At 40.4% G+C, this 280,426-nt stretch overlaps 33 protein-coding genes, 3 long non-coding RNA genes and 1 pseudogene across 49 annotated transcripts; 20 read left to right on the top strand and 17 right to left on the bottom strand.

Moving 5' to 3' along the window:
* Positions 1 to 354: 354 nt before the first annotated feature.
* On the bottom strand, positions 355 to 1,376 carry LOC103990074 (calmodulin-like protein 7). Its single transcript, XM_009409100.3, has one exon. The coding sequence runs from the start codon at positions 1,296 to 1,298 to the stop codon at positions 645 to 647; it is 654 nt and encodes a 217-aa protein (XP_009407375.2). The 5' UTR covers positions 1,299 to 1,376; the 3' UTR covers positions 355 to 644.
* Positions 1,377 to 10,535: 9,159 nt separating this feature from the next.
* On the bottom strand, positions 10,536 to 13,950 carry LOC135677322 (probable galactinol--sucrose galactosyltransferase 6). 2 transcript variants are annotated; one of them, XM_065189521.1, is made up of 7 exons: positions 13,562 to 13,950; positions 13,251 to 13,483; positions 12,030 to 13,157; positions 11,726 to 11,935; positions 11,506 to 11,640; positions 11,116 to 11,425; positions 10,536 to 11,014 (listed from the first exon to the last, which is right to left on the bottom strand). In XM_065189521.1, the coding sequence occupies exons 1-7, from the start codon at positions 13,721 to 13,723 to the stop codon at positions 10,637 to 10,639; spliced, it is 2,556 nt and encodes an 851-aa protein (XP_065045593.1). In that variant the 5' UTR covers positions 13,724 to 13,950; the 3' UTR covers positions 10,536 to 10,636. The 2 variants fall into 2 exon arrangements, with proteins under 2 accessions (XP_065045593.1, XP_065045592.1); XM_065189520.1 differs by having other exon boundaries at positions 13,251 to 13,479; positions 13,562 to 13,701.
* Positions 13,951 to 23,015: 9,065 nt separating this feature from the next.
* LOC103990071 (vesicle-associated membrane protein 711) lies at positions 23,016 to 28,625 on the bottom strand. Of its 2 annotated transcripts, XM_009409098.3 has the most exons (4): positions 28,289 to 28,617; positions 25,342 to 25,532; positions 24,106 to 24,269; positions 23,016 to 23,289 (listed from the first exon to the last, which is right to left on the bottom strand). In XM_009409098.3, exons 1-4 carry the CDS (start codon positions 28,503 to 28,505, stop codon positions 23,199 to 23,201), a joined length of 663 nt encoding a protein of 220 aa, XP_009407373.2. In that variant the 5' UTR covers positions 28,506 to 28,617; the 3' UTR covers positions 23,016 to 23,198. The 2 variants fall into 2 exon arrangements, with proteins under 2 accessions (XP_009407373.2, XP_018682358.1); XM_018826813.2 differs by lacking the exon at positions 24,106 to 24,269 and having other exon boundaries at positions 28,289 to 28,625.
* Positions 28,626 to 29,239: 614 nt separating this feature from the next.
* Positions 29,240 to 31,839, bottom strand: LOC135677893 (probable glycosyltransferase At5g25310). The gene is made up of 4 exons (XM_065190305.1): positions 31,383 to 31,839; positions 31,126 to 31,313; positions 30,350 to 30,719; positions 29,240 to 29,983 (listed from the first exon to the last, which is right to left on the bottom strand). Exons 1-4 carry the CDS (start codon positions 31,812 to 31,814, stop codon positions 29,315 to 29,317), a joined length of 1,659 nt encoding a protein of 552 aa, XP_065046377.1. The 5' UTR covers positions 31,815 to 31,839; the 3' UTR covers positions 29,240 to 29,314.
* Positions 31,840 to 32,570: 731 nt separating this feature from the next.
* Positions 32,571 to 35,134, bottom strand: LOC103990069 (probable monogalactosyldiacylglycerol synthase 3, chloroplastic). Its single transcript, XM_065189523.1, has 7 exons — positions 34,656 to 35,134; positions 34,240 to 34,412; positions 33,979 to 34,140; positions 33,754 to 33,895; positions 33,453 to 33,677; positions 33,293 to 33,355; positions 32,571 to 33,114 (listed from the first exon to the last, which is right to left on the bottom strand). The coding sequence occupies exons 1-7, from the start codon at positions 34,980 to 34,982 to the stop codon at positions 32,737 to 32,739; spliced, it is 1,470 nt and encodes a 489-aa protein (XP_065045595.1). The 5' UTR covers positions 34,983 to 35,134; the 3' UTR covers positions 32,571 to 32,736.
* Positions 35,135 to 39,799: 4,665 nt separating this feature from the next.
* LOC135677323 (glycerol kinase-like) lies at positions 39,800 to 42,916 on the top strand. Its single transcript, XM_065189522.1, has 3 exons — positions 39,800 to 40,175; positions 40,262 to 41,477; positions 42,526 to 42,916. The coding sequence occupies exons 1-3, from the start codon at positions 40,039 to 40,041 to the stop codon at positions 42,766 to 42,768; spliced, it is 1,596 nt and encodes a 531-aa protein (XP_065045594.1). The 5' UTR covers positions 39,800 to 40,038; the 3' UTR covers positions 42,769 to 42,916.
* A 237-nt stretch (positions 42,917 to 43,153) lies between these two features.
* On the bottom strand, positions 43,154 to 58,316 carry LOC103990067 (arogenate dehydrogenase 1, chloroplastic). Its single transcript, XM_065189525.1, is given in 3 exon segments — positions 43,154 to 44,334; positions 54,798 to 54,801; positions 57,136 to 58,316. Coding segments are annotated over 3 exon segments (1,965 nt in total). The 5' UTR covers positions 58,201 to 58,316; the 3' UTR covers positions 43,154 to 43,438.
* A 7,950-nt stretch (positions 58,317 to 66,266) lies between these two features.
* On the top strand, positions 66,267 to 67,688 carry LOC103990066 (arogenate dehydrogenase 2, chloroplastic-like). Its single transcript, XM_009409094.3, has one exon. The coding sequence runs from the start codon at positions 66,370 to 66,372 to the stop codon at positions 67,411 to 67,413; it is 1,044 nt and encodes a 347-aa protein (XP_009407369.1). The 5' UTR covers positions 66,267 to 66,369; the 3' UTR covers positions 67,414 to 67,688.
* A 4,260-nt stretch (positions 67,689 to 71,948) lies between these two features.
* Positions 71,949 to 73,941, top strand: LOC103990065 (uncharacterized). 3 transcript variants are annotated; one of them, XR_010514664.1, is made up of 3 exons: positions 71,949 to 72,709; positions 73,071 to 73,168; positions 73,296 to 73,941. XR_010514664.1 is itself a non-coding variant. In XM_065189526.1 (2 exons), exon 1 carries the CDS (start codon positions 71,965 to 71,967, stop codon positions 72,673 to 72,675), a length of 711 nt encoding a protein of 236 aa, XP_065045598.1. In that variant the 5' UTR covers positions 71,949 to 71,964; the 3' UTR covers positions 72,676 to 72,709; positions 73,071 to 73,941. The 3 variants fall into 3 exon arrangements, 1 of the variants encoding a protein (XP_065045598.1); XR_010514663.1 differs by having other exon boundaries at positions 73,071 to 73,163; XM_065189526.1 differs by having other exon boundaries at positions 73,071 to 73,941.
* A 1,917-nt stretch (positions 73,942 to 75,858) lies between these two features.
* LOC135677894 (uncharacterized) lies at positions 75,859 to 76,660 on the bottom strand. Its single transcript, XR_010514770.1, has 2 exons — positions 76,329 to 76,660; positions 75,859 to 76,241 (listed from the first exon to the last, which is right to left on the bottom strand). It is a non-coding gene; the product is annotated as an uncharacterized LOC135677894 (long non-coding RNA).
* A 2,009-nt stretch (positions 76,661 to 78,669) lies between these two features.
* Positions 78,670 to 90,476, bottom strand: LOC135677324 (uncharacterized). The gene is made up of 9 exons (XM_065189527.1): positions 90,066 to 90,476; positions 89,455 to 89,642; positions 89,188 to 89,369; positions 88,803 to 89,087; positions 88,616 to 88,674; positions 88,501 to 88,537; positions 88,289 to 88,360; positions 79,428 to 79,752; positions 78,670 to 79,343 (listed from the first exon to the last, which is right to left on the bottom strand). Exons 1-9 carry the CDS (start codon positions 90,184 to 90,186, stop codon positions 78,951 to 78,953), a joined length of 1,662 nt encoding a protein of 553 aa, XP_065045599.1. The 5' UTR covers positions 90,187 to 90,476; the 3' UTR covers positions 78,670 to 78,950.
* Positions 90,477 to 94,970: 4,494 nt separating this feature from the next.
* On the bottom strand, positions 94,971 to 96,334 carry LOC135677325 (protein RGF1 INDUCIBLE TRANSCRIPTION FACTOR 1-like). Of its 2 annotated transcripts, none has more exons than XM_065189528.1 (4): positions 96,197 to 96,334; positions 95,869 to 96,117; positions 95,634 to 95,774; positions 94,971 to 95,495 (listed from the first exon to the last, which is right to left on the bottom strand). In XM_065189528.1, the coding sequence occupies exons 1-4, from the start codon at positions 96,197 to 96,199 to the stop codon at positions 95,160 to 95,162; spliced, it is 729 nt and encodes a 242-aa protein (XP_065045600.1). In that variant the 5' UTR covers positions 96,200 to 96,334; the 3' UTR covers positions 94,971 to 95,159. The 2 variants fall into 2 exon arrangements, with proteins under 2 accessions (XP_065045600.1, XP_065045601.1); XM_065189529.1 differs by having other exon boundaries at positions 95,869 to 96,114; positions 96,197 to 96,331.
* A 479-nt stretch (positions 96,335 to 96,813) lies between these two features.
* LOC135677326 (protein CHLORORESPIRATORY REDUCTION 6, chloroplastic-like) lies at positions 96,814 to 100,759 on the top strand. Its single transcript, XM_065189531.1, has 4 exons — positions 96,814 to 97,093; positions 99,651 to 99,779; positions 99,856 to 100,064; positions 100,229 to 100,759. The coding sequence occupies exons 1-4, from the start codon at positions 96,895 to 96,897 to the stop codon at positions 100,433 to 100,435; spliced, it is 744 nt and encodes a 247-aa protein (XP_065045603.1). The 5' UTR covers positions 96,814 to 96,894; the 3' UTR covers positions 100,436 to 100,759.
* A 753-nt stretch (positions 100,760 to 101,512) lies between these two features.
* On the bottom strand, positions 101,513 to 102,926 carry LOC135677895 (uncharacterized). The gene is made up of 5 exons (XM_065190307.1): positions 102,688 to 102,926; positions 102,520 to 102,587; positions 102,357 to 102,447; positions 101,991 to 102,034; positions 101,513 to 101,905 (listed from the first exon to the last, which is right to left on the bottom strand). Exons 1-5 carry the CDS (start codon positions 102,755 to 102,757, stop codon positions 101,708 to 101,710), a joined length of 471 nt encoding a protein of 156 aa, XP_065046379.1. The 5' UTR covers positions 102,758 to 102,926; the 3' UTR covers positions 101,513 to 101,707.
* Positions 102,927 to 107,700: 4,774 nt separating this feature from the next.
* Positions 107,701 to 112,234, top strand: LOC135677327 (small ribosomal subunit protein uS17-like). The gene is made up of 6 exons (XM_065189532.1): positions 107,701 to 107,836; positions 108,208 to 108,248; positions 108,318 to 108,418; positions 111,422 to 111,566; positions 111,638 to 111,727; positions 111,905 to 112,234. The coding sequence occupies exons 1-6, from the start codon at positions 107,825 to 107,827 to the stop codon at positions 111,993 to 111,995; spliced, it is 480 nt and encodes a 159-aa protein (XP_065045604.1). The 5' UTR covers positions 107,701 to 107,824; the 3' UTR covers positions 111,996 to 112,234.
* A 991-nt stretch (positions 112,235 to 113,225) lies between these two features.
* Positions 113,226 to 114,849, bottom strand: LOC135677583 (protein IQ-DOMAIN 18-like; annotated as a pseudogene).
* On the bottom strand, positions 114,824 to 120,900 carry LOC135677328 (uncharacterized). Of its 2 annotated transcripts, XM_065189534.1 has the most exons (5): positions 120,742 to 120,899; positions 118,980 to 119,264; positions 118,175 to 118,337; positions 115,596 to 115,711; positions 114,824 to 115,375 (listed from the first exon to the last, which is right to left on the bottom strand). In XM_065189534.1, exons 3-5 carry the CDS (start codon positions 118,277 to 118,279, stop codon positions 115,012 to 115,014), a joined length of 585 nt encoding a protein of 194 aa, XP_065045606.1. In that variant the 5' UTR covers positions 118,280 to 118,337; positions 118,980 to 119,264; positions 120,742 to 120,899; the 3' UTR covers positions 114,824 to 115,011. The 2 variants fall into 2 exon arrangements, with proteins under 2 accessions (XP_065045606.1, XP_065045605.1); XM_065189533.1 differs by lacking the exon at positions 118,980 to 119,264 and having other exon boundaries at positions 120,742 to 120,900.
* A 1,678-nt stretch (positions 120,901 to 122,578) lies between these two features.
* On the top strand, positions 122,579 to 138,170 carry LOC135677329 (protein ACTIVITY OF BC1 COMPLEX KINASE 8, chloroplastic-like). The gene is made up of 20 exons (XM_065189535.1): positions 122,579 to 123,175; positions 124,523 to 124,658; positions 125,103 to 125,269; positions 126,962 to 127,082; positions 127,176 to 127,276; positions 129,314 to 129,412; positions 131,703 to 131,813; positions 131,906 to 131,985; positions 132,100 to 132,169; positions 133,361 to 133,434; positions 133,555 to 133,624; positions 135,344 to 135,432; positions 135,520 to 135,644; positions 135,795 to 135,875; positions 135,960 to 136,020; positions 136,134 to 136,188; positions 136,287 to 136,385; positions 136,476 to 136,565; positions 137,685 to 137,744; positions 137,834 to 138,170. Exons 1-20 carry the CDS (start codon positions 122,714 to 122,716, stop codon positions 137,948 to 137,950), a joined length of 2,268 nt encoding a protein of 755 aa, XP_065045607.1. The 5' UTR covers positions 122,579 to 122,713; the 3' UTR covers positions 137,951 to 138,170.
* A 2,429-nt stretch (positions 138,171 to 140,599) lies between these two features.
* LOC135586139 (malonyl-CoA:anthocyanidin 5-O-glucoside-6''-O-malonyltransferase-like) lies at positions 140,600 to 143,522 on the bottom strand. Its single transcript, XM_065189944.1, has 2 exons — positions 143,447 to 143,522; positions 140,600 to 141,084 (listed from the first exon to the last, which is right to left on the bottom strand). The coding sequence occupies exons 1-2, from the start codon at positions 143,520 to 143,522 to the stop codon at positions 140,600 to 140,602; spliced, it is 561 nt and encodes a 186-aa protein (XP_065046016.1).
* Positions 143,523 to 143,591: 69 nt separating this feature from the next.
* Positions 143,592 to 144,474, top strand: LOC103990252 (ethylene-responsive transcription factor LEP-like). Its single transcript, XM_009409329.3, has one exon. The coding sequence runs from the start codon at positions 143,643 to 143,645 to the stop codon at positions 144,078 to 144,080; it is 438 nt and encodes a 145-aa protein (XP_009407604.2). The 5' UTR covers positions 143,592 to 143,642; the 3' UTR covers positions 144,081 to 144,474.
* A 415-nt stretch (positions 144,475 to 144,889) lies between these two features.
* On the top strand, positions 144,890 to 145,753 carry LOC135677584 (protein MIZU-KUSSEI 1-like). The gene has a single exon (XM_065189945.1). It carries the CDS (start codon positions 144,890 to 144,892, stop codon positions 145,751 to 145,753), a length of 864 nt encoding a protein of 287 aa, XP_065046017.1.
* A 2,151-nt stretch (positions 145,754 to 147,904) lies between these two features.
* Positions 147,905 to 149,157, top strand: LOC135677330 (stress enhanced protein 2, chloroplastic-like). The gene is made up of 2 exons (XM_065189536.1): positions 147,905 to 148,255; positions 148,525 to 149,157. The coding sequence occupies exons 1-2, from the start codon at positions 147,959 to 147,961 to the stop codon at positions 148,792 to 148,794; spliced, it is 567 nt and encodes a 188-aa protein (XP_065045608.1). The 5' UTR covers positions 147,905 to 147,958; the 3' UTR covers positions 148,795 to 149,157.
* A 347-nt stretch (positions 149,158 to 149,504) lies between these two features.
* Positions 149,505 to 151,089, bottom strand: LOC108953217 (uncharacterized). Its single transcript, XR_001978809.2, has 2 exons — positions 150,564 to 151,089; positions 149,505 to 150,429 (listed from the first exon to the last, which is right to left on the bottom strand). It is a non-coding gene; the product is annotated as an uncharacterized LOC108953217 (long non-coding RNA).
* On the top strand, positions 150,807 to 151,386 carry LOC135677331 (uncharacterized). 2 transcript variants are annotated; one of them, XR_010514666.1, is made up of 2 exons: positions 150,807 to 150,946; positions 151,082 to 151,386. It is a non-coding gene; the product is annotated as an uncharacterized LOC135677331 (long non-coding RNA). The 2 variants fall into 2 exon arrangements; XR_010514665.1 differs by having other exon boundaries at positions 150,809 to 150,946; positions 151,085 to 151,386.
* Positions 151,387 to 181,991: 30,605 nt separating this feature from the next.
* Positions 181,992 to 186,511, top strand: LOC135677896 (beta-xylosidase/alpha-L-arabinofuranosidase 2-like). The gene is made up of 8 exons (XM_065190308.1): positions 181,992 to 182,001; positions 183,417 to 183,757; positions 183,965 to 184,249; positions 184,368 to 184,534; positions 184,825 to 184,922; positions 185,008 to 185,361; positions 185,432 to 185,848; positions 185,937 to 186,511. The coding sequence occupies exons 3-8, from the start codon at positions 183,989 to 183,991 to the stop codon at positions 186,509 to 186,511; spliced, it is 1,872 nt and encodes a 623-aa protein (XP_065046380.1). The 5' UTR covers positions 181,992 to 182,001; positions 183,417 to 183,757; positions 183,965 to 183,988.
* A 13,776-nt stretch (positions 186,512 to 200,287) lies between these two features.
* Positions 200,288 to 208,043, bottom strand: LOC103990053 (uncharacterized). Of its 3 annotated transcripts, none has more exons than XM_018826810.2 (11): positions 207,828 to 208,043; positions 207,447 to 207,613; positions 207,283 to 207,347; positions 205,812 to 205,852; positions 205,437 to 205,525; positions 205,241 to 205,354; positions 202,790 to 202,867; positions 201,996 to 202,061; positions 201,596 to 201,676; positions 201,274 to 201,395; positions 200,288 to 200,513 (listed from the first exon to the last, which is right to left on the bottom strand). In XM_018826810.2, exons 1-10 carry the CDS (start codon positions 207,973 to 207,975, stop codon positions 201,288 to 201,290), a joined length of 957 nt encoding a protein of 318 aa, XP_018682355.2. In that variant the 5' UTR covers positions 207,976 to 208,043; the 3' UTR covers positions 200,288 to 200,513; positions 201,274 to 201,287. The 3 variants fall into 3 exon arrangements, with proteins under 3 accessions (XP_018682355.2, XP_018682354.2, XP_009407355.2); XM_018826809.2 differs by having other exon boundaries at positions 200,288 to 200,523; XM_009409080.3 differs by having other exon boundaries at positions 200,288 to 201,395.
* Positions 208,044 to 208,613: 570 nt separating this feature from the next.
* On the top strand, positions 208,614 to 211,796 carry LOC135586136 (uncharacterized). The gene is made up of 7 exons (XM_065190309.1): positions 208,614 to 208,659; positions 209,311 to 209,448; positions 209,685 to 209,763; positions 210,905 to 210,976; positions 211,148 to 211,223; positions 211,305 to 211,373; positions 211,507 to 211,796. The coding sequence occupies exons 2-7, from the start codon at positions 209,404 to 209,406 to the stop codon at positions 211,739 to 211,741; spliced, it is 576 nt and encodes a 191-aa protein (XP_065046381.1). The 5' UTR covers positions 208,614 to 208,659; positions 209,311 to 209,403; the 3' UTR covers positions 211,742 to 211,796.
* Positions 211,797 to 216,673: 4,877 nt separating this feature from the next.
* LOC135677332 (uncharacterized) lies at positions 216,674 to 222,382 on the top strand. The gene is made up of 10 exons (XM_065189538.1): positions 216,674 to 217,012; positions 217,281 to 217,372; positions 217,745 to 217,852; positions 217,991 to 218,073; positions 218,562 to 218,695; positions 219,397 to 219,446; positions 219,535 to 219,627; positions 220,868 to 220,959; positions 221,782 to 221,888; positions 222,132 to 222,382. The coding sequence occupies exons 1-10, from the start codon at positions 216,749 to 216,751 to the stop codon at positions 222,171 to 222,173; spliced, it is 1,065 nt and encodes a 354-aa protein (XP_065045610.1). The 5' UTR covers positions 216,674 to 216,748; the 3' UTR covers positions 222,174 to 222,382.
* Positions 222,383 to 222,824: 442 nt separating this feature from the next.
* On the top strand, positions 222,825 to 224,264 carry LOC135677585 (pentatricopeptide repeat-containing protein At2g36730-like). Its single transcript, XM_065189946.1, has one exon. The coding sequence runs from the start codon at positions 222,825 to 222,827 to the stop codon at positions 224,262 to 224,264; it is 1,440 nt and encodes a 479-aa protein (XP_065046018.1).
* A 29-nt stretch (positions 224,265 to 224,293) lies between these two features.
* LOC103990049 (amino acid transporter AVT1I) lies at positions 224,294 to 226,030 on the bottom strand. Its single transcript, XM_009409078.3, has 3 exons — positions 225,833 to 226,030; positions 225,072 to 225,676; positions 224,294 to 224,989 (listed from the first exon to the last, which is right to left on the bottom strand). The coding sequence occupies exons 1-3, from the start codon at positions 226,008 to 226,010 to the stop codon at positions 224,465 to 224,467; spliced, it is 1,308 nt and encodes a 435-aa protein (XP_009407353.2). The 5' UTR covers positions 226,011 to 226,030; the 3' UTR covers positions 224,294 to 224,464.
* A 10,737-nt stretch (positions 226,031 to 236,767) lies between these two features.
* On the top strand, positions 236,768 to 245,317 carry LOC135677333 (uncharacterized). Of its 2 annotated transcripts, XM_065189539.1 has the most exons (14): positions 236,768 to 237,113; positions 238,221 to 238,332; positions 239,518 to 239,630; positions 240,516 to 240,638; positions 240,735 to 240,907; positions 241,193 to 241,268; positions 241,436 to 241,522; positions 242,467 to 242,547; positions 242,642 to 242,674; positions 242,801 to 242,854; positions 243,055 to 243,096; positions 244,409 to 244,487; positions 244,609 to 244,679; positions 244,781 to 245,317. In XM_065189539.1, the coding sequence occupies exons 1-14, from the start codon at positions 236,934 to 236,936 to the stop codon at positions 244,898 to 244,900; spliced, it is 1,344 nt and encodes a 447-aa protein (XP_065045611.1). In that variant the 5' UTR covers positions 236,768 to 236,933; the 3' UTR covers positions 244,901 to 245,317. The 2 variants fall into 2 exon arrangements, with proteins under 2 accessions (XP_065045611.1, XP_065045612.1); XM_065189540.1 differs by lacking the exons at positions 238,221 to 238,332; positions 239,518 to 239,630.
* Positions 245,318 to 245,725: 408 nt separating this feature from the next.
* LOC135677334 (tyrosine-protein phosphatase RLPH2-like) lies at positions 245,726 to 249,987 on the top strand. Its single transcript, XM_065189542.1, has 4 exons — positions 245,726 to 246,453; positions 246,887 to 246,954; positions 247,048 to 247,227; positions 249,373 to 249,987. The coding sequence occupies exons 1-4, from the start codon at positions 245,925 to 245,927 to the stop codon at positions 249,547 to 249,549; spliced, it is 954 nt and encodes a 317-aa protein (XP_065045614.1). The 5' UTR covers positions 245,726 to 245,924; the 3' UTR covers positions 249,550 to 249,987.
* Positions 249,988 to 251,208: 1,221 nt separating this feature from the next.
* On the bottom strand, positions 251,209 to 252,687 carry LOC135677586 (PAN domain-containing protein At5g03700-like). The gene has a single exon (XM_065189947.1). The coding sequence runs from the start codon at positions 252,685 to 252,687 to the stop codon at positions 251,209 to 251,211; it is 1,479 nt and encodes a 492-aa protein (XP_065046019.1).
* A 3,707-nt stretch (positions 252,688 to 256,394) lies between these two features.
* Positions 256,395 to 257,569, top strand: LOC135677335 (nuclear transcription factor Y subunit B-3-like). The gene has a single exon (XM_065189543.1). The coding sequence runs from the start codon at positions 256,806 to 256,808 to the stop codon at positions 257,328 to 257,330; it is 525 nt and encodes a 174-aa protein (XP_065045615.1). The 5' UTR covers positions 256,395 to 256,805; the 3' UTR covers positions 257,331 to 257,569.
* A 1,570-nt stretch (positions 257,570 to 259,139) lies between these two features.
* LOC103990043 (pentatricopeptide repeat-containing protein At1g22960, mitochondrial) lies at positions 259,140 to 263,053 on the top strand. 4 transcript variants are annotated; one of them, XM_065189545.1, is made up of 4 exons: positions 259,140 to 260,195; positions 260,358 to 260,401; positions 262,280 to 262,380; positions 262,755 to 263,053. In XM_065189545.1, exons 1-4 carry the CDS (start codon positions 259,261 to 259,263, stop codon positions 262,863 to 262,865), a joined length of 1,191 nt encoding a protein of 396 aa, XP_065045617.1. In that variant the 5' UTR covers positions 259,140 to 259,260; the 3' UTR covers positions 262,866 to 263,053. The 4 variants fall into 4 exon arrangements, with proteins under 4 accessions (XP_065045617.1, XP_009407344.2, XP_009407342.2 ...); XM_009409069.3 differs by lacking the exons at positions 262,280 to 262,380; positions 262,755 to 263,053 and having other exon boundaries at positions 260,358 to 261,982; XM_009409067.3 differs by lacking the exons at positions 262,280 to 262,380; positions 262,755 to 263,053 and having other exon boundaries at positions 259,140 to 259,953; positions 260,041 to 261,982.
* Positions 263,054 to 266,640: 3,587 nt separating this feature from the next.
* On the top strand, positions 266,641 to 268,558 carry LOC135677587 (pectinesterase-like). Its single transcript, XM_065189948.1, has 2 exons — positions 266,641 to 267,625; positions 267,864 to 268,558. Exons 1-2 carry the CDS (start codon positions 266,641 to 266,643, stop codon positions 268,556 to 268,558), a joined length of 1,680 nt encoding a protein of 559 aa, XP_065046020.1.
* Positions 268,559 to 275,760: 7,202 nt separating this feature from the next.
* Positions 275,761 to 277,911, top strand: LOC135677897 (pectinesterase-like). The gene is made up of 2 exons (XM_065190310.1): positions 275,761 to 276,868; positions 277,107 to 277,911. Exons 1-2 carry the CDS (start codon positions 275,917 to 275,919, stop codon positions 277,799 to 277,801), a joined length of 1,647 nt encoding a protein of 548 aa, XP_065046382.1. The 5' UTR covers positions 275,761 to 275,916; the 3' UTR covers positions 277,802 to 277,911.
* The last annotated feature ends 2,515 nt before the right edge of the window (positions 277,912 to 280,426 follow it).

Consider the following 280,426-nt stretch of genomic DNA (forward strand, 5'->3'; position numbering starts at 1 on the left):
GACAACAAGAGAGAGAGAGAAACTGAGAGAGAGAGAGACATTAATTGTGTTGATTCCCCTGGCCCGCGTGTGCTAGATATTTTAGGATGGAAAGAACCTTCTCTTGCCCTGTTTTGAGCAGTCTCCTAGTCTTGCTAGCTCGTGACATCAAAGATGGGAGAGAGTGGGTAGATGAATTAGAGACAGCTTAAGCAGCTTTTTCTCTGAATTAGATGGACTTCAGCTTTCTAATGTCCATGTTGAAAAGTATTGGAAGAAGCAGTTGGCAGGGGCTCTCACAAGAACTTGCTGATCAAAATTGGACTTTTAAGCTCCTCAACCACAAAATCTCAACAATTACACTAGTCATGAGTGTCCAAGAACATCAACTGTGAGTCATATCACATCTGCACCATGATTCCTAACATGAAAATAACAGAAAAAGCAAAAGCTCATCATAGTTTCTGAAGAAGAAGAAGCCACAGCAGCCGCAGCGACATATTTCTTCTCCTTGAAATGATTAAAACAGGTTGTTTATAACTTGAGAGCAATGGTCAGCACAAGGAAAAAGAAAGAAGAAGAAGAACTGGACATGGGTTAGCTTCTATGGATTTACACCCTCTAAGTTCATATAGCAGCACAAGGGAGCTGATCGACACAAAGGATCAAAGGAGCTTCCCACCTTTCGTCTTCATCATCTTCTTGAATTCATCGAAGCTCACCTTGCCATCCCCATCCCTGTCCACCCTCCTTATCATATCTCTGCAGTCCTCCAGCCTCGCCCCTTGCTTCAGCCCTAGCGAGGTCAGCACCGTGGCCAGCTCCTCCGCTGCTATCACCCCATCTCTGTTACCATCGAAGACGTCGAAGGCCTCTTTCAAAGCCGTCTCTTCTTCCTCCTCTCCGCCACCATCTCCACCGCTTGGTCCTTGACCTCTCCCAAGCGCAGCGTACAGCTCGCGGAACTCCCCGAGGTCTATGAGGCAATCTCCATTGGTATCGACTCTTTCCAACATACGCATCGCCTCATTGCCCGTGACCGCGAGGCCCAACCTCCTGAGCGACTCCTCCAGCTCCTTTACGGTGATGAAGCCATCGCCATCCTTGTCGAAGGTCGAGAATATGCTCTGGAGCTCGATGTTGTCGTCCTCGTTTCCCTTCTCCTCCTTGTAACATCTTTCCACTGGCTTTGGCGGTGAGGAAGCAGCGGGAAGAAGTGAGCAAAGCCATGGTATTAACTTCGAACGGGGGAGGAAGCAGTAGTAGTTGATGATGCCGCAGGTGAAGAGAAATATGGCGAATAATAGGAGGATTTCCATCGCCTCTCACTGTGAAGAAGAAGAAGAAGAAGAAGAAGAAGAAGGGGAAGAGTGGCGAAGCGGTCGAGGAGGAAGAAGAATAAGCGACGGCGTTAATATCTCCACTTCAACGAATCATACGCGTGGTTGGAAGCACCGAATCCACGAAACCGCGTGAAACCATCGTAACGGCCCATCCATCGCCTGGACCCACGGTTCGGATCCAACGTAAAACGCGTGCGGCACAAACAAAGAACCGTTCAATCCTCTTCAAGATTCGTGCACTCAAACCCAGAAATGACGGCCCCTCCAAGTAGCGACTCTTCAAGAAACCGCGTGAAACCATACTAACCGCCCATCCATTGCCTCGAGCCACAGTTGGGATCCGCTGTACAACGTGTGCAATACCGAGAAGCCACTGTTCGATCCTCTTCAAGATTCGTGCATATCCGACTTGGGTGGCACAGTGATGTAGAAGGCCCACAAACGTGGTCGAGCCTTGAGGCCTCATATCACAATAGAAGTAGTATTGTGGTTTAGGCGATGCATATGCTAATAATGTACAATAGAAGGAGTATTGGAATACTTAACATATTAAACATCATTAGAAAAGATTTAATATATTATTCCATTTTTGAAATTATCATTGATTCTCAAAGGGGTTTTGCAAGTTTTAGATGGTTCGCTAAGATGAGCGAGCTCTAATATCAAATTAATTAGAGTTATAATCTTATACTAAATTTTATAATCCTTCACTCTCCCTATCCTTTATTAGAATTGGGACAAGGAATATTAATCATGTATTTTCACCAAATCCAATTAGAATAGGATTACATAATTAAATAGAAAAAATAATTGTAGGTGCAATGGTCCCATCATTTAAATTAGGGCAACATAAACTCCAATATGATTTTTCAGATTTTTTTTCATAAAAAAAATATAGTGGCTTACAAATATCAATTCGTGATAAGTTGACTTTCATACTATTTGTCATGATTTGATAATAACTGACTTATTATCTTATCGATAATATAAATTTATATTCAATCCAATATCTATGTTTACGATATCTTCACTATTGAAGATGTGATCTTATTTGGATTTGCTACATTTTTGTGGAAGGCTCTGAAATCTTTCTTAAGATTAGATATAGGGGTTTTTTTCCCTCATGTTATTTTTGATGTCCTCATTTCCACTTGAATAACCTTTGCACACTTGTAGAATCTCTGTGAAGGGACTCTTATGAGCCTTGTGTTCTCCATATCATCTGTAAAAAAAAGTAGATAGATTTATATATATTATCATTGATCAAGATGGAGCTCAAACCAATTTGTTTGATGAATTAATTTGTATCAAAACTATGATAGTAGAGAGAATCAAGTCTGGATGAGAAGAGTGTCCTGAGTTACACATCAACTGGCTTTGAGAGAGAGAGAGAGAGAGAGAGTAATCAGAAAATTATGTTTTTATTAAAGTTGTAAATCAGATAAGAAAAGAAACTGCAAATCATTTAGTGCTCTTTTGTTCAATCAAATCATTTTTCTATCACTTATTTTTGGGGTAATGAATCATCCATTATGCTATCCTTATCAAAATTGGCATGCTTATTATTGAATAGAAACCACAAAAATGCAAAACAAAAGATACTTAGAGCCGATTGACAACCTTATTTTATGCATTCCTCCATGCCTAAATATTTAAGGAAATGCAACTAGCCTTATCCTTATGCATCAAATTATTTCTAGATTGTGCGTGTGTGTGTGTGTGTGTGTGTAGCTATTGCTATTGGAATTTCTAGATATCCACCTAAAATCTACAACATCCAGGAACTCCATTCGAGAGCTTTCTAATGTCATGAGATATTACTCCAATCCGGCCAGTAAATCCACGGATCTACACAATCTATTACAGATGCCTTCGACTAGAATATAAGGCATTGATTGAGACAAGGCGATCAATATAAATTCCAAGTCTCCAGCTAACACAAACATCGTTTACCATTTGTTCGGGAGCCATGCTTGTGACTCGATCCTTCCAGCCTCTGCATATATTCCCACAGCTTTCCTGAACTGTTGTCTTATGCTGGAGTTCGCCATCCACCCACCACCCTCTGCAACTCCAACAGTTCAAGAAAGCTGTGGAAAGAGATGAAGAGGCTCGTTTCTGCTCTTCTTCCACTCCGAAGACGAAGGAAGGATCACGCTAGAGAGAGAGAGAGAGAGAGAGCCTCGATAGATCGCCAGGTTCGACTTCTGCCTTCTTGTCATTTGCTTTTATAGCACCCAAAAAGTTAGCAGCTTCATTATTATCATGGTGTGTTGCAGTACCTCTGATGAAAGTTAAATCCTCATTTCTGCTCCAACCTCTTCTGCTTCTCGACACCGGTAACCCTTTCGCAGTCTCTTGGCCACCAACATATTTTTCACATCAACAAGAAAGGATATACCATGCTATAGCCATAGCAAACTCTAGTTTCACCGCAGGCTCCTCACTGGCATCCGATGAACGTGGAATGGTGAAACTATAGGACACGATGACAACGTCCACTTTGGCTTCACTTTAATTGCAGTACACCGAGGAGAGAATGGGTAACTATGACAGTGATAATGTTGATCCAAGATACACCAATGCTCATCATTTCCTTGTGTTAATTTCCATAACCCTACAAAGATTCTGCAATTTAGGGGTTGGATTTTGGAGAGATCTGATGTCCGGAGGAACTTTCATTTTACAGATATATAGAGTTGAGATCTGCGTACGTATACATGGCAATGGTTTTGGGAGAAACCTCAAACGAGAGGACTCTTTTCGCTTTACCACGCCATGACCGCAGGGGAACAACCTACTTTCCCATACGTTGCTGGAGAAGATACTGTGTTGTGAGCCACTACACATATATAGGACAACGAGGGTTCCCATGATCATGAGGAGTCACGTACTATTCTACAGAAGAGCAGTATGGCCTGCAGGGATTGATAGGATCCAAGCTTTGTGTCTTGGGATGATATATAGTACCCGAACTCAGTCCCATATGCATACATACCATGCTAACTTTCTCCTCCGCACAAGGGGAGCACGATGCGCTCGCATGCTGCACGCACTGTTACCGTGTAACTCGTCGGGCTGATGAACACGCAGCCACCGTAGAGATGAAATCTAGAAATGACAACAATAATGGATCCACCGACTGTGCCGCCCACCATATATGTGCAGCAAGAACAGCCTGTTGCAAGGTCCCATGACTGCGACCCATCCCCCGCAGAGTTAATACCTTTCGTGCACTCACTACTGCTGCTATTTGATTAAGCTCGGTGCTGCTTTACTCTGATGGAAGAAGAGGAACTGCGAGACAGGTTGTCGTGGGGTAGGGTTTGGTGGTGCATGGAGCAATGTGAGACTGAGCTCGGAGATGGAATCAATCTTCTGGTACCACCGGTGAATCAGCCCCAGAGGCATCTTTGCGTTGGCCGGCTCCACCGTCACATGATGGCTTGTCGATCCATCGTTGTAGTCTTTCGGCACGCCTACTGTTGGCTCATATGTTCCCGTATGGCCTCGTGGCTCCACGATAAGGCTGGCTTGTAGTTACTCTTCCTTCAGCTGGCGCGCGGAACAACTCCTTCGAACGCGATTCCTGGATTTTGCCGGTGGTGGCGGTGAGAGGACTGTCTCTTCTTCGTCGTCGTCACGCAATGCAAAGCGCCATTCTTGCTACGGGTGGGACGGGGACTCGCAACGAGGAGTCGCCATCCATCGTGCACTGTTCTTACTACGCGTGAAACTAGCTGTAGAGTGAACCCAAGGTCTGGGAGTAAATCGAGATGGTGTTTGTTTCGACTCAAAAGCATTAATCGCCAGAGAACACCAACGACCATAATTGTAGCTTGTAGATAAGGTCTATGATCACCTTGGCCTGGCTCTGTAGTCCGGAATATTGTTGTAATGATGAGAAGATCCGTACTACGTTTCTGTAAAGATGATCTGCTGCGTGTCAAACCCCATTTACCTCGTATTACCAACAAAGTGAAGTACTCGGAGCATTCATTCATCCTTCTCACAACAAAGCGAAGTAGGGTTGCTTTGTTTAATGGATCCACCGCTGGAGATTCCCGTTTAGGTCATTGAAGAAGCTCACTAGCCTTTTTGTTTTGTCTGTTCATATATGTTCTACCTGGGATGAACAAGTGTACAAATTCATCATGATGCAGCGGAAATCAGTAAAGATACAACACGGTTTGGTGGTATACATCATCATGGCAAAAAACCAGAGTTCCCAGACAATCTTTTATGCTTCATCTTGGCAACTCCGTTTCTGACAGCGCTGTTCTTTAGGATTAGGAGGAATCACGTTCGATCTTCAAAATAACTGTTGAGAAACAGAGCCAAGGAAGGATTTTCGCATAAAACAGAGTAGATTTTCTTTCACATAATTGGCATTACAATACTTAAATATTTTTCTTAGAGAAGAAATCTAAATTTCAAAGAACATTAAATCTCAGCAGTTTACAGGTTGTTCACCAGTGAAACTTGCTCTCAAAGTCGCAGGTAGGTTCCCCTTTCTCCATTAGTTTTCCTACCGCATGATGTATTCAAGATTTTTCATATATGATGTTTTCCTAGAAGAATCAACGCACTCTTCTATAGAAATATCCTCTTGCCTTCATATTTCCTTCCTCTGACGGAGGCTGCGAAATTTCCTATTACTAGTACTTGGAAAATTTTGTTTCGACAAGAAATGATGTCTCCTCTGTTTTTTCTTGGCTCTAATACCTATTCTCAGGCGACAAAGGCCATTGCATGGCTGCTACAGTTCTCCAGGTGTTGGGTGATGCCGCCACCGATGGCTGTCGAGCACATACATTCCATGTGTCCCTAGAGAAACTTACTCCAAGCTCAAGGCTGACATCCTCATCACTGGAAAATATTAACAATTTCTACTGTGATATTTCTCTTTTGTTCTACAGTGATAGGAACACTATTTCTTGATGAGAATTGAGTTTAAAATCACATCCTTCCATGTTATATCTACAATGCTATGCTTTGAGTCTTCCTTTTTCTGTGAGCATTAAGCTCAGCCATGAAATCATTGTTCAAGAAAGCCATCGTTCTTGTTGTACTTCTGAATACAAGATGAAGGAAACAAATAGCTCTAGATGTGCAAGAATGATTAGGGTAGATACTTCCTTCCTGATCACCACATTCAATTCCCTAAGAAACATTCCTTACCAGGGAAGCATTTGTAAGTTTCTTTACAGTTAGGATTGTTCCCAAGGCATGTAGGGCATTGGTTGTGGAGAAACTTTATGAACCTTGTATGTGACAGTTAATGATTGGTACAATGTTTGTCCTTCTTCCTTCACCAAAGCCTAATCATCACCAAGCCATCACATGTAAAATTTTTCTACCACTTGGATTGTAAAGAGATAAGGAAACAATTAGGACCCTCAAATAATTCAGACATCTTTGCCTACTTCTCTTATTCTTCTGACACTCTCCAAACTACATCATTTTGGATCTCTCTCATGTTTTTTCTGCAAAGCATGCAAAGAACAGAGGAGGCTTCTGATAGGCCAGTGATGACATGCATGCAAAGTGGTCACCACCCCAAAGGTTGGCCTCTCACCATACCCACTCTCTCTCTCTCCCTCCCTCCCTTTTGTTGTTAGCTCTTTCCAATGACAGCTTTTACAGCAAAAATGAACATAAATCGCACGGAGGTTATATGTATTGTTGTCACTCATTCCAGCCTAGAAAGCTTTTTGCTGCTTCTTGTGTAGCCATGAGATCGGAGAGAAATGGAGTTGCTGCCTTCCAAGTCCATGCCATTCCCTTCCACAGCTTTCTTGAACTTCTCCTGTATAACCCTCCCTCCGACACAGAGGTGGGAGGAGGAAGCGAAGAAGAGGGTCAAGAAAGCTGTGGGAAGGGATGACAATTCAGGGCTTCTTTCAATGCGGAAAGAAGACAATTTACATTCCTCCTTCGCTTAGGGATGAATACAGATTGAATTCACCGATTCCTTGTCGAAAATTTCAGCATCAGTTAGTCAGTTTCTCTCTTTCTATTTTAGTAAGACCTGCTCACAGTTGCTCCTCTTACATTTCTATTGCCAATTGCATATATCTACCATCTTGAATCTGCTACCAAAGCGTCTCGATGTGTCTTTCGATGTACTAAAAGATGCTTCTTTTCAGCAGTTTTCATTCTCGACAATGGTTCTCCAAATGGCCAAAGAAAAAAGTGAACAGCATAACCAAGTCCTTCAAAGTATTCGGATTTGCCAAAATCTTTGGTCTTATAGGCACTTAAGTCCGATATTTCTTTAGCAGTTCGACCGAAGAACACAGTCGATGAAAAATCGATAATTATGCTTCATATTTCAGCCTGTGATCCACACGAGAGCTTGTCCCGCTACTGAGAGTTCTTCATATTTCATGATGAGCAAGATCTACCACTGGAGGAAGAAAACTGCAAGTTCATCGAGCGACAATGGAGAAAGCTGTACTGAGTTTTCTTCTCACGCACAGTATGTCTGCTTTCACCATTCCTCTGTGAACAGCGATGCAGCCTGGACTCCACAAGCAGATCAGGATGCAGTTTCTGAAAGGCTGGCGTTTGTGGATCGAGCAATTCCATGTCCTCTCGGTTTAACTTTACTCGAAGCAGAGGAAGACTGCAGCTTTTTTCTGATACCCATTTCTCCCTGCTAATCCAATTCCTGGTTCCACTGCTTGCTGGTAATCTACAGGAACATGTAGAAAGGACATTGCAGCAGAAGAATTCTCCTGCAGAAAATTTCCATTTTGTTGTCTTCGAACACACTCTTCTTATATAAGCGCTACAAGTGACATCAGCTACACTAACCAAGATATCAACTTCATATATAAGTGGTGCAAGTTCATGAGTCCATCACATGTATATGTGGGCATGGATTCATCTTGTAGTGTTTTGGTAAGACGAGTACAAGTTGGTGAGAGGCAACCCTTCCACTCAGCTTCTGAATTCAGGATGAAGATTCATGTCTTCGGACATCATGAAGAGCTTTAATTCGAATTGGTTGTGCACAGTCTCATCTCCGAGAGGTCACCAGCACTGTATAATCGATCTATGGTGAACCTTTGGAAACAACTCATTCACCGCTATCGATGTGAACACATACATCTTTGTCTCATCTCCGAGGCATACAAGTTCAGAAACATACCTTATCACTGCAACGCATCATATTTTCCTTGAATCATATGCTGCACTGTCGCAAGATGAGCGTCGAAAACCAATCAGAAAAGCCATTGTTTCGAACATGGATCCTCGTCTATGCACATCAAATCCACAGGAAACAGCGTACGCCAAACATTTGGTTCCGGCCAGGGTTGGTGGCACATCAGGTCGAGCAAAGCCCAACCAGTGGCGTGGGAGGAGGTGACCGAATCCAGTAATCGGAGGCTTTGTTTATTAGTCCCCAAGCAACAGCGTGATTAGATTAAAAAGGATTTGTGGTCAGGTCGATGTCTCCCTTCGGCCCACCGTCGACGTCTCATCCGGCTGTCTTGTTGGGGCGCATCACCACCTCCTCTCCGACCCATAGCACTTTCCCTCTTAGTGTTACGTTCCCCGTTAATGGTGGGCGTGGAACGCTGGGCTCTGACACCGTCTGACTCCCGTTGTGCCCCCACTTTCTTCTTTATTCATTATATGTACTGCACAAGTGATTTGGAGTCGGCATTGGTTGCTCGAGTCGATCGTAATTCTTCTCCTGTAATCTCAGGTTTGATCTAATGCTTCTGATCCTGTGGAATGATGATAGGTTAGGGTTCAGTCATGGCTTATATTCTTCTCGGGATTGAGTTCTCAGTCTGCACCCAACAGTACTCCTCTCTTCATCTATAAATAGCCATATCTTCTCCTCCCTCACTCAATGCTAACAGCGTCTCTTCTTCTTAGCTTCTGCCCTCCTCCTCCTCTCTCTCCCTCCGTCTCATGGAAGGTGTTTACGTATGATCCTATTTGCAGTCTTCCACAGCTTTCTTGAACTGCATCTGTTCTTCTCACTCTGGGAAATTGCGGTTCAATAAAGCTGTGGGAAACTACAGGTGGAGATCAAATAGCAGAATTCTGCGTGCCTCTCCGCAACCTTTCTTCTTCACTGAACATGTCTCACAGGTAGGTGTTGGTGCTTTATAGGTTGCTCTTTGATTCAACGGCATCATGGCAGAAAACATATGACAATCGATTTAGTAGATCTAACATGAGAAGATCAGTCGTAACTCAATGATCGAGCTTAAAACTCCACCAGTTGCATTCCACATTCCAATTTCGGTTCATAACTATTCAGATACACCCACATCTTCTTCTTCTTCTTCTTCAATCTACCAAAGATAGTCATGGAATCATATACTTGCAATGACTTGTACCAATTTTGTTCCCTCATCGTGAGTTGTTTGTTTATGCTCTTTCCTTCCATATTTGCTGTAAAAGTCTTGATCTATTTTCATTCATCTTGATGATAGCTACTGGTTCTGTAAGATGGAATGAATTTTGTACATGACCTCAGGCATCTTATGCACACCAAAACACCATCAGCCAATTGTTCCTTTCCTTGTTTTTATGGTATACATTCAGTTGTATATAATGATTTCTTGTTCTTTCTCAATCTACTCTCGTCCTCGTTTATACAATCACTACTGCTCAGCATGTTCTACATAAAATGATGTATAATTGGAAGAAGATATCATAATAAAGAGGTGTATCCCAGCATGATGTGTATATCCATAAACTTGTACAAACTAAAGGGACATGATTCATTAACCTTTCTAATCCGATCCGGCTGTCATTCTACTTCAGCAGATCCGTGTATTTATGGATAGATGCATTTTGGAGGGCGGCTTAGCCCTCAGACGTAACTATTTTGGTTGCTTGTGATGCTTAGAGGCATTGGTTGTACTCGCTTCTTGTAGTAATGTCTCAGATCACTCATCATTCTTACCTTAAATCCATCTACTACGTTGATACTGCGTTATAGATTATCTCTATCCGAGCGATCATTCTACCAAATTTTATATGCTTCTAAATACATAAAAACATAGAGGGAAAAAGAAGGAAAGGAGAACTGTCCTGCAGCGGAGAGATCTTTGTTCTAAGGTTTACGACGGACGCGCTTCATGTTCTTCTGCGACATACTCTCGAAGCATGCATGATTTGTATCATTACATTCGTACAGCAGCGGAAAGAAACGAGTGAGAAGATAATGACATGCTTGTGATGTGAAGGACAAATGCAAAATTTGAATCATTAGCTATCAACCACGATCAATTCCCATCTTCCCCTCAGTCGTCCAATTTCCCCACCGATGGATCTTAATTTGCCTACACTTCGACCACTACATTGTGAACTCTCTGATCACCCTTGGGCATGGCTTCTAAATGAAGAGCCAGGAAACCAGAAGAAGAATCATAAGCGAACTCTACATCCACAGAACCCAGCGAACATCTCCTCGGCCTAACGGAGGAGTATGCTCCAAATCTCCCGCATCCCTTGACTTCCATGCATATTATTGCAAGAGCATCGGGTCCCCTGTTCGCCGGCGGCGGTGCCTCGTTCGACTCGCTACCGCCGAATCCTGAACCGGACTCCAACATGCTGGCTGCACTCAGAACATGGTATGTGAGGCCTTCTACTGCTGCTCCAGCGTTGAACATGTCCGCCAGGCCTATCGGCGCAAATCTGATACCAGGTGCCAGATCCTGCATCACAAGCACAGTGATTGATGAGAGAGGCTGAAACGATCCTCGGTTTTCAGAAAGACAAAAAAAGCGCCTGGCTGTGGGAAACGAAGCTGGCAGACCTTGATGGGGGAGACTGTGAAGATCTCATGCTCCAAAACCTTCAAGGAGACTGGCATGGCGGCTCTGAATGGGAGGAGGACAAGCTCTCCGTCTCTGTGGCGGAAGGCAACGCAGTCACCTTTCCAGTCTCGGTCGGTTGCAGCCTCGGAGACGAGATGCACGTCACTTCCTCTCACGGCACAGGTCAGAGCCTCTGATGTTGTTTGGTGGAACATGTTCTTCTTCTCCGTGGAGCTCCACGCTGCACCTTGGCAATTGAAGACCCCAAGAACTCCGGTGTACTTGTTCATGTTCCATATCTTGAGCAAGCTAGAACAGAAGTAGAGCATACCATTAATATGTATATGTATGATCACCTCCGTGAATCATGAGGGATCACCGGTGCTCACCTCACACCATCACGAGCAGGATCAGAGAAGAGGCAATCACGCGTAGGACGACCGGGCAATCGAGCGCGAAGAATGGATCCATCGGGCAACACCAATTTCTTCAGCAACTCAAAGTTGTGCTTTCCGGGGGCATCACTATACGACCAAAAGATCTAACTCAAATTAGATGAACAACGCAAGCAATTTACTCCTACCAACAATCGGGTTCTCGATAACTCACCTTACGTATATCGGTCCTCCACTAATCGCTCGAGCTGATGCATGGTACTCTGCTGCCGGATGCAGAGAGTGGAACATGTCCCAATCAGGGAGCATGATCTCACCGAGGAAGATGCTGTTGTACGCAACTGAGGCGATGTGGATGGTGTGCGACACCGAATCCCTCGGGTAGAAATCATCCGACGCCCGCACCACCGCCGTCTGCTTCGAGCTGGATTCGTTCAAGCAGCAGCACCACCAACGAATTATATGTTAGCACCATGTTCTTACCCTGCTATCTGAAATCGAGAGGGAGGAGCACAGACCAGTAGAGAGCATCGGTGTTGTGGCTCATGCAAGCGATGCAGCCATTGTCCGGGAAATTCTTGGCGATCGATGCATCGAGAGCCCGGTGGTACTGTCGCGTCAGCTCCACCCTCCCACCGTGTCCGGCACCGAGGGTCTCCAAGATGCACTGCACGTCGACCTTGACCCCGTCGATGCCGGCGGCCGCCAAGTAGCGGTGGAGCTCGTTGTAGAACTTGTATACGCTCTTGGGGTGCACCAGGCCCAGCCCCTGCATCGTGAGCACGTCCGTCTTCATCCCCGGCTCGTTCTCCACCACTCCCGGCGACACCTTGGGGTACTGCATCTTGGAATTGTAGTCCTCCATCCCCTCGACCCCCGGCCGCACTCCGCCCCAGTACCCAGTGATCGCGTGCCATACGTAGACATACTTGAGCCCGTACTTGTCCTTCGCTGTTTGCACGATTGTCTTGATCCCGGCGGCGGGATCCTCCTTGCTCTGGAACTTGCCGTTCTCCTTGATTCCGGTCAGCCGTAGCAAAGGACTCGGCTTCTCTGGCTCTTCTGAGGATTGATCGGAGCCGACGGACTGCCATCCGTCATCGATGATGACGAATCGCGGCGGGGCGCCGCCGGCAGTGAGGCTTCTGAGCCCGGCTTCGACGCCCTCTTGCGTGACGTCCTGGTAGAAGGCGTCCCACGTGCACCAGCCGAAGTAGTCCACGACGCCCGGGAGCTTCTTATCGCTGCGGTGGCGGAAGGACTTGAGACGGGACTTGACGGCGTCGATGGCGCCTGATATGGCTGCAAAGGGGTCGGAGCTCGCGGCGCCGACGAACAGGACGTGGGAGAAGGAGGCGGATTTGGTGTCGTCGTCGCCGCTCTCAAGGCACAGCTCCAGCTCGTCGCGGGAGTTACCCTGGAGGCAGGCCCGGAAGGGGCCTTCGACTAGCGGGAGGAAGACGGTGTAGACAATCTCATCGCTGCTGCTGCTGCTGCCGCTGCCATCCATCGCCGTAAGCTGAGATCCATCCTTGGATTCAAGGAGGAGGAATTGGGTCTCATGGGGGATGTCCCTCCCCTGATCGCCCATCTTCTGAGCCATCCACCACAGCTTGAAGCGGAAGCTCGCCAAGAATCGAACATCTCTGCAACGATTCAAGATCCAAAAGACTCAACCAAATAATGCGCTAAGTAACATAGCCTTCTCTGTAATCGATAACAGAGGATCCACGGCTAACCTCAGCGTGCCAAGAGACACGACATGACGACATGACGGCTCAGAGAACTGAGTGCCGAGGAAGATGCCGTCGACGGGGCCGGAGCTGACGGCAGAACTAGAGATCACGTTGTCAGGAACGCCGGAGAGGACGGTGCGGTCTTTGATGACCAGTTTCCTATCAGAAACCCAGACTGTTTTGGTGATCGTCATCTCTTTGGGCTCTCCGACAAGCGATCCCGATTCAGATGCTGCCTAACCACAAATCATCGGTACAAAAGGCATCGAAACAAGATGAAACGAGAATGGGTATCCGAGAGATCAAATCGATACCTTGGAACAAAAGGTGGTGAAGGGAGTCGTGACAGGAGAAGACAATCTAGGAGACACTGCAACAGATCTGGAAGGAAAGAACGAGATGAATCGAGAGAAGTAAGGAGGTTTTATAGGGAGGGGAGGAGAAGGGAGGCGGGCATAAATGGCATTGCCCCTCATTCTAATTGCAAGGGGTGGACAGATCTGGTGGTGATATGCTCGATGCAACACGGGCAACCTCTGTTTACCTGTCGAGTTGCAGATGGGCACGCAGCGGCACACAAGTAGGGCAGAGAAAGGAAGGGTAAGGGATGAACCGTGAGAGCACGCAGCAGCGGATGCGATTGTGGATGAGAACAACACGTCGGATCCAACGAAGCCGGGTGGTAACAAAGAGAAGGCGAATAGGAGACGAGATGACAGGACGCGTCATGGGAGGGAGGCTGGGGCGGGCTAGATATCGCGTCGTGTGACAGATGACGGCGGTGTTGGATTCGTGTTGGATCCACGTGAATCTGGTGGGTTACTGAGTAGATTGTGACGGTGCTGCTCCCGCTCCCTATTCGTTTCGCTACGGCACGACTCTCGGCGTGTTTTGATGGTGTGGTATGGGCTCCGTATGGGCCGTGTTCTCGTTATGTGATATTTTAATGCAATTTATCGGAAAAATAACTCTTTATTTTTTCGTTCTGGTTTTTGCTCCTTTTTATTTGGTGTAGTATTTTGATCGATTCCTGACCTTTGATATTATAGATTAATCGACTAAAATTAATAAAAATATTTAGAAACACTGATATATCAATAAGGAAACCAAATTTATTGATATTGATATATATTAGAGTAATATACTTATATTCCACCACTTCAATTTGCTCAATCCAATTTCAAATAGACACCAGAAAAAAAATCAGGCCAAGATAGGTTTTGAACCCATCTTCAAACTTTGTGGAATGAGAATTTGAATTCTCATCTTTTAGCAGTAAGTAGGTGTACGATTTTTAACTTTTAATTTTTGATAAGTAAATCTAAAACACTGTCAGAGATATCTTTTATGTATTAAAGCCCGTCCGATGTTAATTCAGTATATTGTAACTCCAATGTGGCTTCGAGGTAGCTATGAGGTGGAAGTATCGAGCTTTCGAGACGTCACCTGCACTAAGACCGATGTTTGGGAAAATTTCCTGACCCAATTCCTCCGGCACTTAAGTTAGTCACTGAGATGTTTCTTAGGTATGGATTTTTCTTTAAAAAAAAGAGTCATCCCAGAATAGTATTGGGTTTTTCTAAAAAAAAAAAGTCATCCCAAAGATCTCTTTGATCCACTCACGGAATGTTGGATGATTAATAATGTCTTATTGTCAGACAGAGATTCTGTCATCTCAGTTGTGTATTTGGTCCTTAAAGTTAACACACCAAGGATGTCCTGTATAAGTACTCTACTCTTTGATACCGGACGTATAGATCTGAAAGTTCCAAATCTAATACGTCCAATCATTGGGAGTGACAGCCAACCTTACGAGGGCTATTAAGTGTCAATATAGGATCATTCGCTTTTGGTGTCACGAGAAAAATATCTCATGTATTCTTGTTCAAATAAATCTTTAGCTATGGTCATTTGAATTGAGAGAGAAAAAGTTCTCCGTAAGGATTAGATTCTCATATATCGTTTAGGGATTACAGAATAGTAGCATATTACGTCCGCAGTCGATGAGTCGAGTGAACTATTATTGAGATAATAATTCACTAGGCTAGAATGAGTACTAACAAGCATGATTCATAGTCAGCTCGATATTGGGCCTAGAGGGTCACACATATATAGTAAGTGTTTGTTAGAACCCTTGCAGATTCTAAACTTGGGGTTGATCTCTTTAGGGGATCGGCCTCCTTGGAACTCTATAGGGGTTCCTCCCTCCAAGTTGCTGCTCAAAGGCTGCAGAAAAGATTCATCTATTTCTTAAGAAAAGAGAAGGAATACATGGCTATTTATAGAGCTTCTAAACCCTAACTCCTAATATGACTCCTACTTAAGACTCTTACTTCTAACCAACTCCTAAAAGGACTCCTACTCAAGACTCCTATTCCCTTACAATTCCTAATTATTCTCTAAGAAAAAACCTCCTACATGAATGCCCCTCACAATTAGGACTCTCCTAGCTAGAGTCCTAACAGAATGTCCCTCTCAATTAGGACTCTCCTAGCTAGAGTCCTAACATTTTTACATGAATGTCCCTCTCAATTAGGACTCTCCAAGCTAGAGTCCTAACAGACCCGCCCTCTTTAAATCAGCCTTGTCCTCGAGGCTGATGATTCATGAATTCTGAGAATTTGATCTTCAAGTCGTCATAGTTCTCCCAAGTGGCATCTTCTTTTGGTAGGTTCGCCCACTGTATTAGCACTTCATTAGTGGGTCATCGTCATCGAGTCACGATCCGTCGATCAATAATGGCACTTGGCTGGGTCTAGAGTTCTCTTTGGGTAGTCATATTTGGTGGGTGGCTTTGGGCTGTCTCCAAGCACCTGTTTAAAACTTCCGGTTGGCTGTTGGTTTGTGGGCGATATGTCGTACTCCTTTTCAATTTAGTACCCTGCATATGGAATAACTTTGTCCAAAATCTGCTATTGAAGATGCAAGTAGAATTTGTCACAAGCACAATGCGTCCCTTATAGTGTAATTCTTTTGAGTCCCAATTGTAATGAGCCATGGGGCTTGGTGCTTCCTCCAATTTTTTTATAAACTTACTAGTATCTGAATCTTCCTGCCATTCCATCTTAATATCCTCAAGGAAATCGCTGGTCGGAAGTGAAACGGTCGAAACTTCAACTTGTTCGGGTAGCTGCGAAAGCGCATCTGCAAGAACATTCTCTTTCCCCTTTTTGTAAGTTATTTCAAAATCAAATCCAAGAAGTTTTGTTACCCATTTTTGCTGCTCGGGGGAAGATATCTTCTGCTCCAAGAGATATTTTAGGCTTTTATGGTCGGTCTTGATTTGAAAGTATCGCCTGATCAAGTACAATCTCCACCTCGTTGCTGCGCGCACAATGGCGAGCATCTCCTTATCATATGTTGACATATTTTGATCGGAGGAAGATAATGCCTTGCTAGTGTATGCGAGTGGTCGACCATCTTGCATGAGAATGGCTCCAATTCTGACTCCAGATGTGTCGGCCTCAATAATGAAGGGTCGGTTGAAATCTGGTAGTGTTAGCACCGGCGTCGTCGTCATAGCTGCCTTAAGTTTGTCGAAGGCAGCGGAGGCTCTGTCCAACCATTGGAAGACATCTTTTTCTAGTAAGGAAGTAAGTGGTGCACTGATCTTTCCATAGTTTTTCACGAACTTGCGGTAGTAGCCTGTTAAACCCAGAAAGCCATGTAGCAATTTTATGTTTCTCGAGGTCGGCCAGTTTTGCATTGCTCCAATTTTGAAGGGGTCTACTGCCACACCTTCCTCTGATATGATATGCCCAAGACATTCCACCTTTTGTTGAAGAAAGCAAAAATTCGTGGTTGTTGTGTGTTCAAAAGGTGGTTTTCCGTATGTCTTCTTCGCATGCTCGTATTTGATGATACCTGGATCAAAGGTCCAGCTTTGTAAAGATTTGTGCTCCCTTTCATCTAGCAATTCATCTACTATTGGAATAAAGTATTTGTCCTTGATGATTATGCCATTGAGAGCTCGGTAATCAACACATATTCGCCTTGTTCCGTCCTTCTTACGTACAAGTAGCACCGGCGAAGAGTAGAGGTTGCAACTTGGCCGAATAACTCCTGTTTTGAGCATCTCTTTTATAATCCTTTCTATTTCATCCTTCTGGAGATGTGGATACTGATATGGCTGAGCATTTGCTGAAGATTTGCCTGGAAGAATCATTATACAATGATCATGCCGACGGGTAAGAGGTAGGTTGCGCGGTTCGTCAAATATATTTGAAAATTCAGCAAGCAAAGGAAGTAGATTTGGATCTTCAAATTCTGTTGGCTCTCCCTTAGTTTGCTGCTCAAGTTGTACCAAAAAGCCGCTGTATGCTTTATGCAAAACATTCTCCATTTGTTGTGTGCAAATCGTTGTTATGTCGCCCCCACGTTTCCCGTGCAATGTCACCTGTTTCTCCTTACTGTAAAATTTCATAATTAGTTTCATAAAATTCCAAGAAATATCACATAATGTTGTCAACCATTTAATTCTGAGCATGGCCTCATGATTGTTAAGAGGGAGAAGGAAGAAATCTGCAATTATCTCTTGGTCCTGTAGCAATAGTTTCTCCTGCAAGCGCCTATGATCACAATTCAAAATCCGTCCGTCGGTGACCTTAACATCAAACCTGCAGCGATTCTCGATAGGTAATGATATCCGAACAGCAAGCTTACTATTTAGGAAGTTAGTATACTGCCCGTGTCGATGAGAACAGTGATTGGTTGTTGTTTGAGAAGGCCTCCAATTTTCATCGTTTGCAGGTTTGAGTAGCCAGCTAGTGTATGTACCGTAACTTCGGTCGATTGTGGCTCTTCTTCTGCATCTTCTTCTTCATGTTCAAGGCTCTCTTTTGGATGTTCAATGACCTCTTCTTCTATCGGTTCAATCATAAGAAGTCCCCCTTTACTACAGCGATGCTCACAGCTCCACGGCTCGTCACAATGCCAACATAACCCCTTCGCATATCGCTCCCGAAGCTCTTCTCTTGTTAACCTCTTTGGTGTAGGGACTTGGTCGACAGTAGGGGGGGCTAAGGGCTTCAATATTACTGGTTGAGGAGAGACCCTAGTCCTCCGAGCTTCATGATTCAATTGCTCCTCTTGATGTCGTGCGAAAGAGATGGCTGCCATAAGCGTATACGATTGTCGCGCTTTAACTTCTCCTCGGATCTCCGGCTTCAAGCCCTCAATGAAGGTCCTCAATAGCTGTTTTTGAGACCAATCATGAGTTTGATTAGATAACCTTTCAAACCTGGTTTGGTACTCCTGAATGGTGGAGGTTTGTTGGATCTTTGCTAGTTGTTCGTCAATATTCTCGTAATCGGTTGGTCTGAAGCGAATCAGTAGTCCTTCTTTGAATTGTCGCCATGAAAGGACTCCATAAGTATGTTCAAACCAGTCAAACCACTGTATAGCATCCCCTTCAAGATGTATAGCTGCAATTTTCACCATAGATGCATCTGCGATTTTGTGGTGCCGAAAATATCGCTCCGCGCGTGAGATCCAACCAATCGGGTCTCCTTCTTCCCATCTAGGGAAGTGTACTCTCATGCATGGATAGTTGGGGTCGGTCATAGAGCCTCCTCTCCCTTGGAAGTCATCTCTTCGGGCTTGGTGTGATTGGGCAAAGCTCTCTCCTTGATATGATTTCTTCGGGCTTAGTGGTCGGCCCAATCTGAGTTCGGTAAAGAGCATCCAAATCTTATCCTCCATTCGCGCCTCCAAGGCTTCAAATTTAGCATTGATTGCCGCATTAGATGCCATAGTATATGCCCCAAAATCTATGATGTTAAGATCTCTCTTTTGTTGTTGGGTTAAGGGCATGTATAGGTTGAGAGAAGTGATGGTTGAAAGGGTTGGTGGATTGGTGGATGTAGGCTACGGTTTAGGCTTGTTTTGTGGCTGTTATGGGTGCAGTTTGAGTGTGTGGTTTGGCAGAGTTTTAGGGTTGTGGATGAAAGTTTTGGATCTATGGTAGATGGTAGCAAAGATTTGACAGAAATCCGTGGAAGTTGCAGCAAGTATGTGCTGTCTTGTAAGAGTAGAATTATCGTCGAAGAAACAACGGTTTCTCGACGTAATTTCCACCAAAAACTTGAGAGAATTGAGGAGGAAATTGATAGCAAAATCACAGTTTATATGACAGCAAGGATATCTAATTTAATAAAGAAAATTTCGGCAGTGTAACAGCAAGGAAATTGGTGCAAGTTGCAATTGCAGAATTATCATCGAAAATTTCAGCGGGATACGATGAAAATTTATAGCAACATAAAATCATTTTTAGAGATGAATTTCTTAATAGATCAATCTTAGATGGAAGCCAAGATGATCTATGAAGTGTATAAGAAATTTCATTCAAAAAAGGATTGCAAATAGATGGGTTAAGGCAACGATATGCAGCTGAAATTTTCTGCAGCATAGATTTTCAAGTGCAGCAGATTGGACATAAAGGATCAGTAGTTTATATTGAGAATTTTTCGATGAAACTAAAGGTAAATCCACTGTTAGGAAGTGTCAAAGATGTCATAAAAATTTCGTAGAAATTTGGATAGAAAAAGCACAGTAGCAAGATCAAACAGATGGTGCTATGCAGCTTGAATTCTGCAATTCAAGTGCAGCAGATTGTTCATAAAAGATCAGTAGTTTAGATTAAGAATTTTTTGATGAAACCAAAGGGAAATCCACTGTTAGGAAGTGTCAAAGATGTCATAAAAATTTCATAGAAATTTGGATAGAAAAAGCACAGTAGCAAGATCAAACAGATGGTGCTATACGGTTGGAATTCTGCAATGTATCTTTCGTCGTAGAGATGAAAACTTTGTGACGAAAAGTTTATGCAGCAATATAGGAACATTTTTTTTTTTTTGGATTTTCGAATAAGGATAACTAAATTGCAGCAGCAGTAAGGTAGGAAACCAGAACCTGTTGCAATTCACGGGGAGATCAAAGGATGATCCGCGGTGGTGGAGATGATGGCGGAATTCGGTGATGATCTTTTAAGCAATTGTGGGAATTGCTTTGGATGGCTGTGGAGGGTTGATAGATGGCAGTGGAAGGGCAGCGAGATGCCAAGAACACTGCTCTGATACCAGGTGTTAGAACCCTTGCAAATTCTAAACTTGGGGTTGATCTCTTTAGGGGATCGGCCTCCTTGGAACTCTATAGGGGTTCCTCCCTCCAAGTTGCCGCTCAAAGACTGCAGAAAAGATTCATCTATTGCTTAAGAAAAGAGAAGGAATACATGGCTATTTATAGGGCTTCTAAACTCTAACTCCTAATAGGACTCCTACTCAAGACTCCTATTCCCTTACAATTCCTAATTCTTCTCTAAGAAAAAACCTCCTACATGAATGCCCCTTACAATTAGGACTCTCCTAGCTAGAGTCCTAACAGAATGTCCCTCTCAATTAGGACTCTCCTAGCTAGAGTCCTAACATTTTTACATGAATGTCCCTCTCAATTAGGACTCTCCAAGCTAGAGTCCTAACAGTGTTGCGACGAGTAGAGATTCAAATATGAGATATTCGTTGGAGCTATTATCTTATTGGATATCCATTAAGCCTCTGAATTATTGGATCAAATAGATAAGAGCCAATAAGAGATTATCGAGTGTCTTGAGTAGTTGGATGGAGATATAGTACCCAATATGACATGATCTATTATAGTTAAGTTAACAAGGAGCCTCTATAAATATGAGAGAATTAAAGGGCTATGAACTATGTTTTTCTTGGCTACCACCTCCTAACCTACAGCCTCTATTTGGAGCATGTAGACAGATAGAAATTTAGAGATATACGATCTCCTTAGGTAATATAATCTCCCTTGTATATGAAATTTTTTCGTTTTACAAGTTTTTGTGTATCAATTTTTGCACGATGATGAAACCTTATTTTATGTTCTTCCATTGCGCACATGATATCATCTCAGATTTCCCAACAATAGGTCCATCGTTGAAGATATTGATCTACCTCTCTACCGGCCCCTTAGGTTGGGGCAACGGTCCCCGATGCCTCCAGACAAACCTCTTAAGGTGTCCTCGATAAATGAGTTCTTCAATTTGCTCCTTCAAATTGTGATAGTCCTCCGTGTCATAGCCATAATTATGGTGGAAGCAACAATACATGGATTTATTCCTTCTCTCTGTATGTGTCTTTATCGATTAAGGATTTTTCAAGAGTTATTTTTTCCTTTATCCGTAAAAAAGACTTTGGTTCTAATCATATTCAAAGGAGTCGACTCATCTTGGGTGAGATAGCTTAGGTCAATTATTTCTTCTATGTCAAGGTGACCTCGAGGTTGGGGCCAATGGTAGTTACCAATGTCTCAGCTTGTTGTATTTTCTCGCACTTACTCGAGATCATTACCTAGACGATAATGTATTGATTGACCTTTTGGAGCACCTTGAACATCGTCACTGATGGCCTCTCCACCAAGGACCAGAAAAAGTAAGAGAGCTTGAGCGTCATCATGAAGGTCTATATTACAAGCAACATATGAACTTCTTGCACATCTCAGATCTTATTAATGAATCGAGCGATGAAGTCGGAGAGTGTTTCTTCCTCCCCTTGTTTGAGTTCACGAAGTATCATTGCCAATAGCCTCTTAATGTTGTCGAGAAGACATAACACATTTGGGCTTTCGTGGAGATTAACTTTTCTTGGATGTTTTGAGTGAATAGGGACCGACCCAAGATGAGATTGTCCGATCTTTTCTCGTGAAAGATTAGCATCCCTAGTTTTGTAACGAGTTTGTAATGGAGTGTTGAAATAATATATTAATTTTTTTCTTTTTAAAACAAAGAAAAAAAAGTATATCATATCATAGGGTTGAAAGGCTTCACGTGAGCCACGTTGGAAAGCGATTGGCTTCTTCTCTGGAAACGATGAAAGTGAAGGAGGATCTTTTAGGAGGAGGTGGATGAGACGTCAAGCAAGCACGTAAAAGAATACAACGAAACAGTTGGCCGTTAGCGATGGATAAACTTGTTAATATTTTTAATATCTTTGACCGAATCAAAACACGTCGATATAGACTGATCTTATCGGCAAATAATGGGCCACCTCAATAATTATTATTTAAACTTACTAATTTTTGAAACGTAGAGAGATTGTTCTCCTATTTCCTTTCTCAATAGTTTTATATTTTTTATTTTAAAAATAATAATAATAAAAATCTATTACTTATACCTCAACTTGACACACAAGTCATATCACTTATAACACTAATCAATGAAATATTTTGTAACAAAAGTCTTTTACTCTATTTCCTAAAATAAATTTTAGCTATAGCATCCTCCACCAATTTCTAAGGTTACTAAATTTCGAAATTTTAAAAGGGCCTCCCAAGTGACCTTTTCATTTCAAGACATTCTTGAAAACATAAAAAAATATTCACATACATTTATTTCAAGAAATTTATTACCTCACGATAAATGTTTTATATTAGACAACACTTTCTCATCGGTTCACTGTATTTGATTCCCATATCCAACCTAAATTGTTCTATTAGACATCGACCCCTGCATAAGGCATCATCGGCTCTACTATCTCAACTTCAATAATCTCAATCTTAAGAAAATGTCCAAATTCACCATGGTGAAATAATTATCCAACATCAATCAACAAAAACCGTTTTAAAAAGCTTGTGATAACTATTTCTCGGTTCAGATACTAGTTTGAAATAAGAAACCATGAGAAAGTTGGCAGGCAGGGAAGAGAGGAAGACATGAAGAAACTGTTCATATGATTTCTCTTGCTAGCTCAAGCAGGAAATGATATCAGATTGATCAAAACCGACATCACCAATAATAGAGAATATCATTTTAATTACAGATCTTTCCCAAAGGTAGTCACATCAAATATGTCAACAGACGAACTGAAACCAATATAATGCACGCACACTCAATAGATATGTTGGGTTCACAACTTGTAACCACCATAGGGAAAAAAAAAAAAAAAACTCATTCTACCTGATACAAGATGGCAAAGCGATGCCATGGCAGACAAATGCAAGCACGACATATATTATGATCAGGATAAGTAGAATCAGAGCAACCCTGCATCACAAATATTAAGTCAGAAGATGATTTTATAATAAAGCCTAAAAACTGAATGCTTCCTAAAAGAACATAGGAAAAGGCAGTAACATTTAAAAATGCAATAAGGCTGTAGATGACTAAGTTGTGCACTTGAGTGAATGCCTATAACAGGAAGTATTGTCCACAAGTATTGGGGTAGTGTGCAATGAACTACAAAATTGTAGAACAGAATAAACTTCACAGTGCTACAACTCGATCCTAATGTTACACCAAAACTCAATTTAAGCTGTTTAAATCTGTGATGTGTTATAGAAACATAAGGGCGTTTCTGATGAGAATATTCTCATCACCACTTTGGATTGCTCCATGTGCCCCTGTTGAGGAGAGCATAGGATGACAATTTACTTCTAGCTTGAAAGCATGGATCTCAGGATGTGATCTTGAACAAAAAGTTGCAGATTAGAGCATATTAGGCTTTAGCAAGCAGTTAACTACTATTAGATATAAAAGGTTCTGCTTATAATTCATAAGAAATATTTTAAGCTCCGGGTATTATGGCTATGGAATTATAAGATTATAAAGAGGGTAAAGACAAGACAACAAGGTTTTAAATACCAGTCTGATACCAGTTTCAACTTGTTGAACAGGTACAATACTGAGATACTGAGGTATGTGTACTGCCTAGTATCATTTGAAAAAGAATACCAAAAAATAAAATAAGAGGCAAACCAAGCGAGACTAATAGAAAAAATGCCAAAGTCAAAAAAGTAATAAAATAAATGCATGGAAAATAAAAAGTCAGTACTTAAAAATTTTAATGGGAAAATTTCATACGTGAGTTTAACATTTCTCCACCAAACAGTATTCCTAAAACGACGAGCTTGTTTCCTAAAGCGAATAGTGTTTCCTTGCATGTTTGTAGTTTTGTCAACCAGCAACTCCAATCGCTCTCCTCTTTCTAGTACTTTGTCAATATTCTCTATCATGACATCACGCACCTGGTATTTATACAGCCATCAGAATTAGTTATCAATTGGTCAAGAAGTTGAAAGTTAGAAATTGGTTAGATGCCGCTAAGGTAGAAAGTGACTAGTAGACACTGCTAATATTTCAGATAAAAGAAGACCCAGACTGCAAAAACAGTTAACATGGTTCCATACAAAGAGAGAGTACAAAATTATAGTGGACAATTAGCCAAATGAAAAGTATCACATCAATTGAAAGCAATGACCTAATGTAGCATGATGGATCAATGGAAGTCATCAGCCAGTTTGGTGCATTATGTATACTGAAGCCTGTAAAATCACATTCCAAGGTACATTGTTCCATTAGATGTTTGATGTTGGATAAAGGTCACCGGAATACAGACTGAAGTGACATGTACCAAACATGGATCGATGGGCTACTGCATGATTCCTACTATGCATGATGAATTGACATGAATCTAACAGACTGATGGGCACTATAGTATTAAGACAAACTGTGGATGCTATTCCGAATTCTGAAAATGTTGGCTGTCATATAAAGGTCTAAGAAAAATTCTCATATTATATATATATATATATATATATATATATATATATATAATTATTTATTTATGTATGTATGTATGTATATACACACACATATAGATGTCTATATGTATGTATGAATATTAACACATCCATTTATATGCATTTATAAATTTGTATGTGTGTATATAGTATGATGTTCACCAAATTGAGCTTTCAATCACACTGCATTAATATTGAAGCAGAGGCACCAACTTGTATCTCGACTCCATAAAAATAATCCACAGTCGCCAATAAGATATGAGCAAAAATTGCTGTGTTTCAAATTCTCCAGATGATATATCAAATAGACAAAATCAAACTTGCATAATGAAAGAAAATATGTAAATGATTGCAAATACATGTACAGTTTTGATCAAATAATGGTTTTTTGTGAAAAACAAGAAATTCAGTGTTCAGGATGTCAATGAAACAAGTTAATCTGGCTCGAAAAGTGTAATTCAACTAACGCAAGCATGAAGAAATTCTTAAACATCATAATTTGATTAATTTCAGATACCTGACTCATTTCACCCTTGATGCGATTCATCCTATCTGCATTAGGATCATTTGAATAGTAGTCCATCTGTTGACTTAACACCCGAGAAAACTCATCATTCATTGCATAAGCAGGGGCAGTGTGACAAGCATGACGATATGTCCTCACAAATCTTCCATGAATATCCTCAAGAAATGCAAAAGGAATTCTTCCTGTATAAGTCATTCAACAAGTCCAAAATGCCATGTCTTGAAAAATGTCTGTAAAATGCAACTTAATTCAAAAGCAACAATGTGCAAACAAAAAAGAAAAATTTCACGTAAGCCGCTACAGAAATAAACATTTTCATGTTCCCCACTCAATATGTTTAAATATCATATACCTTCTAAATTGCTGGAATTGGCACATTTTGACAGTTTAAAAATAAACATGCAATAATATCACTAGTTAAGACTTTAGGGAACACTATAACAATGGTCCATTCTGAAGGATACAATCAGGACTTTGCTTCATAAAACTTGTTGATGAAAAACATGCAGCATTCATATAATTTTCCATACAACCAATAGGCTTCAGTGGCTTGATGACAGAAAAATCTTGCATCTTTTGCCTCCAAGGATGCTTGTTCATCACTGGTTGTGCATATAATTGCACATATGCCAAAACAACTCTTAAGAATTACTTCTCAAATAAGCTCAATATGTAAGGTTACTCAACACAAAGATAATCCACATAAAATAGAACTCGAGACTGGCATTCAAGAAAATGGTTTAAAATACAAGTTGAAACAGTATGTATTGACTGACTTTTACCAATTCGGCCAAGCACTCATAACAGACCATACACCATGGTACAGATACACTGCTCATTTTAAATTTTAATATTTTATTCAACGACAACTGAGTGATATATGAATCAATATGCTGCCAACATCCCATTACCATACTGTCTTAACAAGTTGTCAAAAATAGAATATAACATATATTTAAAACCTTGTTCAAGAGAAAATCACCTATAGTTCGGATAACTACTCCGCAAGTGCCACAGATAAATTTACCATTAAAAAAAGAATAGAAAGGTTTGTGGCTTCGTCTCTTGCATAGTGATAATATGACCCATAAAGATAAGTAGGAACTGAACTAAAACAAGTTGAAATGAAATTGATATTTAGCTCATCATGAAGCTAGTCTCGGATGTTTATCTCATGCAAGTTCAAATCAACAAAAATAATAACTTCGAAATCATCTTACAAACATGTCACAATGTCAACATCCCCAAAAGTCAAATCATATATGCTAAATCATCAGGTATGCAAATTTACAAGTAACAAAAGAGTTTGGTTGCCAACAAAACTGCAAAAAGAACAACAATTACAATCCATAGTGACCCATCTATGTTGGTTTGGCTACATGATGTTCTTCCACCATCAAATTCTGTTTCGGGCAATCACTAGTCAGAAAATTCTGAGATGGAGTCTTGATTGCGCTAAATATTCTGGTATCGAAAAGGTATAAAGATATCAATTAGTCATCAGCTACGCATATACTTTGCCACCATTGAGCTTTGAACTTCGCTAAGGTTATTGTCACTAGTAGGTCACTCCCAAGCAACCTCCTAGCCAACCCTGTGCTCTTCAAGGCATCATGTTGACCTCACACAGAACCAATAAACCCAAAATAATTTAGTTTGAACTACTAGAGCACCACAGTTTTGGAGTCAAAGAAAGACCCATAATTCCATGCAACCAAGAATCGGTCCTCCTAAAATTCTTACAATATAAATACTCACAATGAAAGAAGGAAAATACAGCCTTCATCTTGGGTACATATTGCAGAGTGAATATTAATGCCTTTTGCCATCTTTGTTTTAACTTAAAAGTCAATTATAAAACAGACTATCTATAATATGAAATATAATTACATATCATTGCTCATTTTTGCACTAGAATGCAAAAAATATATTGTCCTCACCCATAAAATCAAGTATCAGGCAATATAATATATTATCTAAAGCATAATTTTGTCTAAAGCAATAGTAGACATACATCCCCCCTATAACTATGAATCTATAACTTAACTTTTTGACTTTATGAAAATCAGCCAATGGTATCATAAAAACATTATATCAATCGATACTGAAGATGGTTGTTGGACTTGAGAATAGCATTCTGCTAGAACTTCAACAAATCTACGAGTACAAGGCATCATGGTAGATATGTGTGGAAACGCCCAAAAGTATCAGACATATCTAAGGGGATTATGTTGAAGCAGCAACAAATGTAGGACTTCTTTGTATCATCAAATTTATAGAAGTAGTCCAGTGATGGTTCCACTTTGTTAGAAAATCCAAATCATTATCAGTATTTAACTGATTGAGAAATTAGTTGCAAGATTGATGATTAATTGTTAAACAAGTTTAATATATTTCTTCACATGGGAAGCAAGAAAGAGACTTGTGCTGACCAACTATAGTATGATGAAAAAAAAGATAAAATTTCGATCTCTTGAGTGTGCTCGAGTTTCAGTCCTACACTCATGATCTGTATTTAGATGTTAATTGGCCAAAGATGTCGAGACCACTTTTATAACAAATATGACAACAGAAGATCACCTTTCTTGCATTCGATCTGTCTACGGGGACCGGGTAGCTTTTATGGAAATAGGAAACAGTTTCTTTCTTGTTTCGGATTGCTCCCTTGGGCGATTAAACCTAATCCAAGATTTGTAATCTTCGAATCTTTTGATATTGTTTCATCAAGTTAATTAATGACGAGATTTTGAACATGGGAGGCCTGATCAAGAAGATCGAGTTCTTTTCCGATTTTATTTGGGTTTCCAAGAAAAAACCTTAAACATGATCAAGATCAATCCACAAACATCCACCGGCGTAGATTTCGATGAAAAAAGAGGGGATATCATGGATAGAAGACATCGGAAGGATACGAAGGATAGAAGGAGGGGGGACTCACTGCCGGCGGTGTCGTCGGCGACGCAGAGGACCGTGATGCCGTCGGTGCGCTTTACGTGGAAGACGTAGCGGTCCTGGGAGTACGATACGTGGGTATCGGTGGCACCGGGTATGCGCTCCAGTATCTGCCGCGCCACGGCGCTCGCGTTCGTGGTGGCCCCGCTGAACTCCGCCAACACCACCGATCCCCGCGCCACCAGAGCGTAGAGGATCGCCATCTCCTTGTCTCCTCTTCTCCTCTTTCTCCCTCTGTGTAATTAATTTCACCTAATAATCTCAAGAGTTGACGAGGGGAAAAAAAAAAAAAGATGGAAAGGAAGACGGAGAAGGAACGAGAACGGAAGATGAAATAGGGACGGAGATGGAAACAACCACGGCGACCTCACGGTGGGTTGGGCCCCTTGACGGGGATTTACAACCTGTACGTCTCAAAGCGTACACAATCAACTTCTAGCAGTGAAGGGAGACGTGGGGTCCATCCAGATCATGCATACCCTTCGTTGTCGAGGAGGTACTTTTGGGTCCGTCCTCTGGGACGCGAAATTATACTCGTGATTTTGGTAAATCATTAATCACAATCGAACGAGAATGGCGCTGCGGCATCAGCGGACGGTCGAGATGATGAAGCTGTCTAAACGCATCAATTCCCGTGCTTGATGACTTGTACACGTCGCTGCCACTGCGTTTTCGACCGCCACCCGTCCCGCTTCGGTGCGTTAGAATCGACGAAGCTACGATGGAACGGTAGGACCAGAAATTAGAGCTTTTGATTGGCCCGATCGTGCCCGGCCCAGTAGCTGATTGCTTGGACCATCGACTCTCTCCGGTTCAATCATCATCTTTCTTGATCTACTCTATATTATGTTCATCAAACTCCATATTGCATATTTGCACATACTAACCAAAACATATTACAGACCTCATCTTTCTTGATCTACTGAGCAAGCGAAAATTAACAGCAGCAGCAAAACTGGCATTAGGAAGAAAAAGAGGAAGATCTTGATTCAGCCGGAAACCTCCAAATCTCTCACACCAGCTTTATGTTGAGCCTCCTCAACCACACCGAGTGCAGGATCATATGGAACACATCAAACCTCTTCGCTGGTTGGTTCAACACGAAGTGGCGCTTCACTGCCTTCACCCCATCCCTCAGCCTACTCAGCTCCGCCATCGATACGCCTTCCAGGACTTGCTTCAGCCTCGGTATGTCCTCCACCGCGACCGACACCGAGAACGACTCCCACCTCAGCACATCGCTGAACGGCAGCACGTAGCTCTTCGATATGATCACCGGCACGCACTCGGCGTAGATGGCCTCCACCACCCTGGGGCTCGCCACCTCGTACCCGCTCGGGCAGAGGCAGAAGCGGGACCTGAGCATGAAGGAGTAGTAGTCGAGGCCGTGGGGGAGGTACTCGTGAACTGGGAGGCCGGCGTCGCGGCCCTTCCAGTGGCGGAGGAGGAGGTGGCGGATGGGGCCGTGAAGGCCGCCGGCGAAGAAGGCGAGGTAGGGGCGGGAAGCGAGGCCGGGGAGCCGAGGGGACAGGAGCTGGCGGGGGACGTGACCGGTGTATAGGTTGATCTCCGGGATGCTGACGTCCTTCCGTGGATCGAAGCCTTCGGAGGTGTTGGCGTTGCAAAGGGCTCGGATGGAGTTCTCGTAGAGGTTAGGATTGGATCTTGATGCATGAGGACCCTAATTCACATTGGAAAACATTCTCATATTATTATTATCAAGTATATTTCACAAAATAATATATACATAATAATTAACTGTATTATGCACAGAACTGACCACTTTATTAGTTCTCCTAATCGTTTCCTAAATGTCACATGATGTTCATGTCCTTAAAGCCTTTATTGTCTTTTCGTAAATCTATTTACATTCCATTATATATTTATATAAAATTAATACGCTTGGTTAATTCCCTGCTTTGGCCGTTGGAACTTGGTAGATACCTCATCTCCCTGGGGCTTCCAAGACTCTTGGGTGAGGCTCAAGGGATCTTACCCCTCGAACAAGAAGAGAAGAAGTTGAGAGCTAAAACGCATGCGTACGTACCCAGTCATGGCAGGAGAGCATGAAGTGATCGGCCCCGGCGGAGCGATTCCAGAAGGGATGCTTCGACGCGATGACGTCGACGTAGTCGGCGACGAATCGTTTGAACGTGGTGTGGTCGTACGGCGACGGGCGGTGGATGAAGTGGACCATGTTGGTGACGCTGAAGGGGAGGAAGAACGCATGAGCTCGCGCCGGATCCCATGTCCTTAGCCGTCGTCTGCCGCCGGAGTCCGGGCGGGTGATCTCCATTTCCTCTATGAACCTCCCCTCGGTGGTGTAGATGTTCTTGCATGGCCCCTCGTGCACCAGCGGCGGCTCCCCCTCTTCGTAGACATACACTCTGAACCTCCTCTCCATCTCCGTGTAGCTCCTGCAAGCAAACCAAGGGAGAATTCACAGATTAAAATGATGTCGACTCCAGTGAGCATAAGCAGGTAATGATGGGGGGAGGGGGGGGGGGGGCGGTGGTGGGACAAGATCATTCTATCTACGTAAAGCAGAAGCGTTTTCACCGCGCGTGGGAAGGGCATTACTTATCACCTACTGTTCTCTTTTGGGAAAACAAAAGGCTTTCTTATCGCTATAAAGAAAGATCAATTTCGTTAGAAAAGAGAAAAGGGACGATTTACAAGTGTGGTAGTAACATATTATCTTGGTCTTGTTTCGTTCCATCATTACAAGTGCCATTTAGTTGTGGAGGCGTCAAAGGAAAGCCTACAATTGCCAGGGAAGCAGTGTGGGAATTCCAGGAGGGATTAGGTGAGTTGTAGACATACCGGAAGAATGCTGTGGGGTTCCGGTAGATGGTAGATAGTAGAGGCACGTCTTCCCCGTGAGCAGGAACCGAGGAGGCGTTTGCTCGTCGGGAGGCAGCTCTTCTGATCGCCGCCCGTGCCATGGCCAGTTCCTGTTCCACCGCGCCATCATCGCCATCGCTCTTTTTCTTCTTCTCGTTCTTCTGCTTCTGAATTCCGGCCCGCAAATCGTATCAGAGACTGTGGTAAATGACAACAACGATTCAAGAACTACCCACCTGACGGTGAGTTCCTTCAGAATGAACGGTATGTTCATCGAGAAGACTGGCATTAGAGGCTAGGTTTTGCGAGGATCTAGCGATCGGCGTGGCCGGCGGCGAAAGGAGCATAGAGTCGGCGAGGCGTAGCAGCTCGACAGTGGCAGCCGAGGCTGAGGGGGCAGGGATACTGATCGGACTCGAACAGTGGTTGAAGGCAAAGAGGAGGAGAATGACAGCGGAGGAGACGAGGGTGACGAGGAGGGCATGGCTCCAGTAGCCATGGCCGCGGCATTCCATCCCTCGACTGAGAGTGCCAGAAAGAACGCGGAAAGGGTTCTGTGAGGAATGGAGCAGGGGAGGACGAAGAATAAGTAAGGCTTTAGGTGAGGAAGATTCACTGGTTGCTGATTCTTTGCTTGCAGGAATATGGAGATTCCTAGCCTCCTCCATGAAGAGAAGAAGTGGGAGGCCAACACGGGCCTGTGTGTTTTGTGACGCGCTGTTGTCCCTTAAGCATATGCTCTGCTCTTTGCTCCCTTCATAGTGTTGAGTAAATTACACGAGCTAAGGTTAGAGTAGGACACAAGTAATGATGGGGTAGGATGAGCTTCCAGAATGCAACACCATGAAAAGTAAAACCATAGAGTGTAACGCGTTTTGGTTGTGTTTTTGATCAAACAATTATACATTAATTCATTGTTTCAAGATAGCTTTTTTTCATTAAATCAGAAAGATGTATTGAGACAAAAAAGATATATGTATAGGGAGAGATGAGAGTAAGATTTTATACGACTACGAAGCTGTTATACCTCTCAAAAATGATGTTATCCTGACGAGCGTGTTCGGAGGAATCATAGGGGTTGATTCAAGCAGAGGGTACCAGAATTCTTATTTACTACTCTTTCTTTCTTGTGCTGCAAAGGAAGCTTCAACAAGAAGGTATATTCGAAAGCACCGGAATCATTCATGTTCCAGAGCGTGTGATCTGTCATTCTGCGGAGGATGATGGAGAACATTTGTTCTTCGAATTTCTCGCATTTAAATCTTAGATGCGATGTTCAAGTTGATTGCTCTTTTTTTTTTTTTTACAGAGGACTCTTCCTATAAGATGATACTATAAGCAATATCGATAAGACACATTCGATACTTGAGTCAGAGTTTAAGAGAATCTACCTAGTTCAAAAATTTCCATACAAAGTCCTTAGAAACAAATCCAGCTCGCTCATTCACCTGAATCACTCGATGACAAAGATTTGACTTCAACAAAAGTTCAGCTGCGTTGCTATGAAGTTAGACAGACAATGAGGACATCTTTACAAATATATTGACAGCGTAGAAATGTAGACTTGGATATGAGTTGCACACACGCCAATTAGAACAAGAACAGAGAATCTGAACAGGGTTTGCACGGGAAAATGAAGCCACTTTCAAGGCCAAAGAATGTCAACAGTAGCTGTACAGTAAGCAGATGGTGTAGACTGGGAGGCATGTCACACTGGTGCAGAAAGAATGGAGTCAGGGAATCAGAGATCCGTGACAAACGCCCTTGCCGTTCAGCCAGCTCATGGATGTCCCTTACAATGTCGAAGACTGCATCGGGTTGTGCCAGTTTCAGGGCATTTTGAGACATTTTCTTCAACTCCTCTGATTCGGGGCCGAACCACCGGGCAACAAGGCTTGCTGTTTGCTTGGAGCTTTTGGAGAATACTCCGGCCCCGTTGTCGACAACGTAAGGAACATTGCCAACCTCCTGCGAGGAAGAAAGGTACTGTTGTAATGCTGCACTTGATGATTACCACAGAGAAGAGGCTTAAAAAAGCTTTGAATTCGACAACTTCGTGCGAAAACAAACCTGTCCAGCCTAACGAGAACATAGAGCAATCTCAAAAAGAATCAGCACTGCAACGAAACCAAGAAAAGAATCATACCTTTGTTATGATGCAATCACAGGCTCCCATCCATTTCTCCGTTTGGGTTACGAATCCCTTTATCTGTAAATCACCAATGAATTCTTAGTGGACATCCTGCAAAATCAAAGATCATGAACTTGTAATGGTAGATCACTTGGATCTTTAACAAGTTCAGCACCTTCACAGGTATCTTCCACTGAATGGCTCGTAGGGTAGAGCTTAAAGTTTGGTTGCGGCCACAAATGACGACGAGTTGCCCAATCGGTTTGCCAAGCTCCTTGTCGAGTAGTGATTCACCGAGGGCTTTGGCAGTCTTCTTAACTGGACCCATTCCCTCACCTCCTCCCATGAGCAAGACCGCAGGAAGTTGAGGATCCATCTCCAGCTCTTTCCTCAGTTCATCCTGTAAGGTGATATAGGCATCTATACTTCCACTCCAGAAGAAAACTCAGTAGGTGCACGATTAACTCAGGACAAACCTTGACTAAGACTGCACGACAGAAGGAAGGTCTGATGGGCAAACCGAACACACGGATCCGTGAAGGCTCTAGGCCATCCGCTGAAGCCCTCTTTGATACTTCCTCCGATGGGCAATAGCATCTGTTAACACCGGTGTGGAACCTGAAACAGCTACGGTTCTTCCATTAATTACAGGTCGTATACAGAGATGGCAGCATGAGCTTGGTTAATGTGGTTGAACGCACCATGTAGGGTGGCAGGTGTCGAGGTCAGTGATGACAGTCGCAAAAATAACTCTTTTCTGAAGGTTCTGCCATTTCAGCACCCACAAAGGAATGTGCTGCATGAGAGGATGGACGCTGATGATGATATCAGGCTTGTACTTCTTCAGACCGGCCTCCATCTTCCTTCACTCGTAGATAATGCATGGATTAGAATGTGTCCGTAGTTGTTTCTTCGTCATTAGCATTGATGGAGAGCAGATACTGCATGGGAACAGTCCTTACTTGGCGTGGAAGGCTGCGATGGCAGCAAGATACAAGTTATGAACCCATCGAGGAGAGGTGCTGTGAAAGGCCACCTTCCATAATTGCACATGCTTCACCATGAACTTGCAGGACCTCTCCATATCGTTCAGCGGCCATCCCGCATGCTCCATAAACAAATCTTTCACAAACACCTGCATATGAAAGGGAGAAACATACATCACATTGTATGTGCTCTGATTCATTAATTGGTTGTTCAGGAAGAGGCATCGCAAGAAGAGTTAATCAGACGAGAAATCGAGATTAACAAGAAAATATTCAAATTAGAACACAGCAAGCATTAGGTCCGAGATCTTTGATAGCAACCTGTACACTAAACCTATGGCTTAGCACGAAGGACGACAAGGAAAGAGGAGAAATCAACGAGGGAGGCCTACCCTGTACTCATCCCCGAACTCGATACGGAAGGCATCACGGATGGCCTCCGCAGAAGCCCGGTGACCGCCGCCGGTGTCGCTCATCAGGATAAGCACGTTCTTGGTCCGCTCGGCCCCGATCTGGGCCAGCTCCAAGGTGCCCTCCTCCTCCTCCTCCCAGAACCCGATGTCGCCGTCGTCCCCGACCGCTGAGCCGCCGCTTCCATCCGCACTGCTCCACGAGAGGCTCTTCCTCTTCCGCTGCTGCTGCTGGGCGTGGTAGGCCGTCACGCTCTGGATCACCACCTCACGTATGGACCGCCACGGCGACTCCACTAGCACTCCCATGGCTCACCACCCTTCCCCTCCGCCGCGTGGTGGTGGTTGCGGCAGAAGGTTGAGGAACGATCGGAGAGAGCCGCCAAGTCCGAGCGCTTCGGCGATGGAAAACCAAAGGTGGTGGTGTTTGAAATCGTGGTATAGGTCGGACCAACGCTCGGGAATAGTAGTGGGAGAAGAGTAGGCCAAGCTGGCACAGCGAAGGCCAATAATTATTACTGCTCCATGCTAAGAAAGAGGGATAATTCCAGGAAATATGGCCTATTAAATGGTAAGAAAATGTGGTTGGGGAAATATTGCAGATACCCCCTTGATATTTTTCTGATACATGAAGAAAGCCTCCGTGTTTCTCATCGATGTCTTGGGTGTTACGTTGACCTGTCTACATCACAACCGACAATTTCAGCTATATCGAATTTGGAATCAGAATCAGAATCAAAATTGATTTTGATTGTCAATTCACAAACCGACAGTTTCGATTCGAGAATGATAATTTTCATTTCGATTTCAATTATTAGTTTCGAATCAGAATAACATATTTTATTTTTATTTATCCTGAAATATATTTTTAATTAGTCATTTACTAAATTATTAAAAGGGATAGATTCATTAGTTAAGGGATATTTAGGTTTTTCTATTTTTATTAATTAAAATTTTTGGTTTCAATTCTTGACCCATTTGATTTTGATTCAAATCAATCACGATCGAGATAGCTCATACTTTATTTTTCTATAAAAGGATTCTTACTCCTCTTTTTCAATAATATACACTTAACACCCAAGAAACTTATTATTCCGATTATATTCCACTGTGATCTTTAAAGATAAGTCTAACAATATGCTAATTCATTTATAAATATGTATTATATTTTTTTTGTTATTTGGATAGATAATTATTTTTGTACACGTCAAGCTAGATTAGCTGAACGATAAAAAGTTCAAATATAGAGAAACTTACATATAAAAAAATTAGAAATTAAAATTTGATCGGAGAAGATAATAAAGAATATATATATATATATATATATATATATATATATCTTCGGAAGATCATGAAACAAGCAAACAAAACTTTTTTAAGGGAATAGATCATTTTATATAGTAAACAAGCAAACAAAACAAGCAAATAGATCATTTTATATAGTATTTTTTTTAAGGGAATCAGAGAATCTTTCACCGAAAGGCTTTCCAAAGCTTAATTTTAATTTAATTATTTAATTATATAAAATTACATATAGAACGTTTATACAAAAATTAAAACTTCCTACGTATTACAAGTAGGGTTTAATGGGTTAACTATCTTATCAATTTTATTTGACCTAAATTACTAACTAAAATACTTAAGTTGAAGTGGATAATAGTACACGTCATCCTTTTGACTCCATTTGTAAATAATCTTTTCTTACATATTCCTCTTAACTTTTTTTAATTTATTTTTAAATTATATAAAAATTAAATATATAATATTTATAAATAAATTCAAACTTAGAATATGTCACTATCTGGTAGTGATAGGTTAACTGGCTAATAACTTCCTTTGGCTAAAATCATTGACTAAAATATTTAAATTGAAATTGATAATAATACATTCATCAGATTCTTATAAATAAATTTTAGTCTTGCTTCACTTAGACTAATCGGGATTTTATAATTTTTTCTATTCAATGCGTACTCCATGTGATGGATTCCTCTTAACAACGGATGGAGAAAACTCATATCAGACTCTCAATAGTGGATGGAGTGATATGGTATCTCTCGCTCGCGCAAGTTGAGACACATTCCTTCCAACAAATAATGGAGGAACCGTCTAACCATCACATTTAACGGCCTACTAATCCCTAAAGAGAATCACCATACATGCTCTTGACAAGGATACATAGTCCATCATAATCATTTATTCATGCATATATCTAAAAAATAATATGATAAAATATTATAAGAGAACCATTAGTGACTCCGCACTATGATGGACCTGAAGCTCCTTTCACATATTACATTTTTAGTATAGTTACACATATTACATAATAACAATCATATTAATATCATAAAATAATAAATAAATAAAAATAAAATAAAATATTTTTAAATAAAATATGTAGATAAAATTTTTTAATTTATCAAATCATAAAAGGTAATGTCTCTCAATAGTCTTTAATCAATCTGAACTTTAATTGAAATAGCTTTGATAAGGTATATTTTGGGCGCTAGACATGTCACGATCAACACCACGCCACGCCATCGCCAAGTCAGCAAGAGGAGCACTCCCGTGCACCGAGCCAAGATCCGTACCAAGGCACTCCTCGGTACATCTCGTCCCGGAAAGCTTAGGACGGTGCCGTATGGCACCGTTCTGCGCGTTTCGAGATGGCGACCGCACAAAGGTACCTCCTCACCCCTCGAGGATCAATCGCCATGCTAAACCCATGTATGGCTGACCATCGTACAGTAGTATAAAAACTCATAGCCGACATCTGGCCAGGGGAGAGGCAAAACAAAGAGAACCAAGCACTAACTTACTCGTTGAGGGGCCAAAGTCGATAACTACCCAACGAGGGCCTTCTATACAGGAGAGCAACCACCACCCCCCCGACACGCGACCATCCCAATCGAGAGGTGTCTTCCTCTATACGGATCCGACATCCTGATCGGCACCCAGGGCCTTCTATCCAGGAGAGCGACCACCCCCCGAGGCGTAATCATCCCGACTGAGAGACACCAACCAACATCCCGATGCTAACATCCTGACCTGCGGTCGATCAACCTCGGTGACTTGTTCGGTCGATCATTGACTCCCGACATCGACCTGTAAACCAGGGCGTGCTGACTTATTAGCCACGGTACATCAGTTCACCAACAAGCTTTATTAACTTAATCTAGACTAAACTCAATTTGGACTTAATTAAATCAACCTCAAATCTAAAATTACCTATTTAATTTAGATTTAATTGATTTTAATGAAGTCTAATACGTTGAATTAGTCATATGTTTCAATTAATATACGGACGAGACAAAATTAAATTCGAGACAAGTATAAGATGGGGACAAAACGCAAAAGACTTGAAGGTCACTATACTCGGAGTGGACAATGGACTCCCTTTGGAAGCCACACTATGCCTTTGGAATTTTCTCCACTTTCTTGTAGTCTCACATCCACTAATATATATTAGATATTTTTAAGTAATTGATATTTCATTCTTCTTGATATATTGAAACGACTATGCATATTTATTGAGATAATTTAAAATAAAAAAATCAAGAGGGATATATCAGAAAGTCGGCAAATATTTACATGGTTTGATATCATCTAGAAAATCATATTTATGAGTAAAATTAAATATAATGAATATTTCTCATGAATTAAGATAATATTTGAATTCTTCTCTTTTAACTTACCTTTAATCTATTCTAGAAAGCTAAAGGCACTCAAATATTTTTGTATGTCAATCAGATTCTTATTCTCCTGATACCAATCAAAACTTATCAATTGATTGCCATAATGAAGCTAAGATAAAGGACAAATGACCCATTCAATCGCCGGGGGGCAATGGTCCTCGGGCGATTGATCAAACATATGCCCCCTTTCCATCAACCTCTATGGGCGATTGACCGTAGGGAGTTGCTTGAGTCGACCTTCTTATTCATCAAGGAATAACGGCTCCTGAGTGACCGATCATATCGACTTCTCCTTTCTTCGACCTCTGTGATTGACAGCCCTCAGGGGGCTATATGGGTTGATCGTCCATAAGGACAAATAACGAAAAGAGGGTGTTATGACAATCATGAAAGGTTCACTCGATTGTTCAAGTATAAAAGTTGACCCCCAAGCGTATGTAGGAGGACCTTTGGACACTAAATCTTCTCATCCCTAATATTCTCGAAAACTAATTTGATCGTCGAAGGAATCGGATCGAGAAATCTCCTAACATCGATCGTTGTATATAATCCTAAGAAGATCAAAATATAACTTTCAACTCGAGAACGTCATCTCGAATCCACCTCAGCCACCTCACTTTCATTGCGATTGCGATTGCCCTCTAGGATCATCACGAGGGACACTCAAACGATTGCACGCCTTTAGGTCATGATTCAATCGTGTTGACTCCGGATCGGAGTTGCAACACTAAGGATCGACTACATAAAGATTTACGAAGGTGTGATCGGACCTTTCATGTTCCGAATACATCCACCAGCTAATGAAATGGATGCATTAATGGGGTTGTCCGAAAGAAACTATGGAGATTCCCTCAGCTGTCGAAAGCTGTGCCTGTGTTGGGCGTCACGTTCGGTGGTTGCTTCCTTGTTTTGTTCGTCTCTTCCTTCGTACGAGAAATAAAAAGCTACGGCCAATCCAACTTGGGGGGACATGCATTGTAAAGTCCAACTTGAAATATAATAAATACATTGCCCATTCATCTTCAACTCGACTCGTTTGATCAAAATTCTTTGAGTAGGATTACTAATTTTTTTCCTTATTATATGTACATGTGAAAGATGCAAATATTAGCTGTGAGAAGAAGCTGTGAAAAGCGCATCCATCCATACCTTAACTCATCATCGCCTTCCATAATTAAGGAAGGAATCCAATTTCTAGATAAGTTTAATTATTTTAAAATACTTAAATTAATCACTTAAAATTAATAATTATATGTTTATTATATTTAGTAATTAAATTAATTGTTGCGTAAAATTGGATAATTATATTTTTTTATTGGATAATTATATTCCTTATTATATTTTTTTATTGCGTAAAATTGTTGGGTAGCAAAACATGGCGTCATTGGTAGTGGCAATTGGTAGGAAAGTAGATGGGAAACATCGTCGATCTTATCCGTCAAAGAGTCTCTCTCTCGGAGGCAGATTTCCCGTTCATCCCTTTCCGGACTTCTTGTGGTGCTCCAAAAGCCCAACTCCCAACGCTACACTCTCTCCGTTGATTTCTCCACCGCCATCGCTCTCCCCCTCTCTCTGATTCGCATCTCTCTCTTTGGAACCATTCCAAACTCGAACGACTGCAGCAGCGGCAGAGCCTGGCAGGAGTTGGAGAATCTTGCATCGATCGATACAAAATGTCGGGAGGAGAAGAATTCTTCATAGGATCGATCGATCAGGGCACGACCAGCACTCGATTCATCATCTACGATCGCCACGCTCAGTCAATCGCCTCCCACCAAGTAGAGTTCACCCAATTCTATCCCGAAGCCGGGTACTGTTGCTGTTGTTGGCATTTCTTCTTCTTCTTCTTCCTCCCACATCAGGTGATGTTAATGGTAGTTCGGATGATGATCGCAGATGGGTGGAGCACGACCCGACGGAGATCGTGCAGAGCGTGCGGGTGTGCATGGCGAAGGCCCTCGACAAGGCGACCGCCGCTGGCCACAACGTCGACGCTGGCCTCCGTGCGATCGGCCTCACCAATCAGCGGGAGACCACCGTCATCTGGAGCCGATCCACCGGCCTCCCCCTCTACAACGCCATCGTGTGGATGGACGCCCGCACCAGCACCATCTGCCACCGCCTCGTCCGCGACCTCCCCGGCGGGCGCGACCACTTCGTCCCCACCTGCGGCCTCCCCATCAGCACCTATTTCAGCGCCCTCAAGATCATGTGGCTTTTGGAGAACGTGGACGTGGTCAGGGACGCCGTCCGCTCCGGCGACGCCATGTTCGGCACCATCGACACCTGGATGATTTGGAACCTCACCGGCGGCTGCGGCGCGGTGGACCGTGAGGAGAATCCGGTGCACGGCCTGCACGTCACCGACTGCTCCAACGCCGCACGGACCATGCTGATGGATCTCCGTACCCTAGACTGGGACCGCCCCACCCTGGACGCCCTGGGAATCCCCATCGAAATCTTGCCCAAGATCATCAGCAATTCGGAGAAGATCGGCGTGATCGCCAACGGGTGGCCCCTCGCCGGGATCCCCTTGGCCGGCTGCCTCGGCGACCAGCACGCCGCTATGCTGGGCCAGCTGTGCCGGAAAGGCGAGGCCAAGAGCACCTACGGGACCGGCGCGTTCATCCTGCTCAACACCGGCGACGAGATCGTCCGCTCGTCGCACGGCCTCGTCACCACCGTCGCCTACAAGCTTGGCCCCGAGGCGCCCACCAGCTACGCCCTGGAAGGCTCGATCGCCATCGCCGGCGCGGCGGTCCAGTGGCTGAGGGACGGCATGGGGATCATCCACACCGCCTCGGAGATCGAGGATCTGGCAGAGCTGGTGGAGAATTCTGGCGGCGTGTACTTCGTGCCGGCGTTCAACGGGTTGTTCGCGCCGTGGTGGCGGGACGACGCTCGAGGGGTTTGCATCGGAATCACCAGGTTCACCAACAAAGGGCACATAGCGCGGGCGGTGCTCGAGAGCATCTGCTTTCAGGTCAACGATGTGCTGGCCTCCATGCACAAGGATGCTGGGGAGCGAGGGGAAGCGAAGACCAATGTAAGGGAATTCCTGCTTCGGGTCGACGGAGGCGCCACCGTCAATAATCTTCTTATGCAAATACAGGTACGTATAGCATAAAGCTTCGATTTTGATTCGTCTCGGAGTTCTTTCAGCTTCTCTGTTATCTAAGTTTATCCAAGTAAATTGTTATATCTGTATGTGGACTGCTGCTCCTATGGATTTGTTGTAAATTTACTGTGAGAATTGACTTGAATTAAGTATGACAATAGGAAAAGGCTAAAACAATAACGTTCTGATTCTTTTGCATTTCAACTGAAGTAATTAGTTAATATGCTTTTTATTGAATCTTCTGATGGTGTTTTATCGCACAAATATATATTTGGGGTTTCAATTTATCTTGTAAACTAAAAAGCTCAAATACTTGTGGTTACGAAGAAAATGTTTACAAGGAATTTTTTTTGCATTAGTACAAAGTTATCTGACTCTTGCATTCTCTTTAGCATTAATAATTGTCAATGATAGATGATCTAATGAGCAAATTCTGTTGTTACCGAGACTAAGACCTACGATAGTTTTCGTTTCTTTTCCTGCCCACTTTTTGGCTCTTTGTTTTCTGTTTTGAACTGCAATTGTCATGATCACTTTGGCTTTTTGTGCTTCTAATTATTTTGCTGCTGGTGATCCTATTCAGATCTAATAATATAAGATTACTTTGGTGCCTTAACTTGGAATCAGTGTGACTCTCTGTAAACTTGTTGTTTCGCTTCTTAATGATTATGAAGTTTCTTCATGAACTATATGACACATTACCTGATGCTTGAATTATCATTTTTGGGAAAAAAAATTCTTGAAAGTTGATCTGGAAGACAGATTCGACTTACTTGTAATTCGGTCGTTTTTTGTTCCTAATATTATTGATTGTTGTTCAATTTTGTTGCTTAGTAGATTAATTTCTCGTAAAACCAAGAACAAGTATTACGCTGATGCTCTCAGATTATGCACTAAACTTGTCTCAAATATAACAGATTCGAATTTGGTAGTTTCGTCATTTAGTTTTTGTCGTTCACAATGCTGATACATTTTTTACGGCCGTATAGATCTTTAGAATTCCAGAGTAACCCTTACTATCTATCTGTAATATCTGTCGTAGGCTGATCTCTTGGGGAGCCCAGTTGTTAGACCCGCAGATGTCGAAACTACTGCACTTGGAGCAGCATACGCAGCTGGATTAGCTATCGGTGTCTGGACCGAAGAACAGATATACTCAGCGGGGCACAAAGAAAAGACCACAGTCTTCCATCCAAAATTAGATGAGGCTCACAGAAAGAAGAGGTCCGAGTCTTGGAACAAGGCTGTGTCTAGAACTTTTGATTTGGCTGATCTTTCCCTTTAGTTTAGAATCACTGTTTCCACCTCGTAACTTTCATCTGTAGGTGATAATACATTTACTAGATCTTGTTGATTCTGAATAAATTATTGTCAGAGAACTGAATCCATGTACAAGTTGTTTGATGATCTATCTATCTGCTCTTTAATTTAAATTGTTTACCGTCATGTTGATTCTAAAGGTATCATTATCTGAGCATTGTAACTTAGCCGTGTTGGTAATTTAGATTTTGAGCCTTCATCTGAAGCGAGCCAGAGAGAAAATTGTAACTTTTTATCTATTATTTCCACCGACTTGCACATATTTCCATCCAACGTTTTCCACGTTTGGGGTATTATGGAGTCACGAGGTGAGGCACTGTGTCGACATAGCTGGCAGCATGGCAAGGAGATGGAGACCATTACTGGCATCGAGAGCGGAATGCCAATGTAGCTCAATAAATTATTAGCTAACGTGTACATCGCCAACTCTGTAGGTTAATAGTGTGAGAAGTTTTGGTTTTGTTGATGAAGAACTTGACATCTCTCGTGTTTCCTTCGAGTGGATTATTGCGAGATACCAGAGAAGCAATTTATTATCTACAGAAAAGCAATTGGGGTCGAACTGTGGAAACAGAGATCCTCTGCAACTCCGGTAGATCTACGCGACCAAATCGACTCTGGTTAAGCTTTACGCTTCATTTGCCCGCATCGATGGACCTTTTACCCGAGCTCTCAAACAGCTGTTTCCTAAAGATGCCGTGCAAGCGTTGGAATAGTTCCTTCTTCATTGTGTCCAAGGCGTCGTCCAGCTTCTCGATCAGCTCGGTGGAGTTCTTGTTGTATATGAACAGCCCGTTGTAGAGCTCGTAGCTGTCGCTGCAGGTGTTCTGCACCAGATTTAGCAGCGTCTCGTAACCTTTGGTGTTGATGGGCGTGGACTTGAGGTCCAGCTTCGCGAGCACCCTGCCGATGGTGTGCGTCAAGAACTGGATCTCTGCCGCCGTCTCGTCGTGCTCTGCACACGACATCTCGACCATGCGGCAGCCTTCTCGCTCGAAGATCTCGAGGAATGCGCGGCACCGCTCGATGCGGTCGTCGGAATCGCCGATCCGGACTTTGTCGTAGACGAACGGGAGCCCGGCCCACCCGTGCTTGCCGCTCTCGGGGCCGAACATGGGATGCGTGCACAGGATGTCGAAGTCCGGGGGCAGCAGCTGGAGGAAGAGGTTCCTGGGGAACTCCTTGACGGAGAGGACGTCAACGAAGAGCGTGCTACGGCGGAGGCGCTGAATGGGTAGGGACCGGAGAACGGCCTCGGCGGAGAGGATGGAGGTGGAGAGGAGGACGACGTCCGGGTGCTGCTCGCAGAGGTCGTGCTGGTTGTCGAAAAATGCCGCACCGAGGGAGCGGGCGGTGTCGGAGTAGTCGGTGCGCGAGTAGGCGAGAATTTCATGGCCTTGGGCGGCGAAGGTGCGGGCAAGGAACTGGCCGAAGTTGCCGAAGCCGATGACGGCGATCTTGAGCTTGGTGCGGCGGTCGAGGAGCTTAAGTGGCTGCGGCTCGATATCAAGAACAGGGGCGGCCTCACGGGCTTGGATGGTCATGGCCGAACGGCGGAGAACGGGGACGGTAATGACACCCCCGGCAGAGACGTGGCGGTACCGGGGAGGGGCAACGCGAATGTGGGAAGAGGTGGGGAGGAGGGTGGTGTTTGAGGGGAGGACACCGGAGAGCAGCATTTGCGTGACACAAAGGTTAGACCGGAAGACAAGACCAGTAGGCAGCCACCTCCTGATGCACTCTGTTTTCGTATTCGTTTTCGTTGTTTGGCTACGTTTTGCTCAGAGTTGGCTATATAAAGGCACCAAAGCTTTAAGGCGAGAGTTGGGTGCATGTGATTCATGTGGGTATGATGGAGTGCCTCGAGATTCGGAGATCCTTTCGCTGATTCCCTTGCTTTATTTCCCTTCTCTCTCTCTCTCTCAGTCTCTCTCTCTCTTTTATATATATATATACATATATATATATATATATTATTTCTCTATTGCACAAAGAATATTAGGCAAATTTCTCAAACAAAATCTCCTATTTTACTTTTTTTTCTTATTAACATTCTTTTTTCATTCGTTCTAATGGTGTACTCTTTGTTTTCTAAAGTATGAAATTGTCCCTACCTAGCTGTGGCCTCCATCCCTCATCTTTGCCCTACTACCCTTGCCTCACCTACTCTTTTCTTTTATTGCTTTTGTCAATTGTTGTCTTTACCTCTTGTCATCATCCATTGTGTTACCTTCTCCATGCCTTACTCGACCCATGTACTTGTTAAAATAAAGAGATAAATGAGTTGTAGAAGAAGAAGTTGAATGTTATTGACATATCCTCCGTCTTTATATACAGGTTAGAAGGAGAAGTTTCCTCAACGGGTTAGAGGATTTCCCTCAACAGAGTAGAGAGATTTCCTCAACAGTTAGGGAAATCTCATCTACTTATCATGCCCCCGCAAGATTGTGCTCCTATCAAGGAGGCCAATCTTGGACTGATGTAATGCAAACAGCTTACGAGCTATAGGCTTCGTAAGTGAGTCGGCCAATTGATCAGCTGTATGAACATGAGAAACACGGAGTTGACGGCGGACAACTTGATCACGTACAAAGTGGAAGTCAATAGCAATATGTTTCATGCGGGAGTGGAATACCGGATTAGCGCATAGATAGGTAGCTCCAATATTATCACAATATATTGTAGGAGTGGAATCGATGTTGAGTTCCTGGAGAAGATTCGTGATCCAATTGAGTTCTGCAGTGGTAGCGGCAATGGCACGGTATTCAGCTTCAGTTGTAGACCGGGCGATTGTCTTTTGCTTTTTAGAACTCCAACTGATTGGATGAGCACCAAGGAAGATAATATACCCCGATGTGGATGTTCTATCATCAAGGTTGCCCGCCCAATCAGCATCGGCAAATGCATGAAGACGAAGTGGAGAGTGTTTACGAAAAAAGAGTCCATGATTTAGAGTCCCTTTAAGATATCGTAGAAGTCTCTTAACCGCAGACCAGTGTAGAGTAGATGGTTGCTGCATAAACTGTGATAATTTGTTCACAGCAAATGAGATGTCTGGACGTGTGAGAGCTAAGTATTGTAAAGAGCCAACAACTTGGCGGTATTGAGTGGGTTCCGTAGCAGGACTTCCATCTGATAATTTGAGAGAACCGCTAGTAGAGATGGGGGTTGTAACTGCATTTGCATCCTGCATGTTTGTCTTTAATAACAAATCTTGAATGTACTTGCGTTGTGATAAAAGGAGACCGGAAGATGTGAAGGTAGCTTCGACGCCCAAAAAGTAGCTCAAGGGTCCGAGATCCTTAAGCGAGAATCGAGCTGCCAACTGTTTGACGAACGCTTGGATGCTGGCGGGATTGTTGCCTGTGACAATAATATCATCCACATATACCAGAATATACACTGTGTTTCCATGATGATGTCGCAGAAACAACGAAGTGTCAGATTTGGAGTTAAGAAAGCCGACAGAAGTCAAAAATGAGCTAAGTTGAGTGTACCAAGCTTTCGGAGCCTGACGAAGTCCATAAATGGCTTTTCGAAGTTTGCAAACATGCTGTGGATACTGAGGATGAGTAAAACCGGGGGGTTGTTGCATAAAAACATCTTCAGATAGAGATCCCTGTAGAAAGGCATTATTAACATCCAATTGTCGTAATTGCCAGCCTTTAGTGGTAGCCAGACTCAAGATAAGCCGGATTGTAGTGGGTTTAACAACAGGACTAAACGTCTCAGTGAAATCAACTCCAGGTCGTTGATGGAACCCTTTGGCGACCAGGCGTGCCTTATATCGAGCAACTGAGCCATCTGGGTTCCGCTTAATTCTAAAGACCCACTTACACCCGATGATGTTTTGTGAAGGATGAAAAGGAATTAGATCCCATGTTGAATTATGGAGGAGGGCATTATATTCCTCGCTCATGGCAATACGCCAATGCAGAGATTTTTGGGCTTGAGTGAAGGTGGTGGGTTCAATGTTGGGGGATGAGGAATTCATGACAGCTTGTAGGTTAAGTACTTGACGAGGTTTAAAAATACCATGCTTAGAGCGAGTGGTCATAGGATGATTGGAGATGACAGGATTAGGAGGTAATGTTGGGTGAGGAGCAGTGGCACAAGCCGGGTCAAGTGGAGACACGTCAGGGGCACTTGGGCGAGAAGGAGGTAAAGAGGATGGTTGTGTTTCGGAACATATTGCCCCATCAATTGGAGAAGAGTGGAGTGGAGTAGGAACAGAGGAAACGGGCAAGTGTTGAACTGGAGTGATATAGTGCGGATCAGGAGGGGAGGAAGTAGACGAAGACATGGGAGGCTCGTCCGATTGATCCGAAGGTATACTCCAGTGAGATAGTGAAGTGGTCCGTATGGCAGGATATGGAAGGGTTTGGAAAGGAAAGTTAGACTCAACAAAGATAACGTGACGTGATACAAAGATTTTGTGAGTGTGGAGATTATAGCAGCGGAAAGCATTATGGTCAAGTGAGTAACCAATAAAGACGCAAGGAGAAGATCGGGATGTTAACTTATGAGAGGCATAGGGACGTAACCAAGGATAACATAAACAACCGAACACGCGGAGTTTACGAAGGTTAGGGGGTTTGTGGAACAGTGTGTCAAAGGGGGACTGGTGTTGTATGTTAGGATCGGAGCGGCACTAAGAGGGGGGGTGAATTAGTGCAGCGGATTAAAACTTCGGTTTTAATCAAAAAATCTTTCGTATGTTAAGAACAAAACTTGAGAAATTTAACTTGAAGGCGTGTTCTTAAAGTTGCGCAGCAAGAGTAATAAGGAACTAAAGCAGTAAGAAGATTTGCAGTAATGTAAATGACAATAATAAAAAGCAAACCAGAGATTACGCCGATTTTTAGAGTGGTTCGGTCAAATGACCTACTCCACTTGCGAGGCCCCTCTTCGATGAGGCTCCCACCTTCCACTAGCAAGTCTCTTGAAAGTGAAGGGTGAATACCCCTCTTACAACTTTTACAAGCGGTTCACTCTCTTACAGATTTTCAACAAGAAAGAAGGAGGTGAACACTAGCAAATTGAAAACAAGACAAGCTAACACTTTTCTAAGGCTTTTCTCTCAAACACTTGCTGCTCAAAAAATTGTTCTCTCAGCTGAGATTTGAGGGGTATTTATAGGCCTCAAGAGGATTCAAATTTGGGCTTCAAAATTTGAATTCTCTTTGGGTTCCCGCTGTTGGAGGTGCCACCGCCCAGGGCTCGGGTGCTGGGCGGTGCCACCGCCCAGCCAGGAGGTGTCACCGCCCAGCTCTCGGGTGGTGGGCGGTGCCACCGCCTACAGTGTTTTCAGCCCGACTACAGTGTTTTCAGCCACTAGTTGGGCTTCAATCTTGGCTCTCTAGTTCGCTGGTTTAGCTTAATTTTTAGCCTAAACCAACTCTGACTTTGGGCCCAGTTGGCCCCTAACCAGGATATAGGATTATCTCTTAATCCTAATCCTAATTACAAGTGGACTACATAACCAAAACACATCCTAAGCAAATTTTCAACCGCGAACGTCGAGTCTTGTTCTGGCGAGCTTTCCGACGAACTTTCTGCTGACGGGCTTCTAGCAAGCTCCCGAACTTGTGATGACTTTAATGAGTAGCCGAGCCTTCTCGGTGATCTCCGTGAACCTCCGACGATCTCTTCGGCGAACTTCCGAAAATTCCGACAGGTTCCCGATTTCTTCTCGGTTGGTTCTGGCAGCATCTCCGACGATTCTTCGGACTCTTAAACGTCCATCGAACTTGACTCCGGTATTCTCGCTTTGTGTTTTTTGGTTATCGTAGTTAATCCTGCACACACAAGCAAACACTCTACTCCGATCTAGACAATTATTATAACGCAAATTGACATTCTGTTGCCCGGCACGTCATTGGTTGGCGCTTCATCCGATTCTTCGGTGCATCGTCCTCTCTTGCAGCTTGTTGCCCAATCGGCGGTTGACCTCCGCAACCCCGATATCCTTGGCGCAATTTCGCTCTCCTTGGCCCGATGCCCGACGCCCGAAGCCTTCTGCCATCCAATATCCTGACGTGATCTCCTCCGACGCAACGTCAATTCCTCCTGCGTTAATTGTCTAATCCTGATCGAGTAGACCTGTATCACTCAAAATGTAGTCAAACATTTAAACACAATCAATTAGTTTCATCATCAAAATCCGAGATTCAACATTGTAGAACTGGTGTAGGCATCCGATTAATTAGGTAGACAGCAGTTTGAAAGGCTGCTGTCCAGAAAGTTGAAGGCATGGAAGCCTGATGTAAAAGTGTGAGTCCAGTTTCTACTATATGCCGATGTTTGCGTTCGGCAGAACCAACTAGTTGAGGAGTATGTGGAGGAGACTTGAGGTGTTGAATGCCACAAGCTGAGAGATGAGACGCCAGGGCTTGATATTCACCGCCACCATCAGAGTAGACTGTTTTAATGGTAGACTGAAAATAGTTTTCGACCAACTTCTGGAAAGTGGAAAAAACGCGAGAAACATCAGATTTATGAGAAAGAGGATATATCCATGTGTACTTGGAGAAGTGATCTACAAAAATAACATAAAATCGAAACTTATCAAAAGATAAGATTGGAGCAGGACCCCAAACATCAGTATATATAATTTCAAAAGGTTTAGAGGAGGAAATTGAAGATGAACCAAAAGGCTGCCGATGACTCTTATTACTAAGACAAGCATCACAATGCATCATAGAATTAGGGGACTTAAAAAAAGGAAGAGAGTGACAAGATAATAATTTCTGCTGAATAAAGGGTGAGGGATGGCCAAGCCGACGATGCCACACATCAACTGGAGCCGCAACAGAAGAATGAACAGTGGGCTGGGTCATTCGAGAGGCTGACGGCCATTCATAAATGTTGTCTTTATTCGGGCCTTGGACCAATGATGCCCCCGTGCTCAAATCCTTAACAAGAAATGAATCAGGAAAGAATTCAATGGAAGTATTGTTATGTTTGCAAAATTGAGAAACAGAAATGAGGTTGCGTGTAATATGAGGGGCGCAAAAAACATCATCGAGAGTAAATGTATTAGAGTCAGAATTAAGCGTTGTGGAACCAGTATGAGTTATAGAAAGTCCTTTACCATCACCGATGATGATATCTTCATTGCCGCCATAGGGATTGTGAAGAGACAAATTCTGAAGATCAGCGGTGATGTGATGAGAGGCACCAGAGTCGACAATCCAATTGGACTGGCTAGGTGTCGGAGTAGTTAGGAGATTTGCCTGTGGCCAGTGTGACGGAGTAGGGAGGCGGAGACGAGACCGGCAAACTTTAGCGGAATGGCCGACTTTGTCACACAGTTGGCAAACGACCCGTCTCTGATGGCTCGGTAGGGCAGGACGCCAAGACGGATGATGGCTGGAGTCGCCACTTTGCGAGAAGGGATGACTAGGAGGATAGGAGGGGTGTTGCATGGAACTCACAGAATCAAGAGGCGTAGTAGCCAAACCTTGGGTGATGTTCGGTGAGTACCGAGCGTTCTTCCGTTTAGACTTGTGACTGACTTGAGCTGTGACAGTTGATCCAGGCAGTTTGTCCGCACGCTTCAAAGACATCTCGTAGTCAGTCAACTTATCATAGAGATCTTCAAAAGAGATTGGCGAGTCGCGTGCCCGAATTGCAGCAGCCAATTCTTTGTAGTCGGTGTCGAGACCATTGAGGGTATGAATGACAACCTCTTCATCACATAGGGAATGACCTATCAAGGCCAAGTCATCGATGATAACCTTGATAAGTTGTAAATAATCAGAGATAGTACTTCCCTCTTGTTTTGTCTCCATAAGCTTGGATAGAAGACTGAGCTTGCGAGTACGCGAATGATTTGCCAGGGTGGTTTGCAGTTTAGACCATGCATCGGCAGCTGTCACACATGAAGATATCAAGGGAGCAACGGATCCAGCAACTGAAGCTTGAATGGCTTGGAGAATGAGACGATCTTGACGTAGCCATAGTTTGTGAGCTGGATTGGGTACTGGATTAGGATCACCGGGGATGTTGAGCATGGCCGGAGGACAACTGAAAGAACCATCAACGTAACCTAACAAATCATATCCAAATAAAAGATTAGAGAATTGAGCTCGCTAGGACGCATAGTTGCCACCCTTTGATAACTTAAAGGGGATTAGCGTGGCGGCATTGATGGAGATAAGCCCTGTAGAAGAACAAGAAGTGGGAGTCCCTACAGGAACTGAAACATCAGAAGAAGTAAACGAAGACATTTTCCTTCTTTTTTTTTTCTTTTTTTTTTTTTTTTTTTGTAGAAGAAGGCAGCGAACCTTGTGTGATACTCAGGTCACACAAGGTGGAGAATGAGGGAGGGGGCTGCTGCTATAGATTGCTTGCTGTAGCAGATTGAGCAATCTACAACAGTGCCAAAAAGCTGCCGGCAGCTGCTGTGGATTGCTGCTTGCTGCTGCAGATTGTAGGGACTGCAGTTCGCCGGGAGATGGCTGCAAAAACTGCAGCGGTACTCAAGACTGCAGTTCGCTGCTGTGGATTGCTGCTTGCTGCAGCAGATTGTAGAGGCTGCAGTTCGCCGGAAAATGACCGCAAAAATCTGCAGCAGTACTCAAGGAAACTGCAGTGAGAGAAATCTGTAGCAATTAGGTGTATAGAGAAAAGCGGCAATGAAAGCTGCTGCGATAGAGGAAGGAAGATGCAGCGGTTGCGACAGCTACTGGCCGGAGAAGTGCAGGAGGCGGCTGCTGCGATAGAGGAAGATGCAGCAGTTGCGACTGCTACTGGCCGGAGAAGTGCAGGAGGCGGCTGATGTCTTCTCTGGTGCTGCTCAACGTGGGGCTGAAGGACCACGTTGTCCTTCCGGCGAAGAAGAAGGAAGAGGAAGGTGCAGCAAATAGGAGAGGGAGCAAGGCCGGCGAAGAAAGGCAAGACCGGTTAGCACTGGCTCTGAATCCGTGTCTTGGTGCTTCTTCAATGACTCCGCTTGAGGCAGCGTGCTACTGTGGCCGCTTGGCTAACACATGGCGATGCTGCTGTCGCCAAGAGGAGCTGCTCTGATACCATGTTAAAATAAAGAGATAAATGAGTTGTAGAAGAAGAAGTTGAATGTTATTGACATATCCTCCGTCTTTATATACAGGTTAGAAGGAGAAGTTTCCTCAACGGGTTAGAGGATTTCCCTCAACAGAGTAGAGAGATTTCCTCAACAGTTAGGGAAATCTCATCTACTTATCAGTGCTCTCATTATTTTTTTCATTTATGTACCTTTAATATCAACCTTTCTCTTGTACTCTCATCATCGTCCTTGCCCACACACCTCACTCTCGTCGTCATGCACTTAAAATCAGAAATGAAGATAGCTTTTGGCTTCCATGGGAGTGTTAAGCAGAGGCAATAATGTAGTACAATCCTCCACAATGGAGCTTTGGATGTAGAGGGTGAGATGCCTCGTCGACAACCCTTGAGAGGAGAAGGATCGACGAGTGCATAACAAAGTGAGAGATGACTATAACTCGACAATTGATATGGAAGTGGACAACATAAGTGTGGGCGAGGGTGCGTATCCAAGGAAGAGTAGAGAACGTGCAGTTAAGGCGAGGTGAAGGTGGCCACGACGAAGGGCATAGGTGGTGGGGTAAAAGTGATAATCGATGAAAACTAGGAGTAATTTTATCGCGCTCCCAGGAGAATAAATGGGAAATGGTACGATAATAATAAAAATAAAAATAAGAAGATTTTTGAGAAATTTATCTAAAAATATTTTATAAATAATTCTATGACCGATAGTCCTATTTAGCAATTGGATCTCAAATCTTTCACCTGAGTAGTTGATATATAGGAACCCGTTTAAGGATATTTAGTTTATAACCGTGGGAGAGGACGTTGAAAATTAATTGGACCGATATGAAATCTATTTTTTCATTTCCATAGAGAGATAGGGGAAAAGTAATCGTGTTTAGTGATACCCAATGATTCAATTATGATAATTCGTTACTAACTTAGGGTACAGTAATTTTTATAGAATCTCATTTTACTTCCAATTATGATAATGACAGTATGCTATATCATACGTTGGCATAACTCTAAATACTTCAAGTACTAGTAATGGAAAAGGCAAAACGACAAAAAACAAGACTAAATCATCTTTAACCAAGAAAAGTAGGCACAGGTACGGAACAAACCAATGATTGAGAGAGAGGTCGGACCACTTGATTAGGTGAGCTCCCTCTTTACGCGGCAACGAGGAACCAAACCATATGGCAGAAGATAAAATGTAAACGCGAGCGGCGAGCGGAAATCGCGTGGGATGGATGGATGGATGGATGCCAAACAACGCGGTGCAATAATTGGTACCATATGTCGGGAACGGGTACAATAATTGGTGCCATATGTCGGGTGGGCACTCTACGTGGCCTTGTGGTGGTGCTGTGCGATTCCAATTGGCGCGGAGGGGTGGGCTCCACGCATCGCCTTCTCAACCACTGTTCCGTGTATCGGCGTGGTTGGATAATACAGCAGTGTGGTTGAATTATTGCACGTTGCGTGCAATAATTCACATTAGATCTCGTCACCGTTATTGGATTTTAACGAGAGATGGGCGACCCAACGAATGTTCTTTTGGGCGGTAGCCGAAGGAGTTGCATTGCGATGAGATGCATAAATTGTGAATGGGTGACGTATTTATGTTATCATGTGAAAAATGTGAGACCTTATCTTAAGCAATCAATGGACATTATTCGATCTGTTCCTGCCAATAATGCAATCGAAATAATTATTAGTCGTTGTTTCCTCGTAGTACAATCTATAGACTCTAACATGAGAACAGTACGTGTGCCAGTTGATGGGAGTGCAAGTCATGGATCTTCCCGGTTGAACTCACATCACTAGTAGGAGTCACTAATGTTTCCGTAGATTCCAAGTTCATTTTCGTTGTCCCTCAAATGTGGTCAAACATGAGTGGTGTTTAGATTCAGAAATCCAAAGCTTTTATATATATATATATATATATATATATATATTTTTTATGTTTGTTTATTTATGATAATATCAAAATGATATGATGAAGTTGATCCGATTTGATTAGTTTTCGAGTACTTTCATATTTTAAGAACGAAAAGAATATATCTTAGGGCATTCGATAGTTACTACTGATCTAATGATAAAAAAAAGAAAATTATATTCTATTTTGAATCGTTGCTTACAGAAACTACACTAATGTGTCTCTTAAAATTACTTGCAATGGTTGAGTTAGCAACCTTCGTTCAATCTTAATTTTAGTTATGGGTGTTTAAATCGAATCGAAAAATTAAATTAAACCTAAATCAAGCCAATTCGATTCATTAATAATTTAGTTTTGAAGACTATAAATGATTCTAGTTTTGAAGTACTCTTCTTTAATTTTGTTTAATCGATTCAAATCGAATCGAATCAATTTTAATTTAAAAAATATCAACTCAATCCAAATGCTTCAAAAACTCTAAAATTTGTTCTTAAAATCAAAGAGTTCATCGCTCTTTCTCATCGTCCTCTCTTAGTTTTTTTTTTTTGTTGGTCTCAAGTATGAACTCTATTTTTTATTAATAATCTCTTTAATGATTTGTATGATTTTTTTTATTTATATATATCACTACATATTTTAATTATTAAGAAAAAAAGGATTGTATGTGAAATCATTATTTCTCTTGGGTATTTCTTAATAAAAAAATAATAATAAACTACTTAAGCCTAGGTTCAATTATTTAGAATGTTTAGAATGATATTTTGATATAAATTTTTTGAGAATATAGGTTCGATTAGATTAAAATTTTGATTTGGTTCAATTAAATTAAATCGAGTCACCAAATCAAATCGATTCATTTAAAAAATATATTTTTTAAATTACATAAATTAAAAATCGATTAATCGATTAACCAAATCAGATTAATTGATTCAGTTAGGTAAGGCCGAAATGATTTTAAGTCGGAGCAAATCGAATTATTTTTTCGATTTGACCTTTAATGATTATGTTCAACCTCTCTTAACATCTCTAATTTTAGTATGTTTGAAATAAATGATGCTTTCATGTAGAGAGTATTTGTTTTCTAATCTCATTGATTCGATAAAATCAAGTGTCTTAACAAGGAAATGTTTTCCTTATATATCATGCTAACAAGCATGTTTGTTTAACATTCGAGTCCACTTTCATCCAAATTACTAAAATGAATTAGTATCAACCTATTCTGCTTCCATCCAAATCGAAATAGAATTATAATCTAATCGATTAATAATGATGTTTGAATATTCTTAATCAGTTAATCATTGTTCGCTATTTTTCTTTAGGTTTTCTTTTTCGTTAGTTTCTAAATAGAGTCATGATATATATATATATATATATATATATATATATATATATATATATATATATATATATATATATATATATATATATATATATATATATATATATATATATATATATATATATATATATATTTGTTTTGAGACTATTGCAAAGTTAGATGAATGAATGTGGATGTTATATGTCTCTTTCGATGAATCTCATAATATTTGGGTCCATACGTGAGCGTACGATTATTCTCCGTAAGTTTTTCCTATTCAAAATAGAATTATAATCTAATTGATTAGTTAAACTTGTAATAGACCAATCAAACTTTATATGAATTATAATGAAAAATATTGATGAATTATAATCAAATTTTATTGAGTGTGACTACCGACCTAATGACAAGACGCGGTCATCATGTTTAGATAGTGATGTTTGAATATTCTTAATCAGTTAATCATTGTTCGATATTTTTCTGTGGTTTTCTTTCCATTAGTTTCCAAATTGAATGAATGTGTTGAGACTATTGCACATTTAGATGAATGAATGAATGAATGTGGATGGTTTACGTCTCTATCGATTCGATGAATCTCATATTTGGGTCCACACGCGTGTGAGCGTACAAGTCAGTCTTTTCCTTATGTTCTTTCTAATAAAAAGCAATATCAATAACTCGAAACATATTATTCTATCCATATAAATAAGGCTAATTATAGATCTCCTTAGTATTTTAATTTTTAGACTTAAAAAATTTATATTATAACCCATATAATTATGAAAGTGAAATATGAAGGTCTATTTATTCTAACATTATCGATTTTATTGATAAAAATATAAAAATAATAAACAAAAAGATATTTTTAACGTTTCGATTAGTAATGATGGTGGCAAACGACCACATTACTAAGAACCATGAGTGACTGTTGTGGATAAGAAAAACAGTAACAAAAGATTAAAGTCACTATGCATTTGCATCGATGTCAATATAGTGAGTGATACTCATCTTTTGTAATCATTCTCTATCTACAATAACCACTCGCGACTCTCAGCAGTATCGTCATCTGTCACCAATTAAAATATTAAAATTATTTTTTTATCTATTAATTTTATATTATTGTTAATAAAGTCGACTATGGTACATATACATATACGTGGTACTTTTATAATTATAGAGATTTTAATTTAAAATTTTAATATAAATTTTGTAAGTATAGGAACTAAAATAACAAGGAGGGAGGTTGAACTATAGAAAAAGAAATTATAATTAGCCCTAATACATACATAAGCAAAATTATGATAACGTTGTTTATCTCGTACGGATACCATTCGATACGTTCACTACACAAATCTAGATTTGACCTTCTCACGGTACATCCGAACCTTTCCATGTGCAAACTGCGATACTTTATTGAACAGGCAAGAGAAGGATAGAACTGTACAAACGTGCAGGACAAAGATAAGATTCAATGGGTTAACATTTGGGATATAAAAACCATTAATTGCGAATATAGAATGCCAACTTGTTTCTTGCATGTTCATTCACCACAGAGCTCTGTTTTCTAACTTATTATAATTGACTAATTACTTTCGATTTCTGAAACAATAAATGCTTGAAGAGTAATAAAGTACTTCCAAGTGGGAAAAAAAAAAACATATTAGAGTTGGGTTTTTCGATAAATATATTTTAATAGAGAGAATTTTATTATTTGACATTTATGTCATATGGCTGATATTTTAAATTATTATTCTGATAGTAGAGAGAGAGAGAGAGAGAGTCTGTTTTCATCCCACGACTATGAATAAGCTTTGGTACTTCATCACTGATAGATACATGTTAGCAGGACGATGCGACTGCTGTAAAGCCACCAACGAGACAGTGAGAGAATTTATTTTGTGTTGTTAACATATTATTACATGGATGAATCACTGCCAACAATGAAAGAAGCAGTTTATTGTACACACAAAAGCGATTGGGTGGAACAGGAGATGATCCTTTTCCTGTCTTTCTAGATCTCTGCACTCTCCATGTTAAGAGACCATCGAATCGATGGTGGTGCTTCAGTTGTCCCCGCCGGCGAATTTTCTAGCTGAGCCCTCGAACAGCTGCTTCCTGAATATGCCATGCAAGCGCTCAAATAGCTCCTTCTTCGTGGTGTCCAAGGCGCCGTTCAGCTTCTCGATCAGCTCGGTGGAGTTCTTGTTGTATATGAACAGCCCATTGTAGAGCTCGTAGCTGTCGCTGCAGGTGTTCTGCACCAGATTTAGTAGGGTCTCGTAACCTTTGGTGTTGATGGGCGTGGACTTGAGGTCCAGCTTCGCGAGCACCCTGCCGATGGTGTGCGTCAAGAACTGGATCTCTGCCGCCGTCTCGTCGTGCTCCGCGCACGACATCTCGACCATCCGGCAGCCCTCCCGATCGAAGATCTCGAGGAACGCGCGGCACCGCTCGATGCGGTCGTCGGAGTCACCGATCCGGACTTTGTCGTAGGCGAACGGGAGCCCGGCCCAGCCGTGCTTGCCGCTGTCGGGGCCGAACATGGGATGCGTGCACAGGATGTCGAAGTCCGGGGGAAGCAGCTGGAGGAAGAGGTTCCTGGGGAACTCCTTGACGGAGAGGACGTCGACGAACAGCGTGCTGCGGCGGAGACGCTGGATGGGCAGAGACCGGAGCACGGCCTCGGCGGAGAGGATGGAGGTGGAGAGGAGGACGACGTCGGGCTGTTGCTCGCAGAGGTCGTTCTGGTCGTCGAAAAATGCCACACCGAGGGAGCGGGCGGTGTCGGAGTAGTCGGTGCGCGAGTAGGCGAGTATCTCATGGCCTTGGGCGGCGAAGGTGCGGGCAAGGAACTGGCCGAAGTTGCCGAAGCCGATGACGGCGATCTTGAGCTTGGTGCGGCGGTCGAGGAGCTTAAGCGGCTGCGGCTCGACATCAAGAACAGGGGCGGCGTCCCGGGCTCGGATGGTCATGGCAAAACTGCGGCGAACAGGGACGGTAATGGCACCGCCTCCGGCAGGGACGTGGCGGTACCGGAGAGGGGCTGCGCGAGCATGGGAGGTGGGGAGGAGCGTGGTGTTCGAGGGGAGGACACGGGAAAGCAGCATTTTGCGCGTTCGAAAGGTTAGAAAGAAAGAGAAGGCAGCGTGCGACCACCTCCTAATTCGATCTGTTTCCCCTTCTCTCGCTTGCTTTGCTTTCGCCGATATGATGGTTACATACATATATATATATATATATATATATATATATATACACACACTGACACCATTATTGTTCCGAGTCGGGTGCATGTGATTCATGCGGACATGGATGTGGACCCCTCGTGATCGGAAATAAAAAGAGAGCGAATTTGCTTTTTAGTTCACTTTCCAGGATTTGTTCTCCCATTCAGAATCAAAAGATATTTCAATATTCGTCAATTATTAAGCTTCGTTGGTTTGAGGAAACAAAGAAGGATTGATTAATTAATTAATTAATTAATTAATTGATAAGATAAAAATGTTAATAAGCACGCACCTTATCAATATAGAATGGTAGAATCAAAACGAATATTCCGTTGCTCAGTATATATTTTTTAGATTTAAAGTATTAATTAGATGATGAGATAAGAGAGTCAGAATTGAAATATTAGTTAGGTTAGGTTGGGAAGATCTTATAATAATATCAAAACTAAAATATCGTATGTGGCGAAGAAGAAAAGCAGGTGGTGGGTCCCTCATGACTCAGCGAGGGTCGTGGTGGTGGTGGGGTCCATGAGGATTTAGTGAGCATTCACTGGACGACCACGTCAAATTAATACATTTAATATGAGTTGGTGACCGAGCACGTGAACCTGATGCAACGAGTGATTGGTGTCCGGTTGTCTCCGATCGGTGTGGAAGGTCGAACGCGTCGCCGTCTCGACGGCACAAAATTACATATGTTTTCTCCGCCCTCGTGAGCTAACGTGGTCGTCGCACGATGCTGCAGCCAATAATTCATCCAATCTGGTCACCGATTGTTGTATTCGATCTCAACGTCATGCGTGAAGATTTAAAGGTAAAGACTGTTCGTTCACGACACGAAAGAATAGGATTCAAATCATAAAAATTATTTTTTTAATATTTAAAAATAAATTAAATATATTGATTCTTTTTATACTCGTACTATCGAAAAACTCGTACAAGAAAATATCATAAATAATTTAATTTTATCTTACACGTGGATTAGATTCGAGGATACTCGAGATATTATAAAGCTAAAAAATTAATCTAAAATTAAAAAAAATTACTTCAAAAACATATTTAACAAAAATCTTCTGATGCTTAGATTAATAATGATTTGAAAGATTTAGTCAAATATCAAAATAAAATGAGTATTATAAAAAAAAAAAACATAAGTACCTAATAAGAAAGAAATCTCATAAAACAAGTGCTTGAAAGATCATAACTCAAAAAAAAAAAGAAGCAAATGGATCAAGAAAGTGATCCTTCCAATATTATATATATATATATATATATATATATATATATATATATATATATATATATATATATTTGTAATCAAATATTAAAAAAAAAAGAAAGAGATAGACAAATACAAGATTCAAACTTACATTATGAATTACTTAAATTGGTGGTAAAAGATCCATTACATATTTTGATAACTAGCTAAAAATCCAATCCCTTATGCCAATGCCTCCGTCCAATATCTCACTAATAACATTTGGCATTCAAATCACAATCATTGTCACATCAAATCCAACGACACGATGTTTGAGTTGGCTACCAGCCAATAATGGTACGTCAATTCCACGTGAATCTCGTTTTACTCGAGCAAGAAAGAAAAGCTTAATCATTGTCGGAGCAATATTAAAGGTCAATTATCGAATAATCATTTTGATTATAATATACGGGAAACAAGATCTTCACATATATACGATAACAACAATTAAGAGAAGCAATAGTAAAAATACAAGTTCAAAATAATTGACACGAACTTCATTAAAAAATTTAAAGATTAGAGAACAATAAAATATAACGAATAATATTATTCATCGGTCCTAATGACATTGCTAATTCAAGTAGAAGATGATTCTCATATAAATGGAATCTTGGAGTGGATTAGCGGAATACTCCACACGGTTGGAGCACATGAACCTAATACAGTCGCTCGTGTCGCATCGCCTCACCAAAGACTTCGATTTCGGTTCCGTGTTCATGTAATGCAACGTGGTTGACCGGCGAACAATGGATTGAATTCCGTGCAACTCGCACCGCATGCAGCAGCAGCCAAAGGTGTCCAGTAATTCGCATCCGTCCCTCTCACGACGTCGCATGCGTTGTTCGTTTCACGCACGGCGGAAGGAAGGAAGCTGAGGAGGCGCTGTTGTTGGTGGGTCGTACGTTGCTGTCAGATTTGATGGGTTAGTCTGAACCCAACACCATAGCGAAGAGCAGATGCGCGACAGCATGCGGAGATTCGTGAAAGTGTCTCTTCATCTTGGAAGGCGAGTTTTTGGTTGTTCGAAAGACGCAAATGATACAAGATAAGATTAAGTTTTTATTAATAAACTGATGTTCATAGAAAAAATCTTTTTCTCGTATAAATAAAGTTCACGTTAATAAAATTTCATCAATCTTTCTCATCATTTCTTAATATATTATAGTATCTGAGCCACTCTTGCCTTAAGCAAGATTTTTCTTTCTTTTCTCGTTGTCTAGCTGTTGACGATAACAGGATGTTAGACGATGGTATCGCTAGACTGGACGGTGGTATCGTCCAGTGTCAATGTCAGTGCTGCAAGCGATAGTGCCGCCCAGCATAGGCGATGGTATCGTCAGGACCTAGGAAACCTGATATAAGACATTTTTAGGCTCCAAGTTTGAATCAACTTGAGACCTATAAATACCCCTCTTATCCCTGATTAACATACGCATAACTGAGAGCAAAAAGGAAAAGAAAATGCTATTGTAATTTTGTGTGAACTTCTCTCTAGCTCAAAGTGTTAGTTTTGTTGGAGAGATGAATAAGGGGGGTTGTAAATGTTATCTCCTGAACCGTCAAAAGAAGAATCAAGTTGTAAAGGTAGTTGATCTTTGCCCATTAAAGGAAGATCGTTAGTGAATGCCGATGACCTCGACGGAAGAGGAATCGGTGGAGTGGATATAGGTCACGACGATCGAATCACTATAAAATCCGGTTTATATTTATGCTATATTATTTTTTTATTGTAAATTGTCATACTTCTTCATTATTTTAGCTGCATACTCTTACTAACGTGTTTCAAGTTAACATCTTTCCGAGATCGATTTTTATCATACGAAGATTTTTCAAACCGATGTTTTTATCCACTGCACTAATTCACCCTCCCCCCCCCCTCCTCTTAGTGCCGACTCATTCTTAACAATATCCTCATAAACTACACCATTAACATTTCAATCATAACTTCAACAACTATCAAAGTGACAACTCCAATAACTATCAATAGTCTTAGCATCTCGACCATACAAACCAAAAAAGAGTTATTTGTCAATTGTGTAATAAAATCGGATACTCCACAAAAGCCTGTCGGTATCGTCCTAGACTTCTTATTATATTCGATTGGTCTTAAATGAATATCATGACTATTCCGATTGCTCGTCCAAATAATTAGATTATGGATTCTAGTGCTTCTCATCATATCACTTTTGATCTACAGAACTCATCCACAGTGATTGTGGAGATAACAAGACATCATCATTGATGACGTTAACGGAATCTCCATCACTCATATTGGTTTCATAATGTTTTGTATGTATCTCACATTTGAAGGAATCTTATTTTCGTTTCTCAATTTTATAAATAAAATAATATCTTAATTAAATTCTTTCTTATTTTTTTGCTCAAATTAAAACATGCTTCTTTAGATGATAGTCCCAAAGCCAATCTTATGGTGTCGCATTGAAGAAATGGAAATCATTATAATTACAAGGTTTGATTTGATTCGGGCAAATCCGTAGCTGAACAGTAGAATGTATCCGCAGGCAAAATGGCTTCATCTCCATCCACATCAGATGACACCAACAAAATCATTAGTGTCGATATTAAGTGAGTCGCAACCACAAATCATGACGTGCACTTCTCGCTATCCAACACACTTTACATCACATTCGTTCTAATTTAAGTACCCAAAGGAATCTTAATGGGATATACTTGGTTCTTCTAGATAACTCGACCAAACTTACGACGAGAAGAGGGACGAAAGAAGACTTGGATGACATGTGAAAGGACTAAAAACATTTATCACATGCAATCAAACACTTCTTAGGCAGGCCATGATTGCAGTCACATCAAACCCAACAACTCAGATTACCAATTGTTCGCCAGCCAATGTACGTGAATTCCTCGTGAATGTCCTTCGTGCATCGGAGAGAAATAGAGGGATAATTATTGACTAACCATATCGAAGCACAATTATAGGGCAATCACTTTCATTATATTTATGATGGTAGTTGGGGCGTTTGCCATTGGGATCGAGTGGCAAATTAAAAGTCTATAAGATAAATATAAGAAATAGTTTTTATTCCATTTATCAATTTCATGCATAAGAAATTAAAAATAATAATAATAAATCAATCAGAGAGTTTTCGAGCTTCTTTTTTATTTGACTTGTTATTGTCTCCTACGAGGATAAACGACAAAACTAATATCATCATCTGAATCATGGATCTGAGCATCATCATAATTTAGTTCAATCCGATCATTAATACGAGACTCTTAACATATAAGAATTGATAGATCCATTGATCTTAAGGTGTAAATAGGAGATCGATTAAATTCTCTTGATGGGAACTCGAGAGATATTACTTTAGGAATAAGGTGAGAAGCAGAATTTAAATGATTTAAACACCCCTTCCTCAGCTCAGAAGTCGATCCATACATAATTCAGAGTCTAAAAGTCAGCTCTCCTACAAAGACTCTCATATATCTTCTTCATCTTTTATCACCATGATCTGCATATTGGGCATGGCAAAAGAATTACCCAAAACCAGAAATTTATTGACACAGTAAGATGGAAGTACAACTCCACAGGAAAGTGGATGAAAACAACGTGTTCTATTTTACGTGTATTACGGCGTCATGTGGAAAACGAGGGAGCTTATCATAATGCAATCAGGGCGCAAATTATTCTACCCTGTCGACTGGCAATAATGTATTCGAATCATCAGTAGCCCGTGAGGCCAAAGTTAGGACATTCGTCATTCACTGGTTTCTCGCTAATCTGTCGTTCGCTTTCGCAATTATTCTTCCTATCACGATTTGATTTGATGTAATAATTAATCCTATAGCTACTAATCCAATATACTTAAAATCAAATTATCTTTAATAATTAATTATATTTAGTATTCCGATCATTATACTTTCAAAAATTACATTGGAATCTTTATACTTATAAAAGTAAAATATTTAATCTTGTTTCTCCTCGTGTCGTTGTCAGAAATATCACACATGTTGTCACATTCAAAAATAACACTAAAACATGATAAAATCAAGCTAACAAGATTGTCTTTAATAATTAATTAATATAGTACTCCGATCATCATATTTTTTAAAAAATATATTATGATCTTTATATTTACGAAAATGAAACATTTAAACCTCGTTTCTCCTCACATTATTGACTTTGCTGATGAAAATATCATACATATTGTCACATTCGAAAATAATGCTAAAAAATAATAAAAAAATATAATTTCATAGTATTAGTTTTACTAATATAACTTCTATGAAAGCACTTTCCTTCTTCGATTTCATCTTTTCCTCTGACTTCGATAAACGATGAGGAGATAGGATTATAAGAGAGAGATGCTTTCTACTTAGTGTTTTATTTGGTTTCCCAATAAAATCTTTGAAGACACAAAAAGAAAAGATGGAGCAATTAAATAATATTATCTCATTTAATTTTCTAGCAAAACTTCTTTTTTTTTTCTTAATTTTTAATCCTATAAAATTATTTTTTTAATTTTTTTAACATTATTTTCTACGCATGACAGCACATATGATATTTTTATCGACAGAATCGATGACGAAACGAGATTAAATATTCTACTTTAGCAAATATAAAGATTTTAATATAATTTTTAAAATTATTAGGATCGAAATACTAAAGATAATTAATTATAATAGATAATCAATAATTAGCTCAACTAATAATAAATACTATGAGAAATTAAGATAAGATTTGTGTGGTTTATGGATATAAGCATGAAGAGATCGATGGTGAAGATCACGTGATTTCCTGTTCGATTTTGCTGACAGATAACAGAGTGTCAAAACCCGAAATCACATAAAGATGCCCACGGCATGTACATGAGAATGCCATCCATTGCATGACCGGGAGGAACCATCAACATCTATAATAATTGATGCCTTTCACTGTGGCATATTTGTGGAATACGTCGTGGAACACTTGGAATCACAATGTTTTATGGAAGAATATTTCCAATTCATTTTAGTCGCATGACAACTCGATCTTCTTGTTCCTCGGGGAACGAATAAAGCAAACATTATTGACCAACCATATCGATGCACAATTAATTATTCACCAATAAAAACTATTTAGCAATATTCAATAGTCTATCTACTAATGGTTGACATCTTAATCAACTAGATATGGTTTCAACCCATCTACGTAGGGGTGTCCGAGGTGCTTCCGAGATAAAAAAAACATCGAGCTTTCGAGGTATCACCTGTACGAAGATCGAGGTTGAAAAAGATTTCTCGATCCGATCTTTTCGATGCTAAGTTAGTAACCCAAAGTTTATGAATGCAGACTTGAGTCTTCAAAAAAAGAATGTTCCTCTCATCGTAGTAAAGATGAGTCTTTTATATCTCTTCACAAAGGGTTAAAATATTTCATAGAATATAAATAATAAAGAGATAGCCTCTAATCATCCTCAATGGTCCTCTTTTAGCCTCTTGTCCACACAAGCGATAAGTGGAGGACAATCTTGAAATGTCTATCTCGGACTAGTTTTGGACCATTGTCTAACAGATGAAAGATGATCCGGACATTTTCCTTCTACATAGGATTTCAATTGATGGTTACTTATTAAATGACAGTGTATTTCGTATCGTCTACAAATTTCAAAACTAAATGTAACTAAAGTATTTAACAATAACGTCAAATGATCAAACACAAAACTGCGGCATTTTAATGAATTACACTCGTGCGCTGTCATTTTAATGAATGAAATGCCTGCTTAAATATATTAGTGATGGCACTTAATCCATGAGAAATAGACATTGGTTTACACACAATCGGAACAGGGTACATGCAATTACTAACATAAGTTGACCATGGTTACAATGATTAAAGATAATATGATTGACATGATAATATATTTTAATATCAATCTTGATAATGGGTTTATCATTTAATTATTTAAATTCATATTATTTCATTATATTAATCAATTAGTAGATTTTTTATTGTCCGACATGTCGAGCGAGTATAGAACCAATCGAGGTTCATTTTTTAATAAGTTTCGAGAAGAGGTGTAGGGAAGCTAGAGATTCGAGCAAAGTTTTTTTAAAATCTACATCTAGAGCAAACTCGATAAAATCCTTTCGACGCTTAAATTAGTAAGAGGTTTAAATGACTTAGTCGAGGGAGATAATCTCTTGAGAATGCACCAACGACCCTTTTAATAGAGGATAAGTAATCATTAGGTTGAGGTAAATATTAGAAACGATTATACAAGTTGTTATTCGACATTTATGGGATCAAATCAACATTTATGTTAGCAATACTAGTTCAAATAAAAAAAAAATTAATTAATCTAAACGAGGCTCGATAGATTTTATAAGATTACTTTTGGCAAAATAAATATAATAATTTAGTCACACACAGCCCGCTTATGAACTCAAACCACGCAATCCCAATTCAAAAGTGATGATGAAATGTGGCAGCAAAGCATAAAGGAAACATTACATGCATTCGGACAGTGACATTTTGGGTCACAAACAATTGAATGAAACACGTTTGGTAAAATAAAAAAATGTATGGTTTGGAAAAAGAAATGAAAGCAATGCCGTCGGTAAAAGGATTTGCGAGTTCTTCTGAGATCACAAGAATCAAACACATGAATCACATGCACCGAATTTGGACAAAACCTCTGTTCCTATTTATCTTCCACCCTCTTTGCCAACAAGCTCTAAGATCACAAGAATTGAAGTAGCAGGTGGCTGTGTATTGCTGCTGCATATACCACCACTCTGTTCCTTTCTTTCTTTCCCTTGCTACACGCAAAATGCTACTCTCCCGTGTGCTCCCCTCAAACACCACCCTCCTCCCCGCCTCCTCCCGCACTCGCGCAGCCCCTCTCCGGTGCCACCGCGTCCCTGTCGGCCGTGCCATTACCGTCCCTGTTCGCTGCCGTTCCACCATGACCATCCAAGCCCGCGACACGCCCCCTGTTCTTGATATCGAGCCGCAGCCGCTTAAGCTCCTCGACCGCGGCACCAAGCTCAAGATCGCCGTCATCGGCTTCGGCAACTTCGGCCAGTTCCTTGCCCGCACCTTCGCCGCCCAAGGCCATGAGGTACTCGCGTACTCGCGCACCGACTACTCCGACACCGCCCGCTCCCTCGGCGTGGCATTTTTCGACAACCAGCACGACCTCTGCGAGCAGCACCCCGACGTCCTCCTCCTCTCCACTTCCATCCTCTCCGCCGAGGCCGTGCTCCGGTCTCTGCCCATCCAGCGCCTCCGCCGCAGCACTCTCTTCGTTGACGTCCTCTCCGTCAAGGAGTTTCCCAGGAACCTCTTCCTCCAGCTGCTGCCCCCGGACTTCGACATCCTGTGCACGCATCCCATGTTCGGCCCCGAGAGCGGCAAGCACGGCTGGGCCGGGCTCCCGTTCGTCTACGACAAAGTCCGGATCGGCGACTCCGACGACCGGGTCGAGCGGTGCCACGCGTTCCTCGAGATCTTCGAGCGGGAGGGCTGCCGGATGGTCGAGATGTCGTGTGCAGAGCACGACGAAACGGCAGCAGAGATCCAGTTCTTGACGCACACCATAGGCAGGGTGCTCGCGAAGCTGGACCTCAAGTCCACGCCCATCAACACCAAAGGTTACGAAACCCTACTAAATCTGGTGCAGAACACCTGCAGCGACAGCTACGAGCTGTACAATGGGCTGTTCATATACAACAAGAACTCCACCGAGCTGATCGAGAAGCTGGACGGCGCCTTGGACGGGATGAAGAAGGAGCTCTTTGATCGCTTGCATGGCATCTTTAGGGAGCAATTGTTCGACAGCTCAGGTAGAAGGCCCATTGACGTGGGCAACTGAATCATGAGGACAGACCGATCGTACCTTCTCATTGGGTGATGGCAGACGACTACCACAACACGTCAAGAGTGCCCACGATCAACTCCGTCAAAATTTAGCTCATGTTCTCTCCACTTTGTGTCATGTACTGTTCACAAAGTTGGATCCACTGTGCTTCTCCTGTAGGCTGTAAACTGCTCTCTAGTACTCGGCAATAATTCATCCCAAGGATTCGTTGTGCATGTAACAAATAATAGGTTGGTAACAATAAATAAGCGATGTCAGCTTCTTTATTATGTTTGGGTACTCGGCAATAATTCATCCCAAGAAAAAGCTCGTACTGACTAGGTGCAATTTGCCATCATATCCTGTGTAATATTATTTGAAATGGCCTCGATTTACGCATGAAGAAATTTGAACCTATTCCGTGATATTGCAATCAACTCTCGAAAATAATTAGATAGACGCGATTTCGGGTTTAGACGAGCAATCGACTCTCGAAAAGCCAACAACAAGACGGTGACGAAAACACGTCTCGATTACTGGACCCGAGCAACGTGCAGTGTTACGTCGCAGGATTGCGTGACGTACAACAGATGCCGGGAAAAGTATGGACGAGTGGTTGAGGAAGGGGACGCGCATCCAATTGGTGACGCGCATCGCCATCGTCGTGCAGGAGACTGTCGGCACTGTATCGAATAGATCTTATAGATATTTTAATCGTAATCATAAATAAGTCAGTGATTCATTTTTACTTAGACTTCTACTCGATCAAACCATATTAGAATATAATCGAACAATGAAAATCGACGATATGTTTAGGAACCTAATTAATTAATCACAATAATTTGTTGACTTTGAACTATTTGTTTTTGAAAAGATGAAACTAAACTGCTCGTTTGATGCAACAATTAAATACTCTTATTTATTGAAAAATATATATTTATCTTCCAAAGTATGGTTTTGTAGTTACTCCTTTAAATTTAAGTTTGGCGTATATGTGTACCATCTAAACCTCTTGGTAACACACAAAGATTGTCAATCAGTGAATCGGATGACTCATCTTGACTTATATAGATAACAAACGTTACGGGAAGAATGAAGGAATATGTAAGGAAAAGTAGTTTACCGGGAGTGGCTCGATCTTTGAACAATAAAACTTAGTTGAGAAGCTAGACAGTCTCCTATATTGGGTAGCCTCCTAGTCGTGCCATCAAGCTATGTCGACAACCCTATACAATAGGCCTACGCGAGGAGTGTCCTAACTTGATATCTCCGATGCTTAAGTCAGGAAAATGGAGAGGAATGTTAATAATGTAGGTAGGAGAGTGAAGAACTCTTGCTTGCTTGCTTCAGCTTGATTCAGGACTACGCTTTTATACCTGGATGCAGGGTGGAACAGACAAGTCTCCATTAAGGTCCCCCCTTAATCTGCATGGCAAAAGCATTCAATGTGGGTGGCTTGCCAGCGTGTGCCCCTAGGAACGACGCTCGGGGACTATCAAGGTGAGGACTTTGGTTTGTCTTCCTTGCTTCTCTAGGTCAGGCAGGGCACGATCCTTTCATCGTCCATCCGAAAGAGAAGGTTGGTGAGGTCGGGTTATGTCGTCGACCATTAATGTGAATCGATGAGGAGTGCATCTTGCGGACCCATTTCGAGAAGCCAGGTAGACGATGTGACCTCTTGTTGGTGACCGTAAGGAGTAATGTTTCTCGAGCTTTTGCTTAGGTGTTGCTTACGAGGATTAGGGGGTGCTAGGATTATCCCTATCACCTCTAAACTACGATATATCAGTTTTAGTTAATCTCTGTTACCAGCTCTAAGTTAATTTAATTGGTTGGACATTTAATTAAAACTAAATGGTACATAAAGTATTTAAGGAATTTATATGTTTCATATTTTTATGTTTTTAGCTCAAAGACAACAATACTAATGATAATTACAAGTGGCTAACATGCTTTAGAAGAAGATTATGACATATATGGTTATATGCTATATTTATCTCCAATATTAATATTTATGATGTCATAATTTTATTTACATCAATAAGTTAGTGGTGTTGTATTATGCTCCTTTATAGGATTCAAAACCTTATTTAATGTATTTTTATTTTTTTTTAAATATTGAATATTATTTAAAAAATATTCAATAATAGATTCAAAATCTTTTAGTCCCTATATGATTAATAAACAATTAAACAATGGCAATATATGACAAGAATTATGGCTGTAGTGAATAATAAACGCAGTGAATCATTGAGATTTATTTTGACTCTGTTCCCTTTTATCCTTCTTTTTTAAACATTTCACCTATAATTGACTAATCGGTCAATTTTTTTAACATTTCTCCAATCAATACTATCTATAACTCGACAAATAGGAATGATCTCTGATCAAATATAATTGAAGACGGACGTGGAAATCATAGGACGAGTACCATTCGCTGTTTCTTGGGTTTCCTCACATAACTCAAGTCAGAAAGGGGTGCGTATATGCTAACTATTTGGAGACGTTCGACTGGATTAACATGGAATACTCTAATACGCTAATTCCAATGGCAACTTTCACCATTTTATCTAAGAAAGCCTTCGATGTAGGTTTTTACTAATTGACACCTCATAATTGATTTTTTTATCTTAAGATGCTGTTGTTGTTAATTTGATGAAAATACCCCTTCTCTCCACCAACAGTCTCATACTATCATTATCGCCACCGTCAACTATCGTCGCCTCCGTTGTCTCGTGCTCCCACGGTCGAGAGGCTTTTTTAGATAAAATGTCCTTAATTGATCGATGAGGCAGATCAGAGGGTGAGGAATTCAAGGATTACAAGATTTGGTAATCTTAGCTTATGGGCTCATGTTCTACCTACAAACAGACCTACCCATTTGGTGCAAGCCTCCGAACACGAGTCTTCCTCAAACATTAATTTTGGTTCCACAACATGAGATGAAACTAAAGTTTTTGTTCCCTTTTATTATTAAAAATATTATAGGAAGTTGGATTAGCACGATAGTCTCATGTCGTTAAAGATTAAAAGGATTAGATTGTATTGATTGAGTTCGAACCATAACTTTAAGTATCTAAGTCAAGTCGATGCCGAGCAATGGTGTAACATGATATAAATAAATAGATATTACGTGAGAAGGTAAAGAAAATTTAGATAGTCAAACGATAAGGAAATATTTGGTGGGCCAAAGAGTAAAGGAGATTTGACAGACTTATGAGCCCTCTCTTGGTTTCATGCGGGGTACGCCCATCGCGTAAAGCGAATAATTCCTCACGAGCCTGTAAGCTATACCAATAGTCGACTGACCAAATAGTCTCTTACTAGATTAGCGCTAGAATGAGGGCTTAAGGCGTATCTCAACTGAGCAAACTCGTTCCTGAATCGTACATCCCACGTTGATTGAGGAGTTATAAGCAAACTCGCTCATAAGTTCGGGTATGTGGACTACACTAACGATGACCAAATGTCCCTTATCATCGTATTTTGAAGGGCATGCAACCATTCACAAGAAAAGATTGGATGAGATGGGGAAGAGAAGTGTCTTGTCGGCTTAATAAGGCTACAACAAATTCTCTAAGTGATCAAAGAGTAAGACTACTCTTTGATTATAATATGTGAGAGTGGATTATTTTCCAAAGTGCAGACCGAGCTGCTATCACCAAATGATAGGTGTATGACATGGGTGAGGACAGTCCAACATGCGTCCCTGTTTGCTCATGTTAGCCCACCGCTTGTTCTGATGGTAGAGTTGGGGCTTGCAGAGTGACATGCACTTTTGATATCACAACTGTCTGTCTTGTGGTGCAGAACCTGGAGAGAGCATACTAAAAGGTGGTGGTGGTGGTGGTTTCTTTACAGCACTTGGCCAACCAGATGAATGGCTTACGATGGCTTTTGGATGCTGCATTCCCAACTTGGAGTAGCACAAGGGGATGGAAAGCCAACTAGCATTCATCTCCTTCAGTTCCTACTTCTTATGGTCCACATATATGAGCAACATCTCACGACAAAGCTAAGGAATGGGGCACTTGCACTCTGATGTTGATTTCCACCCATTTCAATACGGATTTAAGTAAAAGATTGTGAATTTTTTTTTACAAAAATATTTTATGATTTCTTAAGATATTTTTAATATTTTCACTATGGTATTTAATACACCTGGTCTTTTATTTTTCAGTATAATATATCTTTTATAAAAGTATGTCTTAAAAATATTAAGGTAACAAATATTAGTTCTTTTATGATAATTAAATTATTTTTATTCGATGAATATGATCATATCCATTAAATTCTGCACTACCTTTAACCATCTTTATCTGCCGGCCTTCGTGGAACCCAAAGTCAAAAGCCGTTACATCCGCCGTAATAGCCGTTCCATAAGATTCCTTCGCCGTTAAAACCAACCTTTCATACCCCTCGCATCCCCTATGGCTGTTACATCCGCCACAACAGCTGTTCCACAAGATTCCTTCGCCGTTAAAAGCCTAACACATGCCGCTGCCCTCTGTTAGTCCCAACTCGCCTCCGCTACCTTTCGTACCCCTCGCCTCCGCTACAAATACCATGCCGAGCGCCTCCATGGGGTTTGCCAAATTAGCTAGTCGGCGCCCCAATACGTCGAGAACCCTAATGGCGTGCTCTTCTAGAAGATCCAACTCCGCCGTTCCACCGGTTTCGAGGCCCCTCCTACGATCCGCATCTCCCGCTGCGGTTGCAGGCGCCGCCCCCTTCTCTTCCTCCTACCGCTCCTCTGCCTCTTCTCCCTTCGCTTCCTCTTCCTCCGCCAACTCGTCCACCTTCTTCCATCACCGCTCCGCCTCGCCTACCCGCGTTTACCTCGTCGGATCCACGCCTTCCCCCAGAACCCCGTCCGTCCACTTCTCCCTCGATCGATCTACTTCCCCAGGCCGTTCCCTCGCCGTCGTCGACCGGCGCCGTCCCGCTTCCGCCTCGGCCGCCGCACCTGCCCGTCGCACCTGCATGTGCTCTCCCACCACCCACCCCGGCTCCTTCCGCTGCAGCCTCCACAAGGGCCTCCGCTTTCCCCCTCACCACAACCAACACGCCGCTTCTTCGTCGCCGTCGAACCGCCTCAACGCCCGCCGTTCCGCGATGACCAACTCGCTGGTCCGAATCGGAGCCGTGGAGGGCGAGTGGGTGAAGCGCGCTCTTGCCTCCCTCATCCGTCCGTCCTCGCACCAGCAGCGCCGGCGGGCCGACTTCCGTCCGCGTCTCAGTCGCCTCTCCGTCATGTCCAGGGCCGACGATGTCTAGATCTCCGCCGTCTCATCCGCCGATCTCGAAACAGGTTTGTTCGAAGATAATAAAAAAAAAAATCAGTGCTGCTGTTATTCGCTTGCAGCCATCAGACCCCGATCGAAAGCTCGATCGGCGTTCGGTTTTTTTTTTTTTCGAATTTTTGGACATGAAGAAAGCACTGGGACGAAGATGAGATCACGTCCGTCCATGTACAGAATCAAATTTGATGCGAAAAACTGCTGAACGGAGAACTGAGAACAACACCAACGACAGTACAGAAACAGATGAAATCGATGTCACAAATTTATGAATCTGTTGAAACGAAACCATTAACACAACCAATTAATATGATTTGTTTGCGCCTTTATTGGCGTGAAGTGTGTTGACGTGGTTACACATTCTGCCTGCAGCGAAGTTTTGCGTTGCGTTGCCAACTCCACTTGCGTTCGTCGGTTTCTTCCCCGTCGTGCGTTCCGTTGCCAACCCATTCGCTTTCCGTGGGGGTGAAGTATTTTCATTTTATTCGTTTAATTTATTTGGTATTCGTCCATCTTATGTATATAATATTATATATATATATATATATGGTTGTGTTGGAATTTGATTTGTTGGACTGATGCTTTCTTTCGTTGCAGGAATGGCGGTCGCTTGGAGTGCACGAAACTTTTGTCGACTTCCGGAGTAAGTCTCAAAAGAATCAAATAAAGGAGAAGGGGAAACGTCCCTGGAAACTAGTCAAATTGGGGAGTGGGCCAACTGCGATGGGGAGAAACGCACTGTCGACAGCTGTACGCCAACTCAACTTCTAAAAACAAAGAATTATTAACCATTTTCTTGAAATAATAATCTATGAATTAAGATGACAAGATATTTGAAAATGTAAAAAATATCAGCCAATTACTAAAACCTAAAAAATGTTCGTAACATTGCTATGAAACCCCCCTAATTATGATGAAATTCAAATCTGATATATAATTTAATTCGATCTAAAAATTTAGAGATCAAAATATCTTAAACCAAAATGAGGGATGTGTACAGCTGTGGCCAAAGATTCCAAGGAATATTTAATTAATAAGATTGAGATTGATGTGATCAAAGACCAGTGGATGAGATTAAATTGGACACACATCCCTTCTAATTCCTCATCCACAGGAGTCAATTTCTTTCTCTGACACTGCACGAAAATAAATGAATAAACACACGGCCCATATCATCAGTCGATGATATCACATCTCTTGTTTTCCCTAACAGTATTATATAATTATTGTCTTCAAATTTCAATGGAGGACTCTCGTTTTCTCTCTCTGCCATGTATTACATTGTTATTGTCTTTATACATCTATTGAGAACATTTGCCAATGAAAGGGTAGTGAGCGTTGACAGCGGCCGTTTTCTTAGACTCTCTCACTGAAAGTAATTTACATGGAAATTGCGTAAGTCAGACATTAAATCACTTTCATGGTTTAGCCATTCATAGAGGTTTTCACGTCAAGTTATATGAAGCTATTATATATAGTGCTTAGCATTATATCATTGGACTCTTACGATTGATGGCTTTTTTTTTTTTTTTGGTAAGTTGATTGATGGCTATATGCCATTACTTTCACTTATATCTCAATTTTTATCTCACACATAATAATTTTTTATAAAAGTTATTTGAAGCAAAATCGAGTTTTTTTTATAATCCGAATGAAGAATTAACAGATATATTTCGGTGGAAATTAAAATTGTAACAAAACCCTGACTAAGGATTAAATTTCATTATAGAAGATTTTGCATGACTTCATAGACCCTTAATGATTTTTCATGTTTTCGTAATCCCTAAAAGATTTTGCATCTTCAAAAAAAATAATTCGAGTCTTTTGTGACACTATACCAAATTATTGATCTCATGGACCCTCAAGCTATAACTCAGAACTAAAATTTCCACTATTTAGTTTTAATTTCCATAACAAATAGCAAATTTTACTAGTAATGAGGATCTTTAGAGACAAAGAACATGTAGAAGCAAGCGTCATGATAAAACTAACCATATCAACCTCAAAAATTGTAAGTCTAGTAGATATTTATTTTTTTATGATACGATTTTGAACCCTTCAAATAAATGAGATAAATACACCATTATCATATTAATGAATTTTTTTTTTGTCCAAATCAAGTTTGAAACTAGTTTTGGTTTTTCTTTTAATCTTCTTGATATTAGTTTATAGGAAGACTTTATATTTGATCACATAATCTCTGAATCTGGTCTTAATCGATCTAACAATATGTATCTTTTATATTTGTAAAATATAAGATCTAAGCAGCATGGTTAGCTGCTCTTATTTAATTCTTCATTTAGCACACCTTTCTTGACAATCTGTGTGGCTCGTGGAGTTCTGCCCAAACCCAGCAAGAAAGAGAAGAAAGCAGGACAACCTTTCTGAAGCTTGGTGGGCAACAAGAAAACTAGATGGAGACAGCAATGTGAAACAAGTCAACTCGCCATGGCACAGGCTGCACTTAAACAATTAGTCAACCATCTTCTTCCAGTTGAGAGATCCCACTAAAAAACCACCACTAGAGGGTACTGTCCCCAGCTACAGCCAGTATTTGTCGCCTTCATGCTGGAGTCTGGATAACTCATCACCATGAGAACCCTCCAAGAAACCAGGCAAAACCACTAGATTCTTCTTCACCGCTGATGGTCAATATTCAATGCAAGAATCACATGCAAATATAATTCCTTCTCAAATAATAATAATAATATATTACTAATCAAATATCAAACCAAATAAACGATAATTTTTTTTTAAAAAATAATTTATAAATCTTGAATGTCTCTTAGATTTGATTTGAATACTTGAGACTTGGTTAGATGTAGATGTCACCTATTTATATACGTAACATATAAGAGTATCTGATTTTTACAACTCAATCTAATTTTATTTTTTTAAAAAATTAAAATATATTTTAAACTAAGAATTATTTATCCCTAAAATTATATCTAATCTCATTTAAAATATAAAATATTAATTTATGATATTTTAAAAATATATTTTTAGCATCTTAACAGATTCTGCTTCCAGCACATAGAGTTATTTCTTGGTGTTATTTCACACTCAAGTCTTTTCATTTTTATTAGGAGCTAATCTAATACATACAGAAAGATGCATGGAATGACATTCTGTACATGGAAGAAGAATCACACAAAGGGGATATTAAAGTACCAATCCACCATTTGTTCCAACACAGTTATATATATCCCTATAATTAAGTTGCTAATACAAAGACCTCAAAACAGAAAAGCTATCTATGATCAAACAGCTCCCCCCATACTTGACCATTAATTTGCATTCATCACCCGAAACCTCGACGGCTAAGTTACGTAGGCAAGCTAAACATGTCATATGAGTGTTTCTTAGGTGAGCATCGATTACTTTTTGTGTCCATAGACATACATAACAAAGAGGACGAACGCCGCCTACATCTTGCCAAAGGAGTAGAATGAATCGGAGATGTGTCACTTGGGACCCTTTCTTTGTTGGCAGAGAAAGACTAATGCCTAATCCTTTCGTCCTTTGTAAAGATGCTGCTGTTTTCTACAGTTCGCATATAATAAATAAATCAAAAATAATTTCAAGTGGATGAAAATTAAGGAAAAGTCTTAGACGTTAAAAAGAGATAACCTGTAAGGATAAAGTACGAACAGTTGAAATAGAAATTTGAGGCCACTGCAAACGTCGCCATTAATCCTTTGAATTGTCCATACGGAGAGGTGGTGGGAGACGAAAGGTATCAGATATGTGAGAGGGGACGATGTCGAGTTATTGGACGTCTCTCAACATCTTGAGCTTGTGATGAAGGCCCGGCAAAGCCACGTGTGAAGGAAAGCAGACGCCCTTTGGTAGCATCGAAAGCAACAAGATGGATGAACGTCGTTTCACCACTGGAGAGGTCGGCAATGGATTCATGACCTCTGGTCCTAGCAATACTCATCATGGGTCCCTTCGTAATCCTAATCCATTTAGAATAATCGTCCAATCCAATCCAAGCAAACCATTCATGTCTAGTTTCTTTAACTTGTTGTTGTTGCGATAATTGATTCCACAAAACTATATATATATATATATATATATATATATATATATATATATATATATATATATATATATATATATATATATATATATATATATATATATATTACGAATCTCTTATGTACATTTCTATTATATAATGCAAGTGATAATGGTAATTTTTTTTCTTTCAGATACCGGATGTGGACCCTAATATGAAATAAATAAAGTCCACCGAATATAAGATAAAATATAATATAAGTGAAGTCCAATCATTCTTCTACATCTCATATACCTAAAATATTAGTATGATGTATTAGAACCATTTATCATGTGGGTTGAAGTTTTATTTGATATATTTTTATATTTAAAATAATAGTACATCAAATTTGATAGAAAATATATTAACGATCAATCGTCCGACGCATAAGCATCACGTAAAAATCATTGTGAAAGAAAAATATTCAGGTCAACCTTCATCCGTTTGTTCGTATGGACAAAAATCCAAAGTAAGTCATTTGGGGTTGTCTCCCCTCTATTACCCACATGGACAAAACATCATGAGAGGGATATTGGAGTAGTTACAAGGTATCCCCTTCAAGACAAGGATAAAAGTATATCCTTGACGTTGCACCGAGGGGCTCTCTTCCCGAAAAAATCATACATCCACTAAGAGATTTTAGTCACTAACTTGAGCGTCAAAGGGACAAAGTCATAAAATTTCTCCCAACATCGGTTTTGGTGCAGGTACCTCCTTGGAGCCACTACGAACACTCCTACGCCTTCAGGTTTGGACCATATCGAGTTGACTCTTATGTTGATGATAATTTCTCGTAACATTTGGCACCAGAAGGGGGATCTAATATCATAAGAATGTCCACCCTTCAATCCCCCCAATGAATGCTCTAGCGAGGAGGCCCTGTCTCCAACCCACAACACTTTTACTCAAGGAGGATAGTTGAAAAGCAATGTCAAAGAGTTGAGAAGCAACTTAAGCGAGTCGCGCCAATGCTATCCGACAATAATCTCCCTACCAAAGAGGGTCCGGCTCGAGGCATCACCGATCGACCCCTAGAATTTCACCAAGTCTCTCCAATGTCCGGAGCAAATGAAGTCACTAATTGAGGCACCCTTGGATAAAAGCTCACCATAGTGAGAAGAGAATATGAAGTGTGACATTTGAGGGAGGACTTAGGCTCACCGCAATGGTAAAAGAATTCGAAATCCGCCATAACAGAGGGATGATTTGAAGCCTGCCATAGTAGGAGAAAGACTCGAAATCATTCCAAATATTATAAAACAAGTTTTAATGATGCCTTCTAACTTAGATGGTTTTCATTTTCAGTGATCAAATATTATATGAATTAGTTGGTTTTGATGATACAACTAGATTGCAAGTTCCAAATATTATCTGACAAGTTTTGATGATAGCAACCAAAGATCAAATATTATCATCATCCCTTAACATTTGGAAAAACAAAAATAAAAACGTGGCCCATAAATTGTAGCAAAGAGGGATTCGTATTGCGAGTCTCGTCCGATCAGATGTCCGCATCAACGCAACCTGTATTCTCCCCTATTTTCCAAGCTACTCATCGGCGAATGAACTTTGCATGAAGCTTGACCGGTCGTGGGAGATTACGTGTTTCGAGTGAGTGAGTTGTGGACATCATGCATGGCTAAAAGTATTTTGATTCCCAAAAGACCACTATGAAGCGGCTCGGAAGTTTATTTCATGATAGTTATCCGAGTGGAGAAGATGGAAAGATATATTTCTCACAGCATTAAAGGAATATTTTTGGTATCGAAGCCTTATAGGCGATCACGACAGAAAACACAAAGTCAAGCTACGGTAAAGTTCTCTACACTACTTAACATTGGAATCAGACTAACTAGATGTGAAAAATGTTCCCTTTCATAGATCAGTTGAGACGTTGAATGCACATAGTAATTCACATAAAAATGAGCCAATTCCGGCATGATAGCACTACGACCAAATGTTTCTACACTATCTTGCCTCTTGGAAATGCAACATTAAATTAATACCATCCAAGACCTACAGTCATGCATATCAAGAAAGTATCAGCTTTCCTTAGCATCAGCACTCTAAAAATGAGGCAAACTAAAATGATAGCTGAAAAGTTGCCTCATAATCGACATGAACTTTTCATCCCCTATGCATTTAATTACAACACTCTAACTCGGATGAGAAAGTTCACTTAAAGCATGAACTTACGGCACCTTTTCTTGCAGAGGCAGATGTGGCCTACCTGTCTCCACAAGGAACTGCTTGTTGTAAGTGCGATGGCGCCTTTCCCTAGCATATATCACCCAGAATATTAAGGACAGCATCACTGCACCCGAAACCATAACCAGACCAATGTAGACCCGTTTGCTGTTCTGTTCAAGACCAGGGCAATTGTTCCCATGTATCGCAGTAAAGGTTTCGCGGACAAAACTGCAGTCTTCTAGCTGAGTAAGGAATGGCACATAATAGTATAATCCTCGGCTCACAGTTACAGCCGCAGTCATTTGGCTATAGATACTGGGAGTAACACGTCCGACGGTTGTACATATCTCAGACCCAGAGACAACAGCACTCCGGCAAACATAACCTTTCCATACCTGCATTGTAAATGAAAGAGTTTATGTAGTGAAGAAAAATGCATGCTGGTGGATGATACGACTCCATGATGATTGTTATTTTACCTGTGATGCATTGTTGAAGTCCACTTCTCCAGGGGTGCAAGTGCGGTTATTCAAGTCAGGTGTGTATGGGTTGCAGAGAGTAGGCATCAATGGGCCAGATTGATTATAATACAAAGGCACCAAAGCAGGAGGGAAGTTCCCATTGGAAACATTGACTATCACCTGATTGACAACACTAACTAGCTGGAAGGTAACTTCCCTGCTTCGATACAATGACTCATTGGCAGTGGCAACATCAACACATGGAAGAATATCATCTAGAGCTGTATGTGCATGAGGGTGGTCGACCCATTCATTCATTGCAACACATGTGTCCGCCACCACACTGGTAAAATTAATAAGAGTGAGGCAGTTAGTTGCTTAGCAAGTAAACATAGCAAGCATAATAGATTATGATGATAGTCCAGAATTTGTACGTATACTTGGTGACCCATAAGAACATTAAACACATTTCTAGTCTTGATTTCACAGATACAATTTCAGTAGCTACAATCTTGAAATCTATGATGTGCTTTATACTTCCTGATCCTGATCCTGATCCCATTTCAATTGATAAGAGTCCTGAAATCTAAGGATGGTTGTAATGCATCTCACTGTGCCCATGTTGTATAATGCCAATCTAGAAATCCCTCTACATGCAGTTTGTATCCTAATTTAGTTCAAAATTTTTGTTTTTCTGATACCGGTCAGCGGCTGAACCATTAGGAACTAATATGGACCAAAGTACTGCACAGGACAAATTGGTACCTTCCAAACCAGAGAGAAAGAGGGAAAAAAGAGGAGGAGATGCTGCTGCTGCTGGTAGAGGTGGAGGGAGTTGAGTAGGAGAAACAGGCATAACAATAGCAGACAAAGGACGTGATGGTAACCCTTACGAGGAGGAAATGATGATGACACGGCAACATGAAGGGTGAGAGCAGCGAGGTGGCAGGCAGGAGGAAGAGGTGGAGGGGAGAGAGGATAGAGGAGAGAATGAAAGAAAAAAGAACAAACGACTGTCAAAAGCTATAAAAAATTTTTAAAAAGTGACAAGGATACCAGGCGATATGCTTACCAACGAATACTTCCAGTTTTAATAATTAATACCAAACTAGCAAATACTGACTCATACCGGCTGCTATGGTCAATAATTTTGGATCATGCCTTAAGCATCACTAATTTTTAATTCAAATAAAAAATCATCCCAAAAAATTGATTAAAAAAAGGAATCCAGCATGGTCCCAGTCCACTCAGTCATGCTCAATTATAATTATTAACTCTTGTAGAAGCGTACTATTGGTTTTTTTCTACAATTTGTATCAAAGCTTGTGGTTCAGCTAAAAGCCCAAAGTACTAAAAGACCTAAATCATGTACACCCGTCTTTAATGAGTACGATTGCATAAAGATCTAATGGTGTATTGACATAAATGAGTTCTAAATATGGATGGATGACCTTAAGTATTCTTTTGATAGATACAGAGTATCTTCATATATGTGAGCTGCTAATCTTAAGAGAACACCCAAAAGGTAAAGCAGAATAGTGGTCTTGTAAAGCAAGTAAGATACCAAGGTGAATCTTAACCAAAAGAATCAGAGGAGTCTAAATACTGCTTTAAAGCCAGTCATGGCTGGTCTTAAGAGAAGATAGAACTCAAACAAAGCATTGCATATCAGAGTCAAGAATCCAAATGCACTGTAGAAGCAAGTTTTCAGAATTTCACTTACCAATACTAAACATAAATAGAATCAAAGGCCAAAAGAGAATTTAAACTGACTGATGCATCATGATTTTTGTTCTTGTTGAGAATCACAATGTAGGACAAGGAAGAAGAAAGAAGTGTGGAGGAGAAGAAGAGAAGAGTCTCTCCCTCTCACCCCATGATCCCTTCTCCAACGTGACATCCATTTCTTAAGAAAGGAAAAAAAGAGAAGGAAGAAGAGAACTATCATCAAGTCCTCCACTTCCTTGTTTTTTTATTATTTATCTTCTTTTTTTCAATTTTATTTTTACAATTATACCAAGTGTATAGGCCAATATACCACTTGATATCTCGATATCATACAATTGAAACCAATATTGAACAGGTATTTGAAACCAGAGTTGCAGACTCAAGGAGATTCTCGGAACAACATGACCAAAAAGCCAAGAGATGTAAAATGATATTTATATATAACCCACAAATGGAGCTAAAACCATATTCAATCAAAATAAAGAAGACTTTGGAGTAAAAGAATCATTTAAATACTAAGAAAATTTTCATGGAAGATATTTGCTATTAGAAGATGAAAGTTTATGATGAATCTAGTCACCTATAAAAGAATCTTCTCACAAAGAGATTTTCAACATGGACATGTTAAATTAAAGGAAAAAAGTGGGCGAAAGTATCATGCCTTTAATACTAACAAATATGAAGAATTTCAGCTTCAATCATGTCCTAGGTTTTGTTGAATCGACTTAATTACGCTATTATCAGCTTCACTTCGAGGACATATTATTTTTTTATTTTCATGGATCATTCTTATGTTTAGTTATATTAGGGAATAGTGCAAGTCATATTTTCCAATCGATTATTGTTTCCCTGTCTTACTATATGTATAAATTGACTTGGCAAACACCTAAAGCCACAAGGATTAAGATTTAAAAGGTATGAGAATCTATTTATAGACAAAATTTTAGACAGTTATGACATTTACCATTTAAAAAGTCTTCTTAATCAAGGAGTCTTCTAGGCTTAAATAAAAAAAATAGCTTTATGTTACTAATTCATTTGATGGTTATTATAACAATTAATATAAGAAGGTTGTCTTCTTTGTGTATGGCATGAGGCAATGAATTTGCTTAAGTGCATGAAGCACAACAATGTGGAGTCAATGAGCAGAGTGAGCATGTGCTATTCCTCTTTTCACTTTCTCTTTATTTTAATTTTCTTTTACGAAACTAGAAAGATTGCAACAAGATCCATGCTGCACTACTACATCTCCATTGCCCATACTGCCGTACTGACACGGACTTAGCTGGTTTTGCCTAAGTCGTGCGGCACCCTTGCGCGTCCGTCCGCAAAGGTCAGCCTCCCCAAAGCCTCCCATTGTCCCTTAGGATCAACAAAAGAGAGAACGGGTTAAAGAGAACGCCTCAAACGGGATCCACAAGCAAACATGTCCGAAAAACACTTCATAGACAAAGCAAATTACAAACAGATTTTACAAGCTCTGAACAGTGGCACAACAAAGGGTAAAATGGTCCATTACAGACCGAAAAGCTCTCGCACGTGTCTACATGACACAACCTTTATTTACAAGCCTAAAGAGGCCACCAACCCAACTAAAATGGGACTATTAAGCCTTCGGCCGCCCCTTTACATTCTGTACAAGGCATGAACATGCCAAACGACACGGACATACATAAGCATTACATCAAACACCTTGTTTAGAAGTTTGTCCGTGACATTCTCCCCCACTTATCCCTTCGACATCCTCGTCGAAGCCTTTGTGAACACTGCAACTCTTCGCCTTTGCTGAGTCTTCAATCTTCTGCTCCAGCTGCAATGCGCCTCCTGGCTCCCAGCCGCTCTCCGCTGCTGTTTCTGAGTAGTCGAACCTTTGATCCGCCATGCTGCTTCAACTCGCCAATGACTCTGACTCTGGTGTGGGGTTGGCTGAGTTGTGTTGATCCTCGTTGATTCCTACGGATCCACCAAAATGCAGGAAAAGACCATCCTTACTGCGTCAGTCTCTCAAAAATTCCACATGCTGCTTGAACTGGGTGGATGCTTGTTGGAGCTTTAACGAGCATCGCCTCGCAAACTTTTGAAGTTTTGGGTCATTCCTCCACAACATCTGCTCATTGACTCTTCTTTCAGTTAGTTGTCACATCCAAGTAGGTTCGCATCACTTCCGCTTTCGATTGGCATTTCGTTGGGAAATGAAGCGGACAATCTACTCTCAGTAGCACTGATCACCGTTGGTGAGGATTTGACAACTATTGTCTTCCATTATCTTCGAAGGGTCTTTGAACTTGTGCAGAGCTCCTCTGCTGGATAGATAAGAGAATTGGGATACTCGGTTTCACCCATTCTCCTAAGAGTTGAGAAGGCAAAGGTTACTTGACTTCGCCCGCCTCCTCGAGGTTGTACTTCATGCATCGAGCTGGTTACTGGCCTTCGCTTGCTCTTTGCTCACACTTCTGAAGCACTTGAAGTGTTTGCACTCCTTGCATTGAGTTAGCTACTGTGATTCACCTTCTCAATGCCGTTGAACTTCTGGAATGCAGGAAGTTTTCACCCCAACTTGGAGTAATTCTCTGATAGATGAGGTCGCCTCTAGGATTGTACCGTCTTCTCCATCAACCCTACCGCCTACTCCACTGAGTAGCAAAGGTACAGCACCGCGTACTGCTTGCTTCGTTCCTTGGTCGTGCACTCTTACATGACCCGAAGTCCTTCACTAACGGCTATCTTGATGAGAAACTTGTTGACACCGGTCTTACGAAGTTTCTTGGCCTCTGCCCTTCAGCCTTGTCTCGGTACTTGGAGATTGCCTCTGCATGCTCCACCTCCTCGGCCCCTTTCACGACCAAACACTCTCCCTCCATGAGAGTAAGGGATCAATGACCTTCACGGAAGTCCCGCCTCTGCGGTACCATGGCGCTGCCATGCCCATGGCACTACTATCCGTCGCCTCGCATCTCCATCCCTTTTCTTCACAATCAGTAGATATGCCTCCGTGACACTCCTCCAAGTCCACCTCCATTCTAACTGATTGCTTGATTTTGGGTAGCTAAGTCCCTCTGGACTCGTCGTCGCTTCCTCGCCCCTTTCGACCCCCTGCTTCAACACCTCTGTGTTCTCTAAGCAGTCTGTTTGGTCGATGGAAAGACAGACTGCAACTCCCATGCCTGGCCTCTACCATCATGTTGTAGAGTTTGCACCGATTCTGTTCTCCTTAGCTTCCTTGGTAGCAACGTTCGCTTACTCGACCTTGTCCTCTGACTTGTCGGGCTCCCTTAAGCGAATATGAGCTCTGGAGCAGTCCAACTCTCCAACTGCTTCGATCATACCTCTGCATGATCAAGTCCCTCCCATGGAACTCACTGGTACTTGCCTTCGAACTTTTCCCTTAGTGGAACACAGCCCCCATATGCTGATGACCAAGGTTTTCGTCCGATGCAAAATTCGATGCACGCACGGAAGACCCGCCTCTGCGGTACCATGGCCTTCACTCCTTGAATCCATAGCCCTTCTTGCCGTCGTGTTGTTCACCAAAGCGGAGCTCCCAGTAGCTCCCGATCATACCTCCATATGATCTCATCCCTCAAGGGACTTTGTCGTGTGTGTCGCATTGCCACGAACTGTTCCACCACGATCCGCTGCACCATGTCGCCTCCTGGTGACATCTCCATTGCATTCTGATCCTTGTGGAATAAACTCGAATTGTGAACCCTCCATGTGTGGCCTCTGCCAATACATCGCAGGGTCTCCTCCACCTTCGATTTTGTTCGCTCCTTTGGCAATCGACCTTCATCCACCCACTCTTGGGTCACACCTAGATGAAGCACCGCTCTAGGACAGTCCGTCGCCTAGTAGCTCCCGAAGTCCACCGACTTCGCTGTAATTTGTGCACCATTGCCTGGATCCTGGGCCTCTGCCCCTACCAGCACAATCTCCGCTGCGCACTGCTTCCTTCATGGCAACTTAAATGGCAACACTGTGGCATATTCTTCAAGAGTACCCGCCTCTGCGTCCTCTTGCCCCGTGCTAAGGCCTTCTGAACCCAACTTCGCCTCCGCAAATTGAGTCGCCTTAGTTCCTCCATCAAATGCTCCTCCGAGATAAGGTGCATGTGCCCAAAAGGTGCCTTCGTCTTTGGCACCATGCAAGATGAGTCCACTCCGTCAGAATGGAGGACCCATGGAACAACATGATCCTGCTCTTGCCTCTACAAGAGTTCATGTCCTTGACCTCTGTCTAAGGAAAGCACTGTGCCTCTGCTCCATGTTCCAACTTCTCTGCTGGCTCCCTTCATGCGGCTTGGGTACTTCGCCAAGTTACACCCAAGTTGCTCCGCTCCTCGTTTTTGCATTGAGTCGATGGTGGCCCTCGCGCCCACCATTCCACGGGTCAGCCCTCCCTTGAGTCCAATCTCCATATCGACTCTAAGTGTGCCTTCATTTAAGTTGCTTCAGGTCGCTCCCCCACTTGATCTCGCAATGCATCCACCCATGCATTCTCTCGAGCGAGATCATGTGACAACTCCTCGCTGCTTGCTCGGTCCATTGAGCTTCGTGGAGTTGTTGTTTGTGAGGTACTCCTCCTCAACATGTGAAGTCCGTCTCACATGATTCTCCCTCTGGAGAGCCGAGACTTATCCCTCCTGGATAACTGTCCCGTTGGAGCAATATCTCTCTTCGTTTCGGAGACCACCATCCCCTCGGACTACTCCGATCTGCTGAACAAACTGTGCATTGTTCTGCCTCTTGCAAACGCACTTGCTAGATTGCGCCTTCACGTCAATACAGCCACCGCTGCACCCTTCAAGGCTTAGCAACATGCTGAACTCGTTGCACACTTCAGCCTCCTCCGGACGTATCCTTCGCATGCCGAAGAGAAAGTTTCAATGCTCCATGGCGCCGAGTCTCGACCGCCTTGGGATGGCCACGAACAATCCATCGTCGGCATACAAGCCCATGCATGAGTACCGAATTCTTCGAGTTAACAATTCCCCTCACCTCTGTGAGCTTTGCACAACTCTTTCGGTCGCTGAGCAACTCATTCCACTTTGCATGGTCTCGTCCTTTTGCCAAGCGCCTCGCTTGCCATGAGCACCATCAAGTAAAGTTGTCAACGTTGAGCCGAAGCTCAAACTCAGCCATCCCAACCTTTGTGCGCTCCACATTCTTCCAAGCTTGCCTGTTCTCGTGGTGCCTCTTACGCGAAGGGTTGGTCATTCCTCTGAATGCCAATGTTAGATGCCCGCTCCTCTGAGCGACTCTTTTCCCTACATCTCCATGCCCGTTTTCCCTCAAACGGTCGCGCGTTGCTGACTGCCCTCAACGCAGCCCCGCTAGGTCCCCCACGTTTGCATGTCAAGTGTTTCTATGAGTGCTTGTCCCGCTCTGATACCATATGACACGGACTTAGCTGGTTTTGCCTAAGTCGTGCGGCACCCTTGCGCGTCCGTCCGCAAAGGTCAGCCTCCCCAAAGCCTCCCATTGTCCCTTAGGACCAACAAAAGAGAGAACGGGTTAAAGAGAACGTCTCAAACGGGATCCACAAGCAAACATGTCCGAAAAACACTTCATAGACAAAGCAAATTACAAACAGACTTTACAAGCTCTGAACAGTGGCACAACAAAGGGTAAAATGGTCCATTACAGACCGAAAAGCTCTCGCACGTGTCTACATGACACAACCTTTATTTACAAGCCTAAAGAGGCCACCAACCCAACTAAAATGGGACTATTAAGCCTTCGGCCGCCCCTTTACATTCTGTACAAGGCATGAACATGCCAAACGACACGGACATACATAAGCATTACATCAAACACCTTGTTTAGAAGTTTGTCCGTGACAGTACTGCTCAGCACTATAGGGCATTCTTCATGCAGAAAATCTCAGCGACCTTCTTCACTCTCATTTAAACTCTTTTATCACCAAAGTTCATCTCTACACTATACTTTGATTATACATCATTCTTAAACATCATGAAGATATATTGACTTAAATAATTCTTCACTACAAGCAAACTTAATAAAATTGACTAAAGAACACATATTAAAGTTTACTGCTGAATTGGCATCAATATTATGGACTAAAAAAAGACTTCAATATTAATGTTACACTCAGAAAGCTCTGCTCATACATGTATTGCTTCTACGATGGGAAATTATTTCAGATAACATAGACATCTCCATAGGAGACTTAAAGATTCCCCTTGTAGGTTTTGAAATCATTAAAACTGATGATAGACAGGAGACCTAACAAGACTATTATCGAGAATAAAAAGAGATCTGAAGGCTCTTAATCTGACTAGTTATACATCCCTAAAGATAGTTTCGTAGGAGAAATCATGTATCCAATGCCAAAAAGTTGGGATATCACTGTTTGATTTTCTTATTCTTGTTATAATGTCATCCACTATCGCAAAGACAAAGAGATAAGTAACACAGAGAAGACAAGGATCGAGAACAACCTTTGATTTTGAAACGAGATAAGGATGTTACCACAGAGGGACAAAACCATGATATCTGGAATTAATTCTAAATCCCATGCACATTCTTTTCAAATAATTCTTTTTTTCTTTTACTTGTTTTGTATTACTAAACATTTCATCTCATGGTGATCAAAGAAGCACAGGGATTATACTGGGGCTTCTTGTCATCCTCAAAGCTACAGATGGATAAGTTTTAGAATTTTTTTTTTTTATCTAATACACAATAGTCATCTGCTCAACCATATCTTTGTACAACATGATTAACACATGTTTTGCAATAACAATATCAGCTATTTTTCAACACTGTTATTGCTTAGAAAATCAGCAGCATATTATCAGTTACAACAATGTCAAAGATACATGTACAAAGCAAAAGTGAAAATTCACATCTATACGTGGATTCACAAATGAAACAAAAGCAGAAACGAAGAACAAAGATAAGTGACGAAAGTTGCTTCATGTCATATATAGAAGTTTCCATGTAATGCTTTCTGCTGCGAAAGCCAACTAAAGAAAACTTCAAGAACATATCAATCATTCAATTATTGCAATTGTTAATGCTTTAATGCTATCCAGGAACAAAAGAGACATGAAAATTCAACATCATACTCTTCTAGATAACATGAATAGATTTTCATATGTAGCAAACTAATAGAATTCTTATGGAACTTACTTGTGTAAAAGAAGAAAAACACCACACAAGATAAATGTGCCTGTCACTAGAATCCACCCAACAACCACTAAGCTGTGCACATTATCAGCAGAGAAGCAGATTAGAAAATTTGAGTGTGGAATCAGAAAATATTGATGAAGAGCATCAAAATAAATTAGAAGAAAAGATATGAACAAGAAACGAGTGGCTGATTGTCAAATCAGTTCACATACACGTAGACAAGGAACTGCAATCCAAGTATAGAGAGCACTGCAAGATTAACAAACTAAAATTAGCAAGTTAGTAAAACTAAGCTCTTAGGATTTTGCTTCAAGATATGAAACTCACAGAACCCAACGAATGCCAAAAGCAGCATCACTGCAGCAATTATGATCAAATCCAGTCTCCTGCAGGCCACACAAATACAACTAAGTCAAATGGTATCATAAAAAGATCCACAATTGTAGTCTCTTCCAACTACAAGCTCCGCATAATGAGAAGAATGGAATTTCAACACAAGGGCCAATTGTCATACACTCTATCTAGCACACGGCTAATCTTCCTGGAATTGTCCAATGTCCGATTGGCAAGCTCGGTTGCTGAAGAGTTGACCTTTGTTTTGAGGCTATCGATTTCACTCTGGACATCAGCTGGGAGGAATACCTGGTCCACCGTGATCTTCTTAGCTTCAGCCAGACTTTCTGAGAAGTTTCTGAGGTTGTCTACCGTGAAGTTTGCCTGACCCACGACATAGTCCACAGTTTTCGAAGTGCTGGTGTGGAACTTTCCCTGACTGGTGTACAGAACAATGCATCCAATGCTGGAAACATTTCGCAATTCACTTTAAGAACTTCCACGTCATGAGAAACTAATATTATAAAAGGAAATTGGAAAGCTAGGAAAAAATATAGTCTTCCTACATTGCAGCACAGGTGAATAGAATGAGCAGAACAAGAGAGAGCGCATAGGCTGTGCGGGAATATGAGTAACTTCGGCGGCGGCAACAGAAGTAATAGCAACAGCTAAATAACAAGACCAGCCCAAAAACCAGGAACCACACAAATGCAATGGCGAACAGGGGGACAGCCGTAAAACCAACAGACTGCAATCAAATATAAGGAATTATAAGTTGCAGCTATCATCAAACATCAGGACAAACGAGGGATAAGGGGAAACGAAAAGCTTACAGCCCAGTAGTGTTGCTCACTGATGTTCCAACCACCAGTGTAACGCTTGAATCCATTCAAAGGATCTTTCCTGTGTGTCCTATCCGCAGCCAGGATGAAAGAGCTGTTATCCACGGTAAGATTGCCGGTAGGTGGCACCTCAGCAGCATACCTCCTCGGTAGAACATACCCATCTCGCAGCCCTCCACCTACGGCAAATCGCCCACATTTTATAACACAACAAAACAGGGCAGATCTCGTACTGAGATCTTAAACGCTCATACAAAGGGGAAAAAATGGATCTCCGAAGCACGTAAAGATGTTTTCCTATACCATTTAAAGTACCCAATTCGCTAAATAGAACACACAAAATATATTATTTTGCTGATATTTTAAAGACTAACATGAAAGAGAATAAAAATCTACCCCAGAAGAACAAAAAAAAATTCCTTTTTTTTTATTTGGCAGAAAGAGGAGGATTGTGCAGAAGATAACCATTATTTCAGTAAAAGAATGATGTTTCCCGAATAATGAACACATAAATAACAAAAACTTGTCTTTAAGAACAGCTGGTATTCCTGCGAAAAGATAGAGCACTCGGCTGGAGACCAAGATTATAGAGAAAAGAATACCTGGTAAGGGCGTTTTCTGGATCTCAGAATAAGCGTGGGAGACCGAGAAGGGAAGGCAAAGGACAAGCATGAGAGGAAGAAGGAAGAGGGAAGCTGAAAATCCAGGGAATGCCATGCTCATCGGAGCTGGGTTACTCGGTTCCAGGGTGCGCCAAGATGACGCTTTCCCGAAAGCAGAGGCTTCAGAATCGCACGAAAACAGACGTTTTGGGGACGATAGAGGAGATGTCGTGGTGCTTCCTCACGAGCGCATTGAGCCGAACTGCGTAGGTTTATCGTCCTGAGGTTCTTCTTGCCCTTTTCTGTGCTTCTTTTGAGGGAGGGTGGTGGGAATCGGATAGGGAGCAGTGTCTCTCGCCTTTGCTTTGCTTGGCTTCCCCTTTAACTACGGAAAGCCCCCAACAAATTGAGAGCGCCTTCTTAACGTATCTGCCACCAAAAGGTTCACAAAATATAATATGTGCCACCGCATTCTTGCTTGTATCGATCCTATACGTCAAATATGACATCTCCTTACAAGTGTGTGATCGAAATATAATGTTAAGCAAAGATTAATAGATTGTACTATTAGGGGTTGATTGGAGCACAACCTCTTGAGGTGTAGGATTGGAAGATTATGTTATCACATGTTATGATACTTCAAATATGACATGAATATTTATTTGAAGGATGATTTCACAAGGGGGTGGTATTGAAGATAATTGAAGAGTTCTACAAATACATGAAGTTGATGATATCTTGAACACGGTTAAGCTAATATTATAAATAAAGTTATTTAGGCATGTATGTAAAAGAAATATAGGAGAAAGCCTTTCTCTATGTATACGTGAAAAATGTGATGATAAATATTGCAGTTTGAAGGTTCTAAATACTGGGATTTGTTATTATTAAAATATCCTCGCAGATTTGGTTGTATAAAGGCTCATATATGTTATATCATATTTCTACTTTTTTTATGAAATTTTAATTTGTGTGATAATTTTTTTTACTATATATTGTTATAATAAACAATAACAAAATCATGAATTGTTCACTGACACTCTATATATATATATATATAGAGAGAGAGAGAGAGAGAGATAGATAAAGCTATTATATGATTGTGAATACCCATTCCAAATGTTAAAGAAAATGAGGGAAATATCCATGATAAAATATCATTTTTATTTGGTAGGATAATTACAAAATACATGTTAGGTAATTTTAGTTGTTATTGATCAGTGAGCAGACTTGAGTCATTGTTTATTAATTAATAATTATATATATATATATATGTATTTTTATAATATTATATAAAAATTAGAATCAGGGTTATTTGCGTCGTAAAGGATGGTAAAATCATTAATTAGTTGATAAGATATAATTTTGGATTTACCAAAATAACCAGTAGGAGTAATATATAAAGGTCAAAATATAATTCCTAAAATTAGTGATATCAGGATGTAAATAATAGTGGCGAAGAAATCGATTAAAAAGAATACTTCAACAAAAAGGTATCAATGACCTTTCAATTACGTAAAAGAAATGTAAATGAGCCATCAAACCTTGATGATCACAGTGATAAGAACTTTTGACCCACTCAAGCTCGACCATAACATGGCATGAGTTCAGTACAAATGTGTCTGTGTCAGACCCCTTCTCCTGCGTGGTCCACATTGCAACTCTAGTGTTATATACACATACATATATACGTATATATGTATGTATATATATATATACATACGATTGATTAGATAAAGACTCGTAATAAAATCTACCATTCAATCGATTCTTTATGGCAGCAGAATTCATGAACCTACTAACTCGACCAAAAAAAAGAGGAGGACTGCATGTTCATCCCAGTGCAACGAGGGAAAGCTAAAACTGCGAATGACTCGGGATCCGCTGTAGGCTTTAGCGTATGTCGTTCCGTTTGCTTCGTGACCACTGGTGGAAAATTTGGGGCCCGCAATAGCCACCGATAAATGTTGCCAACCGTTGGTGTTATATTTGCGGTGGGCGCAGCGGATCCGGACGTGGAAACTAAACGAATCCGATGCCAGGGAAAGAACGCTTCCCGGTGGACCCCTCTCGCTCGTGCGCTCGCTGTTTTTGCCGTCACGCAACTCGTGGTAGGTGAAAAGGGTCGCAGCTGATCGGGTAGCTGAGCGGGAGCAGCCGACACGTCGAAACGGAGAGATCGAAGCCAAAACGCGTGAAACATGTAATGGGGATCGAACGACGCGTGTTTCCGACAGGACACGTGGTGGATGTTCATGGACTTTGTACGTTTCCTCTCAACGTCGACGAATAGTCACATCGTGAAGTAACTTTCCGTCACGAATTACTTTCTAAGATTCCATGCTGTACCCCACTTTTTGACCGGTCATCACTTAGGGCTCCACCTATCTTTCCAATGATGATAGAGGTAGATCAAAGGGCGATTCCAATTATCTCATCTTCTTTTTCTTTTTCTTTAATCTCGGACCTTTTACATGTGTTGGTTCTTCAACTAAGATTAAACTTGATTATAACAAATAATATAATTTATTAATTTTACATTTTTTGAATTCATGTGTAACTTTATATTTATTAATATTATTTTGTATTTGTATAATGTCGTATTATTTTTATTTTGTTCCCAAGTCGGTGTTGGTTTAACCTTCACAAGAAAATCACACGTGTGCTCCTCCCACGTGCCAAAATTATGATCATGTATGCAAGCAATTTAGAGTAGAAAACTTCATCTGACTCGATTCCTCATTTCAATGACCAATTCATTCGATCATGAGTCCATTTGTAGCGGCATCGCTAGCAAAAACAGGATTAAGTTCACCGTAGAAATTTATCATATCACTATAATTAATATTAATTACTGTTGATTCGAAGCTCCCATCTTAAAATTAATCAAAGGAATCTTATTGAGTACCCATCTAATCTCGATATTAGCATTAGAACCAAACTAAACATGTAATATAGCTTTTGATTTCATATGCAGATGATCTTTATGACTCCATCAAAAGGCCTGATGCGTGTGTGAGATCCGCCCAAATTCGAATTGGTCCAATGCGATCCACTTAAATCTAAAATTTTAGTTTGTCGCTTTTCTAATCTTCAATAAATATAAGTTCACAGAAATAATAATAATTAAATATTTTATATAAAATGATATCATGCTTCAATATCTGAGTCTAATGGATTAACTAATCAATCAATTTCACTTGATCTAAACCATTAATCAAAATATCTAAACTAAGATTAATAATAATATACTCATCGTATCTTTATAAATTAATTTTAATTTTATTGAGACTAATTAGGATGTTACGTTTAACTCTATAAATTTATTTACATAATAGCCATCTGCTAATTTCATGCCGCTATTTAGGGCTTTTAATTTGCAGTCAAAGTCAAAGTGGTTGAGTGACAAAGATCTTTGGGTTTTGAAAACATTAGTAGTAGAGATAATAAAATGAGGAAACGACATGCACGAGTGCACCTCCCCAAGTTTTCCAGCTGTGCTGGTTTGCTGCTCCAAATTGTATGGCCATCATAAACAGGTCAAATTAGGCTCAGTCGTCACTGCAGCCGCATATAGTATTTTGGAGATGACAAGTAACTCCCGGATCTGATCTCGAGATGGTTGGACATGCATGCTCTCTGATATGCATTGATGAGATCAAACTTCATTTGAACATTAAGGTGAGGAGCAGCACTCTATTATATGTCTTTGCCTGAACACATAATTGCCATTAACTATATGAGTTACGTGATCTTTTTGTCCTTGTATTTGGACGCTCTAATTCTTCTACTGGCTTTCACTTGTAATGTTATACTGAATATATATAAACACATCTATATTTAATGACTGTGAGCTGTTCAGATATAAGATATAGTGTTTTTTTTCTTTGTTATTTTGGTTGAATATAAAAAAAACACTGAAAATACCAGCTACTACTTCACAGCAAGCAGCAAAAATCATTGTATGTCTAAGGGGAATTTGAAAGCATTATATATAGTTTTATGATGGCTGTTGGTCTTATGTGCTACCACCAGTAGCCTTTCAATCAAACTAAAATGAGATCTAATGTCTTGTAGTTGCTTCAAAGACCATTTTCCATTCACATTCTCCTCTCCCAAAATCTGGCAAATGGATACAAAAGGCAACTTATTTATGTGTCTTCATGTGTGTTACTTGGACTAGTAATAAATAGGGTCAAAAGAACTCAATAGAGGTGAACATTAGCAGAGAGTCAGAAGAAGATAGAATTACAGGCTTTTTTCTTTTGCAGTCAGAGGAATGTAGAGAGAGAGAGAGAGAGAGAGAGAATTTTTTCCTTCATTTTTATACATCTTAGTTTTCTGTCGTTCCAGCTAACAATGTTGATTAAGCTGCAAACCAATTGCTTCTCTGTAACCCATTAAACACCCTGTAGATTCTTTACTCACAACTTTTCCCTCTTTTTGTGATGTTGTATTTCCTTTCTCCTAAATTCTTTCATCTGTACTGTCTAGTTCTTAATTCCATCAGGATTTAGAAAAGACTATGCTTTCCAGCTGAATCCATAATGTTAGTACTGGTAATCACAAATTTAAATGACATAACCTTAACTCTTCTGGAATGACAATTTCCAGTGATCAGGTTTTTCAAACCTTAAAGACTTATAACATGCATCAGAAATTGAACATAAGAAGTCCTCTTGATATGAGTACTAACAAGCTTTAGGACTGACATATATCAAGGACGAAGTATTCGGAGAACAGCTAAGTAACAAAGAGTGCTGCAGCACATGACTCTTAGTCGTCTAGCCCTTGCCAATATCTTATGCTAATCAACTGTACTGGTTGGAAGAATTCTCCCAAGCAACTGCCACATTTCATGTGGCCTCCATATGCAAAGGCACTGCAAAGTCTAACATACAGAAGGAACAACAGAAAGTGCTCCAGTTCAGGCACTCGGGGTGATAATTTAAATGTCTCTTTGGAAAATGTACAGTGAAGCTTGGAACTGGGAGTCACATGATGCTCATTTATGGAAGCCCCTCCAAGTTCGTTTAACAGGCAGGAAGAAGAAGAAGAAGAAGATGACGGTCAAGAAATAGCAACAGGTCTATTCTAACATAGAGGAGATCTATGTGGAATGCCCTTCCTTCTGCTCATGTTTGTAGCCATGTCCTCGGTATCGACTTTGTTAGCTGACCTTGAACATAGATTTATGCCACTGCGCTTCTTCCGGATGAAGTTAAGGTATGGGACATTGAAATCCTCCGAGTCCGACGAGCGCATGGGATCATCGCCTTCCACGACGGTGGAGTGTGTCGTCTCGTTCGTATCTTCGTCGTCGCCAACCTCGGTGTCAGGTGGTACGATGGAGTCGGGGCTCAATTGCAGTGATTGACATCTCCTGATGTAGTGCGAGAAATCCTTCTTGTGTCTTGCTATGTAATCTACCTACAAGGGCGGCATTTTGTGGCATGAGAAGAGATTTCGACATGATCCATTGCCATCGATGCGATCTGAGATTTGTAGTTGCACATGCGATCGCACATGAGAAGGGATTTAAGATCATCTTTCTACTATGCTACTCACCTTGCACTCCAGCGAGCAATGGATGTAAGGTTCTTGGAGGGTCCTGTCACAGGAAGTGCACACGTTTCCTGCTCCTTTGAATTGTCTGCTCTGCGGACGCTTCTTGAGGAATACTACCTTTGAACTGTTGATGGTGTAGGACTGCGATGCTCGAGTAACAGGAGAAGATGAATCAGATAAGAAACTATCATGTAGATTAGAGATACCATCACATACTATCTTTCGTGATGTGAACCTGAACGCTGGAGCAATCGATGAGCTTGTCAAGGTCCTGCAGCCGCACAACGTCATGGTAGACGTAGCGCCGCACCTGCACCAGCCTGTGGAGGCGGTGAGACCGCAAGCAATGGGGGCAGATAGCCGTGCAACAGTCCAAACAGCAGATGTTCTTCTCGTTCTTCCTCGCGCTCTCGTGCACGGAGCAGCCGACGAAGAACTTTAGCTTGTCGAGAGCCTCCAGCCACGCCGGCTTGTGAGCTCCCTGCTGACCAACAGTGTCAAGAGATCCATCAGTTGAATCTGCCAAGTCGCATCGAATCAAAGATGATGAGAGCAACACAGACCATCTTAACTTCAACAACCGAGAGCTATGAAGCTAGCCGACTTCACAAGCCCCAGACGTGTTCTGCAGCAGGAGAAGAGGCAGAGACAGGGTGAAGGAAGGAAGATGAGATAGGGTTTTGAAGGAGGCATTTAAGGAAGATCACAAGGGTGCACAAGGTATATATATTAATGTACCATAGCGAGGGACACTATATTTTGTCAAGGGAGTGAAGGTGTCATGGAGTGGGGAGGAGCCATAAAGAAAGGAAGATATGAGGAGAACGTGGAGGCTGTTTCCATGTCTCCGTTGGCCTGTCCTTCTACAGTGGCCAAACTCTTCTTGGCCGATGAGCCATGCCCTGTAAACTAATCCAAGGGGCGCAGCAGCCCGAGGAGGTCGGTTGCTCTCGACAGTCATTTGTGCGTGGCACCGCGTGGGGCTGTGAGTCTCACCACGACGACACTGCCTCGGGCTTTGCCATGTCTAACAACTTGTTGACGTTCTGATTTCAATCACTCCTCCTTTCAAAATTGGGCTGCGACACTGTAGAATATACAGGGCTCCTCCTTCCAATAGCCCACAGACAGGCAGAGGCGGCCCACCATCGGTTAAACAGCCGTCCTATCCATTGTTTCTGAGGCCACGGGCGCATTCCCGATAAGCCGTCGCTTAAAGTGAACATGATTTGGTGAGAGACGAGGAGAGGAGGAAGCGGCGATGGCACTCACCATCCGCCATCTCTTCTCTCCCCTGAGACACTGCGCGCTCTCCTCCAACGCCAGTCCATTCCCCTCCTGCAAGCCCATAGCCACCCCTGCCCTCACCGGCTGCAGGGCAAGGCGCGGCGACGTCTCGCTCTCCGTCGCATTCAACCCCTCCGGCAACTTCGACCTCTCTCTTACCGGAGAGGACGAGGGTGAGCTCGGTTCCTTCTGATAATGCCCGCATTTTACTTCGTTCTTTATGTAAAGTCCAGCATACACCGTCTGTACCTGCTAATTTGTGGAACAACTCGAGGTAGTATCACCGGGCGCATACTCAATCCGGATTAGATATTGTTGTTATCTTCATATGTTCTTGTTTGAGTTTAATGCAGCTGTTATATTTTGCATATTACCTGCTTGAAGAAAGGCTTCTTCAGCAGAACATAAAGACGTGAAGGGCACTACTACAACATGTGAATTTGGCCAAATATTATAGGAATCCGCTTCATATATTTAGGCAGAGGATTTGTAGGACTAGAACAACCAGCTTTGTAAGATAGGATGCCATAAACTCGTACCTGATAGCTTCTTTGGTTCAAGTAAAGGGCATCACAGAAGAGGACTAAAGTTCGAAGAAATAAGAATAATTATATTAAGCGACAGGGCTTTGGAGCATGTTTATGTTTCTTTATGTTTTCCGCTCTTCATGATTGTTACTCTTCAGGGCTTCGGAGCATGTTTTTGCTTTTGATCTAATGAAGTAAATTTGTTAGCTGCTAGTATGGCAAGAGGTTGTCTGGAGGCCAATGTTGGGGAACTTTGGCATTGATATGATAGTGAAAATATGCTCTGACGCGGCTGGTGTTGATGCATGACCCGATTGCTGAAATTGCTTGACAGGTTGAGACCTAGAATTTCTTTTCTTGATTTTGCCTGATCTGCACATATGGTTGGTGAATCTACAAAATTGAGCAAACTACTTTTCAGAGGATTACTTCTGAGGGAGTCGCCAAATGGCATATTTCTTAAGAAGTGCCACCCTAATTAGATGACATTTGTGATATATTTTGGGTCGCAAGCAAAAGTTCTGAACCTGTGAGTGAAGCTAACTTCTGACCAGTATTTGTTATTCATTTATAGGACAGGAGTATGTTGCACATACAGAGATTGAAGAAATTAACTTCTTATTAGGCAGGAGACTGGTTTATGTAATTGAAGATATGGTTGAAGGTGTAGAGCAAGGATTTAGGTCTTGGATTGTTTTTCAGTAGGTCCTCATGAGTTTCAATGTGGGTAGTCTAATCAGTTTTACCAAAATTTTCCGTCTAAATTCAACAAAAACCAAAGACAAAAAGAAAAAAAGATAGGAAATCAATTAAACAAAGAAATTATGTTTGCCATCTTTGCTTTTTAGTTATGCGTAGTTAATTGCTCTAGGCTAAAATTGGTATTGTATTGTCAATATTCTGTTTAAATAAAATTTATTGGACAAGCATATTTTCTAAATTATCTCTAATATCACGTGAGGTACTACTATAAAAATAATTTACTTGAAACAATTTTATTTGGATAACTTGTAGAAGCCTCAAATGCAACATATACATAACACAACAAAGCAAAATGTAGCAAGCATTCATTCAAATATTCAGGAACTTGTGAATAATACTTGAGATCTTTTAGGTATGTTGCCCTTCTGTGATATATTTGTATACTCAGCATAGGACTTTTCTGTTAGGCACAACATTTTTATTGGATAGAAAAAACAATGAATTAAACATTTTAAACATGTAAAAGGTGATACATATAAGTTACATTGAGCAGAAATTTTTAGATTGATCTTGAAGTAGAAAAACAAGAAAAAATTCAGAGGAAAATTCACCAAAATGATAAATAATTGACTAGAAAATGGAATAAGCTAGTTAAATTCTAATTTTAGCTAGTTTTAATCCTTCAGTATAATTGAAAGATGAACAAAACTGGCTGAAATCCAAAACTAGTCCCGTGTTTTAGACTGATCATAGCAGACTGATGCTAGACTATTGTTAAGTAAATTGCAACAATGGAATGTTGATAGGTACAGATTTCTATCTTTTGTTATTTCAATCTTTACAAGGAGTAGTACGAGTAAGCTGTGTCTCCATTGAAACATACAGGTTGGTTAGTGCATTGTTGCATAAGTGATAGGTCTTAGGTTCGAATTCATGTGTGAATGTCATGTACGTCATTTAATGTAACAAAAAATTCTTTTAACTTTTTAAGATGAGTAGAAAGCTATAGCACCAAGGGTAAAGTTTTTAGATAGTGAAGAATTTGCCAGACATTAGAGATGCTTACCAGAGATAATTCAAATTGGATAGAGAAATGACCTTAACCATTTTGAAAAATATTCTGTTGGAATTATCTTTCTTAGTATCTGAGAAAATGGTTGTTGCTGCAGTGCGTGCCCAATGGTTGCACCAATTCCATCTTCTCTCTATATATTTCTATGTTTTCTTAGTAAGACACAATAGATTGTTTGCATTTGGCTATACAGGTAACTCGTTATGTTCTTTCTTATCACACGTTTTAAGTAGTATGAGCACTTTGAGCTGATTTAGTTTGTGACACTTGCTTGTTCAAGGGATTCTTGGGTTTATAGTTACATTAAGATTTTGCTATGATTGTTGTTTTATAATTTGACCATAGGTGTGCCTCATGTCGAGTTTTTGTGATCAGAGGTCACGCTGATATATCTGGAAATTAACTGAATTTTGCATGTTTTTGTTCCAGCCCAGCAAGTAGCGCCTTCTCTGCCCCCATCCGAAGGGCGTTATGAAATTGTAATCAACAAAGATATTATACGACGTTTGGACCTATCACCTGTTGAAGCAATTGCAGGAAAAAACTCTTCTATATGTGGTAAGCCAGTGAATCAAACCATCGCTTATTATTGTCAATGATTTATGTTAATGGCACCCTGCAATAAAATTTTCAGCTGAACCAAGAAAGCTTTTGGACCAAACAGTTGGTTTTACGATCAACTATGAAAGAGATGACCCTTATGACACACGTGAGTTATCAGAATTCCCTGATGTAAGGCTATGGTTTGTGAGACTTGATGCTGCTTATCCATGGTTCCCTGTGGTTCTGGATTGGAGAGCTGGAGAGCTTGCTCGGTATGCAGCAATGCTAGTTCCTCATCAGGTATGAAATGTTTATATGAAAAGTATTCCTTTAGATTCAATTTACGATTCCTCTGTTTTAGAAAAGAAAGCTGTCTCAGTCTTCTTTAGAACTTGCAACATTTTATTCCACTGTATAGAATGAGTATCATTTGACTCGACTGTTTGGTTGGAAATGCATGACAGATAAGTATGAGACTGGGCATTGTGTTCAATCCAGAAGCCCTCGAGTTGTTTGTACTAAACAAGGCTTTCACTGTGTATTCGTGGTTGAAACAACAAAAGTTTCCAAAGCCTAAACTGAAGACACGTGACATGGCAAGAATGCTTGGATTCGGTCTGGAAGATTCATTGTTTGACTTGATCGATCAACATCCTCTTCACCCTTCATAAACTTGCAAGTGTAAGCCTTAAAGTGATGATATATTAGATCTTGATGATGAATTGTTGAGTTACCTTCACTAGATCTTCAAAACACTGGTGGCCGAGAAAGTGGAAGATCTGATCGAACCATTCCACGAGATGGCAAGTTTACATTCTCTTACAATGAAACTAGTGAATCTGTACATTTGCATATAAACTGTTAGATCTCTCTGCATGTTTAGGAGAAAGGTTTGATGTCAGTGACAGTGTAAATGCAGACAGATGCCGCATAGTGTGTTCTGTCATGTTCTGACTTTACTGAACATAATAAATAAGTCATATTTGTAATTAGAACTACAAAGTGACATATACACATATTTTTATTAATAATTGCTTGCAGAAAGGCATGAGTTGGAGCATTCATGTATGTTGTAGAATGATCAATCATGACATCTCTCACATTTTTAACAATAAATTTTCAAAAAATAATGAAAACAGATTATAAATATAAATTATGATGTAAGAATATCTTCATGCTGTTCATAGCAGGAACAACTCGACTGGTCTGAAAATTCATTTAAAGTTATGCATACATATGACTACATATAGCTACATGTTAGCAGTGAATGTAAGTTTAATTGACCAAAAAGAGAACAACTCGACAGTAGGTATCATCATCTTGCTGCCATCATGATGCATGCATATTGTCTGCATTTACTTGCACTGACAATTCCACTGCCTTTGGTGCACCCTCAAACAGTACCATGCCATAACTCACATCCCCACCCATGCCGCATCACCGCAACCATCCACAGATAGGTTGACCAAGCACATGTCAAGCCGGTGGAGAGCACATGAGCCCACACCTCATGGAGTCCATCCAACCCTTTGCAATCAAGCCAGAAGAACACAGAAACACACGGATCCATTAGATGCCCCTTAGATAATTCACCTCTTCCCCGAAGGACACAATGCCTCGATTAACTTGTTGCCAGTCTTTTAAGGACATAAGCCATCACATCTCCAACTCTCCTCGCAAAGGCACACACACATGGGACAAACCTCTCCCCATCTCTGTCCCTCCCACCGTGTATCAGATCCAATCACTGCTTGCAAATGTGATCATCAAATGCTCATTCATGAAGTTGATAAATATAACGATGATGCATACTTTTTAGTAGTATCTACACAAAATGGGACCTAAGCCAAGAAAACTGCAGCATTTCCTGCAATGCTGCTGTCCGATCTCTCTCCTACTCTACCCACCTAAGCTGTTGGTATTGGTTTGTTCCTGCTAACGTTTCAGTTGTGGATTGGAGGCTTTCTCTTTGCAGGAGAATAGTCCATTCCCGCTATGTCCAGGATGTCGGGGTAGGTCGGCGGTCGCTTCGAAGCAGGCGGCGCCGTGTGGGTGTCGTCTTGGCTCCTATCGGCTTCATCCTTGGAATGTTTCTGATTGTTCTGTGCACTGTCGGCTCCCACGTCGTTGCTCTTACCGCTCTGTGAAAGACCATAGGAGGATGCATGTCAGCGGATGCTGCAGAAACACTCGGTGTTTGTTTGACGCTATCTATAGAATACCAACCTTAGAGGTGGCCATCGCATTGGTCATGAGTTTCCTGCTCTTTCCTGCAACAGCGGATAAAGGGAGACCAACTTTAGAGTCTAGATTAATAACTAGAACAAGCTGAAACCTGCCGACAAATCATGTCATTCTCTGATGTTTAGATGCGTTCAGTGTTGATACTGAGCAAGGAAGCAAAACTGAAAGACTAGAACTGTTTGATAATTAATGTTATCTTGGAAAAACATGATTCCGGTATAGAATCATTTGGCTGCATATTCGTGGTCATGCCAGTTTGTAAGGAACTCGATATACAATAGGTCATGAAGTAGTATAAAGGAAGTAATCTTCATGAAATCATGGATGGACTTCTCCAACTTTTCTTACCTGAGAGATCCCCATGTGATCCCCGTCGGAGCAGTTCTCCTGGAACCCCGTTCTCTTCTTCTTTTGCTTCTTTCATCAAACTCTCTTTCTCCTGGTATCAACATGCAATACAACAGTGTCAGTAAACCGGAAGTAATCAGAAATGCCACAGTGGACGCAGTACCGAGAAGCCACTGACATGGACTTGGCGGTGCAGGGGAGCCAGTGACTCTTCTTCCAACACTCTGGTCCCTGAACAAGAGAAACAAACGCGAAGGTCAGCCACGCTAGGCTCTGGTGAAAGATGAATACCTTCTTGGTTCGGATGACAGGGTTGAGGCTCTGAAGGTACCTTGAGGTCTGTTAGCCGATAGTAGTAGAACCAGGAAAAGAAGAAACATCACTGACACCGCAGGCTTCATTGGAAGGAGGTTTGCTCCTAGGAGGACTATACGAGAAGAGAAGATACGTACACGTTTGGGGTACGACTTGGAGATCTGAGCTATCTCCTCTTCTATATGCGGGATGTGGAAGGAGAGAAGTAAGTGGCTAGGGAATGAGTGTCTAAAACTTTCTGACACTTGTAATATATATACACACAGACCTCACTGTTCCATACCTGAGATGAAATGTGTGAAAAGTCCAAACACCAATATCTTTCTCAACAAATAAACTAGCATGATTGACAATTTATGCCATGCTTTCTTATTCTATGTTGTAACTGTCACTCATTAAGGAAGGATGTTCCCCAAAAAATTTGGACTTTGTTCATGCTCATTATTGTCATCGCAAACTAGTCAGATCACATATGTTAAGGTAAGAACCGAATGTGTTTTCTTATGGTTCCTGCAAATTTAACAGGTTTCATATTGGACCCACCCTACTCGTTAAAGGCTTGACCATGAAACAAACACTCATTTGGAAGAGCTAATCGATTGTGAAGATTGGAATGGATTGAAGTGTTGGATTAAACGAGCTTTTGGTTCATTGCGGGCAACACGAAGCCGGCGTTTAGTGTTTGTCAGGTTGAGGTCACCTGAGGGCGGGCCCGAGGCCACGAGGACGTCCATGTCGAGGACGGGACCCGGGAGGCCGGAGGCCCCCAGAGAGACGGCGCCACGTGTCCAGCGGCTGCTCATGTTGCATGTCTGTGCTTTGGGCGGCACCACGACAACGTGGTGGCGACGCTGTTGGTGATAGAAAGGTGCAGCTCCCCTCGGCATACAAGGACAGGTCTCCCCCCTCCCTTCCCCCATCTTGTGTGTACCAACTAGTACTTACAAATGGAGCTGTTTCTTCTCGGAATTGGTTGCACCTCCATGCGACTGTGTCAATACTACACCACCACAGTGGTAAATAAGTTCCGACGATGGTTGAGAAGCAGGCGTGAAGCCCACATGACACATACTGCGACGACGAGTGCTCGACTACGTTTAGGTCACAACCAGAGATGGTTTGGCAGGATGGACGCTATCAATGCCGGCAGCGATCTGTGGCCCTACATCAAGTCATTTCAGAACATGGGGCGCCGTTTGTTCCGGCCACCTCGTGCATCATCCATCTCATTGACGACGCCAGTGGCGATCACGATTCTATCACTGTAATTGCACACGATGAAAAGATGAATCTCACTGTTCCTCACAGCACATCATATTTATGCATTTTAATTATGGTTTGTGCACTTGTCGATGCAATTAGTCAATCTTATTTAAACATACATGGATACCACAGACAGAGAGTTTATGTGAATTATGTAGTTTACATCAATTAGGAAGCTACTTGTTGTGACAAAATGACAAGGCTTCTTAAATATATGGATGGAGAATGTTTCTGTGGCATCAGCAGCATATTGACTAAACAATTAATGGAACGCATACTCCTAACCAACAGCTGCACAAAATGTAGATAGGATGAGAGAGGGTGCCAAAGTTTGACACGACCAAAAACGCTATCCATGCAACTGTATGGTGTTATACAAAGGGTGATATTTCTCCATAGAGTGACAATAAGAAAAATTTTATGAGTTGATTATGAATCAACCATAGGTGTGGTATGCCATGCACTCTCGAGTACTAATCGTACCCCTTCGAGCTAAGCACCGAGCAATTGCTGGGCAAAGCTCATACATCGACGACTAGAGTCACGAAACTTTTTCTCATCGAGACAAGTCCTCTTGCTTTCCGAGAAGGAAAGGATTCGGTGAGGGGATTTGCCTGTACGAACTGGCCGACATGCCATGCTTTTGAGGATGAAACGAAGGGCTTTGGCATCTGACCACGCCTTCCCCTTGTGGTGCCGGGAGTCAAAGATCCTCCTTTCGAGATCCTTCACCCCAATCTCCTTTCGACTCGGTACTTCCGAGGGCTCCCACGCCCAAGTTCCAAAGATTTGGGTAGTCCTCGAAACAAGTGTTCCATGTCACTCACTCATCTCTGCGCTCGGTCTGGAGCTGCTTGCTGTGTTCAACTCCTACGTGTTGGTCTTCCTAGGTCCTGCACACTGTGTACCTCTTTCTTGTAGTGCTTGTCCTCGTAGCTTTGGTTTGTGTTCCCTCCTACACGAGTTCCAAGTCTCCATGCACTCATGTATATGGGAAGTGTTCAAATCTATGCCGAACTCAGGAACACCTGGATCCGTCTATCAAGCAGAGCACTTATGTTTCTGAGCCATTTCTGGGTGGCTGCATGTTTAACTAAGGACTGCATGATGTAAAACCATTACAAAAAGAAGTGATTTCTTACAGCAAAGTTGTTCACAGAGCTTGATATCAGAGAACTGACGATAAAGATGCAGAAGAGAAGAGAAATAGCAGTTGCATATTGTTTTCTGTTCACCGACCCTTTGAAATTTGAGCTCAAGGCTTCATCGAGGCCGCACCAAATGCCAAGAGGAGTACAGATGGGAAGCAGAGCAACAGCATGCTTGTCGGAAGCATGTTCGAACCTTGGATATCCTTGTCTGATTGCTGACACCGACTCATGTTTCTGTGTCCTTTAAGAGACTCCCATAACGCTGCAATCATCAACAGACGGTGCTGTTGGTCTGCTCGAGCTTGATGATGTTTGTGTGATCTTTAACGGATCTAATGTTGATGAGAGCGGTCAAGGAAACCGGTAAAAGGCAAAGGAATAGATCGAGGGATGGGAGATCTCGCAACTTTGTCAGCACAAACCAGAGTCCAGCCAAGAACATTACCAGATCGAAACAAAAGCTGCCGCTTCGTGTCAATTGCCTTTTGCCCTTGGCTTTTTAGCATGCAACCAAATACCGAGTATGGTGGATAGCCTCTGGTTGTCGAGCCATGGCGCTCGAGGTCCCCATCCCTCGCAGTTCTTCTTCCTAACGTATCTCCGTGTTGCGCTCTTCCTCCCTTGCCGCCTTCCCTACTTTTTCCCATCGTTCACATGGGGTTGATGGATTCCCAGCGGAGGCAATTTGCGATGGTCCCCCATAATTGTCCGCGTAGTGTTCGGCAAAATGTCCTCTCGGATTCGGACCAACTTGACAATTTGACGAGAGGACGAGTGGCTTTGCCGTGTGAGTTCTCCATCCGGAATGGGAGGTATTGTAACTTACAATTATTCTATTTTACTAAACTATTATGATGCGAAAAAAAAAATATTAAAGATATTTTACAATATTCTTAATCACTTCTTCAATTCGAATGAACTAATAATAATCATGATTACTCTTATTTGCAGGGATATATATATATATATATATATATATATATATATATATATATATATATATATATATATATGCTGTATAATCATAGATATATTGATTCCAAACTTTTCAATGGTATATATGTAAGCCCAATGTTGAACATTAGAATTTGATTCCTGTATCGTTGTCGGCTCGACGTGAGAGAACGGACTGGGCCCAGTTAATTGGATTAGGTGGTTGGCCCAAAATAAGCCGAATGATCAAAAGCTTTTGCCCATTGAGTTCCACGTAGAATTTAAATTGGACTCGAACTCGGTTTTGACTGTACTTTATATGATTTATGAGGCTATATATGTGCGTTTATGTTCAATTTATATAATGAATCTCATGTTTTCAAGGAAATATCAGTGTGTTTGTGGTTTCCGTTAATTATCCAATCTCTCAATCAAATAAGGAAGATACAATAATGTGTAATGCTAAAGGAAAGGTATATGCCAAAATATATGGATGAAGAAAATATACATCAAATTAAGGTATTAAAAAATACTCATTAAGAATTAGTTTTCGTTATGTCACGGTTAGGGCCTAATGAGTTAATTGGTCTATCAACTTTATTTTATCTAACCCACTGACTAAAATATATTATGTAACCTAATGATAACTTCACGTAATGATAAGTCATCTAAATAGTTCTTTTCTACTTGAGCCTTTCAGTAAATAATATATTAATTTTTTAATCTAAATTATTGATTAAAATATTTAAAACTAAAATTGATAATAACGAACTTATGAAATCCTTTTACATCCCAAACTACAGAAAATACAATAAATATCAAATTACAGGTAATTAACTCCTTATAGTGGACTACCACTTCATTGCTTGTCTACTATGTGGATCAGATGCACGGATAATAAATTTTCACTCATTTTTTTTTTTTCATTCTGAACACTAATTTTTTTGTAGAAAAGTCAGTTAAAATCATAAGCTAATAACAAAAACCTTCTCGCCCCTAATATTTTAGGTGTCGATATTGGAAAATAACATGTAATTCACTTAGCTCACACATCAATAGGATTTTAGTCCCATAAGATCCATAATATGATATCGAAAGCTAACTATACTGTAACAAGGGTATGTTCAATCGAGACTATAACTGATGGTCTTAATTTTATCTTATTATTATTCCATAATCAAAGCTTTATATGTTGACATATGATTCGATAACTCAATGATGGGCAAATAATTCGTGTAATTATTTTTAATATTTGCCTAACTTATTATAAAAGCATCATCAGGTGCATCATCAGAAAAAAGAACTCTCATATTATCTATTATAATATATATGAATTCTTTGAACCTAACTTAGGAATTGGATTTTTTTTTTTGAATATACCCCTGACAGTAGTTTTTATGTGCATGTCATGTGTATATGTGTGTAGGAATAGATATATGTGTATGTCATTGGATTTTTGAGTGGAAATAAAAAGTTTTCCGACCACATATAACTTGTTTCACTCTTAACCATACGTCCGCTATAAATGTTGATCATATCTCGTAATAACTTCATGGGAAGTCCTCAATCGGACTCCAGATCCGACCCGTACCTGCAATTATCCGACCCGCGAATTCAAACCCGGGTTCGGGCAGAGAAGCGGACCCGATTGGTGATTTCCTTCTGCTCCCAACGCCGTATAAATAACAAGAAGTCCGGCATTTAGGGCTTGTCTTGGAGCCCGCAAATTCTCCTCGTTCCCTTCCGCCGGCTTATCGCCCTTGTCCCCTGAAGGCCAGCTCTTCGATCTCGTTAGCTTTCTCGGCCATGGCGGAACAGGTGGGATCACATATCGTTTGATTCTCTTCCTTCGTCTCTTCGTTAGGTTTTATTTTTTCCTTATTCTTTTAACAATTTCGCTTTTCTTTGGGAGCATTTTGTCCCGAGTTTAAAGCGCCTTTATATGCCTAGTAGATTTGGATTCTGTCGATCTTGAGAAAACCCTAAAGGTAGAGTCGAAGGTTCCAGATTCATCGGATTTCGCTGTGGAATCGATGTTTTATTACTTTTACAGTTAATTGTTAGAATCGTTTGCGAGAGTGTGATGTCTGCGTTTGGAGCTAGGTTAACAATCTTGGTGTCTTGCCACGAGTTTTGTCTTTTTTACCTGATGCTAATGGTTTATTTCGATTTGGTATCCTGTTATGCAGACGGAGAAGGCATTCCTTAAGCAGCCAAAGGTGTTCCTTTGGTAAGAAAACTTTCACACAGTAAATTCTTGAGTTAGTGCTCTAATGGAGTTGTAATGGTTACTGTGCAGCCCAAAGAAACCTGGTAAGGGAAAGAGACCTGGTAAGGGCGGCAACAGATTCTGGAAGAGTATTGGGCTTGGGTTCAAGACTCCAAGAGAGGCCATTGAAGGTCTAAGATCTAATACCAATTTCTTCTCCTGCTTCAATTCAGTTTTTTTTTCACACTTGTTATTTTAATGTTAGTTTGAATCTGAGTGACTTAGTTTTAGAGTTTAGACAAATGCCTCATATGGTTGCAGACCATCTTGGTTATCATCATGGAAACAATTGCTGCACTCGGGAGTATTAAGTGACAATTAACTTCGTTGACAAATTAATTATATTTCTGATGTTGTGCATTTTGTTTATGCTTGTTATGTGTGGTAAATAATCTTTTATGCTAATCCTGTTGACTTGTATATATAAGTTTTTAATAAATTGTGTCCTTTGGGTTTCTTCTAATTGTTTTCGAGGACTCAACTCGACTATTCTGATCTGCCCAGAATCCTAATTGTTTGACAACTATTTCTGGCTCTGATCACTTGATGATTGTTTACACTATTTGTTTATTACACTTAGGTTTATCACAAAAGAAAACTAGAGTCATCTGTCTTGCACATTTTTGACTTGATCATATACTACAATACTAATCAAGGAAAATGGTAGTTATTAAGAAAATTTAGGAACCAAGTGTAAAACAAGGGTCTTGTTGCCTATTGTAGACAAATATTTTTGAAGAGCACCAAAGCAAGTTTTAGTTTCAAATTTGTAAATAGTGGTCACTATCTATTTTGTCAATGGGTATATATATGTTAAACATTAGTTTCAATTTAGCACACCCTTGGATTACCTAAATTTTTTTTTGTGTCTTGTTAGGATTCCTATTAATTAAAAAATATAAATTAAAACAATATTCTACTTGGTAAGTCATGACCACATACTTGAGAATGTGCTAGTGCTATTTTTAATGGTTTTTTTTGCACATTAGTCTCTCAATGTTCCTTATTTTTGTCAAATTTTGTTATCAAAATCATGGTTCTAACCTGCTCTTATTGTGCATGGAGGTCTTTCTATTCAGCTTTTTGTACTGTAGTCACTTACCTAATGATTGAAACATGTTACCTAAACCAGGCAACACAAGTTCAATCCAGGTTTGTGTTGTTAGTGAGTAGTCAAACTAACTAAACAGAAAAAAAATGGAATATTGGTTCTTTTTTCTTATACTGTAACTGAATCCCTCTTACTCCTTTTCCTGCTCCAAACACCCACAACCCCCCACCCCCCCCAACCAAAATCTGGGTGCTTCCCCGTACGGTCCTTTTCTGTTGGAAACTCTTGCATCATAAGCTTCAAACCACCGAAAGACTGATTGCTATCTTTGTTCTACTGGTCCTGATAGCCAACATCACATCTTTTTTTACTGTTCCTTCTCCTTAAAAGTTTGGGAATATTTCCAATTGAGACTTAACATTCAATTCCAGTTCTTCTCTTATTCGGCGGATGGCTCCTGGTTGAAGGAAGTTTCTGATCTTTTCTCTCCTTCATCCAACCATATGGTTACCCTTATCATCTATGGCCTTTGGATGATTTGGATGGCCCGAAATAATGCAGCTTTCCGTACTACTCGGATTGCCCTTTCCATGGTCGCTTATATGGCTGTATCATATTTGTATGACTGCTCTTGTATCAGCCAGACTAAGGGGGTGCAGTCTCTGCAGTTGGTCATAAGCTCAATTCAAGTATGTTGGTCGTGTCCTGCAGTGGAGTGGATCAAGCTGAACACTGATGGAGCCTTTGACGCACAGTCAAAGATGGGAGGTGAGGGCTTTGTGCTAAGGAACAGTGCTTCCAGATATCTCTTTGCTGGATGCATATTTCTATATGTTGGCAGATCTTGGGTGAACATAATTTTGGCAGTCAAGGAAGGAATCTTGGCTGCAACCCAGCTGGGTGTAAATAAGCTCATTATTGAAATTGATGCGGAATGTATTGTAAAAGTTTTGAACAAGGAGGAACCCCCTCCTTGGTTCCTTCTTAATTCTCTTCGTGAGATTTTTGCTCTACTCAACATGATCGTCGAGTGGAGGGTGATACACACCTTTAGAGAAGGCAATCAGTGTGCCCATTGGCTGGCTTCTTTTGCTAAAAGGTCCAAATTGGATCACATTTGGACGCAGGATTGGCATCCTGACTCTTACTGTATTTTGTGCTTGGATGAGCAAGCTGGACCTTGTAGTCGGCTTTTGATTTAATATAGTTCTTCTCCTTTGGAAAACAAAAGAACGGTTCAGAGTTTTGTCAATTGGGTTTTGGATTAAAGACGGCTTATGAAAGAGAGAGATCCATAGAAGTTAAGAAGAGGATCATTATAGATTTTAAAGAAACAAATACTGCTCGTACAGTATGTCCTGTCGGTCTGACCTGCATTTATTGGTCTGACTAGGGACCAATATCTTCCTTTATTGATGTTTATTTTTTTAATTATTTTTTTGATGATATCTGGCAGTATGGGTTAGTATATTATCTGATCTATTGGTACAATATCAGTTGTACCAGTTATTAAAACCATTGTTGTAACAAGATTTAAATCTTGTGTAGATACATGAGGATGGAGAGATGAGATGCATTGGCTTAAAATTTGATGTTTTGTGAGGAACAGGTAATAGAGGGGAGGCAGTAAGATAGGGCATCACGTGGTAGATTGGGTTACTCTGTAAAGAGTAAATTATCTAAAAAATCTTCTTTAAGTATAGATAAAATTACACTGTTTCAGGCATATGGCTGTGTCAATTCTAACGAGTCCATATACTGAAATGTGCAGGCTATGAAGAGTAGAGGGACTATTGTATAAATAGCAAGAATTGATTGGTGTTGTACACGATTAAAAAATGTGAGGGACAAGTGAGCAGCACATTGTTTTAGTTACTTATATCTTGTATATCGAGAAACAAAATCCAGTCAGAGCCAAATGGCCTCCGTTCTTTTTGTTTCACACCTGCATAAAAATAGTGTTAGATTATTGCATCTTGTATAATGGGTTTCTGCTTAAGAGGACTTTCTTTTTTGCTACTTTGCTGTAGTATTCTATTTTGTTGAAGCAACAGAAGATTACAGACTTGGATCTTGCTTGCAGGTACTTACATCGATAAGAAATGCCCATTCACTGGCAATGTGTCAATTAGGGGTCGTATCTTAGCTGGCACATGCCATAGTGCCAAGATGAACCGAACCATTATCGTACGCAGAAACTATCTTCACTATGTGAAAAAATATCAAAGGTGAGCAATGTTTACCTGTCCTCTTCACCTTTTCAAATAAATCAGTTCTGATTTTCTTTTATTTCTTCTAGGTATGAGAAGAGGCACTCTAATATAGCTGCGCATATCTCACCCTGCTTCCGTGTCAAGGAAGGGGACCATGTTATCATTGGTCAGTGCAGGTAAGATCATTTTTGATAATATGGTCGAGATCCCAATAACAGTAAGGCACCACGGAATCTTTTGCATACATGTTTTGAAAGACTGAGGTTCATATATGTGTCAAAATAAAGTTATGGTTAATGGTGATTGTTCCTATAAAATTCGTGGTACTGAAAATGAACATTTATTCTGTGTAGACCATTGGCAAAAACCGTGACTTTCAATGTTTTGAAAGTCATACCAGCTGGGTCGACAGGTGGTGGCAAGAAGGCATTCACAGCTGTGTAAGGTTGTGCCAAGGCTTCAAAGCTGAGGAGTTGGAAACTTTAATCCGGAAAAGGTTGTCGTGCAACCAGTTTTTAGTAATTTAGCCTTATTTTGCACTATTTTCTGTTCTTATAAGTTGACCATTTGAATTTTTGTGGCATCAAGATTATGTTGTTGAACAGCTAGAAAATTCGTCTGACGAACATCCAAAGATGTGACAGTCATATTTGCAAGTTCTAGTTGGTTATCCCTTATTTTTATTTCCGAATCAAGTTCTGATATCAATGCTAAACTGGCATGATGTGATGGTTACAGTTGCTGCCGTTCAGTCATTGATATTAGCTTGGGTTATTCTTGATGATTGTTAAACAGAATATACAATAGGCTAACTTTAAATTGCTAAAATGTTGTTTGTTGGAATTTGGCATGAACATACCAAAATGTTCATCCTTTCTTGTTGCCTCGTTCTCACATTCTCCGTCTGCTTGCTATTTTTTTTTTCTCATTTTTATTTTCTGCTATCGAACAATAGCCGAGTAGAGAAGACATTTCATCTCAACTCATTGTTTCCATTTATCACAAACAGCAGATGCGGGTTCATCTTTAAAAACCGATTCTTTCTTACGAGGAAGGGCACTTCTTAAAAGAAAAATCTGGACCGTAAGTGTTGGGCGAATCAGCTAGGTGAAGGTGAAGGTAGCTTTTCTTATTCCAAATAGATGAACGTGTAAAATAATTTTTTTAAGTTTTTATGATTTACTAATGTTTAAAATAATTTTTTATTTTTTATTTTAAAAAATATAATATATAAATTTTTTCTCAGTTAAAATCTATATGCTAGTTCATAATAAAATATTAATATAATAATATATATAATTTAAATTATAATAAATTAGTAATATAATAATATATATAATTTAAATTAAAATATAAAAAAAAACTGATAATAAACTATAGCTTGTCGCCGAGGCTGTTGTTGCAGCAAGAGGACACGCACGTTCGAGCATTGCTCCCCGAGGAACCGCCCCACCGTGCTCTTGAAGCTCGGGCTCCGCAGGTTCTGCGAGCACCCTTGTGAGTTGAGCATTGGGAACGACAGGCGCTTCTTGGCGGAGCCGCCCCGATCTCGGTCCAACGTCCTTGGACGCTTGCCTCGGTGTGCTTTGCGACCGCACTCGCGCCTTCGCAGAGTGACTGCGTCATCACCATGTTGTTCGACACTGTAGCCCTCGACATTGCAGGGTAGTGCTGTCACAATGACGATGATGATGCTGTCGTGTGGTAGTGGTAGTTCGGCACATGGACGATGGAAAGACTCCGGTCCTCCCGACCGGTGTGAGGGAGTGGCAGGCGAATAGGGTTGGTAGTTATGGAGGTGGGTGCAATGGAGGGGGGAGGAGGGGTGCTGTCCGACGGGTTGCGACGACGATGGCGTATGGCGACGGGGGAGGAGTAAGAGAAGGGTCGAGCAGTGTCGATCTCCAAGGTCTTGATGGGAGTCAGTGGAGGCTGTCGCCCTGTTGTTGATTCTGTTATCGAAAGAGGACTTCAACACAATCCAGCGATCCATCCACCGGTGCGGCCTCTTCTCTTCCACCGACGCCACCTCGCCGTTCACTTCTTCGTCGAGCAAGGGCGAGGGGTTCCGGTGCGATCTCCAGATCTTTCCGATGGGCCAAAGACTCGATGTCAGTCACATTACAGAGGAAACCAGGAGAAGCAAGCGATGTTCCTACGACAAGATGAGGGAGGAAGAAACCAGCCTTTTTTGAGCTTGCTTGATGAAAGAAGGCGTAGAAGAGCGCTCTTTCTCGTTTTAGAGCAGCCTCCTTCCGAACCTGCAGCATCGCTTGGATCTCCTCCATTGTCTTTGGGCGGTCGTCCCAGTCATCTGCGAAGCTACTCCCGTCCCTCGACGGCTCATTCCACCAAATAAGAAAGACACACACAACAAGGAAGACGAAGAAAGCTTGAGTTTTGACAGGGACATGTTAGTTACCATGGATCTCCTCTCCGCGAGCTCCTGGAGGTACTTGGACTCCCATAAGGAGGTGTCACAGTTGAAGGAGGACTTGGTGGCACCTTGGGAAACTGTTGCCGAAGACTCCTGCGCCATCCGCATATGTTGGTCTCTCACCCTCGCCTGCACTCTCACCAGCTCTTGCATGCATCGCAGCGTCATGTTGGCTTGCTTCCAGACATTGTGCCCCCTCACCAATGCCTGTAGCTTCACAAGCCCCTTTAAAGCTTGCAGCGCCCTCCTCACCTTCAATCGCACACCCAAACTCAAGCCTACGTTAGATCCATCCCTCGACTCCAAAAGAGGGAGAGGGAGAGAGAGAGTGCAAGGAGTCATATGCCAAGTAACCTCGAAAGGCAGTTTGGATAACTATGGCAGCGTAATGCTCCTTAACAAAGCTATTCCCGAAGAACTTGAAGCCAGACTTTCCTTCTATACTATTATGGACAATAAAGTAATCAAAAAGTTAAATTCAATTGTCAAATATCCTATAGAAAATAGAATTTCCTGCTGATTCCAACCATAACACGTTTCATAAAAGCCATACTATTTTTCTCGATCTAAACCGAATAAAGAAACCTGCTATTGTTGAAGAATAGAAGGGAAACAGAACCAAAGCCAAGACGATATAATCATAAAATCATTATTCTTGCATCAAAGATCTTACAATTTCCAAAGAAAAGGAAACTCACATATGGAGAAGCAAACAGATGCATTGGTTAATAACAGATCATGTTCACTGTTAGTACTGAAAAACATATCAATTTCTGAAATATTTGGAAAATTATGTTCAACTGTCAACAAGAAAACCAAAAAGGAGATCCAAAAGTACTAAAAGCCATTATGAGGTCCCATAGTCTATGTTCAAAAGTAAATCATACATCTCAAAGACTAGTTCTTAGACACAAATTGAGAAAGGCTATTCTGTGCAACTTACACCAGAGCTTAAAATAACTATGTTTACCTGAATATTCTACAATCCTCAGATCCAAGGACAATAACAACAATGGAATCTTGTCATGCCAGTGAATTGGTATGTGGTAGTACAGCATCATCTGAAGGAACTGGAGGGTCGTCGGATGTGCCATTAGAAACTAGTTCCGTTCCTTCTTGCACATTCATCTCACTGAAGGTTCTTTTCCTCGTCAACGATTCCAACATCTCTGTCTCCTTGACCTTCTCCCCCTTTTTCTCTATGGTTTCTTTTTCCTTCTCTGGCACTTGAGTATCACTTGTAGAAGGCTCAACTGGTGGTGGCAGCTCACGACCATTTAACCGGCAATATACTCTTTCAACGGTTTCGCTGATCTCCTTCCCCAAGCCATTATTGTCAACAATTAGCTCCCAAACAGCTCTAGATGCCTTCTCAAGCACCGGAGTTCTGCAAAATTTGCTTATAATAATTTCACTAACAAGATAAATGACCACACAGAGCACAAAGATTATCGTTTAGGCAGTAATAGCCAGTCATAGTTTAGGCAATCCAAAAAATTATAAGGTCCCCAATAGTGAAAAAAATGACAAAAGAATTTAATTTTCCCTTCCTTTACCCCTTGAATGCTGATCTACACAAATTTTATTAGCTTATAGCAAATGCTCACTCTAGTTCTCGCCGCAGTGCATCAAACAACTCTCTCTTTGTCTGTTTCTCTGCACCAGGAGTATTAAGGACCTTACTTTGCTCAACCATCGTGATTGTGTTATTCTTAAGCTCTTCCTGCAACCACATGCCAAAAGTTCAGGAAAGTTACATATGCAGCCCATTTAGATCCCCTGTAAGTGATTATCTAGTCTCTTGGAAGCAATCAACAAAAATGCATCTAGCTCTCTTGAACCGATTTAAGCAAGCATTCTAATGTTCAAGTTTGAAATTAAAAAAAAAATCATTGTTATATCTAAACAAGTATTCTGAGAAAAGGCACTCTGTTTTTTCCAGCAAGTAAAAAATGTGCAAGGCCAATTTCCAATTTGAGAAGTGCTCCAAAATAAATTAGAAGTAAAACAAAATAAAAAGCTATTTGCTGCCACTAATCTGCTTGTGGATTTCAGAAACATTAGACAAGAAACAGCGCATTTCCATGGTAAAAAGTGCAGAAGCTTATCTTAATCTGAAATCAGCATTGCCAGATACATCAGCTCCAAAATTCCAGTCATAAGATAGGAACTAATTAAAGGTACAAGTCAACTTAATACCTTGTAGCTTCTCTGTTCGCAAAAAAAATGGGGAAGTAATAGGTATTAGCAAAGTTTCAAATATGGTACATATGTATGGTACAGTCCAGTCCGACCAAGGACCAAAAAATTGACTATATCTTGGTAGTTAGTACTGTTGATGTTCCGGATGGTACAATTTGATATAACATCTAATATACTGGTACTGTATCGGTCTAAATAAATGTAAAATCTGGAATCAGACCGAGATTTTAAAACTTGGGTACTAGTATGTCAGTAAAATTTTGCATGTTCACCAAACCTTGATGCTTCATTCATGAAAGACTATGTTTACATACAAAACTTTTGTTCGAATAATAATTCAGATGCTACTAACTAAAATTTTCAGCAGTAAAAACATAAGCACTTATTCAACATTAATTTCAATATTTAATTACAAACCACTAAGAATCGAGAATATCAACAGTGGAATGACACCCCAACCAACCCGAAAACCTTTTTCGAGTCATGTCATCTCTGACGGAAGTTAAAACGTAAGAACATATTCAACATTAGAATGCTTCATTCTAATGCACACAAATTAAGATCAGCTGTCTCTGATGGAAATGGGAGCCATGTTGCCAGTAAAAATCCATAATGCCTAAGATCTTCCTTGCATTGAAAAAGTAATGCTTTGATATAAAATGGTCCAAGACAACAGAAATTAAATACTTTTATTTAATAGTATAAACTCTAGCACATTTAAGAAGTTTGATGAGGCGTAAAACACAAAAGTCTCATAAAAGTTATCCTTAGAACTTCGTCAGCTACTAGACATTCAAACAAAGGTGTCTGGAAGCGTACTAGGTTAAATTGGTGGATCGACACCAAATCAAAAAATCTACAAGAAGATCCACTAGTTTCCAGACACCTTTGCTTGAATGCCTAGTATGTTTACTCTAAAATCCAAATTTTAAGCATATAAAATTCGAATTGGTTGGGTCAGAAGCTGCAATCCACAGCTTCGGAAGCAGAATTCAAGCAAAAAATGTAGTAAGATCAGTTAGAGAGCAAACAGCAGCTCATCAAACCTTCAGGTTTCGGTAACAGATCAAGTGGTATATTTTCCAGTAACGAATCTAAGCAAGCTGTCCTGTCAGATTTTCAGGTGAGGTAGCAATGAAAATAGAATCTACATTCAAGATAATGTCCTTAGCAAGCCACTTCGATGACATAGAATAGCTTGACTAGGATTCATTCAAGATGGATTTCATCACTATCCCTCACCAAATCAGTGTAGCTACTGTCCTGGTAACTCAGGACATGACCAAACTAATCTTGATGCACCAAAAAGCCCTATGAATTCAGTACTTCTGTGCGACTGTTGCCAGAGTTGGCTGCCCAAAACATCCCATAACAGGGCTGTTGAAAACAATTATTGGCTGGCTAGGTTCGATCATTGGTTTATAATCCAAGTCTTAATATTCATCATCCCATGAAGAGATACTTTATATTCTCTCTTTCTAAAATAAGCAGTGATATACTTAAATCAGTTATCAGCACGCTCAATTATGAGCTGATTATAATGAAATTATATATATTGCAAGTGGTGAAGACACGATTCAATTATAAGACCTTGCTATCAATAGTCAAGGTCTTTACCAAATTTAACATGTAAATACACCACATGATACACAGCTTTCTGAAGAACCAACATCCAGCTATTATTGATTGAAAATGAAAAGTATGAGAAGCATCAAGTACACCATGATCAGATCTACATCACAATTCCTACCATAAAAATAGTACATGTGGTCAAGTGCAGGATAAACCATGACAATTCCTACCCTAACTATAGTCTAATCAAATGCAACTATATAGAAAATTGCTTTTGTTTATATACAAAAATATTGATGTGCAATAACTCCATGCTTTGTTAAAATATATTAACTTTTCAACATCAACAATGTGCACTGGTTTAATAAAGGGAAATTGCATAAACAAGGAAATTGTTCATTCAAATACTTACATTGGCCTTTAACTGGTTAATAATCTTCAGTCTAATGGCATCAATTGTCCCATCATTCATTAACGATTCGAGTACATCTTCTGGTTTGACCATGCGGGAACCCATGAGGCTCACTGAATTTTTGTGACCCACCACCTTATAGTCAAACCACAGTGTCTTTCACCTGCATAAGAAAGTAGCCTTGATGTGAGATGTAACAGATTTTTCATGCATAATCTACTTGTTCTGATAAACCAATATATATTGACTTAGACTAACTTTCGCCTTCACAATCACATATCTAAGGCAAAAATTGATGTTAATATACTACACCTAATCCCAAGACAAATTCACGAAATATTCATGAGAGAAGGTAAGAACATTTATTCTTCATGTAGTGCTTAGGGTGAATAAAACAGTGACTTGGAAACAAGAGAAACCAGGATGCGATTATGCAACAAAAGTTAGGGCGTGATTATATTTAGTATTGAACATATGAGGAAAAAAATCATAAAAGAAATTACTTCAAATGGAAAAAAAAATCATAAAATAGTGTTTTAAAAAGCGTTAGATGCCAAGGTCCCAAAACACCTGAGACGCTAGGTGCTCGCCCAAGCAAAGTGAGACACTTCAAAATATTAAAATTTTAAAAAATATATTATAATTGATGAAATATGATCATAAAAATAAAAATGACACAATATAGTTTCTACTGATGGAGGCCTATGTTAAACATGTTTCTAACCAATGCTAAACAGTCCCAAAGAGTTAATCAATATAATGCTAAATAGTTCCAAAGAGGTAATTGAGAAGAGGAGTAACCGACATCTGTGGAAGAAGATGAGTGGAGAGGGCGACGAACGAAGCTATGGATGAAGGCAACGGCGGATGTAGGGTTTCACTACGGATTTGTCTCACTTGGTAGTGCGGTTTTGGGCGAGGGAGCGAGTTTTGTATTAGGGTACATTAGTTGGTTTGATTGAACCAACTTGCTCGTCCAATCGAACCCAGCCTTGAACCCTGATCCAACTTAACTTGGGTGCTTGCCCAAGGCGCCTGGGCTCAGGCGAGTGCTCGGGCAATGCTTCATCGAAACACCTCGTCCGAGCGCCTATTGAAAACATTATCATAAAATAGAGAGTTGTTGATGAAAACATGCAAATGTAATATTTCATTTAACATGTTAAAAAAAAATTCTTAAGTAGATGTGTCGTAATTGTCCACCATGCAGGTGCTCAACATGGCAATACATATGAGAAGAACTTATCCTATGATTATAAATGGCATGCATAAAAAGTGAAATTAGGTTGAGTGAAATATCTACGTTCTCGTTTTTTGTTTATTTCACCTCCTTATTGATAGCGTAGAAATTCGTTCCTTATTATCTACATATTGATATTTCTACACCAAGTTTTGTTTCATTTTTTGTCCTCGAAATTTTACCAACAGCTAGTTTGATTCCCTGAAAAGAGTTTCTTCTCTCGGTGTATTTTTTCCTCATACGTTGAATCCCAACTATATTGATCCCTAAGCTTTTCTCCCTCTAATCACTTCCATGAAACATCTCTTTTGTGACGAAGTTCTAGAAAATTTTCTAAATACCAAATTGCCTAAATTAACAATCACATCCTAGAATTTGAACAAAAGGTTCTTTCCCATTCTCTCTTCATCTTATTTTTCTTAAATTGTAAAACTAGTGTAGTTAAAGGCGCTAGATGCTAAAAGACACCAAAGTATCAAAATGCCCAAGGTACTCACTCGAGTGAAGCAAGACACTCACAAATATTAAGATTTTCAAAAACATATAATTAAGGAGAAATATGATCACTAAAATAAAAATGAGAAATTACATGAGTTCTATATCTCTTTATATTTCAAATATCACCACCAAAACATCATATTACAATCAGTGAAGCACCAAAGTACTACATTTTGCAAATCTAATAATAAAAATAACAAAACAAAGGAAGATTAACGTTAAAAATCTAACAATTTCCCTCAAGAAAGTCAATGATCATCGAATTCGTAGAATATAAAACATTGTTAACAATGACTAACATTACATAATTACAAGAGAAAGAAAAAGAAACAGAGGGAAGAAAAGGAAGAAGAAGCAAACAGAAGGAGAAGAAGGGGGGGGCATGCTGCGGACTGTTGGTTGGGAGGGTAGCGGGTAGTTATCAGGGAGGAGGGAGGGGGAGGGGAAGATGCAGGGAGTAGGCGAAGAGGGGTGTAGCTATCAGGGAGGAGGAGGAGGGAGAGGGGGGCCGTTGGGGTCGGCGGGGGGCTGAAATGGATGGTGTCGGGGAAGGGGGGGAGCTGCGACGAAAGGGTGGAAGAGGAAGGAGGGATGGGGGGCTGCGATGAACGCAGGGAAGAGAAGGAGGAGGGATCGGGGAAGGGGAGGCTGTGACGAGGCGGGGGGACGAGGGGCTGCGATGAACGGGGGGAAGAGAGAGGTGGAGGGAGGGGGAGGATGGTGTCGGAGAAGGGGGGAGCTGCACCGAAAGGGAGAAGAGGGAGGAGAAGGGATGGTGCGACGGCGAAGGAGGAAAAGGAGGAGGAGAAAGAGAGAGGGATATATATACCGGGAGGGGAGAGACTGCCGCCGTTCGCCGATGGAGAGGAAAACGCCGCCGCTGCCGTCGTTCGCCGAAGAAACGCCGCAGTCGCTGGGGAGAGAGGTTTCACCGCCCCTGCGTTTAGGGCAAGGGCGAGCGCGCGCCGGGGTGGGGAAGAGGGAGGGAGCGTGGTTTGGTTAGGGTGATCATATGGTTCAATCGAACCAGAAAGATCCAAATTGTTTCAAATTGGCTTGACTCAGGCTCGATCCAGATTGAATTGATTCAGCCGGGCGCCTGGGCCCAGGCCGCGCCTGACTCAAGTCGCCGGCTCAGGCGTCGCCTCGTCGCCTGGTGACTTTACTGTTCCAAGCATTTCCAGAGTCGTTAATTATTGTTGCAGCCTATACATTAAAGGAAAAAATGATTTCTTTGATTTATTAGTAATTCTCCACACATAAACAACTCCTTAATCCTAAAACCTCACAAAAAAATTATACCACCCTATAATGAATCACATAGTATAAAAAATAAACCTACCGAACTTAAATTAAGATAAGCCCTTCAAAAACAAAAATGCAGCCAAATAGAAATCCTTAGAGGAACCCTGTGACAACCCATGCAACATATAACAGAAGAAAAAAATCAAAAAAAACTTTCTATATCCAAAACCACTGTCAATATACAGATAAAACTAGACTCTCATTCTTTTCTTTTTTATATTATTTTACTAGAGAATTAGACTCTCTTTGCCTCTCTTTAGGGTCACTTCATAAATATTAAAAGAGAAACTATAATATCTCAATTGTGTGAGATGCCTAATATTGTTCTTTCAATTCCTAAAGATCCTATCTATTTATAAATAAGAGTAAAATGTTTAAGATAAATTATTAGGAAAGTTCCTCCGAACATCCCCTAAGGAATCATAATTTAAATTGACTTATTTTATATTGATTCATTAGAATCCAATTAGCTCTATTATATATCTTATTCAAATATAAACGATCACATAATCTAACAATATATAGTATTTTATGCGTTATTTACTCTCGTGCCTAAATAATGTACTCACTTTCAGCCATTACACTCATTTTGAACCATTTATGCTTATTTTAAAAGTGAATGATATACCTAATTTACTTAACTTAGATTAAGAATTTATCAACCGAAAATTTTAAAGATGTCAACTAATCAAATTGATATATAGATAATTAATAATGAAGTCATCGTACCAAATGTCATCATTATCGATGACAAGATCTTACGAGCAATTACTGTGTTCACCAATTATTGTTTTTGAAAAAAGAACTGGGTGATAATGGTGTATATTTTGATTTAGTTATCTTACGTCGAGGGGTTAAACATTAATGATATTTTCACATTGGCATGCGAACTAAATATGGTAGGATAGATACATATTAATGAACACTGTAATCTTCAAGCTTCTTTTGCAAATATTACGAGAACAGGCAAACGTATTAATAAATAAAGTCCTTTTATTTAAAAAAAAAAGCCTAGTCAGCAATGCGGGCGCCACTTTCCTGCTACTATTACTAACCACAAAAATCAAAACTACCCCAATGTCCCTACTTGCAAAACCTATGTTATCTCTTCCCGTTAGCTATTGGACATCGTTCTGGGACCCGCACCGGAGCCCACTCCGTTTTCTCAGGGCAACTAAGGAGGGTAAGGCCCAGAGAACAGGCAAACGTATTTCTCGAACGAGTTGATCTACTGATCGTCTCGGCGTCGGCTGTCAACCAATGAGGAGCACGCGACGTCCAGCGCTTTCGATCTCTCATCCTACCACGTGGCCCCATTCCCACCTCCTCTCTCTAACTTCGGTCTTTCCCCACACACACACACTCTTGTCTCTCTCTCCCGCTTCTCTCCTTCTTGCTCGATTTTTCACTCCCGCAACTCCGTCGCCGCCCTCGCGAATCTACCAAAATCCCTAAAAGAAATAATCATCGACCGATCTATCCCCGAAACCATTGCGATGGCAGTTTCTCTCTCGACTGCTCCCCCGGTACTGCAGGACCTCCTCTTCCTCCGTCCATCTGCCGGCCGCCTTTCCTCTCTTCCGCTTCTCAGGTACTACCCACTTCACAGCCGCCGCCGCTTCCGGCGGCTCCCTTCTCGGGTCGTTCTTCGGTCAGCGTACGATGAGGAAGTCGCGGTAACCGAGGTCTCCCCAGAGTTGGACCGATACGTGGGGAACGGTAATGGCGGCGCCAGATTTGGGTACAAGGAGGTGGTTAACGGGAGCACGAACGGGAGCGTTGAGCTTTTTTTGAATGGGAACGGGTCGACCAACGGGGGTTTGATGAAGTACAGTGGTGAGAATGCAACGATTGCGGAGGATGTGGATAAGGTTTCTGAAGAGGCGAAGAGGAAAAAGAGGATTGAAGACATAGGAAAAGAGGATGCTTGGTTCAAGAAGGATGGGGAACAGCCCCAGGTACGCCACTCTTGCCCTGCTATAGCTCCAGTTTTGCTTTCTGTTTCTTTAGTTATCTTATGACTGAGAAATTCAGATCAAAGTATTTAGGGAAACATCAGCATAGCTCCTGTATGCTTTAAAGCATCACCTGGTTCTAGTGTACATCGTTTATGCTCACATACAAAAGATCTTTTTTTCTGTTTTGTGGTGAGCTAGTTGAATCCGTAGTCAATCTGAAATTTGCTTTCAATCTGAGATTTCAAATTTCAAATCTGCTTAACATGATGCATAAACAGGGAATGTTACATAAATAAATGAGAAAATCTAAATGATCTGACTTAGGTGCCGAACATTGTGAACATGAGAAATGCACCATGTTACTAGGTTTTCTAAATTTAGTTTCATTGTTCCACTTATTGAATTAGAGTGGTAGATATAACTGATTTGTCTCATGATGATATATTATCTGCACAATGTTGGCATCTATTTGAATTTGAATACAATGTCCCTGATTCTAGATATTAATAGTCAATCTCTTGTTATCCCTCATGCTGCATGGCAGATGCCAACTGTTTATGAATGATTTGATTTGGGTTCACAACAGTTGCCTAAATTTTCGATCTTCTCATACATTGTTCACTTGCAGGTTCTATTGTTAAGAAATCCTTTTGACGTTCTCTGAAAGAAATACCCAACTTGCTCATTTGATAATTCAATTGACTGATGTGGATGAACTTTTGGTACAACAATCATAATGTTGTGTGAAGTTACTAGCTTGACAACATTTTCTTAAATTCTCCATGCTTAAAATTTTCTAAAACAGTGAATGACACAACAGATCATGTGGCATTTTCTGCTTGACATTTCTTTTCTCTATTTAATATCATGATCATGCTTATACATGACTTGGTGCCTTCTAAGCTTCAGAAGAAAGTTGGTACAAGTGGATTTATGACAATATATACACAAGGAATTATCAACAGATCATATGAGGTTTTCTGCTTGACATTTCAATTCTCTATTTGAGATCTTGATCAAGCTTATATACGACTAGGTGCCTTCTAAGCTTCAGAAGAAAGTTGGTACAAGTGGATTTATAAATTAGTTGTAACAATATATATTCAAGGTATAATTTCATCTCAATGAATTGACAGAAACTTTCTTCAATCTTACAATCAAATCATGCACCTTTGTCCTCGAATCACTTCTCTTTTTCTCTTGTTACATCCGGAATTTTATGGATGTTATCCTCTATGCAAAATTTACAGAAATTGACAGCTTGACTACATTGAGCATAATATATTGATGAATCTTTTATCTTTATAAACTCTTTCTGCTTTTATAATGATTTTCTCCCTCTTGCAGGTCTCTGTTGCTCCTGGAGGGCGTTGGAATAGATTTAGAACTTATTCTACAATTCAGAGGACCTTGGAAATATGGGGGTTTGTTTTTGCATTTCTTTTTAAGACTTGGCTTAACGACCAGAAGTTTTCTTACAGAGGTAGTTCCTTGAATCTAAGGTTAGAATAAGTCTGTAATTAGACCAAGATCTCACAGTAGATCAATTCTTTTGATATTAAAGACCAAGACTTAGCTCTGTTTGGACAACAGTTAGTTTCTACTTTTTAATGATTCATGATTTTGTCGGCAGGAATCAGATAAAAACATCTTAGTATTAAAATCCAGTAGATCGAAGAATAAAGATATGAATGACAGGTACAAGTATAAACAAAATGGAGCTGGAAATTTATGGATCTGTATAATACATCAATGTGTTTCTGTAAATTTTATGTCATCGTTAATTATTTAAGTTTATATATTACTTTTTTGTAGGAACATTCATGTTAGACTGAAGTATTTAGAATTGAGTGTGTCAAGAGATATCTGGTTGTTTAATCATGCTAATTTTTTTGTGTGCTAAAATATATAACTTGCCAATGCACAGGAGGAATGACAGAGGAGAAAAAGGTTTTGAGGCGAAAAGCCCTTGCCAAGTGGTTGAAGGAAAGTATCCTAAGATTAGGCCCCACATTTATTAAAACAGGACAACAGTTCTCTACAAGGGTAGATATTCTTCCACAGGAATATGTGGATCAATTGTCTGAACTTCAGGTTGGGAGTCTAATTGCCCACTCGGAGTAATATGCTTTCATACATTTGCTTTTGATCAAATTTACGGTCTGAAATTTGCATTCGAATTTGAGCTCTTCAATTGTGAATAAACATGAAATTATAGCTTACAGATTCGTTATGAGTCTTTAAACTTTATATGATGAAAACAATGGATAATGAAGTGCTTGCATTTTCTTGATGCTTGCTACTGTTAGCAAGCAAGTCTGTATCTAGGTCCCACATCTCTTTCAACACATTGTAGAAGACAGATATAGTTAAGGAATACTGATTGTAATTTATAAGTGATCATTGCAAGCTTCTGTTGTGGATATTGCAAAGTTATTTTGTAATTTTTTAATGTATTGAAGGACAGGTTAATCATCCAATTCATAAACAAAGTTGTGGTAGGTGATCTGTAGTTGCTTAGGCACTTTATTGCATGAGACTTGATGGCATAAAGAAATTTTACAAATCTTTAAGAACAATAAGCATAGATAAAATGCTTTCATTGGGTTTTGCATAATACTATTCATTTTTTGTTTCTTAACATATAAAATTGAAATACTTCTCATATTGATCTATTGCTTGCTCCCTCACCTACTTGAATGGGGGTAGTGTTGGCTCCACTTGGTATTGGTCCCTTTCACTACTCAGGGGATTGATAGAGTATAAAAAAAGTAAACATTATAAATATAGAATTTTTGTAAGATATACATAGTTTTATATTATAAGACATAATTATATAAGATTACATATAGAACTAATTAATTACGTATATAGAATTTGATTTGTAACTTAATATAATGTGTATCGAGTTACATATAGAATTAAATCCAAAAGATGTTGCCTGAACAAAATGCCCCTGGTTAAAGCTAACACATGCAAACACCCTTGGGAGATGTACTGGGTTGTCAAAAAATATATTTGTGATGCAATGCAATATCAACTAAATTTCATGATATAGATTGCAATCCTCGATAAGTGAAGGGAAAAGATGAACTCGCAAATGCTATACCATGGATAGGGATCATTTGCTCCTGACCTCCTCAAACATTGTGTACGTTCCCTCAACTATCCTCTTATAGTCAATAGCCATATTACTCAACTGCCCAAGTTTCTTAAGAAAAGATCCAAGAGTGCATCATTTGTTATAAATTTATATCTTCTATCTTGATCCAGTGATATCTGTCTGATCCTGGTCTATTTTTGACCAATCCAATCCAATGTTGGCAATTATCTTTGGTGATTTAATAATCAATAATAGAAATTTGAATATCTCAGTTCAGTAGTGGCTGATCCTGACTCGAATGAGCTAATCTGGATCAGGTTGGTTGATTTAGAAAACTATGCTCTGTTTATTTGTAAAACTCTTCATAGAGGGTTATGACATCTTTCCGTATCACGATATATCTAGATTCTCATTATGTAACAATAGTTTATATATGTCATCATTTCCATCTCATGGAAGAAGCAACAAGATATCTAAGTGTCCATTGTTTTCTTTGTTTGACCTTTCATAAACTGTAATGACATCTTTCAGAGCCATAATATATGCAGTTATCTTATGCTACTATCAGTTTCATGAATATGTTTACACCAGCACATCTTTGTTTTGAGTTCAAATTTTATGGAATTACAAGAAATCTCAATGCTTGATATTAAGTAGCTAAACCCTATCCATGTGCTAAACAGGATCAAGTACCACCATTTCCATCAGAAACAGCAGTCTCAATTATTGAAGAAGAACTTGGAGCTCCTTTGGATGGTATTTTTGATCGTTTTGATTATGAGCCAATAGCTGCTGCAAGCCTTGGTAATCAATTTCCATTTAATAAGGCAAGGAATATGCACATATATAAAAAGGTTGTAAGAAAATATTTGGTAAACTGCATTTTTGTCTTGGCAGGTCAGGTGCATCGTGCAAGGTTGAAAGGCCAAGAAGTTGTGATTAAAGTGCAAAGACCTGACCTCAAGGAGCTCTTTGATATTGATCTGAAAAATCTGAGGGTTAGTTTTTTTTTTTAAACGGTTTAAACATCAAAGTACTTTCTTCTACTTGATATGCAATTCTTTACATACTATTTGATCATTTGTTCGGATCCCTGCTTTAAAGTCTTACACAGTTAGGGTTCTGATATCTAATGACGGCTTGAAATAGGATAAGATTCAATAAACCTGGTTGTATTACATGTGCTACATGTTTGAGTTGATATTCCTTTTAATATGTCGAGTATGATAAGCCTCATATGGCCAAGTCATACTGCCTACTTTAGAGAGGTGTAGTTAGGTATGGGAAATGACATTTAAATAATCGGATGCATAGCTGTTATATCCAGGTTATAAGAATAGCTTGATGCAGCAGTGTTGCTCTTTTTGGATTTTTGTAACTATCCTGCTTATATGGTAAATGCTAGCATGTTTCAACTTCTAGGAAAGTATGAGCTAGGATAATCTTGTTAAAAGTGCCAGTCAGCCTTTAGAATCATGTGTTGGTAACACTCATTCTCTAGAAAAATTCCATTCAGACTTTGACCTCGTGGTTGGCACCCTTCTTTCTCTTGATTTGGTTTTGGTTAAATTTTGGTGAATAATTTTGGCCATATTTGGCATACATAATTATTGATAGATGAAGTCCTTCACACACTTCTCTCTTGGAAGCAAGGGTTTGGACATTGGTGTCAGTGTTGTGTTCTTATTAGATTGGCATGTATTCATCAATATAGTATGGTATCCCTTGGTAGATTAAAAAGCAAACAAAAGAAAATGTTTGATTTGTCAAGATGGTTGTTGCACCAGTATACTGTTATGGTACTGTCGGTATGGCTAGTATTTGAAAACCATTCCTGAATGAAAGAAAATTATGGCTTGTTTTTGAGCATTTTGTTTCATAGTCAGTTGCAACTTATAGTTTAACAGAAAATCTTAAGGTGGTTTTTGTATTCAAAACATTATTACTAGTGAAATATTTTGTATAAGCCTTTGTATTATTAAGTTTAGACTCTGATAGTTATGATAATAAGGTTTTGAGCTGAGTTGTGTTTATTTACTCATTTTAAGTAAATAAACTAGGATGATACTTTTACTCCAAGCTTCTTTTACCTATAGAGTTCTTATTCCAATTCACAAGAAAAAACACAAACCATGGAGAAAAGTTTGTATTTCATAGAAAGAGAGTAACATGTTTTGGTATCATCCTTTATTCGCAGTATGGGAGTTTTGTTGACTTTGGTCCTGTTTCCTCAGCAGACCAGTACATGCTGTCAGTTTGGTAGATTGTCATGATAAAATTCTTGCTCAAAATTATGCTGAACTTGATTGCATACATAAAACATTGATGGGCAGACAGAAAGTCTAATGTGTTTCCAGATGCTATTGATACTCTAGTTCACCAGGGTATGAATTAAGGCTTTTAGAGCCATATTGATGGCCCATAATATATGTAGAACGTGGTAGATAAGATATTGCAATATGTATATGCATAAAGAAGGAAAGAAAAAGGAAGCAAAGAGTGATTGTTGTTAGAGAGATATCTCTCATTGTTATTTACTAATTAGAAAGTTTTCAATTTGCTCTGTTGTGTAATCTCAACTTGAGGATATCTTGAGCATCACAACTGGCGGGTTTTGTCACACATTCTCGTCTTTGATGATGTGCTTCTCTGTATCTATCTTCAAGTATGTTGTCAAACATTGTCAATTAACCAATAAGCGGAGTGCCTGTCTCTATTGACATCAAGAATATTGTATTTAAGATACTTCTTTTTGCTTCTCAGTTCTGATTTGCTAAAGACTGATAATGAATGAGTGTCTGATTTGCGACATGTGCTGGTTGTCACACGGTCAGCTTCACCTCTCATATGGCTGACGAATGTGGTAAAGCATATGACAATCAATTGCCTAATTTATAGTTAAAATGATCTGATCTTTGTCTTGGCCTGTATACAACTTTTTTTGCTTTGACAAAATTAGAGGGTTCTTGGTATATTTAATTGTCAGTTCAAGTGTGACACTGTTCTTTCATATAACATTTTGTGTGTCATTTCAGGTTATAGCTGAATACCTTCAGAAGGTGGACCCCAAGTCAGATGGTGCGAAGAGAGATTGGGTTGCTATCTATGATGAGTGTGCCAGCGTCCTTTATCAGGTTATTTTCCTGTTGGGTTTGTTATGTTGGATTGCTTCTCCTGAAATATGCCAATGTGTTTTGTGCAATCCTAGAGCAGAATTGTTCCAATCAAACTGAAACGAATTCAGTTCATTCACTTTAAATGAGAAGTATGACATTTCATAGAGATCTAGGACCACATTGGATCACTAGCGTATAACTGATAAGCCTATGTTTATTTGTGTCTGTGAGATTTTAATATGGTTCCCTTGGTAAACTCTTATGTAATGGATTTTTCTGGAGTCGCTTCCATGTTAGTTTGAACTTTGAAGCAAGGTATACAGTTTCGAATGATACAGCCCGTACCAGGCGGTACATACTGGTCCGTCAGTTTATCGGTACACAAACCGCCCGTTACCAGACGGTATATATATATATATATATATTTAAAGGTGACGTCGCGTCGCCTCGACGACATCGCCGAAAAAGGCAATATATATATATATATATATTATACCGAGCGGTATACCGAACGGTATACGGTATTGTATCGTATCATACCGAGCGGTATGATATTTCAAACCTTGCTTTGAAGTGCAACCAAAAAGTTCTATTCTTACTAATCTTCCTATTAGTCTTTCAGGCATAGTTAGAAGCTCTATGCTGTTGAAAGCAAAGATTTTAATTTCGAATGATACCGCTTATATCGGGCGGTATGTATCGGTCCGCCAGTAGACAGGTACGTGGACCGCTCGCTATTGGGTGGTACCGTTGATCTAGCCCCGTATCGGACGATATGGGGTTGTATTGGGCGTTAATGGTCGATATTTTGATTGTCGTCGCTCGCTACCGAGCGGTATCAACCTGGTTGCGGCGAGGGAAGAAGAAGCGTCAAGGGAGAAGGGGGAAAAGATGCTCGAAGAAGAGGGAGAATCATGAGAACCTCGACGCTTCCCGATCCGGCACCGCCCTCTCTCAATGATCTCAATCCAGGAGGTAACGGAGAGGCAGCGGCTCAACTTCTTCTTCGTCGAAGGTCGGAGACGCTTGCGGCCTTCGCTGCGTTCTTCGGAGACGTCTACGGCCTTCAACGTCTTCGCTGAACACTGCAGATGAGAAGAAGACCGTGTCTTCTCCTCATCTGACACGACGAGGAGAAGAAAAAGAGGTGACATCGCTGAGGCAGCGTACGCCTCCTTTTTCTTATTTTTTATATTTTTATATTATATTATATATATATATATATATATATACCGAGCGGTATACCCTGACATACCGCTCGGTACGCCCGTACCATATCGTTTCAAGCAAAGCTCAAAACGCCGGTATGGTATGAAATTAAGAACCTTGGTTGAAAGTTAACTTTGTTCATGATTTAACACCAACTTTGATGATATTTAGATAATACTTGTTTTAATATTTAACAAAATTTTCTATGCAACCTTCTAATTACCAAGTTGTGTTTTATTATATATGTATATCAGTGGAAGAGGTTGGATGTTGACGATGATGCTATATTGGTGGAAGAGGTTGGTTAGCTCAGATCTTTGGGTTTTTCAATAAATAATTTTAAAAAGTAAAAGTGAAACAACTCAATTTTAGGACTGGAAATCAGAACAACAGGAAAAGCGGGAGTAAATTCTTTTGTCATCCCTGCTGCTAGTCCTATTCTTCTTCTCTTCAGCCTTTGCTGCGTGCTCGTTTTGTACTCCATTCTATGGTTATTGGATTAGTGGGCGAGTCAAATAGGATATACATTCTCTTCTTGGTCTTGCTCCATCTTTTTCTCTTTTCTCGTCTTTGTCCAACCTGCTTCCCTGTGTTAATTAGTTGCTGACAATCATCAATTTCATTGTTGATATAGGGAAGTCGGTTGGTGGTATTTCAAAGGGTTAACTGGAGAGTGTATTTGATTCTCATGGGAACTGGCTTTGACTTTAGTGTTAGAAGACATGTCTGACACCAGCTCTATTCTACAGACAGGCCAGTTAGAAAATAATTGATAGTCAATCCAAGTTGATCCAATCTAATATTGGCTGATTCAGCCCAAGTGCAACCAGTTTTTGACCCTGTGCCTTATAGAACCACAAAAGAAGACATTATGAAAAAAAAGAAACCAGCGGCTTAGTGTTAGCATTAGCTGGTCTTCAGCAGATTGATGCAAATAATGAAGTGCGCCATTTCTAGATCCATTCCTCTATATCCTGGTGCAAGACTGCTTATATAGTGCTATGATCTCTCAATGTATTCATTATTCGGTTTGCCAAATGCTTTATCTTTTGAGTGACCTGTGTGTAAATATATTTGATAGTCCTGTATCTTCTCTCAGGAAATAGATTACATGAAGGAAGCAGCTAATGCAGAAAAGTTTGCTGAAAACTTCACAAATATGGAATATGTTAAGGTGCCTAAAATATACTGGGAGTACACCACACCACAGGTTCAATATCTTGTACTAACTGATTTCTCTGAGTTGTTGAAGTTTAAATCCTTTTCATTTTGTCAGTTAAACAACATATTATTTGATTGCAGGTACTCACAATGGAATATGTCCCAGGAGTAAAGATAAACAGGATAAAGCAATTAGATCAGTTGGGTGTTGATCGAAAAAGGTACTACAATCTGCTATTTTATCTATATCTGGAGTATAGAGCATCTACCTATTTTTTATCTTAGTTTCCAGATGTTTTTCTGATTGGCTTCACATTTGTATCCTTTCTTTGCAGGTTGGGTCGTTATGCTGTTGAGTCTTATCTTGAACAGATTTTGTCCCATGGATTTTTCCATGCCGACCCGGTAGGCTTTGTTGAGTTTATAGTTGTAACATAACCATTATCTTCTATCTCAAATGGCTTTTAAGTTAAGAAATGAAGGAGCTGGGTTAATTCGGCAAAAATAATGTTTGCATGGTGGTTTCCTGAAATTAAATTAGGACTGCTAGTAAACTTTTCATATAGTTAAACAGAAACAATAGTACAGATTATGAAATCTCTGATTCTTCAGGGGATGATCCAGAATACCAGATCATCATAAAATTGGGAAAAAAAATAGCAAATCAAGGTTAAATCAGTCTATCCAGCAGTCTGACCACTTATTGGTGAGTCAGACTGATATTCACTGGTTTTGACTAATCTTGATATTGCCAGCTTTTTGTGGTAATCAAATCTGATCCTGGTGATATCAGACAGGTTCTTATTTAACCTGATTATCTTTTTTGGTCGTTTAGAAAACTAGATCTTGCAATACAGGATCCAGATCCTGTATCCTATGGCTGATGGTGAACCTGCACCCAGTCCTGATCCCATGAATCTTAATAATTATTGAGACTCATGAACTGGTACCCTTTCTTTACTATTTTATCGATGAGTCATGGAGATAATGGCTAGTGAACAGAAAAGAGAGCTGCCAAAGACACTCTTTTCATGTGACTAGTTTCTAATGTTTTATTAAGATTTAATTTTAGTGCATTCCATCTGTTGAGGCTGTCATTGTCCCTCTTTAAAAATTAAAATATATCATATATGGTAAATCATGGACTAGAACTGGAGCTCCAATCTAGAAATCTGACATGGTCTGACTAAAATCCAACATTTGCATCATGACTTACCACCATTTTGTAAAAGTTCTAAATTTACATAACAGTAATTTTACTCGATGGAAAGCCTAAATCAGGTTGTGAGAGGATTGGTATCGACCCATAGCTGTTCTGATCATTTGTGACCTAATTGGATTGGATCACTAATCGTACGAGGGGAATACAACTATCCACGTGTTGTTTGACTTGGGTCAAATTTTACATTTACAGCTCATTTTTTTGAGATCACTGTCTGACATCGATATTGCTAAAGGTGAAACATCAATAAGAAATATATAGCTGTAATTCTCTCAGCTAGTGCAACAAACAAATTGGAAGTCCAGTGATTTTTGTTATAAACCTATTTATTATCTATAATAATTGTGATTAATATAAGTATTTTCTCATGACAGCATCCTGGGAATATTGCTGTTGATGATGTGAATGGTGGGAGGCTCATCTTTTATGACTTTGGCATGATGGGAAGGTTGTGTCTTGAACTCTTGCTGATTTATGCTGTTCATGGAAATCAACTGTTTTTAAGATTTAAAGGTCTCATATAACTTTTGCATTGAGTAATGAGTATTCATTCGGAAAAACATTGCAGCATTAGCTCTAATATTAGGGAAGGGCTACTTGAAGCATTTTATGGAATTTATGACAAGGATCCAGACCGGGTTAGTTTCTTTTGAAATTCTATGGCAGTAGCAAGAATTCATTTGACTGTTGATTTATTTATGAATCTTTTATTATACAAATAAAACTAAATTTCTTCTTGTGTGTTTAATAATGGTATTATATTTTGGCTCAATTGTGAAGTTCATCTGCCTGAAAGATACATTTGAAGTCCTTCACTTGAGTCTGTACTTTGTAGCCTTTTTCTCTGTCTGCAGGTTTCCATAGCATAGAATACTGGAATTCCTCTAATGGGGCTGAGAAATGAAAAATTCATAACTTCATTTCTTGACCTTAGAGATTGTTTAGATTATTTCTTGTTTACGCCATTTTCAAGTTTAATGATTAATGGAGAGTAGTCATTCTGATTGAACTTGAAAAAAAAAAATTTATGGGATGCAACAACAGTGACTTGTTTATAAGTTCACTTTTCACCTCGAAATGGTAAACTAGATCCAGACTTCCCATGCCAATATGTTCAGATGATATTTTGTGGTCAGATATAGAAGTACTGGGACATTGAGGTAATACAAATAGATCTTAAGGAACAAATGAAATTCCCTCAAGTCAACTTATTAGAAAGCAAAAATTTTAGGTGTAGCTAATTTTTTGGAATTAGAATAGTATGTCAGAACATTGCAGCTGGGCAACTTGTTTTGATTCACTGGAACATCTACCTGCTAAGAATATAAAATACTTGTAAAAAAAAACCGAAGAATAGGTGTAAATAAAAATAAACCTGCAGCTCGTGTTATATGGATGCTCTTCTTTGGTTAACTATTGACAATTACCTGTTTGATATATTCAAGAGTGATCTTCGTACTACAGTGATTGTGTGTTTATTATTTTTGTCAGTGGAAGAAACCTCTTTGGTTTTATTCCCTCTCCTATTACATATGATTTACAATTTATTTCCTTTTGGACCAGTATTACCCTTATTCGAAGCCCTGTACATACCTCTGTTTTGTGATTCATTGAAAAACTCAAGGTGCATAATATTTCTAAAAACACATGCTATTATGTTGTATTTGGTGTCACATCCTAAGATAAGAGCTGCTTAATTTATCACTTAGTACTATTGCATGTTCTAAAGTCTCTTTTGATGATTTCAAGCAAGGTTGCATGAATTTATCAACTTTGTGATGTCCACCTAGTTCTTTTGTGATTTTCTCTATTCTATTAATCATTATATTAGAATTTATCATTATGGTGCTTTGATGCAAGTGTCATTAATTTGTATGTAAATTCTCTTTGAATTTTCATCACTAGAATCTGCAAATGCCACTTGGTTGCATGTGTTCCTCAGCTAGAAGAAGTTTTTTTTCCGGCTAGAAGAAGAAGAAACCTAACAGATTCAGAGACCATTTTTTAATGATTAGAGCCATGGCCGATTTTTTCAGTATGTTCCAAGATTGCTGTTTCTCTTACTTTGTTTGTAATGTATTATAACATACTATTTGTAAGTGAAATTAAAGCCATGACCAAAAAATGGAGAGAGGGAAGAATGAGTTAGCGATATTCCTTGTTCTTTAAGATGGAATAAGTAGGCTATTCTAAAAATAAATGATAATGAGGTGGATTTCATTGTAATATTGCAAAATATTTCTTTGATATCTTAATTCTCCTTATTTGTATGGACTGTTTATATCCTTTATGTCTCTATGAACATCCATAGCTAAATCGAACTTTTAATGTCGATTATAAATATGCATTGCTTGCAGGTGGTTCAAGCAATGATTCAAATGGGTGTTCTTGTTCCCACTGGTGATATGACAGCTGTCAGAAGAACAGCTCAGTTCTTTCTTAATAGGTGATGTACAGGAATTATAATATAAATTAACTTGTATTAAAAAGTGTCTCTCGTCTTTACCCTATTGTTGTTATTTTTTACTTTCAGTTTTGAAGAGCGCCTTGCAGCGCAGAGGAAAGAGAGGGAGATGGCGAGTGCTGAACTTGGCTTCAAAAAGCAATTGACCAAAGAAGAAAGATTAGAGAAGAAGAAGCAGCGGCTAGCAGCAATAGGTGAGGCATATGGTCTTTCAGTTTGTAGAGCATGTAATCTGAGCCTTTAGTACCCTGCGTTGTTGATCTGTTTCCTGTGAAATTATGATTGAGTTCTTAGGTATTAGTATAGTGCCAAATTTCTAAGCTTAAGTATGCTGTAATATTCAGGGGAGGATCTTTTGGCCATTGCTGCTGATCAACCATTCCGTTTTCCAGCTACTTTCACGTTTGTTGTTAGAGCATTCTCAGGTGTAGGAATCAAGAAACAAATTTTTATCTAATTTTACTGCCTCGGTGGTAGAGTTTCATTAAAATTCTCTCTCATCCGTGCAGTACTAGATGGAATAGGAAAGGGACTTGACCCTAGATTTGACATTACTGAGATTGCCAAACCGTAAGTGTGGTTTATGATTTCTTTTTCTTAGTTGGCTTCTGCTTGATTATAAGTTTTAATTTGCTGATTTTTGAATCATCTGGATTTGATTTCATTTGCATATCCATTACCAGATATGCCTTGGAATTGCTTAGATTCCGTGAAGCTGGTCTTGAGGTCATTGTTAAGGTAGGCTTCTTATTGTCTTCTTCTGTGCTGCACAGTTAAACCTTTCTGAACTCTCTTATGCATTTACAGTGGAACTAATAAGTTGTTCTATTACACAGGACATTAAGAAAAGATGGGAGAGACAGTCAAGTGCATTCTATAACTTGTTTAGACAGGCTGACAGAGTTGAAAAGTTGGCACAGACGATTCAGAGATTGGTATTCACCATCATATTCTTTGACCTTTCTAACTCTCATGTCGATTTAGGCAGTACTCTTACTCTTTAGAGCCCTTTTAATTTGTTGCAGGAAGAGGGTGATCTAAAGCTTCGAGTGCGAACTTTGGAATCTGAAAGAGCATTTCAAAGAGTTGCTGCTGTCCAAAAAACAATTGGAAATGTGAGCTTTCAGCTGGATTCTATATTTTTAAACTACATATTGGAGATAGAAAATGATTTGATGTTTGCATTAATATCACAAAAATGAGATCAAGAAGTTGACTTGGTTTGACTACGTGATGCCATTTTGGACTCCTGAGTAGATTATGTTTTTAGGTATTAGGATAATGCTATAAAAGCTTCTTAGGATCCACTCAGTTGTGAAGTATATGAAAATGAGCATTGTTGAAAGGTTGCCCAGTTATACTGATTATGTGACCTGGAAGATAAAAGTCCATCCAAGTTATATTGAACACTTCCAAGGTGCATTGGTGCTGTTACATTATAAAAATAGTGCCTAAGAGATGATAAAAGAATACTGAACATACTTCCATGAAAAATAGTCCAGGCAATCATTTGGCTTTAAGAATGATTGAGACTGAAAAGGAGTGGGAGCCAATGTTGCTTGTAAAGTTCAAGTCTCTATTTGGACAATTAATATGTGGAACATGTTCTTTAGGTGGACTGCACCGACCCTGGAAAATTTCAGCGTGGTACTATGTCATAACACTTGACAGTTTCTACGAGAGATTCAGTCTACCTAAATAGCAGCATCACTGATACATTCTTTTTTATGTCTTCAAGGAGCGCTCTTGTGATTCCTGGTCTAGGTAAATCTGATTTTTACAATGAGATTTACATATGATACATCTTTGGTGTGATATAAATCTAAAACCATTGTATGGTTGTCATTGTTGATCAACAATGAAAGTCCATTAGGAAAAAAAAAAACTTGTATAGATTCACACAAAGGGCAAAATTTGCACTTATATGCATGTCATTTGGGTACTTGTAAATAGAGTTATATACAGTTGGCATTGCTTTTGTTTACTAGGATCCGTTTATGGTGAAGAATGGACCAGGGTTTAGAGACCAAATAGGATTACTCAGCGAACATACAATATCAGAAAATAAGATTAGACAAAGTTAATTCTTTTTTTTTTGTCTAGAGGACTTGTTCTACTCTTTAAATTGTGGTTTGCTGTTTTCAAAAATTTAAAGTTGATTGGTGTCTATATATATGCAGCTATGCTCTATGCAATCTGATGTTCTTATATCTTTGTTGTATGCAAAATGACAGGCTGTTGCTTTAGGAAGTTTGGTAAACCTTGCAACAATTTTATATTTCAATTCTGTTCGAGTAAGTAATCCCCAACATAATTGTTTTTGGAGGTATGCTTTTGCTCTCATTTTCTTATTTTTGTAATATATATATATTTTTTTGGACAGGTGCCTGCTATGGCTGCATACCTGCTATGTGCATTTTTTGGAGCACAAGTCCTCTTCGGCTTTCTCAAAGTGAAAAAATTAGACCAGCAAGAGAGATTGATAACTGGCACTGCTTAACATGCGAGTTTTACTGAGTACAGGTTCAGCTTGCAATCTTATAAAATCTTTTCATTTTTCTGCATCCTAATTTAGCTTCTTTGTTCATTGTTTATCATAGCGAGTGTCCCACAGTAAGGCAGAAGTATGTAAATGCCGCATAGTACTTGTAAATATAACAACATTATAACATTCATTTCCTATAGAGCCAATACACAACTTTGTATCTAATTTTCGTTCAGCTTCTGGCTTTGTTTCTTCGTTTCGAAAGGTGTGGTTTCTTGGCACTTTGTGATATGTGTCTAAAATGTTGTAGTGTTCCATTGTACAGAGCAGCGAAATATTCTATAGTTTAATTATGGGTAATTATATATTGCTTTTTATAATTAATTATGATTAGTATCCTAATTTTTATATTTTAAATTTTAAAAATAGTATCGGGATCTTTACATTTATGAAGGTGACACATTTAATCTCAATTTATTTTTAGATTGTTAATTTCATCAATGAAAAAAATTTCATGTGTTGTCACGAGGAAAAGGAGTATGAATGAAAATAATAAAAAAATAATTTATTATTTTTTAATTATTAAATTTATATCACTTTTTGGTCCTAATTGATTTTTTTTCTTTTCCTCTTTCCAACCTACTCTCACTTGTTGCACTTGCTTGATCGTCGCACTTTTATCGCTCGTTGTTATCGCATCCTACATGCTCGCAATTGCACTCTTTTGCTTGTCGCACTTTGCTTGCCTGTTGTACTCGCTCACTTGTTGTACCTTGTTTGCCCGTTGCACCTACTTGCCTATCGCATCCTGCTCGTCCGACATCGCTCACCTATTGCATCTTGCTCGCTTGTGACTCGATTATCGTACCTTCTTGCTTATTGCTCACTCGACGCATCCTGCTCGCCCATCGCACCCTCACTTGCCCGTCGTTCCTTTTTCAACCTGTTCGTTGTCATCCACGCCTTGGTTGATGGTGACCTCTTCGTCGTCAGAGAAGTTTACTACCTATGCGTCTCCACTTATGTCGTGGTGCTCCTGTTGTTCACCGAGGTCGACGAGTTCTTGGACCTTGTTAGATACAACACCGACGAGAATCAAGGTTCAGAGTATTGTTATTGAAAGTTAAATAAAGCTGGGATCTCATCAACTTGCTCTGTTTTTTTCTTGGCAAGATAATGGCGAGAACTTCACAATCTCTAAATTGCACTTCTTACATTTTTATCTAAATCTTTCTTAGCATTTGCATATAGGAAGAATTTTGATTATGTATAAGAAACAAGATCGGTATATTTTAAGACAACAATTTATTTTTCTTGGCACCTAGTACTGATCATTAAAAACTTATTCTAGGCTTTGAAGACTTCTGATCTTGAAGAAATGCATTTCAACATGTTCTTGGTGGAACAGTTAGGTGGGGATGGCACAGATGCTTAACAATGGTTTAGAAATGGATTCTAGCTTTCATATGTGGCTGAGAGATGAGAAGCTTATTTACCAAAAAGACAAAGATGGGTTGTGCTAGAAGTAAGATGTGATTGAGCAAAACTTGTACCATGTTGTAGCTTTTAGATTTTGGTGAATGTAACAATGGCTGCATGATGAACAATTTGATGTTTTCTCAATCATGCATTGAACTATATGTAATGATCAGAAATGAACAGTCTTCTGTCGACTGAGTGATGGATGCTTATGATGTTATTTTTATGGATCTGTACTTGCATATCGTATTATTATTATTATTTATTATGAAGCTTTCCTGATACATAGACAAATTCACCAATCTCTTTCATGCGGTGAAAGCTCTAAAATTGTCAAGATTAAATGAACCGTTCTTGATATTTTGATATGCGATCAGAAATAATAAATAGAGATTTCTCGATATGTAGTTTGCATGCCTGTAGTCGAATGGTTGGCGGGCAGCAGCGTGTTGGGGGTGACTCGAGGAATCCATCTCTTTCCCCACAGCGCAGAGGGGTTCTTCGGACGCACCACTCATTCGAAGACCGTGCGTGGGTTGAATCCCTGCAAACATCGACATGTATGTCATGGAACATTGTGAAAAGTCGAATAAAAGTGTGTATTCTTGTGTGACTGCATGTCATGGATAGAACATATAACAAATTACTAATATAATTTGAAGTCAACTGAGTGAACATACAAAGAGAAGTAAAAGCAAACAGACGAACCAATGATACTGGAAACTCAATCATCTCTAAATATGAACCCAGACCGATCTCAGTAGCTGCTTGTAAGAAGACGCCAAGATCGTTGTCTTATGCACAACAACGGAAAGCTCTCCAATCTTCTATTATCAATTAGCTGCACACTTCCCTGTTGTTCTCCACTCCACTCTCGGCAAACTCCAAAGCTTCAGAATTGACCCACCAGCCTCCTTCGGCACTGCAGCGAACGCGTCCAACCCAGGCTTCATCCACATCGACATTGACCCCCTGCCATCGAAGCCAACGAAAGGGATCCTTCCGTCATTGAGGAATTTGAAGACGTGGATCTGGGATCCGGATGGGCCGGTGTCGATTAAGAGGCCGAACCCCTTACGTCGAGGGGCATCGAAGTGGGAGGAAAGGTGAGCGCGGCCAACGACAACAAAGAGGTAGAAGAGGAAGGAAAAGATTATGAGGCTAGTGGAGAGGATCCAGCAGCAGTCACCTCCGTCGTAGGGCGCCGCCTGATGCAAGAATCCCCTGGCTCCTCGGGCGTCCGATAACCGCCCGTTCTATCGTCGGCGGCGGCAGGTCCGCATCCCCACGGCACTCCGCCGTCCACGCCTCCACGAACCTCCAGAGGGCCCGACCATCCACCACCGCGGTGTGAGCGGCAAACCCCACTGCCACGCTATCCACCCCCTGGGGTCCACAGAACCTCGTCACCTGCACGGCGAACAACGGCGCGGGGAGTTCCCTCACGTCGAGCTCCGGCACGAGGCGGAGGAAGGCGCTGTGGTCATGGACTTCGGAGTTGGCGAGGAAGCCGAGGTCGCCTTCTGCCTCCGCCTCGAGGAAGGCGACGCCGGGGCCGTTGGCGGCAGGGGAGCAGTCGATGACTACGTTACCCGAGTAGAGGAGGTAGGTGAGCTCGCCAGCAAGCGGGAAGTAGTGAAGGAGTGTGGGGAAAGGCAAGAGAGGGCAGCCTTTGGAAGAGCAGTAGGCGTAAATTATAATTAATTATAAAATTATAAAATTTAAATATTATTATACATCATACAAATTATAATATTAAATATTTTAAAATATAAAATAAAAGATGATAAGAAAAAAATATAATATCCTGTCTCTCCTCGTAGAATCCTCATTCTAATTTTTTCATGGCTTAGTAAAGAATAGGAAGGGGGAAAGATGAAAGATAAATAATAATTTAATTTTTATTTTTAATTTATTTGTACATACAAAGATTGAATTTAATATTTATTTCTTATGATTCAAACACATAAATAAAATTTAAATTATTGTTTTCTAAAAATTATATCACTCATTAAGAAATAAATCAATCAATAATTTAATTGGTTGATAAGATTCCTAATTTATCCACATGATTAAGAAAATTAATTTTAATCATTTCCTTAGTCATACTATACAAATAAGGAAGTTAATAATTTAAATAAAGTAACACATTATTTATGATAATTTGATTTATGTTAAGGAAAAAATTGATTTAAAAAAGTGATTAATTGTAACAAAATAGGACAAAAACTAGTCCAAATTGGATTTTTCTTTTTTGTGTGTACCAATGACTTATATTTAGCATCAAGATCCTTTTGAGTAAGAACTCTCTCTCTCTCTCTCTCTCTCTATATATGTATATATATATATATATATATATATATATATATATATATATATATATATATATATATATATATATATCATAATTATTGGATTTATATTATTTTTGAAAACACTATAAATGTTTTTCGATGATTTTATTTTAATAGATGATATATTAATAGGTTGTATTTGGTGTGCTTGAATATAAATAATAATTTAATTTAATTATGTTTTTATACTGAAATGTAAAGTTTTGAAATGTTTAAATAGATAAAAATGTCTAATAAGAATGTATGGAAATAAGACAGTAACAAATTAAATTAATAAAGGAAAAGTTGAGGTTGAGAAGTATGATGTATTAATTTAATTTGTCTAATAGATATGATGACAGTGTTGTGGTTGAGAAGTATTTTCAGAGTCACCAGAGGATTCAAACTATTTGATAGGGTAAAATATGGATTATGATTAGAGGCTCAAATAAAAAGGCTAAGTAAATTAGGATTAGATTTTGTATATATATATATATATATATATATATATATATATATATATATATATATATAATTGTTGATGGAAACAATATGAAAGAAAATACTTTGGGTATCTCTGAAATTTTTTTTATGGAATCAAGAGAGGAGAGGATGAGAAAAAATATATGAATTTTTTTTAAAAAAAAATTATGGGATGGAGTATATGAAGGGGGGGTTTGAGTTGAGGTTAACTTAATATCCTTATAGTTTTATATGGTAAAGAATTTAGATATAGAAAACGATATCGAATCACATTAATCAAAATGAACTTTCTGATATATATTTCTTAATTGCTAAGTTTTGAGACGACAAATTAAGGAATCGGAATAGGAAAGTGAAACAAATTCAATGAACTTCTTTTTGTGCGTGCGTTTTTAATGAATTAAGGAATAAAAATCGTAGTTGCGACAATCTCAACTTGTCTATTCATCGGAGACACAACGCGTGGATCTGTCTGTCAAAGTTCTCTCTTTATCTTTTCGAGATGCTGGAAGACATGAACCGTGGCCAACAGGTGCTTGATCGAGGGAACATGAAAATTATAGCTGGTGACATTATTGTCGTGATCGTCCCGTACTTGATCACCTCAATACGTCAAATATTTAGGTAGGTCAACAATAGTAAAGAATCAACAATCAACTCGATCGAGCCTCAGTTCAATTAATCTGATCCGAGGATTAATAATATCTTTAAAAGATTCCTTATAAGATAAACAAAATAAAATGATAAGAGCATAACTGATATATTGAGATGATAGGAGAGTATTTTCGATAAAAATTGGAAGTATTAGGGATATCTTAGTTAGTAAACTCGAGGGTCCAATTTGTTGTTATTTGGATTCCATGAGCCATTCCGTTCCGGATGTTATAACTGTAAATGAAGCCAATTATACCCACCGATGGATGTAGGAAGCTGAGAGAACGCGTTGCATGGAACTCAAGTAACTAATGAACACAGCACGTCGGTGTGTTTCACGTTCGATGACATGCTTCGGATTTGCATTTGGCTCGGGAGGAGGAGGATGAAGGCGGCAAGTACGTTTGCGTCATGGTAAGTAGTGATTTGCGGAAAATGCCCGTCGTGATCTTATCATGTCGAGGAAAACAAGGGAAAAAGAGGAGCACACAGGCAACCATTAGAGAAGCAAATTCCAACATCCCTTTCATTTCTTAATTCCATGGTGGTCTGTGCCTCTTACCTGCCCAACTCAGTGCACGCTTAAAGAAAACACTACTTTTATCTCCTAAATAAAAGCATGGCTTTCTCCAACTCATAGCTTATGTGTTGCCAGCAGTCCGTCTCCTTCCTTGCACTTGTATATAAAGATAGAGCAACGCTTACCTTTATCTCATCTATCTCTGAGTCAACAGCCTTGAGGCTCAACTAAGAAAGACATGGAGGACTTCCCCCAGGCTATCCTACACCGTAGTAGAAGGCGACGAACGCGGGCGTCGAGCGAGTACCTTGGAGTCCGTCGCAGACCGTGGGGGCGCTACGCCGCTGAGATCCGGAACCCTTACACCAAGGAGAGGCATTGGCTCGGCACCTTCGACACTGCAGAGGAAGCTGCACTCGCCTACGACCTCTCCTCTATTTCCTTCTGTGGGCCAGCAAGAGCTCGGACGAACTTCCGCTACCCTTTCCTGCCCGCTCCATCGCCGCCACCTCCTCCACCGCCACCGCCACCGCCTCCATCGCCCTTGTCCGAGGAGACGAATGTGTGCTACTTCGAGGTGGATTCCACGGGCGATGATGACTCCATGACCATTGCTGCCATCCTGCAGAGTTTTCGACAGTCTACGTCCCTCTCTTCCTCCTCTCTTCTCTTCTGAGATCGGATATGGCCGCCATAATTGGAATAAGATAGTTACGAGGAAGTAGAAACTGAGGTGAGTCAATGGTCAGTGAGATGACCAGAGGAACAACTTAGTTACTATTATTACTGGAAGTTTGCCAATATCATCATTGATCCCTTACCATGGGTCAAAAAGATGTTCTTGGATGATAGGTTTCTTAATGTCAAAGCACGTATTTTGTGATTTCATGATCTTGATGATGTTGGAAGATCATAAAGGCTAATTGAACTATTGGGATTGGATGCGAGATGACTGATTTCATATCTTCTGTGGGTGGAGATATTAACACAAGGGTTTTCCACGAGCTGTGTGGAATTCTCTCCATTTCTTACGACGACTGCATTCCATATGAGTAGTTGAGAAGGATCGAGTCAAAAAGGATTTGTTGTGCAGTTGGATTTTCTGTTTCCTTCTTTTCTATCTTTTGTGTGGTTTGTTCTTTGGACGATGGATCCACAACGGAATCCAGGCATCCGACGGTTTGGATCTTATGTAAATGAATACTTTTCTTATCTTTCCGTCATCGACGTCCCCGCCGAGTTCCCTCGTGTGATTAGATAAAGAAAAGGGAGGTGGGTCCCGGTGGCATCTCGGAGCAGGATGCGGGTACACAAATGGGTAACGAAGAGCTTTGGGTCCGAAAAACAGCGAGCGGAAGACAAATAGTACAAAAAAACTAACGCCCCGTGCCGGTCGCGAAATAATAACGGACCCCAAACCGTAGCTCATCCTCTCATCTATCACCCCCTTCAACCCCTAAGTGGCCCCCAGGCCGCCTCCCCTCAATGGCCGCTTCCTCCACCGCCACCGCCACCGCCACCGCAATCGTGTTGGAGCCTGGTGAGAGCGCAACCTCCACCCATACCGAGCATTGGCAACCCATGCTCCACTTGCCCTCCTCCCAGCTCTCCCTCGTCCCACCCTCAGCCCACCACCTCCGGCGCAGGCGCCGACGTCCGGCTCGCGTCCTCCGCCTCTTCCACTCCTTCTGCCGCACCCTCCCCATCTTCACCCCCAAGTGCAAGCTTCCCGATCCCTGCCGCATCGCCACCTCCTCCCCCACAGTCATGCCCACCATCGCCTGCACCCCTGCCACCTCCCTCATCGGCCCCGACCACCGAGGCCGCCGCCACCACGACCTCATCACCGGCACCATCTTCGGCTACCGTAACGGCCGCGTGTCCTTCTCCCTCCAGGAGAACCCCCGGTGCCTGCCCTCCCTCGTCATCGAGCTGGCCATGCACACGCATGCTCTTCTACGTGAGATGAGCGCCGGCATGGTACGCATTGCCCTCGAGTGCGAGAAGAGGCCAGTGGAGCACAACAAGGAAAGCAACTCGCAGTTATCGTCGAATCTCATGGACGAGCCACTCTGGGCCATGTTCTGCAACGGGAAGAAGAGCGGGTACTGCGTACGGCGAGAGGCCTCGGAGGAGGACCTGGCGGTGATGGAAACGCTGCGGCCGGTGTCCATGGGGGCCGGCGTGCTACCGGGAAGGTCCGAGGAGGAGGGTCCCGATGGGGAGATAGCGTACGTCAGGGCCGGGTTCGAGCACGTCGTCGGGTCGACAGACTCCGAAACGCTGTACATGATGAGCCCCGACGATTATAACGGTCCCGATCTCACCATCTTCTTCGTTAGATTGTGAACGGGCTCAGGTCACATATGTTGTCTACTGTTATATATTTGTATATTTACGTGTGTGCATAATATATACAAGGCGAGCGGATTTGTTAGAGCTATGTCTTTTAATTTATATTAGTCTCCTTCATTCCTTATCTTTGTAGTCCATAGTCGTCTTTGGTTTTATAATTTCATCTTTCTTCTAATCCAACTATCTATGGTCTCATGAAAGGCATCCAAATACAGGTTGTTAGATTGACTTGATAAGATCATGAAATATGGTGCATCAAAAATGAAAAGACATAAAAAAATACACTCTTTTGAACTTTGTACATGTCGGATTACATGTACAGAAAATTGGCTCGCGATCGATACAACTTAAGTTTTTGAACTACATTGATATTTAGTTTTCATGTATCATAGATTGATGAGATTAGTTCCGATTCATGATTAATAAAACAGTTTCCACCACCTCATCCCACTCTTCATGTCTCACTTGGCCATGGAAAGCATTTCCGAAAAGTTGGTACAGCTCCGCTTTTGGTCGTTCTTGACAGAACATGACTTTTGTCGGGAAGCTGCTGTCAGCAGACAAGATCTTTCGGTGGCCGGCCTCAGAGTAAGGGCTCTGAGATGGGCCTCCATGCTGCATGCTAGAATAGTAACCCATGCACGTGGCCTCCACCTGAATCCAATACCTGTTGCCCTAAAAATCATACTATATAAATTCAACCTGGGAGCAACATCATCAGAACGCTTCTTCTTCTTCTTCTTCCTTCTATCGCAGACTACACGCAGATTCCACGATGGACAATTGCAACTACATGGTCGAAGACATCAAAGGTGGAAGCCACGGCAACTCTCAGGGAGAAGGTAGGCAGAGAGAGAGAGAGAGAGAGAGAGAGAGAGAGAGTGAGAGACCATTCATGTTCTAAAGGTTCAAGAGAATCCTTTTCAGGTTGTGAGGACGAAGAGAAGCTGAAGTTTTTATACCTCTTCAGGTAAATGTACATATATCAGTCATAGCCCATTGACATTTTCTCCATTAAAGAGTGATCATTCTTTGGCTTCAGGTCAGGAAGACTCGAGTAACACCAGCGAGGGGGTCAAGTTACCTTGCGAAGGCACCTCCTCCCCCTCCTCCGCAAATCTACTAGAGGAGTATATGGAAAATGGGTCATGTTGTAAGCAGCTTCTTTACCTTTTTTGTGTCTCCTGTAAGCTTCTTCGCTAGAATGTCTCCGGTGTGCAACGTTGGCGACGTCTATCCTTCTTTTTACAGGGGGAACAGACTCTCTAGATATACTACTTGTGAAATGCTTTACTGTATATATCTGACATTAATAGTTAGCAACTAAGCAGCAAGAAGTCTCTCCTTTCAAGTAATCTATATGTCGAAGACATAAGAATCAAGCAGTAATGATTTAATATGATACGAAAATGTAAAAAGAAATCCCTTAACAAAATGAACCAATTAGACTCAGAAATATATTATAAATAATAAAAAATGTTACTGCTCACGTTAGAATTGACCCATTTAAATTTTGTATGCATTTATGACAAATCATGGACTTTTGGTCTCCAGAGTTTAATTTTCTTTGAATACTTGACTGGTTGCTGGATTTAAAGGCCATTGAAAAACAGAGCCAGGTTGCGTCTCCGGCGTTCTCTCTTTGCTTGGAACAGCTCGTTCCCGTTGCCATCTCTCAAAGCACGTCGAAGATTCCAGACGCAAATATGTCCAACGATCTTGGCCTTTCGATCCCAATCGGACGGCAGATGGGACGCCTTCGGCGAAAGGAACTGTTGCGCTAGGTAGAATGGCCACGACACCGGAATTGTCACCTTTTCTTCGAATGTCTCGAGCGAAGTAAACGTGGGCTCCTGCAAAACCGCGAACGCGACAAGTGAAGGAATCAGCGATCTGATCACCGCTTCGGGTGCTGATCGCGTCCGTCTGGTTTGGGTTAACATGAACCAGGCATGTGACGAACCTAACCATAATTTTGGAGTTTAGCGTGAGATTTGATTCGATAGAGTTGATTGGATTGAGCCTAAACTAAACCAAATCAAACTCGAATCAAATCATACTGCGCGAGGAGTAAGCTCACCGATGAATGCTTGCATCTCAGAAACGTCAAAACAATACCACGATAAAGAATTAGGGTCGCCAAAAGGAGCGGAATCTGAAGAGCCATCCCTCATCCCTTTCCAACTTCTTCCTCCGGATATGGCCATCGCTGGGGCCGCGAGGGCGATCGTATGCGACCTGGGCCAGCAGAGGAAGGATTCTCCGCTGCCACCGCCGGTGCTGAGGGTCCGTCTGGCGGAGCCATCGGCGGAGAGCGGAAAAATCCTGCTCCAGCCCCGGCTCTGCACGCTGAGATCGTACGGGACGCGTGAAGGCGGAGTGATGAAGAGAACGTCGGTGGGGGACGCGTCGTCCTTCTTCGCGTCCCTCGCCGACTATATCGAGAGCTCGCGCAAGAGCTACCACTTCGAGATCGTCTCCGGTCGCCTCGCCATGGTTACTCCTCAAACCTAGAATTTCCCTTTTTTATGCGAATATCTTTTATTTGAAATACCCGAATATCTTTCAATTATGAGTTTGCGTATACTACACTTTGGATCCATGCTTCGAAACCGTTGTAAACTTGGGAATCCCACAGTTGTTGAGAGCGGAGTCGATTGCGTCATAGTCCACTGAACGGCAAACGTAACACCTGTTCCCTTGATTATGTTGTGGTGGACACTGCGGCCTCCGGCTGAGCTGTTCTTTGTGGACTTTCCTGCTAGGTTGCGTTTGCGGCTGCAGTCTCCGTGGAGGTGGTAACGGGCAACTCCATCTTCAAGAAGCTGGACTTGCAGCAGATAGCCGAGGCCGCGGGGGTGTGCGTGGCGGTCGTGGCTTGTGCCGCCACCTTCGCTTGGTTCTCGAGTGCTCGGACCAGGATCGGTCAGATGATCACCCTGGGATGCAACAGCTTCGTCGACGCTCTCATCGACAACATCGTGGAAGCCCTGTTCTACGACAGCGAGCTGAGTGACTGGTCCGATGAGATATAGCTGTGTTAGTAGTGATTACAGATACGTACGTAAAAAGTACGTGATACCGGGGCAGTAAATAGCAAATTGCTCTGTTATGCACGCAGAAAGTCTGCAAGAGTTTGTAGCAAAGAGGATGCCACCATGGGGAAGTGGCGATACTGGGAGTATTAGCGTAGCAGATTACCACCGCGGAATTCTGGTGGTATTTGTAGCGAATCTTGTATAAAAAAAGAAGAACGTCTAATAGCACAGATTAACAATATTGTACTTTCTTGAGCTTTGTGAGGAATCCTCTGCTATTGCCACTGGGAGACACGCTTAGCTCCTAGTGGAAATTGTATTCTCGTGATATTGAAGATCTTAAGAGTATGTTTATATGGATACAGGTTTGAAATGAATATTGGGCGAAGCCGCAGCGCAATCGGATCAGAAAATGAAGTAAACCAGAAAGAAAGAAAGAAATGAGAGAAATTATGATTGCAAGAATATACGGTTCTTTGTTCTTTTTCCCCATCTCTCTGACATCTCATATGGATAGATGCTCTCCAGCTTCACGTCCTTGACAGGGATTGCTTTTGGCCTCTCTAATTTTATTTTCTTAAGAATTGGGAAATCCTTTTACCTTCAGAAACAAAATTATTGTGAACAAAAGTCGCCATAGGTCAATGGAAGCAATCAACGTTTCAGAACATATATAGTCTATATTTTACTTGATTATAGAAAGAGGATGAAAAGTCGAAGGAAAAGTTGATTCCCACCCGATCCTTCTTTGTTTACAAGATCAAAGTTCTTATGCTACAAGATCAATGGATTCCTTCAAAGTCGTCGATCCTTCTTTGTAAACCTTCATAAGGTTTGCATGGGATCATCGTTCCACAGTTCCAGTGAAAAGAGATACAGCCTCTAATCGAAGCTACCTGTCTTTTCTCTCTCCTGGATATCTCTTTGAGCTTTGTGTTTGGAGGAAGAAGGATCAGCTCTTTACTGAAATGTCGTTGATATTATCAACAGCCTTGAGATTGCTCGAGAAGACTTTAATGGGGAGCCAGCGTAAATTGAACGGTTTGGGGTGCAGGTGATCGAAGATGATCGCAACTATACGCTACTCCGCTCAAGATTCAGACCATCATCAGCACAGCCGAGAATATGTGGATCAAAGATGAGAACTTGAAACGGGACGTGAAGGAATTGCTGATGCAACTCAAGGACACCGCTTATGATGCCGATGACTTACTGCACGAGTTCCGGTACCAAATTCTGCGATGGTCCCGAGTCCCGACGACCAGCATACAGAGCTGGAGCTTATTGGTAGAAAGATCGTCGGCAAGTTGAAGGGCTGTCCACTTGCAGCAAAACCCCTCGGAATCTTTGTTGTCATCAGTCGTGAACGAAGACAAACAAGCTTTTGCCTGTGCTGCGGCTGAGCTATCAGTGCCTTGACAAGTGTTCAGCTTTTTGATCCGTGTTTCCCAAAGATTTCTTTCTCTTTTTATAGACATGGGGCGATCCAGATCTGGACGGCAGAAGGCTTCATGAGATTGCTGTCCCATTTGCGGCTGATACAAAGGCTCTTCCATCTGCGGCTGTCAATGTCGCACTTCTCTAAGTTTGCAGATTCTCGATACACAGATCCAAATCTTAAAACATCTTGATCTGACAAAAGAACGAAAAGCATGAAATCATTCACATCGTTATCTTATCTCCTCTACCCAACAAGCGACTTGTGGGATTAGTCTACACGGTTCTTTCATTTTTATACTCGAACGAGATTAGTGATGAAAGGTTACCTCATCTCTTCGTCGCTCAGTAGCAGAATGAATTTGGTAGCGGAACTCGTCCAGCAAATCGCAAGCATCATAAGCGACGTCCTTGAATTGCATCAGCAATTACTCCTGGCTCCCTTTCATCTTCTCATCTTTGATCCACATATTTCCGGCTGTGCTGATGATGAGCTTCGTCTCGACAAAAATGAAGTCTTTAGCGGGCGTAGATCAGATCCAACTCGTTGCTGTTCCCCATAGGACTGCATAATCGCAGGCCTTCTCAACCAGGCTCCCAACATCTCGACCACATCTCAGCGAAGGACTTACCCTTTCTCCAGCACAGAGGGGAAAGAGATCTCAATAAGAAGAGGCTTGCAGAGGCAAAAACTTCATCGCCACAGATCGCGGTAGGTAGCTTCAATTATTGGAGACTGGCCCTCTATTATTAGCTGTATCGTGCCAGTCTCCACATGCAAGACCTGTGCACACCGAAAATTCACAGACTTTTGGCACCCAGTGGAAATGATCTTTCTTGTTGCCAGTAGGGATTCTTGTGGGTTAATTAGCCTCGATCATTGGAGGACCGGAGAAGAAACAACAGCAAGTGACTCAGATGTAGGAAGGAGATTGTATCTTGTCTCCTATGGTAGATCATCCCTCTTCTCTCCTTCAGCGGATCATCATCCAATGCAAAGGTCTCTACAAGTACTTGAAGGTCCAAATCATCTCCTAGTCTTAATGGTCTGTGATAGAATAGAGAACGAAGAGTAAAGGAAAAAAAAAAAAACTTCAATTAGTGTCATATGATGTCTATTTATACATGATGAAAGAGAAGATTTTTTTTCAATTGAGCAACGAGATTTTCTAGTGCAGTTGGAGAAATCTCTCTATTATCATGCCCCCGCAAGATTGAGCTCCTGTCAAGGATGCCGATCTTGGACTAATGCAACAAAAATAATTTGTGGGTTAGAGACTTCATGAGTGAGTCTGCTAATTGAGATGAACCGTATGTACTTGAGAGACACGAAGTTGATGTTTGATAACTTGATCTTGCACGAAGTAAAAATCGATGACAATATATTTCATGAGACAAAGAATTACTAAATTATATTAATATTACATTGACAATCTAATATATTTTTTATTTATTGATCTCATTGATATTTTTGATTATCCCTTCCAATAGAATTAGATACATTTAAAGAAGGCAAACTGTTGTCCAAAAGAGTGTTTACAACATCTCTTTTGTCCATCTGGTATGGAACCTGATAAGAAATAAGAATTCTTATTATTTAACAGGATGAAGATTATTACGAACGGATCCAAATCAAAATTAGACTTACAGTATTGAGCTTACGAATAGCAATTAGGAGCATGAACTGATGGAAGCAGTGCCGAGTCTACAGTGGCCATAATGTGCACATCATATCCGACTTTGACTTTGTTAACAGATGAAAGCGGCTGTCATCACTGCAGATAGCAATCGCAACAAAGAAGTCACGCGTGTTTTTGGTCTTTGTGATTGAATTGCGACCGCAAAGGGCTGTTTTATCGTGATAGTTATCACTTACGGAAGGAGTGGACTATCTAAAAAAACTAAAGCTGCTTTGATCCATCCCATATGGCAAAATGTAGCTGCCTTTAAAGCTTAATTTTGTTTTTTTGCATTGACAAATAATTAAAACTCTCTTTATTTACATAAAATCCTTAATCAGGATTAAACCTTCGCACTGAGTCTCTTCTTGCAGCTAATCCCTGCCACGCTATAGAAGCTAACTTGCAGTGACTCCTCATACGTCTTCAGAAATCTCCTATTCTGACACGCTTGTGCCGATGATCACAGACAGACCGACGGAGAATTAATGACCACAGTGACAACCACAATCACAGTGGTTGGAGGTTGGATTCATAAAGATGGGGGTTCTTTTCCTTTGTTTCGACAGAAAGGACAATGTGTGATCATCTCGTAATGTTAACTGCGTCCGATTCCAGTCCACTGGTAATACTGGAGTCGGCATACCACACAACACCCCAAATCTCTATTCCACAAGTCGTGACATTTCGTGGTGGCTCAAAGGCCACTCCACGAGGATCCTTTAAAAAAGTCCAGGATATTCATGTGCTTGTTGAATAAGACGGCGAAGACTGAAACAGCACCGGAAGAAGATGCGAGGCACGTGACAGGGAAGGGGTAGAACCGTAAAATAGCTGAAATAGTTGGATTGGGCGTCACACGGTGTTATTACCGTGTCGGCATCGGCTGCGACCCACCACCAACATGACCGTCGCCGACCCCGTTGGGCGCCGCCCGGGCCCGTTGCTGACCTGGCTCCCGCCTTCGTCATTACGTATGACTTCTACGCGCCATCTGAGGGTGGCATCTTTTTCTATGTTAGATTTGATCTCTTAATTTGTGCTTCGAGCCTCAGCCATGCTATCAAAAGTAGCATTCTCTTGTTCTTCCGCCTCTATAAAAGGTGTTGTTACCTCTTAATATCCATGTTCTGAAATATAAAGTTATCAGACAAGAAAAGGGAGGAGGAGGAGGAGGAGGAGATGGGGAACTGTATCGACTTGCAGAAGCCAGTCACTTGGGTTGACGATGATGACTACTGGGGAGCCTTTGAGCACAAGACCTCCGGATGTCGAGCAAAGCAGCAGGACGAAGCCAAGCTTTTCTTGGCACCCGCCGCGAAGGAGGAGGGAGAAGCCTGTTCTACTGAGATCAAGATCAAGATCAAGATCAGCAGGAAGCGACTGGAGGCGCTGCTACGACGTACCCAAGGCCAAGAACCGCCGCTTCAACAACTTCTTGCCGATCTCATGAGCATGGGCGAGTCTTGGGAGCGCCATGATCGAGAAACGCACTGGAGGCCGAGTCTACAAAGCATACCGGAGGCACCCGAGTGAAATATTAGAGATGAACATGGTCTTGATGATGGTGCAGACTTGTGTTGCATGTACGTGTATAGTAAATCTAGATGAGATGCCATGCTTTCATCCCCAAGTCACCGTTTTGGAGTAGTGTGTAGGCTGTAAGTTAGATGATGCACAAAAATAAATAGGAGAAAGGGGCATGTCTGCTTTTATATATGTTTTGATTCTCTTTGCCTCGATCTCTCGTAGTATCAAACTAAAGAAAGATCAAAAAGCATGCTTCGGAATTTGTCATTCAGTCTAATTTTCTGGTGACACACTGCACAGTTTCACCATCCGGAAGAGTTGTTGGATGAAGCCAACTCCATGCTTTCTTGAAGGCTAAACTATTACTCTCGGGTTTTTCCTACTTTGCTGCTACGAAAATAGAGCTTTTGATTTGGAAATACAAAATCCAAGCAGGGATATATATGACTTGGATTTCTTGTTTCTTTAAACTTTAGGAGGAGATAGATAGATAGATAGATAGTACTTTTAAACATGTTAATGCTATGTGGAACCATCCCTACGAAGTTGACTTTAGAATGTTGAAACTTTACCTACATGGAGAGGAATGAATTAATAAGCAGATAATATATATTGTAGTATTATAACTAATAAATCGACATTATAATTAATTCATTGAAAGGGATTTGGAAAGAATTAAAAATAAATTAAATCAAATCCATTGTTAATTCATTGAGAAAGATTTTGAAGGAAAAAAAGAAAATAAATCCTTCGATTGAGATTCATTATGGTCCACGTACAGAGATTTGTAGCCATTTGTCCAAAATTAAAAGCCAATGAAGTTATGCCACCGACACGCCAAACATTAGAAATATTAATTAAAAAATGATGATCTCGGATGGCTTATGACAAATCTAAATAGAACTATATTTTCGTGAGTAATAAAAAATATTAATCTTTGTATTGGGTATTATTGGAATGATATGTATATATGGTCATTTTCACATGTATAGGAAGAGAAATGTTGGAATGTTTTGATATATATATATATATATATATATATATATATATATATATAAGCATTTTTGTGTGTATAGGAAAAGAAATGAGATGGTCAATTGATTGACCAAATACGTTAAATACTCATATGATCATCTATTTTTTAAAGGGTGGAATGGCTCTCTCAATTAGACTTTTTTTATATACTTTGATGTTAGAAGTATCTTTTATAATAGTTTGATATAGCTAATCGAATTAAATTTTTCGAAGAAAAAAAATATGTTTTTATTCTTTTATTTCTATTTAGGCAATTTTGAACCTTACATGATATATCCAAAAAAAAAAAACCACAAAATCAAAACATGGAATAGAAATAAAATTACGCTGCCATTGTTACATTATTACTTTGGCAATGTGATACTCAACAAATTGTCCTAAGAAGCGGTACCAGAGGAGAGAGAATGATGAATGCGGAGGATAGTACATTAGAAATGTACATTAAGCCTTCAATGCATATTTTAAATATAAATAAATATTTAATATTTTTTAAATTATACTTGACCTGAATGTTATATTGAAAATACTAAAATATTGATGCTATATTAGGATAATATTGACAATTAAGCATTAGCAAGATATTAATATAATTTTTTAAATTTCGAAAGTATCTCATAACTTTATCTAAAATTATAAGATTGTCAAAAGAATTTAGCGAGAAATCAATGTGATTTATATTTTTATAAAATAAAATTTTATTTATTTATTTTTAAAAATTATCTTGTATTTATTTATTATATATTTGGGCCATACAAATTTTGTTTTATCATATTACATACATTTATTTATTTACCTATTAATTTAAATAAAAAAATATATTCACTTTTGCATAAATGTTAAGAATATTAGAAGGGTAAACTTATAAAAAATATTATTGGACTTTTAAAATATAATTTTACCAAATAAAACTTACATCATTATAGATTTAAAATATAATTTTCATTATTGTTTATCGAGCACTTAAAACATTTCACAATTGTTCATTCAGACAAATCTTTTTCTTCATATGCACATTAAAAATATAATTATATATTTTAAAAAACAACTTTAGGCACCACAGGTTGATTTGACTATTTTATTTTTCTCGGTGAATGCTTGGATGCATCAATGAGTTGAGAACTTTCTATACATAAGATATTTAATGACCCAGTCACAGGATTATAATCAAAGAGTCAAACGGAAGGGAAGAAGGAAAGCCAAAATGGAACAACAGAGAATAGGTGTGGAAGGGTTGAGCTTCGTTTAGGCATTCTAATCGTAGAATGATTGATGGTTCTTCTCAAGGAATACGTCAGAAGATTTCACCTTCCCAGCCTAGGATCGATTTGATTATGCGTTACAGATGCTGCTGGGGATTCTTCTTGTCTTCTGATTAAAAGAAAGCTTCAGAAATGAACAATCTGGATGTCTGTCAAACCCAACATTTAAGACGATGATATATTTATTATTTGTTTATGTTTGATGTCGTCTATCTTCTGACCTAATCTTGAGCAAGCTGTGAAGCATGTTTGATCCGAAGAAGAAACCGTATAACACTCTCAATAGAAGAGCTCGTAAAGAAATGTCTAATGATTTCAGTGGACGACTACTATGGTTGGTTGTGAAACACCCATCTGGTTTTGTCATAAAGCCTCTATGAAAGGTTTCATGCTACTGCGTCATCGCTGAACAAAATACGGTAGAAGCCGTAGACGCTATAACTTGGACATGTCACATCATTATAAATGAGGCCCCAAAGCAATATGCCATGTACCGAGACAAGATATCCTTGGATTATTAGGCACACGGCCACTATTGCTACATAAATATCAATTGATTTCAAAGATCATCCTTCACATCCCTGATTTAAAAATTTATTTTATTATTTATAATTTAAAGAATATTTTTTAATCTTTGCATTTAAAATTTTATTTTATAATATTAAATATTTTTAATATCTTCTTCACCTAGACCTCTCATATATATATATATATATATATATATTACAAAATAGTATATTATTTTAAAAATAAAATATATCAACAATATAAACTTTCAAAAAATCATAAAATAAAATTTTTAATATTCGTAAAACATATATAAATCTCAATATAATAATTTTTATATAGTAAACAAAATCATGCATCGGTCACATGTAATATGCCTCAATGATATATATAATAGTCAAATATCAAAGACGTATATCACACCCGATGATATACTCTTTTGACAGCAGATGAAGAGACATATTCTATGGGATGAATTCCTCCTAATAGCCGATGGAGAGAACCTATATAGTACTCTCAATAATAGATGGAATGATATCTCTCAACCACTCAAGTGAGAATACATTTCTCCCAATAACATATGAAAAAATCATCTAACCGTCATGTTTGACGGTCTGCTAATCCCCAAAGAAAATCACCTTACCTACCCTCAACAACGATACATAGTCAACCATGATTATTTATTTATTCATACATGTATCTAATAAGTATTATGATAAAATATTATGAAAAATCTTGTATGATATGCTAGAATATGTCCATTAGTGGCTTGATGGACCCATAGATCCTTTCACAAGTTACACTTCTAATGTGGACCACTCAGCATAGTCATATATGATAACAATCACATCAATATCATCAATTTAATCTAAAATAATAATAATAATCATTTTGAAATGATACATTCAAATAAAACTTTTAGGAAATCAGGTATTAATCTCTCAATAGTCTTCAATCAACCAGAACCTTAATTGGAATAACATAATTGACTAGAATTAAACTTAATTCAATTAGGACCTAACTAGACCAACCTCAAATCCTTATAGAATTAGTTTAGAATCATCTTAGATTGGTTTAATTTAGATTTAATTAGTTTTAATTAGGTTGAACAAACTTAAACCAGTCAAGTTGGTCTGAAATCGTTGTGAACTGACTTGAATCAATCAAACATATCTGATTTAGTCAAGTAACAAGCTCAAACCAATAAAAAAAGAGAAAATTAAACTATGTCTTATAGTACTAACTCAGACAAAACCAACCCAATAGAGTCTTGGATGGATTACGCATGTAACAGGTTAGGCTAAGATACAACAAACTAGATAGAGGGGCGCCGATTTATCCGGTGCCAATCCTATAGTTCGATGGGCATGGCTTCGCAAGCTAGGCTAAATCTTGCTCGCGAATTGGGATGAGCCTTATCACTAAACTTGACCATGCTTAGCTTGCAAGTTGGGTCATGTTTAGCTACACAGGTTAGTCCATGTTTGACCACATGAGTTGAGTCATGTATAATCATAGGCTAAGTCATGCTTGATGACATGAGCTAAGTCACAACTTAGTTATATGGGTTGTATCGTATCTAGCTATATAAGGTAGATCATGCTTAGTCATATGGATTTAATCGTATTTGACTATATAGGCTGGGTCATGCTTGACTACATTGATTGAGCTATACCTAACCACATGGGCTAGTCTATTCAATCAAGATTCAATTGATTGATCAACCGTAGTCATCTATAGTCACCATTAGCTCAACCATAGTCATCGGCTCAATTGCCACCGACTTTGCCACCCATCGAGGTTCCCTCACTTGACGTGGTGTCGACGTCTAAGGCACTCGAGAGCTGTCAAACTGTCGAGCAAGAGGGCAATGTCGACATGATGGAGCACATCGTAGCTTTTTGTGCTTAAATATCATTGTATAATACTTTAGACACTCTGATGTGTCATACCTTCCTAACTATATTAGGAGGCTTATCACAAGAATGGTACACTCACTTAAAAGTTGCTTTCTATTGGTTCTTTTGCCTAACTCACGAGGGAGTTCAAACTTCGCTTCCTTGGGAATGTGTGCTTGAGACCATCAGTAGTAATGCTTCCTAGACTTGGGCAAGTGGAGGAAATACTTGCAAACTTTATTGCTCATAATATAGACATTCATGATAGAGCTTAGGCCCTCTCATCCCTTTTGGTCATTGGTGGAAAGGCCATCTATGATAGTACCAAAGGTCCTTCAAAGGGTCAATCAATACAATATTGCTGAGATAATGATCTCTAGTAAGTATAAAGAGTTACGCAAGAGGATAAAGTAGCTGTAACCATCATCCACCATAGCCTCGAGATCACCAAAGTGAAAAAGGAATGAATGAACCAAGTTACCTCGCCCAGGGTGTAGATGTTACTTGTAGCTTTTCTTGACCTAATGTGTTCCAAGTCTCGAGTGAAGAGAACGCTCAGGCCAATATGCTTGCTAGATTAGCATCAACTTAGGCCATGAATGAGGGCTGCCAATTAGTCGAGAAGTTGCCAATGAGAAGAATCCCTCGGTATTAGGTTAGGATATAGGTGCTGCAAGTTGTGGAAACAAATTTTTATTACTTGATGAGATTACACCAACTCAGTTAGGCCTCTATATTCAAAATGAGACTTTGACACATCGAGATAGAGATTGGTTGAGTGGATAAGCCTAACGATGTAGCAACGACTAAATTAGGTAGATCAGCACATTATAAGATAAGACAATGATCACCTCCAGCTCTTGGCGTGGCATCACTCGACATCTTCTAGTTGCCTCACCAACTCAGCTCCTTGAACCTCTACTTCAGTGATAAACATTGAGTCTCCATACTTCCTCTTTAGCCCCTTTACATCCTCACAAAGATTGTCGATCATAAGGGAATGTTGATGAATGAGGAGCCAATGTGCCATACATGGAGGAGGGCCGTGATATAATGATGATGCTATAAGTAAAAGATAAAGGGGTATCTCAAAAAGCGTAAAAGAAACCCATCATGGCAGGAGATAAAAGGAAAAATATACTCGAGGCACATGAGTCGAGAAAACTCGACTAACATGAGGAGAAATTCATCATGACGAAGACATAAGGCAAAATATGCCCGAGGTATATAAGTCGGGAAAACCTAACCAATGTGAGGAGAAATTTACTGTGGTAGAGGCACAAGGTAAAATGTGTTTGAGGTGCATGAATTACGAAAACCTAACCTACGTGAGGAAAAATCCACCACGGTAGAGGCATAAGGCAAAATATGCCCGAGACATGTGAGGTAGAGAAAACTTGACCTGTATGAAGAGAAATCCGCCATGGTAGAGGTATAAGGCAAAATGTGCTAAAATCTGCCATGGTGGAGATATAAAGCAAAATGTGCTCGAGGCACGTGAGTTAGGAAAACCCTACCAATGTAAGGAGAAATCTACCACGATAAAGGCATAAAACAAAATGTGCTTGAGGCGTGTAAGTCGAAAAAACTCGACCCGCATGAGAAGAAATCCACCACGAAGGAGGCATAAGGCAGAATATACCTACAACGCATGAGTTGGAAAAACTCAACCTACGTAAAGAGAAATCCGTCATAGAGGAGACACAAGATAAAATATGCCCGAGGCACGTATGTTGGGAAACCCGATTTACATAAAGAGAAATTCACCACGATGGAGGCACAAGGTAACAGGTGCCTAAGTGCTAGTCATAGGTGCCCAGCAAGCCAATCACGTGAGTGATGGCACGTGTGACTTGATATATAATCTTTTTGCTTATTATATTTTGGCGTATATCACTTTATAACTATTGCATAAATGCATATATATTGTGATGTCCTTGGATTTGTGCAATGGGAATCGGATCGTGATGAGATCATGATAATGAGATCGATTCACCTTTAAATACATATCCTAAATAATCCCGGTCATAGGTTACTCGAGAGGGACATCGTGATAACCGGATAGACTGGTGTGCTGTATACCCGTCCATATGATGGATGCAGCTGGTCTCATAGCTGCTCGTGTAGGGACACTAGGGATACAGTACAGGTGCTCATTGGAGAATGAGTTCACTGATTGATCCGCTTACGGAATGCTGGATGGTTGATGATGCCTTGTTGTCAGACAGCGATTCCATAGTCCTAGTGGTGTATCTGGTCCTTAGACTTGAGACACCAAGGATGTCCTGTATGAGTGCTCCACTCTTTGATACCAGACTTATAGGTTTGACTGTTCTCAGATCTAGTACAGCTGGTCATTGGGAGTGGTAGTCGACCTTACGAGGGCTATTGAGTGTCGACAGAGGATCATCCACTCTCGGCGTCATGAGAGGAATATCCTATGTGTTCTTGCTCAGACAAATCCCTGGCCAGGGTCATTCGGGTTGAGAGAGAAAGAGTTCTCCGGGAGAATCCGATTAGAGCGAGACTCGAGTAGAAACCGTATGGGTCTGACAGCACCATGCTCGATATACGGTCTCTGGGATATTAGATGGATGAGGGACTATAGGTACATGGTAACTGAGGACAGACAGGTCCAATGGATTGGATTCCCCTGTATCGTCTGGGGACTACGGCGTAGTGGCCTAGTACTTCCGTAGTCGATGAGTCGAGTGAATTATTACAGAGATAATAATTCACTCAGTCAGAAGGAGTTCTGACAGGTATGACTCACGGCCAGCTCGATATTGGGCCTAGAGGGTCACACACATATGGTAGGCATTGCGATGAGTAGAGGTTCGGATATGAGATATCCGACGGAGCCCTGTCTTATTGGATGCAGATCCAATACCCACTAGGGAAAGGACCCATTAGGGTTTTGACACGGGATCTCTATAAATAGGAGGGATTCATAGCCTCATAGGCTAGAGTCTTTGCTTGCCCTTCCTATTCTCCTCTCCCTCTCCACCTCAGAGTAGGCCTGGAGTTTTGAGGAGCGTCGTCGCAACCCTGCTGTGTGGATCACCGCTAGAGAGGAGGACGCTTGACCTCCTTCACCCTCTCCTAAGGATCTGCAAGGAAACAGGGATATACGATCTCCCTAGGTAACACAATCTCTATACGCAGTTTTGTGTTTTGCGGATTTTGCGCACCAATCTTCGCACGACGACGAACATCTTTTTGGGAATCTGGGATTTTGTTTTTCTTGTTCTTCCGCTGCGCATATGATGTCGCCCCCTCAATGATTTCCCAACAGTGGTATCAGAGCCAGGTTGTTCGTGCGAATGATTGGTTTTGAACTGCGTGTGTTGTGTTTAGGAAGAATATTGACGTCAAAATCGTTGACGCAAAAGCGAGGAAGGGCAGCAACAGTTGCTGCCCTCGATCTGCATACCTGCAGCCATCTGCAGCGGCAGCCGCAGCTGCAGCCGCAGCCAGGCAGCACAGCGCCGGCGCATGCGCAAGCGCTGTGCCTGCAGCAGCCGGCCGGCGGTCTGCTTGCAGCAGGCTTGCTGCTGGCGGGGCTGGCAACCCACGGGCAGAGGCGCCGCAGGGCAGCGGCGCCTGCCGCCGAAAGGAAGCGGCGCCTGCCGCCGCTGCTCCCGCGGGCGAAACCCCCCACAGGGGCGGCCGCCCGGCGGTACAGCACCGTCTGCGGAGGCAGTGGCGCCCGAAAGGGGCGCCCACCCGCAGCGGCATCGCCGCCAGCGGGCGTGCCGCCTGCAGGCGAGGGCAGTGCCCTCGCCCCGCCGCACAGGCCGCCGCCGGCAGGGTGGCGGCGGCGGCAGCAGCAAAAAGGGCAAAGGGCATTAGGGTTTTCTGGGAAAAAGACAGTTTTGCCCCTCGGAATTTGAGAAATTCCAGTTTCTGTCTTTTGTCCAAATTACGAAAATACCCTTAGGAATTGAGAAATTCCCTATATGTCCCTGATTTCAGAAAAATATTAATTAATTAAAAGATTTAGTTGATTATTATTTTTTATTATTATCTAGTAGTCCTACATGATGATGATTATTTATACATGTGATGTATGATGTGTGGACGGATGATCATGGACCGTGTGATGTGTGTACTTGTGATTATTATTATTGAGGTCTGCGAACCTCCATTATATTTCTCGTTTATTGTCGGGCCTGCGTGCCTATGATTAAGTTGTAATCACATGAGGAGGCGCAGCGGGAGCGTGGATGCGACAGCAGGACCCACGAGACGAACGATCCTGATGCATGGAGATGCATCAAGATGTCGACGAAACCGACGAGGACGAGATGGACGATCACAGGGCATGGAGATGCACCGTTGCACACATAGATCTTGATGTGAGTGATTAGGCCTACTGGCTCGGGCCTAATCATATTAGGTTGTGGTCCATGATCATCTGATGTGATTGATTATACACATACTAGATATGTATATATATTTGCATGCGATGTAGATATATATTAAATATGTATATGTGTGACATGTCATATTAGGAGACCAAATTATAGAAACATCTCTCGATAATATTAAGTCGGTAAACGTGAGGCAATTAGATTGACCCACGTGGCCTTCCATCGTTATGAGTAGGAACCGAATCCCGGTGTAGGTTGAGTTGGTCGAGTCCCTCGAGACTCACCTATATCGCGATTCGCTATCTTGCTTACGACATAGAGATGTCACCGGTGACCTGAGGACATGGTATGCTTGGTCGAGTCCCTCGAGGGTATATCATCAAATCAGACTCATCTTGTAACGAAGGTGTTGACTTAACCGAGCATCATGGTTGGTCGAGTCCCTCGAGGCCATGGTGATTCGGAGGCCGAACAGGACGGGAATCACAAGGAGTTGTGATCGGTAAGAGTTGCCTACCTTTTAGGCTTAGTGTGATTGGTCGAGTCCCTCGAGGTTACACTAAGACGCTGATTGGATCCTGATCCCCACTAGAAGTCTGCCGGAGACTTCCGTTTCACGTGCTGAGGGTGTCGCGTGACTCGTTAGTAAAATAGTGGGAGCATATTAAGATAGAAGTCCATATCTTGATAGTTTATTTCTTGCAAAATCTGCATGTTATTCATTTTGCTACATCTTTATTTTCAGAAAATGTCGCTTTCAAATCCCTTACGTGGCATACTTGATGTCAACCGCCTCACTGGTCCAAATTATACGGATTGGCTCCGTAACTTGAGAATTGTTCTCACAGCGGAGAAAATCGTGTACGTCCTTGATACAGTGATGCCTACGCCCGAAGAAGGGGCAAGCGAGGATGAGATCGCTCGCTACGTGAAGTACATTGATGACTCCACTCTTGCTCAGTGCTATATGTTGGGCTCTATGACTCCAGAGTTACAAAGACAACATGAAAAGATGGATGCCAGATCCATTCTCCTACATGTCCGTAAATTGTTTGAGGAACAGGGAAGGACTCAACGATATGAGATATCCAAGAGCCTTTTCCGCGCTAGGATGACTGAGGGGACACCGGTTCAGAACCATGTCCTAAAGATGATTGAGTGGATAGAGAAACTCACAGGTCTAGGAATGGTCCTAGAGGATAACTTGTGTGTGGACATTGTGCTTCAGTCCCTACCAGATTCCTTTTCACAGTTCATAATGAATTTTAATATGAACAAGCTTGAGGTGACTCTCCCAGAGCTCCTCAATATGTTGAGGGAGGCAGAGAGTACTATTAAGAAAGAGAAGCCAGTTCTCTACACTGGTGAGACCAGAAAGAAAAGGAAAGCAGAAAGGTCCCTTAAGAAGGGAAAGGGCAAGGGCAAACAAGGTAAAGCAAAGGTTGCTAAGAAAGACCCAACAAAGGACAAAGGCCAGTGCTTCCACTGTGGTAAAGATGGGCACTGGAAGAGAAACTGCAAAGAGTACCTTGCAGAAAGGGCGAAACAAAAGCTTGATGAAGCTTCAGGTACATTCATGATCAGTCTCCATTTGTCAGACTCTTATGATAACACATGGGTATTAGATACCGGTAGTGCTTATCATATATGCAATTCGTTGCAGGTTCTGGCAAGGCCTAGGAGACTAGAGAGAGGCGAGATGGACCTAAAGATGGGTAATGGAGCAAAAGTTGCTGTATTAGCTGTTGGCGAGGTCGCTCTACATCTGCCTAGTGGAGCTTTTATTGCATTAGATGCATGTTATTTTGTTCCTTCTATTATCAAAAACATTATTTCCATTTCATGTTTAACAGTTAGTGGATATAAATTTGTTTTTGAGAACAATGGTTGTTCGATATTATTAGATGATAAGATCATCACGAAAGGAACATTGCATAATGGTTTATTTATGTTAGACACCACTCCACATATCATGAATGTAAATGTGTCTAAGAGGAAACGAGATGAGGTGAACAATGCATACCTGTGGCATTGTAGGCTAGGTCACATCCATGGAAGAAGGATTCAAAAGTTGCTAAATGATGGATATCTAGATCCATTCGACTATGTGTCATATGCAACTTGTGAGCCTTGCATTCGTGGAAAACTGACCAACTCTCCATTTAGTGGAACTGGAGAGAGAGCCACTGAGTTGTTGGAACTCATACATAGTGATGTATGTGGACCCATGTCAACTCATGCCATTGGAGGTTACTCCTACTTCATTACATTTATTGATGATTTCTCAAGGTATGGATATGTGTACTTAATGAAGTACAAGTCCGAGGCCTTTGAGAAATTCAGAGAGTATAAGAATGAGGTGGAGAACCAGACTGGAAAGAGTATCAAAACTCTTCGATCAGATCGAGGAGGTGAGTACTTAAGTACAGAGTTTACTCACTTCCTCAAGGACCATGGGATATTATCCCAATGGACACCTCCTTATACACCTCAGCTCAATGGTGTCTCTGAAAGGAGAAATCGTACATTATTAGATATGGTACGGTCCATGATGAGTTTCGCTGACCTACCCATCTCATTCTGGGGATATGCCCTAGAAACCGCAGCTTACCTTCTGAACAGAGTTCCAACTAAGTCGGTAGTGTCTACACCATATGAGATATGGAAAGGGAAGAAGCCTGATCTTAAGGTTGTTAAGATTTGGGGCTGTTCTGCCCATGTTAAAAGACACAACCCCGATAAGTTAGAATCAAGGACAGAGCGATGCAAATTTGTGGGATACCCCAAGGAAACTTGTGGGTATTATTTCTATCATCTCGAGGACCAAAAGGTCTTTGTAGCTAAGAGAGCAGTGTTCCTTGAGAAGGAACACATTCTTGGCGGAGACAGTGGGAGAATGATAGAGTTGAGCGAAGTTAGGGAACCAAGCTCAAGCACCACTCTACAGCCCGAGTCTGTTCAGGTACCTAATACACAAGTATCAACTTTACGCAGGTCTGATAGAGTATCCCATCCTCCTGAGAGATATGTGGGACATATTAGAGCAGAGGATGTAGAGGATATTGATCCTCAGACCTACGAGGAGGCTATTATGAGTATAGACTCCGGGAAGTGGAAAGAAGCCATGAATTCTGAGATGGATTCTATGTACTCCAATAAGGTTTGGAACCTAGTTGATGCACCCGAAGGTATTGTACCCATCGGTTGCAAGTGGATCTTTAAGAAAAAGATCGGAGTAGATGGAAAGGTAGAGACCTATAAAGCAAGGCTAGTGGCTAAGGGGTATCGTCAAAGGCAAGGTGTTGACTACGACGAAACTTTCTCACCCGTAGCAATGCTAAAATCCATCAGAATTCTATTGGCTATTGCAGCACACTATGATTATGAGATCTGGCAGATGGATGTGAAAACCGCATTCCTCAACGGGAACCTGGAGGAGGAGGTGTATATGATGCAACCTGAGGGATTCGTGTCCAAGAACTGCCCAGATAAGGTGTGTAGGTTGCTTAGATCCATTTATGGACTAAAGCAAGCTTCCCGAAGTTGGAACATAAGATTTGATGAGGCAATCAGATCTTATGACTTCGTTAAGAACGAAGATGAGCCTTGTGTATACAGAAAGGTAAGAGGGAGCGCTATTAGCTTTTTGGTGTTATATGTGGATGACATCCTCATCATTGGGAATGACATAGGAATGCTATCCACAGTAAAGACTTGGTTATCTAGACACTTCTCCATAAAGGACTTAGGGGAAGCATCTTATATCTTGGGGATTAGAATCTATAGAGATAGATCCAAGAGGATGCTTGGCTTGTCCCAGTCCAGGTACATAGTAACCATTGTCAAAAGGTTTGGCATGGAAAATTCCAAAGGGCAAACATGAATATGATACCTTATGCTTCAGCAATAGGGTCTATCATGTATGCCATGCTATGTACTAGGCCTGATATAGCGCATGCTCTGAGTGTCACGAGCAGGTATCAGGCGGATCCAGGCTTGGAGCACTGGAAAGCAGTAAAGTGTATCCTTAAGTACTTGAGAAGGACTAAGGATCTTTTACTAGTATATGGAGGCAATAGCCTTAAGGTTGAAGGCTACACTGACTCAAGTTTTCAGTCTGATGTCGATGATAGCAAGTCGAATTCAGGATATGTGTTTACCTTGAATGGAGGAGCAGTGTGCTGGAAGAGTTCCAAGCAAGATACCACTGCTGACTCGACCACAGAGGCGGAGTACATTGCTGCATCAGATGCAGCAAAGGAGGGAGTCTGGGTGAAGAAGTTCATCACAGATTTGGGAGTCGATACAGATAGCGACAAGTCGACTTCCTTATATTGCGACAACTATGGGGTGATTACTCAAATAAGGGAACCCGGGTCTTATCAGAAGTGTTCTGAGGAGGTTCCAGCTTATAAGAGAGATCGTGACCCGAGGAGATGTAGCAGTGGAAAGAGTTCCATCCGAAGATAACATTGCAGATCCACTGACAAAGCCGTTGTCTCAAATTGTCTATGAGCGTCACAGGAGTCTGATGGGGATCAGACACATAGGTGATTGGCTTTAGGTCAAGTGGGAGATTGCTAGTCATAGGTGCCCAGCAAGCCAATCACGTGAGTGATGGCACGTGTGACTTGATATATAATCTTTTTGCTTATTATATTTTGGCGTATATCACTTTATAACTATTGCATAAATGCATATATATTGTGATGTCCTTGGATTTGTGCAATGGGAATCGGATCGTGATGAGATCATGATAATGAGATCGATTCACCTTTAAATACATATCCTAAATAATCCCGGTCATAGGTTACTCGAGAGGGACATCGTGATAACCGGATAGACTGGTGTGCTGTATACCCGTCCATATGATGGATGCAGCTGGTCTCATAGCTGCTCGTGTAGGGACACTAGGGATACAGTACAGGTGCTCATTGGAGAATGAGTTCACTGATTGATCCGCTTACGGAATGCTGGATGGTTGATGATGCCTTGTTGTCAGACAGCGATTCCATAGTCCTAGTGGTGTATCTGGTCCTTAGACTTGAGACACCAAGGATGTCCTGTATGAGTGCTCCACTCTTTGATACCAGACTTATAGGTTTGACTGTTCTCAGATCTAGTACAGCTGGTCATTGGGAGTGGTAGTCGACCTTACGAGGGCTATTGAGTGTCGACAGAGGATCATCCACTCTCGGCGTCATGAGAGGAATATCCTATGTGTTCTTGCTCAGACAAATCCCTGGCCAGGGTCATTCGGGTTGAGAGAGAAAGAGTTCTCCGGGAGAATCCGATTAGAGCGAGACTCGAGTAGAAACCGTATGGGTCTGACAGCACCATGCTCGATATACGGTCTCTGGGATATTAGATGGATGAGGGACTATAGGTACATGGTAACTGAGGACAGACAGGTCCAATGGATTGGATTCCCCTGTATCGTCTGGGGACTACGGCGTAGTGGCCTAGTACTTCCGTAGTCGATGAGTCGAGTGAATTATTACAGAGATAATAATTCACTCAGTCAGAAGGAGTTCTGACAGGTATGACTCACGGCCAGCTCGATATTGGGCCTAGAGGGTCACACACATATGGTAGGCATTGCGATGAGTAGAGGTTCGGATATGAGATATCCGACGGAGCCCTGTCTTATTGGATGCAGATCCAATACCCACTAGGGAAAGGACCCATTAGGGTTTTGACACGGGATCTCTATAAATAGGAGGGATTCATAGCCTCATAGGCTAGAGTCTTTGCTTGCCCTTCCTATTCTCCTCTCCCTCTCCACCTCAGAGTAGGCCTGGAGTTTTGAGGAGCGTCGTCGCAACCCTGCTGTGTGGATCACCGCTAGAGAGGAGGACGCTTGACCTCCTTCACCCTCTCCTAAGGATCTGCAAGGAAACAGGGATATACGATCTCCCTAGGTAACACAATCTCTATACGCAGTTTTGTGTTTTGCGGATTTTGCGCACCAATCTTCGCACGACGACGAACATCTTTTTGGGAATCTGGGATTTTGTTTTTCTTGTTCTTCCGCTGCGCATATGATGTCGCCCCCTCAATGATTTCCCAACACTAAGGTGCTAATAATATGTGCCCTACAAGTCAATCACGTGAGTGATGGCATGTGTGACTTCTCACATAATCTTTTTGCTTATTATATTTTGGTATTTATCACTTTATATTGCTTATTGTATATATGCATATATATATTGTGATATCCTTGGATCTATGCAATGATAATCGGATTGTGATTATATTATAATAATGAGACTGATTCGTCTTTAAACACAGATCTTAAATAATCCCAATCATAGGTTACTCGAAAGGGACATCGAGATAACCGGACAAACTGGTGTGTTGTATACCCGTCCATATGATAGATGCAGCTAATCTCATAGCTGCTCATGTGGGGATACTAGGGATACAATACATGTGCTCATTAGGGAATGAGTTCACTAATTGATCTGCTTACGGAATACTGGATGGTTGATGATGCCTTATTGTCAAACAATGATTTCGTAGTCCCAATGGTATATCTGGTCCTTAGACTTGAGACACCATGGATGTCCTGTATGAGTGCTCCACTCTTTGATATCCGACTTATAGGTTTAGATGTCCCGGATCTAGTATAATCTGTCATCGGGAGTAGTAGTCAACATTATGAGGGTTGTTGAGTGTCGATAGAGGATCATCCACTCTCAGTGTCATGAAAGGAATATCCCATGTGTTCTTGCTCAGACAAATCCCTAACCAGGGTCATTCGGATTAAGAGAGAAAAAGTTCTTCGGGAGAATCCGATTAGAGCGAGACTCGCGAAGAAACCATATGGGCCTGATATCACAATGCCTGATATACGGTCATTGAGATATTAGATAGATGTGTGACTATAGATACATAGTAACTGATAACAAATATGTCTAAAGGATTTGATTCTCATGTATCATCTAGGGATTGCAGCATAGTGAAATAGTTCGTCCGTAGTCGATGAGTCGAGCAAATTATTATGGAGATAATGATTCACTGAGCCAAAAAGAGTTTTGATAGGTATGACTCATAGCCAGCTCGATATTGAGCCTAGAGGGTCACACAATTATGGTAGGTGTTACGACGAGTAGAAATTCAAATATGAAATATCCGCTTAAGCCCATATCTTATTGGATATCCAATAAGCGCATGAATTATTGGATCTTCTAGATGAGATCCAATAAGAGCTAATGAGAGATTATTGGATAGAGACCCACTAATCTAAGAGACTTTTTTTGGGTAGAGACCCTCTATAAATAGGAGGGAATCAAAGGGCCATAGGCTAGGTTTTTTTTGTTGTCATCTCCTATTTTCCTTTCCCCTTCTCCTCCTCAACCAGCAGCCCCCTATTTGGGGTATATGGAGAATTGAGTAGTGATTCGATGAGCGTCTTTATAGCCCTTGTTGTGTGGATCAACGCTAGTGAGGAGGACAGTTGACCTCCTTTATCCTCCCTCACAAATCTGTAGGATTTCGGAGATATACGATCTCCCTAGGTAACACAACTACCTCACATGAGGTTTTTAGTTTTATGGATTTTTGTGCACCAATCTTCACATAACGATGAAACTTTTTTGTGGAAATATAGGGTTTTTGTTTTTTGTTCTTTCACTGCATATGTTATGTCGTCCCTAGATTTTCCTACATATTTTACCTTGTGTCTCCATCGTGATGAATTTCTCCTCACGCAGGTTGAGTTTTCTTGACTCATGTACCTTATGTTGGAAAATCTTGGGGGCGACATCACATGCGCAGCGGAACAGCAGAAAATAAAATCCCCAATTCTCCAAAGATTTGTTCGTCGTCATGCGAAGATTGGTGCGCAAAAATTCACGAAATATAAAACTACATATAGAATAGATTGTGTTCCATAGGGAGATCGAATATCCCTGAATCCCTACAGATCTCTAGGAGAGGATGAACGAGGTCAAGCGTTCTCCTCGATAGCCGTGATTCACACAATAGGGCTGCGACGATACTCCTCAAAACTCCAAACGTATTCTGAGGTGGAGAGGGGGAAGAGAATAGGAGAGGCAAGCAAAAGGCTCTAGCCTATAAACCATTGAATCCCTCATATTTATAGAGGTCCCCTATCAACTTAACCATAATGGATCCTCCCCTATTGGGTATTGGATCTCCATCCAACTACATAAGCCTCTTAGATTAGTGAATCTCTATCCAATAATCTCTTATAGGCTCTTATTTGATCTCATCCATATGATCCAATAATTCAGAGGCTTATTGGATATCCAATAAGATAGGGGCTCCGGCGGATATCTCATATCCGAACCTCTACTCATCGCAACGCTTACTATATGTGTGTGACACTCTAGGCCTAATATCAAGCTAGCCGTGAGTCATACCTGTTAGAACTCCTTTTGGTTGAGTAAATTATTATCTTCATAATAATTCACTCGACTCATCGACTGCGGACGTACTAGGCCACTACGCCGCAGTCCCCAAACGATATAGGGGAATCCAATCCAATAGACTTGTCTGTCCTCAGTTATCGTGTACCTATAGTCCTCATCCATCCAATATCCTAGAGATCATATACCGAACATAGTGTTGTCAGGCACATACGGTTTCTACTCGAGTCTCGCTCTAATCGGATTCTCCCATAGACCTCTTTCTCTCTCAATCCGAATGATCATAGCCAGGGATTTGTCTAAATAAGTACACTTGATATATTCCTCTCATAATATCAAAAATATATGATCCTCTATCGACACTCAATAGTACTCGTAAGGTTAGTTGCCACTCTTGATGAACGACTATGTTAGATTTGAAACTTCCAAAGAGTGAAGTACCCATACAGGAAATCCTTAGTATCTCAAGTCTAAGAACCAGATACACCACTAGGATGATGTAATCATTATTTGATAATGAGGTATCATCAACCATTCATCATTTTGTAAGCGGATTAATCATTAAACTCATTCTCTAATGAGCACCTACATTGTATCCCTAATGTCCCCATATGAGCAGCTATGAGACCAACCACCTCCATCATATTGATAAATATACAGTACACTAGTCTCTTCGGTTATCTCGATATCCCTCTCGAGTAACCTATGACTAAGATTATTTAGGAGTTTGTGTTTAAAAGCGAATCGATCTCATTATCTTAATAATAATAAGCAAATTGAGTGCATGTCATATCACACATGCCATTACTCACGTGATTGACTTGCAGGGTACCTATAACTAGCAATCTCTCACTTGACCTAAAGACAATCACTTACATGTCTGATCCCCATCAGACTCCTGTGATGCTTAAAGATAATTTGAGGCAACGACATTGTTAGTGAATTTATGATTTTATCTTTGAATGAAACTCTTTCTACTGTTACATCTCGTTGGGCCACGATATCTAGAACACTTCTGATGAATTTAGAACATTTTTGATGAGACCCGAGTTCCCTCATTTGAGCAATCGCCCCATAGTTGTTGTAATATAAGGGAATTTGCTCATCACTACCTAACACGATTCCTAGATATGTGATGAACTTTTTTATCAAGACTCTCTCCTTTACTGCCTTTGCTGCATTTGTCGCAGCAATATATTCCGCCTTTGTGATTGAGTCAGCAGTAATATCTTGTTTGGAACTTTTCCAACATATTGCTGTTCAATTTAGGGTGAACATATACCTTGAATTAGACATGCTATCATCAACATCGAATTAAAAACTCGAATCCATGTAGCCCTTAACCTTGAGGCTACTACCTCCATATACTAGTAAAATATCCTTAGTCATTCTTAAGTACTTAAGGATACACTTTACCGCTTTCCTATTAGTCATAAGTGTCCTACAAACCAATTGCATGAGTGATGACACGTATGATATAATACACATTCTTTTTGCTTATTATATTATTTGCTATTTTTATCACTTTATATATATATATATATATATATTGTGATGTTCATAGATCTGTGCAATGGGAATTAGATCGTGATGAGAACACGATAATGAGACTGATTTACCTTTAAATATAGACATTCAATAATCCTGGTCATAGGTTACTCGAGAGGGACGTCGAGATTACCGGACAGACTGGTGTCCTGTATACCTATCCATATGATGAAGGTATCTAGTCTCATAGTTGCTCGTTTGGGGATACTAGAGCTATAGTGCAGATACTCATTAGAGAATGAGTTTACTAATTAATCTACTCATGGAATACTAGATGGTTAATGATACCTCATTGTCAGACAGTAATTCCGTTGTCATAGTAGTGTATCTGGTCGTTAGACTTGAGACACTGAGGATGTCCTATATAAGTACTCCACTGTTCGATACCAAACTTATAAGTTTAGAAGTTTTAGATCTAGTACAACCGGTCATTAAGAGTAGTAGTAAACCTTACGAGGGCTATTGAGTGTCGATAGAGAATTATCTGCTCTCGATGTTATGAGAGAAATATCTCATTTTTCTTTCTCAAACAAATCTTTGGCTATGGTCATTCAGATTGAGAGAGAAAGAGTTCTCCGGGTGAATTCGATTAGAGTGAGACTCGAGTAGAAACCATATGGGTCTGACAACATCATGCCCGGTATACGGTCTCTGAGATATTAGATAGATGAGGGACTATAGGTACATAATAGCTGAAGATAGATATGCCCAAAAGATTGAATTCCCCTATATCATTTGCGGACTACGGCGTAGTGGCCAAGTACGTCCGTAGTTAATGAGTCGAATATAATAATTCACTCAGCCAGAAGGAGTTCTGGCAGGTATAACTCAAGGCCAGCTAGATATTGGGCATAGAGAACCACATATATATGGTAATATAAGTGGCTTTGGTAGTTAGATTAATATCCAGTACCTAATAGAATAGGATTTGTTATTGTTAAATTAACAGGGGACCTCTGTAAATAAGAGGGAACCAAATATGATAATCTAAAGGCTTTTTAATTACTACCTCTTATTCTCATCTCCCTTTTTCCTCCTTAGATAGCAGGTGGAGATTTAGACATCAATTTAAGGAGCGTCGTCATAGCCCTGTCATGTGGATCACTACTAAAGAGGAGGTGCTTGACCTTCTTTATCCTCTCCTGTAGATCTGTAGGGATTTAAGGATATATGATCTCCCCAGGTAAAACACAATTATCTTACATGTGAATTTAAGTTTTGTGGGTTTTGTGCACTAATCTTTGTAAAATGATCTAGATTTCTCTACGTAGCGAAAGAACATAAATACAAAATCCTCAATTTTATAAAGATATGTTCATCATCGTGCGAATAATTGGTGCACAAATCTGAAAAAAAAAACTGCGTATATTAAAGATTATGTTACATAGGGAGATCATATATTCCTAAATCCCTATAGATCTCTATGAGGGGGTATATGAGGTCAAGCATCCTCCTCTCTAGTGATGATCTACATAACAGTGCTACGACGATGATCCTCGAATCTCCAAGCCTGCTATCTAAGGAGGAGAAGGGGACGAGAATTTGATAGGCAATCTAAAAAGACTATAGCCTATGAACCATTGATTCCCTTATATTTAAAAAGGTCTCTTGTCAACTTAACCCTAATGGATCATGCCCTATTGAGTATTGGATCTCCATCCAACTACCCAAGCCTCTTAGATTAGTGGATCTCTAATCAATAATCTCTCATTAGCTCTTATTGGATCTCTTCCATAGGATCAAATAATTCAAGGGCTTATTGGACATCTAATAAGATAGGGGTTCTGATGGATATCTTATATATGAACCTCTAATCATTGCAATGCCTACAATTTGTGTATGACCCTCTAGGCCCAATATCGAGCCGGTCATGATTAATACATATTAGAACTCCTTTTAGCTCAGTGAATCATTATTAGAACTCTCTAGTCTAATAATTCATACCTATTAGAACCCTCTAGTCTCATAGTTGCACATTTGGGGATACTAGAGCTATAGTGCAGGTGCTCATTAGAGAATGAGTTTACTGATTAATCTACTCATGGAATGCTAGATGGTTAATGATACCTCATTATCAGACATCGATTCAGTTGTCCTAGTGGTGTATATGGTCCATAGACTTGAGACACTAATTATCCTGTATGAGTACTCAACTCTTCGATACCAGACTTATAGGTTTAGAAGTTTCAGATCGAGCACAACCGGTCATCAAGAGTAGTAGTAAAGCTTACAAGGGCTATTGAGTGTCAATAGAAAATTAACCGCTCTCGATGTTATAAGAGAAATATCTCAAATGTTCTTGCTTAAACAAATCTTTGACTATGGTCATTCAGATTGAGAGAGAGAGTTCTCTGGGAGAGTGAGATTTGAGTAGAAACCGTATGAGTTTGACAATATCATGCCCAGCATATGGTCTCTGGGATATTAGATAGATGAGGGACTATAGGTACTGAAGACAAATAGACCCAAATGATTGAATTCCCCTATATCATTTGGGGACTATGGCGTAGTGGCCAAGTACATCCATAATTAATGAGTTGAGTGAATTATTTTGAAGATAATAATTCACTGGGCTAGAAGGAGTTCAAACAGGTATGACTCATGGCCAGCTCGATATTAGGCCTAGAGGGTTGCATACATATAGTAATATAAGTGGCTTGGGTAGTTAGATGAAGATCCAGTACCTAATAGAGTAGGATATATTTTGGTTAAGTTGATAGGGGACCTCTATAATAGGATGGAACCAAATATGGTAATCTAAAGGCTTCTTAATTGCCACCTCTTATTCTCCTCTCCCTTTCTCCTCCTTAGATAACAGATGAAGATTTAGGCACCGATTTAAGGAGCGTCGTTAAAGCCCTGCCATGTGGATCGCTGCTAGAGAGGAGGCGCTTGACCTCCTTCACTCCTATAGATCTATAGGGATTCAAGGATATATGATCTCCCATAGTAAAACACAATTATCTTACACGTGGATTTAAGTTTTGTGGGTTTTGTGCACCAATCTCTATATAATGATCTAGATTTCTCTACGTAGCAAAAGAACATAAATACAAAATCCTAAATTTTCTAAAGATATGTTCATTATCGTGTGAATAATTGGTGCATAAATCTAAAAAAAAAACTACGTATATTAAAGATTATGTTACCTAGGGAGATCATATATCCTTGAATCCTTATATATCTCTATGAAGGGGTAAATTAGGTCAAGCATCCTAATCTCTAGTGGTGATCTATACAACAGTACTACGACGATGCTCCTCGAATCTCCAAGCCTACTATCTGAGGAGGAGAAGGGGACGAGAATTTGAGAGGTAACCCAAAAAGGCTATAGCCTATGAACCATTGATTCCCTCATATTTAAAAAGGTCTCTTGTTAACTTAACCCTTATAAATCATGTCATATTGAGTATTGAATCTCTATCCAACTACCCAAGCCTCTTAGATTAGTAGATCTCTAACCAATAATCTCTCATTAGCTCTTATTGAATCTCTTTTATAGGATCCAATAATTCAGGGGCTTATTGGACATCCAATAAGATAGGGGTTCCGACGGATATCTCATATCCGAACCTCTACTCATTACAATGCCTATCATTTGTGTGTGACCCTCTAGGCCCAATATCGAGCCGATCATGATTCATACCTATTAGAACTCCTTCTGGCTTAGTGAATTATTATTTTCAAAATAATTCACTCGATTCATCGACTACGGATGTACTAGGCCACTACGCCGTAATCCCCAGATGATATAAGGGAATCCAATCCATTGGACATGTTGCTAGTCATAGGTGCCATATAAGCCAATCATGTGACTGATGACACGTGTGACTTGACACGTAGTCTTTTTATTTATTATTATATTTTATTATTTTATCACTTTATATTGTATATTGCTTGAATATATTGTGATGTCCTTGGATTTGTGTAATGGGAATAAGATCGTGATGATAACACGATAATAAGATCGATTCAGCTTTAAACACATATCTTAAATAATCCCGGTCATATGTTACTAAAGAGGGACATCGAGATAATAAAACAGATTGGTGTGTTGTATACCCATCCATATAATGGATGTAGCTAGTCTCATAGCTGCTTGTGTGGGGACACTAGGGATACAGTAGAGATGCTTATTGGAGAATGAGGTCACTGATTGATACTCTTACAGAATGCTGGATGGTTTATGATGCATTATTGTTAAAGAGCGATTTCATAGTCCCAGTGGTGTATCTGGTCCTTAGACTTGAGACAACAAGGATGTCATGTATGAGTTCTCCACATTTTAACACCGGACTTATAGGTCTGGAGGTTCCAGATCTAACACAACCATTCATCGGGAGTAGTAGCCAACCTTACAAGGACTATTGAGTGTCAATAGAGAATCATCCACTCTCAGTGTTATGAGAGAAATATCTCATATGTTCTTGCTAAAATAAATCTCTGGCTAGGGTCATTCGGATTGAGAGAGAGAGTTCTCTAGGAGAATCCGATTAGAGCGAGACTCGAGTAGAAACCGTAAGGGTCTGATAGTACCATGCCTGGTATATGATCTCTGAGATATTAGATGGTTGAGGAAATATAGGTATATGGTAACTGAGGACAAACATGTCAATAGATTGGATTTCCCAGTATCGTCTGGGGACTGCGGCGTAGTGGCCTAGTACGTCCACAGTCGATGAGTCGAGTGAATTATTATGGAGATAATGATTCACTGAGCCAGAAGGAGTTCTGATAGGTATGACTCACGGCTAACTTGATATTGGGCTTAGAGCGTCAAACACATATAGTAGGTGTTGCGATGAGTAGAGGTTCGAATATGAGATATTCGTCGGAACCCCTATCTTATTGGATATCTAATAAGCTATTGAATTATTGAATTATATGGATGAGATCTAATAAGAGCTCATGAGAGATTATTGGATAGAGATCCACTAATCAATATGCTTGGGTAGTTGGATGGAGATCCAATACCAAATAGAGCAGGATTCATTAGGATTAAGTTGACAAGAGACCTCTATAAATAGGGAATCAGTGGTTCATAAGCTAGAGCCTTTTTGGTTTGCCTCTCCTATTCTCCTCTCCTTCTCCTCAAATAGGCTTGGAGTTTTGAGGAGCATCGTCGTAGCCCTACTATGTGGATCACCGCTAGAGAGGAGGACGATTGACCTCATTCACTCTCTCCTAAAGATCTGCAGGGATTCATGGATATATGATCTCTCAAGATAACACAATCTTTCATTTACACATTTTTAAATTTCACAGATTTTTGCGTACCAATTTTCACATGATGATGAATGTATCTTTAGGAAATTGAGGATTTTATTTTTTATTCTTTTGCTGCGCATGTGATGTCACCCCCAAGATTTTCCTACACCTGTCTGTCCTCAGTTATCGTGTACCTATAGTCCATCATCTATCTAATATCTCAAAGACTGTATACCGGGTATGGTACTATTAGATTCATATGGTTTCTCCTCGAGTCTCGCTCTAATCAGATTCTCCAAAAAAAAACTATTTTTCTCTCAATCCAAATGACCCTGGCTAGGGATTTGTTTGAGCAAGAACATATGAGATATTCCTCTCATGACACTGAGAGTGGATGATCCTCTATCGACATTCAATAGTGATTATAAGGTTGATTACCACTCATGATGACCGGTTGTATTAGATTTGGAATCTCCAGACCTATAAATGTGGTATAAAAAAATGGAGTACTCATATAGGACATCCTTGATGTCTTAAGTCTAAAGACCAGATATACCACTAGGACTACGCAATCACTGTCTAACAATAAGGAATCATCAACCATCCAACATTCCATAAGCGGATCAATCAGTGAACTCATTCTCCATTGAGTACCTTTACTGTATCCCTAGTGTCCCCACACGAGCAGCTATAAGACCAATTGTATCCACTATATGGACGGATATACAGCACACCAGTCTGTTTGGTTATCTCGATGTCCCTCTTAAGTAACATATGACCGAGATTATTTAGGATCTGTGTTTAAAGGTGAATCGGTCTCATTATCGTGATCTCATCACGATCTGATTCTTATTACACAGATCCATGAACATCACAATATATTCAAGCAATATACAATATAAAGTGATAAAATAACAAAGAAGAATAAGAAAAAAAAATGTATATCAAGTTACACGTGTGATCACTCACGTGATTAGTTTGCAGGGCACATATAACTAGCATCGCACATATACGTATTTAATATATATCTACATCATATGCAAATATATATACATATCTAGTAGTGTACATGCAATCACATATCACATGAGTAATCATACTAAATGATTATGGACCACAGCCTAATATAATCAAGCCTAAGCTAGCGGGCCCAATTACTCACATCATGATCTATGTGTGCTTCAGCATATTTTTATACCATATGATCATGCATCTCATCCTCGTCGGTTCCGTCGACAGCTTGGTGCATCTCCATGTGTCGCGATCGTCCGTCTCAGCCTCGTGGTTCCCGCTATCGCCTCCACACTCCCAATACTCCTCATCATGTAATAACAACATAATCATAAGCACATAAGCCCGATAATAAATGAGAAAAAATAGAGACTCTTAAGCCTCAATAATAATAATAATAATAATAATAATAATAATAATAATAATAATAATAATAATAATAATAATGATCCAATCACACACATACCTCACATCACACGGTCCATAATCATTCGTCCAAATCATATATCACATGTATATATTATTATATACGACTACTAGATAAATAATAATAGTTAATTAAATCTTTTAATTAACTAATTTTTTTAAAATTCATGATATAAAGAGAATTTTTTGAATTATGAAGGGTATTTTTATAATTTGGATAGAAAGGACAAAACCTAAAATTTTTAAAATTTAGAGGGACAAAATTATCCTTTTGCCCAAAAAAACCCTAATCCCCTTACGATGCTTGCTATGTTGCGGTTGCCGACACCCCATCGGCGATCGCCCCTACCCGTCAGAGTAGTGCTTGCAAGTGTCGCTGTGGGCGAGCGCCACCCGCAAGCACTATACCTGCGGGTGCCGCCATTACGGTCGCCTACTACAGGCAGGCCGTCGGCTATAAGCCGCTGGCTTTAAGCCACAAGCTACAACCCGTCGATCGTTGGCACGTAGATAGCCAAGGCTGCAAGCAGCCTTTGGCCACTCTGCATGGGCAGCAACAATTGCTATCCTTTCTTGCCTTTGCATTAATAATTTTAATGTCAAAAGCCTTTCTAAAACACATTAAGAATTCATTAAGAATTTAAATAAATTCATTAGCCTTTCTAAAACATGTCAAAAGTCTTTCTCGTCAAATGAGATTATTTTTTAGTTTTTAAATAAATTAATTAAGAATTATTATAATATTAGTGGCTCATTATAATTTTATGTGGATGTAAATGTAATTTTTTTTAAATATAAATATAGTTAAAAAATATATGAATTAACCTAAATGATTGGTAGATAAAAGAAAAGTTAGGCTTATAAATTTAAGAAATATATTTATGAGTATAAATAAACTTCTAAATAATGGTATATAAGTTTCATGATATCATTACTTTCTTTAAATTTAAGAAAAATACTATTGATCAATATTTAAATCTAAAGATAAGTAGGACAAAACTTATTATATTGATCCTAGATAGTGGTGATATTGATTTATTGTATAAAACCAAGATATTTCTCACTAGAAATTTTAAGATGATTGATATGATTAAGATAATTTATTTTATTAACATAGAGATATCTATGTATATATCTTAATAATTATTAAGACTATCTTAGAAATGATTTAAATGATTTATTAATCGAGTCTCGGAGAGGTTTAGCATGTAGATTTAAATGATTTATTAATTGACAAAGATGTACTATTTAATCAAGGCTAATGTTTTTTAAAATTGACTTAGAAAATAATTAAAGAAAAAACAAATGAAAGAAAAACTCGTTACATATGCATAGTTAAAAGTATACTATATGCTCAAGTCTGATCAAATATTAATTTTATAATTGAAATATTTGGTAGATATTAGAGTTATCCAAAAATAAAATATTGAAAGATTGTAAAAATAATAATAAATTATTTGAAAGGGATAAAGGATTATATGCTAACATATAAGTTATCAAGTAGGAATTTCACTTTACATTTTATATTTATATTAAATGTAGGGATAATTTATAAAAAATATAAATTAATAATAGAAGTTAATTTTATGGTATATTTTGAAACCATTAATTAAACTTTATAACTATGAAATTTTATCTAAGGACTTGGTGTGGTCAGATTCAATTACCAAATTATTGAATATTTGTAAATACTTTGATAGTTTGATAGTTTTAATATACATCACTTGATGATTAGAGAAATAGTACAAAAATAATTAATACACATTAAGAATATGAGTTTTAATGTATAGATTATTGATATATTTACTAAGGCCATATAGCCTAAAATATTTGAAATAACATATTATTGTGATTAGATTTGTGAGCAACTTATAAAAAATGTGATGATATATACTGGACATTATAATAAATATTTTATTTACATAATTTAATTTTTTTCTTTTATTAACTTATTCACATTTATGTATATACATATTATGATTGAATTTGATTATAGGATTATCTTGACAAGATAAATTACATGTATTGTTTTATATTGTAATAGGAAGAGCTAATAGTATTGTAGTACATATAAAATTATACGACATTGATGATATATAATCACTATGACTCCTATTGGTAATCAGACTTAATGTTATATTATTATATTTATTAGACTTATTAGCCTATTTTATAAAATTCATACATGCATATAAAATATTTTTTTAGTTTTAGAATCTAATTAAGTAAAATTAATTTTAAATAACCTTTTATTTTATTTGTTCTAATTTTGAATTCTTTTATGTCTTACTAATTAGTGGGTAAAGTGAGAGAATATTGAATTATATGGTTATATTTAATTAAGTAAGATATATTATAAAAATGAATGGATTAAGATTATAGTTATCGACTTATATAAAGAAAGTCAAATCATGATGGAATTTCTTAGGAGATGACGTTGATAGAATTGATTCTTCTAATAATTTATCAGACACCCTTTGTTCTTGTCTATAAATATACAGAACCTCTTAGAGACGATAACATTCTCTCATCTTCCTTTGGTCTTTATTCCATCGGTTATAGTGGTCAAAGGAGAAGCCAAGTCTATTTCTCCTTATAGATCGATATTGTTGCTTTCTTCGGATTGGACGACGCTACACTTTTAGATTAGATAAAGGTATTCTGAATAATATTAAAAGATATACAATTTTTGTCTTGATTTATTTTTATTTTATTTTAATTTTATCAAGTATGTTTATAATGTATAAGCTTACATTCTTTTTCAAATTTGAGTAGATGCAGTTTCCTGAATGATTATCTCTTTCTAACAACAACTGTAGACATCCAATGATCAAGTTTAGTTAGTTGTGCAATATTATAATGTACCTTTATGATGGATGATTAGCTCTTGGAACAACTTGGTTAATCGATCACGATAGAAAAAACGATATACATAGATACCTGATAGAAAGTATACAAGTCCATTTAATTTCCTATTCCCATCAGAATTATGTTTACGAATGGAATACGTCACTGTACGCTCTGATTTGATTCCATGTTTGACATGAACGATGGTACGTTGATATGTGGGATTAGAGATTCCATACTTGACATCGATGATGGTTATGATGATAAGATGGTCCTTAGGTTTTGTCATGTTGATCCCATTCCATTCTAATGCTCAGCATTGGGAGGCAATAAGCATGTTGTAGGAATTGATATTTCATGCTCAAATTCGATCATATCATAGAATCGAGATGTTTCATATTTAGAGTAGGCCACACCATGAAGTCGGAATATTTCATGATAAGTTTCATCCACGTGTGGAATTGGAGGCTCTTCTTGTCCAAATTCAATTGCATCGTAGAGTCAAGATGGTGATCATGTAATAGACAAAATGAATTGACAACGAGTTCAGCATGTACATTTTATTTAGCACCATCAAATTTCTCAATCGACAACTGCTATTGTTCGGATTGAATAACCTCATAGAAGACCATAATTACACTATACGTATACAATCGCACATTAACAAAAATATTTGCAACGATCAGGTTTTGTTTAGAGATAAATATTTTAGGCTTTACATACTTTTCACAAGTTATCAGCAAATAGAAATCAAGTTTATAGTTATTCTTGGTGCTAAAAATACTTTAGTTTATTCGCTCCACAAGCCGAAATATATATGGTCATCATATCTTTACTTTTGTGTTCCGTGCGATGAAGTTTGCATGAGAAAGCCGAAATCACAGACATTAATTGATACGAACGTGCGACATGATCTCCTGTAGCCAAAGAATGTTTTTCATTTTGGTGTCATAAATAGCAAATATGAAATCTTATCCGATTCATTTAGTCTTCTTAAACATGAAAACAAGCATGACAGAGAGAAGTCTCTCCGATTCTTTACCATTTATGTGGATCACGAGATCTCGGCAGTCATATCCAATAATTAATTTCTTTCTAGCAAATCATATGTCCGACTCATTTGCCGATTAGAAGCCATATGTCCAAAGGGATACAATTTATGTGGATTACGAGATCTCGGCAGTTTTGTCCAATAATAAATCTCTCTCTAGGAAATCATGTCCGGCTCATTTGCCAATTAGAAGCCATATATATCTCCAAACATTACGTTATCCCTCACCAGAATGCATTCTTTGTCTATAAAGGCACTCATCTTTAACAAGGTGTGCAATTAGAAGCCCTCATCACTCACCACTCTCTCTCCTCCTACGCAGAATAGAGGCCACGAGGAAGATGGGGAAGGTGTCGAAATCCCGCATTCCTCTTCTTCTTTTGCTGCTCGCTTTCTGTTTCTTCTGCTTCAATAGAGTTGCGGCGGACAACCCGAACTTTGCCTGCGACCTGGTGACCAACCCCGGCTTGTCGGCGTTCGGGTTCTGCAACACGTCATGGACCGTGGATGCCAGAGCGCGGGACTTGGTGCAGCGGCTCACGCTGGAGGAGAAGATCGGGTTCCTGGGCCACGTGACGGCCGCGGTGGTCCGGCTCGGGATCCCGAGCTACAACTGGTGGTCTGAGGCGCTGCACGGTGTCTCCTTCGTCGGCGGTGGGTCCAGATTCTCGGACCTGGTCCCGGGAGCTACTAGTTTTCCTCAGGTCATCCTCACCGCTGCCTCCTTCAACGTGTCTCTGTTTCGGACCATCGGGAAGGTGAGCTTTCGACTCTGCTACGTTGTTCTACTTCGGACCTGTATTCCATTCTCTTACTTCGTTGGTTGGTGTCGGTTGTTGGGCCTGGAGACGAGTGTAGTTCTTACTTTAGATACTCAAACCATCATAGACAAAGGCAAAAGATCAAACACTACTTAGATCGATAGCTTTTGAATGAATCAACCCCGTCTCTGTGGCTGCTTACAGACGGTGTCGACTGAAGCGAGGGCGATGCACAACGTGGGTCACGCAGGACTCACCTTCTGGAGTCCAAACATCAACGTTTTCCGCGACCCACGGTGGGGGAGAGGACAGGAGACGCCTGGCGAGGATCCTTTGCTTGGAGGCAAGTACGCTGTTGGATTTGTGCAGGGCCTGCAAGACAATGTTGATGATCCTGTGAAGCTCAAGGTCGCCGCTTGCTGCAAGCATTACACTGCTTACGATATCGACAACTGGAAAGGAGTTCAGCGTTACACCTTCAATGCTGTGGTAAAAGTTCATCCGATACACAACATGCATGCAATTGCAGTCCAGAAAGGCTAGATTCACATGGATTTTTAAGTGATCTTACTGATGCCTTCCACCCCTTCTTTGATCGTTCAACCAGGTTACAGAGCAGGACATGGCAGACACATTCCAACCACCGTTCAAGAGCTGTGTGTCGAATGGAGTGGCCTGTGCCATGTGCTCCTACAACCAGGTGAATGGAGTTCCCTCTTGTGCTGACGGAGGCCTCCTCGCGGGAGTCATCAGAGGAGACTGGAAACTCAATGGGTCACTCTCATTCCTTCTCTCCTGATAACATTTGCCATAAATATAGTCATTACCATAAGAATAGACATACACAAATCAAATTATGCGAATTTTCTTCGGTTCTTCAATTAATACGCCCATATATAAAATGTCTGGATTTGTTCATCGTACCATCCTAGTGCATCCATAATCATCAGCCTTATCCATGTGACAGAACAATTAGGTGCAAACCTAGATTGCAATGTTCTACCGTAGCAATGGATAATAGCTATCTAAAGCTTCTTACCATGGATCATTAATTGCACCTGCAGTTACATTGTTTCTGATTGCGATTCAGTGTCTGTGATCTACAATAATCAGAAGTACACTAAAACACCTGAGGACGCTGCAGCTATAACCATTAAAGCCGGTACGTCTTCCTCCGAGGCTAATGGGGACTAATTTTATGAGCCCATCAATATAAGATTTTGTGGTTTACCAATAACATGTCGCAGGGCTTGACCTCGACTGCGGATCTTTCTTGCCAAGCCACACGTTGGCGGCCGTCCAGGGCGGCAAGGTGACGGAGGCCCAAGTGGACAACGCAATAACCAACAGCTTCGTGGTCTTGATGCGTCTCGGCTTCTTCGATGGAGATCCTAGGAATCTCGCCCCCTACGGCAAACTCGGCCCGCAGGACGTGTGCACGCCGGAGAACCAGGAGCTCGCTCGTGACGCAGCTCGTCAAGGCATTGTTCTCCTCAAGAACTTCGATGATGCTCTTCCCCTCAACGCCTCTGCCATCAAGTCAGTGGCTGTCATCGGCCCAAACGCTAATGCCACCAGGACCATGATCGGAAATTACGAAGGTGCGTAGGAACTTCGATGTGTGATTCTTGCCATATATGTTGAAGGATTCGTTAACGTCGTACATAACAGGTGTCCCATGCAATTACACGAGCCCTCTCCAGGGGCTATCAGCTGTCGTCACCACTATATACGAGCCAGGCTGCGCCACCATCCATTGTAGCCCGGATGACCTCCACCTGGATGGGGCCAAGATCGCAGCAGCGCGGGCAGACGCCACAGTCATCGTCGTCGGCGGTGACTTGTCTGTGGAGGCAGAGGGCTTGGACCGGGAGAGCCTGCTATACCCAGGCGAACAGGGGACGCTCATTACCGAGGTAGCGAAGGTGGCCAAGGGGCCGGTGATCCTCGTGATCATGTCGGGAGGTCCTTTCCAGATCAAACAAGACAAAGTTAACGTGAACATCTCAAGCATCCTCTGGGCGGGTTACCCTGGTGAGGCGGGCGGTGCTGCCCTAGCTGATATCATCTTTGGACGGTACAACCCGAGTAAGTAAAACCCAGCAAGCTTACTTGCTCTTCCAAAACCTTGACCCTTGTCATGCATGCATGGCCACTGAAACCTTCTCATGCACAGGTGGTAGGACACCTTTTACTTGGTACGATCAAGAATACGTCGAACAAGTTCCGATGACGGATATGCGCATGAGGCCAGATCCAGCTTCCAATTACCCCGGCCGCACGTACCGTTTCTACACCGGCAACCCCACTTACGAATTCGGCTACGGGCTGAGCTACACACGGTTCGATCACAACCTAGTCCAAGCTCCCGAGAAGTTGTCAATCACCCTCGAAGAAGGGCATCCATGCTACTCCGAGGGATGCAACTCCCTGGACCTCGCCGGGAGTGCTCACTGCTCGGGCTTGCAGTTTGATGTCCACTTAAAGGTGCAGAACTCCGGTGGCATGGCTGGGAGCCACATTGTGCTCCTGTTCAACACCCCTCCTGCCGTTCATAAGGCGCCGAGGAAGCAGTTGGTGGCGTTCGAGAAGGTATTCTTGGAGCCCAACGAGTCGAAGAATGTGGCGTTCCAAGTTGATGCTTGTAGGGATTTGAGTGTGGCGGATGAGTCTGGGAATTGGAAGGTGCCGTTGGGATCTCATGTCCTTCATGTTGGTGACGTGACGCACACGTTGACTTTGAGCATTTAGGATAGGAGAGCTTAGATATGCATTGTCTCGAGTCAATAACATGTTGTCGGAATTAAACGCGGCTTTTGCCATTTATTTTTAGCTCATCAATAAAGCTTTACAACATCGGTATCTTTTTCACAAATCATATATAGGTCCAACGATCAGCAATGTAAATCCGATGATTTACAAGTCGATGACCCTCCACCATAAGCCAAGATATAAGTCATAATAATCATCAATTTGGTTATATCGAGATCCTAGTTTGATAGCTTTCTTCCATAAGACAAAATATGATCCACAACTAATTTAGCTTGAGATCATCATTGTTGGTGAAGCTCTTTCACAATGTATATAAAGCCCGAGAACGTCATTGGTGATTACCTTACAAAAGCCAAAATCATGGAAGTTTTAGAAACCTAGCGAAAACACGAGATTTTCTAAGTATATGATCAATTACCTCGTTCCTTGAAATATAGACAACAATTGTCTTTTTCAAAAACTATAAGCAAGATTGAGAATCAACAAACAGGATGGGAACTTTCTAGTGTTTATGTCAAACATGGGAATCATTTCAAGACATGATAAGTGTTTTGTTGACATCTCAATACTATATTTTCTTCACTACTAAATATTTTTCTATAAATTTTATTAATAAATATAGAGAGATGTGTCATATTGAAAATATTCATGTGTAAAGAAATGGATCGAAAGGGTATATTTCCATATCATTAATGATTAAAAGGGTTGAATTACATAGATTAGGTTTGACCGATGATTTAAATGTTTAAGCGTCTGAGTTGAAACTTATGCTTTCTTACTTTTTATATGTAATTTTAAGAAAATTATACCGTGTGGGATAAACAATAGAACGCATTTATCTGTTTTTTTTTTTCCTAATACAACGATGTGTGGCCCGAGAACAAAACGCAGTGTCTCCATGCACGTAACTCTCTTCCTCTTCACTCTTTAAGAAATCGGCAAACCAACTCGCTGATATCTACACATAACTAGTGAACACCCAATACCACCGAGATCAAAAAGAATGTGGCCAGAGCAAAAGAGTTACTGCAGCCGGTGGAGCCTCCGATGGCATTGCACCGTCCTTGATGCAAGGAAACAGGAGATAGAATCCTAGCAAGAGGAGGACAGTGGCACGTTAACACCGCTGTCGAGAGCTTCCCCATGTCGATAAATCCTAGCTTGATCCGAAGACGACGGTCGCCCCCTCCGGCTGCCGACTTGGTCCCTCCCCGCATGGGTCGTCCATGCTACTACGTGCATGCCGTCACGACGAAGTACGTACAGCGACCGACACCCTGTGGGTTTCTATGTCGTATGGATACTGATTCGTGCAGATGGAGAAGATGATCTTGCAAGTCCCTCGGTCCCCAAATTATCCGGCATCCCTGTCCACTGTCGTAGATCTTACCACCCTTGACAGCCTATACCGACAACTATGAACATGGTAGTTAGATTTAGGTCTTATATCCACGTGTATCGGGTCCCGACCACTCATTAACACGTAGACAAAGTTGGACAAACATAAATGACTAGATCCTGTCGTATCCGTCGGCTTAACCTTTTAGACGATATGACAGTGACGTGCTCATCTACATCTTTTAGGGAGAATGATACATTGTTTATATACGTGTTCATGGCAAAAAGGTATCAGTATCAAATGATTCATCTCCCGTGATAACTCAAGTATATATGCTAATCCAGCGAGACATGCATGAACAGGAGTCTAAGAAGGCACCGGTGATGGAAATTGCAAGAACAGTGAGACCATCTATACTGAGAGAACAGATGCTAATGCACATCTGTGGTGCAAATCCCGACTTTGATAGGGCATTTTTCTAACAGCTCTCAGGAGGAAGAGGACCACCAGATCCCACGGTGGTCCATATGGAAAGATTTCGTAACAGTATGCCACGTATATCTATCTATCTCCACTGCCAGAATTCAGTGGGGTCAAATGCACTTGACAGGACTGTGGCTTCTGCATCATGATCCCAACCCTAACATTACACGGTTTGGAGCTTCCTGAGCAATCTTTCATGGAGCTTAGCTGTGACTCTCTGCATGATCCTATTCATCCACGCAAAAATGGATTGTTGTTAAACATGAGAAATCAATTTCTGAATCATTGATGTCAACATACCTGGCGCTGCTGAGGCACCTGTCGACAGGGAAGACTATGATCAACCTTGAGGTTACGTTGTCTCCACCTACTTTGCACTGTCTCATGTTAGGTCGGAAGTGCTCATTTGGTATGGATTTCTCGTGAAATGCGAGGCCATTAGTCAAATCATTCTGAAATCGATCCAAAAATTTCCGCCATCCGATAAACCCTTCACAAAATTTCTCGATATTTGGTGAAAAGCCAATTGCTCATTATCAGAAAAATGCATTTGGTATGTTATTGTTATCCACTTGTGTCAATATTCATGCATTTCACAATCACAGGTTTTGAGGACATTGAGCGTAAAACTAGTATCATGCATTGATGTCTGGTACTGACACCAACCTTTGTTGTGATCAATGTGAGACCAGTTCTTATTTAGTAGCTACCACATGAGTTCTCGGTGAGCTTATTTCCTGCCTATAGACACGGATGCGTGTCCCCGGAATTCCTTTATGGTTGAAAAGGTCTGCCCACCGAATACTACAATATCAGATTCCTAGGCTATGATTGGAACTTAATACATTAAACTCACATAATATGAAGACGATCATGTCGTCGAAGGCTGTAATGGTACACATCAGTAACCATCGCCTTAAAGGTCCTCAACTCTTTGTGATGCTAAATTATCGCCACTATCAACGAAAGCCAAGTAGTACAGATATTGTATTTGTTGGCGGAGAGAGGAGAATAAAGGAAAAAAAAAATTTAAAGATACAATAAATAAATAATATCAAAAAAGTTGATATAGGATTAACGACACTTTCCATCAACATCTACCGTTAAAATCAAGTTCTTCACTTTTTTCTCATCATGCATGTCAAAAAAGCATTACAACAACTGTAAATGCATCTGAGGCCGATTCATGGGCTGATGGTTACAATTTATTGCAGCAGGTGCTTGAGGTAATTGCAGGTATCCTATTTGTAGATGAGGACATAAATCTGTAGCTAATTAGCCAAAATATATGTTCATATATGTTCATCATTCGAGCATGACATGTTTCTAGATAATAGGAAACATAAGGCTGAAGGTTGGCATAGGAACCACTAAAAGATCTGTCAACTATAACTGATCCACAAATAAAGAAGAAAAAGAATTGATCCACATGCAACCTTTTCCACGTATCTCAGAAATTATAAACACACTCACACACACACACACACACACACACGCACTCTCTCTCTCTCTCTCTCTCTCTCTCTCTTACGCACACACATACCATCATCATCTGCTGTACTGTAAGCATGGATGCAGTAAACAATTAACACATCCATCAGCGAGACATGACCACATGTGGGTGTCAACAGGGAGGGAGCAGGCCATACATGCGACCAGACCTCGTCCCCTGCAATCACAGCTCAAGGAGGCATGTGTTTGGTTCTCCCTGCTTCATCTATCCATCCTTCTCTACACCAAAAGTCTCTCCATCTTACCTGTCATGCTCCCTCTTGCCGCTTGTAGCTTTCCATTTGTACAGCACATTCCATCTTTTTTTCCTCTAAAAAAGCCCCCAAACGATCAATCTATATAATGGCATATAAACAATCTGTATAATGATATTAAACGTAGAACTAAAGGGATAAAATGAACAACATATCCGAGCTTTAATTATTTCGACTCAATATCTCCACCTCCTGCGTACATAAAAAGGTAAAAGGCGAGTGTGCATTGCATGGTATGGGCATTAAAGCTCATGTTGGCATCACGATCGTATGTGGTAAACAACCCATGTCGTCTATAGGATACAATTGCACAACACTCTCCCCTCGGCTAAACGTCACATGCGAGTGTTGCGGACCTCAGGGCTCAGAGGGAGGACGACCACGTCTATTCTTTGAATCGGTCTTTCTATGTACGTGGGGCAGGGAAGCCCATGTGGGCGCCTACAGGTGGAGCTCATGACATGGTAAGACACTTCAAATGGGCTTGTTCCCTTCCCTGACACCTACTTAATTTCGTAGGACCACAGCCGAAGGGGGGGGGTGCTCTTTGATCCCATAGGCTCATGGTTGCAAAATGTTGGTCACCGATCCTTTCGCTCCTAACCTCACCCAAGAATACCGGACTAGGACAGATCTGAACAGTAGGGTACTCTGCCACGCCTTGAAACGCGCGTCACATGACGGCCTTAATGGGCCGATGGCCCATTACTCCTCCGGCGCCATACCCCGTCACATGGGTGTACTCCAGGTGTCCGTATCTGTCCTCCAGAGGGGGCTCTGCCATGTGGCGCCGCTGTCTACGTCGGGGCTGCGCCAGCCAACCATGTTTAGGTATTGTTGCCGGCTCGACTCTCTTGAGCCCGATCTATCCATTAAATTTTCCTGGTCATGCTGGTTGGCAGTCAACGTTCGACCGAACCATGTTTCGTTCTCAGGGTTTACGACAAGGTGAAACATGGAATATGCCCAACTCCAGCTTGTTGATTGATTAATCTCAAAGTAAATAAAAATGCTTGACTGAGATGACTATTTACTCTCCGGACCGAATGACAACAGTACAGTGCACAAGACGGCTGTAAAGACAGGGAATCTTTCGAGGTTAGTGTTGTTAATTGATACAGGGGTTGAGACCTTTACCTTATCGGAGTTAGAAGAAGGTGGTTGATGGTTAATTGCCAACCGGCTGACGTGCGTGAGCAAGAGGTGGTGGGAAAGCAAGATGAGTACGAAGAGGCCATTGGCTATGGACCTCAGCAATTGCAGAGGGACATGTGGGTCTCCACACCTTCTTGATGTTTCTTCAACCTATCTTGCTTTCGACGAGACTCTTCGCCTCTTTCTCACACTAGAGTGTCTCTTGGCCTCTTCCTTTCCCCTTCTCTCTTCCGTCTTCTATAAATCTCTCCCACACTCCACTCTTGGCTCTCTCACACACAAACAAACTCCCTCCCTTCCACTTCTGCAAGAGCTAGATAGAGCCGCAAGATGTCCAGCAGAAGGTCCAGGATCTCAGAGGAGGAGATCGCTGAACTCCTCTCCAAGCTCCAATCTCTTCTCCCGGAGGCCCGCCGGCGAGGCACGAGCAGAGTAAGCCCACTGAAGCTGGTCACTCCGTGCTATATATAGATCTCAAACTTCCAACTCGTGTAGTATATATGTAAGTTGAGACCTGCATGCATGCGTTATATATATGCAGGCTTCATCTGCGAAGCTACTGAAAGAGACATGCAACTACATCAAGAGCCTGCACCGGGAGGTCGACGACCTTAGCGACCGCCTCTCGGAGATGATGGCGACCATGGACATGGACAGCGCGCAGGCCGAGATTATAAGGAGCCTCTTCCGTCCGTGAGCTGAGATATACAACCCAGGGAAAGATCGACTTACTTACACATGTTTCACGCAGTGTGATCTATCCAAGCTCTCGTAGGACTAAAGATAACACTGGCTATCTTTTAATGTACATTTTCTCTTTGAGGTCTGGCTCGAGTTGCTTCGTCTATAGACAACCAACCGACCACTATGAAAAGCATTCATGTCCTTCATGCAGTTCCTACTCGATTAATTACTGCTATATTTTGTTTATTGCTTCCGTCTCAGCTCGCCGTCATGGCTGTTCTCACTTGCAGTTCTAACCATGAGCATGTGAAATAAAAAAAGCTTGTTTTATTCGACCCTTTATGCTAACAATTTGGTCTCCATTAACTCCCATGCTATGGGATCCATAGACTCCCTGTTCCTCTTCTTCCGGCACACCACCAGATCCATCTAGAAATATACATTATAAGCATCATAAATAACGTCTAGGGATACACCAACCAAAGATCAAAATTTCCAAGACCCATATCCTTCGATAACCTGTCATGTATTGTCCAGTTAAACATCAACCTCTCTTTCGATATAAGTGCACATAATGATGGGGGAAAAACCAGCTGCTGTTGACTGAACCACCAAAAAGAAACTAAAAACGGTAGATGCACTAATAAGATGCTTGTCGGGTGTTTATCAAGCCATTCCTTCCCGATAGAACGACTCATTATACCGAGCCTACTTTACTTTCTTTCTCAAGATCTACGCAGCTAACTCTCCTGTATACATTCGTTACTTGTTGCCGATTTCAATTGATAGTGGCAGGTTTTTACTCGACCAAAGGAGAAGCAGAAAAAGAAAGAGAAAAAGGAGAAGCGCGGAGGGTTGGGTGCTGAGATGGTGTCGTTTCATTGGGCTGCTCTGACGCTAACGTGACAGGACTGTGCGTACCCAACAGTTTTTTTCCAAAGGTGACCGTCCTTGTTCGTGCTATCTGCTCCTCCAAGGCGTCTGTAGCTATGTGAGGAGAGTATGTGTCGGGGGCGCGGTAGGATACTTTGCCTAGGGAGAGGGTGGGGCCGCCGTGTCTGATGAGGCGGTCCCCACCGTCCGTTCGGTAGGCCTGCCCCGCTCCCCCAACCTTCTCTCTCCAACGGTAATAGGTTAGTTGATCCGACGGTTATAACCACGCAGCCAAGGATAGAAGACTTGCCAGGATAAAAAAAGAAGAAGAAAAATATACATAATATAATAAAAAGGGTATTTTATCTAAAAATAAAAATCAATTAAATCAAATTGATAAATACAACAGAATCTAGTCCTTCAACCTTAAAACACTAGAAAAGAAAAGATCACCCATAAGACTATCAAACCTTATCAACTCTCAGCATCTTGACATGCACAACTAGAGAATGTGCTGCGAAGTTTCTCTTTCTAGGGGTATGGTATAGTTTTACATATTAAAATCTAGAAAGTAAGACATTGATATTGCGTATGCAATTTTTGATATTCCAAGGAGTTGGTTCTTTATTTTTTAAAATCTTAATTAAGTTGAGATCATCACTTTTTACCTCCAACTTGTTGATGAACAACAATCATTCTTTAGTTGCATGTGCCTCATATGTTGGAGTCGCAGATTCATAGTTGGTTTGCGATCTGCACACGGACAACATCCATTCAGCTTAATTCATCCTTTCCTAATTTAATCCATTTAATTTAAAAATAAGAATATTTGATATCTCGCCCAAAGTACCTATAGACGTGATTCATCGTATATGATATTGCTTTATAAGTAATTGAACTGGGAGAAGTCTTGATACCATTAAATAAGAAGTAATTTCTAACCTTCTAATCAATAAAAAATAATTTTAGTATAAAGAAATTAAATTTGATCATATTATGTTGATGAGAAAAAATATCGTTGACGTCTTAGTCAATCCAATATAGTCCGAACCCATATATATAAGGTTGTTCAATGTGCCTTCAAGGTGGAAACACCAAGCTCCCAATATATGAGCTCTCGATGTGTCACCTATACGAAGACTAAGATCGAGAGAGATTTCTTAACTTGATCTTTTTGACACTTAAATTAGTAATCTCAAGTTTTCGAATACGGAAACAAGTGGTTGAAAAATATAAATCCCCTTCTCATTACGTTAAAAATATATTTTCATACTTAGTTGTAGGGGACAAAATAGTTTATGGAATATTTCATCCGGGGAGGGGGGGAAATACTCCATGAAATATTTTTTGGACTCTTATTAACGCAGGTAGACGAATGAAAGATGACCCGGACTCTGTGATGGTTATATATCGAATGATGATTAAACTGACAATGTATTCCCTATCATTTGTCTCCCAACTCGAAAGCATGCTTCGGGATCTCTTTATGCGGGTTGAGTTTTTTCGTCTTACACACCTCGGGAACATTTTGCCCATGCTTCTATCATGGCAGATCTCCTTACACAAGTCGAGTTATCTTAACTCGAATGCCTCGGGCACATTTTGTTTTGTGCCTCCATCATGGCTTCGAGATTATGTGGGTTAAGTTTTTTCGATTTATGCACCTCGGGCATATTTTTGCCTATGCTTCCATCATGGCGGATCTCCTTATGTGAGTCAGGTTATCTTGACTTGAACACCTCGGGCACATTTTGCTTTGTGCCTTCGTCATGACATATTTCCTTACGCGAGTTGAGTTTTCTTGACTAATGCATCTTAAGCACATTTTAATTTGTGCCTCCACCATAGTGGATCTCCTCACGCATGTCAGATTTTCTTAACACATATGTCTTTAGAACATTTTTTTCCTATATCTTCCATCGAAAATGATAAGAGAAAATATCGTTGACATCTTAGTCAACTCGACATGGTCTAAACCTATATACGTAGGATTGTCCGAGATGGAAACACAGAGTTCCCGAGATGCCACATACACGAAGACCAAGGTCGGGTGATGTTTCCTGACCCGATCCCTTTAACGCTCAAGTTAGTAATCCCTAATCTCTTAGTATAGACTCAAGTGGTCGAAAAAGATAAGCCCCCTTCTCATTATGTTAAGGATGTATTTTTTATACATAGTTGTAAAGGGATTGAATATTCTATGAAATATTTCGTGAAGGGGGAGAATACTTCGTGGAATATTCTTTGGACTCTTATCTACATGAGTAGATGGATGGAAGGTGACTTGGACTCCATATGACGATTACATATCGGAGGATGATTAATCAATAATATACTTTCTATCATTTGTACCCCCCGAAGGTGTGCTTCAGGCTCTTGTGAGAGGGTCTCGAAGTGTAGCATTTAGTTCATCCGATATGATAACATTTGAGATCTCCTCATATAGGTCGGGTTTTTCTAACTTATGCACCTTAAACATATTTTACTTTGTGCCTCCATCGTGGCAAATCTCCTTACGTGGGTCGGATTTTCCTAACTGATGTGCCTTGAGCACGTTTTGCTTTATGCTTCCACCGTGGTAGATCTCCTTATGTAGGTCGAGTTTTCTCAACTCAAACACCTTAGACATTTTGTTTTGAGCCTTTGTCGGGTTGAGTTTTGATGACTCACACACCTCGGGCATATTTTACTTTATGCCTCTGTCATGGTACGTAGGTCGGGTTTTCCCGACTCACATCTCTCGGGCACATTTTGCTTTATGTCTCTACCATAGTGGATCTTCTTACGCAGGTCAGGTTTTTCTGACTTACGCACATTAGACACATTTTACTTTGTGACTCCGTCGTGACATGTCTCCTTATGTCAGTCACATATTCCAACTCATGTACCTCAAGCATATTTTGCTTTGTGCCTCCATCATGACAAATCTTCTTACATGGGTCGGGTTTTTCTGACTTATACGTCTTAGACACATTTTGTCTTGTGCCTCCACCATGGTAGATTTCTCTTAACATGAATTAAGTTTTCTTGACTCATGTGCCTCGGACATATTTTGTCTTGTGCCTCCGTCATAGTGGATTTCTCTTAACATGGGGTTGTGTTTTTTTTACTCATATGCCTTAGACACATTTGACATTGTTTCTCCACTATGGTAGATCTCCTAATACAGGTTGGGTTTTTTTGTAATTACGTGCCTTGGGCACATTTTGCTTTGTGCCTCCGTAGTTGTGGATCTCTTTATGTGGGTTGAGTTTTTTGATTCATATGTCTCAGGTACATTTTACTCTGTGCCTCCATCATGACGGATTTCCTTATATAGGTTGACTTTTCTTGACTCATGCACATCAGACATTTTTTTATTTATACCTTCTCCATGGCAAATCTCCTTATACCGGTCGGGTTTTCCCATCTTATCACCTCGAGCATATTTTGCTTATACATCTGCCATAGTGGATCTCCTTACGTGGGTCGGGTTTTCTCGACTTTTGCACTTTGGGTACATTTTGCTTTTTGCCTTTATCATGATGGATCTCTTTACGTGGGTCAGAATTTCTCAACTCATGCACTTGAGGCACATTTTGTTTTGTGCCTCTACTATGGTGGATCTCCTTATGTGGGTCAAGTTTTTTTGACTTGTGCATCTTGAGCGCATTTTATTTTGTACCTATGCCATGACAGATCTTCCTACACGGGTCAAGTTTTCTTGACTCATGTGCTTTTGATATATTCTATTTTGTGCCTCCATCATGGTGGATCGCTTTACATGAGATGAGTTTTTTTGACTCGTGAGTACGCCTCGAACATATTTTGATTTATGCCTCTATTGTGACAGATCTCCTTATATGGGTTAGGTTTTCTTGACTCGTATACCTTAAATATATTTTGTTTTGTGTTTCTACCATGACGGATCTCCTCATGTGGGTTAGGCTTTTTTTACTCATGAACCTTGGACACATTTTACTTTATGCCTCCACTGTGGCATATCTCCTTACGTGGGTCAAGTTTCCTTGACATTTACTCTTCATACACATCTTATCTTATGCCTCCAAACATGGTAGGTTTATTCTTACGATGGTCTATTTTTCCAACACATGCGCCTTGGACACATTTTATCTTATGCCTCCCACTGTGATGTATTTCTTCTTACAAAAGTCCAGTTTTCTCAACACAAACACTTCGGGCATATTTCATCTTGTGTTTCCCACCATGATGAGTTTCTTCTTAGGCGAGTCATTCATTCCTTCTTCGTTTTGGTGACCTCGAGGTCGAGTTAGATGACAGTCGCTCCTATTTCAACCTCTTTCATAACTCCTCACACTTACTAAAATCTATTATTTCGATAGCAATATATTGATTAACCTTCTAAAGTACCTCTAATACTATCGTCAGTGACATTTCCACCAACAACTAGAAAAAATGAGAGGGCTTAAACTCCATCATAAAGGTCTGTATTATGAGCAATGGATGAGAATCCACTACATCTCAAATTTCATTAGTGAACTAAGTGACGAATTCTACAAGCATTTTCTTCTCCCCTTGCCAAGTTTGAGAAGAATTACTACCACTAGTCTCAAGTAAGTGAAGTTCAAACTCTCTCATAAGCTGGTCAAAAGAACCAATAGAAAGCGACTATAGGTGGGCATACCATTCTCACACTGAGCATCTTAACATGGTCAGGAAGGTATATCATATCAGGACATTCGAAGTGTCATATAATGATATTTAAGCACCAAAAGCTTCGATGTGCTCCATCGGGTTTGTCATCGAATGCCTCCAACAATGGGAGGCAAAAATTTGCTAGAATCGATTCTTCCTGGATTTTCTGGGTGAATGACGATGACCTGAGGTGGGGTCAACCAATACTTCACCTTTAGTTTATTGAAACTCTTGTTGTATCTCCTTCAAACTTCGATCTATATGATCTATATATTGTAATTGAATTCGTAGGGAATTCTCTATCAAATTCACCAATTAAGTCTTGGATTCATTTAGGTTAGAGTGATTGTGTGATCCACTAAATTTCACGATTAAGGAACGAAGTGCCCCCTCGATTGATGATTTGACGGGTCTCAGGTGCTTCTATGATCTCGGCACCACATCGAGTGGGGGAACCTTGATAGGTGTTGACACTAGTGGTGGCTAAGTTGGTGATCGTGATTGAGCTGATGGTGTCGCCTTTTGTGCTAATTGGGGTAAAAAGTGGAATGACGACATATATTATGCCCGTTAGCATTTGCACCTGTTGGGTGAGCTTCAAGAACACCTTATCAAGGACGAGCAGGTGGCTCAAGATTGCCCCTAGGGGTGAGAGGCCTGAGTCATTGAATAGATACCAATATCATGTCGACGTTTGTACTAAGGTGGATGCATCCATATACGTAAAGAATGGTCATTACCCACTCGAGTGAAAGTAATGTGGGTCAGGGATAAGGCCTCATAAGCATTCGTGAGCGTTCATATAACATTGAGCCCTTCTTCTAGTTCTAAAATGATGAGGGAAAATATCGTTAATATTTTGATCAGTCCAATATGGTCCATACCATTATGCATAGAATTGTTTAAGGTAAAAACATCGAGCTCTCGAGGTGCCACATGCATAAAGACTAAGGTTTAGGGATGTTTCCCGGTCTAATCCTTTTGACGCTTAAGTTAGTTGTTAAGATCCGAGCTTGATGAGTTAACTGACCTATCAAGGTCATTTGACCTAAACCATAAGTCAAAATGCTTAATCTAAAGTTGATAGTCATATACTCGTCGAACTCTTGTAAGCCAATCTTAGTCTTGCATTCTTCTAATATGAGATTAAGGGACAGATTGGATAATCAAGCTACCCTCCCTCGTTTTTTATTTTGTAATAGTATCCTAAAAAACCCAAAGGCAAACCTCTAGTTTTATTGATCTTTTGTTATATAAAATCTTTAATGATGTTTTCTAGGTTTGTGATAGTCTGTTTAGGCATTCATGGCACATTAATCACCCAATTATTTATTCTTGGATTAAGGTTCATTTTAACCCTTATGGCTTTGGTCATAGATCACTTAAATCCTTAAGATATACTCGTATCTAAAATAATTCCTATATTTTTAAAAATATAGTATATAAGTCTCTCCCGTCAAGTCTGAATTAACAAACGTTAGAGTCTACCTAATATGGTATGCCGACTCATAATAAATTATTAATATAATGATATGTATAATTTAAATTTTAAAAAAGGATTCATTTTAGCTTTTATGATTTTGTTTATATCTAAAATAACCTTTATATTTTTAAAAACATAGCATATAAGCCCCTCCCGTCAAGTTTAAGTTGATATACGTTAGAGTCTGTTTATGTGGCATACTAACTCATAATAAATCATTAATATAATGACATATGTAATTTAAATTTTTATAAAAAAATATATCTTATCGAGGAAGGGGAAGCGACGGAGGCCATAACAATTGATGAAGGCGAAGAGGTAGAGGTCGAAGGTGGAGGTGAGGGAGAGTTGGACCACCACGTTGTAAGTGTGATGGGTGGGGGCACTGGAGAGGACGAAGTGAGAGGTGGTGGGGACGTAGATGTCTAAGAAGAGGAAGAGGGACTAAGAGACCATTGCATGCCTAGTGTTGGACTAGTCGATGCACATCTATTTGAGGTAGGATCGAAAGCTCCTAAGCTTATTGTCAAAGCGGGAGAGATTGCGTACATACGATACCCTACTAGGCAACAACAGCTTGGTGTTGCTGTTGGTGGTTGCTTCCACGATGATGCTTCCTCCAATCATTGATGGTAATCTTAATTTTTTAATTTAAATTTTATATGTTATTATATTAATAATTTATTATAAGTCAACATGCCACGTAAATAGACTTTAACATTTGTTAACTCAAAGTTGACAAGAGGAGCTTATATGCTATGTTTTTTTAACATATAGAGATTATTTTAGACATGAGCAAAACCATAATGGATTAAGTGATCCATAACCAAAATCACAAGAGCTAAAATAGATTTTTTTATTTAAATTATATATATCATTATATTAATAATTTATTATGGATTAACATATATTATATAAGTATATTTTAACATCTATTAACTCAAAGAGTTTTATATGCTATAATTTTTAAAATGTATAAGTTATTTTAAACATGGGTAAATGATAAGGAATTAACTGATCCATAGTCAAAACCAAGATAAAAAATTTTATTTTTATTATTTTAACAAAAATATTCCTCTACCACCACTCAGCTCCATACACCATAGTAGCGATAATACATCGATGATCCAAGGCACGGTGGTGGCAATGAGTAATTTTACAAGAGTGATGAAAAAGAGGTATTAAAAATCAATAAATTCACCAATAAAATTTTTTAAGGTAAAATATTCCTATAAAAATTACGAGTACGAAAAATAAGTCTATTTCCGGATCCATCTATTCATATCTAATGAAAGCCTACACGTAGAGGCAGACGGTAAAGCAGGATAGTACGTTGTTCAATATAAAAGAAAAAGGAGTTACAGGGAAAGTGTTAGATGTACTGTTAATATATGTGGCCAAACATGTAAAGTTAGACCAAAGGAATGGCCCAACGATAATGCAATAGACTTGCTTACCCACTGCTTGACTTGGCTTGGGTCATCGCAAAAGATCTTCATCACTTCCCTCCATTCCATGTGTATTCATCATTCAATAGACTGACTTTTACCGTCTCCAGCATTTTTGGGAATGGAAATAAAATATGTGAGTAATTTTAGCCAAGGTAGTAATTCAAGAAGTCTTAAGACATATAGAGTTATATACAGTGTCTGAATACAATGCATTATCATATAATCCTACAGAACAAAATATTATTTCCAACAATTTGCACAATATTAATCATTATCATCCCGTTAACTGAAGATAGAATAGCAGATATCAATTTGAGTCGACATAACAGATTAAGGAAGAGGGATATCAGCAAATTCATCAGTAGAAAATGCAGACAAAAACTAGAGAGTTCCCCACTAGATATAATGATGAACAAAATCACCACCCATATATAACAAGCAAACTCAACAAATTAAGATCAATTGCCATCTTATTCATCACTATATCCAAGGTCTTCTCTTGCTTTGTCTACTTCCTTCCAATTAACTTGTTGATATCCTTGGTAAAAGTCTTGCTCGCTCTTGATTTCGTGATCTGTTGTATAAAATCATGTGGATATTTGTTGTGTTACTCTGAGTAGAGTCAAAATCTACCAGCCAAATTATTGATTCGAGATTCTACTAGCCAAAAGTTGAGTCAAATTGTTACTATTGATACACTATAACTCCAGTGAATATTATACACTCATCACCTGGTCTTGGTTTTCCCTTCTACATTGGCAGCATGTTGTTTCATCCATGTTCTTCAACAAACAGTATATCTAGAAGATCATCATAGCTCAATATCATCACATATATGAAATTCATGTTACCTCCTTCAATAGGCTTAATTTCCTGTGCAACTAAGAGGAAATCTCCTTGTCTTCATTCTTCCATTCAATGCCAGTGCCAGCACATCATATTCTTCCACAAACCAGAGCTCAGACATGGTCGCCTGAAAGGATAAAGTTAATCAGCACAAACATGCAAAGGGCAAAGGATGTGATTCACTAGATAGGAGACACATAATGATCAGAATAGGATAACTCAGTGGCCAATGATATCAAGACATAAAAAGGACAACCAGCTGATGTAAGTAGCAGACTACAAATTCAGCTCATTAAAGTAATTGTCCAGATATATGCAAGATACTACCTCAAAACCTTGAAGCTTCTTGTTAAGCTGCGAAACAAGCTCATGAAACAACTGGAGTTGATTAGAAGGTGTTTCCAGCTTCTACAGGAAAAGGATAGCACAGTGAGTCATCAGGCTGGAGCATTTACATAAATATAACTTGTAGCAATGACATCACAACATTAGGGATGTTTTCTTATTTTCTAATTTTAGTCCAATCCTGTAGTTCATGACCAATCTTTGGTTTCTTGTTGTAGCACCAACCAGATATCAACTTCAGCTATCATACAAGGATATGCTCACATTAAACTGGAATTAGAAGGTTGTGGAGAATGACGACAACAACAACAAGCATCCATAAGATCCAACAAAAGCCATCAGTCAAGCTAAATACAATTTCAAAATCAATTTGTTATGTTACCTCCAATAAGATTTTAGGACGTCCAAGAAGTCTTGCAAATGAAGTATGAAGTAGAACAGAATCATACTGTCCAAAAGAAAGAGAATTTCAGAAGAATGGCATGTCTCAATGCAACAGATCAACAACAACAATAATAATAAGAGCTTTCATATACTTTACAAATTCCGAAAATAGCATTTTTACCATTATAGCATATATCTCTGCAACTATTAAGATCCTTTGTATCTCAGTGGTTAACATCCACCCAAAATACCTAATTTAATCACTTTTCAAATGGTTAACATTATTTTGTTTTAGTTAAAGAAATATACAAAAATATGAAAAACCTAAATGATCTCAAATAAGATATAAAAACCCAATCAGACTGGCCAATATTAACTGATATTTACCAATCTGACTAGAAAATGGGATGTGGATTTGGTGATTTCACCGGGTCCAATCCAGAACAGGGCTTATCAGAAGGTAACCCTATAAAGGTACCAATATAAACCAAGCTTATTATCAGGTTTTTACTTAAACTAAGAGTAGCGGCAGTAAGATCAGGTTTTTGCAGTAAGATCTGTGTGTGTGTGTGTGTGTGCAATTTTGCTAGATAATGATGATAACTATAACAATAACAATGATAACAATCATGGTGCACATGACAGTTTACACGAGGATACTTTGTGTACATTATATTCTACATTTCAAAAGAAATCCATTTGATCAGGCTCCTATTCTATGCAATGCTGCATCACATAGGCACATCAATGGAGAAATAGATCATTGGAAGTAAAATAACCAGCTTCTCTTACCAGTTGCTTTTTAGGTGCACGTGGAAGGGCGTCTCTCAGTTTAGCCCGAATAACAGCGGGATCAGTACCAGAGGTCACCTGGTCATTCAAGAGAATAAACAGATATGATAGTTGGAAGAGCACTTGGTTGAGACTCAAGAAACCACAATGATAAGGAAAAAGGGAACGAAAAGGTTAACAAAACACAACTTTTAGAGTGGCATTCCAACCACGATAGAATAAGATGGTGTAAACATCTCAATCAATGATCCAATCAGCAATATGGGAAGCAATTCTTAAATAAAATACACAGAAAGTTGAAATCTTTATGAAGGGAAAAAACCATATAAGTAATGCAGTGGAATCACAAATTAAGTACAATGAGGCTTTTATGAAATGTATTAAATAGGATAGAAATCAGGTCCTATCTGGTCAAATTAGAGGGCAGAAATTCACTAGATTCAGAATTTGATCAATAAGATATGCCACCTGCTATCAGGTATTGTCTCGCTTCCAGGGATAATAGTAACCTTTTAGAGAGAAGAAAAGAAAGAAAAGAGAGGAAGCTAAATACAGGAAAAGAGGAAAGAGAAAAAAGGAAATAGGCAACTTTGTTAATCATTTCAATAATAACACAAGAAGACTGCCAACATATCTTTATAAGAGTTATGGAGTCATCCCATAAAGGTTCTCTGAAATATAACTCCAAAAATCATAAAAATTCAAATTTTGATGGGAAAATTACTAGACAAAGCTGTACTATAGGTTTTTGAATATCAATTGGAACCTTATTTGAACTCTAGAGACCACTTAAATTTGTCATTAGAGATGACAACTTCATCAAATTTGCTGAAATGTTTTCCATTTTAACACAGATGGTTGTCCTTATGGTATTATTCTTTTCTTGTATCGATTAGGGACGTCTCTAGTTCTTTTCTGTCACACTTCGTGGCAGCTCCAATGAAAAATAGTACTGCTGGATTGTCCATTATTTTTAACCAAGAAACCTTAATTTAGTCAGCCATTAAAAATAGGATTGGTTCACTAATCAAACCATGACCAACCTAGGTCAACTTTCCTACAAGTTCTTATACTTGTAAATGAACATGTCCAAGTTATTCTAGAGAGCGACATGGCAAGAGAGAGCCCCACACGGGATACTGAAACTGAACCCATAGCCAACCTACACATGGAACTTTGTTTTAAGGTCATGTGTTATTCCTCTAGCTTGGCCATTCATGCCTTAACCATGATGATGATGAGTCCAAAATCCATTCAATTATGTGGATGGGTCTGAAGTCAAGTTGTGTTGTCTAATAATTTATGTTCTAATGCCGAAACAACCTCTCTATATTTACAAATAAGGCCGCACACATTGACCCTCCCCAAACCTCACAGCGGCGGAAGTATATGTGCTCCTGGGTACACCCTTTTTCTTTTATTGCTCAGATGACAGAACTAAAAAAGCCCAACTTAGTCCTTCAAAGTCACTTGACCATGATGGTTTAAGTGCAAAATAGATTTGTCTCACGCTGTTTATTCCTTGTGGACAAGGAACATACTGTACCAAATTTCCTTCCCTCAAGTGCACCTTGTTTCTGAAGTGGTAATTCAAAACCCCGTGGTACCCACACTTCAATTAATTCTTTGCTTCTTTCTTGAAAACATACACAAGCAGGATGAAAATATCACAAAGCTATCTCCAAATTATATGGAATTATGGATTGTTCTCCATTTATAGTGGTGAATTAAGAAGCATTACTGTGCTGTATCTTAATGATGGAAAGAATTGCATAATGCTCTTCAATGGAGTCAACACCATGCTGAAGCTTGTTTGTGTTCAATCCTAATGAAATTCAACTGAAATTTTGCAGTCAACACCATGCTGAAGCTTGTTTGTGTTCAATCCTAATGAAATTCAACTGAAATTTTAGCTTCGTACACCATAGAATCAAGCTTTTTATCTGTCATCATCCTTATGCTCCCTTCACAGTGCCATTCACTTGGACAAATTAGCCACTGTAGTACTGACCGCAAAAGGCTTTGAGTTCAATTAGACAAATTTAAGTAATTTATGATTACTATCAATGCTACCATTAAATCCCAGAGAGAACTGACAACCTGTAGTCAGTTCTGAGTGACGAGCTTAAACTAAAAACAATAACTCAACCTAACAAAATCTAATTCTTATGATAAAAACAAGAATAACTACTAGATTGAGTCACAAAATGGAAACCAAAATGGACTAGTGCAAGATTATATCAAATGCAAACAAGTTTCATTAAATTTTAATATAAATCATGGCTACATCAAAGGGGTAGCACTAGATACTTGTTTTTTGCATTTTGCAGCAGATATAGGTGGCTATCTGGAGTAAGTTATTTACAGTTGATCTGACAGCAAATGAAAATATAATGAATGAGAGCAAGTCTAATAAGATGAAAGCCACAGAAAAAGAAGTATCAGGTGAACCTGCCAGCATCCCAGTAGCACACCTGTCGATGTCAACACGACTCTATCCAAGACAATTTTCAGAGGGCACAGAACTTCTGCAACACCTCTTACAGTGTTTGCCTCATCTTCAATCTCAAGAAATAAGACAGACCACATCAATACAAGAAGAAATGCCAAATAAGCACAATAGTAATAATAAAAAAATTCCACATACCTCATCATCGGTTGCAGTTACAGGTGTGATATGATGGGATGCGTGAAACATGCTCGAGTGGTATATGCTCACATTTTGAAACCAGATAACTGAATATAGTGAAAAATAATAATGTCAGCTATATGATACCAGAAAATGTGAAGAATTCATAAATTAAATAATTAGTCTTGAGAAAGACAATTGAACTCGAATAAAACAATTTGCAGGTTCAGCTGATGTTTTTTTGCAAGGAAGATGACACCAATTGAAGTGTCATACTAATGAAGAACATTTACAGACATGAAATTAAAATTTGAAGTTTCTTCTTAGTTTACATATATCATTTGTAGGAGTCACAAGGGCTGCAAAGTGCAAAAGTGGTATACAGTGCATTACCTCCGTTAAAATAGGGAAGAAATATCTCTCTAACTGCTTCCCTGCCACGATCAGTAAAATGAATAAAGCAAAGAATTTTTTTGATGAAAATTTAATGGAGGCTATATACACACACTCTCTGCAACAAAACTCTGTGAAACTGAAACTGAAACAAAACAGAGTTCTGTGAAACAAAACTCTGTGAGCCTATATACTCCAGGAAAGCCGAAACTGAAACAATAAAAAACAACGTTTCTGAGGATGCTAAAGACATCTAACATTCAAACAAACTGCTAGAAGAGACTGAAAACGAAAATTATTTTTATGTGTAGAATATTGTGACTAAAGTAACTCATTTTGTTTATGAACCTCATACTGCAGGAAATCTTACCATGTCCTCTAAGTTATGAGTGTTGAGTATACTTAGTGCAAACTGAGATAACCATCTAAGTACGCCAAAAAGGATGACCAAGCACTTTTTATATATAGTATTTTGTCCTATCAAATGTTAATTAAAAATTGGATCTTACATTTCAAGTTATGTCTTTTTTAGAAGTTCTGGTATATACTTGTCCTCAAACCCAAGGCTTGACTCAGGCCCGTCCTCTTGTTGCAAGACCCTTATCCAGATGCAACCTAACAATAGAATGGATAGGGACCCAATAACATCACCAACTGGGAATTCATCTCATATTTGGCTTCTATACTACACTGCTTCTTCAGATATTCTATCTCTTAAAGGGACAAGGATATGGATCCATGAAGTATCAATGCCCATAACTATATTATAAAACATTCCTCTTCACCTACAGAGTCATTAATGCCTAGACAATACTTCAAACACTTCTCTATTTGAACCAATCATTTTAACACTACACAATCCTGTAAAGAAGTATCTCCAAATTTCAACAAAAGCAAATGAATAATTAACTAGAGAACATATAAGATAGATTCATAATTCTTTCTTATTTGCACAAGCAAGTCAGAGTGTATTTCAAAAGTTATTCTTGCTGGTCACAACAAGTTATTTTTTTCCTTTTTTTAAATGTTTATTGAATCGAATTCCAGCTGTCAAAATCCCTTCTTAAAAAATAAAGATTCAAAATGAGTTAAATAATGACAATATTTCGCATTTTATTGTGATTTGCTGACAATTGTGGTGTGACTGAGAAGTCAGAGCTACATCATTTAATAATTAAATCAGATATAATGCAGAAACCAGAGCTACAGCATTGAATTTGAGTTAAGTAAAAAAATTAGGATACTAAGATCTCGCTAAAGCAGATATAATGCAGATATGTAACTTAGGTCTCCATAACAAATCACTAATATCATGCATTTAAAGTCGATAAGACTTTTCCTTTTCCGGATAACTCCCCAATCAATAAGATAGTGTTAAAACCCTCTCAAGTATCTGAAAACTAACAGACAGCTCATTTAACTGTAAAGGATTCTCCACAAACAGACTTCAGATAATGTGAGTATCACATACGAAATTGGTATTGAGTGTTCACTGTTCAAGTGAAGCACCGTTGCCCGAACAGGAGGGTCCGCCATCTATTTGAACAAAAATAATTATACAACAATCAAAGCCAATAGTGAAAAATAAAATCCTCAAGAACAAACAAAGTAAAGCGTCAACAAAGACTAATCCACCTTCAGCACCGGAGTAACAGAATCATTTTTCTGCTCGAATAGATCTGAAATCGACAGTGACTGTGAAGTCTCTCCGTGCTTCAAGAATGCTGCGCCGTGCTCATCCAAGTCCTTAGCCATCTTATCATACAAAATCTTCCGCCGCTCCAAGATCGACATCCTAGACTCTGATCCAAAAACATAAAATTATTTAATCGCGATACAATGATCCGTCTGTCCAAGTAACCAAATCGAAAGAGAAAACAAAAAGGGATTTCCCGATCCATCAGGAATATGTCCACGAACCCATTCGTTCGGTTCATTAATCCGTCGCACAAACTATCTCCACTGATGAAAGATTTTATATTGAAAAAATTAGGGAAAATTATGGTTGAAAATTACCGGAATCGGAGGATGTGACGAGCGCCCGGGAGGGATCGGAGCTCTCCAGGGAGATTCGAAACGCGAGGTAGACAAGGACGGAAACGGAGATCCAGATAAGGGTGGCGGCGAGCTTCGATCGGCAGAAGAAATTTCGGAACCTCAACATTCGATCTTTCGCGTTCCTATTTTGAGAAGACCTCGAGGCTTCCAAGACTTCCCAAATGTTACCCTCTTCCACCAAGATATATTTGAATTCGACAGCGACGTTGCTGTAAAAGAAATAAAAAGACTCATTAACTACTTATGTTAACGGTTGCCTTTTTTTCTTTTTTTAATATGCATTAATTTTTATTCCAGTAATAAACATTTATAATATTTATCTATTCTCATCTTTAGTTTCCATCGCTTTCTTTTATTTCTTCCCTTCTATAGTTTATATTATTATTTAAAAAACAAAATAGTATTTTTTCCCCCAAAAAAAAGTTGTATATTAATGTAAATTTATAGAAAAAAAACTACATGATTTACTTAAACCTTACAAAATTCATCATCATCATTCTGCTTTTAGCAGGCGGTTCTCATCTATTCTTCTCCTATAGCTGCAATCACAAAGCGAACGCTTGGCGGTAGCGTATCACGCTGCGTGTCATAGCATCCCTAGAAGACTTATTTTGGGCTGACTCAGTGACATTGTGCAGCCTGGCCCAGTGAATCCGTAGTCTGTTACATTTACGACTCTTTTTTCCGGCGATTTATATGAAAAGATTTAGAAATATTATAAATTATAACCACAAAGTCCTCTTCTTTCTCGTCTCGGCTCGTCTCTCCTCCGTATGGTCGTACGATCGAGGTGTGGTTTGATGAGATATGGATTCTTTCACGATCTAATTTTCCTTCGGCATTTTCGATTCGGTTATCTTCGGATCGCACGGAACCAAAATTAGATATCCATTCAACCCTCTTTCTGTCACTCGATTTGGGGGAATTGATTGTTTTTTTAATGTGATATTTCTGTTCTACAAAATTTACCTTTAATCAATCGAATTCGTTCCTTTGTCATCTTTTTTGTGGTGTTTGTTTCTTGGATGGAATCTATGCTTTGTATAGTGTGCTATAGTTTAGTAAGAATCTACCCTAAATGCAGAGATAACTAGAGCGTGAACATTCAATTTGCGGGATCTAAACGGTTCCGCAGATCAAGATCTGCAGTGGTGAATGGAATCCCGCAGGAAAGTTCCCACATTGGTGGAGCTATGCATGGACACGGCGATCGCTAGCCTTAGGTACATCGAAGATGTTGGAGACATGGAGTTACACCTATTGAAGGACATCTTACCTCACTGTAACATTAATGAGTTGACCCACATTGAGAACTCAACGAAAGAAAGTCATGCGTTGCTACAGTCCTCTTTTGAAATTCTTACATGGTCGTGGTCTTCGTATTAATCCTAAGCTTTCTGAGTCACTACCATTGATAATTGATTTTACTATGGCATTTTAGGGAAGGGACCTCAGTCCAGTGACAGATGACTCGTGGAAAGGATTCTATGAGCAACAATTTGGAGTGGAGAGTGCAAATACTGTGATCAACAGGATGAAACAGAAGAAAGTAGTATTTAAGTGGAGACTGCTCTATGAGGTGCTGCATCATTTTGCTAGGATTTTCTGCTCTTATTATAAGTGATTTTTTGGCCAATCTATAATTTTCTGGGTGAAGAAATAGAATCACTAGCCAAGAACCATGCCAACCACATTCTTGGCATAGAAGTTCTGCAGAGATTGGTAAAAGGAAATCTTAGGATGTCATGTCTATTGTCTATAAATTTATATTTCAAAATATATATGGCGTGTTGAATTTGCATGACTTGCTTGTAGGCAAAGCAAAAGGAAAGGGAAGAAGCTAAAAATAGAATGGCCAAGAAACATAAACAGAATTATGCAGAGAGTCAAGCTAGTGAGTCATCATACACTTTTATATTTTGTGCCTGTTAATTATATGTTCTGTAGCATGGAGTAATGTTTGAACTGCACCAACTGGTACATTGCTTAAGTTGAATAGCATCTAGCTTCAGAATGCTGCTTTCATCACAGGTGCATTTTCACTGTGGCAATACAAGTATTTAAGTCAAATAAATCAGATGTCTGTCTGCAACTTTTGGCTGATAGGTGCAGAAGCACATAGTGTTTCATTTTGTGATTATGCTGTAAAGGCTTCTTGCTTGAGTTTTTATAGCTGAACTTTTTCCCTATGGAAAATGTTGATTGTTTGAACTGTCAAATTATAGGCATTCTCAGGAATACATGGTGTCATAATAGCAGATTGTACATTTTGAGTCCTCAAGACATGTAATTTTCCTACTTTTTTTATAATTTCATGACACATGTCGGGCTCGAGCATTACCCGATCAACAAGTCGTAGGTTTGATTGAATGCTATCAAACAAAACATGTTATATTTGAGGATAATTATGGCATAATTATAAAAATCCATTTCTATGTATTAGCATAAGTTGTTCCATCATTTGTTAGTGGTTAAAATTTAATGTAGTATTTACATTTGGAACCCAACTCTCACATGATATGCATTTGTGACCAAGATTGAGCTTTGCCTAAAAATTGGTGGTATTGGTTTTGTTGTCTAATCTAAGTATTGTGTTTAAAGGGCCAATAGTGGCCTGCTCTGCTTATTGAAGCATTGGCCTTGGGGCAGACCATATATATGGCAGTTAAGATGGAATTCTAGATCATAATCATTAAGACTGCCTTATTAATATTTATTATCAAGAGAGAAATAGCCTTTTATCAACAAGCTGTTGTTTATTGTTAACATTTTTGGACTAAGTTTGGGATCGTGATGTCTCTCATTTTGTCTGATGCCAATAAGTCTGGTGTTTATCTTGCAAAATTTTGAAGAAGTCATTTAGCTTGCAAGGACTAATGAAGTCATTCTAGATTAACAAATTGTTCACATTGTTCTAGGTTGGTAAATTATTCTACCAATTAAGGTTGAAATTATTAATAAGCTAACACATTATTTTTACATCATTTGAAAATGTTTGTAGATGTTTTGTAATTGTTACTTTTTGTTCTTTGAAGAGAAACAAAGTCGGAAAATCCAAATTTGTTCTAAAATTCCACCCTCAAAAAATAAGAGAGGCCACCGGCGAGGTAACTTCTTTATTCCTGTGTTTGATGTGTTTTATTTTGAGGATTGTGAATGTCCGAAAAAAGTGAACTAAATGCTGGTTGCTGCAGTAACCAACTTTGCTAGATCACAAAAAACATATGATGTATATATAGTAGTTTTTCCAAATTAACATGTTTGATGACTGATTATAGGAATTGGACCGAGTAATAGCTTGTCCAATGTGAAAAGTAACCTGATGAAGGCGGCAAAATTGGAGTACTGTAATAGGTGACTTGGGATTTGTTTTCTGGATTCAAACCTTATGTTGTATTAATTCTAATAAAGCTCAATTATTTTTCTTGCCAATAGCCATGAAGCAAAAGTACATGCTCTGATGAGAAGAAATGCTCTGCGAGGAAACAGCTTGTCACATCAAAGGTGGATCATTTTTTCTAAATCTGTCAAACCTTATATCTTTGTATATTATATTAGTTTTAATTAGCCTTTGGAGAGTTATTTAAAATCATGCTTTCATCTTCTGTATCATGCACTCTTCTTTCTTGTTTGGCAGCATCCCTCGTTCTGCAAAACAGAACAATATCCTTCGAAGCAATCCGGATTCAAGTTCCAGAAATGGAAAACCAGTGGGAAGAAAACAATTGCTTTACCTCATCTTTTCAGGGTTTCTCATGAGAAGGAAAACTTTGGTACCTATTGAGTTCCTACAATTTATGGTACTCTGTCACCAAGGTGCCTCGTTGGCATTAGTCTCTTATCATCCTCCTGTGAGTTTCGTATCTCTATAGAAAGATCTGTGTTGACTATAAATATTTGTTTTTATAGCATTAGATTTGAGTTTTATCTCTCGACGCTGTATCATGTGTTGTGGCTTCAAGTCACCTCTCTAACTAGATTACAGATTAGGCAATAAATTAGAGCTTGATGGCTATGTGATTACTGCCCGTCACAAAATGAGCCAATGATGAAGTCATGTTGGTAGAACATGTCGATCTTGATCTTATCTACTGCCCAAAGTTGACCAGATTGCTTTCAATTAGAATTTTTCGTATAAGATTTCTCGATAGCTGCTGCTGGATCAAGCCAGCCACCGTGATGGATTTGATTTGAACATCCAACTCGTTATGTACAGTTATGCCCTTAAACAGTTATGTACAGGTAGAGCTGTGTGGCAAAACCATTGGGTGATGGAACAAGAGAGATACACTGTCAAATGAGGAACAAAGAAACAAAGCGTTACAATTAGCAAAACCTCATGGCCTCTTTGTAGTTCCTCTGCATGATGGGTTTCTCCCCCCGAGCTTTGGTTGTTTCCCTGCGGCTTCTCAATCTCAAAGCTTCAGCACCGGTTGTGAATGGGATCTGACCCTCTTCGCACTCGACGTTTGCTCGCGCTGTAAGGATCGACAGGTTTCGGGCCGGCCGCAGGTTTCTTGCTCGCGTCAATGTCGACAGCATCAACGCTGACGAGGAAGCGTTGGCTCTTTGCTACCGCGGTTTGCTCTTCGTTCCGCCGGAGAACGAGGCCTACGTTTCTCAGGCCGCACACCTGCTCTGGCTTCCAAGATGACAACAACACAACGCATAGAAGCACCGCAAGGAGGAGCCTACGAGTGTAAGAATCCATTGGTCCTCCCGTCAGCCACAGAGATAGGAGGCGCTTCCGGTTTAGAATTAAAAGGCAGATCCTACTCTTCATGTGCTCTATTCCTGTGGATACAGTCCTCCCATATATCACATACGGGGGTTTGGTCTAAAAGCATAAAGCTCAGTGACCCAAAAACGCCTAGAGAAATCAGATTCACTTCAATCATATATGGCTGCAACCGAAGCAAATCCAAGGCTGTTTTAGAAGGTTCTGTCAGGTATGAATAAAGAGATTGGAACACAATCCTCGGGAACCCAAGTATCTTTCCGGTGGTTCCCTTACTGAGCAAGCACTAAAGGAGGGATGTGTGGGGGGAATAGGGCACCAGCAAACGAAAGACTGGCTTTAGAATTCCCTCTTACAACAACAAGGAAGCGCTCTTATCCATGCACCCCCAAAAACAATATGTATTGGTACTTAGTTTTTTGTGCTGAGTGAGTTTTCTTTATGCTTTTTTATTGCCGTCTTACTGCTGCAGCTATGCCCCCCCCCCCCCTACCCCACTCAACCCAACTCAACCCCCCCATCAATCACTAAAGCTTGCCTGTGTATCATCCATTAGTTCCTCATGGCTCCCTAATTCACATTCCCTTTTCCTACGAAGAACATATTCCTCTCTTTCACTGTTCCTTTTGCATCTATTTACATTGCTTCTCATCGTCACATTCAACTGTTAGGATTCCTAAAGCACGAGTTCCCTCGCTTTAACGAAAAACCAAGGGGTGACAGCATGGAATTAAGATGGACTGTCACGCATCAGGCGTTTTGTGCTTTTCGCTTTGAGATAAAGCAAAAGAGCAACCGCAGCGGAGGTTGCTGCTTTCCGAGGCCGCAACACTATCATTTATCTGAACCACTGTGCTTCTGCAGTAAAAATATAATTTTGAAGAGATATATAGTCGCATGCAAAATACAGATTAAGTTGTTTTTTCGTCCAAGCGTGTCTATTTACTTTGAAGCAAAGCAAAATAGCAACAGTGGATGTCGCTGCTTTCTGAGGCCAGACGATTTTGAACTTGTTTGGATGACTATGCTTCCTCCATCAAAAATAATTTGAACGAATAATATGTTGTATGGAGGACTATTTACCTGGATATGGATATAAATCTGTCTCCTGTAGTTTCAGGAGACTTTGAGTAGGTTTTGAAAGAAACCACAACCATATCGAAGAGAGAAGTAGGAAATAAGAGAGATAATGATATAACCACAGGGAAAACAAGGAAATATCATGATTTGGTCCTCTTTCTAGACTACATTTCTTGAGGAAGCAATTTCCTAAAATATTTGGTATCCCACTGAATATTTTTCTATCAAAACAGGCATAAAAGAAAGAGAATCCTAGCTAAAGTGGGCACTTGCTTAAAGCATCGTAGAGAACGACAGTAGAACTACTGAGTGATCCACTAATTAGCACATCTAAAGGCCTCTTTCGTAGTCTGATATAGAGATAGAGTTGATGGATCTCGGATGAACTTGAGGAGAAATTTGGATATGGTCTTAGAACCCTACAAAACAATTGTAAGTTTTCCTTGAATGTTTAAAATAGGACAACTTAGGAAGTTAGGAAATTGATGCTAATGAAATCGAAAAGATTGACTAAAAGAATAGTCACTCACATATGCCACATATTCATACATAACGAGAAAATCAAAAGAGGACTAAAAGAATAGTCACATATTAATAATAAAAAAAAAGAATTAAGAGAGTCATATAACATAAATCAGGTTTAGTCTACAAATTAACACGTTTTAGTTTGTATGTTGATTTGATATCCAATTTGACCCAAATTCCATCTGTTTATAATATGGTAGTCAAGTAAAAGAAAATAGATTCAACTCATAGTTTAATCTATTTATACGAATAAGGGAGAGATGATTGAGACACGCATGAGTAAGAGAAGATAAGAAGTTAATAAATAATCACGAGAAAAGAATAAAAAATAAAAAAAGGATATTACGATCTCTTTTTATAATGCGGAACTTAAGAATTAGGTTGTTCTAATCTTCAAGACCCATGCTTTTTCCATATATATATTTGTTATGGTTGATCATGGATGAAGAACGTCCTATCTATTGCTCCCTTCATTACCAATCACCAAATGTTGTTCATCTTTGCAGATTGACAGTTTCACCACCCAAATGCATCTTCTTTGTCGTTGGCAATCCTTAGCCAGCCTACTGCCCCCCAGTTTTTGCATGATCAAGTTGCAGTGAAGAGGAAGTAATGCCCACCATTCGTAGGAACTCTATCCACCAAGTGCCCACAGTATTGGAGAAAGGGATGGGTGTCATCCAAGAATGGACAAACCCAAAATTCATTGGGAAATTTTATGTGAATGCTTTATGTATGTTTGGGTTGGTTTAGATATACGAATAGAAATAGCTTTATTATATTTGATTCGGGTAGTATCACATTCGATGATATAATCATCCTTTCTTAATTTGTTTTTTGGTGTAAGATCACACATTTTTCACTCTGATGATATGATTATTATTTGCTTTTGAACGTGGATTAGTCGTTTCATCGTGATCTCAATTTGTCTCGAGGGATGTGGGTGGATTAGTGTATTATTGCCATTTTTCTTCATGTATAAAAGATGAAGGATGATTTTATTATCATTTATGATTCTATTTTCTTTGAACCCAAAAAGCTTCAGAAATTTTCTGCCAATCGTCACAAGTCAAAGGAGCCATGAATGTGATGTATTGAGATGATCTCGAACAAATAATGGCCTTGGCTTGCTCGATGACATAAAAAGTATGAACTGACATACATCGAAAGCTAGAGTAGTATTATCAAATGGTGCATGATGTAGCTTTGTCGCAGTGGAAGAATGTGCATAATCTAAAATGACTTTTTCTTTTTTTATTCCCTTGTGTCTAACTAAGATCTTGCGTTTCCATGTTGCTCTCTACTCGGATATCTAATCCTTTTAAGCGATGTTTTTGCTTGTAGTACCTATTTGTATGTAGTAAAGGAATATTATTTGAAGTAAGCTTTAAAATCCTTTAAGCAATGCTTTTGGTTATAATACCTCTTTGTTTCTAATTAAAAAAATATGGAAAGAAATAGACTTTAAGATAATAGGAATTGTGTTGTTTAACACACATGTTCCTGGAATACTCAAAATCCTCTCTCAGATCAAAACAAAACTTCAGAAAAAATTTTCAGCTCTAATTACCCTTACAAATATTATCCTTACAACCAAGATAAACTAATTCTTTTTCTTTTTTCTAGCATGATTTGAAAGCAGTGCATGTCAAGTTTTTGATAAACTTCATAAAAAAACATATATTCTATCATGGTATCGGATAAGTGAGCAAGACTCTCGCTCCTCTCGACAATCTTTCGCTCCTTCTCCTCTTATCGACTACCACATTCGCATGGATGTTCTTCCCAACTCTAAAATCGGCCACCAGATGTATCCTGCGATCGTCTTTTCGATCGCCAAACTCAACCGAACACTGTGATCTATATCGATTGCAATCGATCCTCTTTCTTAGCGAATAATTGTAGTCCTTTGTCGTTGATCTTTGAACTCTACCATCACGAGTGTTTTGCCTCTCATGCTTGTTCTGTGTAGTGTCCAAAATAGAAACCGAAGGGAATATATTTTTTTTATATTATGAAATATTTTTCCTATTAAATCATTATATAAAATATTTGAGGTGAGTTACTATTTACTAAAAATTTCATAGCTTCGACTTAGGCATCGAAGATATCGTATCAAAAATTTCATTCGACTTTGATTCTCATGCTTCTACGCGCTCTTGACGATTATTGAAAGTATTCAAAACTCAGTCAATAATCATTATAGAAGACTTCTTATATACACAAATTTAAATCAAGTTAAATTGATTTAGTTATCTTGATATCGATTTAATTATGATCGATATCTCTCAAGTCAATGTCCAAATCATCTTCGAGAGTTAGACCATATCCAAATAAACGAAGGCGAAGACCTTTAAAATTATTAGATATTTTTAAAAAATAATTCCTAATACACAGATTAATACGTCACCCATTCATTCCCGTTCCACACATCATACGGATCGATCCTTCCGACTTCGTATACGTTTGGTGTAGCCAAGCCAATTACTCGTCCTTTCTCTTTGCTCTACCTCGCCTCCGCCCTTATCCTTTCTCTATGGTTTCATCGCTCCTCCTCCGCCCACCTCCACCCTCGGCAGCGTTCCTGAGGCACGTTGCTACGACAAGCCCTGGGCCGCTCCTCTGGAGACCGGTAGGCGTTCCCACTCGCGGCTCCCTCCTTCGCGAGTCCAAATGGCTGCCGTTGCTTCGGAGCGGCGAGAAGAGGAGGCGTCTCTCCAATACCATCACCAACTCCGTCACCGCCTGCTTTTATAACGCCAATGACAAGCTCAAACCCGCCTCGTCCGGTGATGACGAGGTATTGTCCCTTCTTTAAAATCTAGGGTGATACGATCATTTTCGTCTTTTTCTAGGGTTAAGGATTCCTGTATAGAAAAAGCAAAAGGTTATTTGAAGACCAGAATATCTGAAAAGGTGCGGCATCAAATTAGAGAACAATTTGTTCCCTTTTCTGTAATTTCTCCTTCACAACTTCCAAAAGTGCCTGATTAAATTTTTACGTTGAAATATCTATGTTCATAAATTTGAAGCAGAACAATCGTCATACTACTCTAAATATTATATAGGATTCAGAGGTGGAATGGTCTGTCCTTCGGCGATGGGATGTGCCATGGAGTTGGCAAACTGTTTCACTTACTATGATGGCATGTGGAGTAAGGTATTTTGCAAATGTACCCAAGTTTGGTTATCAAGAAATATGATAATTGCGTTTTTCCCATGGTTTCTCTGGTGGTGTTCACCATTGCTTCCAAGTACAAGTTGCTTGATCTCAAATTATTTACGGCAAGCTTGTCATACGAGTTAGGTTTTGATTTCCTTTTCAAGAAAATTGGTCGCCTTTACCTTTTCTTTAACCATGTTTCTCATTGATTGTCATCTGTATTGCATACGATTGGGAGGAAACAGAAGCAATCAATGTCACTTCTCAAGGATTTGATAACAATTTTCTTCTACTTTGCAACATTACTTGAAAGCATCTTCTATTTGTTCATATCTAACAACAGAATAAAACTGAAAATTTTCCAGACAGTTTTGTTCTTACAGGGTTGGTGGAGTCATCACTTTTGCCGTATCTAGGCTTCCAAGACAGGGAACTGAGTTTAGATGAGAAAGCAGAAATACTTTTTGCTGGCCAATTGTATGACTGTATATCCTTGATCCTTCTATCATATGTGATTTTTTATTTTCTGTGGCTACATGATTTTTTAAAGTTTTCTTTGGTTTCTTTCCCAGTTTTAGGAATGGTTTATCTCATTTGCATGAATTATTTGGGCAGTTCTGTAACAGCAGTTGTGCTGGGAGTGATCTATGGCATCACCAACACCTTTCAGCCACTTCCAGATGATGTGTTTCGCTATGGTGAGTTCTTGTGCGTTTCTTTTTTGTGCTATTGTCATATTTATTTGACATCTAAAAAGAAAATTTCTCCTTTATAAGGATTTAATGGGATCTTTAAACCATTGTTATCATGTTAGCATTGCAAGCATGTAGGCAATTTTTTCAAGAAAAATAAAAAAACAAATATTCCTACTTATGCCACCTACAATAATATTTGCAATGTGTTGATAGAGAACTTTTTCATTCTCTCTGATCATTTTTCACCTTTTTTGGTTATCTTTCCTTTTTCTTGTCTTTGTGTTTGTGGAAGACTTTTTTATTAGCAGAAATGTTTTTGTTGTGATTTAAGCCCCAACTTAAGTCATGACTCATATAGGACATGCATCACAAGAGATGGCCGTGACCTAAGTTGTGATTTAAGATGTAGCACTGCTCTTTGATTATTTGACAATACAGAAGAAGGATATGTAAAATGATGTTGTCTAATGACTACAATGGAAATCTCTTAGATTTGAAGGAACCATTTGATCTACGGGATGGTTGGCTTCTTTGGGCAGGAGTTGGTCTCCTGGGTGCATTAATTGCTATTGCACTAACAGGATTTGCCTTGAACATCTTTAGTGGTGAAAATCCACAAAGAGAGGTTAGATCCTGCCTATGGTCATTTGTTGTTAAACAATTTATTTTTTCTGTACAAGTACCTATTATCATTTTCTTTAAGTTCTTACAACTGTTCAATATGCTTCCTGGTTGTCTTGTGTTTTTCTGATTGGAATGCGTTCTTTTGTTATAAACCAAACTCTCTCAGATCTGGTTGGTCAGTTAGCTGAACCATTAAGGAAAATTGATGGGTTTTTTTTTTGCTATTTGTTATGATAAAGAATAATCAGTTAGTAACAAAGAAATATATTGGTAATCTTAGGGGTACATTTCATTTGTAGAAAAAGAGTCAAATGCATGGATCAGGTTATCTTGAATATATGTCTGACATTTTCACCTTGCCACCTTGGCCAGTCATGATGCAAGAGGTTCGAATTTAGCAAAACCTGATGGCACGAAGAGTTCTACACCTATTAATATAATAATCGATACAATTTTCCATCTTGAGTTCAATATTCCTGCATAGCATAATTACCAAATGCTGTCATAGATAATGCTGATAAAAGATTTCATATTTCCTAATTTCTCAAAGTTCATTTAAGCCACATATCACCCCAGATTATATATTTACTACCTTAAGTTGTTTATTAGTAGTTTAATCTGTAACTTCTAGACTATAAAAAAATAACTTAATATTGTATTATGCTGTGGAAGTTTCTAAATTCATTGAATAATTTGGTGCAGACTGATGCTTTAATTCGATTGTTGCCATTGATTGGTTCTTCAGGTATCAGGTATTGTTTTCTGTCTCTATCCTGAAAACAGAATATAATGAAGTGGCAAGATCCATGGCTAATTTTATCAAATTACTTTTTGTTGTAGCACTGCTTGTCTACTGGGCATTACTGGTGTTTTAGCCCCAGTTCTTGAGGAGACCATCTTCCGTGGATTTCTCATGGTGTCTCTAACTAAATAGTACATTCCATGTGCCAACAGTATATTTCTATATATTTGTCAATTCTAATTATAATTGTTGTTTGGGGCATTCTAGTGTGAATTATTTATTTCTGTTTGACAAATTATTCCTAACATATTGGAGTCTTTTAGCTGTTGATGTAGAAAGAATGTCTAGCACATTTTTAAAGTAGCACTGAGATCTGAATTGGCTATTAGCGATCAGCCATCTCCAATTAGAGAAATATGGAATTTTCAAAAAATTGATAGTCAAGGTTCAAATCGAACAAGAGCTGACTGAATATATTGGGATTGTGACTTTGGATTAGATCGGTGATTTTGGCTATTCTATGTTGATTACACCTAACCTTATCCCTCACGATGTGTGGTTGCAATCATGTCAGATTTAGGCTAAGATGCTTAAAGAAGGGAAGGGAAGAAAGGAGAGAAGTGCTGGGAAGAAAGAGAAGTGAGAGAGGGTGAAATTGGAGAAGGAAAAGGGAAGCTTGAGTAGAGGGGTAGAGAGCAGAAGCGGACATACTATGCATGCCACCACCCGCGAGCCATCATCTACCGCCCTTTAGGTGGTTGCAAACCACTGATTCATTGCTAGATCTTGAGCCTTGCTGATTGTAAATCACTTGGCTGTTGGCTCACCATCATCGCCTTTTCATATATCAGAGTTTTTAGTAGATGGTACGGTCGTTTATCATAGTTGACTCTAGACCTTCCTGTGTATGTCAAAACATGTTTTGAGATAAAAAGATATTTTACCTTAATTATCTTTTGTAAAGATAATACGTTTTGTGTTTTGATATATAAATATATATTTAGTTGTAATATGAAAATATAATATATCATGGCCAATCACGCATGTATGCTTAGTAAAACCAAATGGGTATTCCTTAAACAAGAAAAGACTGTGTTTAATTGTATCGAGAGCATAAACTCATACTTCACTGCACCGAGTTCTTTTCATCTTGTGAGATTTCTTCTAGACAAGGTAAACTTCCCACTTCCATTATTATCTTATTTATATCCAAGTTAGAATAGAAGTTAAATCTTGTGCAGGGCACATACTAATATTGCAACCTATGTATGTGACTTCACAGATGTTTAGAATCAGAGCTATATAAATTTTTCCGTGGGATCTTGGTAGCTGATACCCTATACCTGAACTTCATTTAGTAATTACTGTGTTTTTTGTGTGCAATAGCATATCTATGCCTTCATGGTTCCTGAATTTCCATTGTTTATGCAGCTTGTCAACACCAATTTCTGTGATTATAAGTGCAGCCATATTCGCAATTGCTCATCTCACTCCTGGAGAATTTCCACAGCTGTTTGTCCTAGGTACTACTTTGTTTCTTTAATCAGTCGGCTGAGGTCCACCTCATTACATTAGGCAACAATGTGTAGCTTTAACTTTAATGTTTAACAGTCAGAGACTGCCTTGTGGCTGATCAAAAGTTCTATGTACGTTCATGATTACATCGCTTTTCTGATTACCATTTTATGGAATAGCTTTTTGATCAGTAAGCTGTGGTCCACCTCATTAAATAAGGCAGCAGAGTGTAGCTTCAACTTTGATGTTTCCTCTAACGGTTAGAAAGTGTCTTGGGGGTTTATTAAAAGTTTTAATAAATGTTTTTGTTTAAGTCTGCATATCTGATTACAATTTTATTCAACTATGCTTTTGTAAGCCAGGGTCAATTTTCAACTAGCTAAATATTGCAGCACTCTTAACAAATGCAATAGAAAAAATATATAAATTTTAATGCATGCGGATTCTATACATACTACTGGAGAACATGAATAATATGGTAAATATATCTGTTTTTTCTTACACAAAAAACAATAATGTGGTGAATGTTTCCCAAGCTTTCCAGTTGACAATTTACTAGTATGTAAGCATGACTGTGGTTAATTATACAATCTGCTTTCATGAGGGTTCCCACCAACTTATAAAAACCAGAAGAAGAGTAGCTTTTACAAGCTTTTTGAGCTTTTTTAGTTTTAGGATTCTATATTATCTTTATAAAAAATGTGTAATTCTCTTGCGCCCGATAGCTACATAACATATCATATCAGTCATGTGTGCACTAATTAGTTTTATTCAAAATTCTTTATTTGAAAATGTGAGTTTTTTACTCTTGTTTCATTGAATTTGAACAGGGACTGCTTTAGGATTTTCATATGCTCAAACTCATAATCTTCTAACACCAATCACCATACATGCACTCTGGAACTCGGGGGTGATTTTATTGCTCACCTTTCTTCAGGTACACTTGATCGTTCCTTTCTAGATCTTCTCAATCTCCGTTGTAATTATTTTAGCAAATAGCAAACCATATCTTCATGTGTTATGTATGATCTCTTTTGACGTCCTCCAAATGATTAAAATATGAATGTATAAAACCATGCTTGCATGCGTTAATGTATCACATTCCTAGTAAACCGAGTCTGTGGAAAGGGGTAGGACATTCCTAGTTACCTGTAAGCCCCGTTTTTTCTGCTGCATACAGGTTCAAGGATACGATATCAGGGAGCTTCTACAAGCATCTTGAAGTGTGTAGCTACTTTGTTCATCTGGTCCTATTTATTTTATTTCCTTCTTGGCCTGCTCTTGTATAGCAAGCGGAAGCAAAGGTATTTGGTGATCACTACTTATGCGTGTACCTTTGCTGAACACTTGACATCCTGCTTAATATCTTATTCATGCTGGTGGTTTTAGAAGGTGTGGAAATTGAGAAAAATTATATTGTTGGATTCGCTAGCTTTTGGCCTGGTTGAGCAGAAGGCTGTCATAGAAATTGTTCTTTTATGATTTTACAATTAACAAAATCAAAAAACCGCATGGTGGTTTAGTTTGAACTAAAATTATCGAATTGTATCAATAAAGTTTGTCTTGTTTTGAGCTGAAGAAGCGTATACATAAAATTGTCTTCGACTGGTTGCCACATAAGTGCGTTGACATTGAGAGCTCAGGCCGCTGGGTGAACCTAATGGCTGTCGACTAATGATGGACGGAGTAGAACGCTAATGGCTGTCAAGTTGTTCGAGCGAGTGTCAAGTCTAATAATGTCTTGTCCTATTCGCTGCCTATTTTGATGTTAAGTGGACTACAAAAGTTATGCTCGGCGACGATCCGGTCACTCTTACCCAACTTCCTTTCTATGAAGCAGCGATGCCTTTCGCTTCTCCAATCGTGCGGTTCCATGGACGAGCTCCGCCAAATCCACGCCCGCCTCCATTCCTCCGGCTTCGCCGGCGACAAGTTCCTCACCAGCGAGATGCTTCGCTTCTGCGCCCTCTCTCCGCGCGGGGACCTGTCCTATGCCATCACGCTTCTCCTCTCTGCCGCTAACACCATGCTCTCCTCCTGGAACCATGTCATCCGCGGGTACAGCCAGAGCGACTTCCCGAGGGAAGCCACACTTGTATTTCTCCACATGCGACGCCGTGGGCTGAGACCCAACGAGTTCACCTTCCCCTTCGTGCTCAAAGCCTGCGCCAAGATCATGTGTCTCCGACTTGGAAGACAAGTCCACGCAGATACGCTAAAGAATGGCGTGCATCCCGTCGTTTACGTGCAGAACGCTCTGATGAACCTGTATGGCTCCTGCAGGCGGATGGATGAGGTGCGGAGGCTGTTTGATGGAATGTCTCTTAGAACGGTGGTCTCATGGAATACCGTCCTGTCTGTCTGCGCTGACAACGCGCTGCCGGAGGAATCGATCGACATCTTTGGTCAGATGAGGAGTTGTGGATTTGAGCCGGATCAGACCACGTATGCAATCTTGCTCTCTGCAGCAGCTGAGCTTGGGTGCCTGAGCTTTGGAAGATGGCTTCATGGACAACTCATCGGAAGCAAATTGGTGCTCAATGTTCAGCTCGGAACCGCCCTAGTAAACATGTATGCAAAATGTGGAGCTGTAAGATATGCCAGCCGTGTATTTGAGAGAATGGCGTTGAAGAATGTATGGACTTGGAGCGCTATGATTCTGGGACTCGCGCAGCATGGTTACGCAAGCCAAGCTATCGAGCTCTTCGATCAGATGGAGAATGCTTCGGTCAAACCAAACTATGTGACATATCTCGCTGTTCTCTGTGCTTGCAGCCATGCCGGCCTGGTCAACGAAGGCTACAGATTCTTCCATGAGATGGTGGAAGAACATCGGATTGATCCAACGATGGCACACTATAGTGCCATGGTTGATGTGCTCGGCCGCAAGGGATGTCTGCATGAAGCTTACCACTTCATACGAAGTATGCCATCAGAACCCGATGCAGTTGTCTGGAGGACGTTACTTAGCGCTTGTCAGTTGCATGTTGCTAAAGATGTGACAGGTATCGGGAAGGATGTGAAGAGGATATTACTAGAGTTGGAGCCCAAACGAGGTGGAAATTATGTAATGGCTTCCAACTTGTACTCGGAAGAGGGATCATGGGAGGAAGCAGCTAAGGTGAGAAGGGTGATGAGAGAAGAAGGTTTGAAGAAGGTGCCCGGGGAGAGCTGCATCGAAGTGGGTGGACGGATCTGTAGGTTCATTTCAGGGGATGAATCTTGTATCAATTTCGAGGATATCTGCCAGATATTAGATGGACTGAAGTTGAACATGAAAATGCCCTACTCTTATCTCTATGGATTCTATTGAAGCTCCCATGTATGCTCGACGACAACAACTGGTTTGTAACAAAGCTACATATCATTGTAGATGAGTGATCATGGGGCATCGTCACAGATACAGACAGATCCTGTGCAAGACATACAATCGTTAAGGATTAGCAAAGCTATAGCTCTCTTTGCTTTACATTTTATTAACGCATCTTCTTCCTCCAAAAACGCAAGTGTTCTTCACCGGTTGCAGATGATATCACGCAGAGACGAATACGTACCAATTACTGCAACAAGAGATCCCACAACCACGATTCCCAGAATATTTACCAGCTCGAGTCGCCGGACTTGGGAGACCCCATGAATCTTGAGGTAGCATAAGCATGGGAACAACACCGAGACCACCACGCTCAGAAAGGAGCCAACGAAAGCCATGAGGTACGCGAAGAAAGGAATGGCGAGTGCTATGACCACCGTGCCGCAGAGTAAGAGAGTTCGGATCAGGAGACTAGGCATCTTCCCCGGCATTCTCCCTCGGCAAAGTGCCAGCTGTTGTTCGATTGCCCCAGAGATTGGAGACATTGCCAACGCAAACTTGGTAATAGGATTTATCAGTGTCGTATAGATTGCGATCCTCGTGTAGGGCTCCCCGGCAGGAAGATTGAGTGTCACCTGGGACTCCAGCTTCTCACCGTACATAAGGTATCCCAGAATTGCCATCAAAGCATAGTTTATAGTACATAGGACGAACGAGATTGATACCACCTGTGATGAGCCAAGAAGAAAGGTTCAACACGACGATAACCAGTGCGCAGGCAAGAAAAGAATTGGAAGTTCCCGCACTTACCTTGGGAAACCGAGTGCTGTCTCTCATCGAAGAACTTATGGTAGGAAATACTGCGTGGCAAGTGAAGCACATGAAGAACAAGCCCATAGCAGTGGGTAATCCATTCAAGTCCAGAATTCTGCCCTTCTCGTGAAACCCGGTGTCAGCGATGCCTGCCCAGAGCAAGGAACCGAGCAGAACTGCCGATGCCAACACTCCTCCTGCGGAGACATAGGCGAGAATGCCCAAGTTCCGTGGCCATGTGGTAGGAAGAATCACCAGTGCAGACAACAAGATGAAGAGCTGCTTCCCCTGCACGCTTACCGACGCGAACTTCAAACAAACGCCGGGAAACAACTTGTCTAGGTTGTCACCTTCCATTATCAGGAACCCAACTGCGACGAGGTAGAGCTCAAGATACATGAAGATAGAGATGACAAGCTTGCCTTTGCGCCCGAAAGCATACTCTCCGATATCGGGATAGGTTTTGATGCACGGATCAGCATCCAGACATCGTTGAATGAGAAGGCCTGTGTAGTAACAAATACTCGAAACAAGGACAAAAATCGCTAAGCTTAGCCACCCTCCGAGAGAGAGTGCATAGGGCAACGATAGCACGCCAATTCCTGCACATGAAACAGCAACGGATTAATGGCCCCAATTTCTTATATTCTTAGCAGAAGATTAAAGCTAGGACTAGAACTTGCACTAATAATACGCGAGACAAAGGAGGGAGAGCACAGACCCGAGAACAGAGAGAGAGAGAGAGAGAGAGAGAGAACCTGAGATGGCATTGCTGAGATTGAGACAAGTCCTGGCGAAGGAAGTGCCATGTTTGGTGTCACTTGTTCTAGACGAATGAAATCCGTCGTCACTGTGAGTTTGGAGGAGGGATTTCCTAAGGTCGGCAGCATCATCTTCTTTAATGACCACTACGAATTGTTCGTTGGGGTCTGTCATCGGTAGTAAGAGTTTACCTTCCTTAGACACACTCTACTCGATATATATAAGGACTCCAAAACCGCGAACACACGTGCAAATCATTTTTTCGTCCCCAAAGGTAAAAAAAAAATACTATGTTAATTCAGAACACAAATATTGACTGTGCTACGAAGATCAGCAAACGAAAAACGTGAACAATTTGGTAGTTAGTCTCTTTCCCAAACAAAATGCCAAAATGCAGACCATGATCAGACTACAAATAGATTATATATATATATATATATATATATATATATATATATATATATATATAAAATAACAGCACTAAAAATCCACGAGGAAATTATGGAGAGTCATCCATAATTTTCTCAAATTCCATCATGTGAGTAAAGCACAACGCGTGCACATTTCCATGTGTATAAAGAGGTCGGTCAGCGTTCTAATCCTATCAGAAGCCGTGGTGATAACCCTCTTGGATACACCCCACCCTCACGTAGCTTTGTCGTTCTACAGTTGGATACCACCCGGGCCGTCTTCTCAATGTCTCTGTCCACAGTGGCGTAGACGTATCTGCGAGAGGAAGAAGCGCCCCACGCGCAATGACGGCATCGACGAGCCTCTCTCGTCTTGCTTTAGCCGATGAATTGAACCGTTCAACCTTTGTGTCTCTCATAGCGTGAGAAAGAGATCGGCTTATCGCATGCATGTTCACGGTGGCTGTCGAGATCGCCATCAATCAATTTGAAGGAAATGGCGTCGAAGCCTACTTTGACGGATGCTTGATTTACAGGTCCGCCGGCTACTTTGACGAGGTTGTGGTAGAAAGGGATACTATCATTAAACTGACCTTCTACGGTGCAATTCTGCCATGGTGTAATGTGTACTCAAGTATTGAATTCTGTCGATCCAGAAGTGCTTTCATACTAGGATTTCTGGTCCACATTAGCTCTAGAAATCATAAAATATTTGTCAACTCTTAGAATAAAGTGTGAACGTTATTGATCGACCGGTCTCTTTGGGTTGATGTATTGATGATTGATAGATTTGTGGAGGTGAACAAAACAGATGGTTGTAGGAGAATTGCCTCCCAAACAGATGGTTGTAGGAGAATTGCCTCCCTCTCTCTATGATTGACCCGTCATTTTAGGTTAATAAATTAATGATGGATCGATTTGTGTATGTCCACAAAATAGTCTTTTTAGGATGATAGATTGATAGATGATTTGTGTAAGTGAAAATATATGGTCGTAGGTGAATGCCCTCCCTCTCTCTCTCTCTCAATCACCATACCACTGCACTTGGTATGATCTTAATTGAAATTTGGAAACTCTGTGAGGGCTCATAGCTTGATTTTATATTATGCTGGAATTTGATTGGTATAATCCGAACTGGATAAGTTTTTGATGTACCGAGTTTGAGCTATATTGAATTTTACTTGTTTCACAAGAATCTAAAAACAGATAAAATTTAAATAATTAAGCATAAATTTCATCAACTATAATACTACCTCAAGCTTTGGTACCAAATCCATATAAAAATTTATTCTAATAACAAATTGATAAGATTTCTTCCGGACAGCCTTCTTTCTCTTCTCTGAAAGGTATCTTGAAGGGAGAAGAAATCGAGAGGAAAACATTAAACAAACAAAAGGATTGGGATAAGATGAGAAGAGAGAAGATCTGCTCAAGAAGTATGACGTGTAGACTCTGATAACACATCACATTCATAGGCTAATATATCTAATTGATTCCCAATTGCACAAGTATGAAAACATGGTCTCAACAAGTATTACATTATAGTCCATTCGGTTGCGACAATAACCGGTGATCGTAATGTCTGAATGAGCTGTTAACTCGTAATTGCAACATCAATGATTTGGCGGACAATATCATCGCTCGATAACATGTGAGCAATCTATGTAAGCATTCCCAACATTAGTTAGTGATTATCTTGGTTTAATGGTCACCTTACTACACACTATAGTGGCTCATTCATGTGAGTCATAATCTCATATTCTTTTATTACATTTTGGATTCATATCAATTTATTACTGACTTAAATATCGGATAAGTTTTGTTCAATATACCCCCGATATAGTTTTTTTAGGATTGTCAATTGAATCCTCAAATCTTGATACCTCTATACGGAACAAACACTAAATTGGACCTTGATTGGGTCTTCTCGTATGTTTGATAATCAAATTTTACTTGAATGAGGAGTGATATAAATATTATATTTATAACTTCAATATTGATTTATTTATTATACCTTAAATATTGATCTAATAGTATACGAGATTCACTTACCAAAAGTTTAGTTCAAAATAACTTTCAAGAGTGTCAAAAGACTTTGATGACTTATCAATACATACATACATACATACAAATATAATTATTTATCTAATTTAATCCTTTGAATAAAGAACAAAAAAATGTTCACAATTATAAATATTAAGAAAAATGATCACCACAAAATTCATTGATTAGAAGACCATAGAACTCTTATAATACGAGTCTAATTTGTTAAATAAACAACCTGTTAGTATATATTAGGCTATCGAGTATTAAATTAAATGAAAGTAAGATTCGTATCAAAATTTTCTTTGACCATAAGGACAAAAAGTACTTGAAATTCCTATTTTAACTATGAATAGGCTAAAAAGTCAGAGTCTTGACTTAGATATGGACTTAGAAGCATTTTAGTTCATTCATATTTTAGCTTAGTCTAGATGTAAGGATTAATCAATTGTCGATCTCCTAAATGTAACATGGCGAAGTAACAATGCATAACCCTATCTATCTTCTTCCCTCTTTTCTTATTTTCGCTCTCTTTTCTCCCGCTCTGATTTCTTTCTTTTAAAAGTATACTTTCTTCCCACAAACAAATGAAAGACAGTTGATAGGAACGTGTAATTCTATTAATTTGAGATTGCGATAGGAAAAGTGGCTAGGCTGACATGTTGGTGGTTTTATTTATTTTTTGGTTAATATGTCAATACAGTATGATTGACACATTTATAATATATCACGGCTAAAAAAGACTATATAGTTAATATGCTGGTCATACTTAATCAAAACTTGACTCCATGTAGTCGATACATCAATGTCATGTGTTCAATGATTCAACTCATGCGGTAAATATTCATAGACCATACGATTGACACATTGATACTATGTGGCAAACAACGTGGTATTAAGTGATCGGTAGGTCGGGTATGTATAATCGATACTTCAATATCACAAAAACAAATCTTGAACCTTGTGGGATGGCACGTTAACAACAAACGAATCTCACGTGATGGACACATTAGCTTCTTATAGTTCTATATTCTCTAGCCAGCTAATCGCTCTACACGTGTTAGAAAATTATGTAATCCTAAATTCAACGTGAGCTAGTGATAGTTATGATCGAAATCGACACTCAACGTTCGCACGAATGATGCACTATTCAAAGGTAATGACGTTGATCACTTACTATAAAAGGGACCCCACAGATATATCTTAATACATAAAAATTAAAATTCTATTTGATTTATCTAACTTATCTACTTATTTAAGTATCGGAGGGATATCGTCAAAAGTGTCTCGAGATTTGAATGACTATATAAGAGAAATTCAACTTGAAAGTAGCTTCGGAGAATGATCTGGATCAAATATCATTTTAGATAATTAAAAATTGATCTAACAGGTTAGCACTATGAGCGACCAACCAGAATACCTCAAAATTTGATTAGATTTGAAACGAAAAGTTGTTGATTTGATGGAGTGAATTATTAAAGAAGATGATAGCTAAGAGATTTAAGATGAATCGATTAAAAAGCTTCCAAATGTATCCACCTTTGGGATAAAAAAATGAGACTTTGGGGAAGTGCTATGCTGTAAAATTTCATATCCTTTTTCATCGGTCATGGAGCTCATAATAAGCCAATGAATCCGTACAAATTTCAATCGGGTTGACAACTCCCTCGGTAAGAATTGACGAATAGCCCGAAGGGGTCACATAAAATGCCTCAGGCGATCAAATCTGAGGGGTCCCAATGTCACATCAACACCCCAATTGTTTATGCATTGATTAATAGATCGACGGGATCAACTCCGAGACGACTGACTGCCTCTCCTCTCATGACCCCTTCGGCAACCCAAGCTACCGTTAGCCGCCCCCCCTCCCCCATAGCTGCCCAAAGTTGTCATTTGGTCGGTCAATAAAAGCTTAAAAATATTTATGTATATGAGATAAAATATGATAAGAGGATAATTTCACATGATTAAAAATTAAAAAAAAAGAGAGTCAAATTACATATATTAGATCTAAAAAAATTAAAATTTTTAGATTAAATTAATATATGTTTTGGTATACATCAAACTTGAACAGATTAAATTAATATATGTTCTTCTTTTATTGCATCGAGAAGTTAATAGAATGAATGAAGTAGAAGAGATCCTACATGTATTGTATGGGCAACAGTTGGTGTGGCACCGTGGTGTCCAATCCAATCACACAAAGTCACATTATTACTAGTACTCTGGACGAGCCCTCGTGGTTTTAACGCTAATGATGACATGGTTGTACTGGTCGGGCCCCCACACCCCCAACCCTTGTTTTTGCTTCTCCGAGTGCTATATGTGCATGGTTTTCATTCAACGCCGTGGCTGCAACGTACGACTGTGTGAAGCCCCGGCGCAGATCGATTTGGCTGCTTGCTGCTTGACTTATAAGCACTGCAATTATGCATGCGCGGGATGGAAGATCAACAAACATTGGGATTTCATCGTCACTTACACAATGGGTTCAGATTGCATGATATAAATATATATATATATATATATATATATATATATATATATATATATATATATATATATATATATAAGCTAGATTTCTTATTCATTAGAAAGCTAGATAGGAAAAATATACATAACAGCCTGTTGGCTGAACTGATTCAGCTACATAGATGATTCGTCGGGAACGTCCAAAATGCCTGCCTGCCTGCCTTCAGTACGTGGTGCGAGGCTTGCTGGCGTTGGGGGTCTTTTTTGGAGTCGGGCACGCGTTGAGGTCTGTGATGTTATTGATCTTGGAGTTGGCGTTGGATTTGGCCAGCTTCTGTTTCAGCTCGGACAAGAGTGCCTGGTTCTCCTGGTTCAGGAGCTGCGCCTTCTTCCTCAGCCTCTCGTTCTCTTTCATTATGTAACAGTTCTCCCAGAACAGCTTGGTGTTGAGCCTCTCCATCACTTGTAGATCTGCGGGATTCGAGACAAGTGTTCAATTCGTTGCGCTTTTTTTTTTTTTTGTGTGTGCGCTGAAAAGAAGATGTCAGCATGTAAAAGAGGAAGACAAAGCTCGACGCGAAACCCATCAAGCCAGCACATCGGAAACTGAACCCTTCGAAAGCAAATTTGCATTCGAGAGAGAGAAAGAGAGAGAGCATTCTTTATCAGAGGAAATTTAACGTATCTACCAACCTATTGTACCACAAGTTGAGGGCAACGAAGAGACTTATGTTTCAGCAATGACAAGTACGATCAGAGCGATCTTATCAACAACAACAAAAAGGATTCAATCGAGGCACTCTCATTCTCTAAGAATAGATACGATCCTACGTGTCTAGACATAAACCACTTCTCTCCGGAAGAAAAATCTCCTCTGCTTCCCCACCATGGAACGCAGAAAAGGAAACCGAGAAAGCTATCCTGGTCGACCAACGCACTAACCTAATGAAAGAAAGCAAGTACGAACATCGATCGATCCCTCGGTTTTAGAAAGCATGAGTATTAGCTAACAAGATGAGAATCGCATAGACAGCTTCCTTTTTCTCAAGTGGTCACCTTTCAGGTGGCTGGACTTGAAAGAGACGGAGAAATATAAGAGTCGCGACGAGTACCTACAGGCTAACTGGAAAGGAAGGCCTTGTTTGCGTGGGGTGTGTTGCGTGTGTGAAGGGACTATTTATAGTGAGCAAGAAGAGGGAAGGCAAACACCCCCGCGCCCATGCGCAGTGCCACGACGACACAGGCAAGTGAGCGAGGAGAGCGACCGGCGGGGGAGAAAGCAACGTTGAGGACGCGGAGGTGGGGGAGTAAGGGTGGCATCACGTGATCCGATTGTGGGAATTCAATTCAATTCAATTCAATTCAATTCAATCCAATCCAATCCAACTCATTGAGATGTCACCCCGCATGATGATGGTTCGGTCGGCCCAAAGACAAAAGAAGATCTGTAATGATGGCGCTTCCAAAAGGGGCCACCTCCCTCCATCATCACCATCCCCCGCATTCCATCGATGCTCTTTTGTTTTTTCCCATTATTACGGTTTATGACTTTATTGTTACATTTATTATCGATCGACTCAGCTTCTTTCTCCCTCATGTAGTTTTACTATATCCATCTCGCTTTCTAATTTGACGCAAGGATGATTGGATCTGCCTTTTTGAGTTGGTCAGAAACATCACCATTATACCGAGTGAAGAGTTCTAGATTTGTCTCTGCTCGTATAAGGGTGCATGTAATCCGAACATTAGATTTTTACCATGTTTTTTTTTTACACCGGGAAAGTGGTCATCTCGCCATTTATCATTCATTAGCTTCAGGAAAGAACCGAATGAGAGATGCAAGAAAGGAAAGAAATTGTTCACTGGCTGCACGTGAAGATGCAAGAAACACAGGAATTGTTCTATCATCTTGCTGATATGCTAATCGTATAATAGGTAGGTATTTGAGTCAGAAAAATATGATCGATACGACATTATAACGATTTATAAGAACATACCAAATAAGTAACCCAATCGCACCAGTAATTCAGATCGCTGTCGAATTAGATTATACGGTGGTAATTGGTGAACCCGGAAATATAGGTACCTGCTGTTGCTTGTGCCCCGTGTTTCAAGGAGGAGGTCCACGAGTTGTTCGAAGTTGATGCCTTTTTTTTCCTTGTTGACGAATCCTTTCTTGTCGGGGTTATTTTTCTCTCTGTCACTTTTGTCTCTAACGATCTCGTCTTATCAACCCATCTCTTCTTACTCTTATTTTATATATATATCCTCGATATATGTATGTTGGCAAAAGCTTAATCAGCGGTTGAGACGGCAGCAAAACATTCGGTGTCAGGTAAAGTTATATCGCTAGGAAATATGATGGATGTGCATCTTTATGCTGTAAGTATTGTTCGACTCTATGTTGATTTATCTTTAAGATATGTACGTCGCTAAAAGCTTCGTCGTGTCAGGTAAAGTTATATTGATGGGAAATATGATGTGTACGTTGATATCATTTTACAAAGGTAATCTAACTTTTCTTTGTTGTTCCTTTTTATGGAAGACCGGTAAAAGGATACCATCTTAATCTCAAAAGCTCTGATGCATCATCCGATGGTGGATCGGATGGCTCATGACATCTACAAAAAACATTTGCGTCAATCAATGATGTTTTGTTCAAAGCAATCAATCACCACGAGTTTTGAGGATCTTCCCACATGCCTCGTATGGCTCCAAGCAAAGCTCAAGTGCTTATATATGTCATGGCGGCAGCATGCAGGAGATGTCTCGTATTCTTCGCCACCGAAAGAGACTCTTAGATAGCTAGCTCCATTTGGCTCATCCTTGGTTACATGAAACGTATGGTCTCCGACTCATTTTGGGATTGCTGCAAGGGATGGAGAGCTTTCCATAGACGTGGCAGAAACCCTAAGAACGGAAAGGACATTTTCTTCGTCTACTACGAATGCATGCACGCATTACTTACATGGTAGGATCCTGTTTTAGTATAATGACATTGGTAGGATTTGATTCCATGAGCAAGAAACCCTGTAGGTGACGGTCTCGTGAGAAAAGAGAACTGTGTGTTCATCCATCAAGGACAGGGAAGAGGGGGGGGTGGGGGGGGGGAGACAACCAGGTGCATGCAGAGTTGCAGAGATAAAATTGCATGCTCAGAGAGTACTGCAGCTGCAATCGAGTGAGTTGATGGCCCACCCATAATGAACAACAACACACCCCTCTCCGTATATGAACTCGGGCAGTAACACGCCTACTAGGAGTGATTCATTGCCCTCCGCAGCGGCCAAATCGCGTTGACACATCATGGGCGGTTTGAACGCGGTCGAGAGCAGGGAAGAAGAAGACAGGCAAATCATAACATGGCAGCAGAAAGCTCAGTGGGACTGCCACTGTAGAACCCCACGGAGCTTTGTACTGAGTCCAAAGTATAGGGCAGGAGAAGTTACTAGCGTCACATGGTCTGTATCAGTAGTGGAAGCTTTTCTGCTGCAGCTAAACTTGCAGGAGGGGGAGGTAGTCCTTTGCCGAGGGGTCATCCATGAGAACTTGCACTAATAAATCCAGCCCAGATCGATATATAGGAAATTGCAGGAGCGGAGGAACGAGGACCACTCCCCATTGTTTCAGAAGCTTAATCATTTACGACCTTTCGAGGAGGCATGGTGTGGTACGAGTACGTAGCCACTTGGTCAAGCCCTCTTATGATTGCCATGCCATGTTATTTACTCGGTCAAGTCCTTCAATGATTGCCATGCCATGTTATCAGGGCTGGTGCTATGAGACTTGTGAAAACTCCACCTGGTAATGCGTTGTTACATCTTAATTTCACCATCGCCTAATTCTTTTTCTCCACCAATATTTGGGTTTTGATTTCAATCATGATATTGTAATTAACAACTTAAGATATGAAGATTTATGTTAAATATCAAACTTATCCATTGAAGTAATACTCATGAGTCTGTGTTTGGTTCTTTTTGTTCTTTATTGATATTATGAGTCAAGACAAACTTAAGAGGATTGCTGCTGTCGATGGGGAAAGAAATTATAGGATTGGATGGTTTTATAGTCACTGCAAATTGGGAACAGACCGATCAGACTTGATGAAGCTTGATCATGTCCAATTACATCGGAATAAGAAGGCGTGAATCTGTTTGGATTACAAGAGCATAAGGCCCTCACACCTACAAATCAAATCAATTAATGGAAATAGGATGCGGGAGAAACAATCGAGAAAAGAGAGAACAGAAGACTTAAAGATCCAAATATGAAGAACATCATAAGGAATTGGAAATTTGGAATGCCCAAGCGACAGGATTCATGCACCTATTCTTGTAGAACGACCCTGGATGATACTGATTTGACTCTTGGTTCTTCGAGTAATGTTCGTTTAAGAATGGTAAACAAATGAATGTGGGCAATGGATGTTCTCAGAATATGCTGCCACTATGAGTATTAAATGATGTTCGTCACTGGTTGATTTGGTTGAACTGACTGCAAGCTTATCTGTATAATCTATTCCAAGCTACCACTTGTATGCATCGTAATCTAAAGTGGATAGCGCATTAGAGTTTGTGGTGTGTCCTTCGTATACACTTTCCTCTTTTAATTTATTTGGTATCATTACTAATCGTAATTCCTCTCCTTCTCCAACCCTAAGGTTTTGCAAACATTTTAGCTATCTCGAGAGAGAGAAGACCTTGTGATTTGATAATCCTTATTCATATCTTGATCTCTTAAATTAATTCAAACGTTACCAACCACTTATACATCCTCTTATATAAACTATGTATAAATGAAATCTCGGGACACTAAAAGTATATTCCTTTATGCCTTTTAAGACTCGAGACATCCTTGAAAATAAATTCACTATGAATTTTTTTTCCTACTTAAATTCTTAATTTTAATAATAATTCTAATTTTTTGAACAGTTTAAATATAATTAGAACTATTGAAATACTTATCGATCCTAATAAGATATGATTATTTATTTATAATTTTTTTATATATAATTTTAAATATTTTAACTTTTGTAATCTCTCTCAAGATGATTTGGTAGATATGATCATACCTAACTCTTGTAACCAAAATATAAAATTAACTTTCAACTAAAGTGAGGTTGCTTGAGCTGTTAGGTATGACATCCAAATCGGGTGGTCCTTTTCATTTCCATCGGTAAGTCAGTAGGGAGAATAAACAAAAAGTAATAACAACCATAAAACGCCTACAGTTCCTATCCGATGAAAGAAAGCTCCATCCACCACACCGCTGTTGCAGACGAAGCTATACCTTCACTGCTTACGTCATCTATATCGGAGCATATTAATGATAGCGCCTGATTTGATTTGATAGGAGTTAAATCACAAGAAGAATCGATCATAAGGCGTAGGATTCTCGAATTCTTTTTTGATCGGCTAATCCTATCCTAATTTTATAACGATGGATATAAGTGTACGAGTCCCATCAACTTAAGAACCATCCGACTTCGTTTCAGCGCTTCAAGATTCGGGGAATTACAGATCGAGTGGTACCGCATATGACATCGTCATCGGACGAAAGCTAATCGGCCACATCATCGTTCTCGCCACGTCAGTAATTTGCAGACGCCGCAGTCACCGAGGACGTCTGCTTCCAAGAGAAGAGGCCGTTGGATATTCGCCAGCGGCGCACTGTCGTTATCAAATCGATCTCGGCCGTCGAGCGAGAAAAAGACAACACACGAGCCGGCACGCGTCCAACGGTCCCGCCCCGCAGCGAGAGTTGCAAGTCCACGGTATCGCGCGTGCCCGGCGTCGCCCTCACACCGCGAAACAAACGGGTGGCCGTGCTGAATCATCAGTGAGAAGTGTCACGGGTGGTCTCACCACGCACAAGTTGAGTGAGGGTACATTCGGCCACATCACGTATGTGAGAAGTCCACATCAGCCCTGGAAACTCAAAGGCTGCCTCAGCCATACAAAATTGTCGACTCCGGTGACTAGCGCTGCTTATCATGAGCTGAAAACACCCTTCATCTCCGAGCAAGAAACAAGCACAGCCGAGCCAAATCCATCCGCAAGCTAGGCAACGTGAAACGAGCCATTCCTCCCTCTGACCCTTCTCCGGCAGGAATAGTGGAGTGATATAAAGAGAAGGGCAAGGAATAGGAGAGAAGAGAGTAGATTTATCGATAATGGCGTCGGGTGATTTCAGGCTTTTGAGGCCGTTGGTTCACTTGCTGGTTCCGTTGTTTATCCATTGGATCGCGGAGGAGATGACGGTTTCGGTGCTGGTGGATGTTACGACTCGAGCCCTCTGTCCCGGCCAAAGCTCCTGTGCCAAGGCCATCTACATCAACGGCCTCCAACAGACGGTGAGTTCTTTCTCTTCTATGCATACCTTTTTTCCTTTTGAAAAGGGAGGTGTAATTTTTTCTGTACTCGCTGAGCCGATGACAAATGCTTTTCTGAGCTTTCAGAGAAACTGCGATAAGTACTCTTCATGTTTTGTTAGATTTTGATGGCTTTGGAAACAGAATGGATAGATATATGAGTTAAGTTTTGTAAAACTCAGCTGTATTATGATCAATTTTCTGCGGTAAAATGGTCTTTTATCTGTTTATTCCACAGACTTCATGCTTGAAGTGACATAATAATTTAATATTAATCAACTTACTCATATTTGTAATACTTCATTTCGTATTTATAAAGTTTATTTGCTTCAAATTCTAATCTAAGTTGACCAGAATAAAATGGCCTAATTTGCTAATTCTAATCTAAGTTGACCAGAATTAAAATTCTAGTCAAAGTTCATTTTAGTTTGTCCAACTAATTTGCTTATTGTGGCCTCAAATTATCATCTGTTAAACTCATGCATCCTCTTATCACTGGATCAGACTGAATACCCAATAGCTCATCTGTTAACAAATTCTCATCTGTGAAACTGGCCACCGAAATGAGATCCATATCTTCTGCAATTGGTTACCTCACTTAACAATGGCAAACAGAGGGAATCAATAAAAACTCCAAAGTTTTTTATTCCTAGCAACGTAAGCTGTGTTGCAGTATACAATCCGTTATCATGCTTGCAGGGTGTTTTGTAGGAATAAGATCATTTGATTTCCTTATAAGCTTTATGACCATTAAAGACTGCTATCTGCGTTCAATAGTCATTGTGGCATGAGGTTACTTTGGGTCTAATGATATGTATGACTCAACTTATACGGCCTCTTTGAGTAAGAATTATATTTGGACAATTGAGTTGATGTCATTCAAATAATTGTTGTTGGGTGTTCATTGGGATTTTCATTCTTACTTTTCTCTTCCATTTATATCTAGAAACACAAAAATGAAACTTGATATTTGGTATATCGAAGTGTTCTCATACAAATTTTTAGGATATGATTTCACACTTCTACAATCAATTGAGGTATTCATCTTAATGTGGCATGATTTGAAAGAAATCTTTAATGTCCTTGTAGGTTGTTGGAATATTTAAAATGGTGGTGCTTCCCATCTTAGGTCAGCTAGCAGATGAATATGGGCGTAAACCACTGCTTCTCATTACTATCTCCACATCTATAGTCCCATTTGGTATGAGTCTTCTCTAATCCCTAGATGCATACAAGTAAGGCAACTTCTATAACTTGTTTTGTTCACATTGTTGAGTTTGGTTTGTTGATGTACAAATAGGTGTGAAATAAGTTTTTTTTTAGTTTGTAATCTCAGTCTCTCAGAATTGCTGAGGATGCATAATTTTGCTATTAGTGAGGGCAATACCTGATGTTATTATTAATATATTTCATTTAATAACTCATGATGTTGTCGGGATATAAGTAGGTCATAGTATCAAATTCACAATTTATGGGTAGTACAACAACACAACAAAATAATTGTACGAAGGAGTTGTTGCCTTAAAATGGTCACTGTTTTGTTGAGACTATCTCTTAACTCGTATGTGGTTTTATCTTAGCATTATTTTCACAAGGTCACAATGGTCATTTAAAAGATTGATAGGCTTTGAGTCTTTCCGAGTAGGAACAGAATACTCTTGCAAGAATCATAGCTCTTTTTGTTGTAGTGGCCTTGTGGAGCAAAGTTGAAGGACAATAACTAGAGAACGACAATGTTTTGAGAACAGTGGTTGATAGACTCGGTGGTGTTTATGGCTCACACAATTCATCTCATTCAGTTGGCTTGGGCATTAGTCAATCAGCTGGAATTGTCGACTTTTTCCCAAAAGTGGCCAATCCATTTGATCACCAGTAATATTCAGCCGATTTCTAGCCATTCCTAGACACTTTCCATCCACTTTTGGAGCATGTTCTAAAATACTAGTCTGATACTAGTTCCAGTAAAATGTTAGATCAGTATGGTGTTGTTACATCAGGTACTTTATCTACCTAATATTATTGAATAAAATTTTAAAATAATATAAATGAAATATATATGTACCAGTGTTGAACAGTATCTTTCAGTAATGGTACTTGATCGGGCTGGTAAATGCCAACTGGTATGTACCAGTTGGTTTGGTAATTAAAACCTTGGTTCTTACTGCCATACCTGATTTCTTAGAATATATTGAATCACTCTTGGCTGATCTTGACCAAGACCTTGAAAACCTAGTAATAAAAAATGGCTTAATTTGTTACCTTAATTCTCACATGCTTGTAGCTTGTTCTTTTTTGAATCGGTCAATATGTTGTTATCATGTAAATTTCTTGATGAAGCTCTTTCCTCTATCTGTCTCAAAATTAACTTTGTATGTTGTAATTACAGCCATACTTGCTTGGGATGTTTCTAGAGCAGCTGTCTATATATATTTTGTACTTCGCACAATATCATATATTATAAGTCAAGGAAGCATATTATGCATATCAGTTGCTTATGCGGTGAGCAGTTGTCATTCTTCTATTTGTTTCTCTTTTATATGCAAAGAAATTAAGTGAAATGCCTATTTCCCATTAATGATTAGATTTGTGACTAACTTAAATATGTTGAGTAATCATGGAACATATTGCAGAATGCTTGAATTCCACCATTTATTATGATGTAGATTCCAAAAGCTTTCATGGATAGTTTAATATAATATCTTTAATGTTTAATATGTGATCCAACAATGAGATTTTACTTAAATAGAGAAGATAATTGCAAAATTGTAATGATCAACCACTTTGCTTTTGAAGAATATTTCACTGCATATTCTAGCTTCAAAACAATTCCATCAATAGGTGCTAACTTTTTTCATGTTACTCGTATGTTTGCTTTGGTATACAAAAATTTAAGGGGTTCAAAAGTGAGAATGACACCGAAACTGTGAACTAAATAGAAAAAGGAGTTTTTTTGCTTATAAAATGGATGGAAGCACATACTATTAAATCATTGAGTGTGTTAGAAACTTAGAATGTAAATAAATATTCTCCTATCATCCTTCTAATAATATTTCAAGCAATCATCTTTGTTGCTTTCTGCAGTAAATACTCTCAGCACAATTTCTTTCTGTAGAATTCACTTAAAATGTTGGTACAAATATTGTAATACTATGTATTTACTATCTTTGTCAGCCATATGTGGAGCAAAAACTTCCGTTACTCATTACTAAGCATAAAGATTAGCACCAATTATTGCCTATTTCAACTCATAATTTACTGAAATATTCTAATTTGACAAGCATTATATATAGGTTTCTTTGTGAATTACAAAAAGGATTATATATTTTTCTCCCATGCTAAGGATTGATGTAGTGCCAATTCAAGTAATATTTCCTTCTCATCTAGGCTGATGTAATTGAGGTCAGCAAGAGATCTACCACATTTGGATGGATTACTGGACTTTTTTCTGTTTCTCATGTACTGGGAAACATCTTGGCTCGCTTTCTACCTGAAGGATGGATATTTGAGGCATGTTTTAGATAATACTTATAAGGTCACTTTCTTTATTAACATTGGAAATTTTTATATATCCTTATTTGATGTCTTATTATTTATCATGTATAGGTGTCCATATTTTTGTTGGTTTGTGCCACGCTATACATGAAAATTTTTCTGATCGAGACGGTCAAGGTAGCTCCAAGACAAAGTGAAAACAGATCATGTTCATTCATTGTGCTCGAGGTCTTGCAGGACCGTTGGAACTCTATGAAAGATACTATTTTTGTTTTCAGTAGTAGGTATTATGTTGATCTTTTTACCTACTGTTTGGGGTGTGCTTTGTCAATTTTCGTAACATTCACTCTACAATACATCTGTTAGAGTGTCTATCTATTATTTAAATTCTTAGGATCATTTTAGAGGAACTGATTGTTCTTCTGTCAATTTGCAATATATTATTTAGTTGGTGTCTCTGCCAACATATATAGTATGTCCACCAGCTTAAATTCAAACTCTGCTTGTGGTTCATTAATGGAAAATGATTATTGTTCTTTTCCACTAACCTAGACTTCTTATAATTGTAGTACCACTCTTAAGCGAATTTCATTCATTTCCTTCTACTACGAATTGGGGATGTCTGGCATCAGCAGTATCTTGCTGGTATAATTCTTTCATTATTCTTCTCTAGTAATATTTTCTTGTTTAGGTTTTTGTTAATGTTTACTTATGTTTGCATCTTAATATTATATTTTTTTTGTTAGCTATTCTCATGTTTAAGCTGCTAGGGCATACAAATGAGTGGACACTTATGTATGTTTTTTGTACAGTACTATCTTAAGTCAGCCTTTGGCTTCAACAAAAACCAGTTCTCAGAAATTCTACTGATGGTCAGCTTCGGGTCTATATTTTCTCAGGTGCTGCAATGGCTTTTATGTACCATGCCATTCTTAATCTTGCTTTCCTGTTTGTATCCCTTGTTAGTTCCTCAAGCATCAAATATAACATTTGTATATACAAAAAATCTTTTCATTCTGGAAATTGCATGTAGTGGCGTCGTCATCATACTTCAAGTAATTGGGTTAGTACCAGACAGTGAATGAAAATCTAGGACTGTAGGACATTCATACAAGTGAGCTAGGCTAACAATTTATTATAATCATTATTAAAATTTGCCAGTAACCATAATAGCTGCCACACCATCATCGTAAAATCTATTGCTTGAGTAGATATTTTCTGGACCTGTAAACATCTTTCGTAGTTGACCCAACTTTTGAGCTGTTTAAACTTTAAACTAGAGGGCTGTGATGATAAGGCATACAGATATAGATTCCAAAATATAATTTGATAGATATTTCAATTTCATAATTTATTTCCACTTCAGCACTATTCAGCTAGACCAGGTTTAAAATTCACCTTTTTCCACTTGCATCTGATCATTTTTCATTGTTTCTTGCTATATGCATTAACTGGAGATCCTTTCTGAGCAGTTGGTAAGCACATTATAAATTCCTTTAACTTGCATTTTACAACTATCACACATACTTCTAAAGTAACAAAATAATTGTTGACAATTAATTTAACAGACCATCACTGTGTAAGCTGCATAAATGTATGGCTATTTGGACATGATCAATGAACCTTTTTGTATAATATGCATCAAGGTTATGTTTAATTGATGGATATTTTCAAGTGGAAAAAAGAGGTTTTTGTGGTAAGTTTTAAGTTCATGACAAGCAATTTATACTTAGTGAGATACTAATGCAACTGAATGTAGTTTGATGACACATAAATTTATCAATATTTTCTATTGTGCTTGATGTCTGAAGTGGCTGATTTCTTTTCTTTTCTCTTTTTGTAGATCTTGGTTCTTCCACATATTAATTCTCTTATGGGAGAAAAGGGTGTTCTTTGTATCGCTTTGATTGCTTCAATTGCTTATGTTAGTCTTGATCTTCTTAGAGATATTGTTATTGGTGTGAATTAGCAAACTTCTTTTAAGTTTATGTATTCCTAATGCATCTTTCTCTTTTCAGGGTGTGCTTTATGGCTTGGCATGGGCACCTTGGGTAATGTTTTTCTCCACAATACATCCTCTATTTGGATTACATTTAAGTCGATAAAATTATTTAAAAGACGATGTGAACTGCATGTTGTTTAAGATATTTCTAGCTTTAATTACATAACTTCTACAGGTTCCGTATCTCAGTGCATCATTTGGAGTCATCTATGTCCTTGTTAAACCATCTGTAAGCATTTTCTCCGTTTGAGGAAATTTGTTGTTATAATTTGGCTGAGTCTGAAATTTTAAATATACCTAGATGGTTATAGTTTTACATTCAATAAGAGCACTTTTAAAATTTATACTATTAAAAAGCATCTAAAAAGTTGTTAGTTTTCATCGAGTTTTGTTCCTTACCAATGCTAAACTGAGATTCTTCATTCACAGACTTGTGCTATCATTTCGAAGGCAGTTATTTCAAGTGATCAGGTATTTTGTAATATCATTGCTATTTGAGAATAAATTCTGAATAATCTAGAAAATATAAATATCTACTGCCTTCAAATATCAGTCAAAAATTGATTTAAACATTTTAGACAATAAAATTTATATGCTGATAGATGATTTTACATGAGCATAGTGCTAGCTGATTATTAATTGCTTAACTGAGTTCTTGTCGAAGGACAAGTACCATATCCAAAGAAATGAAGGCCACTTTGTAATAATCATATTGGCTGGTGATGTAGGGTGAGTTTATGTTGTTGGGTCTAAGTGAGGCTAACTGATATCTAGAATTGAGTTGTGAATTTTTTTTTATGAATTTTTGTTACCACTTAAATTCTGTGTGAGAATTTAACCTGATCCAAATTCACATCAGCCCAGAATTTCAGTTCAAACTTTGCGCAGCAGGCTGACCTCCAATGGATCCTGCATCAACAGGTTTCATTGTCGGGTATTAGAATTTTTGTGTCATGGAGTTCCCTACATTTAAAATAGGTGCATGCAAGGAATGATGAATGACCCGGATAGGGTCTGGCTGAGAACCAGTACGTGGACTGCCCTTGTATCGGACAGTCCAGTCCAACCCATTAAAAAGTAAAAAAATAAAAATAAAAAGCAGTTTTCTGTCAATTAGGGCTCACGAACACGAACCCTCTTCATTGTGTGTGGGGAGCGCAAAATTGCCACAACCACCTGATACAGCGTACCTCCCTGCTGCTGCCATTAGCTGCCACCTATCTCCCCACCATAGCAACCACGAGTACCCTTCCTAGTCTTTTTGCACGCTTCCTCTTCTTCTTTCTACCTCCTTCTTCTTTGTCCTCCACCGTCTCCTCTTCTTCCTTCATCGTCTTCTTCCTCCACCCATCTGTTCCTTCTTCTTCTTCTTCTTCTTTGACTTTGAAACACTGGTATGTACCGATGTACCCTGTGTTTGTACATTGGTATTGACTGGTATGTATCAGTCCTACCTAAGGACCGATACAATTTATGGAAATAATCTCAAGTTTGTACAGTTCTTATGCCTGTTAAATGCGTGTGTGTGTGTGTGTGTCAATGGCTTGCATGGAAAAGGGAAACATGAAATTAACAAAATTAATTTTTACTTTTTTCACAGTATAACTCTGATATTCCTTTTTTTAATTTTAAATAGTTTAGACCATGGCTGAAAGACAATTTCATAGTGAATGAAACACTGCAAACTACTTTTGAGTAATTGAGCTGTGTATTTGACTGGGACTCCAAGGGAACAGGAATTTTGTTGTCCATGGTTGAGTGTAGAATGTTGTTCATGTTACAGGGAAAGGCACAAGGACTTATTGCAGCTGTGCAATCTGTTGCAAGCTTGTTATCACCTGTTGTAATGAGTCCACTAACATGTAAGTAGAATATATGTTCGGGATTTGCAAGTATCATACTATCATCATATTTTGCTGAAATTTCAGAGTTGCACACTTCACGACTAACCTCTTTTATCTCTGCAATACTTGATCCATTCAGCTCTCTTCATTTCAAGCGATGCTCCTTTTGATTGCAAAGGTTTTAGCATTTTGGTTGCCTCGATTTCTTTGGTATGCTATTTCACTTTTTTGCGTGCATATGCACAAACATGAACTTCACAAATGCACAAGAACTGTAGGCTCAGTCTGATCTAAGTTATGTTTGTGTGTAGATTATCTCATTGGGCCATGCTTCTCTGCTCCACTCAGAAAATTCGAATAAACTGCCTGAGCATGAGCCTAGGCAGTATGGGGATGAAACTGTAGAAGCACCTCTACTGACACAGCCTTAAGTTGCTTTTGTTATACAGTTAGTAGCCTTTTGTCATCACAAGGTTATATATCTGAGGAAAGCACGCTGAAATCATCTTCCTACAGTTGAACAGCTTGAAGGACTTTCTTTAATCAAAGTGGTTTGCTAGGTTGAAAGAAGCTCTACTCGTTTGAGGCAAGAGGATGTAAACGTACGGTAAGGTTCCCAGTGGCACCAAATTGGGACTCCGTATACCTGCTAGTCCAAGCATAATTTGTATTGTACATAATTAATGGAAACAACGAGGCTTTGCCCTCGATTTGTATTGTAGATAGGTGGATATTCTCTAGACATTATGAGATCCATCATGTGTCAGTGATCGTCAATTCTTGAATGCTATGGTTGGAAAAGACAATTGTAAAATGACGATTAAAGTAAGCAGGCAATCTTGTAGCCATTGCTTGTCCGTGGTATCTATTCTCTTAGGCATATGCACCATTTGAACTCTTGGAAATGAGATTATGGCAACATGTTGGTGTCGATTGGACAATCTTTTTGTGAAAGTGTTTCCTCCATATTTCGTATAATACTTGTTTGTGTTTGCTTCTTCAACTTACTTTGGGTCCAGATTTGTTGACGTACCATTTACTTTTATCTATTACGAACTTCGAATTTGATCTCATTTCATAAAGTACCTAATTCGTCACTTGCGTCCGGTATATCATTACATAAATAGATAGCTGAAGGAATATATATATATATATATATATATGTATATATATATATATTGGTGCTTAAATTCCCCATTAGCTTCTGTAGCATATTTTATTCTGATTTAAAAAGAAAAGAATTAGGTTTGCCAATTGTCAGTTCGAAAGAGTGGATGAAGCCGTCTAATTCGGAAATAAAGAAGCCACAGAAATCATCAAGGTGGGTGCGTCTTCCCAGGCCAGGCAAGTGGTGTTCTCGCGACCGCCTCGTCGACCCTTCCCACGTCCATCAGCGGATTACGGATACTACAAAAGGGCGTTAAGGTATCCAAAATTTTCCAGTTGCGTAATCAGATGGCTGAGATGGGCGAAGCCACCGCAGCCGACCGGGCGGTGCTCTGCATCGGGGACATCCACGGGTACATCTCCAAGCTGCGTTCCCTCTGGTCCAACCTCGAGGCCGTCGTCGGCTTCGATTCCTTCGCCACTGCCCTCGTCATCTTCCTCGGCGATTACTGTGACCGCGGCCCCCACACCCGCGAGGTCATCGACTTCCTCATCGCCCTCCCCTCCCAATACCCGCGGCAACGCCACGTCTTCCTCTGCGGCAACCACGACCTCGCCTTCGCCGCCTTCGTCGGTGCCCTCCCGCCGCCACCCGACGGCTTGCCCTTCTCAGCCACCTGGGCGGAGTACGCGCTGAACGAGGAGCGGGAAGGCTGGTTCAAGGGAGAGGGCTACGAGGCCATGCACGTGCAAGGAAGGCGATGGGGCGGTGACATAGGCGGCCGGTTTAACCCCAAGAAGGGAATGGCCTATAAGGGTTCCATCTATGATGCTGGGCCAACCTTCGAGTCCTATGGCGTTCCCCATGGCTCTGCGGGTAAGCCAATCGATCCCTTGTCCCGATCTAGCTTTGATTCTTTTCTTGATTTTACGAGAAAGAGTGTGATCTCCATTTCTCGGCTCGGCGATCTTTGAAATGTCCTAATTAAGCTTGAAATGATGTGAATTGATTCTTTCCATGCCTTTTTTGTTTCTATCCTCAGTTTTTGAGCTGCAATTAGCAAAATTGTTGTCAACGAAATTGTTAGTCAGTATAACTTACTTTGTTCTGTCAACGTTTTTGATCATCCATGGAAAGAAAGGAAGTTACGATCTTCAATCTCATGTTGTGGAAGCTTTTTAGTTCTGTGGGTTCTGTTGTCATGCTACTACTGTTGATCGTGTGGTTGTAAGTTGTTTCATAGGGTTTCTTCTAATAGATGGTGAATAATGTTGATCCTCTGAGCCTTTTGCATATACTGGTTTCACAGATTTGGCCAAAGCAGTCCCTGATACCCACAAAAAGTTTCTTTGTGACTTGGTTTGGGTTCATGAGGAGGTACCATGACTTATTGGTTACTTTTATTTTTTTTAAAATAGATTATTTCTGAAATGAAGTGATTAATTCTGGTCTTGTATTGGTGGTTTTTAGGATAATGTACTGATTGACAGTCCTGAAGGAAGGACTTCCTGCAAATTGATTGCCGTTCATGCTGGATTAGAGAAATCAAAGGGCGTGGAGGAACAGCTAAAACTTTTGAAAGCTAGGAACACAATTTTACCAAAGGTGGAACAACTTAGCGGGCGGCATGATGTGTGGGAAATGCCAAAGGTAACACTAGCTATTCAGTTGTTTTGTCGCTCACTTCGTTTGCTGTTTAGTTTTGATGAACTAACTTGGGAGGACATTTTTTGAATCTAAAATACATTTGGAACTTGCAAGCATGTTCATTAGAGTACTATTTATCGTGACTTTCATCTTCACGCTTGACTAATCAACTGATTCATCTAAGCATTTAATTTAAAATAGAACTTTGATTTGATCTTTCTGAATAAAAAGAAAATTCTATCAAACTTATTTGATCAGCATATAAACAAGATGAAATAACTTGCAATACGCTTGAAATCTTAAAGAAAATAGGATCCTTCCAAACACAACTAATCTACTCATCCTACTCAGATTGGCTAGCCAGTGGGAAGACTCATAAAAATTACCATACATTTTCATCCTGACCATGAATGTTTTCCATTGGGCCCAGGCATAGCAGGGCTTGCTTGGCTTTAGATTAGTCATTTATTCTATCAAAAAGCCCACAAAAAAGTACAGTTGGAATAACTTGTTCTAGCATATACCATACTTTCAACTGTTCATATGTTTCTTAATATGGTTATACTAGCATAAGTTATACAAGTTATCTACCTACCTGAATCATAATTTAAGAGATCTAAGTGTCTCTTATTATACATAGGCTTTTTTGGAATGTTCCAACCCTTACATGTATGAAAGACGATGATCACAGGATGCTTCACTTGGAGACTTTATAACATTTGCACATCAATTTAGTGATATTTTAGTAAAAAATCTCTGTTTCTTTCCTTTTACCTTATCGGGGGGCTTCCTGTCCTTGAATTGGAGAAAACCTAATCGGAGGGTCATATCCAATCGTTTGGTATAAAGAGACAAGCTTTCATAATAAACTGATGTAACTCACAGTAGCAAAGATATCTTCTACAATATGATGGGGTCATAGAATATACAACTGTCAATTTTGCCCGCAGGTGGTAGTGGCAAAAACAATCTTATTTCAGCTCTTCAATAGACATTGTCATTCTTTGAATTTCAGCAAGGCTTCCAATGTTGTTGGCAGCTGTAGCATACTCTCATTTTGAATTTCTTTTTATCTCGTATGAGTTATTGGGCTTTTCAGGGGAATTATCCATCTTTGGAGTTTACAGGGACAATCGATCGCTACAATGGCACTTCTGAACAATTCTTTTAGGCTTCATTGTGCTGCCACAATGCCCTCGAATACTCTTTTGGGGCCACCCTTTACTATAGTGTCTCCATCTATCTGAAATGATCTTCTCTTGCCTCATCTATCATCAAACTTACCACAACCTTTGTCCATCGAGCCTTAAACCTTTGTCCACCCTTTACTATAGTGCCTCCATCTATTTGGAATGATCTTCTATCTTCTCATCTAATCATCAGATATATCACAATCTTTGTCCATCGAACTGTGAACCTCACAACAAGACAATTCTATTGACTATCAATGATGTTGATCTAGCCTAGAGATGTGCATTGTTCTACGCCCAATCGATGAAGATATCCGTGAAATTCTAGTCATTCAGATCCATGGCAAAACATCATACTCTACTTTGCCATAAGGAGGTTGGATTAACTTAACCTTACCAACCTGTCGTGTTCTTGATCCGGTATGACACATCTTCTCTCAAAGAAATATCTTAGTAGAAGGTGATTTGAGGAGTAATTTTCTTTTATGAAGTAATAGATTTAGTGGGAAGCTATGATCATGATCAATTTCCATGGTCTTAAATTCTCAATTTTCTTCAGTTCTTATGAGGTCAGTTGGTTGAAGCAGTCGAGCAAAAGCTGCAAAAATGTTTCAGCGGTTCTAAACAACATAGTCTGTAGGCTTGCTTATTTGTTTTGACTTGTGAAACCTACAATTTATGGTCTTCATATGGAGTCAGAAACATCAGGTGGGGAGCCTGAAATATCTGGTCTGAATTTTGTCTTCTTTCTAATGAAATAAACTTCTTTTTGCTCTTATGAACAAAGTAAAATGACCCATGCACAACACGCAACACAATGGTGTATGACCTTTTTCTTTCTTTTGTTTTCTGATTTATAACAGTTTCTTATGACTAGTTCAAGTTAGAGATCACATTACTCCATTTTTCATGAGTTCAATAAACTGATTTATAGACCGTGTATGTTTGCCTATGTCAGGAGCTTTCTGATAAGTCAACTCTAGTGGTCAGCGGTCATCACGGAAAAATCCACATAGAAGGCCTCCGATACATCATTGATGAATGTGGTGGGTTGGAGCAGTTGCCAATTGCTGCAGTAGTGTTTCCTTCAAAGATGATTGTCCGAGATATCGATCAAATTGTGGCCGAATGTTGAGCGTGCACCTTATGCGTCGTTACAAGCAGTGGTACTTGGGTTTTATGTTATCAAAGAACATTTTCATGCAATAACAAGCACCAAACTCAATCAGGAGCTACAGCCTACGGTACCATGTCCAGAAGCATCTTAATTCATTTCCCAAGACCTGATTTTATTTCAGCGAACCTACTTGCATGAGTTGCATCGAAGGTGAGTGTTTGCGACTTTGGAGATCAAAAGTTCTTATTTAGCTCTCTAGATGATGTTTCTATTTGACCTATTCTAGATGAATCCATTAAATAATTCTTGTTATCTTTAATAGTTTCATAGTGTTGAGAGTGTAGACGTAAAACTTGATAAGATCCACCATGTAAAGGCAATCTTTTGAATGTGTAATGTTTGAATGCAAGGAGTAAATTTTTGGAAAAGAAAAAAAAAATTTGGTCATCGCTCTAACTTTGTAGTCAACAAAATCTTTTGATGTAGTCTTTTTTTTAATGATTGGATAAATCTTTGTTGTAAATTATTGATCGGGATCTGTTTTTTTTTACTGACTGTATTAGTATCATATTTTACATCACGATTGAAGTAAATATTTTTTTTATTAATATTAAGGTATGTGAGAAGCTTTAGTTTGTAAGGTGACGAGTCAACCATATCCGGTCTGACTTTTTAGAAACTTGGGCACGTGGGGCAGACCATCATACATCGAGCGTGAAGATGGTGTGTGGTCCAAAGATCAACAATACGCAGGTCACTATCATTCATGTTGACATACGGAATAAGATCAGTTTATGCTGATTAATAAAGAGGCTCTATCCAAAGTCGGTACAGCTACGATATATAATAGACATAAGGATCTCTCGTACGATAAGCCGACACGAGTGTTGTGGTATCTAATTTTTTTCCCCTTATTTTTCTTATCATACGAAGTGATCTCTGTTTTGAAAGATCATTTATGCAATTAAACACATGAGAGAACGCCTTGGCCAGCTGCTTGCAAGAAAAAGTTTGCAGACAAACCCCATAAATTGTGACGCAGAGCAAGACAAATTGGTTGAATATGAGATGAGTTTGGATATGGAAATGACAATATCGTGGATCCAACCAATAGCCATGTCGTTAAGTCAACGACATTGCATAAGATATGATAAAAGCAGATACCTCACGGGAGGAAGGAGAGGGGGGGGGGATGGCGGATTAAAAGTAGCTGTTGCTATTAAATTCGTCGATCCAATGTCAAAGCGAAGCTCTCCTGCTGATTGTTCAAACTTCAAACGCAGTGGCGAGCAATTGCCCGTAATATAGTATGCATAAAAGTAGCTGTTGCTATTAAATTCGTGGGTTCGAAGTCAAAGCGAAGTTCCTGTGTCGAGCTGCTGCTGGTGGTTCAAAAGCATTGGCGAGCAATTGAACGTAATATACTATACATAGAAAGGATAAGACAGCAGCAGAATCACGACAAAGACGATGATGACCCATTAGCAGTAATCTGATCAAGTCGCATTTTCCCATACAAAAAAATAATATTTAATTTTAAGATGGATCGCTGTAAATTTTAAGAACCCAACAGCGACCCGATCAGATCGTCACGACAAACAGATCCAGTCACCTCCGTGGTCAGCTCACCTCCCGGTCTACCACCACCCGTATGGCTCGTTTCTGTCGCCCTCCGCCTCATTTTCTCAAGGAGAAGGAGTTGGAAAGCTCGAGGGAACGAAAAGAGGCGGAGTTGAGATCCTTGTAGGACCCCGGCGCCAGCCCCTCTACCATCGAACCGTCCATGCCTGCCCTCATCTGCCTCCGCCGACTCCACAAACTGTAGGCCCCGAACAACGCCGCCCCGGCGAAGACCACGCTGCCCACTACTAACAACGCCACCCTCGCTGTCCTCCCCGCACCGCCTCCGCCGCCGCTCGTCCTCACCCTCACCTTGAAGTAACCCTCCCTCCTCATGTCCCCCTCCACCAGCGTCTGTATCGGGTAATCCAACCGATAGCAGAAGCCCGACGCGTTGTGGTAGATGGCCCCCCAGCAACTGCAGTTCTGCTCGCAGGAACCCTCGCACTCCTCCAAAGATGCCACCTTTCGGTACGCCACCAGCTCCTGATTGGCCAAGTCGACGCCGTTCCGCCTCAGGATTCGGAACTCAGAGCCTCCATCCCCGCAGAAATGGCCGGAGCCCGGCGGGAGGCACCCCTCCTCCGTGCTGTTGTCGAGGCAGCTGCATCGGGAATCGGCCGAGTTGCAGAGCCCGTAGGCTCCGCAGACGGCGGGGAGCTCACAGCGGTGGGCGATGGTTTCGAGGTCGCGGACCCAGATCGAACCGTTCCAATAGTACGCTCGGAGGTTACCATCGGACTCCAGCGTCAGGCGGCGAAGCCCGGAGATTTCCCGGTTGAAGCTGTCGAAGGGAAACACGTCGACGGGGGCCGCCTCTTTCTGGTACATCCCCAGAAACCCGTGCGCGTCAACCCGGGCATATATCGGCCCTTCGTCTGGGACGATCAGGACCTTGACGTCCATAGCGGAGTGCTTCCAGTACATCACGGGCGTCGAACCTCCGTCCAAGTCCATGTAAAGGGCGAAGTAGCTCGCACCCAACCTCATCGAAAAGCGCTGGTCTTTGGAGAAGAGAGCGGCCGTGGAGGTAAAGTTCTGATCTTGGACGAGTGTATCCGACGGAAAGTCAAAGCTTTGCCAGAGCACCGTGGCGGCGGCCCCCGCCATCTTCTGGATCTGAAGATTGGAGGAGTTGAGGAGGACAAGGCGGTCGCCGTCGGCCGTCGCGGTGGACCAAAGCACCCCTTTTCGCGAGTCGGAAAGGACCAGGCTGCCATTGAAGGAGAGCGAAGCCGAAGCAGACCAGAGGAGAGGACGAGCCGGGTTGGCGCGCCAGAGGGCGGAGGAGGAGGGCAGGTGGATGACGGCGAGATCGAGCTGGGATGAGTCGACCCGGAGGAAGCCGAGGGAGAAGACGCCGGTCGGATCGGCAAGCAGGGATTGGAATTCGGAGTAGGACGAGTCGTGGGTGACAGAGAAGCCTTTGCGGATCTCCTGTGCTGCGGAGGAAGCGCCGTTTCCGAACCAAGCTGGTCTTGTGACCAGGTAAGACAGGAGGAAGACTAAAGCGTGAAGCTGCTTGTTTGCTGCCATGGTTGAGCTCCTTCACCCACCTAAGAGAACAAATGAAGATTGGACACAGTGAAGAAGATTACAAGCACCAGTGGTATCCTGCACAATAAAATATTGGATACGCAGGCATATGTAACGTTAGCTATATTGGATATATTGTTCTAGACATATTTTATTAAAGATATTACGGGATCTTTTTTGTGTTTTTCTTGTCTTTAAATAAGCATCTGCGGATAGAATATTTTGAGGGGTGTGATAAATTTGACTTGGTGCCTGTCAAGTGGTTCTCGCCGCTGCTATCAGAAAGCGGGAGCTTTTTAGCTCGACATTCACAAGTCGACTGGTATCTCCAAAAGCATAGTTGGTGGCGATCCCACCACCTCCTTCGTCGCTGACTACGCCCGTAATTAGCAGCCGCGAGGGAGGACTTGGGAACCAGCAACATGAATGGTCATCAATGATTCAAGGAAGCATCTCTCGCTCAATCTCTTGAATTCAACTAACTTCTTTCGAAGCAAGGAAGAGACTTAGTTAGCATAAGTGGATCTAATTATAATTAGTTATCTTTAATGTCTCAATCTTTATATTTTTAAAAAATATATTGATATTCATATAATTAAAAAATAAAATATTTAAATTTATTTATTGACAACAGTTTTATCGATGAAAATACGAAAATAAAAAATATAAAGATAATATTAATATTCGATGACAAACTCGAAGGTGGTCGATGGCAGTGTCGACCCCCTCCATATGTCGCCACAACCATCATCGTATCTGGTGGAGTCTATTTCATACGCCCGTCAATTGGTCATCAAATCTCTTGTTGCGGCTAGTGGTTCCTGTGCGTGCCACCGTGCTCGACCTCATAGCTGATGGTGAGGGCCTCATCGTTGTGAAAGCCCCGACCATGGTGAGGGCTAACTCATCGAAATTGGCTGCATTTGTGGGTGTCGAGGGCTGATGGTCAATGGGTGCTAAAGCGAAGACAGTTATGGTGACAAATGGAGAGCAGTTGATGTCAAGGATTTGGAGCACGTGAGCTGGGGGCAACATCGTCGTCCACCACCAAACGTTATGATGAAGATGGTGGCCTCCTTGCCACTAACTTGTTAGGCGGATCTCAACATCGACCCCTCCCCCTTTGCATTTGCATTCACATCGACGTAGTTGTCGAGCAGCGAAAGAATCGCTCAGCATTTGCATTAGTGTCAACGCAACTGCATAGCGTCAAAAAGGGTAGCTTGGCAAAAGGTAGTATCATAACTAATGTAGCAAGAGCTCCGACGACCCTAGCTTCAAGTCGAGGTTAGGATTTGCCCAATGGGTTAATGACACCACTCGCTTCTACAAGAAGCACGCCACCAACCTCATTACCGCTCAATAACTACGTGGACACCGATACAAACGCAAAGGGGAAGGGGTTAAGGTTGGGATTCTCTCAACGAGTCAACGGTGAGGCGGCCACTATCTCCGCCGTAATGTTCGGTGGTGGTGGATGGCAGCACTACCCCCAACTCATGTGCTCCAAATCCCTAATGTCGGTTGTGCTCCATCTATTATTACAAATGTTGTCGCAATTGATGGAGTCCGCTCCAACGCTCGTTAGCCGTCGACCCTCAACACCCACGGATGCAACCAATTTCGATGAGCTAGCCTCCACTGTGGCTAGAGGTTTTCATAATGATGAGGCCCTCACCATTGACTATGAAGCCGAGCGCGATGGCAAGCCCAAGAGTCGCTGGCCGTGGCAGGAGATTTAGCAGCCAGTTGACGGGCATCGATGCGAACTCCACTAGTTGCAACAACGAATGGAGATGGTCGGCACCGGGGATTTGGAGCACATAAGCTGGGGATGACGCCATCGTTCGCCACCAATGAGTCAACTGTAGAATATTAAAATTATTTTTTTAATTTTTATTTTATATTTTCGTCAATAAAACTGATGTCAATAAATAAATCTAGATATTTCACTTTTATAACTATAAAGATATTAATATAATTTTTTTAAACCGTAAAGATAAGACAACCAACTAAAGAGACAATATATAATTAGCCCAACTAGAGAAGGGACAACCAACTACAGAGACAATATATAATTAGCTCAACTAGAGAAAGGACAACCAACTACAGACACAATATATAATTAGCCCAACTAGAGAAAGTTGTATCTGATCAATATTAAACCAACGAATTTCCTTGAACTTGAAATGATAGATTCTTTTAACCTTGGTTTCTCGAAGGTCGGGGTAGGATACCGCCCTCCGCCCGTCCCCGTCTCCTCCTCCGGCGCATTCATCCTCGAGCTTCCTTCGAACACAGTTCTCGACGGCCGGATCGCAAAGCCTCTTCGAGCTGTTCCTGCGAACTAAGAGCTGTTTCAGAAAGCGGATCTTGTTCTACCACGAGAAGCGCTGCGCATCGTGGGCCGCACCAAAAGACGCTCCTTTTTCTCCCTGTTTTGGTCTTTTGTGTTTGGTTTTATCTTGGCATTTGGATCACACAGTTCTCTCTCTGGTGGGTCGAATGTGTACATAGTTTGCTCTTTTGTCATCTCCGATCCCAATCGTGTAATTCTCTCCCAAAATGCCAAAAGATTAAGCTTTACTTTTTTCCATGGTGGTAGGTTGATTTCAAAAAAAAAAAAAAAAATTGATAACTACACACAATAGATATGATTGTTATTTTAGATTTTAGTTGTCCGATATATAGTAGAGGTTTGGATTCAACTCGGGTCCAACATTTAAGTCTATCCTAATTTTATTATAGGATCGATACTTGTTAAAATTATATCGAGAGTATGTTTGATACTTAATTTAATAATATTAATAAATTTGAAATACAGAAAACATAGATCGATATTTTAGATACGTCGTAAGCTAAACAACCAATTTATAGCGAGCTTAAATAGCCACTAATAATTATTTGACATGTATCATCATTGGGTTTTTCATATGTCACTTATTAAGTTTCGAATTATTGTTTCGTTACTACGATGCTCACGAAACTATATGACATATTTTTGCATGAAACTATTCCTTCATCAAAACTGTAAAAAGCTTAGCTTGAGATTGATTCTGTAACATCTAAACCAACACATCAATCATCATCCCTATAAAATTTAAAATTAACACATAATTTTAAGAAATTTGTGTGTCTCTGAGAAGGGGCAGCCAAAATTTAACATTCTATAATCATTTTTATATTAATTTACTTGATAGTCTAACAACAAAACATAAATCTTATCATGTACCAACATTCTTACATTAGCATTCCTTGTAAATTTTCTTTAGTAAAAGGTCATATTATAGAATCCTACATTGTAAAATGAAGTGTTTGCCGTATCTCTGTCACACCAACTGGCGGAACGCCAAGCCGCACTGTCGTGGACTATGACATGGGGATGGTTACCCACGCTCGACTGGCAACCATTTCATTTAGTTCCTCTATCTCTTGCATTGCTACTGTGATTCTGTGAGTTCTGTAACGTCGCCCGCGGCTGTATGATTGTTGTATCTTTTATCTTCCGACCCAAGTGTCCTTATGCTCTCACCGACCATTGACGGGCCCCATCGCATCAACGGTTAAGATCAGCTTTCTGAAGGCCATCAACGGTTTGAGAGATCCTACACTTGATTCTCTTATCGTGAAATGAACGGCCTTCGTCGCTCCACGTTTGTCTCTCTCAATGGATATTTAGACCAATGATCCAAGGGACCCAAACCGTCAACGCTCCCTGCTCTCTGCTCTCTCGCCTTCTTCCATGTTCTCCTGCCTCCCATAGACACACCGGCGCGGTGTGGGAGGGAAGAATCCATCGCAAGGGAAGACGACTCGATCGATAGAGTTGGAGGGCTTGGAGGGATCGCCTTTTTCTCCCCAAATTTTGGATTCAAGGAAGAAGACCTTCTTCTCCGGTTCTCGATTCCGTTAAGAGTTGGTTTTGCTTGCGGAAGTCTCTCATCTTAAGAAACTTCGCGATAATCTGTAATACACAAGAAAGAAGCACTGTTTTTAGCTTACTATACTCTGTTGTGCAGTCTCCACGAATCCGGCACTTCTTTGATCTTATCCTCCGCTGTGCTTTCATCACCGAGATTGGTTTAAACTGAAGGGAAGAGGACCTTTCTGATCGTTGCATGGCGGACTCAGACAACGAATCGGGCGGACAGAGCAACAGCAAAGCAGGGTCGTCGGCGGCAGCCCGGGAGCAGGAACGCTTGCTGCCGATCGCCAACGTGAGCCGAATCATGAAGAAGGCGCTCCCGGCGAACGCCAAGATCTCCAAGGACGCCAAGGAGACGGTGCAGGAGTGCGTGTCCGAGTTCATCAGCTTCGTCACCGGCGAGGCCTCCGACAAGTGCCAGCGAGAGAAGCGCAAGACCATCAACGGCGACGACCTTCTCTGGGCCATGACCACCCTCGGCTTCGAGGACTACGTCGAGCCCCTCAAGGTCTACCTGCAGAGGTTCCGCGAGATGGAAGGCGAGAAGGCTGGGGGCGCCACTTCATCTCAGTCGCAGCACAAGGACGGCAGCGGCGGAGGAAGCGGCGGCAATGGGGGCGGTGGCAGCATATACGGCAGCGGAATGATGATAAGGGGCCAGCAGATGTACGGCTCGGGGACACCATCGGTCCTGCAGCCATATCAACATCGTGGATGACTGTGGGAGCAAAGAACAGCCTGAGTGGCGGTGGCAATGGTGGAAGTTCTCCTCCTAATGGTATGACGTTTGATGACAAGGCTCAGTCGATTACCAGTATCTCCTTGATGTATGATTGTACTGTTGTATTGATCTACGTTGCTCACAGTAAAGTATAAACCTTTACTGCTCAATAATCCATCGAAGAAGGCATAGTCGAAGTTGAGGCAACACGGAATTATATTGTTTGAGTTCTTCAAGTACCGTGTCTATTGTCTGCCAGTCTGCAGTTCCTTGGTTTATCAAGAACTACATCGGTGTATCATCTTCTTTAGAGGTCTCTCAAGTTTCTTTACTCTCTAACTCAAGAATTCTTGTAACCTGTGGGGGATACATATCCAATGCTTTGTTGCTCAGCGATTGTGGCCTTTCCCTGTCATCAAATAAAAAGAACTCGCGAATTCTGAGGGCAGTGGCAATGGTACTTGCTGCTCTCTGGGTGGAATATTTCCCAGTGCTGGCAGATTTCATGGAACAAAGGCCTAAACTTAACCGAGTAAAACTTTGCCCCTTGCTTTCAAAGTGGCAGATTTCATGCACACATCGGATTCCCACCGGCACGCAATTGGGTGCCCACTGGCTATTGCATCGGGGAAATAATATGATGCAGTTGTAAAAAGAATTTAGTTCAAAGAATTAGATGAAGTGTTAACCTTTGCTGCCTCTCATAAATCTAACCTTCTTCCTCATCGTCCCCTGTGGATAATAATCTAGCGGTAAACTTGGAACAAGTGGGCACCATTTGATTGGTTAAAGCAGTTGATCGCTTGCGAGGGACTTCCCCGCGGTTTGAATTATCCAAACACATACTTTCAGTCTTAAATGTTTGTAAGTTCGTTAGCTCAATAACATGCAGGCGGAATCCTCTGTTTTATGATCTATCTATCTATCTATCTATCTATCGTAAAATGAAAAATGAAGATGATTGATGATATATTGCACGTATATGAACAAAGTCTCGATCAAGGTTCCAATCTTATTCAAGGCAAATTGAAGATAGGATACATCCAGCTCACATGCCTCTTATTGAAGGTTCAATCTTCCTAGCTTCCATGCCAAAAACTTGCCTGGATGAATGCTCGGGTATAATATTGTCCACGAAGCAGAGCAAATGCCTCGCTTTCTCATTAATATCGAGCAACATGGCAGCGACATCAGACCGGCGCACGGCCCATCATGTTCCCCACCAAATCTACCCCACAGGCAACTTGAACATATTACTGCAGAAGGTGTAGGGTTCTTGATCTGAGCACAACGTATCAGTCTCATTCTTTTTAGTACGTAGCTGCAGATGTGAAGGAATTCACCTATGCTGGCTTCTCCAAAGCCTTAATCCCATACTGACTCCACATAAACCCAATGTTGAGATACAACATCAACGTCTTTTCTCTTTAGTATATTCTTATAGTATCTTAAATAATTTTATCTTCTATTATCAAAGTAATACGAAGTTATTGAGGAATAAAAATATTTTCTTTCCTAATAACTTTATTATATGTTGAATTGCTAGTCTGATCCTTTGTATTTGGATTAACTTTACTCGAGTGCCTATTTGATAGGTTATTTTCGGATGATCTCTTTAACTCATAGTTTATAATCAAAGGTGACTATTGATGGCTCATGTGCCCTTAACCCACTCGGCTCTCCGATTCAAAATATGTATCATCAATCAATCCAATTAATAATTTAAATGGGGTGGCCAACAATTAACTAATCCGGTGTTGCCCAACTTATATAATGTTTCATCCGTAAATAAAGCCTTTCAGCCGTCGCCTAAGGAAGTATTACGCCCTCGGCTACGCGACTCCACATATTCATTCGTATCTCCCTCTCCGAAGGGAGGCCGCCCGCAGATGCATAGTTAGCTTCATCTCCAGCTTCTTCCAATGGCATGGAGGCGAAGGAAGCTCTAAATCTATGTTCTCCATCCCTCATGCTCTTCCCTAAATTTAAACTACTCATCTCGACGACAACCCTAGCCGCCACCGCCGCTGAGGTACGCCCCTTCCATCATCTCCTCCCTTCCATCAAAGCCTACTACTCCTCCTCCTCGTCTTCCCCCGTTGATCTTCCCCCTTTCGACGCCCTTGTCTCCGGTATCCTCGACTCTGATCCCGCCGCCTTCACCCGTGGCTTTCGTGCTCCGGACTCCATCAAGCCTCTCCTCTCCGAGCCTCACCTATTCCTCGCTGCCCTGCGCTCAGTCCGACGCCGCCCTCGCCTCGCCCTCCGCTTCTTCCGCTGGGCCGAGAGCCAGCCCGGCTTCCCCTGCTCGGAGGCCGCCTTCTGCGCCGTCCTCCAGATACTCGCTGAGGGCGGCCTCATGCGTGCCGCCTACTCCGTCGCCCAGCGTGTGCTTCACCTCCGTCTCCACGGCATCGTTGACCTCCTTATCGACGGACACGCTGGTCCCGAGGCCACGGCCCCCCTCCTGGATCTGCTTCTCTGGCTGTACACCAAGTGTTCGATGGTGGAGCTCGCCGTGTCCACCTTCTACAAGATGGTAGCCCACGGGTTCCTGCCGGACGTCAAGAACTGCAACAGGATTCTGAGGATCTTGAGGGACACGGCCCAGTGGACGGAGGTGCGCGCCATCTACAAACATATGATTAAAGTCGGCGTCCAGCCTACCATTGTAACTTTCAATACGATACTCGATTCCTTTTGCAAGGAAGGAAAGGCGGAAGAGGCTCTCAAGATTTTGGGCGAGATGGAAGGTCAGGACGCTGGGTGCTTACCCAATGATATTACCTATAATGTCATCATCAACGGCCTGTCAAAGAAGGGGGAATTGGACAAGGCAGAGAAGTTGCTTGACAAAATGAGGTGCTCCCGAAAGGCATCATCTTTTACTTACAATCCTTTGATTAGTGGGTTATTCAGCAAAGGTTTTGTCGACGAGGCACTGGGTTTCAGGGATGAGATGGTGGGGTTCGGAGTGATGCCAACAGTGGTGACTTACAATGCTTTAATCTATGGGTTGTGTAGGAGTGGACGGATGGAAGAGGCCCAGGAGAAGTTTGTCGAAATGGGTAAGATGAATCTGGCACAAGATGTAGTATCTTACAACTCTTTAATTTATGGGTATTGCAGATTAGGGAATGTAAAAGAGGCTCTATGTTTGTTTAATCATCTGAGAGATGCACATATAGCTCCTAATATTAGAACTTACAACATTCTTATAGATGGTCATTGTAGATTGGGATCCCTGGATGGGGCTCAGAAGTTTAAGGAGGAGATGATTTGTTCGGGGTTTCTGCCCGATGTTTATACGTATACCATTCTGGTAAATGGGTCTTGCAAGATGGGAAATCTTGCCATGGCAAAAGGATTTTTTGATGAGATGTTACGAAAAGGTCTCGAGCCAGATTGCCATGCGTACACAACAAGAATAGTTGGAGAATTGAAGTTAGGGGATACTTCTAAGGCTTTTCAATTGCGGGAAGAGATGAAAGCAAAAGGCATCACTCCTAATACAGTTACCTACAATGTTCTGATAGATGGGCTATGCAAGATGGGAAATCTGAAAGAGGCATATGGTTTGTGGCAAAAGATGGTACATGATGGATTTCATCCAAATTGTGTAACCTATACTTGCTTAATTAATGCACATTGCGAGAAGGGTCATATGAGAGAAGCAAAATATCTGTTTGATAGCATGCTTAGTAATAATTTATCGCCGACAGTCGTCACCTACACTGTTCTCATTCATGCACATGCAAATAAAGGAAATTTGGAGGCTGCATATGGCTACTTCTCCAAGATGCTGGAGGAGAATGTCTTGCCTAACAAAATAACTTATAATGCCCTCATAAATGGGCTCTGTAGAAAGCACAAGGTTGAATTGGCTTATGAGCTCTTCGACAAGATGCAAGGAAATGGTTTGTCCCCAAATAAGTATACATATACTTTACTCATAAATGAAAATTGCAATTTGGGTAACTGGAAAGAAGCACTGAGGTTGTATGCTGAAATGCATGAGAAAGAAATTATTCCTGATTTTTGCACTCAGAATGTTTTGTTTAAAGGTTTTGGTGAAGACTTCAAGCATCATGCGGTGAAATTTTTAGAAACTGATGTTCTTTGCAGTTAATTGATGATTCAAATGCCATAGTTATACATGGTCAGGGGCAGACAAATAAGAATTTGTGTGTTGAAATTTGTATCACAATTGTATTTTTTTTCCTCTGGCAGCAGTGATAGCAGATATTCAGCATGTCTGATGATACGTCCACAGGCATGTAGCTGTCCAAGTTTCCAGAGTGACTTCCAAAGACAGCAGATAATCTAGCACTGGCAAACTCCAGTCCTTTGCTGTGTTAAGTCAGTCATGATGATGTATTCCATTAAAGCATGATGCTAATCTGTATGACTGATGGTTCATTCACATAAAGGAGGCCACACCCAGTAAACAACCAGACAATTTGCAGTGTTGGTGGACTTTAGTCTAAAATATGCAGTTTTTTCTTTTAAATTTGTATGAGATGAATAATCATTTTTTTATCCTCTCAAGGGATGATATCACAAAGTTGCAGCAGGTAAGGTGACATGATAAATTTGTAAATTCATACTATTCTTTGTAACACAATAGTACATCAAGCTTTGGTCTTTCATTTGTCTCCATATACGCCAATTATTTAATCACCATATCTATTTTAACGGCTGTCATTGGATAATTAAACCAAAAAAGTATTGTTGGGCTAAAGTTATTCTTTTGTTAAAAGTTTTTCTCTCATTGTGTTCCAGCTGCCTGATTTGTGGTTTTGACCTAGTAAAATTGAGGTAAAATTTTTGTTCTAAATGATTTATATAATTTTTTATGGCATCAAATATTGTTTATTTTGCCTCCTATCATTCATGTTGATGTAAGCTGATGGATGGCTTTTGTAATTTCAATGATGAGATTGCAGGTGTATGTAAAGCTGCAAACAAGGACACAAAAAAGAAGGATATAAACATCTGCAGTCACAAGATACAGAAGTTACTTAGGGAGACGCCCTTGGTTGATGAGGTTAGTTCTCATTGTTAGGCTTATCGGCTTCCTTTTATTTGAAGGTTGATGCACAAACTGAGCTTTAAAACAAACAAACAAACTGAACTTCAATGCTTCATCGAATACAGTATATGCCAAGTATCATGACATGAGCTGAAATATCAAGCCATTCATGTAGCTAGTTTGTGAAAGCTGATTAAGTGCACATTGAATTGAAACTATTATGAATCCATATTATCATAATCATGGCATTTTAGTCAAACAGTGTAATCTGGAAATTGCTTATTTGTTGCTATAAATCTAGTGTGTAGACTAGCTGATAGTTTTTACTTTCTGGTTGTTCTATATATATACACTTCCTGAAACCCAAGTTCTGAAATCCTAGCTTCTAGATCATGGAGTACGCACAAAAGAAGAACCAGATAGATGCAAAGCAGATGTCGTGCAATAAATATTTACTCATTTGTGGATCCATTTCATCTATGCTTCGTTGGCAGTCCTAATTTTCTATCATGATGAAGCGATGTATCATGACTTTGCCATAGGTTTTTAAATGTGAATTCTTCAAATTAATCTGCATTACTCTGTATCTTTGTGCTTTTTAGCATTGAATTAAAACGTGTAACTATAACATGAGTTTTTACTTTGTAAGCTTGGTTATTCGAAGACAATCTTGGTGGACTTTTGTTTATTTTAACTTACAACCATGAAAGCAAAAGTAAAAAAAGACTATGTAAGAATTGCTTGCATCTAATAATGAAAGGAGTTGGTGTCGGTGTACTGTACTTTTGATGGTGAAGTATGTTGCTTCACCACTCAATTGCCGATTGTCAGTTAAATTTTCTGTTAGTGACAGGTATTAAAATTTAATAATGTTTACATGGAGTAATTAATAATGGGAAAATTTTGTGTGTATGGTTTCATGTCTCTCCGATCCTTTTTATGGGTTGTTTTCCTCGAGGGTGTATAATATTTTGAGTATTCAAAGGGCTCCTTTTTTGTCTCTCGATGTAGAAAATATTTGAAATGGAATTTTATTACTTGGTGTACAGTAGGATTATTGGATATGGGTGTTTTATCAGGAAAAAGTCCCTTAAGATGCTCAACAGTTGGATGGGTTCTGCAGTATATATGAAATGAGAATTTTAACCATAATGATGCGTTAAGGTGCATACTGCACCTAAAGAGAATTGAGCACACATCTTATCCATCTGTGACTGGATATATGAAGATTTCAGTTGATCAGAAGCACAAATTTATAGATCAGCCAAATATATGTTTTCTGTAGCACCAAATATATGTTTTCTGTAGCATTCTTAATTAGTTTCATTGAAAGTTGACAAGATTAAAATTAACTTATAAGGATCTGAAGTATTTTAGTCAGTAATATAGACTAAATGAAGTTGTGAAGAAATAAATATCCATTCTCACATATTCATCATCTAATTTTAATGAGGAGATTACACTTAACGACAGACTATAATTTCAGCTTATTTTTCTAGCAAGTAAGCGAACCTTAGATAATGATGAAAGGAAAAAATAGATATTAAATTTTAAACATTTGTGAATATATTTCAGCTCATTTGTGAAAAAATATATTTTCTAGCAGTTCTTTAACATTCAAGTATCACACACTGATAAAGTTAAAAAAAAATCTAAATATATTTTTTCGCTTTAAGTATTTATCCTTGTTATTATACATATAAACATAGTCTTAGTGGATGTTGGGATAGTTTAGTTATAATCAATAAAATAGATTAGGGTTCTATAACTATTTAGAGACCTGCTGATGAATCCACAACCATAGTTTGACTAGCCCCATGAGAATTTTTATAGTTAAATCAAATTTGGGTTAGTAGCATTAAACCCAACATTGGACTGTTACTTGTCCTTATAATAGTATTTTTCAATTTGTTTTCCCCTTTTCACCATATTAATCCTTTTTCTTGGGAAGACTCTTCCTCTCCTTTCCTTTGTAAAGGCTACAGATTCATGAGGGTACAAAAGCTTCAACCATTTATAGATACAATATACATATTTCCCAACCAAGCACCAGAGATAAGAGAAACATGTTTGCTAATACTGTTTAAACCAACCAAAAACAAAATAGAAGAGCAAATACATCCACCAACCTGCATGCATGGATCTCTCATTTGTGATACCAACGCAGAGCCTTTCCTACATCCATCACGGCGTCTGAGGTTTCTTGGGGCTTCCGTTATGGTGTAACGGGTCCGGTCCCGAAGGGACCCTCATCAACTCCGGCTCCGGTAGTTCCGCAGCCAACCCTATCTCCGGCGGCCGCCTGTATCCCTGCTTGAGTTCCTCCTTCCACGCCCCGTGCACCTGTGTACGTGGCAAAAGCGGAAGAAACAAGACGTGAGATATAATTAATAGGAAAACCTACTCCTAACGAAGCAAGATTTTTAGCAGACTAACGAATTGTTTCAAGAGATCAACCTTTCTTCCATTCTCAGGTGGAGCAGTCTCCGGATTCCAACAGCTGCCAAGCTCGATTTGGCAACCTGCATAATGAATGAACATTGAGTCAAAGCACGTATATCCTAGAAAGGGTTAAAGGGACGAACCTAAACGCCCATCCGCCACAAAGACGGCCAAGATCAACAGAAAGCACCAAAATAATAGACCAAACAGACCCATTATCTCCTTCGTGACAGTCTTAACTGGTGGCCGGTGCAGTTTCTCTTTGGTCCGCGGCTGCTGTATTTATAGCATGGAAAGTAGAGCACCTCAACCTGAGGTTTTTATAAACTAAGCTCGGCCTTCGTTCTCCTCTCAGACAGGAAGATCTGTCGGAGATCCAATTCATCGAAGAGGTTTTAAGACAAGATGGATTGCAGTTGGATCACCGGCGGCGCAACAGAATCATATATGATGCATGTACGCACGCTGTGCCTGACAAAGCTCAACCTTCTCTCCTCCGCCTTCTTCATCTGGCACGTGCCGACACGACTCTCTCCCAGTATCTTCGCCTCCCTTGCCTCCTGACGTCATCCGGATCTCGTCGCCATAATTGGCATTAGCCTCCATTCCGAAATGCTTTTTTACGTGCCATTTCTCGTTTCTTTTATTGTTATTCTTACTTTAAATATAAAATCAGTTTAATTTTTGACCCTGCACACATACACATAGAATGCATGAAACAACAGTGTGACATTAAGATGCGATGACAGGAACGGAAACAAAAATCAAAAGTTAACGTAAGCGCGAGAGGCCATTTTGATCACCATCTCCTCGGCTGATTCGATTCTTTTCGAAGATACAGACGATGGTGGTCAATTGTGTAAGAATAAAGTGTTCATCTCACGGTCCTCGGGACGGCCGGACGAGTTAGAGATGGCCGCCATTAACGACGTATTCGTGGCGTCGTACTACTACAACCCTAGCACAAAAAAGAGGGCCATGGAGTACGTAAGCTGCTTATCATTTAGCCCGTTTCGGATCAGACGGCTCTCGTGATATGGACCCACTGTATCATCCTACCGTCCACGATGCTTCTATTGCTTTTGTAGGATTAGGTTGCTTACTGCACGAGTCTGTGTCGCTGCATGCAGCGACTACGTACTATCCTGTCAGCTTTGACAGGTGTATTGTGCTGGTTGTGTGGTCGTAGGTGTCTTCAAATCGGTTCATTGTTACGATTAAATCGAATCGAATCAGTTTTCGATTCGATTTAATTTAATTAAAATAAGTTTAAATTAGAATCTGATTCGTTTAATCGATTAATTGATATATATATATATATATATATATATATATATATATATATATATATAACCAAAAAAGACAAATATTTCTTTCTTTCTCATAGACCATACGCACATCATTCACTCGTTCCGTTGCAACCAGGAGGAGAAGAACCTTAATATAGCATTGAACGAGAACGGTTTACAATCTACCCTCCTTAGTGCAGGCGAGACCACGAATTTTATGGCTGGCTAGCTGCATGTATTTTGCTAAGAACCGGTAGTTAAAATAGCTAAATAAAGTCAACATTATTGTAACAATTGACAAGAAAAGCTCTTTGTACACATCTTGTACGTTAGGACGACGTCAAGAAACTTTCTTTATCCATTAATTCTCCCCTTATATAAGTAAACACGCCCTCTCCGTCCTCTCAACGGCAGATCTCCAGCAACTTTGGGGAGCTCCGGCCCCAAAGAATCTTCATAGGTTTCCTCCTTTCACTACGTCCACAAGCCAAAGTTCATGCACACTCTTGTCTAAGATTAGCAAAACAAACGAGGATCGTAAGAGATGTCGAATAAGGCCGTCTTGGGTGCTCTCTCAGCGGTCCTCCTTGTGGCCGCGGTGATAGGTACGGTAGCCACCGTCGCGAGCTCCAACCATAAGGCGGCGAGTGATGATTCCCTTGCCGCCTCCTCCAAGTCCGTGACGGCCATCTGCGCCTCCACTGACTACACTGACGTGTGCCAACGGACCCTCAGTTCTGCCATCAATGGCTCTGCCTCTCCCAAGGAGATCATCCAAGCATCCTTCATGGCAGCCATCAAAGAAATCGAAGCTGCCTCCCACCTGTCCAAGAACGTGAGTTTGAGCGCCACTGACTCGATGAACAAGGATGGGTTCGACATTTGTCGTCGACTCTTCGAGGATGCTAATGAGGAGCTACAAGCTGCCTTCTCGGAGACTCATGACCTTGACGGTTTGGCGAGAAGGACCGATGACATCAAGTGCTGGCTTTCAGCCGTCATCTCCTACCAGCAGACCTGCCTCGATGGCATCACTCAACCCGACCTACACTCGACCATGAAGGACGGCCTTGTCACGGCCTCTCAGGTCACCAGCAATGCCATTGCCATCGTCGATGGGCTCAGTTCATTATTCAAGAACTTCCAAGTTCCCATCAACGTGACCAATATCGCCAGCCGCCGGCTACTGTCTCAGGGGAGCGATGCCAAGGGTTATCCCACGTGGTTCTCGGCCCATGACAGGAAGCTCTTGGCTGCCAGTGCGAGAGGTGAGTTGAAGCCTAACATGGTGGTGGCTCAGGATGGGAGTGGAGACTATAAGACTATCAACGCTGCCATCAATGCCATGCCCAAGAAGTATTCAGGCCGCTATGTGATCTACGTGAAGGCCGGGATCTACAAGGAGAATGTCCTCGTCACCAAGGACAAGGTGAACGTGTTCATGTATGGTGATGGACCAAGGAAGACAATCGTGACTGGCAGCAAGAACAACGTCGATGGCGTTCAAACCATGAATACTGCGACCTTCGGTCTGACCTTCTTTGCTTTCATAAATCCTATATTATGCTACGTTTCACATCTACTCACTTACCATCTGACATATCAGTTGTGACCTAAGTTAGATATAGCAAACATATTACTGCAATCAATCTATATCACACTTACTACACCAAACTAAATCTTGATAGTAGAGACAATGAAATATCGAGAGTGAAGCAAAACATATGCATGTCTGACCAAAAGTTTTATGCAATTGGCATTTTCCAGCTGCCGAAGGGCAGGGCTTTATTGGCAAGTCAATGGGGTTCAGCAACACCGCAGGACCAGAGAAGCACCAAGCCGTGGCGCTTCGTGTGAAAGGGGACATGTCAGCCTTCTTCAACTGTCGTATGGATGCGTTCCAGGACACTCTCTACGTGCAGGCCCATCGGCAGTTCTACCGTCACTGTGTGGTATCGGGGACTGTTGACTTCATCTTCGGTGACTCCTCCACCATTCTTCAAAACTGCCTCATCGTGGTGCGGCGCCCCATGGACAATCAACAGAACACGGTGACAGCACACGGACGAGAGGAGGAGAAGGAAGAGACCGCACTTGTGATCCAAAACTGCCGAATCGTCCCCGACAAGCGCTTGTTCCCTGACAGGTTGAAGATCCCCAGCTACCTTGGTCGGCCTTGGAAGGCACACTCGAGGACCATCATCATGGAATCCACCATCGGCGACTTGATCAAACCGGAGGGATGGTTGCCATGGGATGGCGACCAGTTTTTGAACACACTATATTATGCCGAGTATGGCAACCGTGGGCCCGGTGCCGGGACCAGCGGCAGGGTGAATTGGCCTGGGTTTCATGTCATCAACAGGCAGACGGCCCAAGCGTACACAGTGAATTCCCTAATCCAAGGTCACCGGTGGATCAAGTATTCGGGCATACCCTATCTTGGTGGGTTTAAAAATTGATGTAATTCCTATCTCGTATGCGTACACCCAATATTGAGATATAAGATGTAAGAGAAGTGTGGAGATGATGATGAAAATAATAAAGCGAAAGACGGAGATTGAGAGACGCGATGTTACTATGAAAGATTTCTTCCTTCATTTCATTATTGATACACTCTCTCAATTAAATATTTCGTTGCGTTGGTGTTTTGAGGATCAACAAATTTTTTTGATAAATCTGTTGCGATAGCTCTTACCATTCAATTAGTTATATTATCGACTAATTTTTTCGATATGTTCATCAATATCTTACATGGCGATCAATCCTTCGGATTGATGTTTAATTCTTTGGCTTGATATCTTATTCTCAGACTTATTAAACACATTTAATCAGATATTAATTTTTAAATTTCATCAAATGATTTTATTCATTAAAATACCATACTCAACATGGAAAATTATACTATGTGTTCCTTTCTATTTCTTGCTTACTTGCTCCTAATTACTTTGAATACTTGCTTCCTTTGTTAAAATTTTCAAGGATGGTCAAATTTGCACCATAACACTAATTCAATTTTTTATGTCTGTAAGATCCTATCAATTTTTTTATGAACCGAGGAGCATCTCAAATATAAGATCTATTCCTCAGTCTCGTATATATAAAAAGTATAATCATGAAAGTGGATAGACTTGAAGAAAGAGATTTTATGAGTAAATGTAAGTTCAAAGTGCTATTATGGATTGTACCTCTCTTCTCTTATGTTTTTGCGTATTTATATATTTACTTAACCTTATTTTATTATTACTCACACGTTCTTACAAAGTTTAGAAAAATATTTTTCAATATACTTGTACTAAATCAAGATTCTCTCAATTAACTGAATATCTAAAAAGAACTAATAGTATCTTAGAGGGTCATGTAATATATGTTCACTCATGTTTAATGAGACGAATTTCAAAAACTAATTAAACACATATATGCATGAAATAATTTTTAAAAAATTATGAATGTTTTATTTTATTTTTTAGAAAGAAATGAGTTTATTTGAATCTATATTTATAACACTGTATATTAAATATAACATGGTTAAAGTCATATATAAAGGCTTAAGCATAATAAATGAGTCTAAAATTAATATATTATAATATTATTTAAAATGAAATCAAACGAGTCCATTCACAAAAGCTTATGAATGTTAATAATATATTAGAATTAGTTGTGAAAGTTTATCTAATATTGAATTAGTGCATAAAGTTCTTAACTCACTTCTAAATAATTGGGATAAATGGGTGTTGTTGCCTTGATATCGTTGATCGAGAATCGGCACGACTTGATTTTGTCCCAAAGATGCAAGTTTATCCGAATGGCCCACGTGACGATTGTGTGGGGGGACCCAAGCTAAGGAAGATCAGGTTGAAGTGATCCCGAAGTACTACTTGTATGTCCAAGGTGGATCCCAAGTTGAGACCAGGTAGTCCGGACCTCCTCGAAGTTTTGGAGATGAGTCGAGGTATGCCTTATCTCCGTTGGAAATTCTTCATAAGCAATCAGGTTTTAGGGGAGTACCTGACTTGACCCCTATGATGGTAAAGTCAATATGAGTGGGAGTATGAATAATATAAATCTTGTGTCTAGTCCCCTCTTTTGTCCTTAGGGATTGTCATTCATATTTGGGCAACCGATGGAGAGAGACTGACGTCTGATAAGGACGGGCCCATACACCCTCCTAGGGCTCATTTACTCGAATGGCAAGATGGTACGATCTCCTGTGACGTGTCATTAGTGAAGAACAACTACGGGGGCATTGCTTGTCAACGCTAGCAATCGCTTGGGACATGCGGAAGGCAATCGACTACATCAGCCAATCGAGAAAGGAGCATACAAGCCTTGATGCCATGGAGTTATTGCTCCTGGCGACTAGCCTGTACACCAAAATCATGGCATGACAAGGTAGAGGGTTGTTGCCAATGGCTCGATCATGGCAAGCAGAGGGCTTCACCATAGCGAGCCAAGTGCTCCCTCATAACATGAGTCAAGGGCTATACTAGCCAAAGCAACACATATATCTCAAAGCAGTATAAAATGACATAAACCATAGGGTCGAGAGGATGGCTCCAGAATAGACAAACCACCCACTAGAAATATCAATAAATACCAACAAGCACAGGAGGAGCCGACTCCCTACAAAAGGTATAAAAATCACCCCTAGGTAGATGCTAGGGGATGGGATTCACTATCTACAAAGACTGAATTAAGCTTTAGATGGATCAAGTTAGAACTCCCATCTCCGACATTGACCTGTTGTGTAAGCACTCAGGAACAGAAGCCCCTTGCAAATCCACCATAAAACACCCTAGAAGATGGGTGACCATAATTCTTCATCCCTTCTCCGTGAAGCCTTTCTTCTAAGTAATCACACGGATGACCTTACACTATCAGGATCGAATCAAGCTGTGCCCCTTCTCAAGCCATGTCATAAAAAACTATAATATTTTTGGCGCTAGAAGAAGGGCTCGATATCGCAAGAACGTCCACTGGTAAACAACCTCAATGAGAACCCTTTGGAGGTGCCTGCTACCCATTCTACCTTTTTGCCTCAAAGGCCAATCATTTGCTCCTCTACAGATCAATGGGAACACCACCACCCAGATCTCTACGGGCTATTGGTGTTCATTCAATGACCCTGGGCTCTTACCTCTTGGGATTGACATAAGATAAATGGTGGTTTCCGCAGAGACATTCCTTACCCTCACGTATCGGTGAGGCATTGGTAGGGATTATGCAGATTATCTCACCCTATATACCACAACTCATTTAAGAAGTTGCCCCTCCCTTATCCTCATCACTTGTATCTCAACTAGCCTTTGCTCTCCCGAGGCACGACACTTCTCCAGTTGGCCCATCGCCTATGGCTCCTGACATTGATCATCCAATCGAGGAACAACCAGGAAACCTAAGACCAACATCAAGGCATGACACTCGACATACCATTCCTGCCTTTCCCAAAGTAGATACAATGTCATTTGACTTAGTGGAGGACTCATTGTAGGCTCAAGTGTGGAGGATGAACCGACACCTAGATGAGGTCCAGAAGGAAGTATATAAAACCTACTAGGATTATGGGGACGGTATGATAAGAGGGTCCCCCTTCACCCAAGAAATTCAAGACAAACCTATCTTGCTCCACTTCTGCCTCTTGACACTGGAGGCCTATGATGGTGGTGTTGATCCGGCAGAATATGTCATTGCCTTCCGACAGAATGTCATTACCTTGGATGTTTTTCCACTATGGCTTATGCATAGGCTTTTCTTCCGACTATGTTGTCACCACCAAATGTTGGTTTGCCAATAATCACATCAATCTGTTTCTCGATGGGGTCATGAGGGTGAGGAGAGGGCTCTTAGTCCTTTGAAGGTATCGCTCGAGGTGTCCTCTATGGATAAGGTCCTTGATTTAGTATTTCAGATCTCGATATTCTTTGGTGTCATGGCCATAGTCTCGATGGTACCTGCAATATCTTATTTTATCTTTGAACTCAAACGAGGTCTTCAATGGTCTGGGCTCCCTTAAGAGCCTCTTTTCCTTGATTTGGAGAAAGATTTATATTCTTGATGAATTGAGAGGTGGTGGTGGTGGCGGCCTTGGGAGTGGAGGCTCCGGCCTGTTGAATTTCTTCTTGGATAGTCCTAGGGATGAATCTCAGGGCTATTCTGCACAGGGCCTTTTATTTGTCTCCTCGCGCCTCACTGCCAACAATGTTTCGGTGGTAATGAACTAATGAGCCCTCTGGAACATCTCAAAGACTATCACTGGGGCATTCGACTAATGACTAAAAGAATCTTGTGGGTAAGTCTAAATGTGCATGGAATTGCTTAATAAGTGAGCATATAAGTAGTTCTCATGCGATCTGAGAGGCTTTGTATTGTCAGGGCCAACTGTCTATTACATAAGAAAAGTAAGTCCTCCCTGAAAGAAGGGAAAGCACTATAATTTTTGGAGAATCCGGCTAGCCAATAGAAAGCTAGTAGGGGCTTTAAGCGAGCATTTCATAGAGAGAGAGAGAGAGAGAGAGAGAGAGAGAGAGAGACTCATTCTCCTTCTGCCTTAGCCCGAGGAGTGTCACTATAGATGGCTTGGGTCGTACATTGACCAAGAAGTGTAACTCGAATTCCTTAGCGAGTTGGTCAAAAGATGTGATTGAAAATAGCTGTAGCCGATTGTACTACACCCGACCCGGTCCTCCAAGGGTGGTGGGAAATGCTCGACACATTAGAGCGTTGGATGACTCGGCACATTAAAGGGATGACTCGGAAGTCACTTTCGAAATCACTAAAGCTCGTGTAAAGAGAATTATGGTGGATACAGGAAGTTTCGTTAATATCTTATACTTTGATGCTTTCCAAAAGCTCAGTTTAGTAGAGAAGGACCTCACCCCGATGACCTTGGCTCTTACTAGGTTCACAAGGGATTCCATCTCTCCCGTTGGGACCACAACCTTGCCCATCACCATCGGCGAGGAACCAAGATCCAAGACTATGATGATCACATTTATGGTGGACAACCTTCCTTTAGCATAATGGACCCTCGAGATATGGCAAAGGCACCACCTCACCCTAAACTAATGGAGCGAGTGCTAGAGGTCCCCCTTGATAAAAGTCAATCGGACATAGTCATAAAATTTGGGTCTGCTCTTTTGAAAAAGGACTAGGTTCAACTTATTGATTTCCTTGTAAAAAATACCGATGTATTTGCTTGGTCCCCAAAGGACATGTTAGGAATCGACCCAAGGGTCACACAACATCAATTGAATATTCTTCCTGAAGCACGATCCGTGAAGCAAAAGTTGCAAAAGTTCTCTCTCGACTGGAAATAAGCCATAAGTAATGAGGTAGACTAGCTACTAAAAGCAAGATATACAATAGAGGTAAAATACCCTCAATGATTGTCCAATGTAGTATTGGTCAAGAAATCTATTGGGAAACTTAGGGCAGCATTATATGCATAGTGGAAGAATAGAAAACAAAATCTCAAAGTTTTCGTAGAAAAAGTTTTTCATCGTCATGCAAAGATTAGTGCGCAAAAACCTGTAAAACTAAAAATTGCACATATATGAAAGATGTATTACCTGAGGAGATCATATATCCCTGAAAACGTATATATTTGTGGGAGAGGATGAATGAGATCAACTATCCTCCTATCTAGCGGTGATCCACATGATAGATGTGGTGAAGACGCTACTCAAATCACTACATAATCCTCCTCTCTATGTGCACCACATGATAAAGAAGGGGTCTACCCTTCTTGCAGTCCACACACCCCTTAATTGGGGCTGTCGGTTGAGGAGGAGAGGGAGAGAGGAGTACAGAAAGTGGTAGCCAAAAGGAGTCTAGCCTATGTCCCTTTGGTTCCAGAGGTTATTGTCAATTTAACCCTAATGGATCTTGTCAAATTGGGTACTATATCTCTATCCAATTACCCAAGCATCTTGGATTAGTGGATTTCTACCTAATAATCTCTCCTTTTTAGATCTTATCTACAAGATCCAATAATTCAAGGGCTTATTAGATATAAAATAAGATAAGGACTCCAGCGAATATCTCATATCTAAACTCGCAACACCTACCATATCTTATATCCAAGAGATCGCCTCTGGTATCGTGAGGCTAACGGTAGGGTCAATAGTGGGGCTATTGTTATTTAAGTGCAACAACTTCTGGTGCTTCTTCACATTGTATGAGAAATCAATGAAGATGGGGATGAAGGGAGCAGAGGGGAAAGACCAAGTGATAGTTAGCATCACCTCCAGGGGCGAAGTCATTGAGCTCAAGGACATGGTGCTTCGGGGAGGCATAGCCATCGCTCTCGATGATGTTGCCATTATGAGTGTTGTCGACGCACTTAATGAGCTAATTGAGGGTGATGGACTTTCCATTGTCACAACCTCTTAAGTCTTGGTTGATGTTAGCTTAGGGATATGGTGGCTGAGTAGGCTATCATGGTCAATATCGTCTACCTCTACCATCGGGAAGGATCGTTGGTCAAACTAGAATATCCTATCCACAAACTAGAATATCCAACGGGAAGGATCGGGAAGGATCATTGGTCAATATCATCTTGTTAGGGTCTTTTGTTAGCTGCTAGTGCTAATGACAGTTGAGTTGCTGATTGTGGTTAAGATAGTAGCCTCATTAGGCTAGCTAGGGCAAGAGCGGAATAACAGTTTGCATCACTCCCATTAATGTTTACACCTACTGGGTGAGGTATAGGAACACCTCAACGAGGACAAGCAGGTGGCTCGGGGTTGCCTCCAAGGGCGAGAGGCCTGGGTCGTTGAGCAGACACCCGTGTCACAATAGTATTTGAGCCAAGGTAGATACATCCATATATAGAAACAGCCTCCTCGCTCGAGCATTCATTGAGAAGGTTGGTAGGTAGATGTTCTTGCGACATCAGACACTTCCTCTAGCATCAAAATGTCAAGAGAAAATACTGTTGACGTCTTGATCAACCCGATGTGATCCGGACCCGTATGTTCTAGACTATATGAAGATCGAGATCGAGAGATGTTACTTGACTCAGTCCCTTCGACCTAATACGGGAATTTGTGGGTTCAAGATGTTCAGAATGAGTCTCTTACAATGGATTTAAGATATATTTTTATATCTTAGAGGATGAGAAAGGAGTTTGTGAAAATAGTCTCTTACATTGGGTTTAAGATATCTTTTTAAGCCTTGAGAGGATAAAAAAAAGTTTGTAAATTTTATGTCTTATGAGGACACGAGATTGTGTTTACCAGCTTTGGATTTTAAAACTCATAAATCAATTACCTTGTAATTACGTAGTTTATGATAATGGATGAGAAAGAATACTGTTGTTTTCATTTTCAATCACATTAGTTAGGACGTGCTTCTCGCTAATTCTGTCGTTCCCATTGACTCGTTCCCTTCGAACCAGGAGGCGAAGAAACTTAATATAGCACTGAACGAGATCGGTTTACCCGCCTTACTGCAGGGAAGACCATGCATTTTTATGCTTAGCTGCATGTATTGCCAAGAACCGATAATTAAGATGGCTAAAAAAACGTCGAGATTAATGCAACGATTGCCAAAAAGAGCTCTTATCCACGTATTGTTCGTCTGGACGAAGTCAAGAAAGAAAACCGACGCGACGGTCTCTCATCTTTTACCTTTTTATCAGTTAGTTCGACCGTTATATAAGCACGCCCTCTCCTTCCTCTCGACGGCAGGCGGACAGATACTTGGGGAGCTCCGTCCCCAAAGTATCTTTCTTAGGTTTCCTCCTTTCACTCCGTCCACAATCCAAAGTAAATGCACACGCTTCTCTTGGATTAGCAAACAATACGAGGACCGTAAAGAGATGTCGAATAAGGCCGTCTTGGGTGCTCTCTCGGCGGTCCTCCTTGTGGCCGCCGTGATAGGGGCGGCGAGTGACGATTCCCCTGTCGCCTCCTCCAAGTCCGTGACGGCCATCTGCGCCTCCACTGACTACGCTGATGTGTGCGAACGGACCCTCAATGCTGCCATCAATGGCTCTGCCTCTCCCAAGGAGATCATACAAGCTTCCTTCATGGTTGCCATCAAAGAAATCGAAGCTGCCACCCACCTGTCCAACAACGTGAGTTTGAAAGCCACTGACTCGATGAACAAGGATGGGTTCGACATTTGTCGTCGACTCTTCGAGGATGCCACCGAGGAGCTACAAGCTGCCTTCTCGGAGACTCATGACCTTGACGGTTTGGCGAGAAGGACCGATGACATCAAGTGCTGGCTTTCAGCCGTCATCTCCTACCAGCAGACCTGCCTCGATAGCATCACTCAACCCGACCTACACTCGACCATGAAGGACGGGCTTGTCACGGCCTCTCAGGTCACCAGCAATGCCATTGCCATCGTCGATGGGCTCAGTTCATTATTCAAGAACTTCCAAGTCCCCATCAACGTGACCAATATCGCCAGCCGCCGGCTACTGTCTCAGGGGAGCGATGCCAAGGGTTATCCCACGTGGTTCTCGGCCCATGACAGGAAGCTCTTGGCTGCCAGTGCGAGAGGTGAGTTGAAGCCTAACATGGTGGTGGCTCAGGATGGGAGTGGAGACTATAAGACTATCAACGCTGCCCTCAATGCCATGCCCAAGAAGTACACAGGCCGCTATGTGATCTACGTCAAGGCCGGGATCTACAAGGAGAATGTCCTCGTCACCAAGGACAAGGTGAACGTGTTCATGTATGGTGATGGACCAAGGAAGACAGTCGTGACTGGCAGCAAGAACAACGTCGATGGCGTTCAAACCATGAATACAGCGACCTTCGGTCTGACCTTCTTTGCTTTCATAAATCCTATATTATGCTACGTTTCACATCTACTCACGTACCATCTGACATATCAGTTGTGACCTAAGTTAGATATAGCAAACATATTACTGCAATCAATCTATATAACACTTACTACACCAAACTAAATCTTGATAGTAGAGACAATGAAATATCGAGAGTGAAGCAAAACATATGCATGTCTGACCTAAAGTTTTATGCAATTGGCATTTTCCAGCTGCCGAAGGGCAGGGCTTTATTGGCAAGTATATGGGGTTCAGCAACACCGCTGGACCAGAGAAGCACCAAGCCGTGGCGCTTCGTGTGAAAGGGGACATGTCAGCCTTCTTCAACTGTCGTATGGATGCGTTCCAGGACACTCTCTACGTGCAGGCCCATCGGCAGTTCTACCGCAACTGTGTGGTATCGGGGACTGTTGACTTCATCTTCGGTGACTCCTCCACCATTCTTCAAAACTGCCTCATCGTGGTGCGGCGCCCCATGGACAATCAACAGAACACGGTGACAGCACACGGACGAGAGGAGGAGAAGGAAGAGACCGCACTTGTGATCCAAAACTGCCGCATCGTCCCCGACAAGCGCTTGTTCCCTGACAGGTTGACGATCCCCAGCTACCTTGGTCGGCCTTGGAAGGCACGCTCGAGGACCATCATCATGGAATCAACCATCGGCGACTTGATCAAACCGGAGGGATGGTTGCCATGGGATGGCGACCAGTTTTTGAACACACTATATTATGCCGAGTATGGCAACCGTGGGCCCGGTGCCGGGACCAGCGGCAGGGTGAATTGGCCTGGGTTTCATGTCATCAACAGGCAGACGGCTCAAGCGTACACAGTGAATTCCCTAATCCAAGGTCACCGGTGGATCAAGTTTTCGGGCATACCCTATCTTGGTGGGTTTACAAATTGATGTCCTTCTTATCTACCTAATAAAAAAGTCGGAGATTGAGAGGTGGGATGTTCCTATGGGAGACTTCTTCCTTAATTTCATTATTATTGATTGATACTCCTTTAGTGGCATATGTTGTTGTGCTGGTGTTCTACTAAATTTTCTGACATCTTTATTTCTATATCCTCGTAACTTTCCTTCCTTCGTTTACGTGAAGTAGTGGTTGAATTACCTTTTGTGATATCGATCGATTGATATATTATGTTATATTAACACATGTCAGTTTGTTGTTACGTTACTTCGAGCAACGAAATTATGGATAATTCCTTTATTTCAGTTTATGAAAGAGATATAATAACCCGTTACGAGTGCATGTACTAATACAATGATTGACTCTATCAAAACAATAGGTTTAATGGAACCTTTTATTCGGTGATGTTATCTAGTCTTATGTTATAAACCCCAATGCCGCCATGATGTATACGAACATCCCCCTCATCCCTCAGCTTATACAACAGACGACTCCTCCCCCAAAACCGATCTAGTCGGTGTTCATCCCTACGTCTCACGACACCTCCCCATTCAGAAAACTGCCTCAAGCTCCAAACATCTATTCGCTAACCGAGGAGCAGTCGTGAGACCCAAGGACGATTGTGGAGTGCAGCACTCTCGCACTCGGGTGTGTTGCACCGACCTTCCCCATAGCCAGTGTTTATCCTTGCATTCCAGGACACCTCCCTAGTCAGACAACTGCCTTAGCATCCATATGTCCATCCGCCGACCGAGGAGTAGTCGGGAGACTTGAGGCTCACAGTGGAGTGCAGCACCACCACACTCAAGCGTGTTGCACCGATCTTCCCCGAGCCCGACACCTTATCGTTTGATTCGACAAACGCCCGTTCATGGCCCAACTGTGCCTAGTGAATCAATGCCTATACGAGGTCCAAAGGGTGTTCCATAAATCGAAGGAAAAGCTCGGGTAAGGCTCCTCGGTAAGCTCCCCCTTTGTCCAGGAAATCTAAGATAGACATATCCCCCTCAATTTCTATCGCTCGATCTTGGAGGCATATGACGACTGCACCAACCCAGTAGAGCATGTCACTGCATTCCGAGCCTAGATGGCCCTCTATGACACCTCCAACACTCTCATGTGTCAGGCATTTCCCACCACCATCCGAGGTTCGGCTCGGATGTGGTACAACTGACTTAGGCTATACTCGGTCTCGTCTTTTGATTAGCTCGTAAGAGATTTTGAGCTAAATTTATTGGCCAACGAACAACCTAAACCATCTGCGGTCATGCTCTTCGGGTTGAGTTAGAAGGAAGATGAATCCCTTTCTCACTTTGTCGCTCGCTTCGCCACTATGATCTGAGGGGTCCCCGACACTCACCCCTCAGTGGTTATGCAAGCATTCTTGATGGCCCTGTGACCATCAAGATTCTTTTGGTCACTGGTTGAGAAGCCACCAATGACTACTCTCGAGATACTTTAGTGCTCCAACCAGTACGTCACTACCTAGGCACTAGTGGTAGGAAAACGTGAGGACCACAAAAGTGTTTGATGTTAAAATCAATTGATGAATTTATGAACTAACAAGTGTTTAAGATAAGTGACGCAAGATAAACTTTGATCATGGACTTGATTCATTGAAGTAGAATCAGACGTTGGGTCGGAGAGCAACATGTTAGAGATTGGATGTCGGGCCAAAGGATTGGTCGACATGTCAGAGGATGAACTTCGTGCCATTAGTTCGGGCATCGAGCTGGATGGATCGAATATTGCGGTAAGAAGATCGGATTTTATGGGAGGTCAACATGTTAATAGATCGGGCAATACATCGAAAGAAAGGACAATGCGACGAAGGCTCAGACGAAGTGTCGGATGATCTAATGACATATCAGATAACGTAGGCTTTATGATTTGTAATTATTGTGTCATGATCGAAGTAGTTTAGAGTTTAATTTAGTTAGTTTTAGGTGTAACCATAACAACTTAATTAAAGGCCTATTGGTAGGTGTTGCGACGGGTAGAGATTCGAATATAAGATATTCGTTAGAGCTCCTATTTTATTGGATATCTAGTAAGCCCCTAAATTATTGGATATTTTGGGTGAGACTCAATACGACTAAATAGATATTATTAGATAGAGATCCACTAATATAAGAGGTTTGGGTAATTGGATAGAGCTTTAGTACCCAATATGATAAGATCCATTAGGGTTTAGTGGTAGGAACCTCTATAAATAAGAGGGGTCAAAAGGTGGCATAGACTAGTCTCCTCGTGGCCACCCCTCCTATTCTCCTCCCTCTCCTACCTCTCCTCTCCTTCCTAGTCGATGGCCTCAATTTGAGGCGTATGGTCAACCAGAAGGGCTGGCCCCTTCTTGTTCATAGTGCATGCTTGTGGTGTGTGTGGAGAGGAAGATCTAATATGAATAAATTATTATTTAATATTCATCTACTGATGATCTCATCATCTAAGATCAATGAAAAATGATTATTCTTAAAAACTAATATATATATATATATAATTTATCAAATAAAAATTTAAAATAATATTTTTGATAATTAACGTAACAAAATAACAAGCATATAATGTAAGTAAAGCTCCACTAGGCAATTGTAGGGTGACTTCTCCAACGGTAA

The sequence above is a fragment of the Musa acuminata genome, chromosome BXJ1-6, assembly GCF_036884655.1.
Source record: "Musa acuminata AAA Group cultivar baxijiao chromosome BXJ1-6, Cavendish_Baxijiao_AAA, whole genome shotgun sequence".
Taxonomy (NCBI): Eukaryota; Viridiplantae; Streptophyta; class Magnoliopsida; order Zingiberales; family Musaceae; genus Musa; species Musa acuminata.

Excerpts from the sequence above, each read along its gene's own strand:
- LOC103990074 (XM_009409100.3), bottom strand. The coding sequence starts at position 1,298 with ATGGAAATCCTCCTATTATTCGCCATATTTCTCTTCACCTGCGGCATC.
- LOC135677322 (XM_065189521.1), bottom strand. The coding sequence starts at position 13,723 with ATGAGGGGCAATGCCATTTATGCCCGCCTCCCTTCTCCTCCCCTCCCT. Across the intron at positions 13,484-13,561 it reads TCACCACCTTTTGTTCCAAG|GCAGCATCTGAATCGGGATC; the intron begins GTATCGATTTGA and ends ATTTGTGGTTAG. Across the intron at positions 11,015-11,115 it reads TCACAGTCTCCCCCATCAAG|GATCTGGCACCTGGTATCAG; the intron begins GTCTGCCAGCTT and ends CTTGTGATGCAG.
- LOC103990071 (XM_009409098.3), bottom strand. The coding sequence starts at position 28,505 with ATGGCGATCCTCTACGCTCTGGTGGCGCGGGGATCGGTGGTGTTGGCG. Across the intron at positions 25,533-28,288 it reads CGCCGACGACACCGCCGGCA|GAAGAATTCCTTTTGCATTT; the intron begins GTGAGTCCCCCC and ends TGACTTATACAG. Across the intron at positions 23,290-24,105 it reads TGGAGAAATGTTAAACTCAC|GGTTGCTCTGATTCTACTTA; the intron begins GTATGAAATTTT and ends TTTGTGATGCAG.
- LOC135677893 (XM_065190305.1), bottom strand. The coding sequence starts at position 31,814 with ATGGAGGAGGCTAGGAATCTCCATATTCCTGCAAGCAAAGAATCAGCA. Across the intron at positions 31,314-31,382 it reads CTGAAGGAACTCACCGTCAG|AAGCAGAAGAACGAGAAGAA; the intron begins GTGGGTAGTTCT and ends GCCGGAATTCAG. Across the intron at positions 30,720-31,125 it reads AACCCCACAGCATTCTTCCG|GAGCTACACGGAGATGGAGA; the intron begins GTATGTCTACAA and ends GTTTGCTTGCAG.
- LOC103990069 (XM_065189523.1), bottom strand. The coding sequence starts at position 34,982 with ATGGGAGTGCTAGTGGAGTCGCCGTGGCGGTCCATACGTGAGGTGGTG. Across the intron at positions 34,413-34,655 it reads AGTTCGGGGATGAGTACAGG|GTGTTTGTGAAAGATTTGTT; the intron begins GTAGGCCTCCCT and ends TTTCATATGCAG. Across the intron at positions 34,141-34,239 it reads ATCGCAGCCTTCCACGCCAA|GAAGATGGAGGCCGGTCTGA; the intron begins GTAAGGACTGTT and ends CTACGAGTGAAG.
- LOC135677323 (XM_065189522.1), top strand. The coding sequence starts at position 40,039 with ATGTCGGGAGGAGAAGAATTCTTCATAGGATCGATCGATCAGGGCACG. Across the intron at positions 40,176-40,261 it reads CAATTCTATCCCGAAGCCGG|ATGGGTGGAGCACGACCCGA; the intron begins GTACTGTTGCTG and ends TGATGATCGCAG. Across the intron at positions 41,478-42,525 it reads ATCTTCTTATGCAAATACAG|GCTGATCTCTTGGGGAGCCC; the intron begins GTACGTATAGCA and ends TATCTGTCGTAG.
- LOC103990066 (XM_009409094.3), top strand. The coding sequence starts at position 66,370 with ATGCTACTCTCCCGTGTGCTCCCCTCAAACACCACCCTCCTCCCCGCC.
- LOC103990065 (XM_065189526.1), top strand. The coding sequence starts at position 71,965 with ATGCCGAGCGCCTCCATGGGGTTTGCCAAATTAGCTAGTCGGCGCCCC.
- LOC135677324 (XM_065189527.1), bottom strand. The coding sequence starts at position 90,186 with ATGAGCATGGCATTCCCTGGATTTTCAGCTTCCCTCTTCCTTCTTCCT. Across the intron at positions 89,643-90,065 it reads CCAGAAAACGCCCTTACCAG|GTGGAGGGCTGCGAGATGGG; the intron begins GTATTCTTTTCT and ends GATTTGCCGTAG. Across the intron at positions 89,088-89,187 it reads CTATTCACCTGTGCTGCAAT|CATTGGATGCATTGTTCTGT; the intron begins GTAGGAAGACTA and ends AAATGTTTCCAG.
- LOC135677325 (XM_065189528.1), bottom strand. Across the intron at positions 95,775-95,868 it reads TCGATTGCTCCAGCGTTCAG|TCCTACACCATCAACAGTTC; the intron begins GTTCACATCACG and ends CGAGCATCGCAG. Across the intron at positions 95,496-95,633 it reads ATTGCTCGCTGGAGTGCAAG|GTAGATTACATAGCAAGACA; the intron begins GTGAGTAGCATA and ends CCGCCCTTGTAG.
- LOC135677326 (XM_065189531.1), top strand. The coding sequence starts at position 96,895 with ATGGCACTCACCATCCGCCATCTCTTCTCTCCCCTGAGACACTGCGCG. Across the intron at positions 99,780-99,855 it reads AAAAAACTCTTCTATATGTG|CTGAACCAAGAAAGCTTTTG; the intron begins GTAAGCCAGTGA and ends TAAAATTTTCAG. Across the intron at positions 100,065-100,228 it reads CAATGCTAGTTCCTCATCAG|ATAAGTATGAGACTGGGCAT; the intron begins GTATGAAATGTT and ends AATGCATGACAG.
- LOC135677895 (XM_065190307.1), bottom strand. The coding sequence starts at position 102,757 with ATGAAGCCTGCGGTGTCAGTGATGTTTCTTCTTTTCCTGGTTCTACTA. Across the intron at positions 102,448-102,519 it reads TCCATGTCAGTGGCTTCTCG|GAGAAAGAGAGTTTGATGAA; the intron begins GTACTGCGTCCA and ends TGTTGATACCAG. Across the intron at positions 101,906-101,990 it reads ATGCGATGGCCACCTCTAAG|AGCGGTAAGAGCAACGACGT; the intron begins GTTGGTATTCTA and ends GGTCTTTCACAG.
- LOC135677327 (XM_065189532.1), top strand. Across the intron at positions 108,249-108,317 it reads CAGCCAAAGGTGTTCCTTTG|CCCAAAGAAACCTGGTAAGG; the intron begins GTAAGAAAACTT and ends GTTACTGTGCAG. Across the intron at positions 108,419-111,421 it reads TCCAAGAGAGGCCATTGAAG|GTACTTACATCGATAAGAAA; the intron begins GTCTAAGATCTA and ends TCTTGCTTGCAG.
- LOC135677328 (XM_065189533.1), bottom strand. The coding sequence starts at position 118,279 with ATGGGTTCCCGCATGGTCAAACCAGAAGATGTACTCGAATCGTTAATG. Across the intron at positions 115,712-118,174 it reads TTAACCAGTTAAAGGCCAAT|GAAGAGCTTAAGAATAACAC; the intron begins GTAAGTATTTGA and ends ATGTGGTTGCAG. Across the intron at positions 115,376-115,595 it reads GCACTGCGGCGAGAACTAGA|AACTCCGGTGCTTGAGAAGG; the intron begins GTGAGCATTTGC and ends CAAATTTTGCAG.
- LOC135677329 (XM_065189535.1), top strand. The coding sequence starts at position 122,714 with ATGGCAGTTTCTCTCTCGACTGCTCCCCCGGTACTGCAGGACCTCCTC. Across the intron at positions 124,659-125,102 it reads CCAGAAGTTTTCTTACAGAG|GAGGAATGACAGAGGAGAAA; the intron begins GTAGTTCCTTGA and ends GCCAATGCACAG. Across the intron at positions 132,170-133,360 it reads GATTTTTCCATGCCGACCCG|CATCCTGGGAATATTGCTGT; the intron begins GTAGGCTTTGTT and ends TTCTCATGACAG.
- LOC135586139 (XM_065189944.1), bottom strand. The coding sequence starts at position 143,522 with ATGAGTTGGAGAAAGCCATGCTTTTATTTAGGAGATAAAAGTAGTGTT. Across the intron at positions 141,085-143,446 it reads GCGTGCACTGAGTTGGGCAG|GCTGCCCTCTCTTGCCTTTC; the intron begins GTAAGAGGCACA and ends GCTCTTCCAAAG.
- LOC103990252 (XM_009409329.3), top strand. The coding sequence starts at position 143,643 with ATGGAGGACTTCCCCCAGGCTATCCTACACCGTAGTAGAAGGCGACGA.
- LOC135677584 (XM_065189945.1), top strand. The coding sequence starts at position 144,890 with ATGGCCGCTTCCTCCACCGCCACCGCCACCGCCACCGCAATCGTGTTG.
- LOC135677330 (XM_065189536.1), top strand. The coding sequence starts at position 147,959 with ATGGCCATCGCTGGGGCCGCGAGGGCGATCGTATGCGACCTGGGCCAG. Across the intron at positions 148,256-148,524 it reads TCTCCGGTCGCCTCGCCATG|GTTGCGTTTGCGGCTGCAGT; the intron begins GTTACTCCTCAA and ends CTTTCCTGCTAG.
- LOC135677896 (XM_065190308.1), top strand. The coding sequence starts at position 183,989 with ATGCACAACGTGGGTCACGCAGGACTCACCTTCTGGAGTCCAAACATC. Across the intron at positions 184,535-184,824 it reads GGAGACTGGAAACTCAATGG|TTACATTGTTTCTGATTGCG; the intron begins GTCACTCTCATT and ends TTGCACCTGCAG. Across the intron at positions 185,849-185,936 it reads CTTTGGACGGTACAACCCGA|GTGGTAGGACACCTTTTACT; the intron begins GTAAGTAAAACC and ends TCTCATGCACAG.
- LOC103990053 (XM_018826810.2), bottom strand. The coding sequence starts at position 207,975 with ATGTTGAGGTTCCGAAATTTCTTCTGCCGATCGAAGCTCGCCGCCACC. Across the intron at positions 207,348-207,446 it reads CTGTTACTCCGGTGCTGAAG|ATGGCGGACCCTCCTGTTCG; the intron begins GTGGATTAGTCT and ends TTGTTCAAATAG. Across the intron at positions 205,355-205,436 it reads TAACTGCAACCGATGATGAG|ATTGAAGATGAGGCAAACAC; the intron begins GTATGTGGAATT and ends TTATTTCTTGAG.
- LOC135586136 (XM_065190309.1), top strand. The coding sequence starts at position 209,404 with ATGAAACAGAAGAAAGTAGTATTTAAGTGGAGACTGCTCTATGAG. Across the intron at positions 209,764-210,904 it reads TTATGCAGAGAGTCAAGCTA|AGAAACAAAGTCGGAAAATC; the intron begins GTGAGTCATCAT and ends TGTTCTTTGAAG. Across the intron at positions 211,374-211,506 it reads AACAGCTTGTCACATCAAAG|CATCCCTCGTTCTGCAAAAC; the intron begins GTGGATCATTTT and ends CTTGTTTGGCAG.
- LOC135677332 (XM_065189538.1), top strand. The coding sequence starts at position 216,749 with ATGGTTTCATCGCTCCTCCTCCGCCCACCTCCACCCTCGGCAGCGTTC. Across the intron at positions 217,853-217,990 it reads ATACTTTTTGCTGGCCAATT|TTCTGTAACAGCAGTTGTGC; the intron begins GTATGACTGTAT and ends TTATTTGGGCAG. Across the intron at positions 219,447-219,534 it reads ATTGGTTCTTCAGGTATCAG|CACTGCTTGTCTACTGGGCA; the intron begins GTATTGTTTTCT and ends TTTTTGTTGTAG.
- LOC135677585 (XM_065189946.1), top strand. The coding sequence starts at position 222,825 with ATGGACGAGCTCCGCCAAATCCACGCCCGCCTCCATTCCTCCGGCTTC.
- LOC103990049 (XM_009409078.3), bottom strand. The coding sequence starts at position 226,010 with ATGACAGACCCCAACGAACAATTCGTAGTGGTCATTAAAGAAGATGAT. Across the intron at positions 225,677-225,832 it reads TCTCAGCAATGCCATCTCAG|GAATTGGCGTGCTATCGTTG; the intron begins GTTCTCTCTCTC and ends TTTCATGTGCAG. Across the intron at positions 224,990-225,071 it reads ACAGCACTCGGTTTCCCAAG|GTGGTATCAATCTCGTTCGT; the intron begins GTAAGTGCGGGA and ends GGCTCATCACAG.
- LOC135677333 (XM_065189539.1), top strand. The coding sequence starts at position 236,934 with ATGGCGTCGGGTGATTTCAGGCTTTTGAGGCCGTTGGTTCACTTGCTG. Across the intron at positions 238,333-239,517 it reads CACATCTATAGTCCCATTTG|CCATACTTGCTTGGGATGTT; the intron begins GTATGAGTCTTC and ends TTGTAATTACAG. Across the intron at positions 241,523-242,466 it reads TCGGGTCTATATTTTCTCAG|ATCTTGGTTCTTCCACATAT; the intron begins GTGCTGCAATGG and ends CTCTTTTTGTAG.
- LOC135677334 (XM_065189542.1), top strand. The coding sequence starts at position 245,925 with ATGGCTGAGATGGGCGAAGCCACCGCAGCCGACCGGGCGGTGCTCTGC. Across the intron at positions 246,454-246,886 it reads CGTTCCCCATGGCTCTGCGG|ATTTGGCCAAAGCAGTCCCT; the intron begins GTAAGCCAATCG and ends CTGGTTTCACAG. Across the intron at positions 246,955-247,047 it reads TGGTTTGGGTTCATGAGGAG|GATAATGTACTGATTGACAG; the intron begins GTACCATGACTT and ends GGTGGTTTTTAG.
- LOC135677586 (XM_065189947.1), bottom strand. The coding sequence starts at position 252,687 with ATGGCAGCAAACAAGCAGCTTCACGCTTTAGTCTTCCTCCTGTCTTAC.
- LOC135677335 (XM_065189543.1), top strand. The coding sequence starts at position 256,806 with ATGGCGGACTCAGACAACGAATCGGGCGGACAGAGCAACAGCAAAGCA.
- LOC103990043 (XM_065189544.1), top strand. The coding sequence starts at position 259,261 with ATGGAGGCGAAGGAAGCTCTAAATCTATGTTCTCCATCCCTCATGCTC.
- LOC135677587 (XM_065189948.1), top strand. The coding sequence starts at position 266,641 with ATGTCGAATAAGGCCGTCTTGGGTGCTCTCTCAGCGGTCCTCCTTGTG. Across the intron at positions 267,626-267,863 it reads CATGAATACTGCGACCTTCG|CTGCCGAAGGGCAGGGCTTT; the intron begins GTCTGACCTTCT and ends GGCATTTTCCAG.
- LOC135677897 (XM_065190310.1), top strand. The coding sequence starts at position 275,917 with ATGTCGAATAAGGCCGTCTTGGGTGCTCTCTCGGCGGTCCTCCTTGTG. Across the intron at positions 276,869-277,106 it reads CATGAATACAGCGACCTTCG|CTGCCGAAGGGCAGGGCTTT; the intron begins GTCTGACCTTCT and ends GGCATTTTCCAG.